At 37.3% G+C, this 227,261-nt stretch overlaps 1 protein-coding gene and 1 pseudogene across 1 annotated transcript; one reads left to right on the top strand and one right to left on the bottom strand.

Annotated features, from left to right (window-relative positions):
* Window positions 1–16,145: 16,145 nt before the first annotated feature.
* On the top strand, window positions 16,146–18,155 carry LOC144256428 (MAP/microtubule affinity-regulating kinase 3 pseudogene; annotated as a pseudogene).
* A 42,680-nt stretch (window positions 18,156–60,835) lies between these two features.
* Cd109 (CD109 molecule) lies at window positions 60,836–187,473 on the bottom strand. The gene is made up of 33 exons (XM_026391343.2): window positions 187,370–187,473; window positions 186,124–186,296; window positions 168,583–168,611; window positions 162,655–162,885; window positions 157,246–157,371; window positions 133,533–133,572; window positions 131,881–131,965; window positions 125,170–125,266; window positions 124,781–124,922; window positions 123,808–123,917; window positions 121,356–121,580; window positions 119,640–119,741; window positions 119,486–119,548; window positions 118,564–118,740; window positions 114,730–114,882; window positions 110,885–110,959; window positions 110,275–110,335; window positions 108,780–108,921; window positions 107,805–107,922; window positions 105,860–105,973; window positions 103,932–104,150; window positions 102,843–102,987; window positions 98,642–98,818; window positions 89,091–89,172; window positions 84,265–84,493; window positions 82,973–83,138; window positions 81,017–81,207; window positions 80,369–80,524; window positions 74,639–74,704; window positions 71,683–71,825; window positions 67,780–67,927; window positions 65,581–65,683; window positions 60,836–63,361 (listed from the first exon to the last, which is right to left on the bottom strand). Exons 1-33 carry the CDS (start codon window positions 187,441–187,443, stop codon window positions 63,186–63,188), a joined length of 4,338 nt encoding a protein of 1,445 aa, XP_026247128.2. The 5' UTR covers window positions 187,444–187,473; the 3' UTR covers window positions 60,836–63,185.
* Window positions 187,474–227,261: the final 39,788 nt, after the last annotated feature.

The following is a 227,261-nucleotide window of genomic DNA, read 5'->3' on the forward strand; positions in this document are numbered from 1 at the left end:
GTTTTATTCAGTTATGAAGAAAAATGAAATATTGCATTTTCAGGAAAATGAATGGAACCGTGAAAATGGATGGAATTGGTTCAACATAAGAAATCAATAAATGTAATTCATCACATCAATAGACTCAAAGATAAGAATCATATGATCATCTCAATAGATGCAGAAAAAGCATTTGAAAAAATACAGCACCCCTTAATGTTCAAAACACTAGAAAAACTAGAGATAACAGGAACATATCTCAACATTGAAAAGGCTATCTATGCTAAGCTCCAGTCCAACATCATTCTAAATGGAGAAAAATTGAAAGCATTCCCCTCTAAAAACTGGAACAAGACAGGGATGCCCTTTTTCACCACTTCTATTTCACATAGTTCTTGAAACTCTAGCCAGAACAGTCAGACACATGAAAGAAATTAAAAGGATATGGATAGGAAAAGAAGAAATCAAATTAGCACTATTTGCAGATGATGTGATTCTATATCTAGAAGACCCAAAACATTCCACCAGGAATCTCCTAGAACTAATAAATGAATTCAGCAAACTAGCAGGATATAAAATCAACACCCATAAATCAAAGGCATTTCTGTACATCAGTAACAAATCCTCTGAAAGAGAAACTAGGAAAATCACCCCATTTATAATAGCCTTAAAAAAATAAAATACTTGGGAATAAACTTAACAAAGGAGGTGAAAGACCTCTACAGTCAAAACTATAGCATGCTAAATAAAGATATTAAAGAAGACCTTAGAAGATGGAAAGATCTACCTTGTTCTTGGATAGGCATAATCAATACTGTCAAAATGACCATACTACCACAAGCACTATACAAATTCAATGCAATACCAATCAAAATCCCAATGACATTCTTCATAGATTTAGAAAAAGCAATCATGAAATTCATCAGGAAAAATAAGAGACCCAGAATAGCCAAGGCAATCCTTAGCAAGAAGATTGAAGCTGGTGGTATTACTATTCCAGACCTTAAACTATACTACAGAGCAATAATAACAAAAAACAGCCTGGTATTAGCACCAAAATAGACCTGTAGACCAATGATACAGAATAGAGGACAGAGAGACTAACCCACATAATTACAGTTATATTAGACAAAGGTGCCATTCTTTTTGGAGAAAAGAATGGTGCTGGGAAAACTGGAAATCCACATGCAACAAAATAAGTTCCTCTATCTTTCACCATGCATAAAACTCCACTCAAAGTGGATCAAGGACCTAGGAATTAAACCAGAGACCTTGTGCCTAATGGAAGAAAAAGTAGGTCCAAATCTCCATCATGTTGATTTAGGCCCCATCTTCCTTAATAAGACTCCTATTGAACAAGAATTGAAGCCAAGAATCAATAAAAGAGATGGATTCAAACTGAAAAGCTTCTTCTCAGCAAAAGAAACAATCAGTGAGGTGAATAGAGTGCCTACAGAACGGGAGCAAATCTTTACCACAAGCACATCAGATAGAGCACTAATCTCTAGTATATATAAAGCACTCAAAAATCTTAATACCAATAAAACAAATAACCCAGTCAATAAATGTGCCAAGGAACTGAACAGACACTTTTCAGAAGATAATATACAATCAATCAACAAACATATGAAAAAAATATTCAACATCTCTAGCAATTAGAGAAATGCAAATCAAAACTATTCTAAGATTTCATTTCACTCCAGTCTGAATGGCAACTATTATGAAAACAAACAACAATAAGTGTTGGCGAGGATGTGGGGGGAAGGCACACTCATCCACTGCTGATGGGACTGCAAATTGGTGCAGCCAATATAGAAAGCAGAAAGGAGATTCCTTGGAAAGCTTGGAATGGAAAGACCATTTGACCCAGCTATCTCACTCCTCAATTTATACCCAAAGGACTTAAAAACAGCATGCTACAGGGACACGGCCACATCAATGTTTATAGCAGCACAATTCACAATAGCTAAATTGTGGCACCAACCTGGATGTCCTTTAGTAGATGAATGGATAGGAAAACTCTGGTATATATACACAATGGAATATTACTCAGCATTAAAAGAGAATAAAATCATGGCATTTGCAGGTAAATGGATGGAGTTGGAGAATATAACGCTAAGTGAAGTAAGCGAATCCCAAAAAACCAAAGACCGAATGTTTTGTTGTTGTTGTTATTGTTTTTTTTTTTTTTTGATATGAAGATGCTGACTCATGATAGCGATGGGGGTCGGAGAACCACGGAGGAATGGAGGAACTTTAGATAGGGCAGCAGGGAGAGAGGGAAAGGGAGGGGGCAAAAGGATAGGAATAATGGTGGAATGAGTTAGACATCATTACCCTAAGTACATGTATGAAGACATGAATCGTGTGTCTTCATATTTTGTGAACAATCAATGACTTGAAAAATTGTGCTCTATATGTGTAATATGAATTTCAGAATTTCATTCTGCCATTGTGTATAACAAATTAGAATAAATAAATAATTTAATAAAAATAAATTAAAAATATGGGGGAAAAGGGGGCTATTGATAATAGTGGAGAAATCCGAAAGATACACCCTAACCTAGTAATCAAAGCTTCCATCAATAATGGGACCAACTGACACCATATACTACCTGGTATGATGCAGGGAGAAAGACACAACCACTAAAAGCTTTGCCACCATGTTAATCTGGGAAAACACAGAACATTCAGACTACAAGATAACTGTTCTATATTTTCTGTTCTGTATTTTAATTTTTATTTAAAAATTTTTTAATTAAAAAATAAAACCCTTAAATGAAAAAAAAAAAAAGAAAGCCCTGAGGCAAATTCTTTAATCTGGATTAAAGAGATAAGAGACAAGTAGAATTCTATGAGAATATTGGTAGATTTAGAAAATTTATTTTCTTTTTTTTAATTTTTATTTATTTTTTTAATCATACATGACGGTAGAATGCATTTTGATATATAATACATACATGGAATGTACATAATAGGGACTATGTATTAGGTAGTTTTATATCAATTTTAAAGTTTGTTAATGTAATCATTACAGTGTAGCTATGGTTTACAACAGAATTCCTTGTTCTTAGGAGGCACAGGAAATATGGAAACATATGTAAACACACAACCACATTAAGAGAAGGAAAGAAAAATAAAATGTTATGGTTTAGGTGTTAGGTGTCCCGCAAGAGCTCACGTGTGAAACAATGCAAGTTTATAGGTGAAGTGATTGGATTATGAGAGTCTCACCTAATCAGTTCATTAACCCCCAGATAGGGATAAAATAGGTGGTAACTGTTGGCAGGCAGGGAATGACTGGAGGTCATTGGGGGCATACCTTTGGGGTATATATTTTATCCATGGTGAGAGAAGCATTCCCTGCTTCCGCCCTTCTTCTCTCTTTCTCTCCCTCCTTCACCCATCCCATGACCTATCCTAGCTACTTTGTACTTCACACCCTTCCACCATGATATTCTGTCTCCCCTCCAGAGAATGAAGTCAGTCATCTACGGACTGAGACCTCTGAAACTATGAGCACCAAATAAATTTTTCCTCCTCTAAAATTGTTCGTGTTGGGTCCTTTGGTCACAGCAATGAAAAAGCTAACTAAAACACAATTGATGAATTTAAGTGAAGAACATGCATAAAATTAATATTCTATTCCTGCAAGTTTAAATTTTTTTCAACTTTTAAAAGTTTACAAGTCTAAAATGTGATAACAAAAGCACAGCTCCTTTTTAATTTTTATTATTGGTTGTTCAAAACATTACATAGCTCTTGACATATCATATTTCATACTTTTGATTCAAGTGGGTAATGAACTCCCATTTTTACCCCGTATACAGATTGCAGAATCACATCGGTTACACATTCACTGTTTTACATATTGCCATACTAGTGTCTGATGTGTTCTGCTGCCTTTCCTATCCTCTACTATCCCCCCTCCCCTCTCCTTCCCTCCTCTCCCCTCCCATCTTCTCTCTCTACCCCATCTACTGTAATTCATTTCTCCCCCTTGTTTTTTTTTCCCTTTCCCCTCACTTCCTCTTATATGTAATTTTGTATAACAATAAGGGTCTCCTTCCATTTCCATGCAATTTCCCTTCTCTCTCCCTTTCCCTCCCACCTCTCGGCCCTGTTTAATGTTAATCTTCTTCTCATGCTCTTCCTCCCTGCTCTGTTCTTAGTTGTTCTCCTTATATCAAAGAAGACATTTGGTATTTGTTTTTTAGGGATTGGCTAGCTTCACTTAGCATAATCTGTTCTAATGCCATCCATTTCCCTGCAAATTCCATGATTTTGTCATTTTTTTGTGCAGAGTAATACTCCATTGTGTATAAATGCCACATTTTTTTTATCCATTCATCTATTGAAGGGCATCTAGGTTGGTTCCACAGTCTAGCTATTGTGAATTGTGCTGCTATGAACATCGATGTGGCAGTATCCCTATAGTACGCTCTTTTAAGATCCTCAGGGAATAGTCCGAGAAGGGCGATAGCTAGGGCAAATGGTGGTTCCATTCCCAGCTTTCCAAGGAATCTCCATACTGCTTTCCAAATTGGCTGCACCAGTTTGCAGTCCCACCAACAATGTACAAGTGTACCCTTCTCCCCACATCATTGCCAGCACTTGTTGTTGTTTGACTTCATAATGGCTGCCAGTCTTACTGGAGTGAGATGGTATCTTAGGGTGGTTTTGATTTGCATTTCTCTGACTGCTAGAGATGGTGAGCATTTTTTCATGTACTTGTTGATTGATTGTATATCCTCCTCTGAGAAGTGTCTGTTCAGGTCCTTGGCCCATTTGTTGATTGGGTTATTTGTTTTCTTATTGTTTAATTTTTTGAGTTCTTTGTATACTCTGGATATTAGGGCTCTATCTGAAGTGTGAGGAATAAAAATTTGTTCCCAGGATGTAGGCTCCCTATTTACCTCTCTTATTGTTTCTCTTGCTGAGAAAAAAAAAAAAAAAACTTTTTAGTTTGAGTAAGTCCCATTTGTTGATTCTTGTTATTAACTCTTGAAAAGCACAGCTCTTGATACAAGATTCTTAGGTTTCTCATTTCTAAAATTTAAATGACCCCCAAATCAAATGTATTTTTAGATTGACTTTCTAAGAACATCTAAAATATATATACTCACCACTTCTTGTGATTTTTTTTAAATTACAAAAGTGTTCCTTGAAAAAAATCGCAACATTATTGGTTAGGTCAAATAATACATAATCAAAAAATATGTCAAAAAATACAAATAATCACTCAAGTTTTTCTAGAAAGACTGTATTCCTCAAAGTAGACTGAAAACTCAGGCCTCTCGTTCAGGGCTTTGCATAGAGTGTGAACTCAGTAGGTGTAAAGCAGGGTTTCTCAGCCTCAGCACTATTCACATTTTGGACCAAATAATTCTTTGTTGTGGAGGATGGTCCAATGTGTTGTAGGATGTTTCCCAGATCCCTTGGCTTCTGCTAAACAATAATGCCAGTAGTATATACTCTTTATTTCCCCCCTCCCTGCCCCCCATGCGCAAGATGAAAACCAAAAGTGTCTCCAGACTTTTACCAAATGTCCTCTGAAAAGGAAGGCAAAAAAAAAAAAAATGGTTGCCTGTATTTGAGAACCACTGATTAGAATGACAGTAAGAAATGGGTGGAGGGAGGAATACACATTAATACTCTACGGTTTTCTTGGATTTATCTGTCAAATATTTTGTGGGCTTTTTTTAAGTTTCAGAACAAAAGTCCATTCTCTACAATTATTCAAAGTAGAATTTGCACACTTAAGCAAATGAAAGCAATTTGAAGCTTTATCCATCTCCCTAAAGCCCAACCCTGATTATATACTTCTATTCAAAAGTTTAAAAGAGTTCTTCCAACAGCAAGTTCAAATTCCTACTCTTGCATCTGAGGCTCAATACATTTTCACACCATCCTACCTTTCTAAGCTTACCCTAAAAAAACACCTGTTTGGGTCAAAATAATTCTATAAAGTACACTTAAAGGCTACATTCCACTTCCAATATACAAAGAGATAATTTTGCAGCATGAAGTTGTAGTTCTGTTCCTCTCAGTTGTAAGAGTAGCCTTGCAACCCCAACAAGAGATAAAAATAATTAGAGAGATGATGAGGATGGGGATACAAGGGAAAGCATGACCTTTGCATGTGTGAGGCCATGGGTTCAATCCCCAGCACCAAAAGTTAAATAAAGTAAAATAAAATTTTAAAAAAGAGATGATGAGAAAATTAATCAATCACATAGCATTAATTGGGAAGGACTGGATTAAGTACTGGTGTGCATAAGTTTTATAATCATTGTTTACCTTGAATATATTTCATTTTTAGTGACTTTTAAAAATGTTAAATATGATTTGATATCAAATGTGATATTTATGAGCTTGATTTATAATATTTATAAGATAGATTGTTAAATATATAGCATTACTTCTTAAATATTTTATGCTTGAAAGGATCAATTATTTTAAATTTACAAATGTAGGTTGAAACGACTACATATTAAGTGTTTAGAAGTGTGCAAATGGTAGTGTTTAAAAGATTTATATATCAACATTGCAAGGCTAATTAAACATTACCCAAGAACAAGTGTAAAGAGATCATAATGCAAAAAAAAAATCAAATCTCTTAGAAAAACATCAAGATTTATAAGTTGGGTTTACAGACAAAAGAAAAACAAAGCTTTAAATTTTCAAATGTAATAGGATTGAGCATTACTAGTAAACTGTGTATTTTTTTTATTCTTAACTGCTCAGTTAATAGCCTTATCTTTCTCTCTTACCATATTGCCTTACATTGCATTTATTTTTGTATGTGTACCAATATCACCTCCTTCTGCTAGATTTTAAATTCATTGAATGGAGAAATTATACCTTTCTCTTCTTGTATCTCCCATAGCATCTAGGAAAATATTTTGTATATGAAAATAGTGTGTTGTATAAAATCACAAATATACTATAATATGCAAATAAAAGAAAATTTTCATATTAGACCCTAAATTTTCTAGTGATCATATAACATTTAACAATAGAAATTAATCATGTTATATTCACCCTCCCCTAGTCTCTCTCCAGATTTTCAGTATTATTACTAACACCGAAAATGCTTAATGAAAATGTCAGCCATTGAACTAGGAACCCATTTAATCAATACATAAAACCTGCATGCATCATTTCCTAGAGATGTATTAACCCAACTTCATAGACTGAAGGAAACTGCATAAAGATATTTACCAAGTATAGCACCCAATCAGAATGCATAGTTCTTATTTCTGAACTAATCTTAATTCAGCTTAGCAACCTTTCAGTTTTGGACAGTCTGATTTAGGAAATAAATTATACAGGAAGAACTTCATCATTCTTAGATCAACTAGCTTAGAAAAAGTAACCTTTAAGAATTTCAAATGTAAAGTAGATTTTCCAACAAGATTCCATATTAATGAATGGAAAACATTGAGATTCTATTTTTTCTTTGAAGCGAAAGAGCTTGTTTGGAACTCTGGATGTTTACATCTGAAAAAGTGAATCAATCCATTAGATTCTGGATTTATCATTCAAATGAATGCGACATGTGCTATTTTTAAAAGGATACTTTATTTGAGAAACAGTAATGAAAGATTCTCTTTCCTATATAATAGAAATGGAAACATTTGCTCTAAAAGATAGTTTTTAAATTTTGACTTTACTATAGAGTTTCTTGTAATTGAAATGTGTGTAATAATTCTATTTTTTACTTTTTCCATATAAAAAGTATGGAAACTGTACAAATTAAATGGGTAATAAAATTTGAATTAAAATGTACTCCAGGAAAAAACTTTGTTTTACTTGTGTAGAGTACTAATTCCATTTCCAAAGTTCCAATTATTTGGAATAGTCCGTAGCATTTCTTATTCTGATATCATTCACACGCTCCAGGAACTAAAAGTGCCAAATATAAATTTGACAAAGAATCTTTCCTAGAACTTGAAAAACACATATTCCATGTAATGAAAAGAGACACAATTTGAAAGAATGAAATCAATTCAAAAGATATCACTTACAAGTTCTAGATAACTTTAAAAGAATTGGACAACATATTCTTTCATTTAAGCAAAAAGTAGATACTCTCTTTCAATGTTTCTGATATAACTGATTTCTTCATTTGAAAAGTTCATAATGGTTATTACCCTAAACTACATAGAAACTGATATGTACATTGTCTTTTTAAAAATATTTGAATAATTATATAACTTGGAACATATGCATTTATTATGTTTACCTTGGTAACCATCTATATACCTCTACTTCTTCCTTAATATGTAGATCAGGAAGCATGTTATGTCCTTCTAGAAGCAACATCTATCCAGAAGCAGAATGTTTTAACCTAAGAGAAACTATATCCTTGTATAAAGCATAACTTTAAAAGGTAAGTGTTCTGTTTCTTGAATTTGTATAGCTTATAACCTTAATTGAGTAACTCTTCTTTTCTCTATTGTAATAATAAGGGTTCTTATATGACTTAAGCTAGGGTCACCTTTATAGGACTGAGCATATCAATCACTTGAATCATCTGCCTTTTCTCACAATTTGACATATGGCAAAGCTATCATCTAAGACTGACCTGAAGAGAAAAAGGAATCACAAGAAGATGCATAAAATAATAGTTTTGAAAAAGGAAAGGGGAAATCCCTCCCATTGTCTTAGAGAATGTTTTAAAGACAATTGTATGCTCCCACCTGGAAGAATTCATTACTCAGCCACTCCTCTTCACTATACCACTCTGACATTACCCATTAATACATTTTATGGCACACTTATCTTGCAGGTGCTAAGTGTAAAGGAAATAAATCCTCATCTAAATCTTCTACAACACCTCCTTAGGGTATTCCACTTCCATTTCTTGGCTGCCAAACAGTGATGATATTGGGGCATTTCTGATCTCACATGGTATGCATAATTCTTTCTATTCAGACCTGATCACAATTTCTGATCATATCCTGAATGTAAGGTACAACCACAGATGTCTCATCTCCTCTTCATAAGTTCAGTTATGGCATCTTTAATGGAAACAAAGACTAACTATTCCCCTGTCACATTCACATTACCTCAAAATCTGGACATTTACCTAGTATTCTAAGCAGATACTTGTTGACTGGGATGGGTGGAAGGAAGAAAGGACTAGGTATGTCCAAGTCAAGGCCACAGGGAAGACTGTGAAAATATTTGAACCAGGATATAGATGTAAACATCAAATCACAATTCAGTACTAGATTCAAAAACAAAATCTAAGAAATACACACAGACTAAAGCAGAGCTCTCCAGAACACCCTAAATTTGACTGTTAAGGGCAATGGCAGCTAATTCGCATCAGTTCTGCATTCCACATGTTGTCATTCATGCAGATCATCTACGAGTTCTCCCAGACATGCAGGTGTCTTTACTTAGCTAGAATTCACCATAAAGAAATTGTTTGGTATTCTGATATTATCCATTCTCCTCACATTTCTTGCTTATGAAAGTCAACTTTCTATGATTGTTATTTCAACTAGCTAAGGTTCTTGCTTCCCAGATTCATTGTTGGAAACTATAAGGCTAGTTTATTTTCCTTCAGGAAATCACCCAAAAACAACTAGGAGAATAAGAAACAGAAAGCTTAGCTCTATTTTTAATAAAATTCAGAGACATTTATAATCTCAAAACCTAATACATGAGGATGAATTGCCAAATATATTGAAGGTCAAAAAGAAGTGTAGAAAGACACTCATAGAGGAAATATTTAGCCAAAGATCTCAAAGTCATCAAAACCTAAGTCACCAAGGCTGGTATGATGACCTGGGACACTGTATAGGCTGGATCAAGGTAGGTAGGAGTGATTAATCATACATACCTTATGAATAGTATTGTGGCTGTCAATCTCAGGTGGTTGGGGGGAAAATGAAAGCTAGAAGAATTTACCCACATGATCTTGTATCATAAATAATTTTACTTGTAATGGAATTTTTCTATAAGCCTGGAAATTTTCCTAACCCTTCTTTTACGTGAATTTCCTGTAATATATGGTGCAGAAAGAACTCTATTCATTCTCCACTCAAGAATGGGTGAATAAAGGAGCCATGGGATAAACCTCACCAAAATACTACCAGAGAGAGAGACGGGGCTCAGATGTAAGACAAGAGGGAGAGAGGAAGGAGGAATATGGAGGAGGGGAAGCAGAGACAATAACAAGAAAAACAAATGGCAAACAAAATTTAAGAAAAATACTTTTGCAGAGAAGATTAAAAATACTTCAAAATTTAATTAACTAATTACTTCTGTAAAACAGGAGCATAAAGAAAAATGAAAGTTCAAGCAAGACAATCCTATCCAAATCCCAATGACATTTTTTGTAGAAATAAAAAAATCCATCCTAAAGTTCATACAGAATATCAAGAAACACTGAATAGACAAAACAATATTGAAAAAGAAGAACAAATTTAGAAGTGTCCTGCTTCCTGATTTCAAAATTTACCATAAAGCTATGATAATTAAAATAGTGTGCTACTGATACAAAGATCAACATATAGACCAATGTAATTGAATAGAAAGCCCAGAAATAAATCCTTACATATATGGTGAAATGATTTTTGACCATTGTTTCAAGACCATTCAGTAAAAAAGAAAAAAAAAACATCTTCATAAAGTGGCATTGGGAAACATAGGTATCCACATAAAAAATAATGAAGTTAGACCTTCGCTTTATATCATATATGAAAAATGAAATGGATCAAAGACCTAAATATAAGAAATAAAAGTCTTCAAAGAATATCAGAGGAAAGCTTCATGGTGTTAAATTTGGCAGTTGTTTGTTATACATTATACCAAAAGTACAGGCAAAAGACAAAGCAGGTAAGTGTGACTACATTAAAATTAAATAATTTTATGCACCAAAGAACACAATCAACAATGTGAAAAAAAAGACATGTTTTAGTAACTTTTTCACTGCTGTGACTAAGAGTTCTGACCAGAACAATTATAAAGGAGGAAAAGTTTATTTAGGGGTTCACGGTTTCAGAGGTCTCAATCCATAGACAGCAGGCTCCATTCCTGGGGGCTAGAGGTGAGGCAGAACAACATGGCAAAAGAGTGTGGCAGAGGGAAACAGCTCACATGGCGATCAGAATGAGAGAGGGACTCCACTTACCAGATACAAATATGTATCCCAAGGCTACACCCCCAATGAACCATTTCCTCCAGCCACACCCCACCCGCCTCCAGTTACCACTCAGTTAATCCCATCAAGGACTGATTCACCAATAAGGTTAAGGCTATAACCCAATCATATATCCTCCAAACTTTCTTGCATTGTTTCATATGTGAGCTTTTGGGGGACACCACATCTAAATCATAACAACCCATGTAATGGGAAAAAATATTTACAAGCCATGTATTTCATAAGAGATTAATATCCAGAAGCAGAAGGAAGAAGTCATTAGAGAGAGAGAGAGAGAGAGAGAGAGAGAGAGAGAGAGAGAGAGAGAAAATAGGAAGAATAAAGGAAAGGGGGAAAAAATTAAAAGTTGAAAACAAACAAACATAAATGCAGTCTTAAGAGTTTCTTCCAGTAAGTGGAGCTGTGCACTCTGGGCCAAACTTCTGCCCTCAAGATGCATGAAACAATCCCTGTGAGACAGCTTCTCCTCCCCAGCTGGGTGGCTCGCCAATCCTGGTCATGCAGGGCCGTTCTTGGTCACCAGCGGCCCCCCCATCCCCTCCACCCATGATTCTCCAGCCCACCAGGCCCCACTCACTGGTGCCGTTCTCCACAGATCTAGCTACACTCGGGGCCTACAGCCTCCTGGGTGCCCTGTTCTCTTGAAAGACTGGGCACTCTCTCTATTTGCTATTCACCCAGACCCCAAGGTTGTGGAGCAGTGGAGCTGGGGGCCATTGGCTTATTTTGCCTAATTCCCTCAGGTAGCCATGCCCCCAGGAGCTTGTGAAAAAGGGCTCGGGTGTCAGCGCTGTGGTCGCCAATTTCACTGTGGTGGGATCCATCCCCCAAACTCTGATGACACCAGTTCTCTGCCATGGTGGACCCTGGTTTTCTTGCCAGGGTGTCCGATGGGAAGGGTGGGTCTGGTCTGTCTCTCCTAAATCCTACCTCAGCTCTCAGTCCGCTGGACCATGGAGGCTCTGTTGGCACCACTCAAAGGATCCTCCAAAGCTCCAAAGTTTTGTTTCTCTACTCTGCTCAAGGGTCTCTGTAGCACTGAGTTGCGGTGGGTTGGTGGCGGGTCGCGAATCAACCAGCCAGTAACTCCACATGCCAGGTGGCCTGGATTCACCCTTACCTGAGCACACTGTGGCCTCTGAGACTCAAACTGCTCAAACTGCTCAAACTGCTCAAACTGCTCAAACTGCTCAAACTGCTCAAACTGCTCAAACTGCTCAAACTGACTCAAACTGCTCAAACTGCTCGCTTAGGTACCACCTCAGCCCAACATTGCTAGGCGTTCCTGAGCAGACAGCATCCAGACATTCTGAAGTCTCTCTGTGCCAGCATAGCTGAGGAGGTCATAGGATTGCTCCTTCCGCACCCACCGCCATGTTCCAATGTGGACATTTATTTTTAATTAGAAAGTTACAGATTCTGTTATTTTGTGCTGTGATAGTAACATATCACAGAAACTTATATTTTACTGTTCAGGAAGCTGAGCGTCCAAGATCCATGAGACAGCATTTGGTGAAAACTTTCTTTCCGGGTCATCCCATGGCAGAGGGTATAGAAGGGTAAGGGGGCACTAACTTACCCTGTTATGAAATCCTATTCCCACCATAACAGCATAATCCACTTATGAGGGCAGAGCCTCATCACCTCAACAAACTTACCTCATAATATTTTTTCAGTGACATTAAATTTCAACATGACTTTTGGAAAGGACACAGAATCAAATCATAACAGCCTTATTGACATGAAATAAAGATTATAGTTTTATATCATCTAAATTTGGCCTACTGTAAAAAGAATCATAAACAGAGATAACATGTTAGCACATTTTGCATGGTGAAAACATTAGATGAAGAGAGGCACTTTGAAGAGAAGGGAGACCTATAAAAATACTTGGCTAAAATATATACACATTTTTAAATAAAAATTTGAATTTAAGATATTCTTTATAATAATTCTCACTGAGTTTAACAGGTATATCACTAATTGTAGAAAGATTGTTTTCCTGATTAATAATATAATATGCTGAAAACAGTCAACTGAGAAAATCAATATAGGCAAATATTAATTATAAAATTTAAGCATGACCAGGATTGTGGGAAATGCACTGAAATTTTTAAATGAGATCTTCTTTAAAAATGTATTCTTCAGAAAAAAACATCTCTGACATGAGATTAAGGAACACATGAGGTTAAGAATCTGATTAAAGAACATGGATGTATACAAAGAGCTATCATTCTTCCTCCAAGAGTTTATAGCCAATATAAAGATTTTATCTTTTTTAAAGACACTTTGGTACTCATGAACTTGTGGAATTTTAATTTGCATAAAATATTTTATTTAAAATGAGTTTTTGACTAGAACCATTGTAGTAAATAAAACCATTACTTGTTTTAAATGGAACTGTTGTTTTACTAGAATCATTACTTTTTAACTATACCATTGTATAGGCATAGTGAGAAAATAAAGCTAATCATCAGCTCATATAAAATGTTCCAAATAATATATAATTTTATTGTTGACTACTTCTTATGCCCCGCTTTTTTAACTCTCAAAATGTTTCATATTAAATCTTAAATTATATGGTCACAACATAAAATTTAGACAAATAATCTAAGTTTTTCAGTGGGTGTTTAATACCAAAACACAACACACACAAAAAAAAACAATGTGTCAGACCTCTATTGAGAGCTGATGGAAGCTTATGGAAGGCCCATAAGGCTTGAAATCTTACATTTATTGATGTTGCTAGAGGTGAACATGAGTCACTGAGAACAGGTTAAAGCATTCACAGTATCAGCCACTTAATGGGGGAGAATATTTAATAGTTATTGTACAAATCTGGTAGACTTAAATGATACCTTCTACTAACTGCAAATAGTATGTATTTTGAATTTGTTGTAGCATCTTGATATGGTTGAAGCTCAGTCCAATAAGGAGGACACGGCTTTGAGAAAAAAGAAAACAAAGGCTTATTGCTTTGCCAACAAAGGAGAAACACAGGAGGCTTCTGTCCCAAAGGCTGTGATTCTGCCTGTCAGCAGGATCAGGGGGCTTATAAAGAGGTGATTCAAGGCTATATTCTACATGTTCTCTGTCTGGAGTTGTAATTCACTTGTTAATTTGGGAGAATCATTTCTGAGATCTTCTGGTACCATCCCCAAAGTCTGGATTACTTCCTTCCTTTGGTGGGTGTGAACTCTAAGAGAGAGAAATCTGCCTGTAATGGGGAAAAAAAGATAATCCTGTTCCCCCTGAAATCAGGGAGGAGCAATGAGAGAAGAAGAGAAAAAACATACGTACTTCAAAAATGAGTTACAGGGGCAGAGCACCAAGAGCTCTATTCAAAACACAAGGTGCACCACTGTTACATTGACACCAGTTGTGTGTAGCACTATTAGAGTATAATGTGTGAAAGCATTCAATATGGACAAGAAGACTGCTATTAACAAGGAAATGCTGCATTGATGTGCACGTGCCCACACACACACACACACACACACACACACACTCTCTCTCTCTCTCTCTCTCTCTCTCTCTCTCTCTCTCTCTCACTCTCTCTCTCTTCTGGTAATTAAGAATACAAAGCAATGGTAAACTATTTATTCCACAAGTATTTGATGAGTACAAACCATATGCCAGGCCCATTTTTGAATGTTGTGTATTTGTTCAAAAAATGACTTAATTTCCAAAAATCATACCATAGGGTAAGATATAAAATTTCAGCAGAAGATGGAGTGCGGCTGCACTTGAAATTGCGTCCAGGTTTATTTTGAGAATGACTTGTAAGTCTTAAGTGGCCACATGTGTGATGCATTTTATTTTGTTTCTTTACTGATATTAAAAAGCCTACATGTTCAATACTGGAAGTAAATTAATAATCTCCTTGAAAGATACAGGTATTTGGCAGAAATGCAAGACAACTTTTACAAAGAAGAGAGGTGAAGCTAGTATTTGCATATTGCGGCCCCTACAATGATTGAATAAAGGAGTTTTGAAGACTTTTGAAAGACACTAGGGAAAAAAAGCAGATGAGCAATACACAAGAGCCTGGGTCCCTGACCTGTTACCAAAAACCTTGGGCCTTGTCCCTGATGGCCATACAACAATGAGGAGAAGGTTTTGAGATGGAGGTAAAAGGAGGTTTATTGCTTTGCCAGCAAAGGGGAAACACAGGGGACTCCTGTGCCAGAAGACTTGATTCTGCCCATCAGGGAAAACAGAGGGTTTTTAAGGAGACTATTCAAAGGCTCCACTCCAGGTGTGCCCTGACCAGGGGTTCCCAGGTGCATCCTGATGGTGTGTTAGGATTAACTAGTTTATCTGGGAGATCATCACTTCCTAGTTCTTCTGGTGACTTCTCCTTCCTGTGGAGAACAGATAACTCAAGGTAATCTTGTTCCCTGCCCCCAGGTTAGGGAGGGAGACAGGGAGAAGGGGAAAAGAAAAACATTTCCCTTTTAAAATAAGCAGCCAGGGTTATATTCAAAAGGTAAAGTGGACCACTCTTACAACCCTAGTGCTTCCACCAATCAACTTCACCATCCAAATTGAATTGTCAAGTGTGTTTATGTCCAGCTGAATATTTGTGGAAAAAAAATAGTTTTCTTTTTCATCAGGTCTTGACCCACAAACTGTCAAGTTCCATAGACAGAGTAAGCGCCTGGGTCCTTGGTCCACTTAGGGTGCATATGACCACTCTTTATGCAGTCAGTACCTTTATGACTGCATTGACTGCCTAGGAGATAATAGAATGAGAATCCTGGAAATGAGTGGACCTAGAACCACTCCTCATTTGCCTTTTGGCCTTTGATGTTCCCAGAGCGAGTTTTTGAACTGGGCACGATATTTGTTGGTAAAAGGCAGTTGTGGTTGTTTTTTCCCCAACCCATCTCCAACTCTCTCCTTGTTTCCCCCCCACCCCCTGTCCTTGCCTAGCCCTCACCTATCCTAAATTTTCCAGTGACACCCAGACCCATCGATCATCAACATGGGTCAAACCATGCAGCCATCGCATGGAGCTACACGGGCAGAAGACACCTCCGAGACTGGGCACTCTGGAGCACAGCGCCCAAAATCCATAGCTTCCTCTGCAGGTAAACAGCGTCGCATTGGAGATTATAGACTAGTGAAAACCCTCGGCAAGGGGACCTTCGCCAAAGTCATGCTGGCCCGTCACGTCCTCACAGGTAGAGAAGTGGCAATCAAGATCATCGATAAGAGACACCTGAAGCCACAAGTCCTCGAAAAGATGTACAGAGAGGTGAGAATCCTCAAGATGTTAGACCACCCACACATCGTGAAGCTCTATGAAGCTCTGGACTGCGAAAAAGCACTCTGTTTGGTCCTGGAGTACGCTAGTGGAGGGGGAGTTTTGGACTGTCTGGCCAAAAAAGGAAGACTGCAGGAAGAGGAGGCAAGATCTATATTCCGGCAGATCGTGTCTGCAGTCCAATATTGTCACCAAAAGCAGGTCGCCCACCGAGACCTGAAGGCGGAGAATCTGTTATTAGACGCACAGATGAACATCAAGCTAGCCGATTTTGGACTCAGCAACGAGTTTACACTTGGGTGTAAACTCAACACGTTTTGCGGCAGTCCGCCCTATGCAGCTCCAGAGCTCTTCCAGCACATAGAGTACGATGGTCCCGAAATCGATGTGTGGAGTCTTGGCGTGGTTCTGTACACCCTAGTCACCGGGTCGCTTCCTTTTTTTGGGCACAATGTGAGAGAACTTAGAGACAGAGTGCTACAAGGTAGATACCGAATCCCTCTGTACATGTCAACAGAATGTGAAAATCTGCTGAAACGCTTGCTGGTGCTCAATCCAACTAAGCGAAGCACCCTAGCCGAAATTATGGGAGACAGGTGGATCAACAGAGGCCATGATGTCCTCCAACCCTTTGTTGGTCCAGAGGTGGCCATCTCCCATAGAAACATCTCGTTGGCTAAGGTGCAGCCAAGCAGGGGCCTCAGAAAGAGCACTAGCTGGCCTCCTCACCGCAAAGTGCAGCGAAGCGTTTCCACTCAGAAGCAGACACAGTCCCTGCACCATGCTGGAACTGGGCCATATCTGACCAGCACTGCCCAGAGTCACCTCAGAGAACATCCAATGGCCTCCCAGAAATCCGGCGGCAGTGCTGTGGGAGGAAAGGGAATTTCTCCAGCCAGGCCCATACCTGGGATCACCACCAGTCCCAAGGAGCTGGAGACTCCTGAGTTCAAGAAAATGCCTGCTGCCTACAAGAGCAGCACACCATCTGGAGGGAGGACACTGTGGAGTAAGTACATTTGCCGCAAAACATCCAAAGCAGACACACATTCAGTGAGCCGGAATGGCCAGAACAACAGCACCTTCCCTCCTCAGAGCCCTCCAGAGACTTCAACCCACAGTGTCCCAAGTACCTCCACCCGGGGCTGCATCTGCTTCCCCAGAGCCAGTGCCCTTCGTCGAATGTTCCACCGCCAGCCCCGGGAATGCCAAACTGCAACACGCGAAGGTCCTCTTGCTTCATCCAGCTGCTTCCATCCAGCTGAAGAATTGCCCCAGACTCAAAGAGGCACCACTGGGGTTTTTACATCTAAAATCATAAGAAGGCCTCCAGCTGAGTCTGAGAAGACCCCGAGATATAAGGGCTCAAGTCATCATGTCCCTACTGAGCAGAGAAAGGAGAACCATCAAGCAAAACCTCGCTCCCTGCACTTCACCTGGAGAATGAAAATCACCAGTGCCATGGACCCTAGTGACATCATGAGGGAAATCCGCAAGGTGCTAGATACCAACAACTGCCAATACATGCAGAAGACGCCCTTTCTGCTCTTCTGCATGCATGGAGATGGGTACACCCAGAAAGTGGTGCAGTGGGAGATGGAAGTGTGTCAACTTCCCAGACTATCTCTCAACGGGGTCCGCTTCAAGCCGGTTTCAGAGAAATCAAAGGCCTACAAAAACCTGGCTTCCAAAATTGCCCGTGAGCTCCAACTGGAACCCAGCCATTAGAACCAAAATTAAGCAGCAACTTGAAGTCTTTTCCTCAACACTGATGGACATATAGAATAACATTTAGGCAATCGTTGGGAGCAGTGACTAAATTAGGGTTTTCTTTAATTGTCCGAGGAGGTGATGCCCCTTGTGGGAATTCTTGATGCAAGGCGCTGGTCAAGACTGCCCAGTTTCTTGGGTGAAGACCTGTTCCACCTGTACCACCCAGGGAGCTATTCAGTTCTTGAACTTGTGGTTCAGGTGGCAGGGCTCAGCGGTGGAACATTATGGGCACAAGCTGCTACTCATAATTGGACTGGTCGTACATATGACCTTGGTTTTGATGGCTTTGCCCAAATTTTCTCACAAAAAAAATCTTTTAAGTATGAAACTTATATAACAAACTTGTTGAGCTGGCTCGTAGCCATTGCACTCTACTGGAGTGTAATATACACGCAGTTCCAGCTTTTTCTCCCCTTGGATTTCTGTCTTTTCTCATCCCCCATGGCCCCTCATCTGGTTTCCTCAATCAACCACCCTGCAGGTGGCAGCAGATGGGACCCAAACAGGCTATTACACTGTGGAGTGCAAAAATGATCACAAGCCTTCTCAGTGTGATCAATGAAAGGGGTTTTGGGAGAAAGTTTGTGCAAAGCAAGCCAAACAGGGTCATAAATAGGGGCAACCCGATTATGATGACCAGCTTGCTTTGATAAACTTCTAACTCCCACACCTGGCATCCAAACCTCATGGTCAAGAAGTGAAGAACTCCATGAGTGTCACAGAACCTCTGTTTGAACAGATGGTTCCCATAGCAACTGGGACGTCTCAAGGGGCGCTTTCCCACTGAGAGTTCCTGAGACAGCCTTTGGCTTTGTCACAGAACATTTCAAAAACACTAATCCGCTGCTTCAGACAGGCATTGTCATTTCCATCTTCCTTCTTCTACATCATGACCTGAAAATCTGAGGTGAAGAACACCACACCTGGGAGTGGAAGCTGGCCTTTACTATGAATGCCCTAAAGTCGTGAGACGCCGAAAAAGAAAAAAAGAGAGAAAGTCGCATTTGAGACATGCCAATTCCTAACAGTACAGTGCTCCATCAATGGCTTTCATTTCAGAGGTACTCCTTCTCTCTTTACATGCTCTCCATTGAATGATCCCAAGACAGCCATTGCCTCTGTCACAGACCTGTCAAGAACCCTAATGCAGTTGCTGCTTCAGACAGTCATTGTCATTTCCATCTTCCATCTTCTACATCATGACAGTAAAATCTGAGGAAAAGAACACCACGACTGGGAGGGGAAGCTGCAGTTTCCTATGAATGCCCTAAAATCGTGGGACACCAGAAAAGTAAGAAATAAAGAGCCATTTAAGACCTGCAAATTCCTAATGCTACAGTGATGCACTAAAGGCTTTCATTTCAGAGCTAATTCATCTCTCCTAACAGATTCTTCATGGAATATTTCCAAGACAACCTTCGCCTCTGTCAGATCATTCAAGAACCCCAATCCATTGCTGCTTCATACTAGCATTGTTGTTTCCATCTTCCATCTTCTACATCCTGATAGTGAAATCTGAAAAAAAGAACGCCACCACTGGGAGTGGAAACTGCCTCTACTATGAAAGACCTAAATTCATGGAACCCCGAAATAGAAAGAAACACACACTTGAGACCTGCAAATACTTAACAGTTCAGTGCTCCATTAATGGGTTTCAGTTCAGAGGTAATCCCTCTCTCTTCACATGCTCTCTATTGAATGTGCCCAAGACAGCCATTGCCTCTGTCACAGAACATTTTAAGAACCCTAATCCAGTTACTGCTTCAGACAGACATTGTCATTTCCTTCTTCCAACTTCTACATTATGACAGTAAAATCTGAGGAACAGAATACCTCCACTGGAAGTGGAAGCTTCCCATACTATGAATGCCCTAAAATCATGGAACACTGAAAAAGAAAGAAAGACCCACTTGAGACATGCAAATTCCTAACAGATCAGTGCTCCATACGTGGCTTTCAGTTCAGAGGTAATCCATCTCTCCTGATACACTCTCCATTTAATGTGCTCAAGAGAGCCATTGCCTCTGTCAGAGAACATTTCAAGAACCCTAATCCAGTTGCTGCTTCAGAAGTCATTGTCGATTCTGCCTTCCATCTTCTACATCATGACTGTAAAATCTGAGGAATAGAACACCACGCCTGGAAGTGGGAACTGCCTCTACTATGAAAGACCTAAATTCATGGAACCCCGAAATAGAAAGAAAGATGATCTTGAGACCTGCAAATACTTAACAGTTCAGTGCTCCATTACTGTATTTCTGTTCAGAGGTAATCCATCTCTCTCCACATGCTCTCCATGGGATGTGCCCAAGACAGCCATTGTCTCTCTCAGAACATTTCAGGAACCCTAATCCAGTTGCTGCTTCACACAGGCATTGCCATTTCCATCTTCCATCTTCTACATCATGACCTGAAAATCTGAGAACACCACCACACCTGGGAGAGGAAGCTGGCCTTTCCTATGAATGCCCTAACGTCATGGGTCACCGAAAAATAAAGACCCATTTGAGACCTGCAAATTCCTAACACTACAGTGCTCCATCAATGGCTTTCAGTTCAGAGGTAATCCATCTCTCTTAACATGCTCTCCATGGGATATGCCCAAGACAGCCATTGCCTCTTCACATTGTCTCCATGTCATGTGCCCAAGACAGCCACTGCCTCTGTCACTGAACATTTCAAGAACCGTAATCCAGTTGCTGCTTCACACATCATTGTCATTTCCATCTTCCATCTTCTACATCATGACAATAATATCTGAGGAAAAGAACACCACGACTGGGAGTGGAAGCTGCACTTTATTATGAAAGCCCTAAAATCATGGGACACCAGAAAATAAGAAATAAAGAGCCATTTAAGACCTGCAAATTCCTAACACTACATTGCTGCATTAAAGGCTTTCATTTCAGAGGTAATCCATCTCTCCTAACATGCTCTCCATTGAATGTGCCCAAGACAGCCATTGCTTCTGTCACAGAACATTTCAAGAACCCTAATCCAGTTACTGCTTCAGACAGGCACTGTCATTTCCATCTTCCAACTTCTACATTATGACAGTAAAATCTGAGGAACAGAATACCTCCACTGGAAGTGGAAGCTTCCCATACTATGAATGCCCTAAAATCATGGAACACTGAAAAAGAAAGAAAGACCCACTTGAGACATGCAAATTCCTAACAGATCAGTGCTCCATACGTGGCTTTCAGTTCAGAGGTAATCCATCTCTCCTGATACACTCTCCATTTAATGTGCTCAAGAGAGCCATTGCCTCTGTCAGAGAACATTTCAAGAACCCTAATCCAGTTGCTGCTTCAGAAGTCATTGTCGATTCTGCCTTCCATCTTCTACTGTAAAATCTGAGGAAAAGATCACCACACCTTGGAGTGAAGCTGGCCTTTACTATGAATGCCCTAAAGTTATGCGACCCGGAAAACAAAAGAAAGAAAGACCTGCTTGAGACATGTAATTTTCTAACAGTTCAATGCTCCATCAATGGCTTCAACATCAGAGGTAATCCATCTCTCCTAACTTGCTCTCCCTTTAATGTGCCCAAGACAGCCATTGCCTCTGTCACAGAACATTTCTAGAACTCTAATGCAACTGCTGCTTCAGACAGGCATTGTCATTTCCATCTTCCATCTTCTACATCATGACAGTAACATCTGAGAAAAAGAACACCACGCCTGGGAGAGGAAGCTGGCCTGTACTGTGAATGCCCTAAACTCATGAGACCCTGAAAAAGAGTGAAGGACCCCTGTAAGACATACAATTGCCAACAGTTCATTGCTGCAAAAATGGCTTTCAGGTCAGAGGTAATCCTTCTCTCTTAATATGCTCTCCATTTACTATTCCCAAGACAGCCATTGCCTCTGTAACAGAACATTTCAAGGACACTAATCTGGTTTCTATTTCAGACTGGCATTGTCTTTTCCTTCTTCCCCATCTTTTACAACATGACAGTGAAATCTGAGGTAAATAACACCACGCCTGGGAGAGGAAGCTGGCCTGTACTATAAATGCCCTAAAGTCATGGGACACCGAAAAAGAAAGACCCATTTGAGACCTGAAAATTCCTAACACTACAGTCTTCCATCAATGGCTTTCAGTTCAGGGGTAATCCATCTCTATTCACATGCTCTCCATGGGATGTGCCCAACACAGCCATTGCCTCTGCACAAAACATTTCAAGAACCCTAATCCAGTTGCTGCTTCAGAAGTCATTGTCGTTTCCATCTTCCATCTTCTACATCATGACCTGAAAATCTGAGGAAAAGAACACCACACCTGGGAGTGGAAGCTGGCCTTTACCTAAAAGTCATGGAACCCAGAAAAAGAAAGTAGGACCCATTGGAGACCTGAAAATACCTGACAGTTCAGTGCCCCATCAGTGGCTTTCAGTTTAGAGGTAATATGTCTCTCCTAACATGCTCTCCATTTCATGTTCCCAAGAGAGCCATTGCCTCTGTCACAGAAGATTTCAAGAACACTAACCCAGCTGCTGCTTCAAACAGTCATTGTCATTTCCATCTTCCATCTTCTAGAGCATGACAGTAAATTTTGGGGGAAAATACTCCCAACCTGGGAGTGCATGCTGGCCTGTACTCTGAATGCCCTGAAGTCATGGAACCCCCAGAAGAAAGAAAGACCCATTGGAGACCTGCCAATTCCTAACAGTTCAGTGCACCTTCATTGGCTGTCACTTCTGAGGTCATACATCTCTACTAACATGCTCTTCATTTAATGTTCCCAAGACAACCATTGACTCTGTCACAGAACTTCTCAGAACCCTAATGCAGTTGCTGCTCCACACAGGCATTGTCGTTTCCTTCTTCCACCTTCTACATCATGACGGTGAAATCTGAGGAAAAGAACACCATGCCTGTGAGTGGATGCTGGCCTTTACTATGAAAGACCTAAGTCAGAGAAGAAAAGAAAGACCTACTTGAGACCTGCCAATTCCTAACACTCAGTGCTCTGTAATTGGCTATCACTTCTGAGGTAATCTCTCTCTCTTCACATGCTCTCCGTTTACTGTTCCCAAGATAGCATTGCCTCTGTCACAGAACATTGCAAGAACCCTAATCCACTTGCTCCTTCAGACAGGCATTGTCGTTTCCATCTTCCATCTTCTACATCATGACAGTGAAATCTGAGGAAAATAACACCAAGCCTGGGAGTGGAAACTGGCCTGTACTGTGAATGCCCTAAACTCATGAGACCCTGAAAAAGAGTGAAGGACCCCTGTAAGACATACAATTGCCAACAGTTCATTGCTGCAAACATGGCTTTCAGTTCAGAGGTAATCCTTCTCTCTTAATATGCTCTCCATTTACTATTCCCAAGACAGCCATTGCCTCTGTAAGAGAACATTTCAAGGACACTAATCTGGTTTCTATTTCAGACTGGCATTGTCTTTTCCTTCTTCCCCATCTTTTACAACATGACAGTGAAATCTGAGGTAAATAACATCAAGCCTGGGAGTGGAAGCTGGCCTGTACTATAAATGCCCTAAAGTCATGGGACCCGAAAAAGAAAGAAAGACCTACTTGAGCCATGCAAATTCCTAACAGTTCAGTGCTCCATCAATGGTTTTCAGTTCAGAGGTAATCCATCTCTCCTAACATGTTCTCCATTTAATGTTTCCAAGACAGCCATTGCCTCTGTAACAGAACATATCAAGAACCCCAATCCATAACACATGGAGTGCATGTGACCTTCAGCGATGTTTCCCACTCAATGTATTTTGAGTGATCCTTTCACAAGTGTACCGGTCTCCCTTGACTTCGTTAGGAACACAATAGTGCATCTTAAAGGTATGTTCTTTCTGATCGACACAATCTCTGTTCACACACATTCATACCATTGTCATGACTGCAGCCAAGCACTGTGATGATTTGGTAGGTATATTTTAAACTTTAGGTGACATAGCATACAAGATTTCTATCACTTTGTTCCTAAGTTCTTATATTTGAACATTAAATAGTACTCATAATTTTATTTTTTGTTCCAACAATCATAAACACTAATTTTTTAATTCTCTGCTTTATAACATACAGATATTAGCACTTTTGACTCTTCCTCTGAGTTCTTTCAACTTCTGTTATTTGTATTTTATTTTTTACATTGTCAAGATTGGACAATTATCTAGTATATATTACATGGAAAGGGAAATCCAATTGAATCTTAAATTAAGAATATTTCCATTCTTCGTATGTCATGATGGTTAAAAAAATAGACCAACAAAGTTTCATGCATAATAACGATAGTCTTTCAGAACCGGAACATTTCGTCACTAAAAATCTCCTGTGAAGAAACCTCTGAATATTCAATATGAGATGTACATATGTCCTTAAGAGATGCACACTGACACTGAGGCCAATCAGGTCAATCAAGTCAAGACAGCCAATCTTATTGGCTACCCAGGTCAGGTAGGTGGTCTGACATTATTTTCTACTAATCTCATGTTTCCACTGACGTCTTTGTGTACACACAGGTGTTCATGCTCTGCCTACATGAATTTTTATAGTCAACATGCAATTCAGGTGTTGCTTGCTTCTTTAATCTTGTAAATGAGGAAAACTACTCACAATACTTATGATACTATGATTTTGTAATTCCATTTCACTGAGTAGTGTCTTTTCCCCCTTTCTTTCCTTTCCCTTTTGGTACTGGAGATTGATCCCAGGTGTGATTTACCACCGGACTATTTCCTCAGTCCTTTGACTTTTTATTTTTCAGACAGGGTCTCACTAAGTTGTGAAGGTTAGCATTGAACTTGTGATCCTTCTGTCTTGGTCTCCCAAGTGGCTGGGATTAGAGGTGTGAGCCACTGTACCTGGCATTTCATTTTATTTCACTGGCTCAGTGGTTTGTTTTACAATTACTCCCCTTTTCCTCATCAATATTTGCCTTCAGTATATAATCTTTCCTTCACTTTGTCCTATTTCATCTAATGCAGTTTCATTGAACACAGTAGGATCATGATCAAAACAAAAGTTCCAAGAGGTGTGTGGTGCACAACTATCATAACAGCTACTCAGGAGACTGAATCAGGAGGATCAGAAGTTTGAGGCCAGCCTCAGCAATTGAAAGAGACCCTGACTCAGAAAATGAAAAAGGTTGGTGATGTAGCTCAGTGGTAGAGTGCTCCTGAGTTTAATCCCTAGTACTTAAAAAGTAAAGAAAATAATAGAGAAAACACAAGAATTTCTCTTGGGAAATCACAGAAACCCTAAGTTCCACATGTTAAAAACTAAATTCATCAACGAGAACCCAGAAGGCTTCCTACTTCCCTTCTTTTGGTCTCTGTCCTTCCTGCTGCAAAGTCTTATCTGCTGGGCCTCATAAAGACCAGTTGGATTGGGGCAGTTTTCTCTGTCCTCACTTCTGCTACCTCTGTTTGGTCCCAATGAGATTTTGAATTCTCTTACTGAAGAACTGTTCCCTCTTCACTGTTCTCCTTGCATACAGTCTTGCTCACCTTCACACCCTTCTCCACCTCCAGTCAGAATAGTCTGTTTTATATTCAGATCCAGTAAAAATCAGTTTTTTGCTTGAAAGCCTTATTGCCTTCTCATTATGTATGTACATGATAATGCCTCAAATCCGGGACATGATTTTTGTGGCCTTTCATTGTCTAGATTCTGTTCATGTCATCAGCATAGTATCATAACACCCCTTCTCTAACTCTTACTTCAGTCACACTGAATGATTCCTGAGCCTCTAACATGAACTTTGTATTTGGCCCTTATCTGGCCCTTAGGTTTTTGCGTATTGTGTCCCCTCTCACTGGAACATTCTTTCATCACTCTCCTCTCCTGGCCAGCTTGTATATCTAGGTTCCCTACAGATGACAAACCCTTCCTGAACATCCTCTTAATTATCTTTCCCAAGATAATGTTGTAGTTACTCTCAGAATACCTATATCATGCTGACATGATCTCTGTATCTATTTTACCTTGAACTGTGCATTTCTCACAGAAATTATATCTTATTTGCTGCTTATCCTCAACACCTGTTACAGATAGGGACATTGCCTTGTATCTGTTTGCTAAGTGGATGAAGGACAAGTCCTTTGTCATAGATTCCTTGATTCTCAGAATAATTGCAGTAGGGCAGATAACTATCTCATAGGATGATATAAGTATCATTTTTAAAAGGAATGATGAAATACATAACATCTTTGAGCTGCTCTTAGGGTTTGGAGAGAAGTACATTTACTGCCATTGAGCCTTTGGAAGTAGACATTCTGACATCAGCTTTGTCTAACCCTTTTCAAGCTACCAGTCTTCATATATCACTTTCAAGAATTTCCACATGACTAAAAAAAAAAAAACTCTTTTCTATATGCTTTAATTCTCCAGTTGCCTCAATTGGAGAAAAAATATTGTTTCTTGTATTTTGGGCAGTATATATGATGATCTTCATAGTTATTCTAAGGCATGTTACATTAGGATAAACTTGTTTCAACTAAATTTAAATCCAAAAACTCATTTGTTTTCTCTCAGAAATCTATTTGAAATGTTTCTGCAATCCAGTTATTAAAAAAAAATCTTTCCAAATGGGAATATTGTCCTCTAATGCCCTAATTAACCTCTACAAACTGTATTTGTATTCCCTCTGCAGTGATTTCAAAATCTCCATGGTCTCTGAAATGTTTATATATCACTGGGAGATCTGGGTTCTACTGAAAGGTTTGGATTTATTGTCTAAGTTTTGCTTATCCAATTCTTCCATGGTACTATATCCATTGTTAAAAGCAAATATTTTCTTTTCTATACTTTATTCTTTGTTCTTTAAGATTTGTTCTACTTGTTTTCTAATAGCAAATCATTACTATTTGAGGGAATTTTGGTTGAATTTCCCACATTTAAAAATTACTCTGAAAATCATATTGTCAGAGTAAAATTTGGCATAGAAATCAGCACAATAAGACTTTTAACATCTATAAGTCCTGCTCCTTCATTGGTTAGATCAACTCTGACTGACCACAAGAATAATGGATGTCCAATTGCTTTCTCTTGGAGCCCCAGCTACACACACCAGCCTCAGGTCTAGTGGCAGGAAGAAGCTGGGCCTGGGCAAACTCCCTTCCCAAACCCACACTCAACCTAAATCGTTTTACTTTTATTTGCTCTATATGTTGAACAGCTGAGTAAAGACTTCATTTGGGAAAAAAATTAATGGAAAACTTTGCTACAATGTATTTTAAGATCTTTTACCTTAGAGCCTGGGTAAGGCTTAGAGAAGATAGATAGAATATAAAGCTCCCTAAGGGCACCAATCCTTTTGGTTATATCTCCAATATGGCCTATTTGATGTATACTTGGCTAGCTTATCAACATTGTGCATCATACTCAGAATCTCTAGGACAATTCCCATATATTATAAATGGACCCAAGGCTCATGCATTGCAGTAATTGTCCAGTGTGTGCCTTTGAAACCTCTGTCAAACCTAAGGCTGAGGAAGGCTGGTTTTCTTCATTGAGCATTCTGAAAGATTGTGTGTGTGTGTGTGTGTGTGTGTGTGTGTGTGTGTGTGTATGTGAGAGAGAGAGAGAGAGAGAGAGAGAGAGATAACCTCAAATAAGCCTGACTTGGAGATTACTCTGTTTATCTGTACATTTTTAATATCCACTAAAATTTTTAGATATCTAAAACATGCAAGTACATTCCAGAAGCAAATCAGACCTTTTGTATTTCTGTTTCTTTCCAACAGTGTTCCTGCGGTGTTGTCACTTGAGGAGGACATTGCTTCGATTGCATATGACCATCACCTCTTCTCCAGTCTAGAATTAGTGGTACTATTTCTTTTGGGGAAATGGCCTTGCTGTACTGTATGGATTCTAGGGAAAAGGGTATCAATACAGCCCTCTGGAAACTCATGGACACTGAGTCACATGACCCTGTTAGCCAAACAAAACTACTACTATGGGATTTGTACTTCATTTAGAAAGAAATAAGTGCTCTTCTCTTAGACTAGTGAGATGAGGTGAGCCTGAATAATTGCAGACCGTTCTTCCTTACCTGTAGGCTTGCTCAGCTTTCATCTGTGTGATAGAAGGATTGATTTATATATGCTCATGCTAGTACGCTTAGGTGGCAAGGAGTCTATCTCCCTGGCAGGATGCCTGTAGCACCACTCTACCCAGGAAAAAGGCAGTTTCTACAGAGAATTTTATTTTGAGATGTTTTCAGTTTTAGTTTTCACATTTCCAAACACTGTCATCTCTTCTTGCTTAAGGAAAAGTTTGGAAACTAAAAGAAAAGTTTTATGACAGATTGCTCAGCAATCTGTCCTGTGGTTGGGATAAAAACAAACATGTATTTAGTAGTTTTTTTACCTTTTAACACTCTCTTGTTTGCAATATACAAATTATTCCAGTATGCAATCTGCAAATGTTCACTGTAAAGTATATGCTTTTCCTGTAACCTGTTTTCTTGTACTGATGACATGGGTCTATCTTATCAGCTTCTGCATTAAAAAGAATTAAACCAATGATCCATTTAAGTCATTATTAATTATGCTACCCATATTTCTTCTCCTGTGAAAATATGAGCATGACTATCGTTAAAGTGGAATTCATTTTCTTTTGTACTTCTATAAGTTAGTTTCTATCTTCACAAATAATGTGTACTAGACAGACTCCTTTTCACTCCCTGACAAGTAGAGTGGAAAAGATAAACTGGAATTAAGGATCACAATAAAGTCTCTGCTATCACTTTGGTCCTTATTGCTCAACTGAGTCCTACTCCTCTTAGTACTTAAAAGAGTTCTATGGTCGAAAACAAAGCATCATTTTATCAGAGGACATTTCACTAATAATACAAATGAGCAAAGTTTGAAAATTTCTTTATTCTAATTTATTTTGATTCTTAGTACTGAGAATTGAACACAGAGCCTTTTCCTGGGTAGGCAAGCATTTTACCGGCCAGCTACATACATCCCAAGTCCTGAGAGTTTCTTTATTCTAAAGACACAATGGAAATACATAATTCCAATGTATAACTTCCCTAAATTTTATTTGCTTCTCTGTTGTTACAAGGGTAAACTTTCATAACCACACTACCTGTGGCTACACAACCTGGATTGCACTTTATTCTGAATTGCTCCACCCCTGCAATAATTGTCTACCTGCCAGCCTAAGGGATACTACTGAAAGCTGGAGCTAAAATGCATTTTTAAGTCATATATCATGTCAAAGGATTTTAGATTACTATGTGACATTGAAATCTATATTTCAGCTTTTGCCTGTGATCTAGATTGAGAATTTGTAACATTTCTCTCCTACTGGCAAAGATTTCCCTGGGGAATTTATTTATTTTTTGTTTGTTTGTATTAGGTGTATCAATCACAAACAATTATGCTTATAGTTTAGCAAATAATTTAACTTTTTATTTAAGTTGATGTAACACATGTTTAGAACAGAGTTCTAAAGGTATTGTAATGTCCAAAAATGCTCGTAAATTATTCCCTTGTTAATTTTTGCATGCAAATATTTATTAAGTATACTTATGTAAGAGAAACAACAATGAAAAAAAAAGTACACATTCATAAATACAGTGTTCAACCCCCTGGGCTGCAGGGGTTTTTCAGTCTCAAAGAAGGAACTTTGAGGATTCAACCGACAGGGGTTGGATATTTTATGACTCACGTGCTCCTTGATGGTGGCAAGCCAGGATACAATAGAGGGCTGCACGGCATGTACAAGCAGGGGAATATATGGGATAGGCTGCTTGCTCACTGCAGAGGTGAAGTTCTTCAGAAGTTTTATGAGTACATTCTTCTACTTTATAATCAAGGTCACTCTGCTTTATTCCTCACCTGAAGATTAGAGAGAAAGGAAGCAGCCAGTTGCTCCTCTCCATTTTCTTCCTTCTCACATTCTTTGGAGTCCTTACCTCACTGCCAGGAACAATAGCCTTCCTAGGTACTGACTAGTGTTTACCCCACACAGAGATAGGAAACACAGGTAAAGGAAGAGCCAGCTCCTCACAATAAGAATAAGGATTCTTGCCAGATGTGGTGGCCTATACCTGTAATCCCAGCAATTGAGGTTGAAGCAGGATGATCTCAAGTTCACGGCCAGCCTAGGAAGGAGGTCCTGTCTCAAAATCTAAAAAAACAAACAACAACAACAACAACAAAACTGGGAATATATCTCAGTGGCCAAATGCCCCTGGGTTCACCCACAGTACTAGGGAAAAAAATCAGGGATGCTCACAAATCATGTAATTAAACAAAGAAATAATAAATCTTTTTTTAAAAGTATATATTTTGATTTTCAATTGACACAGCTAATTGTACATACTTATGAGACACAGGTGATATTTCAAGATGTGTATAAAAATGTGTAAAAATGTGTCATGATTATATCAATTTAATTGACATATCACCTCAGATATTTATCTGTTTCTGTGCTTGGAATATTCAAAATTTTCTATTAGTTTTTTTAAATATTTAATTGCGTCAAACATAGTTATTTCACTATGCTATAGAACATTAGAAGACACTCTTCTCATCCAACTGCACCCCTATACTTCTCATCAACCCTTCTTCTTCTACTCCCTTCCCAGGCTCTGATTACCACAGTTCTAATCTCCAAGGAAGTAAACATCTTATCTTTGACGCCCAATATTAGAATGAGGTTGTGGTTATGAAAACTTAACTGCTATATATTTTGAGGTACTCACATGTTACAGCAATGTAAATTTCCACAAATTCATTAAATACTTCAAGGTTAAATGGAGTGGCTACAGAAGAATTCCCCCCACACACATACACCCAAAGCTATGCCTAGTTTTCATTAACAAATAAGAACTACTCAAATATCATTATCAAATATTCTTACCAGTACTATACATTGCTTATTTAAAAGTCATTGCAGTCCTATAATTATCATTATGATCACATACATTGTGTTCAAAGTGTATAGATTTTTCTAGCTCTCTAGACAAATATGCAGAGCAGCATTTAGGTTACACAATGAAAATTTCTTGAATGTACAAAACGCAGTAAAATGTGAACAAATACCAAGAATATTTTTAGCTTTGAATAAGAAAATTTTGAATTGAGAGAAAAAGGCAATAGTATTAAGCTCTATATTTTCTGAAGTGAAGACATCTCTGTGGTCTAAATGCATCTTACTAGACAAATCTGGTTAACATTCGCATCCGGAAGAGGCAAAGTGTGAAATGCAAAAAAAAAAAAGGTTTGATCTAGTCCATTAACTACATTAATAATAATAAAAAAACTCTGCTTATCAGATAACCTATCTGATAACTTCATGGATCATTAAAATTATGTGAGAAGCTTATCTGTAATATGGTTTTGAGGTTCTTTAACATACTCTTTATGGGGGAAAAATGCAACATTTTTTCCCAGTGAATTCAAAACCATTTCTTCTATGTAATTCCACATCAGGTTTTACATTTCGCTTTTGCTGAGAGGACTTATTGTGCCTTGGGGGCATAGGCAATTTACAGAGGGCAAATTTACCTTTGTTCATTCAAACTGTCCTTCCCAATCTCTTTCCAGTTTGGGGGTGTTATGGTGGTGAAGATGGAAAATGCATCTCCACTTCTCCACTTCCTTGAGTCAGGAGCTGAATACCCTTATTTATATCTTCCATCCACTTTTCTCCTAAAACCCAAACTCCCATTTCATTGGTATATTGGCTTTAAGGAGTTTTTGAGGAAACATGGTGATTAACAGTGAATGTTTGAAAGTTTCACTTTCCATGGTTGTTTTCAGCATATGGGAATATATGTAATCTCAAGTCAGCCTCTAAATAGAGCCATCAGAATGAGAAGTACAGAGACTCCATGATTAAAGGGAGCATGGGAGAAGGGTTCTTGGTTTGTCCTGTTATTCATGTGTGTGTGTGTGTGTGTGTGTGTGTGTGTGTGTGTGTGTGTATTGGAGACAGTTTGGTAGGTGACTTCACAGTTGTGATACTCTGTTCCAAGATGATGGTGGGTAGGTGTCCACTTGGTAGGGAACATGGATGCTCAACCTCCTGATATTGAGACTTGGAAGCATTCCCCTTAGAGAGGGGTGGGCAGGGCCCGCCTGTAACTTTCAATCTTAGCTTTTTCCCCTCTTTTAGTTTTCTCTCCTGAATGCAGTGACAAAGATGCCCACTCACATACTGATGTTGCTACTCCCAGAGCTGGAAATGCTGCAGTGGTTTTCTTTGGAGTGTGAGATATTCTAGGTTACTTAGTGTTTCTTCCATACCATGTTTTATAGCTTTATTTGGTAAAACTAATTTAAATCCTTTTATACTTAGATAAAAGTAACTTCTATTAAAGATAAAATAACATGAAATCATAGGTACCACAAGATCGGGTCCTCTCATGAAATATTGGAACATACATGAGTAATTGAAATTTTGAGACACAGAGAACATTTGGTATCATTGATATAGAAGTAAGTTAGCTCAAGAACAGTCTTCTGGGGTTCCAACATGGCGGCGGGCGTGGAGAGATCAAGTCTCTGACCTCTTCAGCTGTGCGGGCATAGGGAGTCATAAACATTCTAAATTCTGTATGCTCAGGATCACTAGGCAATGCTGAGCTGACGTGGATCTGGGGCGAACAGTCTGGACCTCTCAGAACACACACTGAGCCCAGATCGGCTGAATTCAAGCTCCCGTTCGCCTGCTTCCCGCAGACAAACAGCTGTGACTCAGCACTAATCCATCCGGCTGAAACAACTGGTCAGCCCTTCTGATCCTACAGAGGTAAATGCCAACCGAGCCTCCATAGGTAGTGGCCACAGGTTTGAAATGGGCTTGGGAGAGACAGTAAGGACCCACCCGTTGCATTGGTCACCTGGCAAAGGGAAACGAGCTGTCGCCATTTGCAAGAGATACCACCATGGAAGAGAACTGATGTCACCAGACTGCGGCGGAGGAGATAACTTTATTGAAACCTGTGGGGTGTAATCCCCTAGCCTTCCCTCTCCACACATCGGGGAAACCTTAAGGGCCCCTCCCAGCTCTCCCGTGAGCTCGATAGCCAGACTGAGGTGTGGAAAGCCAGGCTACCTATCCCGCCAGTGCTGACGGCTGAGGTCTCTTACACCAGCTACTGGGGGCGTGGCTACCGGAGGGCAAGTAAAATTCGCTGAGCGTTCTCAGCCCCAAGCTCTACAAACTTAGGGTCTGAGGGAATGGCAAACAGGGAGAGTGTGCCCAGTCGTTCATGAAAACAGGGCTCCCGGGAGCAGCAGACCTGGCGTGTAGCCAGTAATGTGGTGAGCGGCACCGGTGAGAGGGGCCTGGCTAGAGGAAAAGTGGGGAAGTGACTAGACACAAGAGGAGGCCCTAGGCACTCAGGATTGGAGACTCCCCCAGTCTGGGAGGAGGAGCTGCTGCACAGTGATTGGTTCCCGCGTATTGACAGGAGAAACTTGGCCTGGTGGGCACAGCGCCACCTACTGGAAGAGAAGTTAATCAAACTCTAAGACTGCATTTATTAGTTTTTTTTTTTTTCCTTTTTTTTGATTTGGGATTTTTTTTCATTTTCATTTTTCTTTCTTGTTGTTTTTTAAATTATTTTTCTTCTAATTTTAATTTTTATTTTTTTATTATTTTTTAAAAAATTTTTTTTTCTTTTTTTATTTCCTATTTTTTTTCTTCTTTTGTCTTTTCATTTCTTTTCAATTTTCTTATTCCCCCTTCTTTGAATTCTACCTGCTTACTCTCATTCTCTTTAGTGACTTCTTCCCTTCCCTTCTAATACCTTTCCTCCCAAGCATCAAATAAATTTATAGGAGTAAACAGTAACTCAGCAGTCAAACAGAACAAGAAGTAACATGAGCAGCTTGAAAAAGCAAGGAAAAAAAGGAGTACAAACAATGCAGGACAGCCTAAATATTCAGGAGGACCTAGAGTCATCAGAAAAATGGTCATATAAAGAACTCAAGAAACACCTTAGACAGATGGAATGGAACCTTAAAGAGGATATGAGACAGCAAATTCAAGCAGCAAAAGAACACATTGAGAATGAATTACATAAACAGATAAAAGAAGTTAAGCATCTTTATCAGGAGATAGAGATTATAAAAAATAATAAAACAATAATTCTAGCAATGAAGGAAATGACAAGCCAAATCAAAAACTCAACTGAGAGTATCACTAACAGAGTGGAGCAAGTAGAAGCCAGAACGTCAGATAATGAAGACAAAATATATCATCTTGAAAAGAGTCTAGCCAACACAGAAAGGCTGGTAAAAAATCACGAGAAAAACATCCAAGAGTTATGGGATAACATAAAAAAACCAAACTTACGAGTCTTCGGGATAGAAGAAGGTACAGAGATTCAAACCAAGGGAATGAGTAACCTGCTGAACGAAATAATTACAGAAAATTTCCAGAAATAAAAAAGGAAATAGATATACAAATTGAAGATGCATACAGGACACCGAGCACACAAAATCACAGTAGACCAACGCCAAGACACATTGTTATGAAGATAGCCAATATACAGAACAAAGAGAAAATATTAAAAGCTACAAGAGAAAGGAGGCAAATTACATTCAGGGGTAAACCAATAAGGTTAACAACGGATTTTTCATCACAGACGCTGAAAGCAAGAAGGTCATGGAACAATGTATTTCAAACACTGAAAGACAATGGATGCCAACCAAGAATTCTGTATCCAGCAAAATTAAGCTTCAGGTATGACAACGAAATAAAAATCTTTCATGATAAACAAAAGTTAAAAGAATTTACAGCCAGAAAACCAGTATTGCAAAGCATTTTGAGCAAAACACTACACGAGGAAGAACAGAAAAACAATAACCAAAACCATCAGTGGGAAGTGCCTCAGTAAAGACAGAGACTGAGGGGAAAGATAATCATGGAGAAACAAACTCAATTAAAAAAAAAAAAAAAGGATAAATAATCAAACATGGCTGGAAGTACAAACCATATATCAATAGTAACTCTAAATGTTAATGGCTTAAATTCTCCAATAAAGCAACATAGGCTGGTATCATGGATTAAAAAAACAAATTCAACAATATGCTGCCTCCAGGAGACACATCTGATTGGAAAAGACATACACAGGCTGAAGATGAAAGGATGGGAAAAAATATACCACGCACACGGTCCTCGTAAGCAAGCAATGGTGGCCATCCTCATATCGAATAAATTCGAATTCAAGACTAAGTTAATCAAAAGGGATAAGGAAGGACATTATATACTGTTAAAAGGAACCATTCACCAACAAGACATAACAATTATCAATATTTATGCACCAAATAATGGTGCTGTGACATTCATAAAACAAATTCTCCTCAAGTTCAAGAATCAAATAGACCACAACACAATAATTATGGGTGACTTCAACACACCTCTCTCACCATTGGACAGATCCTCCAAACAAAAGTTGAAAAAGAAACTATAGAACTCAATACCACAATCAATAACCTAGACTTAACTGAAAATATATAGAATATATCAACCATCATCAAGTGGATATACTTTTTTCTCAGCAGCACATGGTTCCTTCTCAAAAATAGACCATATATTATGCCATAGGGCAACCCTCAGTAAATATAAAGGGGTGGAGATAATACCATGCATTTTATCTGATCATAATGGAATGAAACTGGAAATCAATGATAAAAGAAGGAAGGAAAACTCCTACATCACATGGAAAACGAACAATATGTTACTGAACGATCAATGGGTTACAGATGACATAAAGGAGGAAATCAAAAAATTCTTAGAGATAAATGAAAATACAGACACAACATATAGGAATCTATGGGACACAATGAAAGCAGTTTTAAGAGGGAAATTCATCGCCTGGAGGTCATTCCTCAAAAAAAGGAAAAACCAACAAATAAATGAGCTCACACTTCATCTCAAAGCCCTAGAAAACGAAGAGCAAAACAACAGCAAATGTAGCAGAAGGCAAGAAATAATTAAAATCAGAGCAGAAATCAACGAAATGGAAACAAAAGAAACTATTGAAAAAATTAACAAAACTAAAAGTTGGTTCTTTGAAAACATAAATAAGATCGACAGACCCTTAGCCATGCTAATGAAGAGAAGAAGAGAGAGAACTCAAATTACTAACATACGAGATGAAAAAGGCAATATCACAACAGATGTTACAGAAATACAGAAGACAATTAGAAATTATTTTGAAAACCTATATTCCAATAAAATAGAAGATAGTGAAGACATCGATAAATTTCTTAAGTCATGATTTGCCCAGACTGAGTCAGGAGGATACACAAAATTTAAACAGACCAATATCAATGGATGAAATTGAAGAAGCAATCAAAAGACTACCAACCAAGAAAAGCCCAGGACCGGATGGGTATACAGCAGAGTTTTAGAAAACCTTTAAAGAAGAATTAATACCAATACTTTTCAAGTTATTTCAGGAAATAGAAAAAGAGGGAGCTCTGCCAAATTCATTCTATGAGGCCGACATCACCCTGATTCCGAAACCAGACAAAGACACCTCAAAGAAAGAAAACTACAGACCAATATCTCTGATGAACCTAGATGCAAAAATCCTCAATAAAATTCTGGCGAATCGGATACAAAGGCACATCAAAAAAATTGTGCACCATGATCAAGTAGGATTCATCCCTGGGATGCAAGGATGGTTCAATATACGGAAATCAATAAATGTTATTGACCACATCAATAGACTTAAAAATAAGAACCACATGATCATCTTGATAGACGCAGAAAAAGCATTTGACAAAGTACAGCATCCCTTTATGTTCAAAACATTAGAAAAACTAGGGATAACAGGAACTTACCTCAACATTGTAAAAGCTATCTATGCTAAGCCTCAGGCTAGCATCATTCTGAATGGAGAAAAATTGAAGGCATTCCCTCTAAAATCTGGAACAAGACACGGATGCCCTCTATCACCACTTCTATTCAATATAGTTCTTGAAACACTAGCCAGAGCAATTAGACAGACGAAAGAAAGTAAAGGCATAAAATAGGAAAAGAAGAACTTAAATTATCACTATTTGCAGATGACATGATTCTATACCTAGCAGACCCAAAGGGTCTACAAAAAAACTACTAGAAGTAATAAATGAATTCAGCAAAGTGGCAGGATATAAAATCAACACGCATAAATCAAGGGCATTTCTGTATATCAGCGACAAAACTTCTGAAATGGAAATGAGGAAAAACACTCCATTCACAATATCCTCCAAAAAAATAAAATACTTGGGAATCAACCTAACAAAAGAGGTGAAAGATTTATACAATGAAAACTACAGAACCCTAAAAAGAGAAGTAGAAGAAGATCTTAGAAGATGGAAAAATATACCCTGTTCATGGATAGGCAGAACTAACATCATCAAAATGGCGATATTACCAAAAGCTCTCTATAGGTTTAATGCAATGCCAATCAAAATCCCAACGGCATTTCTTGTAGAAATAGAGAAAGCAATCATGAAATTCATATGGAAAAATAAAAGACCCAGAATAGCAAAAGCAATTCTAAGCAGGAAGTGTGAATCAGGTGGTATAGCGATACCAGATTTCAAACTATACTACAGAGCAATAGTAACAAAAACAGCATGGTACTGGTACCAAAACAGGCGGGTGGACCAATGGTACAGAATAGAGGACACAGAAACCAACCCACAAAACTACAACTTCCTTATATTTGATAAAGGGGCTAAAAGCATGCAATGGAGGAAGGATAGCATCTTCAACAAATGGTGTTGGGAAAATTGGAAATCCATATGCAACAAAATGAAACTAAATCCCCTTCTCTCGCCATGCACAAAAATTAACTCAAAATGGATCAAGGAGCTTGATATCAAATCAGAGACTCTGCATCTGATAGAACAAAAAGTTGGCTCCGATCTACATATTGTGGGGTCGGGCTCCAAATTCCTTAATAAGACACCCATAGCCCAAGAGTTAAATAGAAGAATAAACAAATGGGACTTACTTAAACTGAAAAGTTTTTTCTCAGCAAGAGAAACAATAAGAGAGGTAAATAGGGAGCCTACATCCTGGGAACAAATTTTTACTCCTCACACTTCAGATAGAGCCCTAATATCCAGAGTATACAAAGAACTCAAAAAATTAGACAATAAGATAACAAATAACCCAATTAAAAAATGGGCCAAGGACCTGAACAGACACTTCTCAGAGGAGGATATACAATCAATCAACAAGTACATGAAAAAATGCTCACCATCTCTAGCAGTCAGAGAAATGCAAATCAAAACCACCCTAAGATACCATCTCACTCCAGTAAGATTGGCAGCCATTATGAAGTCAAACAACAAGTGCTGGCGAGGAAGTGGGGAAAAGTGTACTCTTGTACATTGCTGGTGGAACTGCAAACTGGTGCAGCCAATTTGGAAAGCAGTATGGAGATTCCTGGGAAAGCTGGAATGGAACCACCATTTGCCCTAGCTATTGCCCTTCTCGGACTATTCCCTGAAGACCTTAAAAGAGCATACTACAGGGATACTGCCACATCAATGTTCATAGCAGCACAATTCACAATTGCTAGACTGTGGAACCAACCCAGATGCCCTTCAATAGATGAATGGATAAAAAAAAAATGTGTCATTTATACACCATGGAGTACTATGCAGCACTAAAAAATGACAAAATCATGGAATTTGCAGGGAAATGGATGGCACTAGTGCAGATTATGCTTAGTGAAGCTAGCCAATCCCTAAAAAACAAATACCAAATGTCTTCTTTGATATAATGAGAGCCACTAAGAACAGAGCAGGGAGGAAGAGCAGGAAGAAAAGATTAACATTAAACAGAGGCATGAGGAGGGAGGGAAAGGGAGAGAAAAGGGAATTTGCATGGAAATAGAAGGAGACCCTCATTGTTATACAAAATTACATATAAGAGGTTGTGAGGGGAAAGGGAAAATAAACAAGGAGATAAATGAATTACAGTAGAGGGGGTAGAGAGAGAAGATGGGAGGGGAGGGGAGGGAGGATAGTAGAGGATAGGAAAGGTAGCAGAATACAACAGTTACTAATAGGGCATTATGTAAAAATGTGGATGTGTAACTGATGTGATTCTGCAATCTGTATTTGGGGTAAAAATGGGAGTTCAAAACCCACTTGAATCCAATGTATGAAATATGATATGTCAAGAGCTTTGTAATGTTTTGAACAATCAATAAAAAAGAAAAAAGAAATAAAAATAAAAATAAAAACATTTTATTAGATCATTTTATTTATATATAATATTACAGTTTATTTTGTCATAATTATACAAGCATGGAATATAATTTATTCTAATTCAGTGTCCAGTCCTTTCCCTTTCCCTCACCTCCTCCCTTTGCCTGTTCCGTTCCCTCTACTCTATTGATTTTCTATTATTTAGTGTTTTTTTTAATTAGTGCCTGGTGGATATACATAAATGTAAAATTCCTTTGGTATATTCCTCTATGTACATAATTTGGTCAAATTCATTTCACCATTCTTCCTTTTCCTGTCCTTGCTCCCTCCCCCTCAGTTCCCTTCCTCTAATCCACTCTCTCTTCTCTTTTCATGGAATACCTTTTTCTCCTCAAAAAGGAAAGAAATCCTGACACATCTCCAATATGAACGAATCTTGAAACCATTGCACTAAGTGAAATAAGCCAGTCGCTAAGTGAAATAAGCCAGTCACTATTTACACAGTTACTACATAATTCCACTTACACAAGGTATGTAGAGACAGAAAGTAGAATAGCTGCTACATTTTTGTGTGTGACTACATGAAAATTAAAGACTTTTATGCATCAAAGAACACCACAGTGTGGAAAACAATCTCCGTAATGGGAGAAAATATTTACAAACCACATATTCCGTAAGAGATAAGTATCCAGAATATGTAAATAACATGGCAGGAGCAGGGGAGAAGTACAGTGGGGAGTTCTTTAATAGGTATGTTGTCTGCCTTTGGGGAGATGAAAAAAGTTATGGAAATAGACAGTGGTGATGTTTGCACAACCATGTGAATATACACAATTCTACCAAACTGTACACTTAGAAACATTTAAATGATAAAATTTTTACATTACATATATATATTTTTTTTTACCACAATAAAAAGTGACTAGTTATACATGATAGGAAGTTTAAGAAAGTTTAAGCCAAAGGAAAATGTATTATAAGGCAGAAGTATCTGTCATTGCCAAAGACAGAGTTACAAATGGTGCTAGGAAATGGGTCATAAAAAGCAGAGAGTAGAACACTGCGGAGAAGCAATTTCTCGCCTCTGCCACTGCCTAGTGTCTGCCTCACTCTTTCTCACTGACGTCTTGCTCTGTGTCCCCTGTTTGGAAGAATGTCAACTGTCTAGAATGTCTTGTTCTCAAGAGCTGAATTAGAAAAGGGACATACTGGCCTACATTTTCCAGTCAATCACGACGGCAGAGGCATGCGCAAACCCGTCCACGCCCACTGTAATCCCAGATGGGGACAAGAAGTTGTCAGTGAAGGGAAAACCACTGCAGGCTGGCCAGCAGTGGCATTGATGGCTACTATGAGCCCTCCCACATATTTTTAGCTTTTCATCCTTCTAAATTTTCTCTTTTTCTCCTACTACCACCCACTTCTCCAAGGTTCTTAGTCTCACCAAACTCACTGGTCCACCTAGACATGGTTTGGGTAAAAGGTTCTATACTTGGAAGGAATTTACCTGTCATAAACCCTTTCACCAAGAATTCTGCTCCACTCTCTGCGCTCGAAACAATTCATTTGGCTCTTAAGTTAATACATAAGTCCTTTCGGGGTGACCCTATTTGCATTTTCACAGGATTTTCTGGATATATTACTTTATTTCTCTTTGTCATTAACAAATATTTTAGGGCAATAGTGGAAATAGTGACATTGGCAAGTGAGTTTGGATCAGTTGTGGTGTTTGACAGTCAATTCACAAGAATAGTCAAATAACTCAGATAATAAAGGCCAAATTTTATAAACTTAAAAGTACATATATATGCCATCATATATGATTTTTATTTTTTAAAAATCAGTCCTTGTGCTATATAAATTCCTTTATCATAATTAAAGAATAAGTGTTCAAAGTGGTAAAAATATGTATCATTAAATTAACTTAAAACATGGTTTCCATAGAAAAAGAAACTAAAACAATACAAATTGCATAGAGAAAAAAGTTGGAGCAAATGAAAACCAGATGATAAATGTTGAATACTAAAGAAAGAAAGAATGGCACGCAGATGGCTCAGGAGCAGAACAGAATCAGCAAAACAAAATTCAGGAACACAGAGATGAAGTCTGAACTGCTCCCAATTTTTCAGGAAATCTAACTGATTAGAAAGATGTTTGTTCTGAATTGCAAGACAGAAAATTAGAATGCCAATAAAACTGTGTGATGAAGAATGTCAGCATCGAGTCACAGAATTGGGCTCCGATCTCATTTCTGTCTCTTAAGAAGCTATATAATGTTGGGGAATAATTCAGTAACTCATCTTTAAACAAGAGGCCATAATAATACGTACTCCATTTTTTCAGGTGGACTAAAAAGTAATAAATGTAAAGCATTATGTGAGACATTTGGTTAAGTACCAAATATTTCAATAAATATTAGTCTCATCCTTTGAAATTACTATAGAGTCCAATATAGGGAATGACGCATCAGGTCACTGATATGGTACTGAACTGATTTTATCACTCAACTCTAGTTTTTCCTCTGGATTGCTTTCCCCAAACAAAACATAAATCATCCATATCTGTGATCACTCCAACCCAAGGAATTGTAGATACATTCCACACAATTTAATCTTGGACAATGGAAGCCAGGTAAATGCTATGGGTATAGCAAGGTGATGCAGGGCTTGGGAGTACTTGCTCTGGAACCAGACGGCCAGGATTTGAGATGAGACTCTCCACCTACTATCATTGATACATACTTCACCTCATTTTGCTGACATCTTCATCTGTAACAATGCACTTACCTTGTAAGTCATTTGGAAGAATTGTCTGGCAAAAATCTAGTAAAGAACATAGAACAATGCTGAACATGTTGGAGTCAAGCAATCACTGTGAATAATGTGGTGGGCATTTTGGAGAAGGATGAGTGTTAAAGAGCTTCTGACAAGGCTCTACAATGATTTTCTTTCCTCAGAGAAACACATGGGGTCAATACTTTATAATTATTAGGCAATTGCAGTTGTCATCAACATAGTATTGCTTTTCAAGAAAAGCACTATAGAGAAGAAAAAGAAACTCCCCAAATCTCCTGAGAAATGTTCCTTGATATGTCTTGTTTCTTTCATGGACTTTGCCATTTTATTTCTATTAATGAAGAGGACAATGATTTGATGTTGCTCTGGTCCTACATTTCTTTCCCAAATAGGCAATAAGAGGACGCACGTGTGTGTGTGTGTGTGTGTGTGTGTGTGTATGTGCGCGCACACACACACACACACACACACACACATACACACGCACACACCCTTCTGAAACACTCACTTTGTCATACCCTCAAGGGTAGGCTATGGATTGCAGGAAAAATTCTTCTATGTTTGCTCCTTTGATCAATAAGCCTCACATCATGGGGAGCCAGAACCCCACTTCAACAAAGTTGAAGACTGGGCAATTAATATCTAATATCATTTTACCACTATCTTTGATGAAAAATAAAGAATCTGTAGGAAAAAAAATTTTGACTGCTTTCCATCTTCTGATATTTTGAAATCTTTGTCTCATTACAAAATAAGACCCAGCAAAGGGAACGGAAATAACCTTGTTTGGAGCAGTGTAAAAGAACTTGGATTCAGGAAATTTGAGTCTTAGCCCCAGCCCCAACTTTAACCTGGTGACTTTTGGAAACATCAACTAAGTTCTCTGAAGTTGTTTTTGCTTTCCTCACTTGAAAACAATTGAACAAGGGAGTCCATTCTAAGTTGTTAATAAATACAGAAAAACCCCCTGCTTGACTTTCTTATCCTAGTAATTGAGAGATTTAAAAGAAATTTGTCAGGAGTGGAGCTAGCTCTCTGTAGCATTTTATGTGAGAAGAAATCCCCACGGTCCCCTCATTCCACTTGTCCTACTCTGGGTATCTGAGACAAACCCACCCTTTCAGGGGGCCATGAAAAATGGTTCTCATGGCAAGGGAGGGCTAGGCCCTGTGACCTTGACTATAACCTTTGACCCTCACATTCAAATTCCTGCTTTCAAGGTCTCCTCTATTCAAGCTGCCACTTCCACCCTGGGCTCACATGGAGGCATAACTCTCACAACTTTAAATTCTTCCTTAAATTCCCTCAGTACAGTTGAAACAGTACCAAAATGTTTAGAAATCACTGATGCTAGGAGAAAACAAAAGGAGAAAAACATGAAAAACTAGATAATTGGATTTAGAGGGTATAATTTGCTTATCTTCAGCCTCAGTCTGTCACCCACCTCCACCCACACAGGAGAGGCCCCATAAACTCCTCCTATCTGGGAGCCTATGTCTAAATGCCCAGTGAAGGAGAAGTGCTCCCATCCCTGAGTCCCAGCTTCCCGAGGACCCAAAGCTCCCAGATCACCGCATCAGGAATGATGGCCCCTTTTGAGAGCTGTACCCCAACCCCAGGACTGTCATTCCCTCACCAGGACGATCATATCACTGACAAGTGTTCACTTGAGGTCAAAAGAGCCCATGGGGCCCTGTGGGAGAGAGGTCCCTTCCTTACCCTGTGAAGCCAAATAATGGATTTTCCTATTCGAGAATTTATAGACCAACCTCCCGAATAAAAAAGGTCTCCCAATTCTCACAAAATATTTTTATATAGACCAGCTAGTTCATAAAGAAAAGGAACCTGTGGGAGTCTAGAGTTGTACAAAAAGACACACCTTGAGAAACTCAAGGGGCAACCAAACCTCCACCAACAACACCTATTTTGCTATTTTTTTCTTTTTTAGTTGCATTTATTCTTCTCCAGCTGTGAGTAAAAAGGAGAAGAAAGGGGGCAGGGGAGATATTTCAAGAGCAAAGGAAAGTAGGTGGAAAATGATAGTAATAAGTACTTGTAAGATGATTAATCAAGACTCTTTGATTCTATTAGGAGATTAAAATTCCATAAATTCTAGGTCAAACTTTACTTGCCATGACTTATTCACTAACCAAAACAGGCTAGAGGAATGATAGCAGAATTTGGCAATACTGCCTCTTTCTATACTGTCCAAAGGTTAATGATCTCTTCAGTTTCAACATCAGGAGTTACTTTCATAAAGTCAAAAGGCAACTCTTACTCTAGGCAATATTTTTTTACTCTAAGAATAACAAATTACTATACATCAATTATATACCAAGATAAAAAATGCATCCTAAAAAGTTGTATGGCAATAGAAGCAAGCAGACTGCTTTAATAACATCTCAGATCTCTCTTCATCTTTAGTATACAACAGGAATTTTTAATTTGGCAACAAATTTGGGAGTTTTCTTTTCTTAATCCTCCGCTGCCCCCTCGTGGCAGTAAAATGAGATGCCCAACACAAAGACTATTTGGTTGTATTTCCACCATTAGAGTACCTCTGTTGTACTTGATGCCTATTATAAATCCTAAAGTCAATAAACACACTTGACAATGTGATAAAACTTCATGATCATTTTAGTACTTAAAATTGCATAGTAACTTACAGCAACTTTACTTAAAATATCTTCCCTGGAAAACTCCAAGAGAGAAATAATCTGGAAAAAACGGCATTCATGTGGTGGTCTAAAAGCTTGGGAAGCATAGAATATCATATCCTTCTCTTAGAATTCAAGACACAGGATCTTATTAACAAATTTAAGCTTTGAAAATATTATAGACTTGCAAAAAATTTAAAATAGTACATAGAGGTCCTTTATACCTGTCACCCAACATCCTCCAATGGTGACATCTTAAATAACCATAGGCATTACTAAAGCCATGGTATTGATTGGCATGATACAATTAACTAGACTACAAACCTTACTCTATATTTTTTATCTTTTTTACATGCATTTATTTGTATATATTTTTCAAAACTTGAGGCAATTTTTTTTTAGAGAGAGAGAGAGAGGAGAGAGAGAGAGAGAGAGAATTTTTTAATATTTATTTTCTAGTTCTCAGCGGACACAACATCTTTGTTGGTATGTGGTGCTGAGGATCGAACCCGGGCCGCACACATGCCAGACAAGCGCGCTACCACATCCCCAGCCCAAGGCAATTTTAATACATATGTAGATTTATTTACCTACCAATCTAATCAGGATACAAATTTATCTCTTCACTAAGGAACTCCCCCATGCCTCTCATAGCCACTCCCTGTCTCCTTCCTGATCCCTGGCAACTATCTATCTGCTGTTCATCAAAATAATCATTGTCATTTTGAGAATGTCATATAAATGAAATCATACTATATAACCTTTGGAAGATTTTTTTTTCCATTGAAAAGCAAATGCCCTTACAATCATCCAAGCTGGGTGAGGTGGCACACAGTTGTAATCCCAGTGGCTCAAGTGGCTAAGACAGGAGGATTGTGAGTTCAAAGCCAGCCTTAACAATGGTGAGGCACTAAGCAACTCAGAGAGACCCTGTCTCAAAATAAAATTAAAAAAAAATAAGGCTGGGGATGTGGCTCAGAGGCTGAGAACCCCTGAGTTCAATCCCTGGTGTCCCTCTTCCCCCCAAAAAATGATCATGCAAGTTGTTATATTATCCATGTTCCTTTAATGGAGTGGCATTTCAGTTACTTGGTCTTGCTCCTTCACTGGAATCCTCAATATGGAGTATCACCTCACCAGCCTTTTATAAAGTGTTCAAATGAAATAACTGAAATTGTTATAATGAGGAATAACAGATGTGACAAAGGAAGAAGAATCACAAAGAAGGAAAGTCCTAACTATTCTAAGGAGAAAGAAAACGGGGTTGGGGTTGGGGTTGGGGTTGGGGTTGGAAACAATACCTACGTGCCTAAAGTGTATTATACAGGATGCCAATGGGTCTAATGTGAAAAAAAAAAAACCTGTTTAATGACAAAGTATAGAAAATAAAAGCAAATGTTATTGCTGTGAATTTACCATTGACATGGTAATGTATGTCTTGAATTCTAAGAGAAGGTGATGATATTCCATGCTTTCAAGCCTTTAGTCCAACCACCACAATTGTTATGATATCCAAAAGTATATTTAGTAATAATTAATTATTATGTTAATTATTAAAATTAGTTAAAACTAAAAATTAAAATCTTTTGCATTATCCCTGCATTCTCAAGCAAGGTCAACAAGAAATTATATAATTTAATATGAACACACAGAGCCACATTTGTTCATAACTTTATAAAGTTAACTTTTTATAAACTTTATAAAAGGCTGGTGAGGTGATACTCCATATTGAGGATTCCAGTGAAGGAGCACTTAAAATTGAGCACTTAAAATACAAAACTAAAACATCTTCAGTGTTTATAAAGTGTTCAAATGAAATCCACTAAGATCCTCCACTAATCCCTACAATGGAAATCTAACCAGTTGGCTACTGGTTAGATTTTGAGCTGGTGCTCAAAATTAGTCTTTATTTCTCTCCATCTACATTTCTTTCTTTCCATGATTTTCCCCCTTCACTTCCTCTACTGCTACTCCTAAATCTTTCATTTATGTACACAAATGTTGTGGTTTGGATGTGAGGCATCCCCCAAAAGCTCACATGTGAGAAAATGCAAGAAAGCTCAGAGGAGAAATGATTTGATTGTGAGAATCTTAACCCAATCAGTGAATTGATCCCTGATGGGATTAACTGAGCATTAACTAGAGGCAGGTGGGGTGTGGCTGGATGAAGTGATTAATTAGGGGTTTGGCTATGGGATATATATTTTGTATCTGGAGCTGGAGTGTCTCTCTCTCTCTCTCTCTCTCTCTCTCTCTCTCTCTCTCTCTCTCTCTCTCTCCTTCCTCATGTGAACTGTTTCCCTCTGCCACCCTTGCCACCATGATGTTCAGCCTCACCTGGAGCCCCAGCCAGCCTTCCATGGATTCAGACCTCTAAAACCATGAGCCCTCAAATAAACTTTTCCTTCCCTACAGCTGTAGTGGTCAGTTCCTTTAGTCATAGCAGCAAAAAAGCTGACTAAAATAGCAAGGAAGTTATTAATCACTGGTTCTTATTATATTCACTTACGCATCTCTGAACATCCACAATATAGAAGGTAATGTCAGGTACTGTGAGGTACCTAGCATGGGTATAATACTTTATTCTTCCTTGTGGTTAGTATCTAAACAAATTAGCCAAAGTTCTGAAGGGAATCAGACCTAAAAAATAGATATTACCTTCATTCATTCCAAAAAGTAAATGTTTGATATCCACCAGGTTGAGGATCCACTATGCCAAGCTGCAGATATGGAAGATTCAAAACTGAGCAAGGCAATATCTCTGCCCTCCAGAAATTCGTTTTTAATTGCACCTGAGATGTATAGGAGAGAAAAGTAGAAGGAAAAAAGGGAGCAAAGGACTCTCATAAACTGCCAAGAGAAATAACATTAACCTGGATTGAATTTCCTAAAAACTGGGAAAATCCTTTTCAGTGTGCTTCTGTAAAATCAAAAAGAAAAATAAAATCCTTCAAACCACAAATTTTTCTTGCTGATTTATGTTCTTATCTTATATTCCTAAATAACTTCTCCTGTTCTTCAATATCTGTCAGCCTGATTCCTAAGAAAACAAAATATATGGTAACTTGTAGTAAGGGGTTAGGAGAAAACACACAAACTAGCAAATGAAAGGCTTTAGAAGGAAAGGTAGTTGTCTGTTTTTACTTGTTTGAGATGTCAGGACTTTTAGTGCATAACTTTATTATGATAACATTATTATTACTCACCAATTCCATATTTCAGAGTCCCCAGAGTCATTGAATATATCATATAGATAGCATTTATCTATAAATATAGTATTTTATAGTTTTTCTACATGTATCTATATAGAGAGAAAGAAAAAGTCTATATGTAGGGGAGAAAATTCAAAAAATGCAAGCTTACAATATGGTAAGTGAATCAAGACCAACAGGAATAAAAACCATCAGTCCACATTGAAATGCAACTTACTTGACTACTAAGTTATATACCATACACCCTAAAGAAGGAATGAAAAAGTCCCAGTTCAAACGCCATCATCTGATCCTGGCTTGCCCATGAAGAAATCCTGATTCCAATCTTATTGCCATTGGATCTGGAAATGGCCTTTAAATCTCTGGCAGAACCTTTCCCCCACCTCCCACTCAAATAGTCATTTCCCATTGGTTTCAGCTGGTACACCAGAGGAAATCTATTGGTGTCACAGTTTTAAGCATATTTTAAAATACAATGCACTAGCTTAGAACAGATAGCAATTCCACTTTTCCCACCGATGAGGGAAGGCAGAATGACAAGAGCAGAGGTGAGTATTGGAGACTTAGCCATTAGCAATGGCCTCACAGGGCAGGAAGCAGGAACAGGAAAGTCATCAACAGGCTAAAATTCAAATACAAGGTAAAACAAGGGGCTATTCACTCTGGTGGTTTTTGACTATCTGTTACCTGCCATGTAAAAGTCCGAATTTTGCTCTTATGATGTTGTACAGGGAAAAAGCAGTTGTACAGCTTATTCAAGGGACTTAATTTCCCTATATCTTAGTATCACTTGGAATAATAAATATGGTAGATATTAGTTTTCTATTAGCCCTGTAACAAAGTACCACACACATTAGTGGCTTAAAAACAACAGAAATTTGTCCCGTCACGGTTCTGGAGTCTGGGTCTGAAATCTGGGTTTCAGCAGAGCCATTCCCTGTGAAAGAGGTAGGGTACACTTCTTTTCCTCTCCTAATATCTAGTGATTTGCTGGTAACCTTAGACTTTTTTTGGTTTGCAGTTTTCATAACTCCAATCTTGCATTAGTCATTGCTATGTGTCTGTCTTAATGTAGCCATGTTCATATGATCTAAAAGGACACCAGTTTTATTGTATTGGGGGCAATCCTTCACCAGTAGGACCTCATCTTATTACATCAGCAATGATCTTATTTCCAAATAAGGCCATAATCTGAGGTGCTAGCAGTTAGGACTTTATGTTTTTAGAGAGGACACATTCAATTTTTCATAAGAACTAAATTAGAAAACTTCTTAACCTTTATCATTTTTAACACACAATGCAAAAATAATAATAATAATGGATAAGATAACCAGTTTTTAAAATGCCAGTCACCAGCTATCATCAGCCTCTGATAACCAATTCCAGGCGCCATGTAATCACCACCTTCTGAAATAAGGGGGTTCTATTTGATTCCTAATATTGTCCAAATCTACCCATTAGTAATGATTTGGCAACTTGAGCTTGCTCACAGCATCCTTTCAGATATTTGAAGACAAGCATTAAAATCCACACTGCCTCTTTTACCTGCTGAGTGTTACCCATCCTTTGATCATTCAACCTGACACTATTATGGCCATTTTGCCCCACATGGATTCCTATTGGTGCACCTTCTTAATTGCAATACTGGTAACTTGTCCTAAGGCCCTGAAACACAGAGACTATATTAGAACATGACTAGAAATTGGAGACATTTGCTTTTGTTACCAATGCACACTTTGTTGCCAGTTACTGCTGCCCTCATCCTGAACTCAGGTGTATGTTTGAACTTTTACATAATTGGGATAACATAAAAGGGAATAAAAGCCAACTACCAATCAGAGGAAAGCATCATCCAAAGTTCTCTCATCGCTCCTTCACCCTAAGGATATAAACTAGCATTATAACAGACAGAAGAGAAAAAGCTCTGACTTGCGGCTCACAAGAGACAAAGGAAAAAAGGCAAAAGATAAGACTTGGAACTTGCTGGTTTCTGAAAGGAAGTAAATGACAGGAAAAGAGAGAAAAGTGAGAATTTCAGAATCAAGAGCAGAGATAAAATACAGGGTTGCTGGGGGTGGGATTGGGCCTAAAGAAAGCAGTGAGAGTAAATAAATCTCTCTTCTAGCAGGAAATGTCCTTGTGGAGACACTGTAAAGATCTGGACAGTGAGGACTCAAATGTTCCTGCCTAAGACCAAAGCCCACACTCTTACCTACTGCAGTATCTGTATAAGAATGTGTCCAGGGTCCGGCGGACGGCTGAGGGCTAGGCCCGTCCCCTCCCCCAGTGTCTGCAGGTAGGTGGGGGACTGTGAACACCAGCAGAGCGGGCCCAAAGCCTGCTGAGGGGCGGAACCGGCCCCTCCCCCAGTGCCTGCAAGCGAGGCGATCCTGCAAGCCACGGGCGGGCGGGTCAGGCCCAGCAACCAGCCAAGTGACAGCAGCTACACGCGCCTGCGGGGAACGCGGACCGGACCCACTAGGACAGGTCCGGCGGACGGCTGAGGGCTAGGCCCGTCCCCTCCCCCAGTGTCTGCAAGGTAGGCGGGACTGTGAACACCAGCAGAGCGGGCCCAAAGCCTGCTGAGGGGCGGAGCTGGCCCCTCCCCCAGTGCCTGCAAGCTAGGCGAACCTGCAACCCATCGGGAGGTTAGGCCCAGCAACCTACGGAGTGACACAGGTGCCCCTGGCGCCTGCTGGGTAGGTGGACCTTTGACCGACCAGCAAAGCAGACCTAGGGCCTGCCAGCATGGTAGACGGATCACACTAATTGGAGGAGGATCACAGCCACTACCTGCCCTGCAAGGGTGATTTTTCAACTATACAAGAGCAATATAAATAAATAGAGGGGGAAAATATCAAAGACACAACAATTTCACCAAGCAGAAAGAAACGCCAGCGGTATGAAACGACAAGGAAAGAAAGGACCACAGGCAATGCAGGTCAACTCAACTTTAGAAGAGGTAATAGCTGCAACAGATGGAATGTCAGATAGAGAGCTCAGGACATACATGCTTCAGATGATCTGGAGTCTCAAGGAAGACATGAGACAGCAAAATCAGACAATGAAAGATCACATTGACAAACAAATCCAGGAAGTAAAAGATCAATTTCACAGGGAGATAGAGGTAATAAAAAACAAACAAATAGAAATACTAGAAATGCAGGAAACAATAAACCAACTTAAAAACTCAATTGAGAATACTACCAGCAGAGTGGATCACTTAGAAGATAGAACATCAGACAATGAAGACAGAGTATTTCAACTTGAAAAGAACATAGATAGCTCAGCAAGTCTACTAAGAAACCATGAGCAGAACATTCAAGAGCTATGGGATAATATCAAAAGACCAAACTTAAGAGTCATTGGGATACAGGAAGGCACAGAGCTCCAAACCAAAGGATTAAGCAATCTATTCAGTGAAATAATACAAGAAAACTTCCCAGACTTGAAGAATGAGACAGAATCCCAAATCCTAGAAGCATACAGGATGCCGAATGTGCAAAATCATAAGAGATCCACACCTAGACACATTATAATGAAGATGTCCAACATACAGAATAAGGAGAGAATTTTAAAAGCTACAAGGGAAAGGAAGCAGATTACATTTAGGGGTAAACCAATCAGGATAACAGCTGATCTCTCAACACAGACTCTAAAAGCTAGAAGATCCTGGAATAACATATTTCAAACGCTAAAAGAAAATGGATTCCAACCAAGAATCGGGTATCCCGCGAAATTAAGCTTCAGGATGGAAGATGAAATTAAAACATTCCACGACAAACAAAAGTTAAAAGAATTTGCAGCTAGAAAACCATCTCTTCAAAAAATCCTTGGCAAAACACTACAGGAAGAGGAAATGGAAAACAACAATGAAAACCAACAGTGGGAGGTAGGACAGTAAAGGGGGGAAAATAATCAAAGAGGAAAACAAATCAGGTTTAATAACATTAATAAACAAAACTATGGCTGGAAGAACAAACCATATCTCAATAATAACCCTAAATGTCAATGGCTTAAACTCACCAATTAAGAGACACAGGCTAGTTGAATGGATCAGAAAACAAGACCCAACAATATGCTGCCTGCAGGAGATGCATTTGATAGGAAAAGATATACATAGACTGAAGGTGAAAGGTTGGGAAAAATCATATCACTCATATGGACTGCGGAAACAAGCAGGAGTGTCCATACTCATATCTAATAAAATAGATTTCAACCCAAAGTTAATCAAAAGGGATAAAGAGGGACACTACATACTGCTCAAGGGAACCATACACCAACAAGACATAACAATCATAAATATATATGCCCCAAACAATGGGGCTGCTATGTTCATCAAGCAAACTCTTCTCAAGTTCAAGAATCTAATAGACCACCATACAATAATCATGGGAGACTTTAACACACCTCTCTCACCACTGGACAGATCTTCCAAACAAAAGCTGAATAAGGAAACTATAGAACTCAATAATACAATTAACAACCTAGACTTAATTGACACATATAGAATATACCACCCAACATCAAGCAGCTACACTTTTTTCTCAGCAGCACATGGATCCTTCTCAAAAATAGATCATATATTATGTCACAGGGAAACTCTTAGTCAATATAAAGGTGTAGAGATAATACCATGCATCTTATCTGATCACAATGGAATGAAACTGAAAATCAACGATAAAAGAAGGAAGGAAAAATCATGCATCACTTGGAGAATGAACAATAGGTTACTGAATGATCAATGGGTTTTAGAAGACATCAAGGAGGAAATTAAAAAATTCTTAGAGTTAAATGAAAACACAGACACAACATACCGGAATCTATGGGACACATTGAAAGCAGTTCTAAGAGGAAAATTCATTGCTTGGAGTGCATTCCTTAAAAAAAGAAAAAATCAACAAATAAATGATCTCATACTTCATCTCAAAATCCTAGAAAAAGAAGAGCAAAACAATAGCAAAAGAAGTAGAAGGCAAGAAATATTGAAAATCAGAGCTGAAATTAATGAAATCGAAACAAAAGAAACAATTGAAAAAATTGACAAAACTAAAAGTTGGTTCTTTGAAAAAATAAATAAAATTGACAGACCCTTAGCCATGCTAACGAAGAGAAGAAGAGAGAGAACTCAAATTACCAGCATACGGGATGAAAGAGGCAATATCACAACAGACACTTCAGAAATACAGAAGATAATCAGAAATTATTTTGAATCCTTATACTCCAATAAAATAGAAGATAGTGAAGGCATCCATAAATTTCTTAAGTCATATAATCTGCCCAGATTGAGTCAGGAGGATATAGACAACCTAAACAGACCAATATCAATTGAGGAAATAGAAGAAACCATCAAAAGATTACCATTTAAGAAAAGCCCAGGACTGGACGGGTATACAGCAGAGTTTTACAAAACCTTTAAAGAAGAACTAATACCAATACTTTTCAAGCTATTTCAGGAAATAGAAAAAGAGGGAGAACTACCAAATTCATTCTGCGAGGCTAACATCACCCTGATTCCGAAACCAGACAAAGACACTTCAAAGAAAGAAAACTACAGACCAATATCTCTGATGAACCTAGATACAAAAATCCTCAATAAAATTCTGGCGAATCGGATACAAAAACATATCAAAAAAATTGTGCACCATGATCAAGTAGGATTCATCCCTGGTATGCAAGGTTGGTTCAATATACGGAAATCAATAAATGTTATTCACCACATCAATAGACTTAAAAATAAGAACCATATGATCATCTCGATAGATGCAGAAAAAGCATTCGACAAAGTACAGCATCCCTTTATGTTCAAAACTCTAGAAAAACTAGGGATAACAGGAACATACCTCAACATTGTAAAAGCAATTTATGCTAAGCCTCAGGCTAGCATCATTCTGAATGGAGAAAAATTGAAGGCATTCCCTCTAAGATCTGGAACAAGACAGGGATGCCCTCTTTCACCACTTCTGTTCAACATAGTTCTCGAAACACTGGCCAGAGCAATTAGACAGACGAAAGAAATTAAAGGCATAAAAATAGGAAAAGAAGAACTTAAATTATCACTATTTGCAGATGACATGATTATATACCTAGCAGACCCAAAAGGGTCTACAAAGAAACTATTAGAGCTAATAAATGAATTCAGCAAAGTGGCAGGTTATAAAATCAACATGCATAAATCAAAGGCATTCCTGTATATCAGCGACAAATCCTCTGAAATGGAAACGAGGACAACCACGCCATTCACAATATCCTCAAAAAGAATAAAATACTTGGGAATCAACCTAACAAAAGAGGTGAAAGACTTATACAATGAAAACTACAGAACCCTAAAAAGAGAAATTGAAGAAGACCTTAGAAGATGGAAAAACATACCCTGTTCATGGATAGGCAGAACTAACATCATCAAAATGGCGATATTACCAAAAGTTCTCTATAGGTTTAATGCAATGCCAATCAAAATCCCAACGGCATTTCTTGTAGAAATAGAGAAAGCAATCATGAAATTCATATGGAAGAATAAAAGACCCAGAATAGCAAAAACAATACTAAGCAGGAAGTGTGAATCAGGTGGTATAGCGATTCCAGATTTCAAACTATACTACAGAGCAATAGTAACAAAAACAGCATGGTACTGGTACCAAAACAGGCGGGTGGACCAATGGTACAGAATAGAGGACACAGAAACCAACCCACAAAACTACAACTTCCTTATATTTGATATAGGGGCTAAAAGCATGCAATGGAGGAAGGATAGCATCTTCAACAAATGGTGCTGGGAAAACTGGAAATCCATATGCAACAAAATGAATCTGAATCCCTTTCTCTCGCCAAGCACAAAAGTTAACTCAAAATGGATCAAGGAGCTTCATATCAAATCAGAGACACGGCATCTGATAGAAGAAAAAGTTGGCTATGACCTACATGCTGTGGGGTCGGGCTCCAAATTCCTCAATAGGACACCCATAGCACAAGAGTTAACATTTAGAATCAACAAATGGGACTTACTTAAACTAAAAAGTTTTTTCTCAGCAAAAGAAACAATAAGAGAGGTAAATAGGGAGCCTACATCATGGGAACAAATCTTTACTCCTCACACTTCAGATAGAGCCCTAATATCCAGAATATATAAAGAACTCAGAAAATTAGACAATAAGATAACAAATAACCCAATCAACAAATGGGCCAAGGACTTGAACAGACACTTCTCAGAGGAGGACATACAATCAATCAATAAGTACATGAAAAAATGCTCACCATCTCTAGCAGTCAGAGAAATGCAAATCAAAACCACCCTAAGATACCATCTCACTCCAGTAAGATTGGCAGCCATTATGAAGTCGAACAACAATAAGTGCTGGAGAGGTTGTGGGGAAAAGGGTACTCTTGTACATTGTTGGTGGGACTGCAAATTGGTGCAGCCAATTTGGAAAGCGGTATGGAGATTTCTTGGAAAGCTGGGAATGGAACCACCATTTGACCCAGCCATTCCCCTTCTCGGTCTATTCCCTAAAGACCTAAAAAGAGCATGCTACAGGGACACTGCTACATCGATGTTCATAGCAGCACAATTCACAATTGCAAGACTGTGGAATCAACCTAGATGCCCTTCAATAGACGAATGGATAAAAAAAATGTGGCATTTATACACAATGGAGTATTACTCTGCTGTAAAAAATGACAAAATCATAGAATTTGGTGGGAAATGGATGGCATTAGAGCAGATTATGCTAAGCGAAGCTAGCCAAGCCCTAAAAAACAAATGCCAAATGTCTCCTTTGATATAAGGAGAGTAACTAAGAACAGACTAGGGAAGAAGAGCACGAGAAGAAGACCAACATTAAACAAGGATGAGAGGTGGGAGGGAAAGGGAGAGAGAAGGGAAATTGCATGGAAATGGAAGGAGACCCTCAGGGTTATACAAAATTACACACAAGAGGAAGTGAGGGGAAAGGGAAAAACAGTACAAGGGGGAGGAATGAATTACAGTAGTGGGGGTAGAGAGAGAAGAGGGGAGGGGAGGGGAGGGGAGGGGGGATAGTAGAGGATAGGAAAGGCAGCAGAATACAATAGACATGAGTTTATCAATATGTAAAGCAATGAAGTGTAACTGATGTGATTCTGCAAGCTGTATACGGGGTAAAATGGGAGTTCATAATCCGCTTGAATCAAAATGTGAAATATGATATATCAAGAACTATGTAATGTTTTGAACAACCAACATTAAAAAAAATAAAATAATAATAAAAAAATAAAAATTAAAAAAAAAAGAATGTGTCCAGGGAACTATTGGCAGGATGGGCAACCAGGGGTCAATTTTGCCTGAGTTGTGATAGGGCAGGGATTGAGTGTGTCAGAAAGAAGGCAGATTTGGATGACCATATAGTATCTATACCCTGTGGCATGTAGCCCAGTCTCCTAGACTTAGGTTTGTGCCAGAGAGAAAGAGAGAAGGAAGGAGAGAAAAAGAGAGAAAGGGGAGAGATAAATAGATGGTGGGGAGAGAGGGGAAACTACAGTAAAAGGAGAAATTTTAAAAGAGGTTCCATTAAAAACTCTGAACATGAGGCATAAGCAACCCCACTCCTGAATCCAAAGGATATAATATAGCAGAGTCAGGGAAACAAAATAAGGTATCAGCTGGAGCTGCAGTCTCCAACGGCGGCACTAGGATGCTCAAAGGGAAAAAAATCTAAATCTGTAGACAGAACTCAATTTTGTACAGCTGTAGGATTTTCAGATTCTTGATGGAGTTTGCTCTCAGCTCCTAAAAGCTGTTCTCAGTTTCTTGACACATGGGCCTCCAACATAGGGAACCCAAAGCATGACACTCATTTCTTCAAAACCAGAAAATCCAACAAGAGGGGGCACTGCAATCTAACGTACACACCAGAGTTATTTTTGCCATGTTCTATTGGCTAGAGGCAAGCTGTAGATAACTCGAGGGGAGGGGATACACATCAGCATGAATATTAGCAGTCAGGTTCATGAGAACCACCCTAAGTTGTCCACCTCAACTGCTTTAACCAAGATAAAAGTTTTCTCTCGTGTAAAGGAAATCTGAAGGTAGACAGTTTAGGGTTGCTCCATCATGATCAGGGACCCAGTTTCTTCAACCTCTTCAGCTCCCTCGTAATCCTTAGGGGTTGGCCTTCCTCCAATGAACCAAAAGGTTGTGTCAGAGCTCCAGAGAGCCATTCACAATCCAGGTAGCAGGAGGAAGCAAAGCCCCTGCTCCCTGCAAAAAAAAAATGAAATGGGGGGCTTACTCCCTTCTTTTTGTTACGATACATCTTGGAAGTATCACTCACATCTCAGATGACATCCCACTGGATAGAATAAGAGTTCAGGACTCCATTTAGCCGCAAAGTAATCTGGGAAATATAGCTGCCATGCTGAGTAAACTCTGAACTCCAAAACTAAGGAGATGGAGGAGACAGAGTAGGATAGAGAAGTGGCAGTCTCTGCTACACTAGACACAAACAAAATGTGCCAGATAAGAAAGAAAAAAAAAAGAGGATCTCTTGTGACAGCCCTCAGCATCTTTGGGGGGAGCATGAAATATTCCTGGATGCTCCTGGGAAAGACTGGGAAGTCGTATTCTGCAGGCTGCAGGTCCTACACGATTTAGATTGGATGGGTAATGTTGTATTCAGCATTCCATTTTACCCAAGCCAGTGTGGTCTGGAAAACTCGTTATATATCAGTGATTCCCAGATGTTGGCTTAACAATTTAGATTTAGAACCTAAACCTAGACTTGCTGAACTACAGCTTCTATAATTAAGACCAGAATTTTTTGTGAAATTAAGCTCTATGGGGAAGTCTTATGATCAATCAAGTTTAGAAACTATCATCAGAGACGTTTATAAAAAAATCACTATATCTTTTCCCTAGTCTCCAAACTATGCTTCCTCAGCTTGGAATACAGACTTAGTGTTAATCTAAGTATCAGTCTAGTGATTCTAATGACTCTTGTTGTGTAAGTACCTTCGTCTATTTTCTGTTGCTATACCCAAGGCTGCATAATTTATAAGAAAGATTAGTTTATTTGGCATGGTTCCAAAGGCTGGAAGTTCAAGATCAGGAACTCATCTGATGAGGTCCTGTTCTGGTGGGGAACTCTACAGAATCCCAAGGAAGTGCCAGGAATCACGGCATGTGAAAAAGGCACATGCAGAAGAGAGGGAGGGAACAGGGGGACGACAACCTGCTCTCAGAAGAATTGCACTAATCCCTTCATAAGGGTAGAGACCCCAAACCCTAATTCCTTCTTAAAGGCCCCACAACCTCTCAACACTGTTTCATTGAGGATTAACCCTCCGTGTTGGTGGGGACAATCCATAATCAAACCATAGCAGGAAGGATGCATTAATCATATTAGTCATTTAATTGGCATTAGCAGGTAAGCTAGAAGTACCCAGTAACACTTAGCTAGAAGGTTTTTCAATCTCAACACTTTTGATTTTGGGGACCAAACAATTCTTTATTGAAGGGGGCTGTTCTGTACATTGTAGGATGTTTATCAGCATCCTTGGCCTCTACCCACTAGAAGCCAATATCACCAGTTCTGAAAAACAAAACTATCTATAGACATTGTCATCTGAGAGCAAAATCACCCCAAGAACCACTATCCTTCATCATTTTACAGGAACCCTGAAAATTTGTGGCAATAAATAAGGTTGAGTAGGAATCAAGAATGTGTACTTAGAGTGTTGCACTCTGGATATGATAGTCCATGCCCCTGTTTTCCTATGTGTACATAAACCACTTTATTTCCATATAATCAGTCCACATTTTGTATATCACCCCCTTCTCCACAGATCCCACCCCAGCACATAAAGCAAAGAATGAGGAGAAAGGTGAAGGAAACTGGTGATCAAATGTCTTAAACCTCACTCGTGTTAACCCCTTGTAAAATTAATGCTTACTCTAACCTGCCCTCATACATTCCAGATGGCATAATTAATAGATTTAAGTAAGGAAGATGTGCTATAAACATGTTTTGAGCTAAAATAAAAAGAACACAGATAACAAATAGGTGGTAATTTTGATTTTTATTGACAAATCATGATTTCCTATTAAGTATACATAAAAGGGTGCAAGTAACAATAACACAGCATTCCAACATTTAAAATAAAAACTTTTTTAATCACCTTGATCAATATATAAAGCTTTACTTCCTGGAAAAATAATGTTTTATTGCAACAGTACTCTTCTCATATGTAAAACAGCTTCTCAAAGTGAGGGATTTACAAATGAAACTTTATACACCTTCCTTTGTACAAAAGGATCTACTTCACCATATCAACTGCACCCTACCAAAAGTCCAAAACACAAAGGCTTGAAGGACCAAAATCAAGCCACGTCCTACTGACACTATCAAAGATAAATCCTAAAAATCTCCCAATGGAGCATGGAACTAACCTCTACTACCAATTCAATACCCTGGGCAGAAGATGGTAAGTGTTGACCTCATGACAATATGACATAGAAAAATTCTTAAACATAGCAACACATGTGCCAATATAATTCCCATAACAGAGACACACACATACCAATATAAGTGTCCTCTGACATGAGAAACTTGGAAATCATCTAAGAAATGTGTATTTTCCTGTGTTATAATTGGAATGAAAATGACAATATATTTAAGGAATGATGCAACATGACACTGGGTTTTGATGAGGCACATATAAACAGACCTCACTGCCTAGAAACAGTTTTAATGAAAGCCAATTCTTACTGGTATGTACTTAATTTAAAAATGACCTTTGCTGTTTAGTTTCTTGAAGAAAGAAGAATAATGGTCCTTGACTCAAAGTAATGATAAAAAAAAAATATAACTGAACTTCAAATTCCTCCCAATGTGATTTAAGATGCTTAATATTAACATAAATATCTGAAGAGGCAACAAGAAAATGTTAAGTTCATAAAACTGCTAAGCCTTACTAAAGAGTGAAAATATGGGGAAATGTTACATATACTCTTCTGCTGAACAGAGCCGTCTTCTGAGAATGTAAAAGGTTCTGGTGGTTTACTCAAGAGTGAGTCCACTTGTCTTAAATTTACAACGTGAAAGAAATTATGCACCCATCAACAGTAACTTGACCCATGGTAGTCACTTGGCAGACTCAAAACAATTGCTAACCTGGTGCTGAGAAATCTTGCCAAAGAGGTATTTACAACATATTTTTATAGAAATGAGTATTCAATAATTCGATAAAGCAAATTACAAAAAGTTAGGTTGTTACAAGGGAACTCCAGATTATGCGAGCAGTCTAATAAGATCTCTCTTTAAAAAATAAAAATTAAAAAAAAATAAAGAAAAATCATAGTTCCAATTTTTTAATGTCATGGGACACCTAAAAATGTCAAATTACATAGCTGAATTAAGTCAAAACAAAGTTAATTGACATTATATTGCCAATCTATTTATAACCGTATTTAGCAAAAGCAGAAATAAAGACTAAATATGTTTTTTATTTCCATATAATCAGTCCACAAAAAAAAAAAAAACAACTATACTCAGATTCAACAGAACTGACACAGGGAAATTTGTGCCTTCAATTCTGAAAAATCCTATGTTTAGAACATGACGTTGCATAGATAAGAACAAACTGTATACCTGCTTTATTCCTGCTTTCTATATAAGCAAACTGCTCCCCATATTATAACATAACTGAAATACTAAGCCCAAGATATTTCTTTTAGAATATTTTGAAAAGCATGGTGCAGCAGACAACATAAAAAAAGGAAGCCTTTTAATGATTGAGCACACTGTAATGGGCTTTCATTTCTTTTTTGGAACAGTAACTAAAGGCAGTAAGATGGTGGTCCTATCCTAGGACTTTTTGGCTATTGGTTATTCCCAACATTCAGTCTGTGCAACCACTGGCCAGAAAAAAATGCAAGTGAGATATTCTTAACAAGTGAGATATTCTTAATAAGATTCCCAGGCAGTGGAAAAGATGAGATTAGTTCATATGAGTAAGCGAAACTGACAGTATTCTCAATTGACGAGCTTTGGCACAAGCAAACTTAAAGGTAAAATGAGTATTTTTTTTAATATTACTACTCACAACATGTGAAGAAAATAGCCTGGGCTATTGGTTAATTATCATGACTATGTTCACACCCTCTCTCCTTATGTCTGCAGCCTTGAAACACTGAAGATCCAGCTGCATTGCCTGTAGTAGAAGAGGCCAGGACACCTCCACAGCCCACACGCTTTGAGGCTGTTCTAACTCATCCTTTCTCCTCCTCTTTCTCCTCCTCACTTTTAATATATTTATATAAAATGAGATGAGTTACAAGGTAACTTTTAACCTGAAAATCTGAAGTACTTCACATAAAAAGTATCTGAGTTCTAGTTTTTAAATGAACCTGTCTTCCAGTGGCCTTTCCATTCCTACTATATGACACTAGAAGTTCAATGTAAATTATTTACTGCAGAATGAAACCTTGGATAGTCCAAGGTTCCTGGGAAGAGCAGGAGAGGTGGACTTCGTTTGCCAGCACCCTTCCCTAACTTCATCCTAAGAAAAAGTCCCAGGGTATAAAGGCCAGATATCATCACATGGAGGCTCAAATATTAAAAGTACCACTTTTAGAACAGACTGTAGAACAGATTTTTAAAATTTTCCACTTGAAAAGAAAGTCAAGAAAATTAGATATTTAATATTTAACTACTACTCTCTGAAAGTCTACTTTCTACAAATAGGATGCAAGCACTAAAATAATGATATCCAAAATATCCATGAGTAATATACACACATCCACTCCAATATAATTTCTTTAAATATAAGCATTCTTTTTAAAATTAACTTTAAAACATATCTTTGCATACTTTGATTTTGATAAATTTATTTTTAAATAGCTGAAAATATTATAAAGCACCCTCTGGAGCCCATGGCAAGAATTTCACAGCACTCAAGAAAAAAGCCATGGAGTCAGGAGCAAAATTAAACCACTTCTCAGATTTACTTTTTAAAATGCCTAATTTTTTTTATATGTCTAAAATATTTCAATATATTTGAAAGGAAGAAAAGAAAGAAGAGAGAAGGGAAAAGGGGGGAAGAAACAGGAAAAGGATTTTTCTTTAAAATTCTCACCCAGAAAAAAGAAATACAACCCTCACAAAACAGGGTAACCAATGAACTAGGTGCTCAGAATTCAGGAATATTCTTAAAGAAAGATCCACAGCAAGTATCAAACGTCACTTGACAGCTGGAAATCTGATGCTTAGACCTCTGAGCCTGAAAAAGTTTTTAAGGATCCCTGGCCAACATTATGGAACTTCAGATCAACAGTCATGTCAAGACTCTGTGGTCCCCACAAACCCTGACCCTTCCCCAGACCACAGCGAGGTAGGTCAGTCTGCTGTGGCTGATGTGCAGAGTAGCTGTGCCCTGGCTCAGATCATCTCCTGTCCTAAGATACTCTGGTCTGAGTCACCTAAGGCACACACTGCAGTAATGAACTCTGTCCTGTCACAGCCAAGGTGTGGGGCTGAGGCCTGAGGGCAGAGCTCAGCAGCAGCACCCTTAAGAACAGTTTTCAGTATGTTCCTCACCCCTGAGCTTAACCTTTCTCATTCTCTCTAGACAAAAAGGAGAGCACAGGTAAAAAGTTTTGGAGTGGGAAAAGATCATTTAACTCTTAAAAATTCACTACCTACATTCTAAAAAGAAAGTAGTGTCCACTTAAAAAAAATGTACTGAGACCATGGGGCATGAGATGGGCAATAAGGTTAGAGTAGGAAGGACAGAGAATAAGCTCTTCCTACAGTTTCCCAGGGAAACCCATCTTGAATACGAAAGCAAACTCTTAATGTGATAATGCTGAAGAACCTAGGTTAATAATGATAATCTAAAATAACACTTCTATTGTGGAGAAAACAAACACTTCTCAAAACAATCCTAAAAGATTTCAAGAGGGAGGAAAAAAGATACACAACTGCAATCATTTTGACCTTCCCCACCAAGGTCAGGTGAAGAAATCTTTGCAAGTCTACATACTAAGACCTGATGACCATCTCCCAAGTCCCACAGAAGGTGGGAAAAAAACGTTTTTCAAATATGTCAGAGGCAATATTGGATTATGAAAAAAAATCACATATGACTTTTGGAAATGTTCATTTTACATGGAGTCCTTTAAAAATAAGTTACAACCAACATTGCAGAGAGAACAGAAGCATGACACAGGAAATAACAAGGATTGAAGAGTGGTGAAGGGAGCCTAAAGCTCCATCCTCACAAGGATGGCAGCCCTGGACGTCTCCACAAAGGTCACAAGAGGACAGCTTCACTCTGGAGTTGTAACTTCTCACCGCCTGTCTCCCTGTTCAGAGAGGCAAACATCAGATTACACGTCTCCCTTGTTTAGAAACAGTGAATTTGCCAGAACATAAGAGCATTTCAATACACTTTTGTGAGTTTTCCATTCTTCACATCATTTTCTTTTTCTTTACAAGAAACAACTAAAATGCTCAAGAAAGGCCCAAACTGCAAACCAAATCCAAGAGAGAAACAAGGCATTCAGTCCAATCTATCTACCACCAGCAGTTGGCCGGCATTAAAAGAGAGCAAATGGACCACAGCTGCACACTATGGTCACAAGCAGGACTTTAATCTCTTTCTGGAACAGGAAATGTTGTAAATTGAGGATTGTTTAGCCTCCTCAACAGTTTATTTTAGGATGACATTTTCTATGCATTCAAATAAAATTCTAATCATTATAACAACTGAAAAAAAATATTGGCCCTGGCTTTATTTTAAAATACATAAATAGAAAGGAAAGGTACTGAGGAACAAAATTGATCAAATTATATGGTTACCTTGTGTGCATGTACTAATATATAACAATAAATTCCACTATGATGTATAATTACAATTCACCAATAAAAGTGAACAAAAAAAGGTAATAATACTTAAGTATGTAGTGAAGTCTGTCTATGCAATGCCTTGTTTCAATGTTTTAAAACTTTGAGCACACAGGGTTAAAAACTATTCAATCTGAGTAAAATTTATAGCACAAACAAATATTTTATAAACTATATAAAGTCTATTAGTTCTATTTATAGTGCTAGATAGAGCACTATAATGAGCTCACTGCAAAACAAAACTGAGTTTTATTTTATGATTTTTAATAACAAAAAACATTATTTTCTAGTTTCTGTGTAATTGTTTTGTAAATCAAAAACCTGTTTTGGAATTTTTAAAAATGAATTGGTGGGGAAAAAAATGAATTGGTGGGTTTAATTATTCTTAGCTTTCTCATAATCTCATTTTTCAATGGCATCCTCATAAATAGGTTGTTTTACACACACCAAAAAAAATTTATATAAACGGAATCTTTTTCATTTCTTAAATGCTTAAAATGTTTCCTGTGCACCTAAGAAACATTAATTGGGGGATTTTGCAACCAGGTTACAAGGTACAGTCATTGGGTCTCTGTGGTGGATCTCATCTCTCTATCAGGAAAAAGGGTGCTACTCCTGTTTTTGCAAAATATCCCCCCAAGGGTTTTCTCATCCTCAATCCCAACAGGAGGAATAAGGCAAGAGAAAAACTCAGAAAGAGAGTCTTGAATACTCTGTCAAGCACTATCAAAACTTAAGTATATAGTGATCAAGTTCATTTTTTTAACATGTAATTATCTGAAACTACTTACCATAAGAGAAGGTTTATCCTTCTCATGCATTCTGATGATTGAGTCTTATTCAGGATAAGACTCATTACAATTAGAAACATTAGCCCAGAGATCCCACACTCACAGAAAGTCACTCTGTGATGAAAGTAGATTATTCACAATTAACTTGGGCTATCTCTAGGCCAGCTATTTTCATATCCTAAATTCCTATCATTTTATAAAATAAATATTACTAGTCAAATCAAAGAAGTTATCTTCCAGTCTTTATTTTTCTCGATACACTAAGAAAAATTCTGTTATAATGCATAAAAGTTTTAGCAAAACATCAGTCCTTCCCAATGAAGAAACAACTGCAAATGTTCTTTCCTGAAAAGCTCCAACTTGACAGCAGGAGCCTGATGGAATAGAAGCTTGGAATAGAAGCAAAAAAAAAAAAAAAAAACTGGATTCTTTCATCACCTTCTCCTCTGAAATTTGTGATTATGAATTAAAAACCTAAAACATGCCGGGCACTGTGGTGCACGCCTATAATCCCAGTGGTTTGGGAGGTTGAGGCAGGAGCATCATGAGTTCAAAGCCAGCCTCGGCAAAAGGGAGGTACTAAGCAACATAGTAAATAAAATACAGAATAGGACTAGAGTGTGACTCATTGGTTGAGTGCCCCTGAGTTCAATCCCAGTATCAAAAAAACAAAAAAAAAATTAGCAAAAATGTCACTCTATAACATTTTTATGCTAAATGTTGTCATTAGCACTGATTGTAAATTATCAATCGTCTTCATTCAAATAGAAAGCTCACCTCCTAGAGGCCACCTCCTACACTTGCTCCCACTTCTTGTGAATAGAAGAAGGATAACTGAATGCCTGGCTTCACTTGTAAAGTATTACAAACTCCAGACCACAACTTACTTGGTTCATAGTAATCCACTATGGATACAGAAGCATCTTGGGTATTTGAAACCTTAAAGTTTCTCACAGCAGGAATATCAATACAAAATTGGGTTTCATTTACCTTGAAAAATACAAAAAAGACTTTTAAGGGGTTATGGGTTGGCACACCATGTGTTCATAAAAAAGTAAGAGAGATCTTTTTCTTACCATTTTAGGAAACAGAAACTGATATTTAGGGAAGATTTGTACTTACCATGTACTGCAATAAATACTTTCTATTAATTATCTTTTCTACCTTGTAAAGCAACCCTTACAAGTCAGGTATTGTTCTTAGTTCTATTTTGCTGAAAGGGATATTGAGAATTAGAGTTGTTAAGCAAACATTCAGCCCAAGGGTGCATGCTTATGGGGACATGGTTCCTTATCCAAATCCTCCCTTTCAGAGAGTGCACCTGTCCTGTAATGATTCACAGAAGCCCCCTCCTCCAGAGAATTACCCTCAACTTATGTGGGCCACCTCATGCAGTAAGTGAAGCCCTGAGGTGAGGGTGCACCCCACAATTAGGTATACCCCTGCTCAATGTGGGGTACCAAAGGCCCACCTCAACCGGGTGCAGTGGTGCATGTCTATAATCACAGATACTTAGGAGGCTGGTGCAGGAGGGACACCAGCTCGAGGCCAGCCTGGACAACTTAACAAGACCTTTTATCAAAATAATGAAAAGAGCTGGAGATGTAACTCAATGGTAGAGCACCCCTGAGTTCAATCCCCAGTACCACACACATACAAAAGGCCAGCCTCCCTCACTCCAGGAGGAGCAGATTATGCCAATCTGACAAACAATGTCAGTTAAGAAATCAAAAATTAATAAATTCCTTCAAACATTCATTATATACCAACAGCAGTAAATGAAAAAAATTAAATCAATCAGAGATTATTGGGCACTCAAATTAAAACATTAACAAGCACATCAAAGATGCAAGACAAACTCCAGAAACAATTACTAAATAAAAACTTTAAACTTTTTTTTCAAGTTCCAAATCAGGTCCATGGCTTTCAAGCATAATTTAATATAAGAAAATTCCTTAACAGCAAAGTAATTTAAAGGCTAAATTAGCTTTAACGGGACTTTAATCAGAGTGATTTCTGAAGTGCTGAAACAAAGAAGAACATTCAGGATTTAGCTTTTTAAAGGTAAATATTTAGCAATATTTAGTATATTAGTATATTTCTGACTCATACTTAGCAAAACTAGAATAAGAAACACATGGGTTCCTCCCATGTAACATGCAATCCCAAAAATGCTTAGAAATCAGTTTCAGTTCAACCTCTGAGTTTCATATAGATGCTAGAAGAAGAGAAAAAATTCACATACCAACAATTTTGAAACCTAACGAGTCAAGGCTGGAATTCCTCCCTGACCTCTTCCTGCCATGATTTTTACTCTTATCCTTGGATCAGTACTACTCAGACAGCAATGGAAAGGGTAGCATATAATTCTTAGTATAGAACAAACCTCTGACAATATTCTTCTATAATTTAGGCACCTTTTTGTTTCTTCTTGATGTTGGGTATAGAATGTAGGGCCTCACACGTGCCAGGCAAGCGCTCTGGCCCTGGGCCACATCCCCAAACCTAAGCACATAACCTTTTAAGACAGGAATAATAATCACTTAGAGATTTGTTAAAAGCTTCACAAGAGCATTTTAGAACATGCAATTAAAGCTTTCATCTTTTGCATCTGAGCAAGTATGTTTAGCAATTCCTGAAGGTAGAGGGGTTCTCAAATCGAGATCTGGACTGAATTTCTGAACTGATAAGATGGCAATCTCTACACATTTTGCATCTAATATGAAATAATGATTTCATTATCAAGATCTTCCTCAGGCTCATAATTAATAATAACTCTAAACTAATTATATGGTGATGTCTTTTTAATGTCTTTTAACATGGTCATCATGTTAAAATTATTCAGGGACACAAAAAGCTGAAAGAACAATGACTTAAAGAAAACATAAGTAAGAAAGACTGTGTGTGTGTGCATGTGTGTCTGTCTGTGTATGTATTGCTGGGGATTAAACCTACGGCTTCACACCTGCTAGGCAAGCACTCTACCACTGAGTTACATCCTCAATCCCTAAGGTAGACTTTTGAGCACAAAAAAATGGTGACTTTATCAATAATTACCCTTTTGAAACTTAGGTTTTACTACTTACAGAATCTAAATAGAGGTTGAGCTTTCCATGATCATGTTCCACCTTCTTCACTGTCTCACTTAAAGGAATTGCATCTGAAGGCACAGTAAAGCCACTAAGAAGGTTAACTTCCATAAGGGCCATGCCACTCCTATCTGGGCCCAAAAACCTACATCAAAAAAAAAAAAAAAAGAAAAGAAAAGAAAAGAAAAAAGGAGAAAATCCGTTAGGAAAAGCTATAAATTGTTAGCAAATGATTTTCAGACAAAAAATTAAAACTGTAAAATATTACTCTAATATCATTTAAGTTTAAAAAAATGACTCTAGAATATTTCTGAACAGGTTACCCTTTTCCTACATGTGTAATATTCTTTCAACCATATGAGTAATGCTAATATAACAATGAGGTCACTGGACAGATAGGATGAAATGTCTATAATCCAACAGGCTTGTGCTTTGAGGTTGTCACAAGTACAACGCATATCCTTTTGACCGATTCTAGTGGTGCTTTCAGTGGTGATTCCAAACTGTATGTCATTTTCACTTTCTCAAAAGTTAACAGCATCAAACTTTCCAGCTGAAAGCCCAAGACCTTTAGAGTAACATTGCTTGACCACTTAGTGGCAGATGCCAGCCAAGCCTGTGGGTTTTCTTCATCTGGTTTTAGAAAAAGAAATCTAGCAGGGAGAGGCTTTCCCCTTTGTTTTCACGCACACACTGAGCACAGTACATGTTTTCTTGAGCCACTCTGAGAGATCTGCCAGCCTTGGAAAGCTTTATTGCACTGCATTCTTTCACCCTGTCACACCTCCCACCTCACCCTTATAGTAACTCCCAGCTCAACACCACAGTGTGAGCATCAAAGAATCTGGGCACCAACAACATGTTGTCTCCTTCAAAATACATATTTTTTTGAAAACAAATAGGTGGCAGAAGTTTTTCATCTGGAACAGGAGTATAGTGTGGTTATAGAAAGAAGTTTGCCTCCAACACAAAAGGATCATAGTATTGTGAAGTTACTTCCTGTTGTCCCGTTTGATGGCAAAAGCAAGAAGGCTGATTAGAAAAGTTTGCTTTTTAGAGCAGCAAACGGATGCCTGCCAAACATGACTGATTGAAAAGCCATTCAATGCAACTTCTAACCCCGGCTGGCTCAGCACTCTGAAGCAACTGGAACCATCTGCTGGGCAATGCACTTAGCCAAAGTAGGTGCTATTGAAAACTGAGTAAGTGGATTGAAACCAGAGGAGTTTGCATGTGAGCAAAAATTAAAGATGAGAAGAACAGTTAATCTTTTTAAATGCTGAAAAGTATAATGCAGATTATACTTTCACTACCTTGTCAAAGCACCTTGGTTGACCAAAAGCATTTTGAAAGACTAGTTTACTAGCCAATGAAGAATTTGCTAAATTATCCTGCCCCACAGAAAACCTTGTCTGAGGTCACGTCTTAGACCCTGTTGATAGGAATAAAATGCCTGAATTATCAGGCAATCTTTTTACAAAGTATCACTAAAAATAAAATTCAGTGCTTTTTATTACTGAAAATTATTATTAAATTCAATTATTTTTATGTTGTTTGTGTTTGATGTAATAGTTTTTCTCAGAAAACTAGCAGTTGCATTTAAAACTCTTCCTAGCCAGAACAGTGGCATATGCCTGTGTAATCCCAGCTACTTGTGAGGCTGAGGCAGGAGTATCTCAAGTTGAAGGACAGCCTAGGCAACTGAGTGAGACCCTGTCTCAAAATAAAATAAAAGGACTGGAAATGTAGTTCAGAGATAGAACACTTGCCTAGCATACATGATGCCCTGGGTTTGATCCACTGTTGTGTAAGAAAGAAGAAAGAAAAAAAAAAGAAAGGAGAAAAGAAGGATGGACAGACCAGCCGACCTTCTATAAAGCCTCCACTTTCACATGAAGACATTTCCTTCTTCAGGATCTAATTACCAATCAATATCTGATGCCCATTTTATTCCTCATACTGGTTTAAGATTTAAAATCCTGCCTCCTTACATAAACCCCCATACAAATAAGGAGACCTCTGGCCAGGGATACAGTTCAGAGGAGGTGGTTCAGCTTGGCTACAGTATGTTCAAGGCCCTAGGTTCAATCCCCAGCACCAAAAATATAGATAGATAAATAAATAAATAAATAGGTCTCTTCATGGTCTGAATCATGGTTCTACTTCATTTCCTCCTCTGTTTCTTCACTTGATGCCCCTGAGAGGTCAAATCCCCCTCTCACAGGTCCACAAAGGTCTTCTCTGACTTTTTCAAAACCACAATTTTAGACTTGCTTTGAGGATACTTTGTATTCATTTCTGCCTCCCCTTCCAAACAGTAAATTCCATGAAGGCAGCCTGGTGTCTTTTTTTGGCTCAGCATTATATTCTCATGCCTGACTGCTGACACACAGAAGAGACTTCACCAATATTTATTGAGTGAATGAATGAGGGAAAGAGAAAAACAGGGAAAATAATAGCATTTAGTGCACGGAGTTATTGAAAGGCCTAAATGAAATGCATGTAAAAGCGTTTTGTACAGTTGCCTGTCATATATATTTGTGATAAATGTAGGTTGATTGTTGACAATAATAATAATTTGATGTTGTCATTCTTGAACACAGACAATTGCAAACCTAGTAAATAACAATAATAATAATAAAAGCCCCACTTCCTTCTTAGCTGAAAAGGAAGCCACTGCAGAGGTGCTGCTATTTTCCTAGTACAGAATGTCCAAGAAGGTAATGCAAGGTGCAAATATGTAACACTGTGTCCCAAAGTCATGAATAAGAAGGCCCAAAGATAGTACAGACAGTAGTGATAATGCAGGTGATTTAGGCAGTGGTTGAACATCAGGATGAACCCTTAGAGATGGCTTTGAGGAACATCTGTAAGCTCTGAACCACACCAGTGACCTTCAGCCCAACAAGATAAGTTCAATCATAATGGTATGGGATATTTGAAAAGTGCAGACAGCAATTCCTTGGTGTTAGTGCATCCTTTCATAGTAGCTCCCAGCTCACGCCAAAAAATGCAGATGTAACAGGAAAGACTGAGAAGGAAGAAACTGCAAAGCCTCTTGATTCAAGAACTTTCTCAGAGTTGTTCTCAAACTTGTGTGTGCATTAGTATGACCAAGAAGCTGAAGAGGCAGCTTCACAGCCTTACTGTGAAGTCAGCAGTTCTGAAGTAGAATCTCTTTTCCTTATGACTTAAGATCCTCAGATGCTCTGGATACAAACCCATCTAAGAATTACCTCAATTAAGTACTTCCAGACAGGTTCTAATTATCCAAGATGCAAATCTAAACTGGAATATTTTCAGTGCATCTAAAAAAACTTTTCTTCATTGAATGTGCATGCTCTTATAAAGTTCAGGGTCAAATGTATAAATAAATGGAGCAAAGTATGTTATATGCATTTATGAAATGTCAGAATGACATAGTATATATATAATGCACTAATAAAAAACAGACTAAAAAAGTATAAAAAGTTAAGGTTAAATCTGAACCTGAAATGAAATTATTTTGACAGAAAAATGACTTAACAGCAATAAATAACTATTTTGGAATGTTAAACATGATTGGTTAAAGTTTTCCTAAATTAGATTTGAATTTTATTGAATTTATATATATTTTTATATTCTAGTATGTTATAAAATACAACAAAAACTTGTGAACAATTTCTGGGCACATCTAAGAAATGTTGAAAACAATCAATAGTACTTTTAGTCTGTAATCTGAAGTCATAATTACATAACTGAATTCTTCATGAAATAAAAGTCCCTACATATAGTTTGATAATTATACATAGTTAAATCTTCAAATCTATTTTTTATTATTTTTTTTTATTGGTCGTTCATAACATTACATAGTTCTAAGAAGAAAAATAAAGAAGAGGAAGGACCTAAACAGATACCTACCTTGTACACACATTCAAATTCACATGATTGATATCATCTTTATTATCTTTTACTTCAACATCTAAATCAAAGCCTTCTTGCTTTTGGATAGACTTTTTTCTTCTAGAAGACCCTGAATTTTTCACATTATAAATAACATTGAACTGTAATAAATAACAAATTAGCAGAAATAATAAATTAGCAATATATTTATTAACAATCAATTGCCATCACTTTACATTCTAAATATTAGCTAATGATTCTCTTTGGGATAAACCAAATTAGATTTGTAACCTTCACAACTAGAAAAAACTCATTTCACTGGCCAATAATGTGTCATTAGCAACAAATATTATTACAAAATATTACTTAAAAATTATTTTTAAAATTGTAGGTAAGGGTGGGGTTGTAGGTCAGTGTTAGAGCATTGCCTATCATGCACAAGAACCTGGATTCTATTCCTAGTACCAAAAGAAAAGGAAAAAATTTTAGGTAATATTCCAAAGCAAGCACCATAAAACAGAGTATAATGTTCATGGGATATTGTTTTTATAAAGAATATAAAGCACACCCTTGAGAGGAAAGGGTGGAGCTATCTTCTTGAGAGTTTTATCTAATTTCTAACTTTAACACCACATGAAATGTTTTTCACAAACTGGAACCAAAAAATCTCTCAGTAAGATAAATGAAAACTAAAACATCGCCTGTTCAGCTGCTGGGGATTCTTTTTCATGATACAATGCTTTTCAAAGATGATAAAATGATGGACTTGAAGTCAAATGGGTCTTTTACAGAACACAGTCAGTGCCCACCACTGATGTGAAAAGTGCTATGGGAATACTGGGGCAGTGTGAGGGCCAGTATCTTCCTCAAAGTGATCCTAAATCAGAAGGTTAGGAATGTACTCAAAATTTCCTAGGCCATTCTCATCCCAGGATGAAACAGAATCTACTTAATTGTTTTATTTCATCCACTTTTTTTTACTACTAAGATTCATAAAGTTGAATATTGATATGCAACATTATATTTTCTTTTATTTCTACACACATACACATACCCCTCAGAAGTAAACATTAGTGTCCTTCCTATATTTAGATACTTTGAAAAAATCTTCTCACTAAACTTCACTTTTCAAATCTAAGAGTTGTAGTCTTTTATTCTATCACAACCCAATAATCTTCCATCATATAATCATGTAATCTTCCATCTCTTTGATCATCCTGATTATCTTACTCTGGACATTCTCCAGTGCTTTCTAAACTACAATAATTAATTATTAATTTTAAGAATAATTTTAATTATTGATTTTAATTATTGTATTTTAATTATTTCTGGAGAAGAAGTTGATGGTTTCATAAAACTGGAGAGATGGTCTTTGTTATTTTCATCATGATCCTTCAGTGGCATGCAATTTTCCCTTCAGAGATCAATGTCATCAAACAAGGACTATTAGATTTTTCCACTGTGTCATAATTAATACCCATCTACAACTAAGTGTCAGGACTTATGTATGGATCACAGTAAAGCTCTACACTTCACATAGAACTCCAAGAGATCTTGCAGTTGATTTCCAACAGCTTAGCATCTTATTACCCAAAAGAATTTAACAGCTACTACAAATATAATAGTTTTCTGTGCTCTTCTTCTTCCAGAACACAAGAATCTCAATATCCATTTCTGGGTGTCCAACGTTTTTCCAATTATTTCCCTCCAGTATAAGAAGAGGCTATTGGTCATTTCTATTTGTTTTCCACATATTTATATAGACACGGGACAATGAACATTCTAAATATTATGTACCACAGTTACCCCTCTGTCCTTCAAACCTCAAGTAACAAGCATTTGGTTTCAGTGATTTATCTATATTTGGCTTATCGAAAATGAATCCCAACAATTTGTTGATTTAAGCATACATGATTTTTATATTGTCTAAAATATACTGCAATATTTACATTGGCATTTACTCTTTGCTTTAAGACAGTTCAGGAATGAGAATTTTCCCATGGCCTTTGTTAGTAAAAACCAACAGAGATTATGTACTCATTCTCTTAATAATGTAAATAATAATCTAAATAATCTTTAAAAATTATCAGGAAATTTCTAAATCATACCTGCTAATAAGCAAGGTATACCTGCCCTTGGCAGCATACCAGTTTTCTCAATTAGAATTAGTGTACTGATTTTTTTTGAAAGTACCATTTTTCAGTAATGGCTACTGCATTACTTTCTTGGAAAGTGTTTTGAGGTTGGTTTGGTCTTTTACCCATATGTATAATCATTTTCAGTCTATCAGATATTATTTGGGGTTCCAATGAGATGATTTTAAAGTCTGTATTGTTTTCATGTATTTTCAGTGTAATATGTATTCTAGTAGTATTTTCATACTACTTCCAATTTACTGTAGCTCTTGCTATATCACAAAAAGTAGGCTTCTTCAAGTTTTCTTCCTGTACCACAGCATTGAACATAATAATGCTCTAATTTTTTATTTACTATTATATAAGGATTTACATTAAAGGAATGCATTTCCTATTTTCAAGACAAAAACTTATAATGACACACTGACCTTTATATTCTTGGATAAGTATTCAGAATATGTAAGTAAAATGTGTATTTGTTCATCAGGTAATAATAGAAACTATACCAACAGTACAATTCCTGAATTGTAAAAACCAAAAAAGTGGGAGTTCCCAACTATTCACTTAAATCATATTAAAGGATTTTAACTCACATCAAAAGGCAAATAATCCCCCAAACTCATTTTTCAAATTGATTATTAATACATGACTCTTGTCTACTCACTAGTGCATAACACCTCTAATACCTTTTACTAAATAAGAGTAGTATATCTTACCTAAGTCATAGAAATAGATAATTAAGAATTTTATACAAATCGTCTAAGATAAAATTTAGCAATATTCCCAAAGAATTATTATTAAAAGTCATGCTTAGCTTAAAAATAAACATTATTACATACCTGACAAATAGCAAATCCAAAACCACTTGCAGAAATATTAACTGTAGTTGGCTGTTCCACAGCAATCTGAACAAAGGGGGTGGGCAGGAATGAATGAAGAATGAGTGTAATTTTCCATATCTAGTTCCTTCCAAGTAGCCAAAGAAATCAGTGTCATCCTCAGTATGGGTAGAAGCAATCCATGGAGAATTCTGAGAGCTTTGCATGGTCTTACAAGCCAAAGCTCACCTCCTCAAGCAGTTACACAATGAGGCTTTGCATCTGTCCTCTGGAGGAGCAAGCCAGTGTGGGGTGTCACTATTCCACTGTCTTCCCAACCTCTTCAAGGCTAGTAACTTGTTCAAGCCCCTGTTAGTTTGGTGCTTGCCATAGCCCCACGTGTGTAAGCTAAAAACTTCCAGAAAGAATACAGGTTTGGAAAGTGATGCCACCAGATGCCACCTGCGTTCTGCCCCAACTAGTTTGATTAGAGCTGAGAAAAATTTTGACAAGCTGCATCTGCACTTGTCTCATCATGTAGGGTTGATAAGACTAAGGTGAGCGCCACAGCAAGGAGCTGTGATTTCAGCCCTGTCCCTTCCCTCTCCTCTTGAATTACCTAGATCTGCACCCCATCTTTTATCAGAGGACAAGTGATTCAGGAGGCCCTTCAACACAATTGGAGCAACCAGCATCAGAATCCATTTCACATAACAAAGCTACTATCAATAATACCTGTGGAAAATCCCAGCTCCTGATGGGGACTTCTACTCTCATAATAGAAGTGGCTACAGAGGGCACATTCCATCTACCCGGCTTCCTATACCACATCTGCCTGAATGTTTCCACTCTTAAAGACTTGCAGAGAGAGTGGGGGCTTCTCTGACTCCAACATGGAACACTCTAGGCCCAAACTGATAAATCACCACCAAAGAAGCTACAGGAAAGTTACACTACATAGTCCACTGGAAATAAACTCAACAATATGCAACAAGCCAACACCCTAAGTCATATTCTCAGAGGAAAGCTGCATAACAACAAGGACATAACACAAATGTGGAAGAGATACCAATCACAATAAATGCATGAATCTCAATGTAAAAAAACAAGAGACATGAAAAAATAAGGTAATATTTCGATAACTTCTACCTCCATAGTAACAGATTTCAAGGATACTGAAGTGGATGAAATGCCAAGAATATACAAGAATGGGTTTTTTTAAAACTCAATAAGATCCAAGCAAATATAAATTAACAATTGAAGGAACTGAAGAAGACAATGCAGAATATAAATGAGCAAGTCAATAAATATATGGAATCTGAAAAAGAACCAAACAGAAATCTTAGAAATTAAAAGCACAATAAGTCAGATAAAATACTCGGTTGAAAGCCTCAACAACAGAGTAGATCAATTAGGAAAAAAAGAATACTGGATTTTGAAAACAACTCTACCAAAATATTCAATTCATATAGCAATAAAGAAAAAAATTTAAAAGAATGAAGAGAACATACAAGATCTCTGAAACACCATTAAAACATCAAACATCCACATAATTGGTATACCCAAGGGAAAAAGTAACATACAGAGGGCACAGAAAATCTAGTCAATGAAATAATTACATAAAATTGCCCAAGTCTTGGAAAGATATGGAAATTCAGGTACAGGGGGAATTTAGAATTACAAATAGACATGATCAGAAAAGAACCCTTGCACAATGTATTATAGTTAAATGGCCAAATGTACAGAATGAAGAAAGAATATTACAATCTAAAACAGAGAAGTGCTAAGTTACATTTAAAGGCAAAACCAGTAAACTAACATCAGATTTCTCATCTGACACTTAAAAAGCCAGGAGGACATAGAAAAATATATTTCAAGTCCTAAAAGAAAATAACTGCCAACCAAGATTACTAAACCTGTGAACGTCTAGTGCGTTTGGGTCCCTGGGTAAGGGTCGCGAAATCACCGGGACACAGGGGATGCAGAGCCAAGGCAGCAATTGCAACTGCATGCTGAGCTTTATTTGCATGTTTCTTTTATATTCTTCTTCTAACAAAGCAAGCAATTCTTCAGTAACACTTCATCTATATAGCCCAAATATCATGCCTCAGCGGGTACACAGAGCTAAATTCAAGTTGTTCCTGTTCTTTTTGATGAGTACCCTCCCAAAGTTCTTTGTAGACATTATCTAATCCCTGAATGTAGTGTTCCCAGGTCCAGTATGCAGGAAGCTTCTTCCTCTAGGCCAAACCATGCAGAAGCTTGTGTCTTGTGATAAGGGGAAAAGGACCTTTCCTTCTCCTAGCGAGGCATGCCTTCAGCTGACCTAAATCACAGCCACAGCTTCTTGCAAAGTGTCAGGCTGAGGGAGCTAAACTCTGCACACTTAAACCCCAACATAAACCCATCAAGGTTATCCTTCAGAATCAAAGAAAAAACAAAGACCTTCCAAGATAATCATAAACAAAGAGAATTCATGACCACTAGACCAGAATTATAAAAGAAAATATTATACCCACAAGAAGAAAGATAAACACAATTATGAGAGAATATAAAAAAATAAATCCCACTAAAAGAGTAGACACACAAATGAGAAACAGGAAAGAATCAGACATTACCAATGCAATAAGCCATCAAACATCTAAGATGACTAATAGAGGAAGAAACATAGGATAGTCAAAACAACTAGAAGAAAGTTAACAAAATGGCGGGGGACAAGTATATCCTTTTCAATAATAACTCTGAATATAAATGGTCTTAACTCTCCAATTAAAAGACACAGGTGGGCTGAAAGGATTAAGAAATAAGACTGAAAAATATGTTGCACACAAGAAACTGACCTCACCTACAAAGACAAATAGAGACAGAACGTGAAAAGATGGAAAAGGTATTCCAAACAAATAGAATCCAAAAAGCAGTATAGCTATAATTGCATGCAACAAAATAGACTTAAGAAAAATCAAAAGAGAGAGAGACAAAAAGGAGACAAAGAAGGACACAATCATGGTTTGGATTGGAAATGTCTCCACAAAAAGTTCATCTATTCAAAGTATGATCCCCAGTATGGTAAGGTTCAGAGGTGGAGCTTTTAGGAAATGATTGTATTATGTGGGCTATAGCCTCATCAGTAGATTAACCCATTTGATGGCTTAATAACTTGAATGGACCACAGGCTGGTAATTGTAGGAAGATAGGGCAGGGCTTTAAGAAGTAATTCCCTGGGTGCACGGCCTAGGGGACTACATCTGTCCCTGGTCCTTTCCTATATCTCTCTCTTCTTCCCAGTTGCAATGAGCAGAGCAGCTCTATCATGTCCTACCATGATGTTTCTGCCTTGAAAGCAGTCAAGCATGGACTGAATCCTTTGGAACCATGAGCCAAAAGAAATATGTTTCCTTCTAAGTTGTTCATGTCATGTATTTGGGTCACAGCAACTAAAAGCTGACTAACATAGCTTCTATCATTCAAGGGAACAATATATCAAGAAGATATAACAATTATAAATATAAATTCACTGAATGTTGGGCACCCAGTTTTATAAAACAAATGCTACTAGACATAAAGGGAGAGAGATGCCCTAATACAACGATAGTGGGGAACTTCCTACCCTTCTCTCACCAATAGACGTATCATCCAGACAAAAAATAAAAAAAAAATCAAAGTTGGATTATACTATAGATTAAACAGATTTAACAGACATCTACAGAATATTCCAGCCAACAGCTGTGGTATACACATTTTTTTGCATTAGCACATGGAATTTTTTCCAGAAGAGGTCATATATTAGGCCACAAAGCAAGCCTTAACAAATTCAAAAAACTGAAATAATTTATTGCATCTTATGTGATCACAATGGAATGAAACTAGAAATCAACAGCAAAAGAAGCTACAGAAATTATACAAATGCATGGAGACTGAAAAAAAACACTATTGAACAGTGGATCATGGAAGAAGTCACAGGGGAAATTAAAGAATTCTTGAATCAAACAAAAAAGGAAACAAAACATACAAAATCTGCGGAATACAGAAAAATCAGTACTAAGAAGAAAATGTAGAGCAATAAGATCATCCAAAAAAATGAGATCTCAAATAAATAACCTCATGATGCATCTCAAGGTCTTTGAAAAATTAAGAACAAACCAAACCAAAAATTAGTAGAAGAAAAGAAATTATGAAGATCAGAGAAGAAATAAATGAAATAAAGTCTAAAATAACAATACAAAGGATAATGAAATTAAGAGTTGGTTCTTTAAAAAGATAAATAAAACTGACAAACCCTTACCTAAACTAACCATCAGAAAAAGACAGACGATCCAAATTTTTACATAGAGGTAAAAGGGACACAATACAAGAGAAAGCACTGAAATTCAAAGGGAATATTTTTTAAAAAACTATATACCAATAAATTAGAAAAATCTGAGAGAAATATACACATGACCTACCAAAATTGAATCGAGGGGATAAAAATTCTAAAAGGATCAATCAAAAATAATGAAAATGAAATTAAAGTTGTAATAAAAAAAAGTCTCCAAAAAAAAATAACTTCAGGACCAAATGGACTCATCACTGAATTTTACCAGACTTTTAGACAAACTAACACCAATGCTTCTCAAGCTATTACATAAAATAAAAAGAAGGCACACTTCCAAACTCTTCTGCAAAGTTAGTATTTCCCTGCTATCAAAACTTGATAAGGACACAACAAGAAAGAACAGTAAGGACCAACACCCTAATAAACATCAATGCAAAAATCCTCAATAAAATATTCTGATTAATAAGTGAATAAATCACCTGAATAGACCCTTCAAAAAAGAAAAAGTACAAATGGCTAATGAATATATGAAAAAGTGCCCCACATTTCTAGCCATCGGGGAAATGTAAATCAAAACTTCATTGAGATTACATCTCATCCCATTTACCATACCTGTTATCAAAAAAAAAAAAAGAAAGAAAGAAAATAAATAAATAATAAATAAATATATAAATAAATTCTGGTGAGGATGTGAAGAAGAAGAAAAAGAAACCCTTATACATGGTTGGTAAAAATGTAAATTAGTACAGTCACTATGGAAAACAGTATAGAAGTTCCTCAAAATACTTCAAATAGAACTACTCTATGATCCAGCTATTCCACTCCTGGCTATGTAGCCAAAAATGAAAAGAAAAGAAAAATGAAGTCAGCATACAAAAGAGGCACCTCCCCACACTCATATTTAACCCAGATAGGGAATCAGCCTAAGGGCCCATCAACAGAAGAACTGATGAGGAATATATAAAATATACCTAATAGAGTATTATTCAGCCTTAGAGAAGAACAAAATCCTGACTTGTGCAGGAACAATAGATGGAACTGAAAGATACCGTGTTACAAGAAGACACAGAATACAAAGGATAATGAAATTAAGAGTTGGTTCTTTAAAAAGATAAATAAATAACACACATTTCCCCTCAAATAAATATAACTTAAAAAAGAAAGATGCCCTGAGAAATGGGCAGGAATGGAAGGCACGGTTATTCCCTTTCCAATGTGGAAGTCCCCGTATTTTCTCCTTTTCTACCAATATTTCCAAAGTTCCCATCTCCTCCATCCTTCCTGAGATCAGAAAATTCAACTGAAAGGACACCACCACCATCTCTCTGCAGGGCTCTGGAAAGAAGTCATTGCTCATGTCAGCAGATTAAAAATAAAGCAGTATTCCAGTACAAATAACCAACTGCACAGAATTTTAAATAACTACCCCTGGTTCACACCTCTGCTGTCTGAAGGAGAAAGCGGTTCTGTGTATCGATCCGAAGCTTTACAGGACTCGATGAGCTAGGCTGCAGCACAGTCACTTGGACATTTGTCCTTTCTGTATTCATTAGAGCTGCAAATTCAGACAGGGCCTTTAAGGCCACAATGGTATCCTGTTGAGAAAAAAAAAAATGATTGTCCATATAAATATATATCAAGGTCCCCAAAGAGTAGTCAGATTTAGGAAACCTACTGTACATTCATCTACCCTCCTTGAAAATGGAAGCCTTTCTAACTCATCTTTGAATCTCTTGGCTCAGAGAATAGCAGAGGCTTAGAAAACATTTGCCCAGGAACATTGCTCAGAACACACACACACATACTTACATATGTCACTTTTTAAACTATTATAACTTGGAAATTTTCAAACTGAGCATCTACTCTTTTATCAGTTACTACAGATACAAAATAGCCAATACAGATGGGGAACTAATTTATTCCATATAAATGTCAGATATGAAGTTTATATTAAAAAAATAAAATGAGTCTCTTAAGTCTTGGAGTTAAGTTACTAAGCTTTTTAAAATGAGTAAGTTTATGAAGTCATAGTGAAAAAAAGGAATCATATGCTCCTAATTTAAAGGGGGAAAACTACAATCTCTCACCTGGGTAGATGCAAAGCCTCCCAAGCTATTTCTCTGCCTGCTTAGCCACCTCATAATTGGGATTCCCTCGGAAATCTGAAACTGCAGAAAGTGTGAAAGTAGTGCATAAGCTGCAACTTCAATATCCAGAGAGCGTGGTTGCCAGGACTCAGAAAGTGTGGATACTGATGACACCCAGAATTGCATGCCTCCTGAAAAAGGAAAGGACTAATGTTTCAATTAACTATCAAAAATTACATTTAATTCCACTAAATCTACACTGATCCAAGTTCTGCTTGATTAGCATAAAAATATTTTAATCTAAAAAATATATATATTTTAATCTATGTATATGTGTGTACCAAGCCAGTATATGTTTATGCAGAAACATACACACACACACACACACACACACTTACATATGTCACTTTTTAAACGATTACTTAGAAATTTTCATCCTTTTTCTATTGCCTCTATTTGAGGATGTTTTGAGGAACTATTTTTCCCAAGAGAAATTCCATATGTTTGGCTTAAGACTAAATGACTATAAATAAAAGAAAAAACATATTATATTCCAGGAAAATAATGTATATAATTTATCTGACCAGGACATCCCCAAAATAGTTTAGGACACATGGGAAAGAATCCTGTTCTGGAAATCAGCCACTAACCAGATCTCACATTCTGGGAAACCTCTCCCTTTTTCATAAGATCTTTTATAGTTTCTTAAGTCTCTAAACAATTTCTACATTTATCACTTCTTGAATGAACAGAAATTTGAATCGGTGGGCGTCATTTAAAGTTATTTCTGCCCACTCACCCCTCTCTCTTTCCCTCTTACACACATATATGTACAACTGACTACATAGCCCATTTGGGTAGTAACTACACTTGTGCTTTTGTAGCCAAAAAGCAGTCCCCAGTCAAAAAAAAAAAAAAGTCCTAAATACAACCCACTTACTACTAATAGCACCTCTTTTACTATTTTTATAATCACTTTATTATATTTATTTTACATTTTTATAATTGTACATTATAATTACATAATAGTGGGATTCATTATTACAATATTCACACTTGCACATAACATGAATTGGTCGATTTCATTCCCTAATACCTTCCCTCTCCCTTCTCCCTCCCTCTAGTGTTTTTCCTCTACTCTATTGGTCTCCCTTCTATTTTCACTAGATCCTCCCCTTTTTTTTCCTTTATTCTCTCTAATTTCCACTATATGAGAAAAAGTATATGACCCTTGATTTTCTAACTTATTTCACTTAACACAATGCTCTGTCACAATGCACTGTCCACCCATTTTCCTGCAAATGACAAAATTTTGTTCTTCTTTATAGCTGAATAAAACTCCATTGTGTATATATATACAAATATGTGTGTATACATATATATATATATATGAACCAACCTAGGTATCTGTCAACATATACCTAGGTTGGTTCCATAATTTGACTATTGTGACTTGTGCTTTGGCAGCATTTTTTTGATACCTGCATTTAGATCATATTTTTGAGCACTTGCAATAAGGCAGGCTCTGCATATGATCTCATTTAATTCTCACTCATGATCTCATTTAATTCTCATTTACTCCTAATACAGGTGTTAGTCCCACTTGTAAAGTGGAGAAACTGGAACTCTTAAAGTTAAGTTACAGAATTAGAATTTGAATCCAAGTCTCTCCAGAACCCAAGATTTTAAAGAACATTTCAAATCAAAAAATGGCAAGTGATATACAGCAGAACATATCTAAAAGGAGACACCTGAGCCCCAAAATTCTATAGGTAACTCCCAGAGGGGCTAGAGGCATCGTCACCATGTCAGGCCCATCCCGAACTCATTCTGTATTTCATTTTTGTAAATGTAACCAACTTCATACCCAGCTTATAAAACCTTCTCACTTAATTTACATCTTCCATAATGCTTAACAGTCCAAAAACAAAAAATCCAATCCAGTTCACACATTACCTTCTTGTTCTGCATGCTCAGTCAGCAAATTCAAAGCTTCCTTTGCTTTAGGACTTTTCACTGATGACAACGCGTAAGTTATAAGAGCTAGAGTGTAATTGTCTGAAATTCCTCTACTGAATTCAGACTCCAAAAATGTGACAGAGTCTTGAACATCAATATTAGGCTTGAAAGAAAAATACAGATTTTACTACTCAACCCATAACCACACAGTAAAACAAAAAGTACTTTGAAACATTTATTCAAAAAATTTTTCAACATTTCTTAAGCACCTGATCTTGACCTAGGCAATAGGAATCAACAATGATCATTGACATTTAAAGATTTGCTATGTATTTTGAAAATAATACTGCTTTTAGTTGTTATAATTAAATAAGCACCATTATTTTTGAAGGAATAAGAAATAAAAAGTAGAGCTTTTGCAAGTGATTGAATATCATAATCTTAGATTTAAAAAAAGAAAATACAGCTTAAGAAAAATATTTCTCTGATTTAATTTCAGATACTGAATCTCTAAATTTAAGGGAAAGTTTATGACTAGTGCTGGGCTAGGAAAATAGTAGCAGCTTAATAAAAAGAATAGTGCTGATCTTATAAAATGTAATTGACAGTTAGCAGTAAGGTGTCAAACACCAAGATGTCAAACATCTGGAGCAAAATTAAGCTCATGAGTGTAACTTTCTGTGCACACTCATTCTCATGCAAGCACCCATGCCCATTCAGAGTGTGGGTGTGCTTTCCACTAGATTAACCAACACTGCAATTGTTCCATGGTATTTTAGAAATAAAAATCCTTCACAATCTCATCTTGCTAGAACACATTCCCAATATTTAAGAATATTCTTTTCCCTAACAATAATGAGATAGGGGCTGGGGTTGTGGCTCAGCGGTAGAGCGTTCGCCTCACATGTGTGAGACCCTGGGTTTGATCCTCAGCACCACATTAAAAAAAAAAAAGTGAAATAAAGGTGTTGTGTAAAAAAAAAAAAAAAGAAAGAAAATCAGCACAGTGTCCAGGAAACAATAATAAGATATGTATTGACTTCTCTTACTAATAGCAAGTACAATACCTATATTAGAAAATATTTTATAATTCTCTTATTCTGAAAAGTGAATTAATTTTATACTCAGATTTTGGGATGTGGCCACAAATTGAAAGCAAAGGTCACCCAAATTCAGTTTCAAACTCAATGTAAAATTGCAAAATTCTTTAAGCTTCCAGACATAGATTTGACCCACCAAAATCTACTTTCCTAGGATTTCCCACTTGTCATTTATTATAGATTAAGTACCTGATACTTCTTGTATCCCATGAGAGAAGTCACAATATAAGCTGTAAGTGTTACTGGACTTTTATTGCTACCTTGAAGTTCACTATGGATCACTCTTCCTGGCTCCCAAAATTCACCATTGGATTTCTGATGTCCTTTGAGCCAAGTATATGTTCTGTGTAACACATTCGGATCAATATCTATGTAAGGATCAGCTTCAAGGAAACATCTTAAAACAAAAGCTGACAACCTTGGTGAAAAGGGGAAAAAGACATAAAACACACTTTACAAAATCCTCCAAGTAACACTGAGCAAGCAAAACAACAACTCTTTTCCCCATCAAAATATTCACCAAAGGTGAATTTCTCTGAAAAAGAAAAACAAGGAAGAAAGACAGAAGAGAGCATGAATGAACGACTGCCTAGCAGTCAGATCTGGTTTCTACTTGAGCACGACCAAGAAATTCCAGGTTGAGTCACAAAACATCAGATTTGGAAAGGAATTTAGAAACCACCTAATCTAGCCTCTTCATTTTATAGATTGAGACTTTGGAACTCCGAAAGCAATAAATAAATTGCCCAAGGTTACTCATCTTTGTATTCTTCTACACATGTACCAAAGAAGATCTTAAACGTGTGGCTCAGCCTAAAGCTGTGGATGAAGTATGTACTTTAGTTACAGTTAGCTCACAAGCTAACTGTAGTCCTCCAAGTGAGAGGATTGGGCATTTTCTCTCTTATAGTACTGCAGCCCACAGACCCCATCTGTTTGATCCAAATCTGGCCCTCAGGCCAAACAACTCAGGACATGTTTCTGTCTGCACCCCACACATACACCTGTCAACAATGCCAAAACCTAAACATGATTCTAAAAGGGAGAAGCAGAAGAGAAGAGAGGGGAAGGAAGAAGAGAAGAAGAAAGGAAGGGAGGGAGTGAGGAAAGGAAGAGAGAGAAGGAGGGAGGGAGGAAGGAATGCAAAGATGGAGGGAGTGAGGGAGGGAAGGAGGTGAGGCTTATCCAGCAGAGACATGTGCCTCAAAATGTCTGAAGTGTTTACTGTCTGACTCTGTATAGAAAAAGTTTTCCATCAAACACATTCCTATACATCAGTAATGAATCCACTGAAAGAGAAATCAGGAAAACTACCCCATTCACAATAGCCTAAAAACAAACAAAAAAAAAAAAAAACCTGGGAATCAATCTAACAAAAGAGGCGAAAGACCTCTACAGAACACTAAAAAAAGAAATTGAAGAAACCCTCAGAAGATGAAAAGATCTCCCATGCTCCTAGATAAGCAGAATTAATATTGTCAAAATGGCCATTGTACCAAAAGTGTATACAGATTTGATGCAATTCCTATAAAAATCCCAATGACACTCTTCATAGAAATAGAAAGTGCAATCATGAAATTTATTTGGAAAAATAAGAGACCTAGAATTGCCAAAGCAATCTTTAGCAAGAAAAGTGAAGGAGGAAGCAGCACAATACCAGACCTTAAACTATACTACAGAGCAATAGTAACAAAAATAGCATGGTATTGGCACCAAAATAGAAACATAGACCAAAGCACAGAATAGAAGACACAGAGACAAACCCACATAAATACAGTTATCTCATACTAGACAAAGGTGCTAAAAACATTCACTGGAGAAAAGATACCCTATTCAACAAATTGTGCTGGCAAAACTGGAAATCCATACGTAGCAAAATTAAATTAAACCTCTATCTCTCACCTTGCACAAAAATCAATTCAAAGTGGATCAAAGACTTAAACACTAAAACAGAGACCCTGTACCTAATAAAAGAAAAAGTAGGCCCAGATCTTCACCTAGGATCTGACTTCCTTAACACGATCCCTAAAGCACAGAAAGTAAAATCAAGAATCAATAAATGGGATGGATTCAAATTAAAAAAGCTTCTTCTCAGCAAAGGAAACAATCAATAATGTGAGGGGAGAGCCTACAAATTGGGAGAAAATTTTTACCACATGCACCTCCAATAAAGCATTAATCTCTAGGATATATAAAGAACTCAAAAAACTTAACACCAAAAAAAAAAAAAAAAACACAAATAACTCAATCAATAAATGGGCTAAGAAACTGAACAGAAACTTCACAGAAGAAAAAATACAGTTGATCAACAAATATATGATGTGTTCAACATCTCTAGCAATTAGAGAAATGCAAATCCAAACTACACTAAGATTTCATCTCACTCCAGTCAGAACGGCATTCATCAAGAATACAGGCAACAATAAATGTCGGCAAGGACATGGGGTAAAAGCTTCACTCATACTTAGCTGATGGGACTGCAAATTGGTGCAACCACTATGGAAAGCAGTACGGAGATTCCTCAGAAAACTTGGAATGGAACCACAGTTTGACCCAGGTATTCCACTCCTCGGTTTATACCCAAAGCACTTAAAATCAGCATACTGTAGTAATGCAGCCACGTCAATGTTTACAGCAGCTCAATTCACAATAGCTAAACTATGGAACCAACCCAGATGAATGGATGAATTCAATAGGTGAATAGATAAAGAAAATGTGATATATATATATATATATATATATATATATATATATATATATATTCAGTCAATGGAATATTACTCAGCTTTAAAGAAGAATGAAATTATGGCATTTGCCAATAAATGGATGGAATTGGAGAATATTATTCTAAGCAAAATAAGCCAACCCTCCAAAAAAACAAAAGCTGAATGTTTTCTCTAATATGCGGATGCTAATTTATAAGGAAGGGGGCACTACAGAAGAATAGAGTTACCTTAGATTAGGTAAAGGGAAGTGAAGGGAAGGAGACATGTGGATAGGAAGGATAGTAGAATGAAACAGACATTATTACTTTATGTATATATATATATATATATATATATATATATATATATAACTGCATGAGCAATGTGATTCTACAACACGTACATTCAGAAAAATGAGAAATTACATCCCATCTACGTATGATATATCAAAGTGCATTAATGCATTCTATTCTACTGTCATGTATAACAATTAAAAAATTAAAAAGAAAAAGTTTTCCAACCTTGATATGGAACACTATATTAAAGTAAAAAGAATATACAAAATCATCAATTTATGGATCTATATCTGACTTGTGATAAGAGAAAATTTGAAGCAGAAAACATTTCATCTTATAAAAGTTTTAGCATGATAAATATCACTAATATTCAATAATATGCAGTTTTCCTTTAAGTATTAATGTTCGATAATATCCAGTTTTCCTTTACTTTGAGTATGCAAAGGGATTCACTTCCCTGCCCCCTTGGTACCAGCTCTGATAATGATAAAGTGAGTAGAAATATTACACTTAGACTAAAGCATCCAATTGCCAGTGCCAGATACTGCAGCCTTTTCTTTTAGGGCTGTGGCAAGCTTGGAGCCTCCTGTTCTGATGGTGAGATGCTGGCTGCCAAAGCACAGAGAGCAGAGTCCCCTGCTGACCCACAGTGGAAATGCAGCAAACGAAAGAGAGACCATTGTTAATATGCTGTTGAGATTTAGCATTTATAGTTTGGATCTTGTGTTCCAAGATGTGTTCCCCCAAAGTCACATTTGTTAATGGCTTGATGCCCATGAGGGTACTATTGAGAAGTGGTAGAACCATTAGTGAGAGGTGAGGGACTATGAGAAAGTCCTTAGATCATTTGGGGCATTTAGGGCATGGATCAATGGGATTGTGGGAACCTGGCCCCTTCTTGTTTGTTTTTTGTTGTTGTTGTTGTTGTTGTTTTGTTGTTTGTTTGCTTGCTTGTTTGCTTCCTAGGCATGAGGTCAGTGCCTTTGTTCGGCCACATCTTCTGCCATGAAGTGCTGCCTCATCACAAACTCAAAACAATAGGGTCAACCATGGACTACAATATGCAAAAATATCCAAAATCTTTTTTCTCTGTCTCTCTTTCTCCCTCTCTCCCTCCCTCCCTCAAAAAAGGGGGGGACTGGGGATGTGGCTCAAGCAGTAGCACACTTGCCTGGCATGCGTGCGGCCCGGGTTCGATCCTCAGCACCATATACAAAGACGTTGTGTCCGCCAAAAACTAGAAAATAAATATTTAAAAATCCTCTCTCTCTCTCTCTCTCTCTCTCTCTCTCTCTCTCTCTCTCTCTCTCTCTCTCATTCTCTCTTAAAAAAAAAAAGTTTTGTAGATACATTCTTTTAACATTTTTTTTTCAGAAATGAGGATCAAACCAGGGCCTTGCACATGCTAGGCAAATGCTCTGCCACTGAGCTATATACCAGTTCAATCTTTTCTCTTTATAAGTAGATTATCTCAGGTATTTTGTTATAGTAACAAAAAACTGACTAACATAGTCAATTTTATTCTGAAATATGAAATTGAAGATAGTACAAAGAGAGAGATTAATTATCCAAAATCAGCCACATAGAGATTCATTCAAGAGGAAACTCCAAATGCTCATTACTTAATCTAATCATTATTTTTTTAAATAAAACAACCTTAAATAAACCACATAGACTGTATTAACAAAACACTTGCACTAATCAGATCAGCTTATAGAAAGAACAATGTCACAATGATGAATTTTCCTTGTCAGCTGCATAATTATCACAAGATATTTTTAGTGCTGTTTTTCCCACAAACAAAAGAGAAATTGTAATTTATCTTTTCTAAGTAAAAAGTATTTGATTTATTAATGTTTTAAACCATGCTTTAAAAGATAATCCCTTTTATGGGACTATAAGAAAAGCAGCTGCCAAATCTATACACAGAGACATGTCTATCGATTCCATGGCCAGTGTGACCTAGTAAAAGCCCATTCCATGACACATGTGTTGGACTGGAAAAATCACTTACCAAGTGCTCCCAGAAGGGTCGTTATTCCCAAAAGCACTGAAGGAGCCATCATCCCTCTGGTAGAGAAGTTCCCTCTGGTAACCTGAAGAAACAGAAATGGACTAGTATTCAATGTAATCAACTCGCCATAATAAAAGTTTCTGATAATGACTCCATGTTGAGGAAATAGAGCAGAGAAGTGGAAAGAAGAAAACATAAACCCACACCTAATAATGAGTACTCCCTGTGTTAAGTGTTACAGGAAATTTAAAATACTAGGACTTTTAAAGCAGAATGCAGAAAATAAGAACTGTAATACCCCAAATTAAATGCAAAAGACTTTAAATTTTGGACAACACTTGTAGACCTTCAAAAGCAAGCAAATTAAAGGCAGAGTTTTATTTAACGCTCCAGTGTTCACCAAGATGGTTTTTATGCTTAGTCATCTAAAATTATTTGATGCCAAAAAAAAAATAGTATTTACCTATGGTATCATAATTAAAGCTTACAAGACCTCAAACAGTAAAAATACTTTCTACTCTTATACCAGCAATAGATAAGAGGAAATGCTATATAATCTGAGATAACATCTCAAATATTTTGGTCATGGCCAACTGAGGCAAAACAAAACATCAATGGTCAGCCTACCACAGCAATTCTACATTTCCACTCAAAAAAGTACTTGGTCATAAAACTGAAGTATTAGTTTTAAAAGTAAAAATTGGAGAGGGATATTAAGGCTCGAATATTTGTCTTCATAAATGCAGATGTTTCATATTTGCAAACAAATTATTTCAAATCAGATGCAGTTGTTTCATATTTGCAAAGCAATACATACAGGACCAAGTCCAATGACTGAGAAATCATAGGCCAAACACATAGTGAAGAAAAGAAAGTACTATGTTTCATAGTAATCTTTAAGACTTAACCGAAAAAAGGAATATGAATGTTTAAAGTGATAACGATTTTGCTTAGTTTGAAGAAGGGAACATTAGATTATGATCTTTTTATACAATCAAAATATTATAGTATGGTAATTAAATAATCCACCTTCATTCAACACTGACTAGATATCAAGAACTGCTCAGGGTCCTTTGCAAGTATTAACTCAGGTAATTCTCATCTACCCTGTGGCGTAGATGCTATTATTATCCTCTTTATACAGATAATGAGGCTGAAACTCAAGAGTATAAAAATACTACCTACACAGTCACAACTGGTAGATAGAGAATGTGGAATTAGCCAAGGTCTAACCAGCTCCAAATAATTCAAAGAATTCTTTCAATGATTAAACATGACACTGCATGAAAAGTCCTTAGCACATTAAGCTCTCAACAAACGATAGGCATTGGTCTCTGACTGGGATGTGGGAAAGGTTTTCTAAGCACCAAATATGACAAAATAAAAATTGAAAAGTTTGACTATTAAAAAAGATTTTTAAATTCCTCAATGAAAAAAAACACTATAAGTTGAAAAAATAAAAGGACATATTGCAACATATAAAATGGATAAATAGTTAACATAAATAATATTAATCAATAAATGTATTTGTATATTTATATGTTGACATTATATATACAGATATAAAAAAAATTTTAAACTTCAGGGGAAAGATTTTTTTAAGTCCTATAGGAAAAAAGTGAACAAAAAGACAAGAATAGATAAGTCATAAAAAAAATATAAGATGAACTTAAATATATGAAAAATGCTCAACGTCATCATAGGAAAAATATAAATTAAAATTACAGTGAGCTACCATATCTTATTTATCAGATTAGCAAAGATTCAAAAGCTTGACCACTCATTATGTAAGGAAGACAGTATTCATCCATCACTAAAGGAGATTCAAAGTGATATAACTATTTAGGAGAGTGTCTCTCCCCTTTTGAGCCAGTAACTCCACTTCTGGGAATCTACCCTGGAGACACACCCCCAATAACATAAAACTATATATGCAGATTATTCATTTTAGCATTATTTATAATTATAAAATATTGAAAACTACCTAAATAGTACCCAAGTCAGAAATTGGTTGAAAAACAATTACACCTATGTAGAACAAAGTACTATGTGACTGTGAAAAACGACAGAGGAATATCTCAATAAACTGATATAGGGTCATTTGTTGGACATACATTTAAATTAAAAGGCCAAAATCTAAAATAGCATATCTTATATGCTACTTTTTGTATAAGAAAAAAGAGGAAATATAAAGCATACAAGTATAGGTTTATTTTTTTCAAAAAGAGAAAAAGAGAAGATAAACCAGAAACTAATAAAGTCGGTTACTCACAGGGAGTAGGAAGAAGAGAAAGGAGAGGGAAAGAGATCTCTTTAAATATACTTTTAAAAATGAGATTCACAGGATGGGCACGGTGGCATATGCCTGTAATCTTAGTGGATTACAAGTTCAAAGACAGCCACAGCAAAAGCAAGGTGGAAGCTACTCAGTGAGACCTGTCTCTGAATAAAACACAAAACAGGGCTGGGGATATGGCTCAGTGGTTAAGTGCCCCTGAGTTCAATCCCTGGTACCCCCCAAAAAATAATAAAATTCACTTTTAGAACCATGTTAATGTTCTGCATATTCAAAAAACAAATAAAAATAGGAAAAAAATAAATCATCAGCTTTATTATAAACACTACTTAGTTCATTTCATCATGTTGTAGTTTTCATACAACCCTGAAAAAAAAAAAGCATATAAGCTCTTAATTTTTCAGAAGCAATCAGAGATCACAGAGAAGCAGAATAATTTCTTAATCTTCACAAACAATATTAGCAAAAGAGTCTGAGACCGTCTCAGGACGAAATCCACTAGATAGCCAGAGTTCAACTGTGAACTCAATCTAACAGGGAAGTGGAGGGGAGAGGAGACCTTTGGAACCCTCCATCATTACAGGAGGTTCTTCTGGGGGAGAAAGCCATGTACTTCCAAGCCCCCACACATCAACAACTGCAGTTCCAAGTATGAGATCTTGTAAAACCGGTCAGAGAGCTGAGATCATGGAGATGAGATCAGTGCTTATGGAAATTACCCCTCAGGTGGCTGACCTCCAACATTCCCTGTTAATATCAACAACTAGCACCATTCTTCCACTAGGGGCAACCAGCCCAGAGGAAAAGAGGAGCCACATGTAAAGCCAGCTGTGGAGTGAATTTCTTAAACTGACTTAGATAAACCTGAGAGTCTAAACCTCCAGCTCTGCTCCCAGGAAAAAATAAAGGAAACAAGCAGAACCCAGCGAGAAGAACTTATATGACTGTCTTTGTGGGTGTCCCTGAGAGGTTTCCCTCCTCCTGTTACACCAGCCATGCATTGTTGGAGAACCCTCAGCTGTTTGTCCTCCAGTGCATCCTAGTGCATCAGGCCTCATTTCCACTCCATGAGCAGAAAAGGACACTGTTGATGGAGCTACAGCTTTTGTTCTTAATAAAACAATTCAACATTTCAGAGCAGTCGCCTGAGTTGATGACTTTTCATCACAATAAGTGAGAATGTCAAAAACATGGTTTTTTCCAAAAGTTTATGAAAAAAACAAGACTATTGCTTTTAAATTAATAGTTTTATGACCAGCTCTTGAGTTTGAAATTAATAACATAAACAGAACTGTCGGACACTTCTGAAGAAAACTGAAATACAGAAGAAGTCAAGAGACTTTTAGGATAATGACCCAGGAAGCACTGTTTATAAATGACAAAATAGGACACATACATTTCAGGGTCATGAATTTTCTTTAGACTAACTATGAATAAAAAAAAAAATCTTCAGAATTTACCATAGTAAAGATAAAAGTACTGTTTACAGAAACACATCAAAAACTAACATTCCAGGGCTTCAGATGTAGTTCAGTGGTAGAACACTTGCCTCACATACAGGAGGGCTTTGGGTTTGGTCCCCAGCACCAAAAAAAAAAAAAAAAAAGTAACATTCTGAATACAGTTTGGCTTGATTTACCTTAAATATCAAAGTTATATGTAAATAAAAGAAGTAAATCAGCTTTTTTTTTTACTATTGAAGCACTTTCTCTAGCAAAAGCTGATAAAGATATTTTCTGTACTAAAAAGAAAAATAATCATTATTCACTTCCTTACTTTCTCTGACGTGAGCTATAGATAGAGAAGTTTACGGCTTTTTCTCCTCTAGGTTTTTCACTATTATCTCCAGCCACACTTGTGATGGCCAAAGACAGCAGCAGAATTTTGAAGCCCATTTTTTCCTGTTTTTATTTCAATAGACAAAAATATAGTGTTTTCAACTAGCCTTGGTCTAATTCTCACTTGAAAAACTTGAGCCACAGATGCTATGATTTGAATATCTGAGGAAAATAAGGTTTAAATCTTCAGTTAACAGGATTTCCAGTCCTTATCAGAAACAGTTTTCATTTTTTGATTCTGCTTTTTGCTTTTTTAAACAGCAAAATACACACACTTCATTCAATGATGTAGCTGTTGTTTTGACCCAAAAAATCAATGGGTTAGGTTACAGGTTTCCTGGGCCAAGCATGATTTAAGTAAAACAATGCGCTGTCCATAAATGACATTTAAATAATGTAATCATGACTCACACCAAAGCCACTTCAATTTCTTAAAAAAGAAAAACAACTACACTATATTTAAAGGACTTGGGCAAATATGATGGCAAAAGAAAAAACAGTCTCTGATTTCATTATGAAATCAGTGTCTGATTTCATAATGAAAAGTATTATACCAGGAAACTTTTGTCTACCACTTTGAAATGTAATTTGGACTAGCATGTGAGATGATGTCTTTGGGGAGCTCAGTTTTGCTAACTTTCATCAGTCACTTCACCAGATCAAAGGAGAACATGTTGAAACCACGGGTCACATTTCCCGGCTGATAAGACCTCGCTGAGACCAGGGGGAATCTTGAGTGTCTACAGATAATCACTATATTGTGGAAGTGCTTCAAAAATCTTCTAGGCCCATCTCCACATGAAGATGGTGAATCTAAAGCCCACAGAAAGAAGTGAATATGGATAATTCATTTATCCATTGGCTCTTTACTGAGATACCTCTAAAGTAATAAAACGAAGACGCAGTTAAACCCTGTTACAGAGTTCATTCTCCAAGTGTAGGAGACAGATGACGAACAGGATAATTTTAAAGAATGTTAAGTGAAAAAAAAATGGAGTAATGTAAATCAGAGTCACTAAATGGTCAGAGAAGGTCACTCTGAGGAAAACACAGCTAACTAGGGAAGACAGTCAGGGAAAGATCTGAGGGAAGAGCACTCCAGGAGAAGGAAGAGGAAGTAGCTAGAAGCTGGGAATGCTCCAGACAGCGCAGTAAAGGGAAGCAGAGAGTGGTGGCAGTTGGGGAGAAAAATAGAGGATGAAGCCAGTTCACTCAGGACCTGGCGGGCCCAAGTCAGTAGCCCATGGGAGGACTTTAAGCTAGAAAATTACATAATCTAGAAATTTTCAAAAGATCCCTTTTATAATATATGGAGATCATATACTGAAGAGGAGGGACCACAGAAGCAGAAAGACTAATTAGACAACCAACGAATTCGTCCAGATGAGTAACTATGCTATTAGAATTGGAACAGTGAGCACTGAGATGGAGAGAGGTGGAAGGATTTCTTATTTGTTTCTAGAGGTAGAATGGACAGGATTTCTTTGCTGACTTTCAACCCTAACTCCAGAGTTAGAAGAAACCACTCTCATAACTGACATACTTAACGGTTGAATACAGTGCTGAAATATTTCATTCGCAAGTCAACTGTATCAGGTGGGAAAACTGAGGCTCCAAGAGGGCTAGAAAATCCCAAGGTAGGAGCCAGGATTTAGAGCCCAGTTCTGACTGCCTCCTTAGCCGGTGCTATAACACCTAGACTCCAGTTTCTCTCAAGAGAAGACAGGCTTTCTTTACAGCAGTAGTGCTGGACAGTCTGAACAATTTGGAGGACTATTTGGCACTTAGAGACCAAACATTTCTTTGCCCTCTGGCTGCTCTGCACCTTCTAACAACCAACAAAAGTGAAGAAAGCTCCCAAGTAATCAGTGAGATGTTCAGAGGACTGCTTAGAAAAACTTACAGTTTGGCACCAGCCTAGTCAGGATTGGCCTGAAGGAACTAGCACTGCTTTTGGAGCAAGGGCTCTTTGGAAAAGAATTGGACCAGTCATTTTTTCAAAAAAATCTTTCCTGACCCGGAGCCAAGGATCTATGTCACAATCTCGAACTATCTTTTTTTTTTTTAACTACTTTCTTTTTTTAGTTGGTGATAGACCTTTATTTTATTTATATGGGGTGCTGAGAATTGAATCCAGGGCCTCACACATGCCAGGCAAGTGTGCTACCACTGAGCCACAGCCCCAGCCCCTCAAATTATCTTTAAAAGACAAGCTATCATTCCTTAAATGTTTCAAACTATTCCTTTAAGGTTCCATCTTTCAAAAGCATTAGTATTAGATTAGCCAAAGTTCATAAAGTATATATAGATATCAAATTATGGCATTTCCTGAAATATTTCACTTCACTGTATTAAAATATCACAAAGAGTGAATATAACAAATTAAAAAACACCAGTGTACTTCTTAAATGCACTCTTTTCTTGAAACCAAACAAATTAAATCTTGACTACACACCAGATCTTGTTTTTAAATGTGCAGAGTTAACTTAGGATAATCTCCAATAAATTTTAATCATCTTCTTAAATATAACTAATACACCAATGTATAAAGATCTCATATTTTTAAGCATGGCACACAATATGCCATAGAGAGCTCTAATAGCACTTCTTAAACAAAATTATGATCGAATTTGAAAAATAAACAGTTCTTATATGTGTGCATTTAAAATATAACTAATCCACAAATATATGTATAACAAATGGCAATTTTACGTGGAAAACTCTACAAATAAAATGCTAGATCTTTGAGTCCTTAAAAGGCCAAACCACCTCCTGGGTTTGAGAACCAGTCAGTGTCTGCAGGACCTTTCCATAATCTGAAGGAAAATATACCAGTATCTCCATCCTCACTCAGAACTCAGGTCACATTTAGCCCTAATTCCAAATCCTGGTCACCCTAGTTTGTCATAAACTGCATGCATTGCTCCTGATGTAACCCCTGGACTCCCACTCAGCCTTTGTGTGTACCATCCAGACCCACAGACAGTAATTCATCTACTTGAATCCAACACCTAATTGTTCACATTGTTGTAATCTGACATTACAGATTCTAACCTGTGGTGTCTCCTTCCCCACAGGACCCCATGTTTCTCTCTCACCATTTTATCTGAACATTCACCAAGACCTCAGTACATTAATGGTACTCCAGCATCTTGGTCCAATTCCTGGTCTTCTTCTATTCTATCCCACTGCTTCTAACACCCTAACAGCATTGCAAACTAGAATTATCCTGCAGTGTTCTGAGGAAGATCATGGACGGAACCAGATGACCTGGGAGTAACCATAGGTAAGTTAGTTAACCTCTCTGTGCCTCAATTTCCTCATCTATAAAATAGAAATAGCAGTCCATTTACCTCCTAGAATTAACTGAAACATGTACAGGGCTTTCCAACAGGGTTAGTTGCCATTACCATTACTACACAGACTTTAGGTTAAACAGGTCTCTAAATTATAAGGGAACATGCAAGAAGAGCTCACATGAAAGCAGTCTTTACTGAGTTTTCCAATTCTTTTATTCAAAATTTAACAAAAGGGCTAACAGCTTGCCTCTCTTTGCATTTAACCTATTCACTATAAGAAAGAAAAACACAAACTTAAGAATTAGAAAACTTTGAACTATACTTTACTTAGATTATACTGAATAAGCATTTTCCAATCATCTTGTATAAAACATTCAAACCTTCATGAATCTGAAGGACAGCATACAAATCACACAGACAGGAAAAACTCAGTCACACAGTGATCTTCCTCTAATAAGGAAATGCAAAAACTGAAACTGTAACTTCAGGATAATTTTTGGAATATTCCAGAAAATCAGATTTATTATTATTATTATTATTATTATTATTATTAAAAATATCTCAGAATTCTTCATTTTGCTCCTAGATGTAAATACTAAGAGCACAGACTCTGGAGCCAGATGGGTCCAAATTTCAGCTCTGCTACTGACTTGCTACATGACCCTGGTGAAGGTGACATGTAATGCCTCCACTTCTTCATCTGTAAAAATGGGGTCATGCTAATATTCATTATGAGCATTCAATGAGATATTAGATATAAATTGCTTAGAATACTGCCTTCTACATAATAAGCTCTCAATCCTGGTAACTGTGGATATTAGCAAGTGGCCAAGTCATCTGGTATCTAAACAGTGCCACCAACTGCAAATTGATACAGCCAATATGGAAAGCAGTATGGAGATTCCTTGGAAATCTGGGAATGGAACCACCACTTGACAGCTATCCCTCTCCTTGGACTATACCCAAAGGACTTAAAAACAGCATTCTATAGGGACACAGCCACATCAATGTTTATAGCAGCATAATTCACAATAGCTAAACTGTGGAGCCAACCTAGATGTCCTTCAGTGGATGAATGGATAAAAAAAAAAATGTGGCACATATACACAATGGAATTTTACTCAGCAATAAAAGACAATAAAATCATGGCATTGCAGGTAAATGGATGGCGTTGGAGAAGATAATGCTAAGTGAAGTTAGCCAATCCCCCCAAAATAAATGCCGAATGTTTTCTCTGATATAAGGAGGCTGACTCATAGTGGCGTAGGGAGGGGGAGCATGAGAGGAATAGATGAATTCTAGATAGGGCAGAGGGGAGGGAGGGAAAGAAAGGGGGTTAGCAAGGAGGTGGAATGTGATAGACATCATTATCCTAAGGACATGTATATAGACTCGAATTGGGTATAAACATTCTTCATATACAAACAGAGATATTAAAATTGTGGTACACATGTGTCAGAAGAATTGTAATGCATTCCACTGTCATGTATTTAAAAAAATAAAATCAATAAAACTTAAAAAAAAAGTGAAAAATAAAAAAATAAACAATGCCACCTCTCAGAGAGTCAGGGCAGAGTCATCACCAATATGGCATTTTCTGAGAAGCTGGAAGGTCCTCTCCATACAAACACTTCTCTCCTAAATTCCATCTGATGGATATTTTAAATGCAGTGAGAAGGTCCCCATCATAGGACACTGTCTTCTCCAATGACAGTGATTCTTCAAGAAAGGCCCCAACTTCTTCTGTTCCCTCAGCACTAGAATTGACCCTGGCACCAAGAGATCTCCACAAATGTGTACTGAATAAAGGAACACTCATTCCTTTAGATTTTTAAAAGAGTTTTAAATTTCAGATCCCTTATTATAATACAAACCCTCTAGAAACTACCTGCTTAAGCCACTGAGAACACCTTAGCAGCAGTTAGTGAACAGTTAGCTGCATGAAGGGTGAAGGATGGTGACAGCTTCTAACACATTCAACACCATCTGGTCCCACCATGGCACCAGTACAATACCCATCTAGGCTGAAATATAGTCTAGGGCAAACCCTGCCTGGAAAAGAAAAAAAAAAGAACAAACTTTTTATTACAAATAAAAGTATATTTCTAAAATGTTTACCTTGCCTCATAAATGAAAGTGATTTTTCTTTTATATTATCTGTCAGTTGTTTCTTCTTTGTCAGATAATCCAAAATGTAGATATTTGGAGCGAAATTGATCATGTTCTGTTCACCGCAGCCATAAGGCATCCGAATCAGCGAGGCTAAGCCATTGATGGAAGGCCCGAGAACATCTCCTGAAAGCACAAGACATGCAATCCATTTAGTAGTCATTCACAGTTATCTGCGGGTGGCAAGTCTTCCACTGAAAACAGAAGGTATTTGTCACTGAAGCAATTAGAACAGAGTGGAATCTTTACATAAATTACCTGACCAGAAAAATAATAATGCAATGGTACTGAACTTGTAAATTAGATGATAAATTAGGAGACTTTTAGCTCAGTGAAACATGTGACATTCACAGTAACAAAAACAGCATATTGGCATAAAAATAAACACATAGAACAAGGAACAAAAAGAAGAGAGGACCCAGAACTAAATCCACACACCTTCAGGCAACTTATTCTCAACAATGGTGCCCAAAACATAACATTAACTGGAGAAAGGACATTATCTTCTATAAATGGTGCTGGGCCAACTAGATATTCATAGGCAGGATATTGAAACTTGACACATTATTTCTCACCCTGTACAAACATCAGCTCAAAATGAATCAAAGACCTTGATCTAAGATCTGAAGCTATGAAACTACTAGAAGAAAACACAGAAGAAACACTACTAGAAGAAACACCCTTGCAGGCAATGATTTCCTGAATAGGACTCTAATCGCTCCGGAAACAATGATATATGGGATAACATCAAATTTAAAAGCTTCTGTACTACTAAGTATACAATCAGTAAAGTGAAGAGACAACCTACAGAGTGTGAGAAAATCATTATCATTTGTTCACCTAAAAGAGTTTTAAAATCCTGAATATAAAAAGAGCTCAAAAAACTGAACAAAAAAAATGAATAATCTTGGGCTGGGGATGTGGCTCAAGCGGTAGCGCGCTCGCCTGGCATGCGTGTGGCCCGGGTTCGATCCTCAGCACCACATACCAACAAAGATGTTGTGTCCACCGAGAACTAAAAAATAAATAATAAAAATTCTCTCTCTCTCTCTCTCTCTCTCTCTCTCTCTCTCTCTCTCTCCTCTCTCACTCTCTCTTTAAAAAAAAATGAATAATCCAATTTATAAATGGGCAAATGACCTAAATAACCACTTCTTGAAAGAAGAAGTACAAGCAACTAATAAATAAATGGAAACAGCTAATAAATATATGGAAAGAAATGATCAATATTTTTAGCCATCAGGAAAATGCATGTCAGAAGTACACTGAGATTAATTCTCACCCCAGTTAGAGTGACTATTATCAAAAAGTAAACAAACAATTAAAAAACTAAATGATGGTAAGGATATGAAGAAAAAGGGACCCTTAATACGCCATTAGTGGAAATATAAATTAGTACAGCCATTATGGAAGACAATATGGACATTCCTCAAAAAAACTAAAAACAGAACTTCCATATGATTCAACTATCCCACTCCTGAGTATATATCCAGAAAAAATGAAGTCAGCATACAGAAGAGATACCCATGTTTATTGCAGCACTTATCACAATAGCCAAAATATGGAATCTGCCTATTTGTGTCAACAGATGAATGAATAAAGAAACTTATATATATAGATATATATACACAAAAATAATAGAATATTATTCAGCTATAAAGAATGAAATCATGCAATTTGCAGGAAAATGGATAAACATGTAAGGTCATCATGTTAAGCAAAATAAGCCAGATACAGAAAGACAGTATCACATGTTTTCTTTTGTATGTAGAAACTAAAAAAAAAAGCTTGAAAGTAAGAAGGACCTACTAAAGACTGAGAAGGGAACTGGGGGAAGGGAAATAAGAGGAAGGAGTGAGAGAATGTAGAAGGGAGGTTGGACATGATCAGTGCACAATATATGCACGTATGGAAATGTCACAGTGACTTATAAAATCATAAAGTTAACATGTTAATAAAATATGAAAAAAGTGACATAAATTAGGCAAAAAATATTTCTTCTTTAAATCTTGAATAAAAATGTAAAAAATGGACCATGAGGACCCATCATTCTTAAACATGAACAAAATGTTTTATTATTAGTATTCTTCACATTAATAGAACTTTTTATTTCTTACTGACGTAATACAAATGCTTGGCAAATGTTATTTCTTAAAACAGGGGTGGTAGTGTTTTTCACTGTCCTCTATTTGGCAGCAACAAAGCAGAAATAACAAGAATAAGTTTCCAATGACCTTTAGGATCAAAAAATATGGGGACTATTCTTCAAAGGTAGGAATCTAAAAATAAGACAAAACAGATAACAGACTCTTCTACCCACATTCAAACACCCTTGGGAAATAAGTAAAAATTCAGATACAGCTTGAGTTTTTAATTTTGACCCCTACTGTTGTTAGCTGTATGAAGAAGAGTATTCGGCTATGTAATTTACTTTGAAAACTTACACCATGCCAAGTCCAAATAACTAGTGAAAATCTGATCCTAACAAAAAATGAATACAAAAAAAGAGATCTCTTTCATATGAACAAGATGCAGGCATGCCAAAATGTCTCAAGTTTTAGATGTTAACACAAAAAAAAAATACAGTTCTTATTATTACCCCTGAAAAGTTACATTTTTAATATTCAAAATGAACATAAATTTACAATTTCAAAATCCAAAGTAACAAGCTAGAATTCATACATTTTGGACCTCAAAGTGTTTTTTTTTTAATCATATAAAAATAAGACTTGAAAATCCACTCTTTGCATTCAGCAAAAAAAAAGTTAACCCTCTGAGTATTTTTGTGACCCTAGATAGGACAGACTCATTCCTATTTAGAGAGTGGTAGTATACATTTAAAATTCAGGGATTCTGGGCTGGAATTGTAGCTCAGTGGTAGAGTGCTTGCCATTCGCATGGAAGGCACTGGGTTCAATCCTTATCACTACATAAAAATAAAATAAAGGTATTGTGTCCATCTACAACTAACAAGAATATTTTTTTTTAATTCAGGGATTCTTCTATATGTGCGTATGCAGATGTGTACTGTACCTGCACTGTATTTCTTCTGCATCTCCCAGAATACCAACACTGTGAGAGAAGCATAGGCGGAATGTTCTTAAACAGAGAGCTTCTTTCATTTTTTTAAAGAATTATATCTCAGGCTTCAAATAAAGTCCTCTGCACAGTGATTAGTTCTTTGTGCTTACAAAAATTACACCTGTAGGTAAGATTTTTTTAAAAGTCTGAAGGCCTGACATCCTGGTGTCTTAAAGGCCTAACAAACTATTTAGATGTCTTTAATTAATACATTTTCTACAGTTATTTGTCAAATATAATTTATAACAGTATTCATCTATGTCATTTAGAAGGACCTATTAGATGTGGTAGTTAATTTTATGTGTCAACTTAAGTAGAACAGGTGTGCCCTGACTAAACATTGTTCCTGAGTGTATCTGGTGAGGGTGTTTCTGGATGAGATGAATGTGAGATTTTGTTTCTCTAGAGAACCCTAAGACACCAGAGTGCAAAGGTTATGTTTAATTCTAAAGTATTTTAGATTGCAAGGCACTAAAGTTACCAAGAGACATAACTAGAGTCAGTGCATAGTTTCTTATCCTCAAGATAACCTGTGTCCTGCAGAGAACTGCTCTAGGCAGTAGCTCCCAGCTCTTGGTTATTACAATCACTGTACCTGCCTTACCCATAGCCCAAGAAATTCTACTATAGTTGGTTTAGAGTAAAGCATAGATATCTGTGTCTTTACCAAGCTTCACAGAAGATTCTGATACTCACCAGTGGACAAGAGCTAAGAAGCTGTGCTTTTAGGAACAACCCTTTCATCCAACCACAGCAGGGTAGCACCTTGCTATTCATGGTGTGATATGCCAGAAGCTTCACGATAATATACCTGGGAGCTGATTAGAAACGTAAAATCCCAGCTCCCACCAACAGGGCTTTCAAACAAGATCCCCAGTTGATTCATATGCACATAAGACTGAGAAGAGCTATTATTCTAGGACACATAATTTGCTAACCTTTCTAATATAATCATCAGTTGGGACCAATTAAAAATTCTCATAAATAAATAAGAAAATACATGTATAAATAAATGAATAATATATATTATTACATACAAATTAATCAGAAGAGGGGAATATATTCTTACCAACTGCAGTGATCTGAATTCTTTCACTGCCACTGACCGTATCAGGAGGAAATGAGAAACTGAAAGATTGCATGGTGGTTTGCAGTTTGTTGTCAGTCAAGTCTAGTAGGATGGACTGTGAATATGATTTTTCTATTCCTTCAGCCTATTGAAAAAAAAGGAACACAATTAATATGTTCTCTGCACATCTATTTACAGAGAACTATATGCAGATATGAACACAAACACCAGGCCTGTTGTTCTACAGTTTCTGTACAGCTAGGTAAGTAATTACCATTTCTTAATTCTGACTTCAAATCTGTTAAGTGTTTACCTTCTGGTTGAATTAGAAAAAAGTTTCACAGAGTGTGGTAGAAACAACCAAGGTAAAATGTGATGAGAAAAAAAAAAAAACGTATAGGGTAGGTTCTATTTATTATCGAAAGAGAGGGAGTAAATATTTCATCCAAAATCACATTCAGCAGGGCAGAGATACAAAATGAGGGCTCTCTCACCCCAGAATCTAAATGCACTTGTCTTTTTCTGCAGAATGTCTTCTAAGACAGCCTACAGAATATCTTCTACAGGCACTGAGAATTCCAAAATTTCAAATCTACTTATCAATCTGACCATGATTTAATAGGATCCCAATGTAACAAAGACTAAAGATGTAAATGATTATAAAAGAGACTCTGTGATCTTGAAACTCACTGTCCTGATTAAATTTAAAGAGTATACTGGGGCTGGGGGTGTGGCTCAAACGGTGGCGCACTCGCCTGGCATGTGTGCGGCCCGGGTTCGATCCTCAGCACCACATACAAACAAAGATGTTGTGTCTGCCGAATACTGAAAAATAGATATTAAAAATATTCTCTCTCTTTCTCCCTCTCTCTCACTCTCTCTTTAAAAAAAAGAGTATACTGGCAATTATTCTAAGCATATATGTTATATTTTTACATAGAGATGAGAAAACAACTGGGCATTATCAGGAGGATTGAGGAAAAGATGTACTATGTTTGCCAACAAACTTAACTAAAAGAAAAATCATCTTCTTTGTTCTTTCCAATTCCACATACGTATTTTCATTTATTTTGGACTCCCAATATTTACCTTTACTAAAATCCTCTGAGTGATAGCATCAGAAGCAGTGGGTGAAATAGCCCTGACTGTGATAGGAATTTCTCCCAGATGTGTTGGCCTGACAGGAAAAACAACAGTTGCCCCATCCTCACTGGGAACCAGAATGGTCTGCTGGTGTCCTGTGGCATTGATTTCATTCGAAGTTAATAGAATATCATATCCATCACTTTTCTCAATGATTACCTTAACCTGGAAGAAAAAAATGCCTGAGGTTTTGTATAATAAGAGCTCTTTAGCAAAGTGTATTACCACCACCATAATAAGTGCGGCTATAACTTGCAGCTCAAAACAAGAGAAAGATGAGGCCAAAATTCAGCCAATGAGAGAATGAAAAGGAAAATCCTCATTCAAATCCTCATATGCTTTCCTTTCTACCTCAAGATATTTGGGGAAAAGGCACTCTTCACCTCCATTTCTAGTCCTATCCCTTACATTAAATTCTGTCATTATGCAAAGCCATTGAATGATAAGGCTATACACAGAACGTGGTGTAGGTACCACCACCAGCCTGATTTAACTGTGTTGTTCCATCAGAAAACAATGAGACAAACAAGATGAGATGCTATTACATCCATTGAGAATCTCCGTAAAAATCATTCCAAGGAAAGTGTGACTCAGAAATCAATCCTAAAGTGTATCTTGGTTATAAACTTTTGTAAATTATGCCAAAATTATGTCTCATCAAGAATAGCATTTCTCTAAGCCTTACATTTTACAGATTATTTTCTAATCTATTTTCTCAATTACTTTTCAAAATACTTTTGTGTAGATAATAGTTATGATTCCCATTTTACAGATGAGGAAACTACAATTAAGTTATTTGCTAGTACATGGCAGACTGGACATTGAGCCTTCTGACTGCAAATCTTTTGTTTGTTACACTGTACCATGCTGACTACATTAAAAAAATACAATTAAAAATTTTAAGGACTCACTAGTAGAGTGTATGCTTACCATGAACAAAGCTCTGGGTTTAATCCTCAGCACCAAAAGTAGTAGTAGTAATTATAATAATAATATTAAACATTTTATTATATATTTTTAAAGTATGTCATTTCCAGCCAGGTGTGGTGGCGCATGACTGTAATGCCAGCGGCTCAGAAGGCTGAGGCAAGAGGATTGCAAATTCAAAGTCAGCCTCAGCAACTTAGCAAGGCCCTAAGCAATGTAGCAAGACCGTATCTTTAAATAAATAAAATATTAAAAAGGGCTGAGGATGTGGCTCAGTGGTTAAAGACCTCTGGGTTCAATCCCCAGTACCCAAAAAAATAAAAAAATATCTTTCCATACAATAAAGTTAATTGCATATCCCTAATTACTCTGGGGGAAAATATCAACCATTTGGTTAACACTACTGTGGGCACGGTACAAGCAATGGCCCTCATCCAGGCCTTCCAAGGAATTGACTAGCTAAGGAGACACAAAGCACATGACTCAAAAAATAAATCCTTGAAAGTGTAATATACTGTATAACTATGGGGAATGTAAACACAGCAGAACAGGTTAGATTCCTCAGGAAAGGCATCTTGGTTCCAAGCCAAGTCCTGAAGGGGATAAATTTGCCAAATGCACTGGGCACAGAACGTCAGTGAGATGTGACAACACATTCTAGATGTGGGTGGGGGTAGACAGGAGGGAGAAAGGCATGCCTCCAAGACCATAAGGAAGGACTGTGGCTGAAGGGGAGAACCTGTGCTGGGAATCAAGGAGGAAGTACACAGACCTGCTAATGATTCCCTAGACGTTACTACAGAAGAAGCAACTAACTAAGTACATCCATATTAATCTCCCAGAAAGGTACAGCATGCCTAGAAGCACAGATGTGCAAACACTACCCATGCTAATCCACATGTTTTCTCCTGAAACATAAACAAACAACAAAACCTTAAACACATTACCTCAGTGGCCTCTTTCAAATAATTGAATATGGTTACTTCCAAAGCAAATTCTTCACCTCTGATAACAGAGTAGGGAAGATTCAAAAAAATGAAAAATGGTTGGAAGGCTTGTAGCTGGAAAGAACACAGTGGGTATATATTTTTATTCAGGTCAAATGCTTCACACTATATACAATTAAAAACAATCCTCACAAAGCCTGTGAAGTTTACAAGTCCTCTTAGAATTTTCCGCTTTCCTACCAACAGAAGGCAAATAACAACTTTTCCCAAATAAATTATATCAAATTGTCTTGATTTGTGTTATTCAACATTATTAACCCTACACTTTATTAAATGCCTAAGAGGAATAAGGCACTTCACAAATTATTCCATTAATCATTATAAATCTATAAAGACTTTATGCTCCTATTAAATAGCAAAGTAACGTTCATGGGATCTGTCACTAATAGAACCTCAAGTTAGAGGCAAGTAGAGAAACCAGAAGCAAGTTGCTGTCTACTAATGAAGCAAGTTGCTCTTATTTTATGCTATATTGACTCCATCATCTGCTTTGAAAGCCATTGCCCAAATCAACAGTCTCTGTTTTAGACTAGTGTGGTAAACCTCAACACAGCCGGCCTGGTGACAGTTTACTTCTACACACACATCCATGTGTGTTTCCTCCAGGTGGTCCAACTCTGAAAACGTTGGCTAAGTCCTGCAGGGGAGGCTGAGCCCCTCCCCTGACTCTGAGGTTTAGTTTAAATCTTCTAGAGGTTTCTTTGGACATTTGTGAAGGTGTCTTAGGTCATCACAATGCTTGGAGGATGCTACTTAGTGGGTGAAGGTCTGTAATATTCAGGACCGACCCAAACAATGAAGGACTGTTTCATATTCCTCAGGACTCTTGAATGTTTCTTTAGATATGCACATAGCTAAAGTACCTATTTAAAATGACTTAAGCTAACTACATAATTCCAATTTAAATATGACGACACTAAATTTTTCTGAGAGAAGAATGCATTTTGGTTTGTTTGTAACTTTACCAAAAGTTGTTCACCATTTCAGAAATTTACAGGCAGCACCACTCAAGGATTTTGAGTTGCTGAAATAATACATGTACATCAAAACACTCCTGTAGTATTGCACACAGGGCGATTCCAGGCATGGCATAAGCATTTAAAATTTCACTGTATCTTTAGTGCAATAATGTCTGATCATGAACATATTGAAATACATATCATGTTATCATGTGTTACTTTCTTTTTATTTCTCTTAGTATCTCACTTAAGGCATCATGTTAACTTTTTTGAAATTGTATACATAGGTATACTATGCTTTCTACTAATTTCATTTTGGGATGCAAAAGAGGCAAAACAAATATGTTATAAAGAATAACAGAAGTGAGGGGCTGGGGTTGTAACTCAGTGGTAGAGTGCTTGCCTCACATGTGTGAGGCACTGGGTTTGATTCTCAGCATCGCATATAAATAAATGAATAAAATAAAGGTCCATTAACATCTAAAAAGAATCAAAAAGAAAAAGAATAACAGAAGCGAGAAGTATTGGTCTTTGGCCATTCATAGTCATGTTATTCCTCTTAGTAACTAGAAACGAGATGTGATGGCATGTCTACTAGGGGACATCTTGAGAAGTTGTGCTCATCCATGAAGGACACATGGAAATTCTCTCTCCTCTCTCTGTTCTGGCCATTGGAAGTTGTTAGAGCACATCCATAATAAACTTTTCTATCCTAATCTTAATACGGACACTTACCACTTAACACTCTAATATAGCTCTCTTTCTAAAATTTAAAACAGATGAAAATCAGAAAGGAAAAATTTAAAAAAATCTCTAAACTATGATAAACATTATAAGCAATCATTTTTTAAAAATCTGTTGAGTAGCTGGAACTTCCTTAGCTTCATGGTACTGTAACAGTAATAAGCAGCCCCTCCATAGGTTACCTCCACTGGAGCAGTCGTTAATCCAAGACCTAAGTCTTCGGAGATCACAAAAGCAGTAGCCACCCAAGAAGTGATAGAGTCAGGTACTGTAACTTCAAATTCCTGGTAAATCTTGGATCTGAAATCAAGACAAACATAGAAATCACAAAACCAAGAACTGACATATTTCAAAATAAGTCAACAACTATTTTTGGAAGAATTTTAATTTTATATATCACTTATATATCTAAATTTAAAACCATTTAGCATAAAAAAGGCAGATCCCAAGTTCTCAAAAAAGAGGTCATGATATTTCATACTAATTCAAATTCCAATAAATTCTTTCTATAATATTTATATCTTCAGAATTGCCACTGTAGTTTCATAAATTTTATATAAAGAATAAATACATATTTTCAAACTTCAATTTTTTTCTCAGTTTGAAGAAGAGTTACTATAAATACTGTTATTTATTTTTTTCTGAGATTATTTTAAGTATTCCTAAATAGCTATCTATATATTACTGTGTAGAACACAATTTCTTTCATCAGGTAGCACACTGTTTAGCAGTGAGGCTGAATTCCTTCCACCCTCCATGTCCCTCCTTCCCCTGAGGATGTTCTGTGAGTATCAGTAGCAGCACTGCCAGTGGTCCAGGAGGTGATCACCAGTGCTTCTCACCGAATGGCAACAAATGTATGTCCAGCAATTTTTCTCCAGTGAGAATTATGAGACTTCAAAGTTAAAATCACACTTCATTGAGGGATTAAAAATAAAAAGACCTATCATCTTCTTGTTAATAATCTCCTGCCATAATTTCCACGTGGCTTTATTAAATACTACAGTTAGATTTGATGAACATCCTAAAACAAAATCCTCTTGGTCTACTTAGTTGTTCATCAACTATGTACTATGTCCTCTAGAAAAAGAGCAAACCTTATTTAAAACATATACTAAGTGAAATATGTGTGAACAAAGAACTTTATAAATGTTTACCCCATATCAGTGTCTAGCCAAATCCAAGTCTCTGGAAAATGCTTTCTTACACGTGGGTTGCTAAATGAAGAAAAATCATTAATATCTACTGGATACCCCTGGGTTTCCTCCACAAACATCTCAGCATACTCCGCAGTATCATCTAAAAACAAATATTGATAGTGGTTAGAAAAACAGTCATGGGAGAAAATGAATTGTAAACTTGGTGCATGGACTCCTAGCCCCTCTCTGCTGCAGGAGATCTTAGTCTGTCTTGTCCAACCTTCTCATTTTCTCAGATGAGAAATCTGATAGGCAGAGAAGTCAAGTGATTTACCAAACACCACATGGACAGTGACCTCAGAGCCAGAAATAATTTTTTTAAACTGTTTCCTGTTCCTAATGACCAATAATAATAAAAAAATACAGTTCAAATGCTTAAATTTTTAACTTGATTTTTTTAAGTATTTAAAAGTATCATTTTAAAACCATTTATAACTTTTCTACTCCTCTCTTTCTACCTCCTTAGTGCTGACAATAAAATAAAGACTATAGCAGGCGTTGGGCAGGATTTGATAAGTAGAAATGAAAAAAGATGCATAAAAACAGAGACTGGAAAATGGATAAAGACAGATTCTTGGAAGGCTCGTAGGATAGAGAATTGTATGAGGAAAATTAAGTGTAGCACATGTTTTTAATAAATAAATATCATAAAAACTCATAAATCTTTAAAACTATCAAATATTTTTTAAGTTTCAGAACAGAGGCTCATGGTGTGACAAGAACCAACAGAAAGCCAGATAGCCTGGGGCTGAGTGCAGAGTAACTGAGAACACCTGATAGGAAATTCAGACGAGGAACTGTGATAGTTCTGGAACACTTTCAAGATGATATTAGTAAATTTTACCTGAAAAAAAGAGGGAATAGCTTCTACAGTTAACCACCCTTATGTATACATTTCCTCCAGTCCAAATATTTTATGATTTCTTTGTAAGAGTATACTTTTTTTTTTTATTTTTCAGTGGTCAACTCCATGGATGAAGAGTGTGTGTGTGTGTGTGTGTGTGTGTGTGTGTGTGTGAGAGAGAGAGAGAGAGAGAGAGAGAGAGAGAGAGAGAGAGAGAGAGAGAATATCTACTTTTGGCATCTGGGCTATTTCTGAGTGAACATCAAAAAGCTAGAAAACACAAATGTTTCAAAACATTTGTGTTTCTCCTTTGAAGTAGTTCCAAAATAATAGCACAGCTTTCAATACAAATTGGAACCAATATGTTCAAAATATAACCACCTCAAAGGATTACACAAAACAAATGAAAAGCATACATTTCAAAGACAGGAGCTCAGAAGAACATTTTATGTCATGGCCCAGATGTACTTCCAAGTATGATAAATTCCAAATATTTTAAGATACAATATTCATGTTCAACCAGAAAATATCCATACCTGTATAAAGTAATACTAAAGGTCTGATGTAAAAGACAAATATCTTGCAAGCATACTGCCAGTTTTTACTTACAAACAATATCAACATAATCCTTCACAAGGTTTGCATCCGTCAATACCCAGAGACCACATTCCTAGAAAAAATAATTTTAATTTTCTTTTAAAATAAACATTTAGATGTTCTCTAATCACAGAAGTCTCCAACACTCTAGATTCACTCTTGCCCATTCTTGAGAGGTTAGATATAATTCTCTCTCTCTCTCTCTCTCTCTCTCTCTCTCTCTCTCTCTCTCTCTCTCTCTCTCATATGCATGAACAGCCATTTCAAAGTCAAAGAAAGTAATATGAAGGAAATAAACTATTTGTTTAGTGATAATTCCATTTCTCTCTCTAATGGTGAATTTTTCCATTTACTTTTATAACTGAAAGGATGATTATCTTTCCATCTCCAATTATACTTATGTAATAGTGCACTTTAGTGACACATATAATAAAAGGTTAACATTTCACAATGATCTTTAATTCTGATAGTGTTTGATATAGTAAAAGATACTATGGTCTTCAAATTATAGAACAAATCTAATACTTTTTTTTTCTTTTGCGGTGCTGGGGATTGAACCCAGGGCCTTGTGCATGTGAGGCAAGCCCTCTACCAACTGAGCTACATCCCCAACTGAACATACCTTAAAGACAGCAAAAGAATTCATAAACATGCCTAAATAATATCCTGTGTTATAAAGTTCCAAGTCATGGACCACCTACAAAGAAGATAAAATACACAGAATGATTAGTTTCATATCAATACTTTCTGTCTTCCACATCACTTCTTATAAGTAACTTAGATTAGTCATAGCCCCCAGGCTTATTAAACTTGAAAATGATTCAAATCAAGGAGTAATGAATACGTGAATGTTCTGCTCATGATTCAATTGGTTGGAATTATAGTTCTTCCAACCAATTTTAATAAACTTATTTTTATTCTGCTTAGCAATCCAGAACTCCTTCAAGTACAAAATTGAGTTTTGCCCAGAAGGAACTTAAATGTCACTGATTGACAGATCAACATATAAAGGTCAGTATTAAAAATTATCTGGCAGAGATATTTAAACTGGATGGCAATGAATATATCTATAAAATATCATTTACCTATTTTTTCAATAACCTAAGCAGACAATTCAGAAAAGAGGAAATATAAATTATTAACAGGAAGAAAAAAATATTCAACCTCATTTATGATCAAAGCAATACAAATTATACCTATAAGATAATATTTCCAAATTATACCAATAATAATAACATTAGAAATATTATTATTTTTTAAGAATAGTACTCATTGCTAACAATAATAGATAAATAGGCTAAAAGAGTGAGTAAAACTCTCATTCTTTTTCCTCAAAAATTTAAATATGTAATTTAGAATATGACTCAGCAGTTCCACTCCTAGATGCATACTAAAAAGAACCAAAATCAAACACTCAGAGATACTTCTAAACAATGTTCATTACAGCATTACTCACAATGGCCAAAAGGTAGAAGTAATAAGTAAATATCTAGAATAAATAAATAGGTAAACCAATCAAATTCATAAAAGACAGAAGTGGATTAGAGGTTGCCAGGGGTCAGGGCCAGGGGAAAATGGGGAATTACTGCCTGAATGTTACAGCATCTCTGGAGCAATGAAAGTTTTGGAATTACTAATGGCAGCTATACAACTTTGCAAAGAAATTAATGCCACTGAATTGTACGTTAAAATGGTAAAAGTGGCAAATTTTATGGTATACGTGTTTTACTATAATAACAAAATTAAAGTATTATATCTTTTTAGGTCAGTTTTGATACTTCTCCCTATTTACATTAGCATTGACCAAGACAAACTGAGATAAAGGTAAAAACCATGAAAAAATCTAAGTTGAAAAAAACTCATTCTAGGATAGAGTTAAACACCTGCAACCTCTGTTTCAGCTAATAACCATTGTTACATCCGCATTAAGTGAACATGATGATCTGGCACTGTGTTAGTTTTTTGTGGCTGTGACTGAAATTCCTGACAAGAACAATTTAGAGGAGAAAAAGTTTATTCTGAGCTCACAGTTTCAGAGGTTCAGTCCGTGGTCAGCCGACTTCATTGCTGTGGGCCAAAGGTGAAGCAAAGCATCATGGGGAAGAGCATGGCAGAAGAATGCAGCTTAAGACATGGTGGCCAGGAAGCAAAGAGGGAGAGAAGGAGGATTCAGGAGGACAAGCTATAATCCCCAAGGCATGCCCTAGTGACCCACGTCTTCCAGCCATGTCCCATCTGGCTACAGTTACCCCTTAGGATAGTAATCCTTTCAAAGTATTAACCCATGAAGTGATTGGGTTACAACTCTCATAACCTAATTTTTTCACCTCTGAACATTCCTACATTAACACAGTAACATTTAGGGGACACTTCCAATCCAAACCATAACAGTCACCAATAAGAAAACGATCAAATGAGAAAACAAAAAGTTTCATCATGTCTCAAAAAGCTAGCAAATGTAGTTAGGCCAACCCATAGATGATGGAGCCAGGGCCAGAGTCAGACATAATGAGAAAAAAGGTTTTAATTTCATGACTCTAGCTCTGCCACAAAATACAAATACTTGAAGATCTGCTTCTGCTCTCACTCAAGTAGGAACAGATGTTAACTAATCAAGAAGCAGCATGTATCTCATAAAGCAATCCTCCTTTTCTCACTGCCTCAATAAAAAGCACTGCAAAGCTGCAGCACAAGCTAACAATGGGAAGGCTAATGCCTAAGAATTGTTCCTGGAAGATCTAGTACAATCGAAGTACTCTAAACATTCAACAAGAAACAGGGAAGCCAGGACAGACTGGTATCACAGGCTCCTAACTCCCACCTTCAGAGTCAACTCTGGAGAAATAATAAAAGCAAAGAGAAAATTTGGATGAGTGAGATACAAAAATTCCCAAAAGAGTGGAGGATATCTTGAACTGGTGCTGGAAGGAAGCAAATGGCTTCAGTATGAGGCAGAATATAACTAAAGAGAAACCAGGAGACAGGATGGAAGAAGGTTTTTATAATTCTGCTGTTGCTTCTTTCCAGGAGATAGCATTAGGAAAATCATTCTTTTCAATTTCCCTGTCAAGATCAACAGCAGCTGACTGCCCTTGTAGATGCCCCAAAGATAATAGCAGGAGGGCATGTCTGATGTGAGAAAAACATGGCCAGACCCTCCTCCCCAACTCTTCCTAACCCTCAGAGCTTGGATCATAATCTCTTCCTAGTGCTTCATTTCCCTAAGAGTTTAAGTGAAACTCTGAATAGAAGCACATAGCAAAAATAAAGGAACAAGAGTAATGAGTTTCAACCCATTCTTTATCTTTAAAATCCCAGGACCTACACCAAAAATTGGAGCCTGGTATTCAGTTTTCCCCCAATAGATGTTATCAGAAGAGAGAGACATCCAAAAGACACTCAAAGGTTATAACTACCAAAGAAAAATATCCAACTGGACAACATATGGCATGTGAAGCATAATTGTTGAAAAGATCAACTCAAGAATTTAAAATAAGCCTAGTAAACATGCATAAAGAGATATAAGAGAAATATTAGCAATATGGAAAAGGAAAAAGCCAAGTGCAGTGGCATACACCTATAATCCCAATGACTATGGAGGCTGAGGCAGGAAGATCACAAATTCAAAGCCAGACTCAGCAACTTAGTGAGGCCCTAAGCAACTCAGTGAGACCCTGTCTCTAAATAAAGTACAAAAAGGGGCTGGGACGTTGCTCAGTAGTTAATCACCTCTGGGCTCAATCCCTGTTACCAAGAAAAAGAAAAAAGGAACAAAAAATATGACCCAAATGAAAAACAGGTACTAAAAATATAATAGCTAACAAAATAAAAATAAGTTAAAAACAAAAATGAAAATCACAGCCAGCATAAAGAAAAAAATAAAATTTATCAAAGTAGGATAGATAAGATGATAAATAATCTCAGAGCTGGAAGAATCAATGGAAGAACTCTCAAAGAACTACAGAAAAAGAGACAGAAAACATGAAACAAAAAAAATGGAGAGATACAAAGGATAAAAGTAGAAATGCCAAATTTCTGAATAATAGGAGTCCCAGAAAGAGATAAAAAATAAAATGGGAAGAAAAAAAGAGTGGATACAAATTTGCAGGATTAAAAACTGAAAAAAAGAACATAGAGGGCAATCCATAATAATACAGAATTAAACGACACCATCATCTGGTCAGGGCAGGGAAGGAGAAGGAAATGCCATGGAGACAAAAAGGATATGAGAATGAAGGGAAGGGGAGGAATGGGAACAGGAAAGACAGTAGAATGAATCGGACATCACTTTCCTATGTTCATATATGAATATACCACCAGTGAAACTCCACATCATGTACAACCACAAGTTGGGATCCTAATTAGAATGTATAATGTGTCAAAATACACTCTGTCGTGTATAGCTAAAAAGAACACATTTTTTAAAAAAGAAAAAAAAGTGTATAATTTTTAAAAAGCTAAACTTACATTTTCCATTGTAATATCATTTGAGGCATTCATCAGATTCACACTTTTGTCAACAGCTACAATCCCAACTACTGAGTCCGGCTGTGTTACAGAGACCCTGAGAGAGACTTTCTCAGAAGGTTCAGCATGAGCTTTGCTCCAAGACAGCTTTATCTAAGAAAGGGAGAAAATAGGATTGATTGATTTCACTTTTTAAAAATCATTACTTACATACTCTACCAATAACAGATCAACGACTCAAAATCTAAAAATTTCTTTACTTGCCTTGGTCCAGGGATAATTCTAAAACCATACATAAGAAAATAACAAAAAGAAAACTATTCCCTCATACTTGCAAGTCAACTTCTCACAGTAGTTATAAATCTGAATTATCCTTCCCATCTCTCTTCCCTGTCTCTCTCCCTCTCCCATTCTTCATCCCCCAGCCAATGCTTGACATAAGATAGCAGTGTCTAGCACACCTGGGAAGGACAACATCCTAGAGGGGGCACACAAAAGACGAAAGAAACCTAAAGTACCTATGTGTAGGTGACCTGGATTTGGGAATAAACACAGAGAGCTCCCAGAGGACTCACAGAACTAGCTGGGCTGTGAGATATGGGGGTTCTGTCCGAGACCTCTGTGTCATAAGTCTCCGTGGCTACCTGAACTTCTTGTCATTACACACAACGAAGTGTGGTCCTACTACTTCTTAGAAACTGTCAGTCATTGCATGACTGCTGAACAGAGGGCTTTGTCATGAGGCCCCTTCCCACTGGGGACTCTCATTTCATCTAGCATCTCTACATTCCCCTGTATCAATGATGGCACCATCTGTCCAAGATGGCCTTAATGTCATCCTAGGCTTCATTAAACTTCGGATAGGCTTCTTCCTGACTGTAGCCCCCAACGTTCCTCTCCTTAGAACATTTGCTTTAGACAACTGGCAATTCAAAGTCTTTCTCTGTCTCTTTAAAACGTAAATATCCTGGTGGGAGCCATCCTCTCAAAGTATAATCATAAAGAAAGGCAGAGTCCCAGCTATTTTCTTAGTCTCAATGGGAAAGTGGGAGCCAACTTCAATAAGTGCTGATTAGCAAAAACTGAGGGTCTAAACACTTACCAATATCCCCACAACAACCTCCAGTACTTTTATTTTAATTCACCCAATGCTTTAACACTCTCCTGCGTTTTGTTTCAATAAACTTGAATTCAATCTCTAGTCCATTGTAGAGTCTTGAGTTAAAGTATTCCCCTCCTGCCTATCTGATCTGGTGCAATACACTCCTCAAGCCTTCATATCTAGTTTACTTTCTTCACCTACACTCTAAAAGAGAGAGGGGTTATAGGGTGGGAAGTAGTGTATTCTAGGCTGTCTTAGACCTTGTAGTTCACTCTATTCTCTGAACCTCAGACACCCCATGGCTTCAACTTACACTTTTATGTGGATAATTTCTAAACCTACATCTTCTTATCCCTTTCTATATCTCATTCATTCATTCCATTGTCATCGTTGAACATCAACAAAGATTCACAAATTTTCTCCTAAACACTTTCTATTATGATTCATGCAGTTTCTGCATAGTGCAATAATTGTTGCATAAAAGTTTAAGATATATCTTTGCAAATGGAACTGAAACTAATTTCCTATCTCATATGTCTAAGAAATTTCTTGAAATATGCTCTCAATACACTCTGCTTCCTCAACATCCATGATCTTGTATACTGTTACTACTTTTAGAGGTTGATCTCACTTTCAGAAATGTGTCTCCTTGGTTAAGCCTCCATGACTCCTACTTTAAAATTCACTTTTGTCAAGTGACTACTATTACTAGAAGTAAAAATTGGGCTCTGAAGCTAACAAAATATAGTCTTTTCTTTTTTTTTTTTTTTTTGTAGTTGTAAATGGACAGCATGGCTTTTTTTTATATGCTCATTTTGTATGCAGTGCTAAGAATCTAACTCAGTGCCTCATATGTGCTAGGCAAGCACTCTGCCATGAGCCCCAGCCACAACCCCATTGTGTTTTCTTTCTTTTTTTTAACAATTTTTAATATGTAGTTGGACACAATACCTTTATTTTATTTATTTGTTTTTATGTGGGGCTGAGGATCAAACCCAGGGCCTCACACATGCTAGGTGAGTGCTCTGCCGTTGAGCCACAACCCCAGCCCCTGTGTTTTCTTTCTTAAAAAAGAAAAATATCTCGTGTCTTTTTATCAGACAAAAGTAGAAGTTTATATTCTGATAATCAAAGTTAGGGTTAACAAGTCTCAACAAAAGAAAGCATGGAAGAACCATACTCTGTAAACCACTGCTTTAAAACAATGAGGACTAGAAAGACAGTAATTTTTAGTAAACTATGGCTGATCCATGTGAGATGATTCAATCATGTTTCTTTTCAGTTAGGGGCCAAGGCAGCTTTCTACACAAGCTGATTACTCAGGCTATAAAAAGCAATGATGCATCTGGAGGCCAGGCTTCACACAGGTCCTCATGTGCAAGGTGACCAAGTGTATTAAAAAATCTGTCCCAGGTTAGTTTCCAGCTGATGTAACAGATAAACCAAGCCCAGGTCTGCTTCTTAAACTCATCGCAGATGGCCTCACTTCCTCACGCCATGGCAATGTCAAACCACACAAATACTATGGTGCCACTGAATTTCACAACCGAGCAACGTCAACTCAACTATTTGAAAAGTCCTGAATGGTTTCATGTGTTGAGAGCCACAGCCAAAGGGGCCCCAGCAAACTTCCAGCTGCCAGCAAACTTCCAGCTGCCGGCTGATGATTGGCTCACAGTGGCCCCAGCAACATCTAGCTGATTGGCTCCTCTGCGGTGATGTTCATTGGGCTGTTTCCCTGCCCTTCAAGCTGCCAGCTGATGATTGGCTCACAGTGGCCCCAGCAACATCTAGCTGATTGGCTCCTCTGCGGTCATGTTCATTGGGCTGTTTCCCTGCCCTTCAGACTGCCAGCTGATGATTGGCTCACAGTGGCCCCAGCAACATCTAGCTGATTGGCTCCTCTGCGGTCATGTTCATTGGGCTGTTTCCCTGCCCTTCAGACTACGGAACTGCTCATTGGGGGACTTCTTTGGCTCCGCCCACACGACCTAGCCAATCGGCCTCAAGAGCAGGAGGATGGTGGGAGGTGGTGTGGTGTGTGAGGAGAGGCTTGTGGAAGCCGGTGGTGGCAGTTGGGCTCTGAGGGTTTTTCCTGAGGAGCTGCTTTGTTTGGCGTTTGTAGTTTTAAAAATAAAGTTTGTTTCTTTTGACAAGTGGCTCCTGAATTGTGCCCAGCCAGACTGCGGCATTCATGTTTTTAAGTTGAAGTCTTACAGCCAAGAACATTGTGTCACAAATAAGACCCATAGAGCCAAACATTTCCATATGCAAAAACCCATATGTAGGGGCTGGGGTCATGGCTCAGTGGTAGGGTGCTCACCTAGCACAGGTGAGTCACTGGGTTCAATCCTCAGCAATCCATAAAAATAAAGGCATTATGGGGGGCTGGGGTTGTGGCTCAGTGGTAGAGCGCTTGCCTAGCATGTGTGAGACGCTGGGTTCAATCCTCAGCACCACATAAAAATAAATAAAATAAAGTTGTTGTGTCCAACTACGACTAAAAAAAATTAATAAAATAAAATAAAGGCATATGATCACCTACAACTAAAACAAAATTTTTAAATACATACATAGTAACTAAATACAGAAGAGGTTTTACCATAGTTTTAAAGGGAATAATATATCCTCCCAACCAATTCAGCTTAGTGATACTTTTCTAAAGAAACAGTATATGTCTCAGACTTCACTAATATAAGATTTTCTTTTAAATATTATTATCTAAATCTTACCTTATTTTTAAAAATAAGCTGAACAGGAATTTTTAAGACATCATTTATAATTTCTCCATCATCTTCAACATAATACACAATTATACAAGCCTTTGGTGCCCAAGAACTTTCTGGTATTAAAGAGAAGGTTGTTGTATTTTGTTTGCCTACAGCTACCAACTGTCCTTTGGATATTACCTGAAAAAAAAATAATAGATAAATTTAAATTTTTACTAAAGCTAGTAAGGAGCTCAACTGAAGTTATATTTATCATAATTTTAAGCAAATCCATAAATCTTGACTTAAACCAGTCTTGACACCTTTTCAAATACAAGAAAACCTACTTGACAGATAATATAACCTAAGAAATAGAAATTGAAGATTAAAACAATGCTGATTGGAGTAACAGCTTTGTAGTCAAAAATCAATATTTTTAATTCTCAATTTATTGGCATTTTTCATTTTTATTTGTCACGTAACATTTGTACATACTTATGGGTCATGGTATGATATTTCAGTACAGCATGTAATGATCAGATTAAGGTAACTGGCATATCTATCCCCTCAAACAATTATCATTTCTTCATCTTGGTAAAGAATCTATTTTTGATTGGAGAAATACAGGACTCCACTGGGAAAGTTGGATTTAAAATATTACAAAGCAATCATGCCAATTTTTATTTTCTCTTATATTTTACAAATTTCTACCCAAGGATGTATATTATTAATCTAATAGAAATTAGAATTTTAAACACAGTGCTAAAATTAATCGTCTAGTTTACATTAGAAATGCAAACACAGATGAAAAAATTTAAAAAAATATTTTGATTGCAATATAAAAGGGACAGCCTAATTTTAAAATAAATTCAGTGTAGACATAATATAGATACCATTTAAGATAATTCTATAATAAATCATAAATTTAAATTCTATAAGAGATTACCATATAGCTAAATTCCTTCAATTGCTTGTTGCCATTGACCACCAATTCAAAAGGTGATCCCACCTTAAAAAAAAAAAAACTCAGTTAATATGCACATATCAATGGCAAGAGAGTCCAATTGTACTGTAATTATCAGGTGAATTATACATATTACCTTTATATTTTCATCTCTTGCTTTTAGCTGGATGTATGTCTTACTGGGAGATGTAAACATGCCATGAACTGCCATGCTACTTACACTAGCAAGAAAATAAGCCTAGAGCAAAAGAAAGAAAGCCATAAATTTTCACCTTGAGTAACCTTGAGAAAAGATGCTGTCTGATGAATAATTACTAAAAGCCAAATTCACTTTCTTTTTTTGAGCAGTAAAAATACATTTACCAGATACTCATCTTCATCATTTTATAGCCATACCATCAAGAATCTGCCAATTTGTTTTTTTTAATTGGTTTTCTTTAATTCTTTATGAAAATTCGAACAATGTTTTAGCATTCATCATTTAAAAGAATTTGATAAATTATTTTAGGAGTGAATAAAAATAAATTGTACTCAAAAAGCACACATAATAATGATGAAAAAATTTACCATTTTTTCTTCTGTAAGTTGTTTATCTTAATAGAAAACAGGAAGTGTGTGAAAATTTCCACAATTGTTATTGTTATAATGGAATCTCTTTATAAATCTGTGGCATTTACACTTGTCTCAATGTTATATAATTCTTAATATATATAATTTTTTTATTTTTTTTATTTTTTTTTTGTTGGTTGTTCAAAACATTACATAGTTCTTGATATATCATATTTCACACTTTGATTCAAGTGGGTTATGAACTCCCATTTTTACCCCATATACAGATTGCAGAATCACATCAGTTACACTTCCATTGATTTACATATTGCCATACTCGTGTCTGTTGTATTCTGCTGCCTTTCCTATCCTCTACTAACCCCACTCCCCTCCCCTCCCAAGAATCTGCCAATTTGAAAAACACAAGAGTCTTTACTATAATAACCTGGGCTGGAGTGGGGGGTGTCACAGCTCTTTTTCAGAAACAAAAGTTATTTTATCAAGAAACATTCTGATAATGAAATGGAAAAGGAACCCTTTCCTTTTCCACAATACACAGCTCACAAACACCTCACTCAATCCACCAAGGTTCAGAGTGCAAATCAAAGAAGCCACATCTGTGGAGCACCCTGCTCAGCCAGGGCCCTGAATGGAGCAGGACAGAGTAACCAGAAGGCAGGTAGCAGGGATGGCTGAGGATTCTCAGACAAACCACTCTGGGAAAGAAAGCTCAGCAAAGGTTTTACAAATACATAAACCTCTTTGATTCCACCTCCTGCTAAAATAAATTCACTTTTATTTTTATTTTCCAGTACTAGGGATTAAACCCATGTTTAATTAAGGCCTCACTCATGCTAGGCAATTGCTCTACTGCTGAGCTATATCCCTACCTCTTTCCTATGTTATATTTTTATATGGCTCTCTAAGTTACCCAGGCTGTCCTCCAACTTGTGATCCTCCTCCCTCTGCCTCCTGAGTAACTGCCATTACAGACGTGTATCACACACTAAAAATAAAATTTCGAATGACTAAAAATCAACCTAGATCCCGGTTTTATGGAGCTTCTCCATCATATCTTCACATTGTTATATTTTACTCTGCTCTTCAAAATGAACTTACAAGGAAACATTCAGGCCAATCCTTAGTCACTGTCATCAAATTATTTCTAACACTTTCTCCCATTTTAAAAAACAAAAACATGTGCACTTCCTTTGTACTTTGAGCTCTGATAGGTTGAGTATCTACATAGTTACAATTGAGATGATGGTGTCCCGGAACCATAATTGTGGGAAACAGAGGTCACCTTCAGCTGTAGCTCACTGGAGTTGTCCAGGATTGGGAATTCAATCTTAAAGATTCCATTTGGGGGGACTGTATAATTCACGATCTGGACAGTGTCCATGTCCTGATTGCCACGGTTCTGTCTGCTCCAGAAATCGGTTTTGTTTCTCTGTGTCACTGTTATGACTACATTATTTCTTCTTTCTTCAAGAGTCAGTTGGTTGCCATCAGAACGGCTTACCTTCACCTAATTGTCAAAACAAGATATTTTTAAAACAGGTAATTTAAAAAAAAAAAAGATTTAAGTTGAGCTGGCTGCAGTTTCCATCTGTAATATCCCATGACACTAAGTCTCAACAGTTATTGATGGCACTCTCATCTTCAGATTCATTGGCCTCTCTGTAGGAGGCATCTAGAGGCCCAGGATCCTGCTTTCTGAACATTATGGCTTCCTTGACTTCCATGGCTCCACAGCAGTCTCCTTCATTTCATACCTCTCCTTGTGCACCCTCTCAGTGTCCTTTATGGTTCCCCTTTCCTCTCACAAAATATGGGAATTTGTCAAGGCCAAATAATCAGTAAACTCTTCCTCAAAGGTCTCAGTGTTCCTAGGGCTTAGCTTGTTGTTTCCTTGGGATTATACGGCAAATTCAAAAACCCTGTTTTTACCTTGCACTGCATCTCACAACAAAATACCTCCAATTCCCTCCAAGAAATTTTCACTTGGCTCCCAGTCACCAGGAACTCAGCATGTCTAACACAGAACAACCATCTTGCCTTGCTTTTTTCATTGATACCACAATTCTTCAAAACTTACTTTCCGAAAGTTCCCTCCCTCACCCTACCTCCAGAATCTAATGAACACCCAGACATATATTTCTCTGCTCCACCTGCCATTCTAACAGCCACCACCACGAGGCTCCCCATCGCCCCACGCCCAGGCTGCTTCCATCCTCCATAACCCCATCAGTCCTACTCAAACAGTTTCCACCATATCCCTAGGGTATAAAATTCAAATCCATTTGGGAGACATTCAGGACCCTCCAGTTTTATCACTCCCAGAAACAATGCTCAGCTGGGACTGCAATTGTCCAGTCACTGTCTTCTGAATACCTCTGAATTTGCCAACCAGCCTCTCACTATTGTTTGTTTGTTTTTTGTCTCAACTCATCTTGCTCCCCACCTCCCACCCCCATGCCCAAACACTTAAAACTCTACTAATCTTTTAACAAAGCGTTCAGAACTTCCTCTTCCATATAGTATTCCTTAACCCCCATTCCTATCCCAAACCCAAACCTTCCTTCCTGAACTCCATTGTTTCCCTCATCTGGAAACAAATATCAGCAGCCTTGTGATTTTTATCTTTCAAATTGTCTAAATTATTGAGATAACTGAAATCAGTAACTATCTAAAACTTCTCTTCACACATTCAACAAGGATCTGCCCCTCCTTTCTTTTAAACAAGGGTTAGCTAACTGGGAAGCAGGCATGCCCATCCAGTATTTTTGTAAATATAGTTTTACTGGAATATAGTCACTCTGGTTTGTTTACAAATCGGCTGTGGCTACTTACATATTACAATGACAGAGTTGAGTAGATGTGACAAAGACCATAAGGCCCAGAAAGCTAAAAATATTGACTATCTAATCTCTGCAGTAAAAGTTTGCAACACCTGCTTTAAATCCCTACAGAAACTAACTCATGAGTGAATCTTATACTTCCTTGAATTATAGTTCTGTGCATATTTTCTTGTCACCATCAGAAAAACCTTGAACTAGGTAACACTGGGTCTTTCTTAGCTCCATAAGCCCTGCCTTGCACCACACCTTGCACTCTTTCAAAATGTATTAAAGTAACAAGTGTTAATTCAACATTTTTTTTGAAAAAGATTTGATGTTAAATTTTAAAGTTGTATCTTTTCTAGAAATAAAATTAGCATTATAAAAATCAGATTTAAGCCCAGTGTGGTGGCACACACTTGTAATCCCAATGGCTTGGGAGGATGAGAAAAGAGGATCGAGTTCTAAGGTGAGGTGCAACTCAGTGAGACCTTATCTCTAAACAAAATACAAAATAAGGAAACAGGGCTAGGGATGTGGCTCAGTGGTGGAGTTCCCCAGAGTTCAATTCCCTAGTACAAAACAAGAAAAAAGAAAAGTGATTTAAATTAAAATTTTGACCACTATCAAATCCCTTCAATTAATAAAAGCTTCAGTGTAACAAACCTAACTTAAACTGTTTGCTAAATAAATCTCTAGGAAGATATTTTGTTGTTGTTAGAAATGACTCTTTTAGAAAAAGTAGGCCCAGATTACTTAGAAACAATTCTACATACCTCACATATCTAAAGAGAAAAGGTAATATATCGAATTTTTGACTAAAATTTTTGAAGAAACACTGAGTATACTCTTTCCCATTCTGTTTCATTCAACTGAACTTACTGCTATGGACTAGTAATAAATATACCAACTTACAGTGGCTGTGAAGTTCAGAGTTGGCTTCAAGACAGTAGCATAATCAAAAAATTCAATGATGTAATCATGTTGCTTGAAAAACACATTGGAGCTTGCATTTCTTGAGATGCCTATTTTGGAAATTGCATCATTTAGAATTAAAAAGAAATAATTCACCAACAGCTTCTATCCACCAAATCTTTCCATCTAAGCTACTTGTAAAAGAGGCTGAAGATATCAGGACACATAAGCCTCATTTCTATACTGGCTTAAGACACAATAAGAGAACCACATGGTCATTATGTTCTCTATGGACTGCTTTTAATTAAACACTACTACCTCCATCCTCCCTCAGTGACATAGACACACAAAAGCAGATTAGGGCCAGTGACAGAATAGTCTTTTGCTCTTCCAGTGATTGGTTAAGGCTGTTGAAATAACAACAGAAATGTACAAATAACTAACATTTTTTTAATTAAAGGAGAAAATCATCTAGAACCAGGTGAGATTTCAGATTATGTTAAGTAATTTTTTTTAAAAAAAGGAGAAGGTGACTGGGGTTGTGGCTCAGCAGTAGCACACTTGCCTTGCATGTATGAGGCTCTGAGTTTGATTCTCAGCATCGAATATAAATAAATAAAATAAAGGTCTATCAACAACTAAAAAAAAAGAAGGAGAAGAAAGAGGAAGAAGAAATAATAGCTGAAAATGTAGGCCTTTCTGGGTGGTTTTCAAGCTAAAAAGAGACTAAAAATTGAAAAATGCAAATAGCTATCACATGTGACTGAAGCACAAACTTTCACAGAAAATAAGTTTCACTTCTATTATGAAAACATCTCACAAGTTAGACTATTTTATAGTCTTGAAAACTTCAACATTAAATAGCATCTTTAAAAAAGCAACTAATGCCCCCAAGTGAAAGTGCAAGTTATAAAAAGAGATTTCAGAGCAACAACACATAAGTAGCTTTACCTTCAAGTCAATGTCCACAAACCTGTAAGTGATTCTGTCACTGTGGCTAGAATTTCTATTGGCCCAGGAGTAGAGAGATCCGAGTGTTCAGAATGCCCATCTGAAAAGTCCATCACCTTTTTCATCTCTTCATCATTAAAAGAGAAGTTTGCAGATCCATTTATCTGTTTTGTTTAAAAGTTCAGTTTTATTCTCACTTTAGCAATTCAAATTCTAGAAATAAAACTAAGTCACAACACCACAATGGCTCCATATTAATCAGTGTTGTAAGTGGGTAAATTCTCACTTTTCCAATGCCACAAATTTCTTGATTTTCTTACATTCAATTTTTTTGCTAATTTAGTACAAAATCTTATTTTTAGGAAAAATACACATATTTTCCCATCACAAGTTATAAACTGAAAAAATTACCTTAAATTTTTTTGTAATATTTTTCTTTTCTCCCCAAAAAGATAGAGGTAAAAATGTAAGCACTACATCTCCTTTCACTGGCTTCCCATATGTATACCTGAAAAACAATAAACAGGGTTTTTTTTTCCCCAAAAAAATTAACATTATCAGAAGAACAAAATAAAAAATATTACTTTCAATAGCATACGCTAGCAATCTAATGTAGAAGAATTATATTAAATACATGCTCCTACAGCAAATTTTTAAAAACTAACCCAGGGCCTCCCACATGCAAGTCAAATGCTCTACCACTGAACTACATCTTCTACTATTTTTATTTTATTTTGAGACAGAATTGCTCCAGCTGGCCTCAAACTTTCAATTCTCCTCCCTCAGCCTCCTGAATAGCTGGGATTACAAGTATGAACCACACCCAATTTGAAGATTTTTAAATGTCAGTTGAACTTGCAATCACCATGGCCAATGACTGCATGTTCCAATATTAGTCAGGAGGGATTATTTGATCTTAGATTCTGAAGCACTGAATGAACTCACAGCTGCCAAAAAAATATTTTTTTTGCAAGAAAAATCAAAAATAGTGATTTTTTAAATCTATAGTATCAAACTTATCTTCTTGAATCAAATCTCCTTCTCTGATGTTAGCAGTCTATGTATTATTAGTATCCACTCTCATCATGGGAAATTGTTCTCATGCAAAGGAGAGGCACTCTGATGAATCATTTTACTGCCAGGAAGTCTTTTTACAATGTGTTTTCCAGATTTCTTCCATCTCTATTATGAAATTCGAGGCCAAATGTAAAAGTAATTTTGCTTTGCATTCTATAAATTGTATAGTAAACTACAGCTTCCTGAATCCAGTGATTAGACACAGAAATAGCCCCTCATCTGGGTCAACTCAGCTCAAAAGCAAACATTGCAAATCTCAAAAAAAAAATTTCAACCTTCAATGTATCACCCTTCCAAACAAAAATAGTAAAGGTAGTAGAAACCCACATTAGAAACCTTAGCATCAAAATCACTTACTCTAAAGTCTTCCAAAACTAACATTGTTTGTATCTTGTTAAAGATTAAATAAAAGCAAGCTATAATACCAGCATATTGTATTTTACAAAGCTGTATCACATGCTAGTAAAGAGTTTTAAAATAATAATTTACTCTCAGATGCAATTTTTTAATTTTGGCTTGAACGTGAGGCAGACTTAGCTTTCTACCAAGCTGATAATAATCACTGTGAAACAGGAATACTGAAAATTAGTATCCTAAATAAAATCTGAACGTATTTAGAATGCCTTAATTATTCATAAAATAACTTGACAACATTTGACAAAGCAAAACAAAGATATTCTGGGATAGTATCATTAAGAAGACAAGAATTTTTTTTTCTAAAAACATCCATAGTACAAAAATTTATAAAATAACACCTTAAAAAATGAACCCTATAATTCATGTTTCTCTCTACCTACCTTTTTTTTCCTTCATGTTATTTCCAAGATACAAATGTCTCAGTTCATCAAATAAATACATTTTAATAAACCTTAGATTAAATAATCTATTTTAATTCTACTGTTCCCAGGAGTTGTAGGAGCAAACTAGATATATGCTGTGTTATTTGATTTAGAATCCTCTAAAGCTCACTGTGGTTAGGAAGAAAGAATCTATTATTTATTTTTAATGAGGTAGTTAATAAGCAGATATTCACATCAAAGGTAACAGACAAATACACTAAAAACTTTTATTTTTTTAGTCACCTCATTTAAAGATCTCAAAACCAAATGAAATCTTTTTTAATTCATTCTAATTAGTTATATATGATGGTATAATGCATTTTGACACATCATACATAAATGGAGAATAACTTCTCATTCTTCTGGTTGTATGTGATATAGGATCACACCAATCATGTAGTAATATATGCACATAGGGTATTGTATCAAATAGAACCTTTTAACATTCTCCAAGAAATTTCTAGCAATGCCCTGTACATTTAAAATAACCTTGATGGAACAGATGTCTACTAGCAAAAAAGAGTAAGCTAAATTGCTTACCACACATCCATAGAGATGACTATGACAGCTTTATAAAATAGATATTTACAAGATCTTTCTATAATTTAAAACAATCACATGAAAAGTAAGACAACAGAACCCATCTTTCAAAATACACCTGAGGAACTTGATTTCGGGTTCTACTCTCTACTCCCTAATTTGATAAGACCAAACCTATTGCCCATACAACTCAACCTGGTTCACTCCAAATCACAACTTTTAAATTTGGTATGAAGACCTTGGCTGTGCTACATACAGCTTGGAACTGAAATCTTAGGAGCTGTGTGTTCATGCAATGTTCTTTCAGCAGTATTTATTGGATGTCTATTCCACAGCTGACATGTACTAAGCACCAAGGTGCAGTAGTAAGACAGACTCATTTTCAAAGAAGTGGACCAGCAAACAGCAAAGCTGTGCAACTAGTTCTGTGATGAAAGAGGGTCCGGGGAAGTAGCCACACCTTGAAATTACCTAAATAAAGATCATAGAAAGCATTTTTCCTTCTTGAAAACACAAGTGAAATTTGGGGAGTAGAGTTTGAGAGAGAGGAGAAGGGGCTGCATGGTGTCAGGAAATACATTTAATGGAAACTGCAACAGTAATTAAGAAGAAATAATGTAGGTCTGAATCAAGGAAGTAGCCGTGGAGAAAAGTGGATGGATTTGAGAGATATGAAGGAGACAGAATCAACAGCACTGGTGGTTGACTGGATATGGGAATTGTTAAAAGAGAAGGAAGAGCATGGTTGACTGGAGCAGCTAAACCAATGATGGTTCAGTCCACCAAGATGGCAGGAGGGGTGTCACAGAAGAAGCATCAGGTTTCAGAGAGGTGATATGCTTGGTTAAGAGCCTATAAGATACCTGAGGGGAGATGTCTAGTGTACAGCAAGATATGAGGGTCTAAACCTCAAGACAGACATTGGGGCCGAAGACAAGGATTTAAGAGTCGTCAAATTATACACCATAGCAGAATCCCAAGCCATGGGGAAGGAAATGAAATAAACGTGTACAGAAAGAAGAGTGCCAAAGATGGAACTTTGAGGAACAAGAACTTTTCAAAGATGGACAGGAAAGAAGAGACTGCAAAGAGTCTAAAAGGAGTAGTTAAAGGCAAGGAGCAAACCCAGAAAGGAGATTAGAGTGGATAGCAATGCCAAATGCTACAAAAGGGGAAAAAATATAAAAAATATTTTTAAAAAATGTGCCCATGACTCCTTTGATATAAGGGGAGGAAACAAGGACAGGGTAGGGACGAAGAGCTTGAGACGAAGATTTACATTAAAAGGGTTGAGAGGTGGGAGGGAAAGGAAGTGAGAAGGGAAATCGCATGGAAATGGAAGGTGATCCTCAGGGTTATACAAAGTGACATATAAGAGGAAAGGAGGGGTAAGACAAGATAATACAAATGGAAGTAATGATTTACAGTAGAAGGGGTAGAGGGAGAAAAGGGGAGGGGAGGGGAGGGGAGGGGAGGGGGGATAGTAGAGAATAGGACAGACAGCAGATTACATCAGACACTAGAAAGGCAATATGTCAATCAATGGAAGGGAAACTGATGTGATACAGCAATCTGTATACGGGGTAAAATTGGGAGTTCATAACCCACTTGAATCAAACTGTGAAATATGATGTATTAAGAACTATGTAATGTTTTGAATGACCAACAATAAAAAAAAAGAAATAAATAATTAAAAAAAAAATGTGCCCATGAGACTGAGCAGGAAGGAGGCCTTTGTGATCATGGTGAAAGCAATTCTGACTGATTGTAGGTGGTTGAGGAATGAATGGAATGTGAAGAAGTGGAAAATGCACTGTGACTGGCTGTGAAGAAGCCAGAGATAGGGCCCTGGATGGAAGGACAGGGGAGGGTTTGTTTCTTTAATGATAGAGATGATTAAGAGTGAAGATGCCTCTAAAGAACAAAAGGTTAAAGATACTGAATGGAAAAGTCCCGACTCAGGAAGAGGAAGTGGGATTGGAACTCTCCTGATAGCAGCCTGACAAGGACCAAGTGGAGGAATTCGCCTTTAGAAGGAAAAGAACTGCTTTCATCATGACAGTCAGGATGATGGAGATGCAGACAGGGAGAATGATGGTTATGATCATCTCCACCTCTACTGGGACACAGTATTTATAGAGTATGTGTAGGCTCAGCTATAAGCTGATTTAAAAAAAAAAAAAAAAGCCAGGCATGGTGGTGTATGCCTGTAATCCCATCAGGCTGAGGCAGGAGGATCACAAGTTCAAGGCCAGCCTCAGCAATTTAGAGAGTCCCTAAGCAACTTAGTGAGACCCTCTCTCAAAATAAAAAAATTAAAAAATGGCTGAGGGTGTAGCTCAATGGTTAAGCACCCCTAGGGTCAATCTCAAGTACCAAAACAAAAACCTGATAAAAAGATCTCACTGGCCCAAGTATTTCCTTACTCTACTGCAGTGTAGTAAACTACATTCTCAGTCAGATTCTCAAGGCAAAAGCAGACTCTTCTGAAATTCACTGGTAGGCCCAGCACTCTATTTTGGTATAGAGGGAATGTTCATGATTTATTCACAGGCCTTGGCAGGAAAAGGGAAGGGTTTAGGCCATGTTAGTTGCAATTCTTCTGAAGTCACACAAAAGACCCAAGTTTGCACTGCTCTGGAATAGAACTATCTGTCACCCCCATGGACGTCACCTCCAGGCAACTGAAGCCTGAAGGAGATTTTAATAGAAAGGAAGGACAGAATAGACCATCACCAGAGCTAGCCAGGTCTGAAAGCAGCAAAGAGGCTCACGATCCACACCTGAAATACCAAGCACACTGTGATGGTCCTGTAGGTGTGTCAACTTCACCACGCTAGATCACCCTATTACAAAATCAAACACTAATCTCGGTATTGAGGTAATGGTGTTTTATAGATGTTGTTAGAATTCATAATTGGTTCGCTCTAAGTAAAAGAGATTTTCCTAGATATCTGAGTGGGCCTGATTCAATCAATTCACAGATCTTAAAAGCAGCGCTAGGATTTCCCTAAATTCTGCCTGTGGAAGCAACTTAGGTCTTTGCCTGAGAATTATAGCCTCATCCTCTATTCCTGGCAGCCTGCCCTATGGATCTTGCACTACCTAACCAGTGCCGCAATCACTAAGCCTAACTCTTGTACTATATCCTCTTGTACTAAACATATATTACTATATGTTTCTTACTGCTTCTACTTCTCTGGCCAACCTCTATACACATACTAAGATTGCAATACAGCGAGCACTACAGAAATGCCAGGAGACTATCACAAATATGTCATTCTCAACTGTTAGTTAGAAATTCAAGCATGACAAACTGTGGTGAAACTATAAGGTTCCCTATTGGGCTTGAGGTAAGGATATTAGTGGTGAGAGCTCAGAGGGTCCACGGCGCCCTAAAATTACATGTAAAATTTTCTTGAGGTTACCCAACTTTAACAACCACTGTTTTGACTGTTTCTACTAAATTTTCTGGCACACCTCTGGAAACCAAAAACAGAATCAAAGAAGAGATCCAGGCTCAATCCAACCCATGGATTGTGCTGATCTACATATATTTGGGGTTTGTACCAGAGTTGTTCCAAGTTTTAAAAACATTTACCAAAGAACTCAGACCCCAAACAGGATGCTGAACCTTTGACTAAAATCAAGTACAGCATAATAATGATGTAAAATGCAGGCATTTGTGTGTTTTCTAAACCACAAATCCATCCACAGCCTCCAAATTCATATTGGACGTTGTTTCTTGAACACAAGCAGATATTAATTTGGTATAAATCATAGACATGATTTTGTTTCTGTATTGTGTGTTTCATGTAACTTTTTTTGTTATTGTTGCACACTTTAAAGCAGGAATTTTTAGAACATTTTGGATTGTGAAGTGCTTCTGCCAGGAGACTCACTGCCCATTGCTTACACTGACATAGATCCTCACCAGTGGAGATACAGTGGTGAGACAGCAGTAGGGGAGTCCAGTTTTTCTTAGCTCTTAGAAATAAATTTCAGAAGCTGAAGCACAGATACAGACACAACAAAAAATAAAGCTACAAAAGACCAATCCTTGAATTACTTGAGGGCCATCCCAGCCTGAACCACTAGTCTAGAACTCTGAGTATGCTTTTTGCCTCAGCAATACAAAATGCTGTGCTGTTCAAGCTAGGGGGTCCAAATCATGACAGCCACCAGACATATATGAGACAGGGTGAATTGAAGGTCTCTGTGTACATATGGTGAAATGAATGAATGTTGATTATTCACATATCTGCCAATTTCAATAAGACAACCACTTCCTCTCCCACCTCCATTATCAATGAGAAAAACAGCATAGGATTTAAGAAAAGCTAAGTTAGTTGCCTCAACTCTACAACATCTGAATGGAGAATAAGGAAATACACATAATTTTTTTTAATATGGCAACTTATAATGTATATCCTTAAAGTAGTCTTGGTTTTGGGAAATATTTTAGGACTAGATTGGCTTGGAAACAGAGACATGGATATAAAGACCTGTCTCATGCTTGATTACTTATTATAAATAGTTGTTTATCATCCAGTAGGATATTTTGATAAGCAAAGCATAGTGCTAATATTCTGGAATATATAATGAGCTTTTTGTTTTACAGTTTTATAATGATTGAGAGTCTTATCAAAAGAAAAGTAATACTTACTTTGCGGTGATGGTACCATTTAAATTCTTAGAAGTCAAAGAACAATATAATGGTGTCTGCAAAGCAACTTCAAATTTTGGTAACACTAGAGGGAAAAAGCAATCTTTTAAAGAATATGTTTTACCATTATCTTCAGCTGAGCAAAATAAAAAATTAAATTTTTCTGAAATAGTTGATAATTTTTATTACTTAAACTTAGAATCATTAGAATCCAAACATACATTAACACAGATGAAAACCCCTTTATTCAAATTAGAAATCCTTACTTAGGTCAGCTTTATGTAATTAAGTATGAAATATGTTTTAATTAATATTATTTGACATAAAGCACCCCACCAGAGCAAAAAATCTTTGTTTTCTTTTTTCTGATCTACTGAAATTTTTTTCTATAGTTTCACTGATCAAAGACAGATCTAAGTCTCCTAACAAGGTATCTCACCATTCAATTAACAGAAGATAAATATCAAAAAGACCTCTGGGTCCCATGGAGGGAAGACTTTCAGCTCAAATAATGCTACAGGCCCTCTTCATGCTCCAAGTCCCTCCTATACCCTGGACCAATCTAAGACAGGAGGCCAAAAGGGAAATTCAAATACCTTCTCCTCACACACTGTAGGTTGGCAATTATATGCTGTACCCCACCCACTAGAAACAGTGTGTGCTAAGATCCTAAGCCTGAGCCACAAAGGGATAAGCACACTACTTTCCAGAATTTCAGCTGCCTGAATGAAACACAGTCTCAAAAAGTGGCACAAATTAAATGAAAAAACTCAATATACAAACTCAAAGTATCTACTTAAATGGTAAACTAAGAAAGAGATCCCATGCTTTCACCTTCATCTCTCCTCCATTCATAAACCAACTAGCTGAATCCACAATTTTCATCTGTTTTTAACACAATATTACAAGTGCTGCACTTATAAGAATATGATAAACCTGAGTTAAATAGGTGGTCTTCAGCAATGTTGACCAAATAAAAATGTGGAAAATAATTGACAGTAAGATGGGGGGTTTTTTTATTTGATTTTGTGGTGTGATGATGAAACCCAGGGCCTTTTGCATGCTCTACCACTGAACCCCAATGTTTTTATTTTTTATTTATTTATTTATTTTGCTTTTTGGTACCAGGGTGCCTTACCACCAAGCCACATTCCCAGTTCTTTTTTTCTTTTTTTTTTTTTTTTTTTTCCTATTTTGAGACAAGCCTTACCAAGTTGCTGAGGCCAACCTTTAACTTGGGATCCTCCTACCTCAGCCTCCTGAGTTGCTAGGATTAGAGGCATGTATCACTGCACTACACATGACTAACCCCAATGTGTTGACTTTTAAAAACTCAAAAATTTTTAAATATTTTATGGTCACAACAAATAGAAAAAAAGAAAAACTATATAAAAGGAAAAGACTAGCATAATGAGAATTTAGGTAATATTTTTTCCTACTTTATTCTTTTAGTGAGATTTTAGAACTTTATAAAGGAAAATACTTGTTTAGGCCTTTAAGGAACACCAGAATTTTATCTCCACTGGAATTTTTACTTTAAGTAGCCTATCTCTTGACAATTTCTCTTATCTCTGTAGAAAGTTATAAATGTGTTGTTGTTGTTGTTGTTGTTGTTGTTGTTGTTTTCCTTCAAAATAAACTGAGGAACTCACCATATTCTGAGACTTGAAATGATTGATAATATGTCTGGTCCTATTGGGAGGAAAAAGAAAAAAGACAAAGCATATGAGCTCTTATTCAATCATTTTGCTTGCTTACTTACCTGCATATAAACGTTTAGAAAATTAACTTTGTTACATTTATGATTTAATGAACAAAACAGTTTATCTTAATTTGTGAAAGTTTATTTTTAGACAAATGCAATAATAAGCTTACGAAATTTCAGAGTTTTACTTCTCAACTTCGCTTACATAAACAGATGACCTATCTCTTGAGATAGGTCATTTAGATAAAACTGTTTAATATGGTTTCCATCATTTGCAAAATAGGATTAAATTTGATAATCAACAAATTTTATAAAGTAAGGATAAACCATATCAATTAAATAGGAATGACTTCAATTTTGTTTTGGTATCACTATAAAATAAACAATGGTTAAAATGATGTTAAACATAATTGATTTTTTTTTTATTTTGAGACAGTCTTACAAAATTGCTCAGGTTCTCCCTAAATTGATGAAGCTGACCTCAAACTTGTAATACTCCTGCCTCATCCTCCCATGTTGCTGGGATCACAGGCATGAGACATCATGATGAGTTCCAAATTCTTATACGTAATCTAGGATACAAAATCATCATGAACCAACATGCTCCACCTTTCTAATTCCTTGAATTATTATCTAGTTAACCATTAAATCAATATTTATCCTATTTTAATAGATACCGTAATTATTTCCTTTTCTAATATCAAGAAGAAAACATGGTTTATTATATCATTTTTCTAACTCATTTTCAAACTGTCCATTCTAAATTATAACACATTAAACAGAACCTTTTCAAAATAGCTAAGTAATTCCAACATTAAAATTTGTATTCTAAATCTGATTCCCTAAACTCATCAAAGCAAACACACTGATATGACTATGAAATATTAATGTTTCCTAAAGTTAAATCTAAAACATCTGCATATCAAGAAGTTATTTTTTTACTGTCTACTGGGAATTTATTTTTTTTAATTTGTTCTAATTAGTTATACATGACAGTAGAATGCATTTTGTCATATTGTACACATATTGTACATAATGGAGTACAACTTCTCATTCCTCTGGCTGTGCATGGTACAGAGTCACTCCCATAGTATAATCACACATGCATATAAGGTAATAATGTCTATCTCATTCTACCATCCTTGCCATCCCCACAGCCCCACCCCTCCCTTTCTTCCCCTCTACACAAGCCAAAATTCTTTCATTCTTCCCTATCCCCCTGTCCCACTATGGAAGAAGTTATTTTTTAATCTTAAAGGAAGGCTATAAGAGGCCCTAATAGCCAAAGTAATCCTAAGCAAAAAGGGCAACAATGGAAACATCACAAGACCTGATTTAAAAACATACTACATAGCCACAGTAATGACGTAGCATAGTGCTGGTATAAAATCAGACCCATAGACCGTAATAAAACAGAGGATCCAAAAATAATCCACACTCTTACAATTATCTGATTCTCAACAAAGGAGTCAAAAACATACATTGGAGAAAAAAAAAAAAAAAACAGCATCTTAACAAATGATGCCGGGAAACCTGGATGTCCACATGTAGAAGACTGAAAGTGTATCCCTATCTATCACCCACACAAAAATCAACTTAGAATAGATAAAAGGCTGGGCGCAGTGGCACATGCCTGTAATCCCAGCGGCTCTGGGAGGCTGAAGCAGCAGGCTCATATGTTCAAAGCCAGCTTCAGCAAATTAATGAGGCACTTAGAAACTCAGCAAGACCTTCTCTCTAAATAGAATGCAAAAAGGACTGGGAATGTGACTCAGTGATTAAGCACCCTTGGGTTCAATCCCCAGTACCATAAAAAAATGGATCAAAGACCTGAAACTCTGCCACTACTAGAAGAAAACAAAAGAAACACTTTGATATATTAGCATAGGCAACAATTTCCTAAATAGGACTCTAATAGCTCAGGAAACAAAAGCAAAAATTGATAAATGGGGTTTCACCAAATTAAAAAATACTACAGAGGGCTGGGGATGTGGCTCAAGTGGTAGCGCACTCGCCTGGCATGCGTATGGCCCGGGTTCGATCCTCAGCACCACATACAAACAAAGATGTTGTGTCTACCGAAAACTAAAAAATAAATATTAAAATTCTCTCTCTTTCTCTCTCTCTCTCTCTCTCTCTCTCTCTCTCTCTCTTAAAATTTAAAAAAAAAATACTACAGAGTAAAGGAAACAATCAACAGAATAAAAAGGCAACTTATAGAATAGGAGAAAATCTCTGCCAGCTATTCATCTGAAAGAAATTTAATATCCAGATTATATACATGAATAGCCAATAGAAATTAAATATCCAGAATATATTATAAAGAACTCAAAAAACTTACCAACAAACCCCAAAAATTAATCCAATTAAAAAAAAACTGGATGAATGACCTGACAGATACTTCCCCAAGAGAGGTACAAATGTCCAGTAAGTATATGAAAAATGCTCAATATCTTTAGCCATCAGGGAAATGTAAAACAAAACTACACTGAGATTATATGTCACCCCAGTTAGAATGCCCATTATCCACAAAGTAAAAAATGACAAATGCTGGCAAGATGTGGGGAAAAGGAACTCTTCATACACTCTCAGTGGGACGGTAAATTCGTACAGACACTATAGAAAACAGTGTGGAGGTTCCTCAAAAAATTAAAAAACAGAACTGCCATATGATCCAAGTATCCCACTCTTTGGTACATATCCAAAGAAAATGAAGTCAACATACAAAAGGAACATCTCCTTACCCATATTTATTGCAGTACTGTTCACAATACCAAAATGTGGAATCAGCCTAGGTTCACATCAACAGATGAATGGATAAAGAAAAGGTAAAACGCACACATACAATAGGAAAAGTAGCAGAATACAACAGTACTAATAGGGCATTATGTAAAAATGTGGATGTGTAACCGATGTGATCCTGCAATCTGTATTTGGGGTAAAAATGGGAGTTCATAACCCACTTGAATCTAATGTATGAAATATGATATGTCAAGAGCTCTGTAATGTTTTGAACAACCAATAAAAAAAAAAGAAAAAAAACGCACACATACACTGGAGTATCATGCAATCATAAAGAATGAAATCATGTCATTTGCAGGAAAATGGATGGAACTGGAGGACATGTTACACAAAAAAAGGCAAACACAGAAAAATAAGTATCACTTATTTTCTGTCATGTGTGGAGACAATAGAATAAATGAATAAATAAGATTATCTGAAAGTAGAGAGGGATTTTAGGGAAGAGAAAGGGACCATGGGGGACAGAGAAAGTATGGCAAGAGAAGGCAGTGAGAAGGTGGATGTAACCAAAGTACAATATATGCATTTATAAAAATGTCACAGTCAAACCTGTTAATTGTACAATTAATGTGAATTAAAAATAATATAATTTTTAAAAGCCAATATTTTTTCATTAAAACAGTCATGCATGAAAGTGTTCCTCTGACATTTAGCTATTCCATTATTTTTTAAAGGCTCCTTATTAATAGTCCTTCTATGCCAGAAGATAAAGAACACAAACATTAATGATAAAATTGTATGGATTTATTTAGAAAACAAAAAAAAAGTAAGGATATAGTGCATTTCAAAATATAAAACAAATATAAGTACTTATATGTAACAAACTAGTTGTCCAGCCAGGCGCTGTGGGGCACATCTATAATCCTAACAAGCTTGGGAGCCTGAGGTAGGAGGATAGCAAGCTCAAAAGACAGCTTCAGCAACTTAGTGAGGCTCTGTCTCCCCCACCAAAAAAAATAGGGCTGGGGATGTGGCTAAGTGGTTAAGCACCCCTGGGTTCAATCCCCAGTCCCCCAAAAATAAATAAATAAATTGCCGTCTGAAAGTTGATTTTAATATGGTCATTTAAATAATATCCTAAATAAGTTGTGCTGTTCTGATCAAACTTAATCATATCTGTGATGTGTGACTTAAATTGTTCTTGTCAAATACAGAAATATTATAAATTACATGTTTTTAATTCATTTGTTAGTTTTAATTTGTCACCTTAAAAATCAAATCAAGAAGGTAAAGTACTCAAGTATCTGTATTATCATTTTACTGGCAAAGAATTCTAGTCTTCAAATTGGTTTTTGCTTTATTACTGAGGCCAGCACAAGTAAGGCTGTGGATAGGTAATTAAATTTACATAGCAAACATTAATTAAGTAGTACATGCAAAACACCACATGAGGTTCTATAAAAATGAATTCAGACCTCAGCATCAGCAGCTGTGGAGAAGGACATAGACAAGGGCTATAACAGTCTTGTACTGTGTAACAATGGGCACAGAACTGTGGTGGCCACACCATACAGCCTAGTGTGTAGGAAGATATACCATCTCATGTCAAAAGTGTATTCCACAATGTTCATACAAAAACAATCGCCTAATGATGCATTTCTCACACTGTGTTCCTTCCATTAAGTGAAGCATCACTATACATGATTGATAGTGTCTCAGGATTTCTGCACGGTGCTTCTGCTCATACTTTTTCCTATGTTTGACTTACTGATACTTCCATCTCTACCTATCTTCCAAGGCTTAGTTCAAAACTGTTTTCCTGAATCCCCAAACGAAAAGCAACCTCTCTGCCCTCTAAGCCTTCATGAATTTTAGCCCTTCCTTTACTTCCCATCACTTTTTACCTGTACTGTAAGTATTTAGATTCATGCCTTATCTTGCTGCAAGTTCTGTGAGGTCTAGATTCATGTTGGATGGTTTCTGTATTGTTCATAGTTTATCCCTAGGGTTGCTAACCTACCCCATGTCTTATGCAAAAAAAGAAAAAAGAAAGGTGCTGGATAAATATGTTAGTTTTTTTAAAAATTATTAGCTTCTACAAATGTAGAAAATCATCACATTTATTTGGGCCTACTTTAAACAAAAGGCTTAAAGCCAAGTTTTAGGCAATTATTTGCTTACCACATAATTATAGAAGATAATATTTTAAGTAAGTTCTCTCTCTCCTAGTGCCCCCTACCTTGCCAATCATTCCTGATGACTCCCTGGGTTTTCCATCTTTCTTTAGTCTGTCTCTTCCCCTCAAGTCTTTTGTTCTCTTTGTACTCCTAAATACCTTTCAGACTCCCGTTTCTTTTGTGTGCTCTCTTTCTGACTCTTAACTTCTGGCCCTTCACATATGAACCCAATGCTCTCCCCACTCCAACTTGTAGGTGAGCTCATCAAGTCTCTTGTTTTGAACCATTATTTTTATCCTAGAGACTCTTAAATATTTATCTCTAGCTCATACCTCAACCCAGGAATTCAGGTTCAAATCCACCTGCTGGATATCTCCACCCAATGTTCTACCAAATGTCCCAGATTTATTTATCTAGATTTACCCCTTCCAAGTAGACTTTCATGATGTGCTCCTCTGTGTCATGCTGAATCCCCTTCTCTCCCATACTGCCCTGTGAATTATTCAACCATTTTATTTAACACAATATATTTTAATTATATGCTCTACATCATGTCCTATAAATGACTATGAAATCCTGTGGGCATAGCACCTGGCCAGCAAACTGTCAACATTTGTTGAATTCATGTATCTATAAATGACTGAAAATTGATTCTTGTCCCCAGGCTGATTCTGATGGTGCTCATGAGATTAGCCTCAGTTATCAAACAGTATCTCCTGCAAGACATTAAAATAACTCTTGAGAAGAACCAGGCTATACCAAGGAGGCAAATGACCCTCGGAATAACCTTACTTCTGCCCTTTATTTGGAAGGAACATAAATGCTAAGGAGTAGACGAGGCCACCAACAAAAAACTGAAGAAAAAGAAAAAGGAAAATATTTCTTTTCATTGTCATTTTACTTACTTCCATAAATCAAGAAATCATCTTGCAATCAAGGGCTGACAGCATACTTTGTATCATACCATATCTTCCCAGAGTATTTACAAAATGGTTGAATGCATACTAAGAAATAAGTTATTTTACTGTCTGTTATGGTTTGATGTGAGATGTCCCCAAAAAGCTCATGTATGAGGCAATGCAAGAAGGTTCAGAGGAGAAATGGTTGGGTTAGAACCTTAACTTAATCAGCGAATTAATCCCTGAGTGGGGTTAACTGAGTGGTAACTGGAGGCAGGTAGGGTATGGCTAGAGGATGTGGCTAATTGGAGGCATGGCTATGGGTATATATTTTGTATCTGGAAAGTGGACTCTCTCTATTTCCTGATCACTGTAATGTGAGCTGCTTCCCTCCACCACCCTTGCCATGATGTTCAGCCTCACCTCAAGCTTTGAGGAATGGAGCTGGCCTTCTATGAACGAACTGAGACCTCTGAAACCAGGAGCACTCAAATAAACTCTTCCTCCTCTATAATTGTGCAGATCAGTCTTTTAGTCACACCAGTGAAAAAGATGACTAAAACACTGTCCAAAGGATTTGGTCAAAAACAAAATTGAGTTTTGCAATATTCAATGTATTGTCTACTAGGCACTCAGGATACTAATCTTCACAATGAGTTAGTTATTTTTATAAAAAATGTAATCCAAAATGGTAGAAGATACCAAAATACTTTAAATTAATAACAATTCATACAAAGAGTAGCCATTAGTGCCATACATAATCAAACAATATTGATATTAAGTATTCTCATTAATCTAGAACAGGGATCTGCAAAGAGCAGGCAGTAAATATTTTAGGCTGTGCAGTTTATATGGTCTCTGTCACAACTACTCAATAATTCCACTGGTGCAAAAGCAACTAGAAATAATATGTGCGGGGGGTGGGTTGGGGGTGACTGTGTTCCAATAAAACCTTAGTTACAACAACAGGTATCAGGGGCTGGGGCTGGGGAGCAGAGTTAGTACACTTGCCTGGCATGTGTGAGGCAATGGGCTGGATTCTCAGCACTGCATATAAATAAATAAAATAAAGATCTATCAACAACTAAAAATATACATTAAAAATAAACAGGTGTCAGGCTGAACTTTGTCTTCATGCTAGGCTTTGCTGCCTTTTGATTTAATAAAAGGAATTAAATTTATTTTGAAATCTTTCTGTTACTTTTAGCTGAACTAAATAAAACCTGACTGAATTTATCTAAAACCATGGAGGAAAAAAAAAAAAACCTGGTCTTTTGTATGAAGTACGAGTTTGCTTTACTAAATGATTTTCATTCAGTTTCAAAGGAACGGAACCTACTTCCAAATGACTTGGTATGTCAATTTAGGTCATCAAATATGGCTATGCTCATTCACTCTGCCAGAAACTGGAGAAAGCAGTATGACCTGAAGGCTAAATATATGGACAGCCTGTCTTCTAAACAAGCACCTTTCCTGGCAAGAGAATACATAACTCATCAACGCCCTCTGAGCTCTTCTTACCCAATATAGTCATCATTCCATAGAGAAACCTCTGCTTTAGAAGTAAATATATTCACTGCTTGCATCAGATGCAAGCCTTCCTCAATTAGATTTTCTAAACAACTTCTAAGGCAAAAATAGAAAAGAAGAACCAGTGGGTATTTTCTGTAACTCCTGCAGCAATCTCTGTAACTTCTTTCTCTAAACGTTGATCCTGAATTAATAACTTTTTATGAGGTTATGTGTTATGTAAATAAGTCAAATGAAAGGGAAAGAGAGAAAACATTATTCTTACTGCCTTCTAGGAAGGACTTCTAAGAAGTCATGCTATGACTAGGGTACAAATTGCAGATGTGTGAATTATTGAAACCATCTATTCCAGTTACAGAGTTTTCCTTCTCTAATCATGAAGTCATCCAACTCTTCAGAGTTTCTATTTTTAACAAATTTGAAGGAATATGGCACACTACATGACCATTTACAAATATTCATAAATGCAAGTTTCTTTCAACTTTGGCTTCTAGATTCAAAAACAAATGCTTAGAACTAAGGAGCCAGGCATGGCACATGCCTGTAATCCCAGCTGCTCTGGAGACTAAAGCAGGAAGATCTCAAGTTCAAACCAGCCTTGGCAATGGTGAGGCACTAAGTAACTCAGTGAGACCCTGTCTCTAAATAAAATACAAAATAAGGCTGAGGGTGTGGCTCAGTGGTCAGTGCCCCTGAGTTCAAATCCCAGTACCATTCCCACAAAAAAAAAGAAAAAATAATAACTCACATATCAATTTGAAAAAGAAAAAGTGCTAGTTTTAAATGCCTTCTAAGCCCAGAGAGTTCTTATGCCCCATGACAACACTGTTACTGTGAACCACATTTTGTAGGATAAATATTTTCAAACTCATATATTTCATCTTTATACATAACAAGAATTTTTTTTAAAGAGAGAGAGAGAGAGAATTTTTTAATATTTGTTTTTTAGTTTTCGGTGGACACAACATCTTTATTTTACTTTTATGTGGTGCTGAGGATCAAACCCAGCGCCCCATGCATGCCAGGCGAGAGTGCTACCGCTTGAGCCACATCCCCAGCCCAATAACAAGAATTTTTTATAGTTCCTCTCTCTTTTCTTCTCCCAATTCAACCAGGAAGAACTGAAGGCAGCCCAGTAAGTTGGAGACAGGGAGCCATACCAAAGAAGACCCAAGCTGGGAGAAGGTAGCACTATGTTTTATGGAGTAGAACACATGAGTTACCGAACGTAGATTGGTATGCAGGGAGAGGTTGAATATAACCAAAAACAATTAATTAGTAGTAAAGAACAGGACTAAATGGCAAAAGAATAACATTGTGGGGCTTTGTCTTATTACTATTATACCTGTTGAGTAACAAATTTTCAATCTTACCAACCTCACAATTACATGAAATAACTGGGCACACGGAACTGGGCAGCTGTTCTTCTATGAAAGGCTGAGGATGAAGAAGATAGCCAAATTTCCAACTTGTAAGATGTTTTTCCACAGCAATCAGTTCTAGGCCAATTCACAAAGGTTTGCCTAACATCAGCATGTCAGGCATGAATATGAATATCCTGAGAATACCACAACATGAAGGAAATTACACAGTCTTTTGGTGCTATCCTCTCCATATTCACTCTTTGCTTAGAACAAAAGTTTCAAATGAGCCACTCTTCATGACACCTGTAATCTGAATACTATCTCTACCATTTCACAGCACCAGAGGATGTCCAGGAAACAGCACAGCTGGCCTCTAATTGCCCATCCCTTCTCTCTGCTTGTTCTCCTTAAGGCCTCCTCAGCTCCTGACACTGTAGCCACTCTTTCTGAACCTCTGTCCTGCTGCTCTGTGCCTGCACTCTCTTGGCTGTCTCTTCCCTGGTCTGGCTGTCTTTTCTCCAATGCTCTGAGTGTGTCCTCTTCTGAGATTCTAAATGTGGTAATTTCTGATAATTCAGTCCAAATATCTTTTGCTTATCTCCCTCCCTAAACTGGGCTTCCTCCCCACAGCTTTAACAAATGACTCACAAAGACTCATATCTGAAATTTCAATCACCTTCTTCTGCTCCTCTTTCTCTTTTGCCCTAATCATGACCCACTCAGTCACTGGATGATTCTTCCTTTAAACTGTCTCTTGAATTCATCCATTCCTCTTTAATATTTTCTGCACCCCTCATATAGTCCCTTATGACCTTCAGACTGGACTATTACACACTAACACAGAAGATATACAGATATTTGTTAAACAATGATCCTAATCCTTGGACTTCAGTTTCTCCCCTCTTTAACAAAACCACACATTGCTACCAAAATGAACTTCCTAAAATGCTGTTTCAATTATGTCAAACTGTTACCTAGGGCTGGGAGCATAGCTCAGAAGTAGAACACTTGCCCAGCACGCATGAGGCACACTGGGTTCAATCCTCAGCATGGCATAAAAATAAATAAAAACAGAGGTATTAAATTTTTTTTTAATTGTTACCTAAAAACTTCTACAAAAATCAACAAGAAGACAACAAATGTTAATGATTTTTTTGTTTGGGAGTTTATCATAAGGGTATTATACTTTCCAATGTGTAATGTTTAGATATTTTTATCTTAATTATGCATTGCTTTAATAATCAGAAAAAATGAAAAGGTAAGATTTTATCATTTATAATTCAAGAGGCTCATTCACACACTTTGTGTGTGTGTGCTTTCTTTGTCCTCAGAAGTTTATATGAAATTGTAACGCTGATTAGCATGGAAAGGAAAGAGAAATAAAACTATTTAGAGCTTTCTACTTTCTATAAAAGGAAATCTAATAAAACTGAAACCTGGTATCCAATACCCTCCACAGGTCAGCTCACAAACTCTTCCAACTTTCTCTTTGACTGCTACTATCTACAAGCCCTCATTCCAGGCACATTTCTGCTCCCAACATTAGGACTCTGTCACCTAACTCAGAGCCCCATTCACTGCCACCTCCACTCATCCCCATTCAAGTCCTAAGGTCCCTCTTGCCCCATCTATTTACAAGGACTTGGAAAGCTGTGAAGCTCTCTGATCCAAGTCTTATATTGTACAGTTGAGGAAACTAAGATTCAGAGCTGAAGCAACTTGCCCACAATCCCTCATCGGGGGCCCAGGATTTCATAACTTCCAATCCAATAATACTCTTTGCATTTACTACATGAAGCCTCCCAATTTTAAGCTCATTGAAAATAGGGTGTCTTTATCATCTTCAGATGTTTCCTGGCTGGTGTTTCCTCTGATCTAGCACATGAGAAAAAAGTTACATAGTTTTAGCTTTATTTAGATCCTTACTAACTTGGCTGTGTTTAAAATCTATTGCCAGCGTAACAGTAATCACATAACAGCCTGTCTTTTCTTCTCTTTTATCTTTACCATAAAACTGGCAAAGAGTTTAAAAATAAATAAGAAATCACAATGAAAATATCATCCTATAAAAGTGTCAGTAGATGTATATTTTTAAATACCTTTGTTTTATTCATTTATTTATTTATCTATTTATTTATTTTTTGTGTGATCCTGAGGATCAAACCCAGTGCGCCATACGTACTAGGCAAGCACTCTAAGTACTCTACCACTGAGCTACAACACCAGCCCCATTAGATGTATATTTGCCTACCTAGAGGAATGATGGAGTCAACAGGATTCACAAAATGACTATAAGTGTTTATTAGCGCTTACATTACCCTTTCCTTTCCTGTTTAGGGCCTAAACATCTGTTGTCTAAACTATAGTTGCCATCTACTTCTGTAGGGGTTTTAACCCAACTGAGCAGCAGGATCAACTATGGTGGGTTTAATATATAGAGATCCTGGTTCCCACCCCAGAGCTACCGAATCAGAACCATCAAGGCTGAGGCCCAAACATAGCAATGCATTCATCCATCTACTCCTTCAACAGCACTGTGCTGGGGGTGGAGGGGGGGTGGGGGGGGATATATCTTCCCTAAATGGAGATTTTCTCCTAAGTAGAAAGATATTTATCAAATAATCACACATATAAGTACATCATTACAAACTATGATAAAGTCTGTGAATTAAACCTATAAGAATTAAGACATCTGGAGATGAGATGGAGAAAGAAGAGCCAGATCAGGTAGGGCCTTATGTAGGCCATAGTAAAACATATGAATTTTATTCTGAGAGCAATGGAAAGTCTTTGGAGAGTTTTAACCTAGAGAATAACAAGATCCAACAAATGTTTAGATTCCTTTTACTGCTGAGTGAAGAATTGGCTGCGAGGGGGGAAAGTAAAAACTTAGAGAGAAGCAGCTCAGGACATGGCAACCAGGAAACAAAGAGAGAGCTCTGCTCACCAAGGACAAAATGCAAACCCCTAAGGCACACACCCAGTGATCTACTTCCTTCAGCTACAACCTACCTGCCTATGTTTACCACCAGTTAATCCATTTCAGTGAATTAACTCACTTATTAGCACTTACATTATCCTTTCCTTTCCTGTTTAGGGCAAAAACATCTGTGGTCTAAACAATAGGTGCCATCTACTTCTGTAGGGGTTTTAACCCAACTGAGCAGCAGGATCAATTATGGTGGGCTTAATATAGAGAGATCCTAGTTCCCACCCCAGAGCTACCTAATCATGTGTCTCATAATCTAAATATCTAAAGACTCTTAAAGGGTAAACATTATGGGAATGGGTAATGGTCTGTATATGAGTAGGAAATGAGTGAGCTGTCAAGGAGAACTCCAAGGCCACCCACTTGTACAGCTAGATGAATGCAGAATAAGTCAATAAGCTGGAAAACAAAACTGAGTGAGTTGGAGAAATGGAGGCAGAGAGATTCTGTTTAGAAGACTGGCTAGATAGGGAGTATGAAATCATTATAGAGGTATATAAGGTCAAAGTGCTCTATTTCTGTTTGTTCATGTGAAAGACTTAAATACAATAGATTTTGTGGATTGATCTGGGAGAGAAAAGGATCCAGGTTGATGATCTAGGAGAAATAAGAGGTCATCAGTACTGTAAATTTTGTGAGAGAGCAGTAGAAGGGAGAAGCCAAGGCAGAGTAGAAGTATTGGTCTTAGATATGAAGAATAACATCTTTTCTGTAGGAGAGTAAGCATGAGATGGACACAGAGGCAGATAGGAGTTGAAGAAAGACCCATCTGATGAGTTCTGTTCCTCTGTGAAGCAGAGCGGGGAGAGAATCTACCTGGGATGAAGAGGGAGGAACCAGAATTTCCTATGAGACAGACTTTTCCTGAGTCCCTCCTCAGAAAATATTGTAAATATTCTGTTGCTCATGAAGACTGGAACTAACCATCTGAAGAGCTGAAGTCATTGTATATCTGACAGTCAATCATAATGACTTGGGGGAAATGGAGCTACCTCAGATGTCAGACATGAACTGTACAAGGCTCCAGTGAGAAGGACAGTGGTCAGGCATCCAGTGGCACAGGCACACTCATTCCTAAAAAGTTTTCCCATTTGCAATTCAAGTTCATTGCACCATACAAGAAAAAACACTGGCTTTCCCTGATGGAACAGTACTAACTAGAAACACACAAACAAAAATCACTCACATAGCCCTCTCTTTTCCAAAGAATTAAGGTTTGTAAAAACATATAACATGACTACCTTTTTTGGAAACTCTGGAAAGCAAGGCTTGGAAAAAGCAGTAACATAGCCACAGCTTCATATTTAATGAGAAAGTTAACATATCTTACACAAATGTCAAATTCTTGGTTTTGATGTGGTACTATAGTCATGAAGATATCACCACTGGGTATACTACATAAAAGATACCCAAGTCCTCTCTGTATTGCCTTTGCAACTTCCTGTGAATCTACTTCAAAATAAAGTTATTTTGAAGATTAATCTTTTTATGCCTTATATGACCAAGATTATATGGCTGGCTAAATGCTAGCTAATCTCTAATAATACAGTAATGGATAATGGTTACCAGATAACCTATGTGCTAAAACCCAAGTCTCCTAGTCTCACATGCTCACTCAGAAGGCATGGCTGTTGTGGCCAAGATCTGAGACACATAGCAACAATCTAACGTGTGGCGAGGTGATCCATGTGACACCCTCAAACCACACAACAGCATCTTCTCCATCAATGGGTAGAGCAGGTTCTGAAGACGTCTAAATTCACACCAAAAAAAAGTGATCATTTTAAAACGGCAATAGCTGTACATTTTAATTTTATAGAGCTGAAAGTATCAGGAAATCTAGCTTTTCACCCAAACCCTACTATAATACATTATGTGAATCTTACCATATCACCACCCTTCATTCAGATTCTTCCTCCATAAAATGAGGAGATGGACCCAAGCGATGTCTAATCTCTCCAGTTCTGAAACCCCACAGTATGTGCTGGGGTTTATCTGATGATAATGACATACTTAGGTCTGATCCTAAAGTTTTCTAACTGATGCTAAAAAGATGAGGGATGGGGACAAGACATTTGAAAGTAAGGCACTCCTAAGGGTGGTTCCTAGAGAGAAAGAGCAACACAAGAATTCCTCACAAAAATTCACATCAGCCGGGTGCAATGGTACAGGCCTGGAATCCCAGCAACTCAGGAGTCTAAGGCAGGAGGATCACAAGTCCAAGGCCTCAGCAACTTAGCAAGACCCCATCACAAAATACAAAAAAAAATTAAAGGAACTGGGGTATAGTTCACTGGTAAAATGCCCATGGGCTCAACCTCCAGTATCAAAGAAAAACAAAAAATGTCACAGAGTTCTCAGAAATTAAAATGCACACCATCAAAGAACTGGCAGTAATAGATCAAATGGCTCAATAAAGTCATAGGAATAATCTGCAATGAAAACTGTAAGGACAGTTTAAATTTTATGAGGAATTAGAACCATCAAGACAAGATCTGTCCAAACAAAGATGTGGTGATTTGCAAAGGAAAAACAGCTCTTTTTTAATTTTATAAATCAGAAAATCCAGAAAATTAATCCAAAAGTCATATTCCTCACTGGCTGAAGTTCTCAAAATGAAAAAAAATAAAATAAAATAAACATATTCTTACTAAATTGCAGAACCATACAGCATAGAATGAATATAAGTCAAAGAACATCACAAATGATAATAACTGATAGCAGGAGCTCAGGAGAAACTGTTTCTTCACTCCATTCTCACATTCTTTCAAACCACAAACATAAACGAGCTCCTACAACAGGTCAAATGCCATATCAGAATAAATATAAAAATTAATAAAACAGGACTCCTGTCTTCAAGGATCTCACAGTCTAATGAGTGAGACATATTTTTTTTAACTACACTGGTCACAACTTGAGAAAATAAAACAAATTCTGGAGTTGGTCGGTGGTCATGGTGGCATCACAATGTGAAGGTATTTGATACCACTGAACTGATTAAATGGCAAATCCAATGTTATGTGTATCTTTTCACAATATTTGTTAAATGAAAAAAAAAAAAGACACTGATCAGTAAGTGCTGTCATAGTGCTGTCTCTAAAGGCTCTGAGGAATGGAGAACAAAGTATGACACTTTTACCAAGAAATCAGCATTCTAAAACCAATTCCTCTCTCCCTTTCTCACTGCACATGCAAGTAAGAACTGGAGATCTTTCCCTGCAAAAAAAGCATTCTTCTTATAAGCAGAGGCCAGCAACAGTATTTTGGAAGCCTCATCAACATTCCAGAGAAGATGCCACTGTTTTCTACCCTTCGTGCTTCCTGTTAAGTTGTCATCACAAGCCAGAGGGGTTACCAGATGCTATTTGTAGAGTGCTTTAGGGACAAGATTTGTCCAAACAAAGATGTGCTCATTTGCAAAGGAAAAACAGCTCCTGACAGTGAATACAAGTTGACCTAGTAGGCAACAGCAGGGTAGCAAGACTGGGAAAGATAAGGAGTATTCTGAAAAGCTTTGAAAAGTAGTAAGATCTTTGCAGCCCTCTACAACTAACTCTAGAGAAAGTAGATGCCACTGTTATGAGCAAAGGAACAATTCAATGAAAATTGTTTATTAATTACAAATAATTTGACACTCACAATTTATTATACAGTCCCCCAAAAGAGAAATTTCAAGCTTTGAATCTATTTGAGTTTTCTATTATGAGCATTCTATATGAGCATTCTACTTCTTGTCCCCGTTCTCAACACTGAAGATTAGGACAAAGGCTGAGAAACTTCAGTGATGGCTACAAGAGACTACAAGATTATCGGGCTTAATAGTTCCCAAGCTGGCTGTGTATCAGAAGCACCAGAGATGCTATTGTAAAAATATAGATTGTCCCAAAAATTCTCATTTAGTATGTCTAAGATGCAGGGAGATCTACTGAGCTAGTCACCTAGAGAGATAAAGTAAATAGCTGAGAGTGTCACCACTAGGAAATTCAAATAAATCAGATAACCTGTCCCCAGTTCCATACAGTGTCCATTACACAACAATGTCTCTCAATAGAATAAATACTAAAGACGCCTCACTCTCTGGTCATTTGTCAGTACTTCTCAAAATGTGGTCCAAAAAAACAAATATGATTTCCTAGAATTTCCTTGATACAAAGTACTTAGAATTTGTCAAATCAGAGACAGAAAGCAGAAAGGTGGTTGCCAGAGGTAGAACAAAGAGGGACATTGGGAGTGATTGTCTAATAGGTACAGAGTTCCAGATTTGCATGACAAAAAGAGTTCTGGAGATGGATGGTGGTTATGGTTGCACAATAATATGAATATACTTAATTCCACTGAGTATACACTTGGAAATGATTAAGACAGTGAACTTTATGTGTATTTTATTGCAACTTAAAAAACAGGGGAAAACTGCAACTATTTGGGAAAGACATCAATACCACCAAAAAGATAAAATGCCCAGAGAAGCACAGCAAAAAATTAAAAAAAAAAAAAACAAGCAAGGTCTAACTTTTAAAACAAGTTATCTTTGCATATTTAATTCAAATCAGAACACATTTCCCCACTTAACCTAGAATGTAGCTAAAGTATGACAGCCCCATAAAACATACTTCAATGCTGAAATGTCATAGCTAAAAATAAACCTCTTCCCTTTGAGAGGAGGCTTGGTGTTCAAGGAAGCTGAGGGAGAAATGACAGAAGAGAACTGAGCAATCAAAGTATGGGAGAGGTAGAAGAGATGGCGATTCTTCTAAAGAGAAGTACAGGACCGGGGCCATAGCTCAGTGGTAAAGCGCTTGCCTCGCAAATGTGAGTCACTTGGTTCAATCCTCAGCAGCAGATAAAAAGAAATAAATAAAGATATTATGTCCATCTACAATTAAAGAAAAAAAATTTTAAAGAGAAGTATAGTCCCCAAAGCAGAAAAAAATTGCACATTCGATGTAATTATGCAAATTAAGCATATGCATAAATAACACCAAAATGTGTCAGTGTTGTTATGAAATTTTACTAATTTTAAATTAGCAAAGGACTTTAAGAAGACTTCAAAATAATAATCAAGAGTTCCTCTACAATTAAAATAGCCTTTGAGGGGTGGGGTTGTGGCTCAGCAGTAGAGCGCTCATCTAGCACATGCAAGGCACTGGGTTCGATTCTCAGTACCACATAAAAATAAATAAATAAACTAAAGGTATTGTGTCCAACTACAACTAAAAAATAGATATTTTTAAAAAGCATTGTAAAAAAAATCATACGTTCATTAATATATAAACTGTCCTTGTCCTTCCACTATATGCCATACAATGAAGGACATAAAAAAGACAAGAGTAAAACCTAGATCAAAATAAGTACTCATCATTTCATAATTCATCATTAAAAATACTGAAGATGAAAGCAATACGTGAAGGTCAAATGCAATTTAAATTATTCCAGAAAGGTTAACAGTAAAATAAATGACACATTATCTTAATCTTCTACAATTAACTTGTTATAATTGGATAAAAGCCACGGAGTCCATCAAATGTGTTTCACTAAAGGACCCTTTTCTGACCTAAAAGAAAGTGTATTTAAAGAAAGCCACTTTCTGATTATCCACCCAGTCACTATGAATCAAATAATCTGATAAGTCCTGTATTTTTAATACGTTAGCCTTCGGTGGTGATGCTAACATCATTGCATACCTTTTCTACAGGATTTCAAAATATCGTACTGAAAATAAGTTTCCCCTCACTGAGTTTTATACTGAGAATGGTCACTGCCTCAGGAAAGTAAAAACGTAATCTATGATGGTGGACTATTTTATAATAAATATGTTTCCTCCATAGTCATTATTCACTGCTAATAAGAAAAGCTGATAATAAGCAATATATAGTCCTTAGTGATGCTCAGGAGTCAACGGAGGACAAAAACCAGAGATGAAGATGGTCTGGGTGGCATTTCCAAATATTTCTTTGACTCTACTGACCTCTGGTGGCCATTAAAAAGTTTTTTTAAGGGTGGCTTGGTTTTTGGTTTTTTGGTTTTCTGTTTGTTTGTTTGTTTTGTTTTGTTTTGTTTTCATAGTTGTGGGACACAAGTTAATATTTCATCAACAATAAGAAGTACATGATCAATATGCTTGCCTTCAAAAGGAAACATATATTTAATAAAATGTAGAAAGGGGGACTGTATTTAGTTCAGGACATTTAATAACTGTTGACTGCTGCTTATATGTAAACCACTGTGCGAGGTCCCAGGAATGGAGGGGTGAACACGAGTAGCTACCCTTATAAAGAGCACAGTCAATTAGTGACCACCAAATAAAAGGACATGAATGCAACGAGAGGGGCACAGAATGCTAGGGGAATGTTTGGAGGGGTTTGGCCACATTAGAGAATGCCTGTAAAAGTAAGTAGCTAGAATACCAGGAGAAAATAAAACAGCATCCCAGGCAGAGGGAATGGAATGATGAGAAAAAGCTCTACGATGAGACAGACTGTGAGTTCAAGAGATGTAAAGAATATAACATTCTAGGGCTGGGAATGTGGCTTAAGCGGCAGTGCGCTCGCCTAGGATGCGTGAGGCACTGGGTTCGAGTCTCAGCACCACATAAATGTAAAATAAAGATATTGTGTCCACCTAAAAACTAAAAAATAAATATTTTTTTTAGAATATTCTAAAGCACAGAGCTTAAGGTAAGGTGGACGTTAAGACCAAAGAGGTGAGAAAAGGTTAGATCTTGTGAATATTTTTTAAATTTGTTAAGCAACTAAATTTCCTTAAGAGTGTTTTTCCCCCTACCAAAGCAATATGAGAGTTCAAGTCCATAACTGCTACATAAGAAATTTTGTTGATCTTTGAACAGAAAGATCTCTCCCACAAATTTCCTCCACTCTCTTACTCTTCTTATCACTGGTCCTTATTCTGTCCACCACTTATTGAACAAATTAATTAATCACTTAGGACCTTTCTTCCAGCTAAAACTACCCTTGGTGTTCACTGTGCAGAGGTGGTTTCTGAATGGACCAGCAAAGGACATGCTGACCCAAGGGCAGCCCATCAGGAGACAGCCAGCCATTCAAAAAGAGATTTGCTTCTGGGGCTCTGGGCCACTGTAACCAGCCCCATTCATATCTAGATGAGTACATCTCAAAGGTTGGTGGAAAAGTGAAAAAAAATGAAGGACCATTAGGCGGGAAAACAGCCCCAAAAGCACTGGCGCTCATCTTTACAATAAACACTCTTTATCACCAAGGTAGCTCAACCATCTTATGGAATCCTTTGCTATTATTACAGTGCCTTGTATTCTTTTTTTTTTTTAAGAGAGAGAGAGAATTTTTTAATATTTATTTTCTAGTTCTCGGCGGACACAACATCTTTGTTTGTATGTGGTGCTGAGGCTGCACGCATGCAGGCGAGCGCGCTACCGCTTGAGCCACATCCCCAGCCCCAGTGCCTTGTATTCTTCTGTCACCCTTGTGACCTTGAATAATATTATTCATATCACCACAGCTATGATATTTGAAAATAGATATCACATGTTTAGCTTTCTTATATTCATCAGAGCACTATAATCCCTCAACACACATTGGACGGACAGACGGATGGATGGATGGATGGTTGGTTGAATGGATGGATAAACAACTGACTCATGGAGAATTGAAAATAAAATCCAAACCCCTTAAAATTTATAGTATGCTTCCTCGTCTCCAATTTCCATCATTCTCTATATGCTCCAGTAATGCTAAACTTCTCCCAAATCTCTTCCATTTTCCCTGCCTCTACACAAATCCTTCCCTCTCCCCTTAGTCTCACAAATGCGGACACTTTCCTCCTTCTCTACAAGCTCAAGTGTCTGGTCTCAATGCTTCCTCACTTTGCATCTGCCTCCCCACCCCCACCCTCACCCCATACCACAACCTCTCCACAGGCCAAGTGTGCTCTTCAGCTTTAGGCAGCTAAAAGAGTTAAAGAACACTTGGTTTGCTGTTTTTAGCATGTGGCCCCACACAGTGTCAACTATAGGAGAAGAAAAAAATAAAGAATTTTGTTCCTCAGTTTAAGAAAAGAACTGAGTCTACAGAATACTTATATATTATATATCTATAGATTGTGGACATTATGAAGTTTATTGCTCTAATATAGAGAACTTAAGAATCCTTTTTAATATTTTTTTTTAATTATGGTTGGACACAATACTTTTATTTATTTATTTTTATGTAGTGCTGAGGATCAAACCCAGGGCTTCACATGTGCTAAGCGAGCGCTCTACCACTGAGCCACAACCCCAGACGGAGAGCTTGAGAATCTTAAAGCAATAAAATTAATAGAAAGCAGCCTTTTACTCCAAACTGAACTAAAGATCAAATGAGAAGTCAAACAACTAGTGCTTACTAGCTGAGCGTACCTGGGAAGTTCCTCTATGTGGCTGGGCCAAGATATTCTCATTATAAAATGGGCACAATCATGCCCACCTTACAGAATTACACAGTATGCAGAATAAATACAAGAATATATCTAAAATACCTTGGCTGTGCCTGGCCAACCTTCTTAAAACTTATTATAATTACATGACACTACAGAGAGGACTAGCTGATAAAACCAAAGAGTATGAAGGCCCAGTGTTTACATTATAAGCAACCCCTGAACACCAGCCCTTCTCTCTCTGTAAAACAGTGCCCCCATAAGTCTTCTCTAATTTTGTATTTGTCTAACATTTTGTTTTGGCTATTACTTAGCTATATTATAAATAAGTAAAATAACTTAAGACCTCAGATGCCAATCCTACAATCATGCTGTGTGTGTGTATGTGTGTGTGTGTGTGTGTGTGTGTGTGTGTTCCTGGGGATTGAATCCAAGGCCTTGTGCATGCTAGGAAAGCAGTCTACCAACTGAGCTATATCCCCATCTCCAATCATGCTTTTAATAATTACCCATAACATTTTTCTCTACAAGTTTGAAACTTTTTATAACATGGCCTCCAATATTCTTTAAAACCATATTGTGCGCTCAATAGAACTTCTGCTAAATTAAAAAGGATAAAATTGGTAAACACATCATGTAAACATCCATAAATATGAAGTCTGGCTATCAGGCAAGTATCAAAAGCCCCATTATGGAATAAAAAAGACATGGAATACATACACAAAAGAGTTTTATTCAGCCAGAATGAGGAATAGAATTATGTCATTTGCAGGAAAATGGATTATCTTGAGAATATTATGTTGAACAAAATACACCAAACTCAGAAAGTCAAGGTTGTACGTTTTGTCTTATGTGGAAATAAGAGAGGAAAAAGGAAAAGAAAGGTGGGGCATATCATGAAAATAGAAGGGAGATCAACAGAGTAGAGGAAATGGACCAGCAGGCGGGAGGAGAAGAAGGAAAGAGGAAATACTGGGGAATGATATTGGTCAATTTATGTCATTATACTGTGTGCACAAATGAGTATGTAACAATCCCACTATTGTTTAAAATTATAATGTACCAATAAAAAAATATGGAAAAAAGACCAAAAAAAAGTTTTTAAATGTTCATGGTGAGAGGGGGAAAAAAGAGTCCTATTATGACCCTAACACAGTCCTCTTTCATCTAGGTCAGTTCCCACAACTGAGTCCTACACGAGACTCCAAACTACTGTGCATCAAGCAAGCTGTAATTTCATGCAGATCATTTTACATATCACCTAGTTTTTACATAAAGAAAAACTGATAATATATTTTCTTTATTTGATATAAGGAAAAAACATATATTTGTAGGTTATAAAATATACATATTATAAAAAAATAATATACACTTAATAATATACACTTAATGACCAATTTATATCCCATTACTTTTAATTTCTTTATTTTTAATTATGGCAAATTATACATAACATAAAATTTCCCATCTTAGCCATTTTTAAGTGTACTGTTTAAATATGTTCACATTTCTGTGCAGCAAATCTCCAGAACTTTGCATTTTAGAAAACTGAAAGTCTACCACGAAACAACCCCCAGATGCCCCATCACCCCCCACCCCCCACCCCCCCGCCCGGAAACCACTATTCTACTTTCTGTTTCCATGATTTTGACTGCTCTAAATGTCACACAGCATTTGTCCCTTTGTGACTGGTTTGTTTCACTGAAAATAATATCTTCAAGGTTCATCAGGTGTCAAAGTGGCCTTCCTTTTTAAGGGTTAAGAAGAGCCCATTATTTTTAAATAGAGCAAAAGTAAGAACATAATTTTGAAGAAAGAATTAAGAATACTAGGGGCTGGGGATGTGGCTCAGCGGTAGAGTGCTCACCTAGCACATGCCAGGCCCTGGGTTCGATCCTCAGAACCACAAAAAAATAAATTAATTAAATAAAGGTATTTTAAAAAAGAATTAAGAATACTAAATATTTTAATTGAAATTTCAAAAACTAAGCTAAGCTCTTTCCCTGGGTTGCTTCTTTTGGGAATGGAAATTCCTAGAAATAGAATCACAATTCTAAGACATGATAAAAAATCGCATATTTCCATTTGTTTGCTGAGGTTCCTTTTATCAATAACAAGTTTGCCTGAGGTAGGTTATCTGTTAGGTTAAACCATATAAAATTGCTGCTATTAGGCACTTTTGACCTTAAAAAAAAGGATAATTTCATGTCCAAACTGATAATTTATCATTTTTCTTTTAAACTCATCTAAAAGATACTGCTTTGAATGTGAAGAAAGGTGTACTACCTCTTATATCTACTAACCAGGGCCCAGATTCAAGGTATTTTTACCATGATGTTGTGGTTATGGAATTATAGGGTTAATTTGGAGCACAGGCTTTTGGCTCCAGGCTTCCTGGCAAATTGGCAAACTCCTCCAAACTTTATTTTCCTCATCTAGAAATTGAGTTTAATAAAATCTGTTCTCAGAATTATTAATTAATGATTGTGATAATACAAATTAAAAGTGGGGCACACCTGGAGTTGTAACTCAGTTGTAATGCACTTGCCTAGCATGTTTGAGACCCTGGATTCCATCCCCAACACCTAAAATTGAGGCACCTATTAAATACTGGGTACTCTTATCTTACCTCGGATCTTAGGTTAATGAGTGATTACTCTTTCTAATACTGTAGCTTTCAGTGGTACAGGAGGAGGGTATTTCCTTCACAGGAAACTTTGGCAATGACTAGAGATATTTTTGTTTCACAACTTAAGGGAGAGGAAGCTGCTACTGGCATCTAGAAGGTAAAGGCCACACATGCAACTCAATGTCCTACAGTTCATAGGGACAGTGCCCACAAGAAGGAATTTTTGCCCAAACATCAATAGTGAGAAGCCCTGTACTAATAGAATTATTGTTTACAGCTCTTACTCATAAATATATATTTTTTAAATTCCAAAGAAAAATGGGGAAAACACTGAATGGGATTTCGAGTATCATACAGTGATGCACAGGAGAAAACCTGAGGCAGAGAGATGAAGGCATTGTAATGCCCCTGCCCTGTTAGATCTCAGAGCTACACAAGTTGGCAGCAAATAAAGGAAATAGGTAAAGTCACTGGCGAGAGAGAAGGTTTAAGAAACAGATGTCAACATGACTGTTTAAAGTCATTATTTCTTAAAACAAAGACCAAGGGTTTGTTCAATCACTTGCCAGGAACTGTTCTGAGACCTAAAATTTGCCAAGTAAATAGCTACGTAGTCATTTCTTAGTTTTAAAATACTCAATGCATGTAATAAGTAAGCAAACAGTTATTTAATCAGTTTTATACCCAAATGCTAAAAGGTTTTAGCTTTCAAACATTTTATTATAGAGAAAAGATAACAATAATTAAAATGTTTTGATGATAGCTAACCCACTGATAAACATGGTAAATTAAAAATAAACCACTTATATTGTCTTGATGGTAGTATTAATTTTTTTCCTATTTGTTAAATAAGCGACTTGGGATATACTTTCCCACCTGAATGATTTAAATCATTTTAATATCCCCCCAAAACATATTTATACTTACATTCACTTGAACTTGAATGGACCAGTCACCAAGTATTGGATGTGAAGATACTTGAAAAGTTTTGGAAATGACTCCAAGCTCACTTTGTTGTGACAACCACTGTTGGATCAAATTGGATTTGGGGTCCTAAAACAAAAACCACACATGTTAACTATATAAAGGTGGCCCCTGTACACATGTATCCTATTAGGTTAGGAATGATGTTTGTAGTACCCTGAGACACATCCAGAACATTCCCCAAAATAAGACACTACGATAGGTTTGGGGAAATGTCACGTCTATATTACTAAAGAAAACAAATCAACATTTTTCTTCTATTTCCCCCGAAAACATCTTGATTCTGCTCCAACTTTTAATTCCTGGCATCATGTTTCCTTCTACAACTGGACATCACCGAACTTAAGGTGGTGCCAAAAGAAAAGTCTACTGTAGAAATAACAGACCCCAATTATTAGAGTCACACTACATCAGGCACTCTGCCTTGTCTCAAATAATTCTAATTCTGCAGGACTGCATTGTCTTCACCTCGTAGTTGAGAAAACTGATACCTGGCCCAATATTCTATCGCCAAACACATGATGGAATTGAGCATTCAAATCCAGGTCTCTTTCAATTCAACCACAGCATATCAGAGAGATGTTTAACTAAGGACACAGATGAAAATCACTTGAGTCTTCCTATAATCTCCCAGACAGTATCTCTTCATGGAGTACTCACCCCAGGCATTCCAGCAGCTATCCCAGGTTCCTCTCAATTCTGTCTCATTCTCTCTCTCTCTCTCTCTCTCTCTCTCTCTCTCTCTCTCTCTCTCTCTCTTTATCTCTCTCTCTCTCCTTTTCATCCTCACAGTCCACCACCATATCCTGTTTTCTAACAACTGCAACTAATCTCCTCCCTCCAATCTTGCCCACTCTGATACAGCTTCCCCACTGCACAGTGTGATCCATCTGAAACATAGATCTGAGAATGAGGTACCTGGTTGAAATGTTGAGCATAGTTCTTGGAATGTAGCAAGCCATGAGTAAACACTGGGATGATCATTCTAATAGACCAGTGGATACTGATGGCTTTAGTCTACAGAATGACTCTCCGTGCTTTTATATGGTTTACAAGGCCCTTATCAATCTGTCCCCATCTATATTTCTACACGCATCTTCTTCCAAACATAGAGATTTGTTTGCAGTTCACCCAGGAAGTCCATACATCTAGACCTCTGCAGTTGCTATATGGAATGTTCTTCCTTCTTTGATCACTAGTGAAATGAGCTCCAGCTTCTTACCCTCCATACACACCTCCAACAGGCAAAAATGACTATGTGGGCACCACTGAACCTTCAACACCTCTGGAGTTTACTCCTCTTGAGTGTATCCTACTAGTATAGGCAGAAAAAAAAAAACACACAATGTTTATTGTATATATTTTATTTTACAAAAAATTTTTTTGTTCCCAACTGGATTTGAACTCCTGATAGCAGGCAGCAAATATTTTCTCTGATTCTTATTCTCTGTCCTTTGATTAAAATTAACGAGCTGGCTCTGTTATTAGAAACCAGAAGAAACCTCTCTGCCAGAGTAGGGAGATGAAAGTTAGGGTAAGCACAGTGCTGAGAACTGAGTAGGCAGTAGTTTAATCAATTGAGAATCAAGCAGTAAGCTAGAAACTAATTGTTAAAACCAGTGACCAAAGGCAGATCAAGAAGAAGCAGGTCACTGTACCCTTGGCCAACTCCTGAGACAAGTATGGTAACTGGCAGCTGGCTCTACTGGGCCTGTCACAGCATGAGGCATGGGAAAGCTGTGCACTTTAAAGGCCCAGGAAGAAATATAAATAGCTAATAAATATGTGCTGTCTAGTAATTAAGGGAATGAAAATGAAAACAATAAAGTACTATTTTTCTTTTTGCAGATTGACAAAGACTTTTAAAATGAACAATAATTCTCAATGTTACTTAAAGGGGAGGGGAGGGAACACCCATATTCTGCCAATGTCTTATGAAGGTGTCATGTCCCTCTAAACAGAGGACATCATGAACTGACATCTTTGGTGCCTTTGCACCTGGAAGATCTCGGTGCATGAGACAATCCCTCTAGTTTCCCAAGCCCACCTTGGACCTACATCTAACCCTCACCAGTAAGGAAGACATAGGCGATATAGAACCATCAGAAATGATTACCGAACACAGCAGGATTTGAACAGGTCATGCATGGCACCATCGTAGCAGAGTCCAGCATTTGTGCCTGGTCAGCTCCTGCTGTACCCACACAGGAGGGCACTTAGAGTGGAACTGTGCCCCCTGTGTTGCCATAACAGCTGTGTGCCAGAGACACTGGAACGGTGGCCCTTCAAGTCACTTCTGGATGACTTTGGATCTCCGTCAGCTGCCTCAGCACAGCACAGTACCTGCTGCCTGCACCAGACTGTCTCAAGCAGTCAATTCCGTGACTGGAGAATATGTCTGCAAGGACTGTTTCTGGAATGCAGGATTCTATGCAAGGTCTGTGTCTGTTTGGCATCTAAAATCAGAGAAGTCAAATCACTCAGGGTTTGATGGCCCCCTCACCTGACCAGAGCTATGGTTCTGAGGTTGCGATAGCTGCTGCGGAGTGTCAGGGCACAGTCAGAGGATAGACCCCTCTCCAAATATACCTGTTCCTACACAAGATTGTTCACCTGTACCAGGAGTAACAACTTCTTAAAGAGAAAGTTCAGGGTAGAAGCCAGCCAAGCCGGCTGCCTTCACAGTGTCAGAGACCCTGATGTCTATAACATTAGGCCAAACTGACAGAGGATGTTCAAGTTAAGGCATGTTACTCATTGTCAGAAAGCCTCTGAAGCCCCTTTGTTTCCTGAGGCCAATGACAGGGGCAGGCAAAATGAATAACACCAGCAATCTTCACAAAAAATCACTGAAGGTCCCTGAATAGGCAGTGATGGTCCGTATCTTAGTTAGGTCTTACAGCCATTCTTGGCTGGGTAAAATAATTCCCAAAAAAGTCAGCCTGCTGACTTGCCAGGAGTGCTTCTGCACATCAGCCTGCAGGTGGTATTGCTAGGAGTATAATAACCAATCTTGTCAGGGGCTCAGCTTCAAAAATTGCAACTTTTTTCTTGGAATTTTTGCCCAGAAACCAACTATTCTACACTAAAAAAAAAAAAAAAAAAATACAGAAAACATCACAAGGTCCTGTCCCAAGTGACTGCTTTCAGCAGAAGGAATACAACAGTGTAGGCATTTATATCAATGCCCAACCTGGCCTCTACAAGTTACAAGAGGGAGATAGCTAGATCTGAGTCCTTAGCCAACCTCACTCTCCAGGTACAGAGAGGATATGGCTACCCTCATAAACTGACCCCAAACACTGCATTTCTGCCTAAATTCCTGTCCCCTGGGCAAAAGGGTCACACACTGGCCAGGCCAGTAAGATCCCTTAGAACTAGAGTATGTTAGTCAGCTTTTTGTCACTGTGACCAAAAATACCTGACAAGAACAACTTAGAGGAAGAAAAGTTTAACTGGGCTCATAGTTTCAGAGGTTCAGTCCATGGTGAGCCAACCCCATATCTCTGTGCCTGACATGAGGCAGAGCATCATGGCAGAAGGTCATCCAAAGAAAAGCTGCTCAGCTCATGACAGTCAGAAAGCAGAGAGAGAAAGTGAGGTGCCAGGGATAAGATGTAATCCCTAAGGGCACTTCCCCAGTGACCTACTTCCTCCCACTATGCTACGGTTACCTCCTTGTAGTCCATTTAAATTACCAATCCATCAAACCCATGGACGAAGTCATAATTTAACCATTGCACCTTTGATCATTGCCACATTACCTAATGCACAAGCTTTTAAGAGGGACACATCCTAGAGCTAACAGAGCTAACAGAGGAAGGTCTCGCTAAGCTCTTCTAGGAAAGCCAAATGTGAGGGGCCTGGTCCAAAATTGAACAGAAGAGTCCAAAGAATCTATAGATCTAAGGTTTCAAAGACAGATTCTAGAGTGGAGAGGCAGAACCACAAAAAACGCAGAGGCCAGTTCTGGGGGTGTAGTTCAAAGGCACGGCGATAGCTGAGCACGTATGAGGCCCCAAGTTCATTCCCCAGTACCACAAAATATAAAAATAAAATGGAAAGGAAGGAAGGACAAAAGGAAAAAGAGGACAGCTGTCCAGAATCAGCAGTGGTAGTTCTGATTTAAAGCCTAGAACAAGCTATTTCTCTGGTGCTGTCTTTTTTTCTGCCTGAGGTAGATGGAAGGAAACAGCTGAAAACAGCCAGAGAGCTGTTTAGCACTCACCTCTGAACCATCATTTTACATCAATAGCAAGTCCTCAGGGTACGTGAATAATGACAGATGGTATGAACGGTGTCAGTTCAACCCTGCTCAGAGCCCCGTGAACTTAGAAACGCTATTCACAGTTTCAACATGCTTTATGGACATCTCCATACCTAGCTAGCAAAGGCAGAAATTCACAGAACTGAAGACTCAAAAGATTTCATATTTCAATTCAAGAAATATGCATTGGGCACCATGACAACCAACATGATTTTTGCTACAGACATATCTTGGCTTGAATTTTATTTATATACTTGCTCTTTTGGTTGTTGGTGGTGGTGGTTTTAATTTGTAAAAAGAAAAAACTAAAAAGAATCGGAAAATACCAAACTAAAAAGCCTGGGTTTGTGGCTGGGGTTGTGGCTCAGCGGTAGTGCACTCACCTAGCGCATTCGAGGCCCTGAGTTCAATCTTCAGCACCACATAAAAATAAATAAATAAAGGTATTTTGTTCAACTACAACTAGAAAATGTTTAAAAAATAAAAAGCCAGGCTGGGGATGTCGCTCAAGCGGTAGCGCGCTCGCCTGGCATGCGTGCAGCCCGGGTTCAATCCTAGCACCTCATAAAAACAAATAAAGGCATTGAGTCCATACAGAACTAAAAAAAAAAAAAAATTAAAAAGAATAAACTTGACTTGATGTGAGCAGGGACTTAATCTGTTTTCTTCACTGCCCTGTGTCAGTACCTAGAATACAGAAGTCCATTAAATGTGTGACAAATGAAAAAAAAAATCAATGAAAAATCCACGACTCGAACCTAAACAGGCTGACTTTGAAGCCTGAGCTCTGAACCCAGGCCTCTACCACCTCCCTTCCTAGACAGAGGATTCCCATCTTGAGAACAAAGCTCATCTTAGGTGAAATTCTAAGATATTACAGTGTCCGTCAGGTGAGCAGAACTGGCTGGGGACGTAGCTCTCTGGTAGAGCATTTGCCTAGCATGCACGAGGCCCTGGGTTCCGTCCGCAGCACCACAAAACAGTCATGGACCAAATCCTACATCATTGCTGAACATGAACAGAACTTCAAGAGAGCTTTGGTAAGGCGGTTTGAACTCCTGGCTTTACTTCTGTTTGCCACTTACCTTAATGAGAATGTTCAAAGAGGTTTTGTAAGGCTTGAAATCCGAGAAGAGCGTAACAACCCGAAACTTCACTTCTTGCTTTGGCTTATAGAGCATCTTGTCTGTTTGAATAAAGACAGATATTCTCTTGGTCTCAAATGATAAGCGCGTACTATCAGAGAATAAAATCTCATTCTGGGCATGTCCAGTTACACGTAGCTCATAAATCTCCTCTGCACTGTTCAAAGGTAGCTGTGGTGGAGAGGAGATAAGATATATCAAGGTCTCATATTTTACCTCAAAAATGTCTTAATTATAGTCTAGGATAGAAAATTTAAATACACAGTATTATCAGAAGTAACTGCAATGTTGAACAATTTGCCCCTCCTGGGCACCAAACAATTTGTTTTCCTTTTTTAACATCTGATAGTTTGCTCTCCGATTATATCAAAGGGTTTCAGGAAGAGAGGACACACACCCCACAGCTCGCTCCCTCTCAGCAAGAGACAATTTGCTGCTTCTAACTCCACTTGCAAATTATTCTCCCCATCAGTTATTAGGGGTCAAAATCCCTCGACATCCCCAACGTCCTTTCTGTGCTTGCCCTATTCAAGACAGTCCACCCATGAAAGGCACATTTGCATTGTCTTCCTGCATCTTGTTCATTATGTGTCAGTCTCAGTAAGGATGATGGTGCTGCTAATTGCATTACTATTATTAATAACAGAAACCCTACTTTCCACCATTAACAGACGAGAAAACATACTAAACAGTTTACTATATCATTCTACTTCAATCCTTTAATAGATGCTTAGACTAAAACCATTCCACAAACAAGGAAACTAGGGCTTAGATGAGATAAAGATGTTTCTCCAGGTCGCTAGCCCAGACACAAACCCAACATGAGCTATACTACTCTAAAAAGAACTTTGATTGCTGAGGGTGGTGGTACACACCTGTAATTCCAGCCACTCAGGAAGCTAATACAAGAGGATCACAAGTTCAAAGACAGCTTAGGCAACCTAGTGAGATCCCATCTCAAAAAATAAAGAGGGAAGGGATGTAGCTCAGTGGTAGAGCACCTCTTGATTCAAATATCCAGTACCAAAAAAAGGAAAAGAAAACTTCATGTAGTAATTTTAAAATATGTTCAAGAGTCTCTAACCTTTCTCCCTTCAAAAGGTGGAGCCTAGGGCTCAGGATGTAGCTTAGTGATATAGAGCCAATCTAGCATGAGCAGAGCCCTGGATTCAATCCACAATACAGGGGAAAAAAAAATGTGAGACTTATTCTCCAGAATTCACTATGAAATTCTTTAAGGTTTTTTGTACATTTGAAAATTTCATAATAAAATGTTACCAAAAAAAAAAAAAAAATAGGGGCTGGGATTGTGGCTCAGCGGTAGAGCGCTCGCCTAGCACGGGCAGGACCCGGGTTCAATTCTCAGCACCACATAAAAATAAAGGCATTGTGTTCTGTCCATCTACAAAAAAGATTCTCTCTTTCTCTCTCTCTCTCAAAAAAAAAAAAAAAAACAAATAATAATGCTGCTTTCAAGTAACCTCTGGTACTAATTTTTGCTTTTTTTCAATAAATAAATATTTATTGAGTATCTCCTATGTACCAGGTTGTCCTAGGCATTGGAATACAACTTGAACCAAAGGCCCATGCCTTCGAGGAATTGAGAGTCTAGTCTTGCATTTTTATATTCTGTTTTCTGAAGTGATATTTCAGTCCTCTGATTATTTTAGTCAGATTCCTTAATACTATAAGCAAGAAAATATACATGTCCAGAACCAGCATATAATATGCTTTTAACTAGCATCGATTTATAAATATTTATTATGCATAAATGAGATACTTGAGCCAGGCATGCCATGCAAACCTGTAATCCCAGTGGCACAGGAGGCTGATGGAGAAGGATTGTAAGTTCAATTTCAATTGCAAGCCTCAGTAACTTCGCAAGACCCTTAGCAACTCAGAGAGACCCTTTCTCAAAATAAAATAAAAGACTAGGGATGCAGCTCAGTAGTAAATCACCTCTGTGTTCAGTCCCCAGTACAAAAAAAAACAAAAGATATTTGATGACATTGCTCTTTATAATTTGGGTATAGTTTGATTATTTTAGTGGCACAGAGCCCCAGAACAGATGGTAGATTAAATACTAATGTTAAATTAATGATGCAGAAGTGCAGAGGCTTCTTAACCACAAGGAAGCCAAAGAGTCAGAGAATGAGAATTAACACAAATGTGCCCCCAAAACATTTTCCTGTGCTCCCTTCTCCCTCCTCCTTCAGGGAGCTGATGCTGACTCCAAGGGAGATGTTACTGCCCATCTTTTTGCTCCTTTTGGCTATCATAACTAGTTCACTTTTTCAGTTTTCGCCCATTATAAACCCCACTTGACCATACATAAGACTTAGGTAATTTGGCAGCCTCAAAGACTAAGTGCTAATCCCAGTGCTAGAAAGTCAGAATTATGACATGGGCCTTGGCACATGAATAGACTCTCTTTCTGCCAGACCTGGGATGGGTTGTAACCTGCTTTCCACATCAGACTGGACACCCTGGGGCACAGAAGCTCATGCATCTGTGCTGGTCAATTGCCTTCTGCCTTCTTGGGGCCATTTACTAAAAAAGGATTTCCAGAATGGGTAATAGTGCAGTCCCCTGATAAAAAGACGTCCATATCTCTTATAAGGAAATCAGTGTTTTCCCATGGATATTTGGGACTCCTGTTCCTTGACGTGAGGGAACAGAGCTAGAGGAAGGTAGAGAGAGGTTGCCAAAGTTGGAAACAGTATGGCAGCCAGACAAAGTGTAAGAGCTGACAGTATCAAGAGGCTCTTATTGACAAAATATCAGCCTCTGAGTTGAGTTGTTGATTCTCAATTATGCTAAGCCTATTCTGTGCATCCTTAAATGCAATCTGTCTGAGTCAATGATAACTTTCTGCCCAGGGTACATAAGAAAAGCAAGCTCAAAAGATCCTTGGTGGACAGAAAATAAGCACAACTCATTCTAATCTGAGCTCTTTCCCTCCACTGACAGACTCATTGCACTAAGGAAACCTGAAATGACACAAAAATGTTTATCTTTATTTACACATGCCAGTTACTAAAGAATTAGAAGACAAATTTTTAGGTAAAATTGACAAATTTAAGGTTGGGCATGGTGGTACACTCCTTTAGTCCCATTGGCTTAGGAGGCTGAGGCAGGAGGATCGAGAATTCAAAGCCAGCTTCAGTAACTGGGAGGCACTAAGCAACTCCGTGAGACCCTGTCTCTAAATAAAATATACAATAGGACTGGGGATGTGGCTCAGTGGTTGAGTGCCCCTGAATTCAATCCCAGGTAACCCTCCGCAAAATTGATAAATTTAAGATGATAGTTTTTAATCAACTTTATTTAAAATAAATTTTAAAAACACTTTTAATTAAATAAAACCACTCCCTCATTTTAAGTTGGATTCATTACCATGAGAATAAGAGAAATCTTTCTGCCATATTTTATTTTTATTTTTTTATTTTTTTGAATGAGTGAGAGAGAGTGAGAAAGAGGGAGAGAGAGAGAGAATTTTTAATATTTATTTTTCAGTATTTGGCGGACACAACATCTTTGTCTGTATGTGGTGTTGAGGATCGAACCCAGGCTGCACGCATGCCAGGCGAGCGCGCTACCGCTTGAGCCACATCCCCAGCCCTCTGCCATATTTTAAACAAAAAAATAATCTTTATATTAAGCACCAATTATGTTTTTACTTTCTTCTTATTGAGGGCTATTTATATCAAAAGAGAAACAATGACTAAATCAGATAAGACACGTTTATTTTAATGCACTCTTAAAATATACATGTTTTGCAGTAAAAAGTCATAAAGACCTTTAAAAAAATAATTTAAAATATTACATTTACAAACATCCGAATGCAGGTACATTTTAAAAGTTGGGTCCACTTTAACTGAACACCCATGAAAATATAGACTCTTCTATTTTTGCCATGTATTATCAAAGTTGCCCAGACATTTTATGACTAAGTCTTTAAAAATCTGTTCTACTAAAAAGGGAAATACTCCTAAATATAATCTCTAGTAAAGCTTTTAATAAATAGTTGCTATAGCTACATAGAATGGAAATGGCATATTTAATATTAAAAACGTAGGGTTTGTAGTTAGTATTTCATAAACTTAAGATTTAAAAAATAACTCTAGTAATCAAATTTCTAGCTAGGGACACTCCAGACAAGCACGGTTTAAACCACGTGGTACTACTTGCCCTGCTTCCTCCTGTTTCCTGCTTTTCTACACTTCCAGCCTGTGAAAATGCAGACTCTTGAGGAAACCAAATAGTTTACTGGGCATCAAGCTATGATTCCTGAACTTAAATCTCTCTCTCCTTCTGCTACAGAGCAATTATGATACACAGAATTTATTTTAATTTCACCACCAGCCTCCCTTTTCAGCAGTTGTGCACACAGAATCTACTGTTTTAGGTTCTATTAATGCCAGCTGATGATTAATTGTCACAAAGATTATGGTGGGGCGGGGCGTCCCACTTCTGCCTGTTCATGCCTTTTCCTCACCCTCCCTCTACTTTCTATTGTTAGCAGAAGTGTGTGTGTGTGTGTGTGTGTGTGTTGTGGTGCTGTTAATTGAACCCAGGGGTTCTAGCCCAAGCTAGTTAAGCATTTCCTTTGTTCATTGGTTTTGTTGTTGTTCTTTGTTTGCTTGTTTATTTTTCTTTTTCTTCATGCATGAAAGCATCTTGTTAAATTGTCCAGGCTGGCCTGGAACTTGAAATACTCCTGCCTCAGCCTCCTGAGTAGTTAGGATTACAGGTACATGCCACAGTGCCCAGCAAGCAACTGCATATTTCTCAGTAAGAAAAGTACAAACACAAATATGTTAGAAACTTAGTTGATAAGACATATTAAGTAATTTTTATAAATACTGTTTGGGACACAGTATTCTCTAGGAATCCCCCAAAATGAATGTGGTTTCCGAAATGTGCTAAACAAATAGCCATCAAGAAGTAATAAGTGAACCAGCTAATGAGGTAATACTGATCCTACTCAAGTATATAACATGTCAGGGCCAAAGTCATTAGTCATCTAGTCTCAGAAAATCATCAAATTGTGCCTCTTATTGAATGATGAGGTCTAGTCCACTGTACATTAACTGCCTGAAAATCCAGAACAAAGCACAGTTATTAAAACACAGACTTCAAAATCAAAGCCATGGGAAATAGGATGAGTTCATAAACAACATATAATAATAAGGCCTGATGGCTCTCTCAACAAAATAATAACCCCTTTCCATTTCTGTAGTAAATTTTACAATGCTTTCACATCTTATTTCACTCCAAGGCATCCCTATGAGCCACAGACTATCTTTATCCCTTTTCTAGGGCCAGGAATAGAGTGAGGTGAGTCAGGCACTTACCTCAGAGGCAAAATTTGAGAGGCACCAAATAACTCAATAAGCAAGAAAATAATATGTAATATAATATTTTAAAATATCAAAATTAATATAAAGAAAATATTGTAACCCCAAAAAGTCAAAACTTTAACAAAGACAGGACCAGTATTACTGACTTCTTTTGCCTCAGATTCCAAAATGGCTCCCATGGCACTGCCCTCTTCAAAGACAAAAAAAACTAAAGAGAAGAGTATTTATTACACATTCAAGACTGTAAGGCTCATTAAGGCATCAGGGAACAAAATACAGTGAACTTTTCTATTTCACAAAAGGGAAAATCCCTGCTAAGAGTTTGAAGAACCTAACAACCAATAGCACTAAAATAACAGTATTCTTAAACAATCCAAAGGCTAATCTTGACTCACGACAAACTTCCAAGAAATGTATATAAACACAAAAGCCAATTAAATATTAACTTATTCAGCTCACTGAGGCAATGTGTTTCTGAAACCAAAAGTTGCAAATGAATACTTACTGCTGGAAGAGTAAGTGTCCTGAAAGAACCTAAAAGAAGAACAGGAAAGAAAGGAGATTTGTCATAATGTGAATGGGATACTATAACACAAAATTCACAAAACTCTCAGATGTACATGGGATTATAAATGCATTTTGGTCAAACCAAAACAATTTTATTAATGCCCAGAATATACTAGAAATTATCATATATCCTTGTGCCAAAGACCTAAGGATCTCAATTAAAAAGACATCCGTGAATGAACCCCCAAAACAGAAGATCTGATTCTCTTGCCATTATCATTTGTTCTCATTGCTGCTGGGCTCTCATCGCTGTCCTAAGGTAATATGCTTCTGAGGGACACTTCATAGAACATACAGGGGAACCTGCGGTTGGGGAGTTCAAGAAGAGGGTATTTTGCTGTTGAGGGACTTTTTGTTTCGTTTCTTGTTTGTTATATGTGGTGCAGGGAATTAAACACAGTCTAATGCATGCTAAACACACACTCTACCACTGATCTACACTCCCAGCGATGTGGGTTTTTATAATATTTTTTTAGTTGTAGGTGGACACAATACCGTTTTTTTTTTTTTTTAATGTGGTGCTGAGGATCAAACCCAGTGCCTCACACATGCCAGATGAGTGCTCTACCGCTACAGCCCTAGCCCCAGCAATGTTTACTTTTTATGTTCTCATATTCTCGTGATAAAGAAAGAAAAGGAAGACATTAGTCATGTCAAGGAGGAGCTGAAACTCACCACTGACTCACGAGTATTAGGTGGTACAGATGTTTTTGCATAGAGTTTCTAAACATAGGACTGCTACTTTCATTCATACCAATTTCTCATCATATCCATTTATTTTGAGGTAAAAATGGTTTCAAGTTAGAAATTTAAAAAGTATTTATCTGAGGTTCCCAATCAGAGGTGATAATAGGACCTCCTTTCCTTGATTAATTTAAAAACTATATCTTAAAGATACCAAAATTAACAAGACAGATATGATCCCTCTCCTCCTGGAAGCCACATGGATTTATCATGTGGGATCAGAGAGGCACTAAAATGTGGCACAGTACAGAGCAGAAGTTTAAAAATGGCTTCTGAAGTCAGACCTCACAGGTTCTACCATGAATCTGCCATAAGCCAGCCCTATCTTTGAACAAGTTACCTGGTTCTCCAGCCCAGTGTTTTCATCCATAAAATGAGGATGTTGGTAATCACACCAACCTCATAAGGTGGTAGTGAGGTGGTAATTGATGCCTGCAAAGTGCACAGAACAGATCCTGACGCATAGGCAACAGCTGATGTATGTTAGAAAGCTTGAAGAGTTTTCCACTGGGAATGTCAGCATGCCTCTACAACAATGTTCTTCAAACCTTTATAATGAAGCACTCCATAAATAAAAACATTTAATACACATTGCCCATGTCAAACTAGATTCATAAAGTTATGTACATGTGTTTTCTCAAACTATCAAATATTAGAAAACCTTAATTTCCTAGTTTTTCTCAACTTTAAAAATGAAAGTACATTTTCTACCTTAACTCTTATAAATAATCTTGTACAGATGGTCGCACACCACCACAAAAGACCACAGCCTCCGTGGAACTCAAGGAAACACAAACACATTTTCAGGAGCAGACAAGAAAGTCATCACCATCATTTGTCACTCAGCATAAATCAGTTTATCTAACTGTCACCATTGACAGTTGGTGGAGAACGCTGGACACAACATGTTTTAGGAAAGTGAAAAATATAAATATATTCCACAATGAACAGATAGAGAGGGGGTGAATGGGGAGCATTTAGAAGGAATGGAGGGAGAACACCTAGAGAAAACAATGTCAGCATCTACCATTCTAAGATAGGAGAAATCAGCAAGGTGAGGAAGGACAGGAAGCATGCTCCAGGCAGAGAAGCAGCAAATCCACAGCAGCAGAGGGCTACAGAAGCAAAGACCTGGTTGGGCCAAGCCACTGGCCAGGAGAGGGCAGCAGAGGTGAGGCTGGCTCTCTGCACAGGGTGAGCCCTTATACCAGTATCCCAAGTGACCCTGTTATCCACATCCTGATTTAGCATTTGTCCTGGATTTTTTGTTGTTGTTGTTGTTAGTAAAATGTTATTGTGTGATAGGTTTAATCTGCATATTTTAAATATTTGTATTCTTTTCGATAGGTAAAATTGCATATATTTATGGTGTACAGATGTTTTGATACATATAATTTGTGCAATGGCTAAAAAGCTGATTAATATATGCATTACCTCACACATTTCTCATTTGTTTGTAGTAAGAAAACTTAAAATCTACTTTCTTAGCAGGTTTCAAGTATATAAAATACTGTCATTAATCACCATAACCACGACGTACAATAGATCTCCTGAACTTACTCCTCCTGTCAAATGGAAATTTTGTGTTCTTTGACCAACATCTCCCCAAGACCCCAGCCCAGCCTCCTATAAACATCATTTTACTCTCTGATTCTCTAAGCTCAATATTTTAGATTCTACATATAATGAGATCATGTAGTATTTGTTTTTCTGTGCCTGGCTTACTTCATTTAATATAATACCCTCAGATTTATTCATGTTGTCACAAATGACAGAATCTCCCTTTCTAAGGCTGAACTGTATTCCATTGTGAATATACACCGCATTTCCTTTATCCCTTTACCTACAGATGACAGACAGGTTGATTCAATGTAATAATCACTACAAGAAATGTTCCCATGAACAAGGGAGTGCAGATGTCTTTGACATGCTGATTTCATATCCTTTGTATATATACTCAGTTGTGCTTTGAGAATATCTCAATGGGGTAAGGGGCTCTGTGCATTAAGGTTTTATTTTTAATAGAATAAATATATTCCACAATGAATTGAAATCAAATTAGAAAGCCCTAGGGTGCTGTAGCAACTAAACTTTGTATATCCTTGGAAAAAAATACAGCCAATTTACTTAACAAATTCTGTCTTACAAAATATTTGTTAGGTTAAGTGTATGGCTGAGTGGTAGAGTGCTTGCCCAGCATACACAAGGCCCTTCCATGAGAGAAGTATGGTGCTCTGCAATCAAAAGGACATGCCCTGTGAAAGATTTGGGCTGAAACAATTGAACATTTCAATATAGCAGGAAAAATAAAATTCTTAATAGGTATCTCATTACATTTTGGAGAAAATGTTTTCTCAATTAAAAATATTATGGCCAGACAACCTGACCATGGACATAAATAATGGGTAACAAGATTCAAGATTCAATGAGCATGCTGCTATATAATTAAATAAATGGTTAAACGAGGGAGAACAGAAGTTCTTACTTATCATAAAATCTCATCTAACAAATACAGACAGAGTCCTGGAATTAGAAAATTTCACAACTATCACAGAAATATTTGATCAGGCAATAATCATCAATCTAGTAAGTACAAATAAGCTGAGTAATACACCCCATTTGATTCAAAAAATAATAATAATAATAATAATCAAATGGTGACAGAATAAAAGATGAAAAGTAAAAAAAAAAGAATTATAAGAAATAATAAACCACTATTGTTTTAAACTAATAAATTTGGGGGTGACTTACTTCATGAAGATAGGTAACTGGAACACTTGTGAAACAAGATTAACTAGCAACCTCTAAAGCTGGGAGGTCCTATGTGGTACCCTCTGGCCACATGTGGCTATTGAGCCATTGAAATACACAGCACTTATAAAATACACCCCATATTTTTAAGACTTAGAACAAGAGTATAAAATGCCTCATCAATAATTTCATCCATGTTGAACTGTTATTTGTAAATTATTGGGTTAAAGTATATCATTAAAATTAATTTTACTTGTTTTTTTACCGTTTTAAATAGAGCTACTAGAAAATCTTCAATTATTTATGTAACAGTGTCCACTTTGTGCTTTTAGGCGTTTCCTTTTCTTCCTCCTTTCCTGTTCCTCCCTAATCTCTCCCCTCCCTAATCTCAGGGGACACCGGATTACCTTTCTTTCCCATTTTAGGCAGATTTATCTGTTCTTGAGTATACACTCATCATAGCAAGGAAGTAATCCAGACTTGGGGGATGAAACCAGAAGATCTCAGAAATGACTACTTCCTAAATTAACAAGTAAATTACAACTCCAACAGAGACCACGTGAAATGTAGCTTTTGAATGGCTCTTTTAAAGGCCCCCTGGTTACCCTGATGGATAGAATCACAGCCTCTGAGACAGGAGTCCCATGTTTCTCCTTTGCTAGCAAAGCAATAAATCATTTTCCTTTTTCTCAAAACCGTGTCCTCATTATTGACTTGGCATCAGGAACAAGACCCGAGCTTTCAGCAAGACTTATGTAGTTATTATACTTCTATTAGACAGCCCTAGCCTAAAGGATATAACACTTAAATCTCTACTTAGAAGCAGAGCTGACAGAATACAATTTTTTAATTTTGTGAATAAAATAATAATATTATTTATAGAGTTCTAAAAGCACTGCCTACCTGAACTGGTTTAATCCTCACAACGATTCTATTTTACAAATGAGAGCCTTGAGCCACAGAAATGTGAAGAGACTCACTTGGGATCACACAGACTAGAGTGATGGGGCCAGGGCTCTGACAAGGCAGCCAGGCTCCTGGGTCTGAGCTGTCACCACTCTGCCCTGACTCTCAGTACAAGAAGCAGTTACACTCTCGTACCTACCTTCATCTACTGTCAAAATTCCACAGCCTGCATAGCCTATGTGAATGCTGCCAGCCCTCACTTCCTCGATCACAGAGGTTAAGAATCTCAGTCATCTTGAACTCCTTTCTCTCCTCAACTCTATGTTAATCAGTCATCAGAACCTGTGGATTCAGGAGCCTAGCTGCCCTTTCCAAAAGGTGGGAAAAGGGCAAAGCTCTGAGAGCAGTAGACAGCAGGACCCTCAGCAGCTTGCAGAAAGAAATCCTTCATGCCTGCAGGGGATCTGAATAGTCCAGCACAACGTCTACTAGTGTCCCACATTAGAGTAAAACAGAAAAAAATTAAACTGTAATGAGCTCCACCAATAAAACAGTGCCCTCCATTACTGAGGGGTACTTATTTTTCATTATTGTGGGATAAATCATCAGGGGCTGACTATTTTGTCAGCTTAGTGATTGGAGGAAACAATATGCTTCCTTTCTCCCCTGGTCTGACCGACAGTCTGCCTCCAACTGCCAGCAAATTTGCAAAGATAAGGAGGGTTGGGGGGGGCAAGAATTTATTTTTGTCCAAGTGACATCAAGCAAGGAGAAAGTGGAAAGGGATGGGAATCTGCAATTCATTCAAATAAATCTCCGTAGGTTGATCAAGTGGAGGGCAAGCATTTTAGCAATTCAAAACAAGTTCACCAGATTTGAAGGGCAAGAAATCTCATCTCATATAACTTTTTTTTTAATGTGGTTTTTAGTTTAGTCAAACCTTGGAAGGGTTTGCTCATTAGAGAGAAGTTGACTGACTGACTGCATGCTTAGGTCCCATGCAGACACTTGACCACATCTGTTCACAAAACCAAGAAAGATACATGGCTAGAAAGAGAAGCTCCATCCAAGTCGGAGAAGATAATGCTAAATGAAGTTAGCCAATCCCAAAAATACAAATGCCGAATGTTTTCTCTGATATAAGGTGACTGACTCATAGTGGGGTAGGGAGGGGGAGCATGGAAGGAACAGATGAACTTGAGATAGGGCAGAGACGGGTGGGAGGGGAAGAGAGGGGGCAAGGGATTAGCAATGATGGTGGAATATGATGGACATCATCATCCAAAGTACATGTATGAAGACATGAATTGGTGTGAACATACTTTATATACAGAGATATGAAAAATTGTGCTCTAGATGTGTAATAAGAATTGTAATGCATTCCGTTGTCATGTATTTAAAAAATAAAATCAATTAAAAAAAAGAGAGAGAGAAGCTCCATCCAAAAACTAGAGTGTCTCACCCACCTCTCATTCTTGCTGGATCCCAGGAGTAGCTCAGACAATGCAAAGAGAAATCGGACTGATGGAATAGTTACTGGTTTCCTGTATTCTTATTTAAAGGTCAACTTTAAATAATAATTTTTTTAACTTTCTGTCTTCCCTTTAAATTTACAAACACAGCTTGCAATTTCCTAAGTGTTTATTGAGTCCGAATTAATATCTGAAAGTCCTAACATTTTAGCAATAATTTATGCCACCAAAACATAAAAACTAGGAGTACTGGGGGTTGGGGCAGTGTTAGGTGAGGAATAATAATCTCTTTCTCTGCTGTTGCTAGGTTGAGAATTTAAATGGATAGTATTTGCAAACTGTTGTGAATATTTTTTCCCTTTTGGCAAGGCTCCACTGAGACATGGGAACTAGTCACCATCTCTTGAAAGGGGGCAGGGCAATCTTTGAAATCACTAACCAAAGATACAATTTACTTACAGTTCTTCTTAGTGTTATTCTGGATCACTCTGTAAAACTGACTATTTTTGTGTATGACCAGAGATAGTCAATCTGAAAACCCTCTCAGATGGTTTCTCCTTCCCCACGTCACCTAAGCAACTCAAAAGAGACCTTGTTTTAAGACTTCACGCTTGGCACAGCCTGAGAACTGGCCATTTGATTTACAAATAGAGTCAAAGCTATTTTTAAGTTGTATAATAAGCATACACAAAAACTAACCTTCCCTTAACTTTTTAAACACACTCTGTAATACCATATGTTGCCTCTTCTGACATCTGTCCTGAAGAATCATTGAAGGCAGAGTGTGTAATTGGAAATCCATCTAGGTCCAGAAATACTCTACCAAAAAAAAAAAAATGGATTTTCCACTATATATAGTCTCACTTAGTGTTTACCTCTTAATTCTCATTGGTTGCTCTTGCTTTTTAGTCATAAGCAGTAACAAACTTTATTCTTAGCTGAAATTTTTTACCCCTTTATCAACATATTAAATTTTATCTCACTAGACAGCATATTCTTTGCTCTACAAATGGACAAAATGAGAAGGAAGGATTTCCACCTCAAATCTGTGGAAGACAAATCTTAAAATACAATGTTTCTGCTTTATAGTTTATTGTCACTTAGAGGTTAAATAATCATCCAGTAAATTGAATTTATGTAGAAATTACAAGTCATCAAAACAGAACAAAATCTCCTGCGGTCTCTTAGATCCTCCTTTTGGTGTTTGTTTGTTTCTTTGTTTGTTCTCGCCTGCCTTCCCTTGCTTATAAATACCTCAATAAATAAGAGTTTCATACATAATGTTTTATTCCATTTAGGCAGTTCAGTGAAATCAGATCAAACAAAAAACCACTAAACATAAACAAAATGCACAGTATAAACTCAATGTTAGGTTAGCTACAAATGAAAAACTAAGAGGCAAATGTCTTGGTTGTTAAATGGCAAGGTTGGCAAGCTATATCCTACAGAGTAAATCTGGCCCACAACTATTTTTTTATATAGTCCATGAACTAGGCCTGTTTTTTTTCATTTTTAAACAGATGGGGAAAAATCAAAAGAAGAATGATATTTCATGATAATTGAAAATTATATACACTCCCAATTTCAGCATCCATAAGTAAAGTTCTGTTGGTACACAGCCACACTCACTTGTTCATGAAGAGTCTATAGCTGCTTTCAAGCTAAAAGGCAGCACTGAGTAGCTGCAATAAAGACCAAGAGGTCAGCATAACCTACAGTATTTACCCTTTACAGAAAAAGGTTGTTACCCGATGTGGTATGGTGCACTTTTTAGAGACACCACCTCCTTTCTCAAGGAATAAGGTTGAAGGCCTAACATCAGCCATGAACAGAGAGCCATGGACTCGTGCCACAAGTATTAACATCCAATACTAGGAAATGCCAACTAACTGACATTCACTGTTTATTACATGCCAGGCACTGTAATAGACATTCTAAGAAATGCCTAAAAAAAGAAAAAGGAAATGGGTCAAATTAATTTTAATTGCATATTGTATTTAACCCAATATGTCTGAAATATTATCATCAAACATATAATGGATACAAAAAATTGTGAGTATTGTTAAAATTTTGTTACCAAGTATTCAAAATCCAGTGTGTTTTATATTCATAGCTCATCTCAATTCATATAAGCCACAGTTCAAGTACTTAAAAACCAACTAACTAGTGTCTACCATATTGGATGGTACAGCTTTAAAGCATTATCTTATTTAACCTTCACAACAAATCTGAGGTAGGCACTATGAATATCAGGTGATGTAAGGATTAATTTTCAGTGTAGCTCTAGAACTCTCATTCTGACACATGTGCCTTCCAAACATAGTGTTGTGCTCCCTCCAAAGGAGGGAGCTATTCCTTCCAAAGTAGTCCAAACATATTCCCATCTTCCCTCCATAGTTTTATTACACTCTCACATAAGTATTTGAATAAATCCCATCTTTTATCTTTTCTCTTGCCCATATTATTAACTCAAACTCAGCCACAGAGATAACCATGCCTCTCCAACCCAACAGAATCATCTGCAACATTCACTCCATACTCTCCCCTCCCACTAGCACACACAGCGAACTTAACTAACTTTCAATCCAGTAAACCTAACTTGACTTTGAAACTGTCCACACAGCACTCCAACCAGCCTTTACTATCAACTCCAGTTGGCACATGAAATGACGCCTACTCTGCTTCCCTGGGAAGAGCACAGGGACCAGAATTATGTGTGGTCACAAATTATGTCACCTAGCATCGTGCCATGTACAATTTGGTGCGTAATAATGCTTAAAATGCTTAAAGTAATAAATGGCCTATCTTTATGTGCCTGAGGAGACATCATACATATTTTAGCAAAATTTAGGTTTTTAATACAAAATCATTTCTGCCAGTTACATCCACACAAATGTAAATTCCTAACATTGCCCCACCAAATGGAAGCTTCCGGGTGGTCTTTAAAAAAAAAAAAAAAAAAAAAAACTCCCCATTTATTTCCAACCTCTTTACCACTCTGGTTTTTAGATTTTAATTCATGAATCATTTCCTCAGAAGTAAAGTCTCACAGAGCTACATACTGCTATTCCCCCCACTAAATCTTCTTTGACCATCTTCACCAGGAGCCTGGCAAGGGATAACAAGTCAATTCAGACTTTTCCTGAAGGAAGTAAAGAGTAAAAGAGATAAATCAAGGCCAGGATCCACTAAAATCCTCCTCCTCGAATTTTGTTACTATACCTTTGGTATGATGGTCAGCTTAGCCCAGTCCAAGAAATAGTTATAATGCCACTCCATACACTGACAAAATAACAGTAAAAAAATAACTCTACCCATCCTTTCACTCTTCAGGTGAGGCACCCCATCAGCACAAACAACCCTTTCCTTTTTATTCTCCCCACGCTGTCCTCTAGACACTAACACAAGTCCAAATTGCATTCCAATTTCTCACAGTCCAGCAGTTTAGGGCACTACCAGAGAATTTTTCCAATTTTTTGTTTCTTTTTCTGATGTGCCACTACATTTATCCCTACTTCCTACAGAGAGGAATTTCTGTACAGGCAGGATCTGTATAATTTAGAGACCGGTAGATAACTGTAGCAAAGTTTTCCTAAAACTGCATTTCAATTTTATTTTTTCATCTCAATTATATGTCAAAATGTTTCTTTCCTTACATATTCTCTCTTTCTTTCTCTCATCAAATGAAAAGTACAACTTTAAAGATAATCCAATCCCCTGTGCCCCTGATCCTGATCCTGATCCCACCTCTCCTGACCCATGAATTATCCATCCCCACCTTTGGTCACATTTATCTCGCTGGTGTGCCTTTTAAAAGACTATCTGCCTCTGTCCTTTCAACCTCCAAACTTCTAGAAAGAAATCACTCTCTGATTTATTTTCTTACCTTCTGTTCATTGCTAAAAATTTGTCTTTGCTTCCAACATGCAACTTAGAGCCATTCATGTATAGGTCACAGATATCGTTTCCTGTGCCCTTACCTTTTCGTCTCTCTCTGGTTTTAGGGACTCCTTGGCACTGTCAAAGCTTCCTTCTCAGAATTTTCTCCTCCCTTAGTTTCTGAGACACCTCACCCCCTTCAATCTACCCTTCTCTGACAGCTCATTGGCTTATTTTCCTCCTTCAAAGCTTCTGCCCTCAGTCTTTCTCTTCCATTCATGTGTTCCAAATATTGTCTCTATGGAAACAATGCCTTAAATTCTCTCCCCCACTACAATTTCAAAACTGTCACTGAGCATCTCCACCTGAATGCATCATCAAACTCACACCCAGAGCAGAACGAAATGTCTCTTCAGAAAACACATAGAAACCCCTAACACCTCCATGAGACAACTCCCAGCCATCTGCTCTTTCCTCTGGCACACCCTTCCCTTCTCTAGTCTGTGAATAACCATGGGACATGTATGAATGGGCATCTTTATCCCTCTGGAAGTAAAAGGTAACTACCATGCACAGAGTCAGACACAAGAAGCACTATTTGCAAACCACATTGAATTTTTTATACAAACAAAAAATGAAAATTTCTCCAGTCTTCTGCATTTTATGTGTATGCGTTACTAGCATTTATCCAATCCCTCAAGTCAGAAATATTTTTTTTAAGTTACTTTAACTGATATACAAAAACATTAAAAGTGTTCCTATTCGTGGAGAATCATGTGATGTATACATAATGTAATTTTTAAATCAAGTTAAACATATCCCCTCAAACATTTATCATTTCCTTATGGCAAAAATTTTCAAAATCCTTTCTTCTAGCTTTTTGACATGCAGTATATTATTGTTATCTATAGTCACCCTACAATGCAATAGCACTCCAGAATGCCTTACATGCAACTGTAACTTAGTACCAATTGATAAGCCTCACTGTGCTTATCAATGTGCGATTTAAATATTGTACATTATTCTTCCGGAATCTCCAGTGAAATCCTTCCTTTTGTCCCACAATCCATTCATTCATGCTTCACACACAAGAAATAATCCATAAATAATAAATTAATGAAGGGCATGTATTATAAAGTATTATAAAGACATCTTAACTGAACATAAGAGATCAACAGTAACCCAGCCCAAAGTTTTACAGGATCTGATTTCTATTTCCACCACAACCCTTCAGTGAGTCACAAAGACAGTGACTCATTGAGTGTTAGAAAAAGAGCAGCACATGTTTAACTTAAGCTTTAAAGAATTAATGTGTTTACTTTCAACTTTACCCAATCATTAATTCACAATCAAGCCCCAAGACACATTTCTCTGTTGCTGAAAATTGACACCAGTGGATTGGGGGCTGCTCCAAGGGCAAACACAGAAGTCCAGGAGGGGCCCTCTCAGCTGCCATGAGTCATTTCAGGCTTGCAAGGGCATGCCACTCACTCCCAGGATTTCCAGTATTTGGTCAAGTACAATTTGTGAGACACTAAAGATAGTTGGTCTCATTTTATTATGGCTAAGAATCGCCTGTTGTGATGGCTGAACCTAAAACTTACATTTCTATACCTTACCCATTTCTTGAGAGTGGCCATTAATCTGCATCTTTAGAAAGTACAATTCATACTTTGAGAAACACGGCTATAGAATTTAATGTTTTAAAGATCTATGATGCTCCCAACCTAGTCTCCACCCCATAAAAGCAGCCCTACCTTGAAATGAAACAAGACACTTGCACAAATATGCAAGTAATCATTTTCAAACTCCAAGCTTTATTTTCTTCCACATCAGAAGAATTAACATTTGCAAATATATTATAGCCTTACCCAAAGTTCTCCATATATTAGGAAAGTTTCTTGAAGGATAATGAAAAGAGCAGTGGACTGAAAATTTGAAGACCTACAATATGTTTCCAGCTTTGCCACCAATAAGTGATTTAACTTTGACTAAGTTCTCAAACACAATACCTCTCCTCCGTCTCCTCCTCCATAAATAAGATGTTTAAGTTGGCTTATCTTTGAGGTCCCTTCCACTCCAAAACTCTATAAAGCTCATGATAAACTAAAAGGAGAGCTGGTATTTTACCTTGAAGTTTTTCAGATCCAAATCAGATTTCATTAGTTCCCAGTCTAAACTGTAAGCAAATGTGAAAATGATTTTAGAGAAAGATGACTATATAGCATTCCATCAATATCCCAAAATGAAGCAAACCAAAAATCTTTCACTCTTCTCCAGGTAATAGAAAACCTTCTGGTCTCTAGACCTCAAACTAACTTCAGGCTTCACTATTTACTAACCTGGTTAACTCGGGAAAATAAACTGTTCTCTCTCAGGTTTCCTCATCTCCAAAATGAAAATAATAGTGCCTACTTCAAAAGGTTATAGAAATTAAATACCTCACATAAAGTCCCTGGCACTGTGCGAAAACACAATATTTAATGTGCTAAATACCTTCCCATTCTTTCCTAGTGATGCGTCTTTATATAGAGTTCTCAGTTTGAGATCATCCCAATAGGTGATTAATAAAATTGCCTTTGACATGAATTGTTGCTATTTTCTTATAATAACAGTAGCTACCAATTTCTTAAACAATTCCTATGTGTTCAGTACTTTAAATGTTACCTCATTGAATCCTCACACTAAGTATAACATTGTATGAGGCAGAAACCACTATTTTTCAGATGATAAAACTGAAACCATAACTGCCCACAGCCACACAACCATTAAGTGAAAAGACCAGCACCTGCATCCAGGTAGCCTGACTCCAAAGCCCAAGCACATCTATTACACTATGGTCCTTTATCCTCAGGATCCGCCTACCTTTAATATATATCCCACACAATACCAAAGATATGTGAATGAAGAGCCTACACCCTTTAACAATAATTCTCACCTAACTACAGGTTCAGACAGAGTTCCACTGGCAAAGCTGCCTGTGAAAACCTGCCCTGGGAGATCTGCCCACACACTACACTAATTAATCGACTTTCATAAAAACCATGGGACTGATTTTGAGCTGTGCAGCGTGAAATGTATGTTCAGTAGCATTGTTTTCACCAGAAAGCCATTCTAAATGAACTAGATGGTTTTTTTTTCTAAGTTCTTCAGCTGATATCTCAAATTTTAAAATTTTCTCACCCTTACCAGAACATGATAAAAAAATAAAATACCCCATAGTCAAAGAAAGAAAGATAATAAAAGACAAAATAGATTTCAAATTCTGAAAAAATAGAAAGTGAAGATGCTCCATTAACTTTCCAAAGTTTAAGGCAAAAACTAAAAGCAAGTAATCAGAGGATATGGACATAGAGAGTACCTCATCCCAATACCTTAATGGAAAGTGGGACTGGCAACATTAAATAGGAGTGGGACTGGCAACATTAAAATCTAATGGTGCCTCTAGCCAAAAGGCACTCACCAGGAGAGGCCCATGCAGAGTCCCCCCATTTTCAGCTAGCATTTTAGTTCAGTTTCTTTATTTAAATCAAATTTCCAAAACCAGTGAAAATTAATTCATTAATGGGGAGAAAGACTATGCTCTTTCTTATTTGAAGTAAATCTTGCTCCAGAAAACTAGTGAAAGTGTATAAATGAAATTTTCATATTATAGAAAGAGAAGGGAAATAAAATGGAGATTATTTCAATGACATCAGAATAATTCAATGCTTTCATATGCCTTAAGAGTTCTCATTTACAACTGGTGAATCCCAATGTTCTGAATTTTTTCTCCTGATTTGGCATGGAACTCCAGGGCAACTCTGCAGGGGGAAAGAGATAAACCACAGACTAAGGAAGAGAAAAAGGGGCCAGACTCACTCTCCACCCAATATTATAGACTGATTCTAAGCCAAGAGCTGCTCCATCTTCACTCCTCTGGTATTTATTACCTGCTGAACTTTTCCAAATGCTTTATCAATTATGTTTATTACTAAAAATAGCTCTATAGTTGTTTTAACTGAGAGATGATGGTGATGATGCTACTGATGATGATAGTGGTGGCAGTGACATGGGGATGATACAAGTACTCTTGAGAATCTAAATCTTTAAAGAGACATTGGGGGCTGGGGTTGTGGCTCAGTGGTAGAGTATTTGTCGATCACGTGTGAGGGAGGCACTGAGTTTGATCCTCAGCACCACATATATAAATAAATAAATAAATAAATAAAATTATTTAAAAAAAAAAAAAAAAAAAAAGCCTGGCACACACCTATAATCCCAGCAGCTCAGGAGGCTAAAACAGGAGGATCACAAGTTCAAAGCCAGCCTCAGCAATTTAATGAGGCCCTAAGAAACTCAGCAAGACTCTGTCTCTAAATAACATATAAAAAAGAGCTGGGGATGTGGTTCAGTGGTTAAGCACCCTGGGTTCAATTTCTAGTACAAAAAAAAAAAAAAAGACATTAATACACCTTTACAGAATTCCGTAAAGTTTAGTAGAAACATTTTTTTCTTTAGGGCTATTTTTCACAAAAAAAAAAAAAAAATTAGAAGAAAGAAAGAAAAACATAACCAGTAACCACTCCCCAATAAATGTAGAAGTAATCTATTTTTTAAAATGAATAATTGTAATGCAATCAATACTGCTGGCCTCAAGCATGGAAATGTAAATTAAATTTCCCCTATGTCTATCCATCAAATAATGAACTCTCCCCTGAAGAAAAGCCATATTTTTCTGCCTTTATTAAAGTACATTCAACAATCTGAATCCATTACTATTTCTAATACAAATTAAACCCAAAATACATTTTGCTAATGGGAAAAAAAAAAAACCCACCCCAGAGATTTCTAAAGCTGTCCAGCACCATTGGAATTGAGGCACTCAAAATCAGTCCCTCTCCTTAACTCTGCTAGAAGATAAATCTCCATTAAAACCAGTCTTTGCTTGGAGGCCTGCAGAGAAAGCTGATGAAGCAATCAGATCTGAAATGCATTTGTTTGTGTTTACAGTAATGGGGGGGGGATTACAAAATATGAATTTTATGAAGATGCAGACCTAGAAGACTTAAAAGTCCTCATTTATCTACAAATTGTTACATAAACAAAGGATGTAAGAAGTTAGATAAAGTAAAGGATGTTAAGGACAAGGAGGGAGAAATGACTTGATCCTTAAGTGCTGACATTTACAGGAAGCACCTGTTCTGAGAACAATACTCACAGCTCTGATAAAAGAATAACACTCTCTTTTGAAAGAGAGAGAATGCTCCTAGCAAGGGGAGTTTCAATGAAACTCTATGTTGACAGAGCCAAAAACTGCCCAAGAAAGAAGTAGCATTTTCCTTCTTTCCTTTTCAGAGATCCATTTTCTTCCCTGGACAGGGTTTTCCGGACCTAATCTTGAGCACTTGTCCTTCCCAGGAATATATGAGGAACACTTTTCCCAAAAGAAAAAAAATCTAAGAATAAAGTTTAAAACCAAGCCACAGTATCATGTACTCCCAGTGCAGGTACTGTTTGTTGTAAAAGAAAGACTGATAAGGCTGGGGTTGTAGCTCAGTGGTAGAGCACTTGCCAGCACGTGTGAGGCACTGGGTTGGATCCTCAGTGCCACACATAAGAAATAAATAAATAAAGGCATTATGGCCAACTGCAACTAGAAATTTTTTTTTTTAAAGAGAGAGTGAGAGAGGAGAGAGAGAATTTTTTTTTTTAATATTTATTTTTTTTTAGTTCTCGGCGGACACAACATCTTTGTTGGTATGTGGTGCTGAGGATCAAACCTGGGCCCCACGCATGCCTGCACTACCGCTTGAGCCACATCCCCAGCCGAAATTTTTTTTCTTAAAGAGAGACTGATAAAGGTCACTGCAGAAAAGATAAGACTGAGAGAAATTCTAGACCAAAGTCCAAGCAAAGACCAAACATTTCTCAAAATCATCTGTTATTTTGTACCTCTGCACTGCAGTAAAACTGCCCAAATTATAATTTTTTAATGAATAAATAGCAAATGTGGAACTATCTTCAGTATCACCCCTGTGATTTAATACTTCAATATTTTCTTTAGCCCTAGTATAAGACCAGGTTTCATTCATTTTCAGAAACAACAGTTCAGTAATCAAAAATGAGATCTGCTTCCAGTGAAGAAGGAAATGATGCTTTCTGCATCTTCTTCTTCAGTATTATTTCTAATAATATTAGCAGTTGTTCTGTATTGAGTACATAATAGGTATATTACATACTGATTTCAATTTCATAACTGCCTGGGGAAGTTGGCTTCATTATCTCCATTTTAAAGATAAGCAAATGGATGCTCAGAGCAGTTAAATAAATTGCCCAGGATCACAAAACTAGTATCAGAATAGTTCTAGAACTCAAACTCAGATGTTAAGACCTAACCTACACTTCCTCTCCAGAAAAACAAAGCCTACCACCTCCCTGAATTGCTCCTCTAAGAAACAAAGTGACCTGCCCCCCCAACACACACACACTCCTCTCCTTGATTCTTAGACCAAATTTACCCACCCAGTGGGTCACCTTTCATTGGAGAAGAGATCCACAGATGTAGATAAACTTTTATCTCATTTGATGATAGTGCTAATTTCTCTATGCTGGTAGAGGATAAACATTTATATAAAGAACTATTGTAGCTGGGTACAATGGCACACCCCTGAAATCCCAGTGACTCAGGAGGTTGAGGCAGGACAATCCTCAGCAACTCAGCAGTCCCTAAACAATGTGGCAAAACTGTATCTCAAAATAAAACATAAAAAGGCCTAGGGATTTGGCTCAGTGGTTAAGCACCCCTGAAATCAATCTCCAGAAAGGAAGGAAGGAAGGAAGGAAGGGAGGGAGGAAGGGAGGGAGGGAGGGGGGGAAGAAAAAGAAAGAAAGAAATAAAAAAAAAATACTGTAGAATCCCATCCATTCTTCACTATGTTCCCTTAAATGACTTTTTAAAGATAGTTCTTAACTTTATAGGAATTTAGTTAGTTGTGTTTATATTTGGGTGGCAGATCATGGGTGATTCAGGTTTCTTTCTTTTACTTCCAGTATTAATCAAGTTGTAAGCACCGAGAATATATTGCTCTTGCAACTAAGGAAAAAATACAGTAAGTGTCCATTTTAAGTATTTAAGTATTGACACCCTAAAATTATTTTTCCCTTATACTTATTATTTCCCGTTTTCTTAAAAAAGAAAACATTCACTGAGCCAATATAATCATGGGCCCCAGCCTCCTTTGCTGACTGAAAATGGACAGTGGTAGCATGACCCATTTCTAGGCCTACTCCAGAAAATCCTCTTATATGAGAGACTCTGTGCTCTTCCCCTACAAATTGGGGAGCCATGTTTTGATGATGATTGAGCTAAAATATGGAAGGAACCTGGGTGTCTGAATCCCACTAGGAAGAGCATTCAGGAATGCCATTTTGGACTTTACATAAATAAAAATTAAATGTGTGTTATGGGGGTGCTGGGGTTGTGGCTCAGTGGTAGAGCCCTTGCCTAGCATGTTTGAGGCACTGGGTTCAATTCTCAGCACCGCATATAAATAAATGAATAAAATAAAAAGGTCCATTAACATCTAAAAAATTTTAAAAAATAAAAGATTGAGGGGGGTGCTAACAATTTTTAAAAATGTGTTATGAAAGTCACTGTGAATTTGAGTTCCTTTGTTACACTACCTAATCCATGGCTTTATTAACATATTTCAATTTTTACTGCAGAAGGGTAAGAATCCACGCACCTTTTTCAAAGATTCCTTCTGCTTCCAGAACAGAGACCGTTAGGTTTGACATGGTCTTGAACACCTCCGCCTTGACAGTGACCTGTGAGGGGCTATGTTCCAGAAGCTCCACCCCAACAGTCATATTTCCTCCAGGCCTGATGATCCCTGGAGCTGTCACCAGAAAACGGGGCCTAAAGCGTTCCCAACAAGGGAAAAGACAAGTTTTTATCCTCACATCTTCATTCTTTTGTGACCCTACAATATCATAAAGAGTGAGACAGACTCTCCATACTGTCCTTATTGCAGTTTTACAATTAACATCGCACCACCGCTCCATTTAGCAATGCAGTTAAATCCTATGAAACAACAGTAATTCCCAAAACACTATGATAATGCATTAATCCATGCATTACTATTAAAGGAAGGCTTGTTATTATTTCCATTTTATAGACCACAAAGAGCACAAGAGGAGCTGAGATGTGAAGGCTTACACTGGAGCATGCAGAACTTATAGGCAAAGTAGAAGCCTCCAAGTTTCTACTTTACAGATTAACTTCATCCCAGTGTGATTGCTTTTCTTGGCTTAAAAAAAAAAATGACTAGGATTTTGCCCGTTTCTTATTCAAACCTTTATACTTGGGCATCCAGCCAAGAAAAAAAAAAAAAGAAAGAAAAGAAAACATTGATTGAAATATACCATCTGAAAATAAACTACAAGTGGTGAAATTTCCGGGTGAAACAGAGGGGAAAAAAAAAAAAAAAAAAAAAAACCTCACTAAGGTAGTTCATTATCTGCTAATTTGCTAAATCTACAGTTTAGGGATCAACTACAAAAATCTTTAGGAATGGGGCACTATTATCTTAAAGTTCTGATCTTTCTTAGGAACACATACTTCAGGTACTTGAGCCCCACTTTTACAATGCCAAAGTTGAGACATCTTGTTTAGGAAAAAAATAATTATCCTGTCTTTGAGAGAAGGCAGCACATTAGTTTGAAGCAAAAGATTGAAAAGCAAAAGGCAGAGGCAACATGGGCTAAAAATAAAATTATTTTCTTTATAAAGTTGTTATAGCCATAAAGACGATTAAACATTATGGGTGGAGAATGCAATTGTCCCAGAGAGAGCCACCCTGCAGCGACAGGATCAAACATCCAGGCCAAGGTCGGGCTGGGGACTGCGACCGCGCAGCCGCTGCCACTTCCCGAAGCCCCGGCCCAGGCCCATCCGCGCCGCGCACCCTCCCCGCGCGCCCGCGCTCCTACCCGGGGCCCGCGGCCAGCGCGGCCGTGCACACGCAGAGAAGGTGGGCAGCGGTCAGAAGCGGCGGGCCTGGCATCTCGGCAGCGTCTGCTCCTGAGAAGGTCGGCTCCTGGGCAAATTCGCAGGCACTGTGGGGTGTGGCTTTTTCTCGAATTTTATCCCCTGACTCGAGTTTAGCAATCTGAAATGGGCGCGCCTAAAAGCAGAGTGAGAGATCTAAATTGAGACGGGACTAGGTGGCTCCACCCTTCCCACCCGCATTACAATGGCGCTTCTCTCAGCTTTGGCAAACTTCTCCAATCCAGGGAGTTAGAAAGCGGTCTCTAAATGCGGTCAGCCCAACCTGACCCCGCCATCCCTGCTCCCCGCGTAGACCTGAGGGCGCCCACTTCCCCGGCCCACCGGGTTCCTAGGGCTGTTTACACTAGCGCTCTACCAACGGTGCCCGGAGTGAATAAACAAGCCCATCCTTGTGAGGAGAAATTCATAGCAACTATGTGAAGTGGAAAAAAATCAATCATTGTCCTCCAGACTATGAGTCAGAATTTTAGAGAAATGCAGACGCGCGCGCGGGCGCTGGTATGCACGCCAAATGGGTATATTTGGAGGGTGGCTGTTTGATGTATAGGACTGGGAACAGAGAAAAACATTTTCTCCTTAAAACAAAAACTGAAGTATATTGCTTTCCTCGCCGAGAACGCGTTATGGTTTCTCCACTTTAAAGAAGGAGGGGGCAATGTTGCTCAGTGGTAGAGCACTTGCCTACCATGCGCGCGGCCCTGGGTGCCATGGGGGTTAAGGGGAGTGGTCCCCTGCCTCGTGCAACTGTGAGAAACAATTATCTGGGAAGAAGCTTTTATACTTACAACTCTCACTAAACATTTACTTCAGAAAGTATTCATTAGAACTGTAAAGCCTAGGGTAATTTGTCTAAACACAATTAGGGCCTGTTGGAATAAAGGCCAGTGGCCAGTGGTGGCGGTACTCAACAGTTACTGATCTCCATCTCTTCTCCTGGCTTGTCTGTAGTTCCTCCCCAGCCACCCTCTTTGGCACTGCCACCATCTTCAGATGACTCAGGTTTCACCATGACTACACCATAAATGCAAGGAACTGCCAGAAACTGTTGGAAAACAGCACATTCAGTCCCTCACAACTTAAACTTTCTAATTCATGGAAAAGTTTTAGATGGTGACATTTTAATATGGGGCAAAATGCAAACGGAAAAGAGGTCAGCAAAAGAATGTCTCATGGCACAGTTATGTGCTAAATAAAGGAGAAAGTAGCACCTAGACCAACTGTGGTTTTTGGAGTCCAGGAACTTGCTTTCCTCCCTTTCCTGTTCCACCCTTTCTCACCCAGCTGAACAGCCTGCAAGCATCCCTCATTCCTCTCCCAGGGCAGCCTATCTTTAGTGACTGACCTCCTGTGCATCTGGGACTTGGGTATGGCCAGAAGTGTCAGAAGCTGCCTGTTCCTGACATAGCTGTTACTGTAAGGCTGGCCTCACCTATGTTGTTCAGAGAGGAAGATCAAGTTCAAGTGTGGGCAAAGTGCCATGGTCTAAATAGTGCTTCTCACTCTCTGATGTGTATGCGAATCACATTAAAATGCAGATGTTGATTCAGCGGTACAGGATGTGGACAGAGATTCCTGCTTCACATCAGCAGACAGTGGATCATGGAGATTCTACACATAGGGACAATTTGGGGGCACTCAGATGAGCAAATGAAGTTGAGATCATTAAGATAATTCTCAACCTTCCCCCCACACACCTTTTGTGGTGCTGGGGATTGAACCCAGGGCCTTGTGCGTGTAAGGCCAGCACTCTATCAACTGAGATATATCCCCAGCCCCTCAAGCTTTCAATTCAGAGCAGTAGACAGTAAATTCAGGCAAGCAAATATAAGCAGGACTCCAAAAGACTAGTTGATAATGTTGCATTACAAGAGGACCTACATAAAGATTCAGAACCACCTACTTATTTTATGAAATTAAATCTGTGTAGATTTTGAACTGATGCACCCTCCCAATTTATGCCTTCCTTCTCACAATGCACATTTTTAAAAATTTTTTCTTTAGTTATAGATGGACAAAATACTATTTTATTTACTTATTTTTCTGTGGTACTGAGAATCAAACCCAGTGTCTCACACATGCCAAGCAAACGCTCCACCACAGAGCTACAACCCCAACCCCCCCACAATGCACATTTGTTGAAAGTTTTAAACTTACAAAAATTTAGATGTTTGGGTTCGCATAAAGATGATGCTATTTCAAACTTGGTACAGAATAGCTACACAATTTAAAAAAAGGTTAATTAAAAATGTTCATCTCAGAATTTTGGTTTTCTTAATTAAAAAAAAAAAACTTAAAATGGCCTGAACATCTAACAATAAGAGATTGGGTTAAATAAATGACTATGTATCCATGTCATACTATACTCTGAAGTAATTAAAAATCATGGTGTTGAATTACAAATATTTATGATATATTATTGGGTGGGAAAAGTCTGTTGTTTGTTTGTTTGTTTTTTAAAGAGAGAGAGAGAATTTTTAATATTTATATTTTAGTTTTCAGTGGACACAACATCTTTTATTATTTTTTTTAATGTGGTGCTGAGGATCGAACCCAGTGCCCCACGCATGCCAGGCAAGCGTGCTACCGCTTGAGCCACATCCCCAGCCCTGGAAAAGTCTGTTTAATAAAATAGAATTTAAGTGGGATTTCATTTTCATAAAAATAAAGTGTACATTCTCATTATAGTTATACATATTAAAGATTTGAAAGGTGTTCACCAAAATCTTATCAGAATCCTTGTGATTCCTGTATCTGCCATATTTCTGATGATGAATATGTATTATTTTTCCTGTAGGAAGAAGAAAACAAAATGATGCTGCCTTAGTAAACAGTCTTTGAGGATGTATCCTAGAAACTCTTGAGTAAAATTCCTTTTTTTTTTTTTTGGTATTAGAGATCAAACCCAGGGATGCTTAACCACTAGCCACATCCCCAGCCCTTTTTATTATTTGATTTTGAGCAGGGTCTTGCTAAGTTGCTTAGGGCCTCACTAAGTTACTGAGACTGATCTTGAACTTGCAATACCCCTGCCTCAGCTTCTCAAGTCACTGGGATTACAGGCATGCACTACCATGCCTGACAAGTTCATTAATTTTTAAATCAAAAATATTATGTGTGTTCTCCCATGAAAACTGAATAGTCTTCAAGATAACAACCCCACACTGTTCCCATGTCCCTTCAGAACTGTCTTTAGTTTGTGGCTCAGTGACAATGGCAGACTGTTTGAAATGAGACAGATACTAAGAAATCCTTGGAGCTGGTAATACAGACTATATAGATAATTTCCTAAAGTCACCATAGATCAGCCAAGGGATGAAAGCTAAATATAGATAACAACAAAGAAAAACTGATAGAGGGGACTAGGGTTGTGGCTCAGTGGTGGAGTACTTGCCTAGCATGTGTGAGGCACTGGATTCAATCCTCAGCACCACATAAAAATAACTACAACTAAAAAAAATTTTAAAAAAACTTATAGAGAACTGAAACTCAAGCCCCTCTTACCACTTCCAACTTCAATGTCATGGGTAACCTGCAGAGAAGCTGCATATGTGTTTGGGTCACAATGCAGACAAACTGAAGGAGGAGATCCTCAGAGAACTTCAGTAGCTGCAGGGATGAACACCACCTCACAACCAAAAAGTGAGCTAGCACTTGCTACAGCAAGTGTTCGTACCTGCCTTGCTCTCTTCCTACCTTGATCTTTAGAGGGTAAAAAGATATATAGCTCTCCTTCACTTTTGGCTTCCAAATTCATGCAAAATGTCCTATGGCCAACATGATCTAGAAGCACAAGCAAAGAGAAATCTGAGAAGTTCAGCTCTGTCTTAGAGAAGATGGCACAATACAAAGCCACCAAAGTCCATGCCTCATCTCAAATTTTAAATTTTTAATTACAATGTTTCATCATGAGTAAAACACAGATTTTTAACATTTCTGAACTTATAATCAATGGCACTTGGCATCCACATATACCCCCTTAACGATTTAACTTCAAAAAATAGAAAAATCATACTTTCACCTAATGTGATACAAATATCCCTTTTCTCTCAATTGTGTTGTTGTTTCTATTTAATCACAGGCCCTCTGTGTACCAAGAAATGCCCCCAGGGCTTTCCTGTATATTCCAGAAATTCTATCTCAGTGACTAGTGGCAACCCCTTATGATAAGGATCATTTAATCACTCCAGTCAGTAGAGTAACCCCTTCTCTGGCTGTTGAGGCACTGTCAAGAGGAACCCCAAGTAGCCTGGTGGCAGTCTTAACTTTTGAATTTGACAGAACCATCATGGTGTCCCATAGTAGAAGCATTCCTGTCTTGGTACTGAGATCTCTTAAGAGCCCCATACTGCAGGAATGAGAAGCAAAAGTTTCACAAGTGGATCACTAGAGGTAATAGAGGAACCACTTACTTCCATCCCTTTCTTCTCAGACCAGAGAAGTTGGCTTTAGGAGAAAAATATTCATTGCTGATTTTGAGCACATGCCACATTCTAGAATCTATTTTTTTTATTTTTGCAGTTCAAATTTTTAAAATTTCAGAAATATTATATATGAAATTAATGTCTACTTATATTCATCATGTATTTGAGATCCAGTTGGGAACTATTTATATAGATTTTTTTTTTATCTAGGGGCAGAAGGAAGTTCCTGTCCACTGGAAGACAAGGAATGATTTTGAAATTAATAAGTGATAATAACAGTGGTACATGGCCTTAACTTTCTATATGAGGGTTCAGAATTTGAAATTAGAATTCTGTACCCAACTAAAATATCAAGCAAAAACAAAGATGAGATAAAAACATTTTCAGAAATGGAATGGCTCAGAAACTTTGCTTTCTATGTTTTCAAGAAATTACTTTAGGAGGACATAGTGAACAAACCAAAGAAATAAGCCAAGAAAAAGGTAAAAGTATGTATAATCCCTAATAGTAATGAAGAAAGAATTTCTACTAGGAAGAACCCTGAGAGTAAGGTCCTGAGGGAAATAAAAGAAATCCTAATAGTATAGATATGCACAATGGAAAATTGAGACTGATAAAGTAAAATAGTGCAATAAAAGGGAAGGGAATTTAGAACCTCAATGGGAAACAAAAAACACGGAATTGAAAAAAAAAATGTAAGCATGATTCATTAGTTGGTTTTGCAGCAAAAACTTATATAATCATGTCATTGAAAGTGTTGTTTACTTACTTATTTATAACTTATAGGACAAAACACTGATAAAGAAGAGTGAGGAGTCAGATGTAATGGCTCTAGTCCCAGCTGCTCAAGAGGCTGAAGCAGAAGGATCACTTGAGCCCATGAGTTTGAGACTAGCCTGGGCAACATAGTAAAACATGAGTAAAATACACATTTTTAACATTTCTGAACTTATAATCAATGGTACTTTATAATTATAACTAGAAATTTATTTTGGTAATAATACATAGAGAAAATGGTGTATCTTAGAACTGATGGTATCTTAGATTGATGAAATATGTGAAATATACTGTGTTTACAGAGCAAAATGTGAATTGCATTAACATTTTAAAATGGAAAAAGTTCAAAAGACTAGCCATGGAACCACCACACATCCGAGCTATACAACTACTAAGTATTTATCCTAAAGAATTAAAATCATCATACTATAGTGATACATACATGCCCTGTTTATAGCAACACAATTCACGAAAGCCAAACTATGGAATTTGCCCAGATGTTCATCAACAGATGAACAGATAAAGAAAATGTGGTATATATACACAATGGAGTTTTATTCAGCCATTAAAAAATGTAGTTACATCATTTGCAGGAAAATGGATGGAACTTGAGAACATTATGTGAAGCAAAATAAGCCAAACTCAGAAGGTCAAGGGTCATATGTTTTCTCTCATATGTGGAAGTTATAGAGAAAAAAGGAAAAGAAGGGTGGGGGATGAGGATCTCAAGAAAATCAAAGGAAGATCAGTAGAGGAAAAGAACAGGGAGGGGCGGGGGAGGAAGGAAAGGGAGGGAGGAAGTGCTGGGGAGTGATATTGGCCAAATAATATTGTTCTAGTATGTGCATGTACACAGTAAATCCCATCACTATGTACAAAAATTTGTGGAAAGAAAAAACATGGAAAAAGTACAGATGACAAAATTTAAGACGACGAACTGGGATGGAGAATTCAAGGGATGACCAAGAAGGTAAGAAACTTATAAAGTAAAAAATTATGTGCCTACTGTTTTTGGATCAAGAAATAAGGCATAAGCATATTAAAGGTAAAGGTATTATGAAAATATAGGAAAAACCAAACCAAAGTATATTCCTATTCCCATACACTCACCTCTACACACTTCACCTCTGTTCAATGAAATGTGTGGGGTTTCCTCCTCAAACCGACCAAGCAATCAATCTCCAGCAGATATGCCAGTGGACAATAGTCAGTTGTTCTCTGAATCAACTCAATTCTGACACTAGCTGGAAATAGCATCAGATCCCAACAGATTCACAAGACTGTTTCTTCACTTCAGATGCCAATGGAAAACACAGGTTGTGATCTGCGATACTGACACATCAACTATAAATTGCAGTCTCACAATCCTCTCCTTGGATTCGGTTAATTTGCTAGAGTAGCTCACAGAACTCAAGGAAACTGTGTAGGTCAGCTTTTCATTGCTATGACCAAAATACCTGAGAAAAACAATTTAGAGGAGAAAAGATTTATTTTGCCTCATGGTTTCAGAGGTTTCAATCCATGATCTGCTGGCTCCATTGTTTTCTGTCTGTCTGTGAGGCAGAACATCGTGGCTGAAGGGCATGGCAGAGGAAAACTGCTCACCTTGTAGAAGAGAGAGAAAGAAAGTGAGGCAGGAAGGGACTGGGGAAAAAGACACAGTTCCCAAAGTCATGCCTCCAAAGACCCAAGTCCTTCAACTAGGTCCCACTTCCTAAGTTTTCATCACCTCCCAAAGATCCATCAAATTATAAATTCATTAGTAGATTGATCCATAGGGTTAGAGCCCTCATGATCCACTTACTTCCCAAAGCTCTACCTTTGATAATTGCTGCATTAAAGACTAAGTCTTCAACACATAAGCCCTTGGAAAACATTTCAGATTCAAACCATAAAAGAAACACTTTACTTTTGCTTACCTATTTATTAAGAAAGGATATAATAAAGAATACAGATGAACATCTAGATGAAGAGATACATAGGGCAAGGTCAGGAAGGTTCCAAAGCACAGGAGTTCCTGCTCTTATAAGAGTTCATATACACCATACTCCTAGCATGCAGATGTGTTCAACAACCCAGAAGCTCTCAGAACCCAGTAATTGAGGGATTTTTATGGAGGCTTCAACATGCAGGAATAACTGATTATTAACTCTATTTCCAGCCCCTCTCCTTTCTTCAAAAAGTGGTGCTGAAAGCTTCAAGCTCACAATCATAGTTGGCCTTTCTAGTGGCCACTCTCAATGCAGAAGCCCACAAGAGTCATTCCATTAGAACAAAAGACAATCCTATCACCCAGAAAATTCGAAAGGGTTTAGGAGTTCTATGTCAAACACTTATATTCTTAGGAGCTCTGTGCCAGGAACCAGGTTCAAAGACCAAATATTATAACACAGTAGCACGCTTATCTTCAGGAAATTACAAGGACTTTAAGAACTCTGGCAGAAACTAATTTCTATACTTAGTATTAGTCCACAAGTTAGGAATTAAAATATTGATGTAATTACCATAAAAATCACAATAAAACTAAAGAGTATTTTCCAAAAAAAAAAATTACCAGAAAACACAGAATCACAGCTAGTTTGAGTTCTTACAAAGTCCCAAGCATACTATTGCATGGTTTCCATTATAAAATTTTTAACAACATAATACCTGGGGAAGATGACCTCCACCAGTGCTAGCTTGGAAATTGATAGATGTCACCCAATAGAATGATTTATAAACAAACTAATTGACTGATTAATAAGCAAAGAAACAATCTTGGAATAATATGAACAATAAACTTTTATTTCAGATCCACAATTCTGTAGCCAGCTGAGGCAGCTTATAACTCCATGTTTCTCATTCTCCATGGTCAAGGACAGAGTAGAGAATAGGTGGCATGTTCTACATTTCTTTTAGAAGAATAAATTTTATTATATGCTAAGGATGTGGATGGTAGAAAATTGGAAATAATAATTCAGTCTACCAAAACAGTTACCAAAGTTTGACCAAAGCCATGTTCTGTTTGTCAGAAAAATATTCCCATGAAGACCAATCAGCCTATCAAGGAAAGAAGGAAGAAGGAAGAGAGAAAGAAGAGGAAGAGGAAAGAAAGAAAGAAATTTTTAAATTCATGGATTGGTAATGATTTTTTAAATTAGTATTTCTAGAGAATGCTATATCATGAATTCATTAAAGGGAAAGAATTAAGCTCTATCCTGACTTTCCTTTATGAACTATATCACTGGATACCAAATAGTTTATTTGGGAAAATTTCCCTTAAAAGTTTTCCAGCTTGTTAATGTAAAATGGATGTAAGAATAATACAGTATCACAACTATTCATGAATTAATGTGTCTAGAATAGTGCTGTGCAATACAACTTTCTGTGATTATGGAAATGCTCTGATTATGGAATATTTCTTAGTACAGTATCTATGAACAACCTGAGTTTATTGCGCATTTGAAATGTGACTAGTGTATTTGAGAAATTTAACTCTAAATTTTATTTAAGTTATTTTACATTTAAATAGTCACATGTGACTGATAACTACCATATTGGATTGCAAAGAGTTTAACAAAGATGACAAGTACCTGCTAGTATCACAAGGGAAACATCCAGATACCATATGTCCTCCAATAGAACAACACAGCACCACCTAAGAAGTGGGATTTGCTTCAAAATAATAGAAACTACTCTAAATCCATTAGGATGACTATTATTATTTTTTAAAAAAAGGCTAGGTGTGGTGGCACAAACCTGTAATCCCAGTGATTCAGGAGGCTAAGGCAAGAAGATAGCAACTTTGAGAGCAGCCTGGGCAACTTAATGAGATCATGCCTCAAAATAAAAAATAAAAAGAGCTGCGGATATAGTTCAGTAGAGAGTACTTTGGGTTCAATCTCTGGTAGTGCAAAAAAGAAAAAAGTTAAATGTACGTATTTTTCCAAGGAGGCAGAAACAGGACTCCGTGTCTAGATTTTTCAACCAGGTCAACATTACCCATACATAAAAAATTGTGTCACATTGACCTAATACTTTCGCTTTGCTCTGTTAGCCACGTTTTAACTTCTTGGCATCTTCTACTTTTCTCTCCCCTCCACCTGCCCAGTTTTTTTATTGGTGCATTACAGTTGTACATAATGATTGGATTTGTTGTTACATAATCATACATGCACACAATATAACAATTTAATTTGGCCAATATCACTTGACATCTATTTTTCATTTTATTGTTCATTCTTGGGTTTGGAACGCCTTCTATGTAAACTTACCTCAAAATAAGCATTACAGAATGGCTTCTGAAAAGCTATGCATTGCCTCACTCTGCTTTGTATTCCTTTGCCAGAGTGGTTGGAAGCTATAATAGAAAACTTTCTAGGCTCAATTCAGCCATGCATGACCATGAGACATAATTCCAGACAATAAGATGTAAAAAAAAAAAAGACTACAGAGGAAGTCTTTCCTCCTGAAGGGAGCCTTGATCTTTCACTCTTCCACTCATCCTACTCAGAGAACAAGCATTATACTTTGCAACTCACAAGACAAAAGCCAGGAAGAATTTAAAAGAGAGAGAGAGAGAGAGAGAACACTGGATTACTGAATGTACAATTAAGCAGTTATAGCAGCCCTGGCTTGCTCCAAATGTCCACTTTCCCCTCAGTCTACCTGCTTTTGGTGGAGCTTCTGAGTTAGTGCCTGACTTTCAGACAGAGCCTTTCCCCCAGGACTCTCCCTGGGGGCAAGCTTGGCCAGCCGCACAGTGAACCTGTTGATACCTCAAAGCTATATGCAGGTATTTATTTCCCTTTCAGGACTTGTCCCAAATATGAAAGTAATCCCTTGCATCCTGTCAGCTCACACAAAATACAATGGACTATTGAGGTCAATGATTTCAACCAGGTTTAAACTTTCTTGGCATAGAGCAAAGTCTCCACCAGTGTGTGTGTGTGTGTGTGTGTGTGTGTGTGTGTGTGTGTGTGTGTTTTCTGGGGATTGAACCCAGGGGCACTCTACCACTGAGCTACATCTCCAGTCCTTTTTATTTTTATTTTGAAAGAGAGTCTAACTAAATTGTTGAGGCTGGTCTTGAACTTGGGATGCTCCTGCTTCTGTCTCCCATGTAGCTGGGATTACAAGCATGCCCCACATCACACAGTTATCCACCCATTCATAAATATTTTTTCTCTTGAATATGGCATATCCTTCCACAGTCATGTTTAAGTCATGAGTATCACCCAATTATACTGCAGTGATTGCTATAAGATTATATTTACTTTCTTCCCTATGCCTTCCTGTAATCCCAGGCTAGGGAGGCTGAGGCAGGATCACTAGTTCAACGCCAGCCTCAGCAATGGCACCTCAGTGAGACCCTGTCTCTAAATAAAATACAAAATAGGGCTGGGAATGCAGCTCAGTGGTTGAGTGCCCTGAGTTCAATCCCTGGTACAAAAAAAAAAAAAAAAGATTATATTTACTTTCTTGTGCTAAAATGCATTTTCCTGTTACACTTCTAGCAAATCACAGATTTTTTTCAAAAAGGAATTATAAGAAAAAGAACAAAAATAATATAAAACAATTACATAAATCTTTACCTAATATATTTAGAAAATAGTGTACAAAAATAAAAAGGCTTCAATTGGAAACAAATAAGAAAAATAAGAGAGAAATTATGAATCCACTCAAATCACTGGGTTTGTTGTCTCAGCTTCACTCTTTTTGATTACCTGCCTGTAGATTTTGGACTCTTTTTCAGCCATATGCAGTTTTATTTTCTGAGACTGAGGTTGTAGCTCTGTGGTAGAGCGCTTGCCTAGCATGTGTGAGGCCATGGGTTCAATCCTCAGCACCACATAAAAATAAATAAATAAATATAGTTTTATTTTCTTCTGAGAAAGCACTATCTTAAATTTTTCAAGTACAACATGGCTCCCAAGAATACAACTAAGCCAAGCAATATGCCACACACCTATGATCCCAGGTACTTGGGAGGCAGAGTCAGGAGTATTGCAAATTCAAAGTGAGCATAGGCAACTTAATGAAATTCTATCTTAAAATTAAGAACAGGGGGAGGGGATGCTGGGGATGTAGCTCAATGGTAAAGTGTTTGCCTAGCAGGCATGAAGCCCTGAGTTCAATCTCCTGTAATGAAAAAGAAAAATACACCTAAAAAACATTTACAATGTTTTTCTCATGTCTTCCTTACTGTTGTTAGTATTGAAATATAAAATGCTGCCTTTCCCTGTTTGATAAAATACTAAGCTTTTTTTTTTAATTACCCAAAGGTAAAGAATTTGCAGAATTTAACCATAAACTACAGAAACTTTTATTTTTTAATTAATTGATTTTCTTTATTGGTTCATTATGATTGTACATAATAGTAGAGTTCATTGTGACACATTTGTACTTGCACATAACATAATTTCATCAATTTTATCCCCAGTGCCTCTCCTTTCTCTTCCCTCCTTCTTCTCCCGATTTCCTTCCTCTACTCTACTGATCTCCCTTCTGTTTTCATGAGGTCCCTTACTGCAGAAACTTTCAAATGTGAGCTTGAGAAACTTACAATAGTTAAATACATTCTTCTCTAAAATTTTCTTTTAATGGTGATTTGTTTAAATTCAACATGATCTTCTACCAGAAAGATATGCTCTGTTAGTCTTAATTCTGTCTGATATTTTCTTACCCATGTAGGCCTGATTTGCTTTGCCATGCAGTCCCTGCTCTATAGGCTCACCCCAGTCTGTGTTCCTTCATGCACATTTAACTCCTTTTGGCTTCTGCTTCTGGGGCTCATCTCTGTTCCAAAGATGTGCAGTGGATGTTCTCAATCCCTTGCTTTCACAGGTGCTATGGATGTACTTCAGACTCCTAAAGAACACTACAGCTATCATACCACCATCAAAATGGTCTCTGACAGAAACATGACATTTCTACTTTAGATAGGTTAATTTGTGTGTGTGTGTGTGTGTGTGCGTGCGCTAGGGATTGAACCCAGACTCTCTTGTATGCTAGAAAAGGACTATGCCACTGAGCCATACCCCCAGCCATTTTAGATATGTTAAAAAATATGTTAAGAAATCAGATATTAATGAGGACCTCTTTTCAGATGTTTCTTTCAATTATCAAAAGAATTTATTGCTCACTGCCTTTTTATTTTTGGCTTTTAATTATCTAGGTCCAACCCATGGTCAGGGACCATGAGGGACTTTGTTAAGAATTCTAGGATGATATCCTGCCAACAAAGAAAGAACAAATTTATTTAAGTAGCCTATATGCCTCCTGGAATCAGAGAACAGCAGAAGCTTCTTGCAAGATTAGGAAATGAGCAGGTATTCTATTCAAAAGCCAAGACAGGATCCCTGTGTTTCCCTTCATAGAGATATGAAAGCCAAGAGAACTAGAGGCAGAGGGTGTCCGGCAAAAATGAGAGGCCACCTTCCTCACCAGGCCTTGGTAAAGATCAGGACAAACACAGTCATCAGGGAGGGAAAGTGCTTTAACACTCCAGGCTGTCCCTTCTCCACTTGGCACGCAGCCAGGAGAAGTGCATGGGCAGACCTCAGTGAGCCCCATCCAAGAGTATACAAGGAAAGCTGAGGAAAACCAATAAGGTTTAATAGTTTGGATTTGTTCCTTTCTTTTCTTTTTCTTTCTTTAACTTAAAGACCAGCAGTTATCTAAGAAATTAAATTCATCTTTATTGTTTTCTCCATTGCTTTTCTTCTCCCTCACTAGATATTTGGTATTGTCAGTCAGAAGCAGCCATCACTGGAATTTGGTAGGCATCCTTCCAGTCAATGCCGTAACTAGTAAAGCTGAATATATTTCCATGTATTAATTGCCATTCTGTTGTCATCTTCCATAAATTGCCTCAGTAAGATTTTTATTTTTTTTAGTTATAGATGGACACAATACCTTTATTTTATATATTTATCTTTATGTGGTGCCGAGGATCAAACCCAGGGTCCCACGCATGCAAGACAACTGCTCTACCACTAAGCTACAGCACCAGCCCTCAATAAGATTTTTGTCCAGTTTATATTGTCTTTTCCTTATGGATTCGAGGGAAATTATATATTCTGGATTCTAAAATGTTATATTAATATATGTTCCAAATGTCTTTCCCAGTTTTTGTTTATTCTGTCCTTTGTAGTACAGAAGCTTTTAATTAGGACTTAGACAAATTTATCAAATTTTTACTTAAAGATTTGTACTTTATGTCTCCTGCTTTAAAAAACTTTCTTTGTATTGCAAAGAGATATATACATATGTATATCCATATGTATGTGTGAATATGTATTTTTCTGGTACTGGGTTTGAACCCAGGGGCACTTTACCACTGAGCTACATCAACAGCCCTTCTTATTTTTTATTCTGAGACAGGGTCTCATAAGTTACTGAGACCTGCCTGGAATTTGTCATCTTCCTGCCTCAGCCAGCTGAGTCACTGGGATTACAGGAGTATATCACCACACACAGCCATATTTGCTTCAAGTAGTCATAAAGGTTTTTGGGGTTTTTTTTTTTCTCATTTAGGTTTTTCATCCACCTAAGATTTTTTTACATACAGAGTGAGGAAGGTATCTGATTTTATTTTTCATGTGAATCTACTGTTCCAACACATGTATTGAATAAGTCTATCTTCCATTGGTTTATACTGACATGTGTAACAGGATCACCTAGTTGTTCTTCAGTATCCTGCTTCTCCTTTCTCCATAAAGGGTGTTCAGAACTGACTATATTTCTCATTCTCACTTGCAACTGGGGGTGGTCATGTTCTGGCAAAAGAGTTGTTTGTGAAAGTAGTGTGGTCACCTTTTAGGAAATATTTTAAGTTTTCTACCCCTCACAGAAAAAAATTCTAACTAATATACCACATTTATGTCAATTTGCATTTATGCTTCAGTTTGTTTCTAAGCTCTTATTTCTCTTCTATTGTTACATTTATCTATCACTAGGCCAAATACCACATTTTAATTAATATAATTTTGTGAAGTTTTGATGTCTTATAGACAAATATACCCTGCTAAGTTCTTTTTCAGAAATTTTTTGAGGGGAGCTATTCCTAGATTACTCCTCCTTCTTATAAACTTTAGATTTTAGTGCCTGAGGGAATAACATGACAGCAATAAAAATACTTCTACTTAATCTTTACTTAATTTATAGATTAACTTACAGAGAATCAACATCTTTATGTATTTAGTATTCCTATAATGGATATGGTATAATTCTATGGTCTTTTTTTTTCTCTTTTTTTTGTGTGTGTGTGTGTATATTTGTGTATAGTGTGGGGAATTGAACCCATGGTCTCAGGCTTTCCAGGCAAGCTCTCTACCACTGAGCCACATCCCCAGCCCTATCTTTATGTTTTTTATGTACTATAATAACATCTTGTACTTTTTCTCCATAAAAGTTCTGCATATCTCATGTCAACTTTATAGACCTTGATGCTATTGTAAATGATATATTTTTCTGTTCTATTACCTAATGAGTTATCAAAAATATCATTAATTTTTACATATCCATTTTATATTCAGCAATTTGCTGAATTCTTACTGGTTTTAAGAATTTGGCCATAGTGTCTCTTGGATTTTCTATTACTTCATTTCTATAAAGCAACCATAAGAAAATGAAAAATACAAATGGTGAACAGCAACAAGAGTCTTGAAACAGGAGCAGCAGAGGTAAGAAGTTCAAGAGCTAGCAGTGGAGCCTGGTCAGTAACATGGCAACAAGACTATCAAGGCAGGGCTGGAATTGTGAGCAAGAATACAAGCTAGTGCACCATAGAGGAATGCACTGAACTGGAACCACAGGTAAGGTTATAAAAGAAAAGATCCGGTGGTAGGAGGGAAGAATCCAGGAAGATTCAGGCATCAAAGGCAGTAACTGAACCATACAACAACATCACCCACAGGGGTCATTTAGGTCAGTTCAGTTTGGGATAAAAGTAGACTTTCTGCTTTATAGCCAGGCACAGTGGTGTACAATTGTATTTCCAGTGACTTAGGAGGCTGAGGCAAGAGGATAGAAAGTTCAAGGTCAGCCTTGGCAACTTAGTGAGACTCTGTCATTCATATATATATATATAACAGCCAGGGATGTAGCTCAGTGGTAGAGCATCCCTGAGTTCAATCCCCAGTACCATGGGGAAAAAAATTTAAAGTTGCTTTATTTTGGCTGGGACACTAAACCTCACTACTGGAGAAACAAAGTAGAGAAGAGTAAAGTGAAAGAGAAAAGAACTGGATCACTACCAGGGATTTGCCACTGGAAACCAATTTAGACTGAAACCCTTTTGACTTCTCATAAAAAGGGATACAATTTTGTGGGGCTGCAGCAACTACCCAGAAACTGTAGTTAATAAATCTTTCTTGGGACTGGAGTTGTGGCTCAGTGGTATAACACCTGCTTAGCATGTGTGATGCACTGAGTTTGATTCTCAGCACTGCATATAAATAAAGAATAAAATAAAGGTCCATCAACTTCTAAAAAGTTTTTTACAAAATAAATAAATAGACTCCTTCTTTACGATTTCTATCACCTCTTCTGGGTTCTTTGGATCTTGTTTTTTAAATATTGGTTATATGGTTATATGAGCTTCTAGGAATGACTCAAAATTGTAGATTGTGACCTCTATAAGTCCTAGATATCTGTCTAGGGTTCAACTGGGATAACATTATCATTTCTATTATCTGAAGTAGGATCCTCAGTCTTTTTTGTGTTTGAAGGTCCAAAGCAGAAATGAGAAGGGACAATAATTGAATTTATAGGACCATAAAGTGACAGAAGCTTGAATTTATCCAGATGTTAAATTCTGGATCCAGGAAAAGCATGCTGAAAACAGTCACCATCATGCCAGTGCCCACAAGACCTGCCAGACATGGGACACTCGTTTCCCCCACAGCAGCCAGTCTGACACCTAGTGGTCACAGAAGTTGATGCATCACATTACCAGGGTCACCAGACAAACTGTACATAACCTTATCCTTTTCTAGGCGACTCAAGAGTCAATGGTTATTCTGTAAAATCAAGGTGGAGAGGAGAGTAGAACTTCCTGTTACACTGTAGCTTAGCCCATTTGAGATGCTATAACAGACTGGCAATCTTATAAACAGTAATTCATTTCTCACAGTTCTGGAGGCAGGATGTCCAAGGTCAAGGTATTGGTGCTTTCGTTGTCTATTGAAGACCTCTTTCCTGGTTCACAGATGGTACCTGTTCTCCAAGACCTTACATGGTGAAAGGGGCAGGGCAGCTCTCTGGGGACTCTTTTTTAAGGGCAATCAGCCCACCCAAAAGACCCATTTCAGAATCCCATCACATGAGTGATTAGATTTTAGCATGAATAAAGGTGGGGAAAAACAGAACAGAGCACAGTGTGACAGCAATAATAGTTGAAAAGCTTCATAGAAGAAGATGCTCCTAAAAAAAATACAAAGTACATGTATAAAGACATGAATTGATGTGAACATACTTTATATACAAAGATATGAAAAATTGTGCCCTATATGTGTAATAAGAATTTAATGCATTCCACTGTTATGTATTTAAAAAATGAAATCAATAAAAATAAATAAATAAGATGCTCCTAATGATACAGAACTGTAATTCCTATTTGTTGTGTAATTAGGAGTCTACCTGAGATGATTGTATAATGTCACTTACTTAAACATCAGTGAAACTCCGTAAATAACCTCAATTTATACCACAGTTCAATGGTCATCTCAGCCCTATAAAGATCTAGGAAGGAATAAAGAGAAGGACCCAAGGGACTTCGGGATTACCATCATAATCATAGGAGACCTTATATTTGTCACTGTAGACATCACTATGGACAAAAGTGTCGCGACCCCTCGCCGGCAAGGGAAAAAACGACACAGGATTCTTCTTTCAGCAGTTTACTCAGGACCTTTGAATCATGATGAGAAAACAGGAACAAGAGAAGAAAGCGCGCGCACGAGCGGTCGGTCTGCCCTAGCTTAAGTACCCAGCCTTGTCAATGAACCAGCACTACGTGGAGGAGTCTAATAGGTACAGCGCAGCGGAAGCAGGCCAGAGCCCAGCCCACAGCCTTACAAGGAGTTGTTTACTTCTAACTCCAACCGCTAAGTCATCAGAAGCAGGAAGCCAGCGCCATTTTCAGGGTGCGGTCGCCGGCTCCCAACACAAAAGAATGTTAACTCCCTTCAAAAAAAACATGAAGATGGCCTCAACTCAGTGCCAAACTCAACTTTAGAACAAAGCCACCACCCTAGAGATATCTTTCACGCATACTTCCTGGAGAATAGGTTTTTCTAGTACCTTTGCTGTGAAAAGGAGTTACTCTGAGTGACTCTGAGCCAACTCCAGAGATTTTCAGGGTAAGTTTGAATGATCTCACAATCCTAGGTATCTCCAAAGTAGTAGCTGTGGAGGACAGCAAGCCATGAGGCAGCCTCTAGAGAGGTACTATAAATGTCAAGACTATTCCCAACTTAGAGCCCTAAACATGCAAAGCCATCCTTTGTAGGGACCATTCATGGATCATTCAGAGCTTCACCTCTAGTCGACGTGTACTTTAAAGGTATCACTCACCCAGAATTCCACAATAATGCTAATCTCTAATTTGAAATTAATCAGTGTTTTAACGTGTTGGTCTTTTTGTTTGGTTGGTTGGTTGGTTTTAGGCCAGAAAAAGTTTTCATCTCTTGTTGACTAGAAATCATATATTAATACAGATCCAGTGTAGGATATACTCAATGACAAACTGATCTTACATATTTAAGGGCAAAAGAGTAGAAAGAAGACAATACATAAGAAGGAGGGCATTTCTTCTCCATGGTCTAAGGGAGAAAGAAACAAATACAGATTCATGGAAGTCTACTATGCTCTAGGCATTGTATCAACTTGTGTATCACTTAAACTTTCAAACTTAGGAATTTGAGAAAATAATACTGCACCTAGATTAGATCCTTTCGCTACTGTTTACCATCTGTGTCCAGAAGCAAATCACCTACCATTTCCAAGCCTCAAGGTCTTTGTCCGAAAGAGGGAGCCACAAAGATTAAATGAGATAGAGTCTGGCAAACAGAGATCCACATGATAAATGAGGTCACTGTTAAACTAAAGCAAGGCATTCATCCAGGTCACTGTTAAACTAAAGCAAGGCATTAATTTATAGATGACAAAACATCAGTTCTAAATTGTTTTAAACATACTACAACTTAAAATAGAGAGAGATATTAAAGTATACAATTAGAGCCACATCCAGAAACCATATCAGCAATCACTCCATTGATTACCACAGAAAAAAACTCAAGATAATAAAATGCTAGTGTGGGAGTTTTTTTCCATTATTTTCCTGTATTTGCTTTTTAATTTTTTTATTTGTTCTTTTTAGATATACATGACAATAGAGTATATTTTGACATATTATACATACATGGAATATAACTTATTCTAATTAAGATCCCATTCCTGCAGTTGTACATAATGTGGAGTTACACTAGTGGTGTATTCATATATGAACATAGGAAAGTTATGTCTGATTCATTCTACTTTCTTTCCTATTCCTGTGCCCCATCCCTTCCCTTCATTCCCCTTTGTCTAAATCACTGAACTTCTATTTTGCCCTCCCCCCTCCATTATTGTGTATCAGCATCCACATATCAGAAAGAACATTCAGCCTTTGGTTTTGGGGGGACTGGCTTATTTCACTCAGCGTGTAGTCTCCAGTTCCATCCATTTACTGAAAAATGCCATAATTTCATTCTTCTTTATGGCTGAGTATATTCCATTGTGTATATGTACCACATTTTCTTTATCCATTCATCTGTTGAAGGGCACATAGGTTGGTTCCATAGATTAGTTATTGTGAATTGAGCTGCTTGAAATATTGATTGGCTGTGTCACTATAGTATGCTGATTTTAAGTCCTTTGGGTATATACTGAGGAATAGAATAACAGGGTCAAATGATGCTTCCATTCCTAGTTTTCTGAGGAATATCCATACTGCTTTCCATAATGGTTGCACCAATTTGTGTTCCTACCAGCAGTATATGAGTGTACCTTTTCCCCCACATCTTCACCAACATTTTTTGTTACTTGTGTTCTTGATAATTGCCATTCTGACTGGAGTGAAATTAAATCTCAGTATAGTTTTAATTTGCATTTCTCTAATTGCTAGAGATGTTGAACATTTTTTCATGTATTTGTTGACCATTTGTATTTTTTTTCTGTGAAGTGTATGTTCAGTTCCTTTGCCCATTTACTGATTCAGTTATTTGTTTTTTGTTTTGTTTTGTTTTGTTTTGGTGTTAAGTTTTTTGAGTTCTCTGTAATCCTGGAGATTAATGCTATATCTTAGGAGCAGCTGGCAAAGATTTTCTCTCATTCTGTAGGCTCTCTCTTCAAGTTCTTGATTAGTTCCTTAACTGTGAAAAAGCTTTTTAGTTTGATACCATCACATTTATTTTTTTTTATTTTTTTTAGTTGTGGATGGACACAATATCTTTATTTTTTTTTATTTTTATGTGGTGCTGAGGATCAAACCCAGTGCCTCACACATGCGAAGCAGGCGCTCTACCACTGAGCTACAGCCCCAGCCCTCCCATCACATTTATTGATTCTTGATTTTACTTCTTACACTTCAGGAATGTTAAGGAAGTCAGTTTCTAAGCTGACAAGATGGAGATTTGCCCTACTACTTCTTCTAGTATGCACAGGGTCTCTGAACTAATGCCTAGGTCCTTGATCGACCTTTCCAGTTGAGTTTTGTGCAGGGTGAGAGACAGATAGGGGTTCAATTTTATTGTACTACATATATGTTTCCAGTTTTCCCAGCATGATTTGTTGAAGAAGCGATCATTTCTCCAGTGTATGTGTATGGCACCTTGTCTAGTATGAGGTAACTGTATTGTGTGGGTATGTCTCTGTGTCGCTATTCTGCTCCATTGGTCTTCATGTCTTGGCTTTGTGCCAGAAAAGGAAATGCTATTATGTTTTAAAATATACTTTTCTTTAAGCCCAGGTTTGTTTGTATGGATTTTTTTATTGTTGTTTTGTTTTTACACATATGGGATTTGTAACTATTAGAAAATATTTGGGACTGAGAATGTAGGTGAGACATAAAGTGCTTGCCTAGCATGCATGAGACCCTGGGTTTGATTCCCAGCATCACAAAATAAGAAGGAGAAGAAGAAAGGTTTGCCATTCTCTACCTTTCCCTAGTCTGTCAGAAAGGTTTAGAGGTTGCTAAAATTTGAGGAAATAATTGCTAGTTCAATATTATTCCTTCAAAATAACCAACACTAACATCCAGCAATTCCATTAATTCCCAAGTAAGAATACAATTATAGACATGCAGAGTTTCCTTAGGCAACATTGAAGTTCCGAGTTTATTTCTGGAGCAGAATGCACTAGTTCCATCATTTACAATGGGGTAAAGAATTTAAGAGACCCCTTATGAACAGGAATGAATCTGAATAGCACAAACAGCTTAGTCTAGACTTAAGAACAGTTTCCATAGAAATATTAAGACATCTGGATAAAAATTTGTCAGTCCCCCAAAATATGTATGACATGGGAAGTATAGTAGTAAAACTGAGCATTATAGTTCATGGTTTTCACTAAATTAAATCTTTATTTTTAAAATCATGTGTTGCTTCTAAACAAATAAAATGTGTATTTTTTTAAACATAGAAAATGTGCTTCTTTTCAACTTTCTGTTATGTTCATCAGTTCATAGATTACCAACAATACTAACAATTTTTCCACATTGTTGTTTAAGACATAGGAATTAAAAGAGTAATGAACCATAAAGTAGTAGATCCTTTTTAAAAGAAAAAAATGCTGTTTTTCAAGAGAAATCCTTACCTCATGAGGCAGGAACATCATGACCAACTGCACACTAGAACTTGGAAAGTAAAACTCTAATGGTAGTCCTTTGAATCCATTTTAAATCAAACACTTGAGTTCTCATTACTCCAGAAGAGAGCTAGAATATCACTTTTCCAAAAAAATATAATTAGCCTATGGCAATTTTAGAAAATTATATTTTCAAGTGCTTCATTTATTTTTTAATATTTATTTTTTAGTTGTAGGTGGACACAACACCTTTATTTTTATGTGGTGATGAGGATTGAACCTAGTGCCTCACGCTTGCTAGGCGAGCACTCTACCTCTGAGCCACAACCAAAGCCCTATTTTTTTTTTTAATTTTTGCATTGTTTTGGTACTGGGGATTGAACCCAGGGGCACTCAACCACTGAGCCACATCCCCCAGCCCTATTTTGCATTTTATTTAGAAACAGGGTCTCACTGAGTTGATTAGCACCAAAAAAAAAAAAAAAATCATTTTTTGCTGAGGCTGGCTTTGAACTCACGATCCTCCTGCCTCCGCCTCCCAAGGTCAAAATGCCTTTTAATGTGCACCTAAATTCCTAGAAATAAGTCTCATTGAGCAGACCTTGAGGGGCTTTAACTTGTATTGGCCAAAGTTTTTATTTTTAATCCTATTGGTTGACAGAAGACCAGAAAAAGCATACAAAAAGAAAACTCATCTAAAATGTATGAAGTATTCCAAAATAACATGATGTTTCTCTATCCGTATGTAAGCAAATCATTTCAAAACATTAAACTTAAATGCTATCATTAAATTGCCATAGAATCTTAAGGTCTTTTAATATAATAGGATCTCTTGTCTGTGGTTAGTTGGTTTTGTGTTTCTTGGGATTGAACACAGGGTTGCTCTGCCACTGAACTACATCCCAATTCTTTTTAATTTTTATTTTGAGACAGGGTCTCAGTAAGTTGCTGAAGCTGACCTTGAACTTGCAATCCTCCTGCCTCACCCTCCTGAGTTTCTAGAATTATAGGCATGTACAATGATGCACAGCATTTCTGTATATTTCAAACATCAAGATGGGGCTGGGATTGTAGCTGATGGCAGAGCATTTGCCTAGCATGTGTTAGCCACTAGGTTTGATCCTTAGCACTGCATAAAAACAAACAAAATAAAGGCATTCTGTCCATATACAACTACAAAAAAAAAATTTAAACATGAAGATGACAATATTAACCCTCAGCCAAAGAGGCAATTTTACACATGATTCTGTCAGAATGTAAGAAAAAAAATCCTAAAAATCAAATGGCCTGATTCTTTACCAAAAAATGGCAGAAAAGGGAAGAAAACATTTATATAACATTTATAGGCTAAAAGAGACTTAGAATGTTCTACATCATAAGTCATTAGGAATTAAATGTTAAAAAATAATGAGATATCAATACAGTAGTTAATTCAAAAGCACTGACAATTGGGGCTGGGGATGTGGCTCAAGGGGTAGCATACTTGCCTGGCATGCGTGCGGCCCGGGTTCGATCCTCAACACCACATACAAACAAAGATGTTGTGTCCGCCGATAACTAAAAAATAAATATTAAAATTCTCTCTCTTAAAAAAAAAAAAAAAGCACTGGCAACACCAAATGCTGGTGAGGATATGGAGTTACTAAGAACCCTCATTCATTCCTGGTGGGAATGCAAAATACACAGCCTTTGGAAGATGATTTGCCAGTTTCTTACAAAAGTAAACATTCTCTTATCATACACTTTAGCAAAAACATCTAGTATTTGCCCAAATGAACTGACGTCCATATAAAAATCTGCACACAAATATTTACAGGAGCTTTATTCATAATTGCCAATAGTTAGAAGCAACCAAGATGTCCTAAATATCTAAATCGATAAACTATGGAATATCCATACAATGGGATAGTATTCAGCAATAAAAATGTATGCATTTTTAAGCAACAAAGATATAGGAAGGAATCTTCCATGCTTATAACTGTTAATTGAAAGAAGCTAATCTGAAAAGGTGATATACTGTATAATTCCAACCACATGATGTCTGAAAAAGACAAAACTATAGAGACATTAGAAGAGTTGGGGGACAGAGGGAAAGGATGGAGCCTGGGGGGTTTAAGGCAGAGAAACTGTTCTGTATGATATCTAAGGATGGTAATATGAAGTTACACATTTGGTAAAACTCAGAAAGCTGTACAATACAAGGGTGAACTCCAAAGTAAACTATAGACTTTAGTTAATCATAATGGCAAGAGAGGGAAATTTAGGAACTTTCTATATTTTCTACTAATTAAAAAGAGAGAGAGACTTACAGACATATCAACCATTTTTGATTGAGCGTATTTTGGATCCTGATTCTAACCAAGTAACTCTAAGAAAAAATCTTGGAGACAATTGGAGAACTTCGAATATGAATGGTGATAGATACTAGGGAATTATTGTGCAATTTGTTTGATGTAATAAACAACTGAAATAACTAAATGATGTCTAGAAATCACTTTGGGGGATTGGAAGGTGTGGGGGAAGAGGAAAGCAGAGAGCTACAAGGTAGAATAAGAGCTGAAACAAATTTGGCAAAATATTAGTGATCATTGATGTTGGATAGTCAATAGCAGTTTATTATTCCATACTCTATATTGTGCATATTTTAAATTTTTCATAATAAAAAAAATTAAGGCATGTGCTCTGAAATATTTTTAAAGGATTATTCTGAGCTGATTCCCTCATGACTACATAAAAAACTGAAACAGAATGTAATTTAGATTTTCAAATCACACCTCTGTTGTACAGTGATGAGAGGGGAAAGGGTAGGGATGATTAGGCTTTAACTAAGTAAAATTGAAATTCTTTTTCAAGTTTTATGTTGTTTAGGTAATCCAATCTAAAGACAGGGTAATTTCCCCAATGATACAAATGTATGAATTGCCAAGATCATTGTAATGTCATGTGTAGATAATAAAAAATAAATAAATAAATAAATATGGGTACTTTCCTTAAACCTGCATCATAGTATTCTATTTATACAGTCTCATGCCTAAGAATCAGGTATTGGGAATGTTAGTCCTGACTTGCTTCAGTTTCTTTTCTGTGGGAGAAAGGTGGTGCATGGAACAGAGGAAAACTTGAGACAACTAAAGACAGCTATTTGGGGTCACTCCCAGGTGCTGCATGAGGGTCTCATGTCCCTAGTCTGACCCCGACAGCCCTCAGGGGTACCAAGTATCGACCACTATCTACCTCTCTGTTTCAGATTGACTTGATCTGATGGTGGGAAGCACCCTCACCCAATGAATCTTGAATCCTGAGATGAAGTCATAGTGTGATCTGAGGGAAAGAAATAGGAAAGAGGTGACCCGTTACTCCCCAGAGTGTGAGCCAAGTAGTCTCTCCCTCTTCATGAATGCTTCTACCCCAAATGTGTCCCTGACATCCACCTCTTAAACAAGGACCCAAGCCGAGCATAGTGGTGCTTACCTGTAATCCTAGCAGCTCGGGAGGCTGAGACAGGAGGATCACAAATTCAAAGCCAGCCTCATCAAAAGTGATGCACTAAGCAACAGTGAGACCCTGTCTCTAATTAAAATACAAAATAGGGTTGGGGATGTTTCTTAGTGGTTGAGTGCCCCTGAGTTCAATCCCCAGTATTCCCCCTGCAAAAAAAAAAAAAAAAACAGGGACCTATTAGGAGAGATTCTCAAGATAGAGCTCCCTTAGCTTTAAAATTAGACCCAGAATAGCCAAAGCAATGCCCAATAATAAGAGCAGTGGAATTAGTTTGTTTATGCTTTTATAGGGTCTTTAGCTCAATAATCAAAATTTTGTGGTCTTTCTCTTGAATTTTATTCCCGTCAATATCTGTGGTTCCTTTGTTGGGGGATGAAGGGGTGCTTCTTTGCCTGTTTACTCTTGTGTTCAGAGTTCTTACGCTTGTATATTTGCTGAGATAGACTTCTCTTCCTCCTTTATAAGGGGGTCCTTTGGTGGGTAGTTATATCTTTTGTAGTAAGTGCTATGCTGTTGGTATATCCTAGAGTCAACACATAGGCTCAGTGTAATCACCCCCAAAGCCTCTCAGTATGCCACTATAGAACTGCTGATTTAACTCACCACTGCAACATTGTAGATTCCTTTGAGCTGCCAAATTGGAACTTCACTCTTATTGCTATAGGAGAAAGTATCCATGAATGGGACCTGAGAGCTCTCCTACCTATTCCTATCTGGGCTTTGTCATCAGTTTGGGGTTTTGTGCTGTCTCTTGGCTGGGTTGTGGGTGTAACACAGCAGCAGAGTCTCTACCCTGTGAACTCATAGTTTTCCAGCAGATTCCCAGCACCTCTCACAAAAGGAGGCAACAAATAATAGTAACAAACAATATACAGCATAAAATAAACACCCAGTACCTACTATGACATTTAAAATGCTAATTATCACAAAAAGAGATATTGTGAGGGTCAGCAATTAACAACAATAAGTAGCCACTAACTAGATCTAGTATTAAAGTAAATGACAGGTGTCAACCATTTACCCACAGTACTAATAACTATGACAACATGAATGGTGGGGCAGGAATTATATAAACTTGTTCTAAAAGATGATAAAATTACAGTTCATTAAGATAAAAGAAAATGGGGTAGAAAATCCAAAGAAAGTTAAGAATATTCAAAATGTGAACAGAGAGAAAGCAGAAGAGAAATAGTAAATAATGGTCATCAAGAAAGAAGAGAGAAGCTGGGCGTGGTGGTGCACGCCTGTAATCCCATTAGTTTGGGAGGCTGAGGCAGGAGAATCGCAAGTTTAAAACCAGCCTCAGTAAAAGCAAGGCAGTAAGCAATTCAGTGAGACCCTGTCTCTAAATAAAATACAAAATAGGGCTGGTTGAGTGGTAGAGTGCCCCTGAGTTCTATCCCCAGTACCAAGAAAGAAAGAGAAAGGGGAAGGGGGTGAATGAAAGAAAGATAGAAGAAAAGAAGAAAGGAAGGAAGGAAAGGGGGGAAGAAATAAAATAAATAAAAGGAGAGAGAAAAAGAACAAGAAAACTGGACTGGGGAGGTGGCTCAAGCAGTAATGCGCTTGCCTTGCATGCGCTGGGCGCTGGGTTTGATCCTCAGCACCACATAAAAAATAAAATAAAATAAAGATGTTGTGTCCACCGAAAACTAAAAAATAAATATTAAGAAAATTAACTCTCTCTCTCTCTCTCTCTCTCTCTCTCTCTCTCTCTCTCTCTTTCTCTTTAAAAAAAAAAGAACAAGATAACCTGGTTATTACAGGTAGAAGAAAGGAAGAAAAGACAAACAAGAGCCAGGCACAGTGGCACACACCAGTTATCTCAGAAACTCAAGAGTCTGAGACAGGAAGATTACAAATTCGTAGGCCAGCCTCAGCAACTCAGCAAGACCCTATATCAAAATAAAAAAAATTTTAAAGGGTCAGGAATATAATTCAGTGCAAGAATACCACAGGGTCTGTCCTGAGTACCAAACAAACAAATGAAAAAAGAGTAACAAGAGAGGGATGGGGCTGTAGGTCAGTGGCAGAGCGCTTGCTTAGCATATGTGAGACACTGGGTTTGATTCTCAACACCACATAAAAATACACAAGTAAAATAAAGGCGTTCTGGGCTGGGGTTGTGGCTTGGTGGTAGAGCACTTACTTAGCACATGTGAGGTTCTAGGTTCGATTCTCAGAACCAAATAAATAAATAAATAAAGGTATTATGTCTATTTACAACCAAAAACATTTTTAAAGGCATTCTGGGGGGCTGGGTTTGTGGCTCAGTGGTAGAGTACTTGCCTCGCATGTGCGAGTCCCTGGGTTCAATCCTCAGCACCACATAAAAATAAATAAGTGAAATAAAGGTATTGCGTCCAACTACAACTAAAAAATAATTTAAAAAAAATAATAATAAAAATAAAAGCATTCTGTTCATCTATAACCATAAAAAGATTTAAAAAAAAAGAGTAACAAGAGAAACAAAAATCCCTAATGATCAAAACACAGTGAAATAACAAACACATAGAAAAATGATAAAAATGAAAGGAAAAAGAAAGAAATATGTGTGTTTGTGTTTGTTTCCATGATCCAATCACCACAGCAAGAATACACACAAATAAAAAAGGGAAGAAAAAGAAAGAAAGAAAGAAAGAAAGAAAGAAAGAAAGAAAGAAAGAAAGAAAGAAAGAAAGAAAGAAAGAGAAAAAAAAGGAGAAAAAAATTCTTGATGAAAAATGAAAGCATTGTCTCCACTAGGTGATCAAAACTGTCCACAAGGATGGGTGTTCACTTCCTATGTCAGATTGGCCTTCTCTCCATTTCTTCTTGGGCTATGTACTCCTCAGAGAGAGAGCAAAGGTTGGGGGTTGTTAAATCCTTCCTCTTTTTGTGTTGCTCACCAAGCTGCCAGCTGGAGTGGCCTGGAAAGCTTCCTGTCTTACCAACATATAGTAGGACAGATTGGAAAGCACTGTCAATTGGAGTTTTGTCCAGACAGACTAAATCAATGTACTCCCTGAGTGGGGCTGATACAGAGTTCTAAATGAGAAGTTCCAGCAACTAGGATTTATCTCTCATCAGACCTTTGGAACTTTGTCAGGTAATACTCCTGGAGCTGTGCAGATACAGATGCTGGTTTCTGCTGGGCATGCAGATCTAGGGGCCTTACAAGAACTCCATTTGTTCTACAAATTAACCCTCCACAAGTTTCACGCACTTACAAATGTGACCTTCCCAGACTCAGTTCCCTAAGGGCAATTGCAACCCACCTGTCCAGATTCTTCTACCCTCTTTGGCTGATCACCTAAGCCATAAGACACAAAAGGAAAACAAGTTGCATTCCCTTCCATATGTTGAATCTGAATCACCCTAAGTACAATCCTTTCTGTGCCCATTTCAATTGCATTCTGCTAGGCACACACTAGGCTACATGGTAGACACTTGCCAGACGCTATGATCTCCTAAATTCCCACAGCAGCAAGTTACAGCGTGGCCTCCTCAAGATGGTTCTGGCCCCAACTCTACACATGCCAGTTAGGAAACACGGAGCACCTTTCAAACACCAGCTCACTGTGCAGCCTCTGACTCAGCTAAGACTACTTTTCTGTTCTACAAGTTTTCCTGTGCCAAATCAGTTCAATGTGTTTCTCTCTCTCTGTGTGTTACCCCTCCCCTCTGCAGTGAACTAGCAAGGCTGCCCCACCAGATTGACTCTAATGTGTTCTTTCTTGTTCAAAACACCTGAATTCTGGGTCTCTATGATTCTCTCACTCTCTATTATTGAATGTCAGTGAGTTTCCTCTGTCACCCTCCTTGATGAGGAGGAGTATTCCCCACTATTTGAATCTTGAGCCATTGGAGCACTTGGAAACTGCACCCTTTCCTCTAATCTGCCTTCTTTGATCTCCCTCCAAAAAAGATACATTTTTTCCTTATCTAGCTGATGCTCTTCTCCTTGAAAAGTATTGTATAGGGTCTGTCTCTGTTGACACCACTATAATGAAGCTGGCAGTTTAGTTACGTGAGAAAAAATAGTGCAAAAATAAAGCAATACGACTGTTGGGATTTTTTTTTTCCCCCAGTAAACACAAATTAAGGTCAAAGAGAATACAAATTTTAACAGATTAAATACCCTTTTCTGATTGCTGTATCCTTCAAAATACTTTTGGAACTTTCTTTCTTCCTAGAACTATTTTAAGAGCTAGTACCTGAATCTCTCTCCCTCACACACCTATTTTACATCCATATTTTATAAATTAAAACTGAAACTACCTGAAGTGCTTTCCTTTATTTGAAAGAATGTTAATATATGCATTATTAATTATGTGCTTTACTGTTGTTGGTTTTTACTGGGGTTGGAAAAGGTGGTCAATTAACCATATTTTATGAATAAGTCTTGGGTTTTACTGTTGTCACATTTTTGTTCAATGGTTTTGTTTGTTTCCACAAAAGGGGGACTATTGACAGGGACTGGCGTTATTTCACAATTGATATAACCACTTAACCATTTCTAGCAGACTTTTTAAAAACAGAAATAATGGAAGTTTAATATTCTGATCATTAGCATTATAATATTATTTATTAGATTTATAAGTTTACAAATTTTATTCCTAAAAATTTCAATTAAGAAGATAACCCAGAGGGCTGAGGCTGGGGCTCAGTGGCAGAGTGCTTGCCTAGCACGCAAGAGGCCCTGGGTTCGATCCCCAGCACCATATTTAAAAAAAAAAAAAAAAAAAAGATAACCCAGATATGACTTGTATTTCTCTTTTTACTTAAATTGTTAGAAGAGAAAATCCAGTATAACTGTGACCTACAAAAAGAACACAAAAACTGAAAATTCAGTTAAACTTTTTCAAAATGATTAATCATAGCTTCTCTCTAGATAGCAAATTCTCATGTGTTATCTTCAAATTCAATTTATGTAAAAATTGAAGAATACATTATCAGAGCCAGTGACTAGGGAGGCTGAGGCAGGAGGATCACAAGTTCAAGGCCAGACTCGGCAATTTAGCAAGACCTGTCTCAAAATAAAAAAAGTAAACAGGGCTGTGTTAGGCAGTAGCTCAGTGGCAGAGCTATTGCCTAGCACATGTGAGACCATGAGTTCAGTTCCTCAGTACCAAAATTTCCTTGATTTGAGGACTGACTTCAATAGAGAAAGACTTTTACCAGTTGGCCTTGGTAGAAATTCTAGGAGACTTTCAAATCTTTATTATGAATGTGCATATTCATTCCTTCCTTCTCCTGGGGGAGAAGTTTCAGGGTATCTTCTTCCATCTCACAGAGTCATGAGGCTCTATAAACCATTTAGCCCTCTTTCCTAGGATAATGCCCTAAAAGTCCAGGACATTGGTTCTATAAAACTGCTAGAAGAAAAAGCTTACAAAGCTTTTAACAGTGACCTTAGCAGTGATTTCTTTGTGCATGAGATCAAAAGCTCACATAATAAAAGCAAATATAAATGCTTCAAACTAAAAAGTTTCTGCATAGCAAAGAGTCATCAGAATAAAGAGACGCATGAATTTGGAGAAATGTTTGCAAACTGTATATCTGATAAGAAACTCAAGCAATTCAACAGCATGAAAACAAATAGCCTAATTAAAAACTGGGCAAAGGACCTGAACAGACATTTCTCAAAGGAAGACATATGAATGTATAAAAGGCCAGCAAGAAAATGAATAGGTGTTCAATATCAATTATCAGAGAAATGCAAATTTAAACTACAAGGAGCTATCATGTCACACTTGTTAAAATGGCTACCATCAAAAAACAAAAGTTAACAGTTATTGGTAAAGATGTGGAGAAAAGGACCCCTTATACACTGTTGGTAAGAAGGTAAAGTGATACAGTCACAATGAAAGACAGTCTGATACTTCCTCAATTAAAAATAGAACTAGCATATGATCCAGCAATTTCACTTCTATAAGTACATATCCAAAATAATTGAAATTAGGATCTTGGGGCTGGGATTGTGGCTCAGTGGTAGAGTACTCGCCTAGCATGCATGAGGTACTGGGTTCGATCCTCAGCACCACGTAGAAATAAAGATATAGTGTCCACCTAAAACTAAAAAAAAAAATTAAAAAAATTTAAAAAGAAAGAAATTAGGATCTTGACAATATATCTGTACTTCCATGTTCATTGTGGCATTATTCATAGTAGCCAAGATATGAAAACCCAAATGTCCATTGGAAGATGAATGAGTAAAGAAAACACAGCATATTCATACTATGAAATATTACTTGGTCTCAAAGAAGAAGGAAATCTTGCCATTTATGACAACATGGATGAACCTACAGGACACCATTTTATTTTTTGATTTTGATTTTTATGTGGTGCTGATGATCGAACCCAGGGCCTTGCACATGCGAGATGAGCGCTCTACGGTTGAGCCATAACCCCAGCCCCCAGGACACCGTTTACTGAGATAAGTCAGGCACAAAAGAACAAATGATGTAAAATTCTGCTTGTATGAGGTTTGTTAGCTTTCTGTCACTGTGACAAAATGCCTGAGATAATAAACTTTTTTAAAAATGTATTTTTTAGTTGTAGTTGGACACAATGCCTTTATTTTTTATTTATATGTGGTGCTAAGGATCAAATCCAGGGCCTCACACGTGCTAGGCAAGCGCTTTACCACTGAACTACAACTCCAGCCTCGATAATAAACTTTTAAGGAGAAAATATTTTGGCTCATGGTTTCAGAGATTTCAGCCATGGTCAGTTGACCTTGTTGCTTTGGGCATATGGCAGCACAGTACATCATGGAAGGAGTACATGGGAGAGAATGTACTCATCCTCATGGTGGCTGGGATGAAAAAAGAGCAACCTGGTTCCTCATAGCTCCACTAAGGGCATATTTCTTCTACTAGATCTCGCCTCCAAAATGTTCCACAACGTCCCAGTAGAATTATGGGTTGGGTACCAAGCCTTCAAACCATGCATCTCTCAGGGACAGTATTTAGGACCCAAAGTATATGTTTTTAAAAATCAGATTTATAGAAGCAGAGAAGAATAGAAGTTTCCAGGGATTGGGGGCAGGGTGAAAGGGAGAGTTGTTCAAGAGGTATAAAATTTTGGTCAGTTGGTGCAGTAACGTATGCCTACAATCCCAGCAGCTTGGGAGGCTAAGGCAGGAAGATTGCAAATTCAAAGTTATCCTCAGCAAAAATCAAGGCACTAAGCAACTCAGTGAAACCTTGTCTCTAAATAAAATATAAAATAGGGCTGGGGATGTGGCTCAGTGGTTGAGTGCCCCTGAGTTCAATCCCCAGTACCAAAAAAAATCTTTTCTTGGTCATGCAAGATGCATGAATTCTAGAGATCTGCTATGTAACATAGTGTCCCTAGTTAAGAATATTGTCCTGTGCACTTAAAAAGAAAGTAAACCTCACATTAAGTGTTTTCACAAAATAAAGAGGCACAAGGAAACTTTTAGAAGTGGTGAACTGTGTCTATCACCTCAACTGTGGTGATGGTTTCATGGGTGCAAGGATCTGTCCAACCTCATCAAATTGTATACATTAAATATGTGTAGTTTTTGTATAATAATTGTGTCTCAATAGTTGTTTTAATTACATTGATTTCAGATTTTCTTTTGTTCTAAAATGATAACAATTAGTTTTTGAGCCACTACACTTTTCATTAGTCAGAAAATATGAATATATATGTAGAAACAATTTTGACCAAAAGGGATTGTCAGGAAAGGCTGACTCAACAGCACTATGACTTCACATACTACTTACCAGAATAGATTTGAACCTTAATCTTCTAATCTACCTGAGTCATTCAATTTTGAGTTGCTTTGCAGGCACTTATAGCTCATTTGTGAAGGTCATTGTTTCTCCTGCTTCTTGTGTGATTCTCCCAGCTGATTTATTATCTGTTCCACTGGTATTTCACAACATTTGCAAATTTTATCTCCCTCAAGTTGAAGAGATAAAGCTATGGTGTGTCTTCTTAAATGTTTCAGTATGTTTAAGTTTCAGATATCAGTCTCTACCAGGCTCTTATAGAGGCAGTATTATCTATGTCCTTTTTTCCTTTTAATGTGGCCACTTTTATAGTTCCCCTATATCAGGTAAATGAAAGGAAATTGGCAAAGAAAATTCCATATAATTCATAAGCAACAATTGACAACCCCATTTATTATATACTTACCATCAAGATGACTTAGTGAAATTTCACTAAGTCTAAGTGAAATTTTGCAGGGCTGGGGTTGTATCTCAGTGGCAGAGCATTTGCCTAGCATGCACAGGCCCTGCATTAGATCCCCAGCACTACAACAACAACAACAAAACAGTTTTTATGATGCAAAGGTAACATACAGAGTATAGAAAATTAAGGGAATTATGAAGAAGCACCATCCTATGATTTAATATAAGTAGAAGCAATAAAATCTTAATTGTAATAGTGGCTCCCACTGACCTTGGACAAATCACTTAATTCATTTGCCATCTATTAGGTCTCCTCTTTGAAAGAGTTATAATTAAAACTCACATGTTTCTATGTTGCAAGAATTACCCAATTTTGAAGTTGTAAAGCAGTGAGGAAACTCAAACTCAGCTGTGAAAATGATTAACATGTGATATCATATCAGTGTGACAGAAAACTGTTTATATTTTCCTGTCTTATTTGTTTTTATTTTGATCACTGTCTGAGAACACCTAACCATACAGCTGCCTAAATAAAATAGGATATGGGAAAGCACATCTGACTATCCATTTTTGAGGCTTCTCCTTAAAAATATGTGGTTTCTTCCTCTGGAATACATTAATCACACAATACCTGCTCTCTAGAAAATGTAAATTAAAATATGCATTCTAACTTTTATAACTGTTAGGAAAATATATTTCCCTTGGACAGTATTAAGAAATATTTCCTTCAAAGTACATTTCACTTTTAAACTCCCTAAAGGCAGAAACTGTATTTATATATCTTGGATGCCCCCATGGTAACCGGTACACTGACTAACACAAAATATGGAGCTCCATAAGTATTTGTTCTGTGCTTAGAGCTAGGAATAGAAGATAAAAAGACAAGATTCCTACTCTCAAGGAATGACTCCTTATTAAACTATCTTAGATAACTAACACAATGTGCTACAATAAAAGTATTGCAACACACATAAGAGCAGAGTAAGGGAGAGATTATCAAGGAATCATTAAGTTGAAGGCAACATTAGACTCAAGGACAAATTAGAATTCACCATAAACCAAGGTTTCAAATAGGTGGAGGGAACAAGATAAAGAGGACATGATATGTATAAGATTCAATGAGTAGAACAAAGCATAGAGTACAGAGAAGGTGGCAGAAATGGTGGAAGATGGGATTGAAAACATAAACTAGGGCAGATGGCAAAGGCCTCATATTCTATACCAAAGAATTTGGATTTTATTCTCTAAAAAATGGGTCTCCAAAGTAGGGTGCCCTCATCCAAGAACATCTGCAAAATGATCCCAGGAAAAATCAGAACTTATGTTTATTTTTATATTTTAATTTTGATTACCTTAGGGTGTGTGTGCATACAAAGAAATAAACACATGTTGGGTGTATCTTCAAAATTTTTATTGATGGAACTGAAATCAATTTCCATGCATGTATGAGTTTGTCAGGATGAACCCAACCACTCCATATAACTATTAAGCTCTAAAATAAAATAAAAAACAAACTTTTATTGATGAGACAAACAACCATAAAATTTGAATACCTAAACAATGAACTACTACATTACAGAAATTTTTAAAAGAGACAATAGTACCCTACCCACATTACTAAGAGAGCATTTTCACAGGAAAAAGTATTGAAAAATGAATATACTAGAGTGGAGGGAAATCTTAGACTTACTGGAAAGTTACTTATCAAGATATCTTTTAAAAATATTTTTAACGTTCCACCTTAAATAATTACATTAGGTCATTGTTTTAGTTAAGCTGACATGTGTGGTACTTAAAGTTTTAGTGTGTCTCTTTTGCATAAATCTATTTTCTGAGTAAATATTCTGAGGATTTTGTTTTTTTATTAACACTTCCATAAAAGTTGCAATATCTGGTGCAGTGGCACCTGCCTGCAATCCCAGAAATTAGGTAACCTAAGGCAGGAGGATTTCAAGTTTGAGGCTAGTCTCAGCAATTTGGCAAGGTCCTGTCTCAAAATTTAAAAGTAAAAATGGGCAGGAAAGTGAAATTATGGCATTTGCTAGTAAATGGATGAAACTGGAGACTATCATTTTAAAGGAAAAGCTGGGATTAAAAAAAAAAAAAGAATTTTCTTTCTTTCTCTTTTTTTTTTTTTTTTTTTTGGTGGTGCTAGGGATTGAATCCAGGCTTTGTACATGTGAGGCGAGCACTCTACCAACTGAGCTACATCCCTAGCACAAAAGGAATGATTTTTATAAGACAACATTGGTCATCAAAACATTCCTTTACCAACTTTATCACTTCTAAATTAATGGTTAGAGTATTTGTCCTCCATTCAACTTTCTACTCCCCATATGTTCCTCTTTACTTGAAATTCTCATATTAGGCTATCCAAGGCCAACATGATGAGATCCTGTGAAATATAACAAGCACAGTGAAAGGAGAACCAGGGCTAGGGTTGTGGCTCAGAGGTAGAGCGCTCGCCTACCATGCGTGAGGCACTGGGTTCGATCCTCAGCACCATATAAAAATAAAATAAAGATATTGTGTCCACCTATATTTAAAAAAAAAGAGAGAACCAGTGTTAGGAACTGCTCAGGTACAAAAATAATATTTGGTCCCAGCTCCTAGGTAACCTACAGTCTTAAAAGGGAACTTAACAGTTATATAACCAACCACCAACTCCATACTTCCACATGTAATGTAGTATGTATCTTAAAAGAAATACAATGAAAATCAAATAGGTGTTCCTTAGATGTGTAAGCTAATTTTTTAAGCAAATTTGGCCAAAATAAAATGCTAACTGCTAATTTATTGAGACTTACTACCCACCAGCTACTGTAATTTACATGCATCATCTTATTTAAATATTTAATCCTTAAAATAACCCTTGAGCTTTATATCACATTATTTTTTTTCTTTCACAAATCATTTTATTATTATAATTGCTATTTTACTTAAAATTTTTGGCAACATTAATAAAATAATAAATTCCATCTGTAAGAACAAGCAAGCAAAACAGACAAGGAAATTCATACAATAATAATAATAAACTAGTAATCTGGACAGATATTAAATATATTTGTAAACAAAACAAAGTGACATTGCCTTAAAAAATATAAAGCTATCAATAGAACAACAGAGAAAGCTCCCTTTGACTCAATTCACTATATTAATTTTCTTTTGGTTGCAGGCACAGAAATTGACTCAAGCTAGCTCAATTCTAAAAGAGAAGCAAAGCCCTTAATGATTCCTTCCCAGCTTTTTTGTGAAAATCTAGGAATTAGAGAGGGAAGAAAATAGTGGGGGAAGGAGGTAAAGTGTATATCACATTATTTTAAAGAGGAAACTGAGGAAAGCAGGTAGAGACTTTTGAATTAGGTACCCTGCCCAAAAGATGTTCCTTTCCCAGTGAAGAACAGAATTTGGAGGGTAGAGAAGAGGCAGAGAGAATAAGCCCCCACACAGTATCCATCTGTGTTGTCCAGTATGGAAGCCTGAGCCACAGTGGGGCTACTGAGTACATGGAATGTTGCTGGTCCTAATGGAGATGTGCTGTAAGTATAAAACATTCACAGGGTTTCAAAGATTTAGTACCAAAAAAAGAGCATTTTTCAATAAGTTTACATTGGTTAGATGTTGAATTGATAATTTTTGGATATAACGGATTAAACAATGTAGGTTATAAAATTAATGTCACTTTTTTTGTTTTTATACTTTTTAATGTGGCTAATAGAAATTTTTAAATTACATATGTGGTTTGCATTATACTTTACTGAATAGTGGTTGTCTAGAGTACTAGCAAAGGAAGGAATTACCAATCAAAAAATAAATAATATTAACATAACAACAATCTTCTATGGTAATATGAAATCAGGAAGTAAATGCCAGATTTTAAGGAAGAAAAAGATGTCATCTTATACTTTTTAAAAACTCCTCTTGGGGGCTGGGGTTGTGGCTTGCTTGCCTAGCATGCATGAGGCACTGGGTTTGATTCTCAGCACCATATAAAAATAAAATAATGGTATTGTGTCCACCTATAACTAAAATAAATAAACATTAAAAAATTAAAACTCCTCTTGGGATAATCATTTTTTTAAAAATGCAATAACAAAAGTATCTTCTCTGGGCCTAAAATCATGACACCTCAGTATAAAGAAGAAAACCCAGTTCCTAGATCTTGATTTCTAATATCATTCTCCTTGGAGAAATGGCAAGAGCAAAGAACATACAAGTGAACCTGGAACATTTCATTGTACCAGAAAGTGAGATATTGCTCAGAAAACATTACAAGGGGAGCATTTAAAAGAAACACTAAAAGAGAGGGGCCAATAGAAAGAGCTCCCAGTTGCCAAAACTGAAACAAGTTTATTGACAAAATAAAAGAACATAGTGGCAAATTACAATCCAAGTATAAAATAATAAGAACTCTGTTAGTATAAATGACTGAATAAGTAAATAAATAGGGGAGAATAGCTAAATCTCACATACAAAATAATTTTGCCCCTGAAAGTGGTAGAGCATAACTGCCCCACACACACACTTTAAGTGTAGGCCGTACATACTGACTTCCCTCCAAAGAGAAAGGTTATGCAAAGGGGTGGGGGGGTTAAAACAGTAATTTTGTGGTGGAAAAACCTGACTAACACTAAATCAAGCATGTAATGAAGCTTAACATCGTCAGCGATAATTATCAGTGATAAATTGTGCTGCCAGCACATTCCCTTGAAATTATATGATGAGAATGGCACTTTGCCTCTCTGGTCTTTCTCTAAACAATCCCATATCCACAGTTTAATTATAAGAAACTAAAATTGAGAGACTTTCTATAAAGCTTACCAGTACACTACACAACTGTCAAGGTCAGCAAAAACAAGGAAAATCTGAGAAACTGTCACAGCTAAAAGGAGCCTAAGGAGACACAATGACTATATGTAATAGCAGGCTACTTGGAATCCTGGAGGGGGGGACGTAAAATCTAAAGAAATCTAAAAAAAAGTATGAACTTCAGTTAATTATATATATCAATATTGGTTCATTAGTTGTTATAAATATATCATACTAACATACTTACATAAGATCTTGACAACAGGTCAAATTAGGTAAAAGATGGAGAACTCACTGCTATCTTCACAACTTTTCAGTAAGCTTAGGTAGTAACTTATTTTTTAAAATATGGGGGCTGGGGAAGTGGCTCAAGCGGTAGCGCGCTCGCCTGGCATGCATGCGGCCCGGGTTCCATCCTCAGCACCACATACCAACAAGAATGTTGTGTCCGCCGAGAACTAGAAAATAAATATTGAAAGTTCTCTCTCTCTCTCTCTCTCTCTCTCTCTCTCTCTCTCTCTCTCTCTCTCTCTCTCCCTTCTCTCTAAAAAAAATAAATAAATAAATAAATAAATAAATAAAATAAAAGGTATATTAAAAAGAAGGAGGAGGAGGACGAGGAGGAGGAGGAAAGAAAGAAAAAAAGCAAGGCCCTCCTCTAGTTTAAAACCTTTCAAGACTATTAGAATCTATTCCCTGGCACAAAATCTTTACAACCTTGCTATTGACCTAGAAGCTTGTTAGCAATATGAAATCCCAGGCCCATCCCAGATATACTGGGGTTCTCAGAGAAACAGAACCAATAAGAGAGAGAAAAAGAGAAGATATATATAAAGTAGAGGCTCACCCAGTATAGGCCTGGAGGATCTATACCCAGAGAGAAATTGTACAGAAGCCTGGAGGTTCAAGGAGACTGATAGTGCAGATGAAATCTGAAGAGAGTGCCAAACCTTGTAGAGCAGGCCTGTAGCCCCAGCTAGTCCAGAACTTGAGGCAGGAGGATCACATCTTGAAGGCCAGCCTCAGCAACTTAATGAGACCCTAACTCAAAATTTAAAAAAATAAGAACTGAGGATGTAGCTAGAGACCCCTGGGTTCAATCCCCAATACCATAAAAAAAGAAAGAAAGAAATATGAAATAGTCTTCTGGAGGATTCCCAGGTAGGGAGAGGGAGAGGAACACTGTTCTAGTTAGCCTTCAACTGATTGAATGAGGCCCACCCACATTATGGAGGGCAACCAGTTTCACCAATTTAAATGTTAACTTCATCCAAAAACACCCCCCAATTTGACACATAAAATAAACACCACACCAGACCTGCTGAATCTGAAGCTATATTACAAGGATCCACCAAGTGATTATATGCATACTCAAATAAGAGTGTCATCTCAACAACCCAGTTTGAAATCTACATGATTATTTCTGTCACTCAGAAATAAGGTCTAATTTGTTATCCTAACTTGAAAACTGGCCTAGAATTTACTAATCTGGAAATTAGGGATGCCTTCAAAAATCCGCACCCTCTTCTCTGGATAAAGGAGTGTCGTCTTTGTTCCCATGTAGACCTCACCAATCCTTTTACCTGGTTTACTGAATTATTGGTTTGTGAGTCTTCCAGATTTGCCCTGAACACTTCGAGGGCATTGACACATCTTATTTTCCAGTCTATCTCCACAAAGATAGCCTCTATTACCCAGGAAAATTGTTGAACTGAAGCCTATGGCTAGAACAGCGGCTCCAGGTCTGTCCAGCCTAGGCAAGCATTTTCCTAGTTTCCTCTTTCCTAGTTTCCTCTTACTGTTGAGTCAGTAACTACAACAATCTCTCTGAATTAGAAGTGCGAAGAAAAAACACACGCAGAGAGATGCGTCAGAAGAGCTGATACCTTGAACCATATGAAATTGTTTATATTGGGTTATTTTTTCTATAAAATCGGCAGTCTCTTGGCACACGCAGGTAATCCCTGGCGGCCCTGTCCTGGGAGGGTGAAGCAGAAGGCTCAAAAGTTCAAAGCCAGCCTCAGCGATTTAATTGACTCTCAAAACAAAGCATTAAAAAGGGGCTGGGGATGTGGGGATGTGCCTCATTGGTTAAAAGCCCCTGGGTTCAACCCCTGGTAATCCACCCGAGCCCCCCCCCCCAAAAAAAAAAACTGGCAACCCTATTGAACGTTAATATATTTCCATTTGCTGTTTCGTCACCTCAAAAGCAATTTAGGGATCGTATGCTGTCACGGGGTAGGCAGTACAAAGGTTGCCAACAGTCATGGCAACTGTACACACCACCTCGACTTAAGTCCTCCCCTTAATTAGACACGCTTAAAGTCCCC

The sequence above is a fragment of the Urocitellus parryii genome, chromosome 8 (genome assembly GCF_045843805.1).
Source record: "Urocitellus parryii isolate mUroPar1 chromosome 8, mUroPar1.hap1, whole genome shotgun sequence".
Taxonomy (NCBI): domain Eukaryota; kingdom Metazoa; phylum Chordata; class Mammalia; order Rodentia; family Sciuridae; genus Urocitellus; species Urocitellus parryii.

Coding starts and splice junctions, on each gene's coding strand:
- Cd109 (XM_026391343.2), bottom strand. CDS start 187,443: ATGCCAGGCCCGCCGCTTCTGACCGCTGCCCACCTTCTCTGCGTGTGC. Junction 168,612..186,123: donor AGAAGGAATCTTTGAAAAAG/GTGCGTGGATTC, acceptor TTCTTCTTTTAG/GTTCTTTCAGGACACTTACT. Junction 65,684..67,779: donor TCAACCTCTATTTAGATTCT/GTAAGTAGTAAA, acceptor GTATTTTTCAAG/GTAAATGAAACCCAATTTTG.